Consider the following 288,358-nt stretch of genomic DNA (forward strand, 5'->3'; position numbering starts at 1 on the left):
CAAGGTATAGCAAGGTATAGCAAAGTCTACCAAGGTATAGCAAGGTCTACCAAGGTATAGCAAAGTCTACCAAGGTATAGCAAAGTCTACCAAGGTCTACCAAGGTATAGCAAGGTATAGCAAAGTCTACAAGGTATAGCAAGTCTACCAAGGTATAGCAAAGTCTACCAAGGTATAGCAAGTCTACCAAGGTATAGCAAAGTCTACCAAGGTATAGCAAGGTCTACCAAGGTATAGCAAGGTATAGCAAAGTCTACCAAGGTATAGCAAGGTCTACCAAGTCTACCAAGGTATAGCAAAGTCTACCAAGGTATAGCAAGGTATAGCAAAGTCTACCAAGGTATAGCAAGGTCTACCAAGGTATAGCAAAGTCTACCAAGGTATAGCAAAGTCTACCAAGGTATAGCAAGGTATAGCAAAGTCTACCAAGGTATAGCAAGTCTACCAAGGTATAGCAAAGTCTACCAAGGTATAGCAAAGGTCTACCAAGGTATAGCAAAGTCTACCAAGGTATAGCAAGGTATAGCAAAGTCTACCAAGGTATAGCAAGGTCTACCAAGGTATAGCAAAGTCTACCAAGGTATAGCAAAGTCTACCAAGGTATAGCAAGGTATAGCAAAGTCTACCAAGGTATAGCAAGTTACCAAGGTATAGCAAAGTCTACCAAGGTATAGCAAGGTCTACCAAGGTATAGCAAAGTCTACCAAGGTATAGCAAAGTCTACCAAGGTATAGCAAGGTCTACAAGGTCTACCAAGGTATAGCAAAGTCTACCAAGGTATAGCAAGGTATAGCAAAGTCTACCAAGGTATAGCAAGGTCTACCAAGGTATAGCAAAGTCTACCAAGGTAGCAAGGTATAGCAAAGTCTACCAAGGTATAGCAAGGTCTACCAAGGTCTACCAAGGTATAGCAAAGTCTACCAAGGTATAGCAAGGTATAGCAAAGTCTACCAAGGTATAGCAAGGTCTACCAAGGTATAGCAAAGTCTACCAAGGTATAGCAAAGTCTACCAAGGTATAGCAAGGTCTACCAAGGTATAGCAAGGTCTACCAAGGTATAGCAAAGTCTACCAAGGTATAGCAGAGTCTACCAAGGTATAGCAAGGTATAGCAAAGTCTACCAAGGTATAGCAAGGTCTACCAAGGTATAGCAAAGTCTACCAAGGTATAGCAAAGTCTACCAAGGTATAGCAAAGTCTACCAAGGTATAGCAAGGTATAGCAAAGTCTACCAAGGTATAGCAAGGTCTACCAAGGTCTACCAAGGTATAGCAAAGTCTACCAAGGTATAGCAAGGTATAGCAAAGTCTACCAAGGTATAGCAAGGTCTACCAAGGTATAGCAAAGTCTACCAAGGTATCGCAAAGTCTACCAAGGTATAGCAAAGTCTACAAGGTATAGCAAGGTATAGCAAAGTCTACCAAGGTATAGCAAGGTCTACCAAGGTATAGCAAAGTCTACCAAGGTATAGCAAAGTCTACCAAGGTATAGCAAGGTATAGCAAAGTCTATCAAGGTATAGCAAGGTCTACCAAAGTCTACCAAGGCATAGCAAAGTCTACCAAGGTCTACCAAGGTATAGCAAAGTCTACCAAGGTATAGCAAGGTCTACCAAGGTATAGCAAAGTCTACCAAGGTATAGCAAAGTCTACCAAGGTATAGCAAGGTATAGCAAAGTCTACCAAGGTATAGCAAGTCTACCAGGTATAGCAAAGTCTACCAAGGTATAGCAAAGTCTACCAAGGTATAGCAAGGTCTACCAAGGTATAGCAAAGTCTACCAAGGTATAGCAAAGTCTACCAAGGTATTGCAAAGTCTACCAAGGTATAGCAAGGTCTACCAAGGTCTACCAAGGTATAGCAAAGTCTACCAAGGTATAGCAAGGTATAGCAAAGTCTACCAAGGTATAGCAAGGTCTACCAAGGTATAGCAAAGTTACCAAGGTATAGCAAGGTCTAGCAAGTCTACCAAGGTATAGCAAGGTAATAGCAAAGTCTACCAAGGTATAGCAAGGTCTACCAAGGTATAGCAAAGTCTACCAAGGTATAGCAAGGTCTACCAAGGTATAGCAAGGTCTACCAAGGTATAGCAAAGTCTACCAAGGTATAGCAAGGTATAGCAAAGTCTACCAAGGTATAGCAAGGTCTACCAAGGTATAGCAAAGTCTACCAAGGTATAGCAAAGTCTACCAAGGTATAGCAAGGTATAGCAAAGTCTACCAAGGTATAGCAAGGTCTACCAAGGTATAGCAAAGTCTACCAAGGTATAGCAAGGTCTACCAAGGTCTACCAAGGTATAGCAAAGTCTACCAAGGTATAGCAAGGTATAGCAAAGTCTACCAAGGTATAGCAAGGTCTACCAAGGTATAGCAAAGTCTACCAAGGTATAGCAAGGTCTACCAAGGTCTACCAAGGTATAGCAAAGTCTACCAAGGTATAGCAAGGTATAGCAAAGTCTACCAAGGTATAGCAAGGTCTACCAAGGTATAGCAAAGTCTACCAAGGTATAGCAAAGTCTACCAAGGTATAGCAAGGTCTACCAAGGTCTACCAAGGTATAGCAAAGTCTACCAAGGTATAGCAAGGTATAGCAAAGTCTACCAAGGTATAGCAAGGTCTACCAAGGTATAGCAAAGTCTACCAAGGTATAGCAAAGTCTACCAAGGTATAGCAAAGTCTACCAAGGTATAGCAAGGTATAGCAAAGTCTACCAAGGTATAGCAAGGTCTACCAAGGTATAGCAAAGTCTACCAAGGTATAGCAAGTCTACCAAGGTATAGCAAGGTATAGCAAAGTCTACCAAGGTATAGCAAGGTCTACCAAAGTCTACCAAGGTATAGCAAAGGTCTACCAAGGTCTACCAAGGTATAGCAAAGTCTACCAAGGTATAGCAAGGTCTACCAAGGTATAGCAAAGTCTACCAAGGTATAGCAAAGTCTACCAAGGTATAGCAAGGTATAGCAAAGTCTACCAAGGTATAGCAAGGTCTACCAAGGTCTACCAAGGTATAGCAAAGTCTACCAAGGTATAGCAAGGTCTACCAAGGTATAGCAAAGTCTACCAAGGTATAGCAAAGTCTACCAAGGTATAGCAAGGTATAGCAAAGTCTACCAAGGTATAGCAAGGTCTACCAAGGTATAGCAAAGTCTACCAAGGTATAGCAAAGTCTACCAAGGTATAGCAAGGTCTACCAAGGTCTACCAAGGTATAGCAAAGTCTACCAAGGTATAGCAAGGTATAGCAAAGTCTACCAAGGTATAGCAAGGTCTACCAAGGTATAGCAAAGTCTACCAAGGTATAGCAAGGTCTACCAAGGTCTACCAAGGTATAGCAAAGTCTACCAAGGTATAGCAAGGTATAGCAAAGTCTACCAAGGTATAGCAAGGTCTACCAAGGTATAGCAAAGTCTACCAAGGTATAGCAAAGTCTACCAAGGTATAGCAAGGTCTACCAAGGTATAGCAAGGTCTACCAAGGTATAGCAAAGTCTACCAAGGTATAGCAAGGTATAGCAAAGTCTACCAAGGTATAGCAAGGTCTACCAAGGTATAGCAAAGTCTACCAAGGTATAGCAAAGTCTACCAAGGTATAGCAAGGTATAGCAAAGTCTACAAGGTATAGCAAGGTCTACCAAGGTATAGCAAAGTCTACCAAGGTATAGCAAGGTCTACCAAGGTCTAGCAAGGTATAGCAAAGTCTACCAAGGTATAGCAAGGTATAGCAAAGTCTACCAAGGTATAGCAAGGTCTACCAAGGTATAGCAAAGTCTACCAAGGTATAGCAAGGTCTACCAAGGTCTACCAAGGTATAGCAAAGTCTACCAAGGTATAGCAAGGTATAGCAAAGTCTACCAAGGTATAGCAAGGTCTACCAAGGTATAGCAAAGTCTACCAAGGTATAGCAAAGTCTACCAAGGTATAGCAAGGTCTACCAAGGTATAGCAAGTCTACCAAGGTATAGCAAAGTCTACCAAGGTATAGCAAGGTATAGCAAAGTCTACCAAGGTATAGCAAGGTCTACCAAGGTATAGCAAAGTCTACCAAGGTATAGCAAAGTCTACCAAGGTATAGCAAGGTATAGCAAAGTCTACCAAGGTATAGCAAGGTATAGCAAAGTCTACCAAGGTATAGCAAGGTCTACCAAGGTATAGCAAAGTCTACCAAGGTATAGCAAGGTCTACCAAGGTCTACCAATGTATAGCAAAGTCTACCAAGGTATAGCAAGGTATAGCAAAGTCTACCAAGGTATAGCAAGGTCTACCAAGGTATAGCAAAGTTACAAGGTATACAAAGTCTACCAAGGTATAGCAAGGTCTACCAAGGTATAGCAAAGTCTACCAAGGTATAGCAAGTCTACCAAGGTCTAGCAAGGTATAGCAAAGTCTACCAAGGTATAGCAAGGTCTACCAAGGTCTACAAGGTATAGCAAGGTCTACCAAGGTATAGCAAGTCTACCAAGGTCTACCAAGGTCTACCAAGGTATAGCAAAGTCTACCAAGGTATAGCAAGGTCTACCAAGGTATAGCAAAGTCTACCAAGGTATAGCAAGTCTACCAAGGTATAGCAAAGTCTACCAAGGTATAGCAAGGTATAGCAAAGTCTACCAAGGTATAGCAAGGTCTACCAAGGTCTACCAAGTATAGCAAGGTCTACCAAGGTATAGCAAAGTCTACCAAGGTATAGCAAAGTCTACCAAGGTATAGCAAAGTCTACCAAGGTATAGCAAGGTCTACCAAGGTCTACCAAGGTATAGCAAAGTCTACCAAGGTATAGCAAAGTCTACCAAGGTATAGCAAAGTCTACCAAGGTATAGCAAGTCTACCAAGGTCTACCAAGGTATAGCAAAGTCTACCAAGGTATAGCAAGTCTACCAAGGTATAGCAAAGTCTACCAAGGTATAGCAAGGTCTACCAAGGTATAGCAAAGTCTACCAAGGTATAGCAAGGTCTACCAAGTATAGCAATCTACCAAGGTATAGCAAAGTCTACCAAGGTATAGCAAGGTCTACCAAGGTATAGCAAAGTCTACCAAGGTATAGCAAGGTCTACCAAGGTATAGCAAAGTCTACCAAGGTATAGCAAAGTCTACCAAGGTATAGCAAGGTCTACCAAGGTATAGCAAAGTCTACCAAGGTATAGCAAAGTCTACCAAGGTATAGCAAGGTATAGCAAAGTCTACCAAGGTATAGCAAGGTCTACCAAGGTATAGCAAAGTCTACCAAGGTATAGCAAGGTCTACCAAGGTCTACCAAGGTATAGCAAGGTATAGCAAAGTCTACCAAGGTATAGCAAGGTCTACCAAGGTATAGCAAAGTCTACCAAGGTATAGCAAGGTCTACCAAGGTATAGCAAAGTCTACCAAGGTATAGCAAAGTCTACCAAGGTATAGCAAGGTATAGCAAAGTCTACCAAGGTATAGCAAGGTCTACCAAGGTCTACCAAGGTATAGCAAAGTCTACCAAGGTATAGCAAGGTATAGCAAAGTCTACCAAGGTATAGCAAGGTCTACCAAGGTCTACCAAGGTATAGCAAGGTCTACCAAGGTATAGCAAAGTCTACCAAGGTATAGCAAAGTCTACCAAGGTATAGCAAAGTCTACAAGGTATAGCAAGGTATAGCAAAGTCTACCAAGGTATAGCAAGGTCTACCAAGGTATAGCAAAGTCTACCAAGGTATAGCAAGGTCTACCAAGGTATAGCAAAGTCTACCAAGGTATAGCAAAGTCTACCAAGGTATAGCAAGGTCTACCAAGGTATAGCAAAGTCTACCAAGGTATAGCAAGGTCTACCAAGGTCAGCAAAGTCTACCAAGGTATAGCAAGTCTACCAAGTCTACCAAGGTATAGCAAAGTCTACCAAGGTATAGCAAGGTATAGCAAAGTGTACCAAGGTATAGCAAGGTCTACCAAGGTATAGCAAAGTCTACCAAGGTATAGCAAAGTCTACCAAGGTATAGCAAAGTCTACCAAGGTATAGCAAGGTCTACCAAGGTATAGCAAAGTCTACCAAGGTATAGCAAGGTCTACCAAGGTATAGCAAGGTCTACCAAGGTATAGCAAGGTCTACCAAGGTCTACCAAGGTATAGCAAAGTCTACCAAGGTATAGCAAGGTATAGCAAAGTCTACCAAGGTATAGCAAGGTCTACCAAGGTATAGCAAAGTCTACCAAGGTATAGCAAAGTCTACCAAGGTATAGCAAAGTCTACCAAGGTATAGCAAAGTCTACCAAGGTATAGCAAGGTCTACCAAGGTATAGCAAAGTCTACCAAGGTATAGCAAGTCTACCAAGGTATAGCAAGGTCTACCAAGGTATAGCAAAGTCTACCAAGGTATAGCAAGGTCTACCAAGGTATAGCAAAGTCTACCAAGGTATAGCAAGGTCTACCAAGGTATAGCAAAGTCTACCAAGGTATAGCAAGGTCTACCAAGGTCTACCAAGGTATAGCAAAGTCTACCAAGGTATAGCAAGGTATAGCAAAGTCTACCAAGGTATAGCAAGGTCTACCAAGGTATAGCAAAGTCTACCAAGGTATAGCAAAGTCTACCAAGGTATAGCAAGGTATAGCAAAGTCTACCAAGGTATAGCAAGGTCTACCAAGGTATAGCAAAGTCTACCAAGGTATAGCAAGGTCTACCAAGGTATAGCAAAGTCTACCAAGGTATAGCAAGGTCTACCAAGGTCTACCAAGGTATAGCAAAGTCTACCAAGGTATAGCAAGGTATAGCAAAGTCTACCAAGGTATAGCAAGGTCTACCAAGGTATAGCAAAGTCTACCAAGGTATAGCAAAGTCTACCAAGGTATAGCAAGGTCTACCAAGGTCTACCAAGGTATAGCAAAGTCTACCAAGGTATAGCAAAGTCTACCAAGGTATAGCAAGGTCTACCAAGGTCTACCAAGGTATAGCAAGGTCTACCAAGGTCTACCAAGGTATAGCAAAGTCTACCAAGGTATAGCAAGGTATAGCAAGGTCTACCAAGGTATAGCAAAGTCTACCAAGGTATAGCAAGGTCTACCAAGGTCCAGCAAAGTCTACCAAGGTATAGCAAGGTCTACCAAGGTCTACCAAGGTATAGCAAAGTCTACCAAGGTATAGCAAGGTATAGCAAAGTCTACCAAGGTATAGCAAGGTCTACCAAGGTATAGCAAAGTCTACCAAGGTATAGCAAAGTCTACCAAGGTATAGCAAAGTCTACCAAGGTATAGCAAAGTCTACCAAGGTATAGCAAGGTCTACCAAGGTATAGCAAAGTCTACCAAGGTATAGCAAGGTCTACCAAGGTATAGCAAGGTCTACCAAGGTATAGCAAGGTCTACCAAGGTCTACCAAGGTATAGCAAAGTCTACCAAGGTATAGCAAGGTATAGCAAAGTCTACCAAGGTATAGCAAGGTCTACCAAGGTATAGCAAAGTCTACCAAGGTATAGCAAAGTCTACCAAGGTATAGCAAAGTCTACCAAGGTATAGCAAAGTCTACCAAGGTATTGCAAGGTCTACCAAGGTATAGCAAAGTCTACCAAGGTATAGCAAGGTCTACCAAGGTATAGCAAGGTCTACCAAGGTATAGCAAAGTCTACCAAGGTATAGCAAGGTCTACCAAGGTATAGCAAAGTCTACCAAGGTATAGCAAGGTCTACCAAGGTATAGCAAAGTCTACCAAGGTATAGCAAGGTCTACCAAGGTCTACCAAGGTATAGCAAAGTCTACCAAGGTATAGCAAGGTATAGCAAAGTCTACCAAGGTATAGCAAGGTCTACCAAGGTATAGCAAAGTCTACCAAGGTATAGCAAAGTCTACCAAGGTATAGCAAGGTATAGCAAAGTCTACCAAGGTATAGCAAGGTCTACCAAGGTATAGCAAAGTCTACCAAGGTATAGCAAGGTCTACCAAGGTATAGCAAAGTCTACCAAGGTATAGCAAGGTCTACCAAGGTCTACCAAGGTATAGCAAAGTCTACCAAGGTATAGCAAGGTATAGCAAAGTCTACTAAGGTATAGCAAGGTCTACCAAGGTATAGCAAAGTCTACCAAGGTATAGCAAAGTCTACCAAGGTATAGCAAGGTCTACCAAGGTCTACCAAGGTATAGCAAAGTCTACCAAGGTATAGCAAAGTCTACCAAGGTATAGCAAGGTCTACCAAGGTCTACCAAGGTATAGCAAAGTCTACCAAGGTATAGCAAGGTATAGCAAAGTCTACCAAGGTATAGCAAAGTCTACCAAGGTATAGCAAAGTCTACCAAGGTATAGCAAAGTCTACCAAGGTATAGCAAGGTATAGCAAAGTCTACCAAGGTATAGCAAGGTCTACCAAGGTCTACCAAGGTCTACCAAGGTCTACCAAGGTATAGCAAGGTCTACCAAGGTATAGCAAAGTCTACCAAGGTATAGCAAAGTCTACCAAGGTATAGCAAAGTCTACCAAGGTATAGCAAGGTCTACCAAGGTCTACCAAGGTATAGCAAAGTCTACCAAGGTATAGCAAAGTCTACCAAGGTATAGCAAAGTCTACCAAGGTATAGCAAGGTCTACCAAGGTCTACCAAGGTATAGCAAAGTCTACCAAGGTATAGCAAAGTCTACCAAGGTATAGCAAGGTCTACCAAGGTATAGCAAAGTCTACCAAGGTATAGCAAGGTCTACCAAGGTATAGCAAGGTCTACCAAGGTAAAGCAAAGTCTACCAAGGTATAGCAAGGTCTACCAAGGTATAGCAAAGTCTACCAAGGTATAGCAAGGTCTACCAAGGTATAGCAAAGTCTACCAAGGTATAGCAAAGTCTACCAAGGTATTGCAAGGTCTACCAAGGTATAGCAAAGTCTACCAAGGTATAGCAAAGTCTACCAAGGTATAGCAAGGTATAGCAAAGTCTACCAAGGTATAGCAAGGTCTACCAAGGTATAGCAAAGTCTACCAAGGTATAGCAAGGTCTACCAAGGTCTACCAAGGTATAGCAAGGTATAGCAAAGTCTACCAAGGTATAGCAAGGTCTACCAAGGTATAGCAAAGTCTACCAAGGTATAGCAAGGTCTACCAAGGTATAGCAAAGTCTACCAAGGTATAGCAAAGTCTACCAAGGTATAGCAAGGTATAGCAAAGTCTACCAAGGTATAGCAAGGTCTACCAAGGTCTACCAAGGTATAGCAAAGTCTACCAAGGTATAGCAAGGTATAGCAAAGTCTACCAAGGTATAGCAAGGTCTACCAAGGTCTACCAAGGTATAGCAAGGTCTACCAAGGTATAGCAAAGTCTACCAAGGTATAGCAAAGTCTACCAAGGTATAGCAAGGTATAGCAAAGTCTACCAAGGTATAGCAAGGTCTACCAAGGTATAGCAAAGTCTACCAAGGTATAGCAAGGTCTACCAAGGTATAGCAAAGTCTACCAAGGTATAGCAAAGTCTACCAAAGTATAGCAAGGTCTACCAAGGTAGAGCAAAGTCTACCAAGGTATAGCAAGGTCTACCAAGGTCCAGCAAAGTCTACCAAGGTATAGCAAGGTCTACCAAAGTCTAGCAAGGTCTACCAAGGTATAGCAAGGTATAGCAAGGTATAGCAAAGTCTACCAAGGTATAGCAAGGTCTACCAAGGTATAGCAAAGTCTACCAAGGTATTGCAAGGTCTACCAAGGTATAGCAAAGTCTACCAAGGTATAGCAAGGTCTACCAAGGTATAGCAAAGTCTACCAAGGTATAGCAAGGTCTACCAAGGTATAGCAAGGTCTACCAAGGTATAGCAAGGTCTACCAAGGTCTACCAAGGTATAGCAAAGTCTACCAAGGTATAGCAAGGTCTACCAAGGTATAGCAAAGTCTACCAAGGTATAGCAAAGTCTACCAAGGTATAGCAAGGTATAGCAAAGTCTACCAAGGTATAGCAAGGTCTACCAAGGTATAGCAAAGTCTACCAAGGTATAGCAAGGTCTACCAAGGTATAGCAAAGTCTACCAAGGTATAGCAAAGTCTACCAAGGTATAGCAAGGTCTACCAAGGTCTACCAAGGTATAGCAAAGTCTACCAAGGTATAGCAAGGTATAGCAAAGTCTACCAAGGTATAGCAAGGTCTACCAAGGTATAGCAAAGTCTACCAAGGTATAGCAAAGTCTACCAAGGTATAGCAAGGTCTACCAAGGTCTACCAAGGTATAGCAAAGTCTACCAAGGTATAGCAAAGTCTACCAAGGTATAGCAAGGTTTACCAAGGTGTACCAAGGTATAGCAAAGTCTACCAAGGTACAGCAAGGTATAGCAAAGTCTACGAAGGTATAGCAAGGTCTACCAAGGTATAGCAAAGTCTACCAAGGTATAGCAAAGTCTACCAAGGTATAGCAAGGTATAGCAAAGTCTACCAAGGTATAGCAAAGTCTACCAAGGTATAGCAAAGTCTACCAAGGTATAGCAAAGTCTACCAAGGTATAGCAAAGTCTACCATGGTATAGCAAGGTCTACCAAGGTCTACCAAGGTATAGCAAAGTCTACCAAGGTATAGCAAGGTATAGCAAAGTCTACCAAGGTATAGCAAGGTCTACCAAGGTATAGCAAAGTCTACCAAGGTATAGCAAGGTCTATCAAGGTCTACCAAGGTATAGCAAAGTCTACCAAGGTATAGCAAGGTATAGCAAAGTCTACCAAGGTATAGCAAGGTCTACCAAGGTATAGCAAAGTCTACCAAGGTATAGCAAAGTCTACCAAGGTATAGCAAGGTCTACCAAGGTATAGCAAGGTCTACCAAGGTATAGCAAAGTCTACCAAGGTATAGCAAGGTATAGCAAAGTCTACCAAGGTATAGCAAGGTCTACCAAGGTATAGCAAAGTCTACCAAGGTATAGCAAAGTCTACCAAGGTATAGCAAGGTATAGCAAAGTCTACCAAGGTATAGCAAGGTCTACCAAGGTATAGCAAAGTCTACCAAGGTATAGCAAGGTCTACCAAGGTCTACCAAGGTATAGCAAAGTCTACCAAGGTATAGCAAGGTATAGCAAAGTCTACCAAGGTATAGCAAGGTATAGCAAAGTCTACCAAGGTATAGCAAGGTCTACCAAGGTATAGCAAAGTCTACCAAGGTATAGCAAAGTCTACCAAGGTATAGCAAGGTCTACCAAGGTATAGCAAAGTCTACCAAGCTATAGCAAGGTATAGCAAAGTCTACCAAGGTATAGCAAGGTCTACCAAGGTATAGCAAAGTCTACCAAGGTATAACAAAGTCTACCAAGGTATAGCAAGGTCTACCAAGGTAAAGCAAAGTCTACCAAGGTATAGCAAAGTCTACCAAGGTATAGCAAGGTATAGCAAAGTCTACCAAGGTATAGCAAGGTCTACCAAGGTCTACCAAGGTATAGCAAGGTCTACCAAGGTATAGCAAAGTCTACCAAGGTATAGCAAAGTCTACCAAGGTATAGCAAAGTCTACCAAGGTATAGCAAGGTCTACCAAGGTATAGCAAAGTCTACCAAGGTATAGCAAGGTCTACCAAGGTATAGCAAGGTCTACCAAGGTATAGCAAAGTCTACCAAGGTATAGCAAGGTCTACCAAGGTATAGCAAAGTCTACCAAGGTATAGCAAGGTCTACCAAGGTATAGCAAAGTCTACCAAGGTATAGCAAGGTCTACCAAGGTCTACCAAGGTATAGCAAAGTCTACCAAGGTATAGCAAGGTATAGCAAAGTCTACCAAGGTATAGCAAGGTCTACCAAGGTATAGCAAAGTCTACCAAGGTATAGCAAAGTCTACCAAGGTATAGCAAGGTATAGCAAAGTCTACCAAGGTATAGCAAGGTCTACCAAGGTATAGCAAAGTCTACCAAGGTATAGCAAGGTCTACCAAGGTATAGCAAAGTCTACCAAGGTATAGCAAGGTCTACCAAGGTCTACCAAGGTATAGCAAAGTCTACCAAGGTATAGCAAGGTATAGCAAAGTCTACCAAGGTATAGCAAGGTCTACCAAGGTATAGCAAAGTCTACCAAGGTATAGCAAAGTCTACCAAGGTATAGCAAGGTCTACCAAGGTCTACCAAGGTATAGCAAAGTCTACCAAGGTATAGCAAAGTCTACCAAGGTATAGCAAGGTCTACCAAGGTCTACCAAGGTATAGCAAAGTCTACCAAGGTATAGCAAGGTATAGCAAAGTCTACCAAGGTATAGCAAAGTCTACCAAGGTATAGCAAAGTCTACCAAGGTATAGCAAAGTCTACCAAGGTATAGCAAGGTATAGCAAAGTCTACCAAGGTATAGCAAGGTCTACCAAGGTCTACCAAGGTCTACCAAGGTCTACCAAGGTCTACCAAGGTATAGCAAGGTCTACCAAGGTATAGCAAAGTCTACCAAGGTATAGCAAAGTCTACCAAGGTATAGCAAAGTCTACCAAGGTATAGCAAGGTCTACCAAGGTCTACCAAGGTATAGCAAAGTCTACCAAGGTATAGCAAAGTCTACCAAGGTATAGCAAAGTCTACCAAGGTATAGCAAGGTCTACCAAGGTCTACCAAGGTATAGCAAAGTCTACCAAGGTATAGCAAAGTCTACCAAGGTATAGCAAGGTCTACCAAGGTATAGCAAAGTCTACCAAGGTATAGCAAGGTCTACCAAGGTATAGCAAGGTCTACCAAGGTAAAGCAAAGTCTACCAAGGTATAGCAAGGTCTACCAAGGTATAGCAAAGTCTACCAAGGTATAGCAAGGTCTACCAAGGTATAGCAAAGTCTACCAAGGTATAGCAAAGTCTACCAAGGTATTGCAAGGTCTACCAAGGTATAGCAAAGTCTACCAAGGTATAGCAAAGTCTACCAAGGTATAGCAAGGTATAGCAAAGTCTACCAAGGTATAGCAAGGTCTACCAAGGTATAGCAAAGTCTACCAAGGTATAGCAAGGTCTACCAAGGTCTACCAAGGTATAGCAAGGTATAGCAAAGTCTACCAAGGTATAGCAAGGTCTACCAAGGTATAGCAAAGTCTACCAAGGTATAGCAAGGTCTACCAAGGTATAGCAAAGTCTACCAAGGTATAGCAAAGTCTACCAAGGTATAGCAAGGTATAGCAAAGTCTACCAAGGTATAGCAAGGTCTACCAAGGTCTACCAAGGTATAGCAAAGTCTACCAAGGTATAGCAAGGTATAGCAAAGTCTACCAAGGTATAGCAAGGTCTACCAAGGTCTACCAAGGTATAGCAAGGTCTACCAAGGTATAGCAAAGTCTACCAAGGTATAGCAAAGTCTACCAAGGTATAGCAAGGTATAGCAAAGTCTACCAAGGTATAGCAAGGTCTACCAAGGTATAGCAAAGTCTACCAAGGTATAGCAAGGTCTACCAAGGTATAGCAAAGTCTACCAAGGTATAGCAAAGTCTACCAAAGTATAGCAAGGTCTACCAAGGTAGAGCAAAGTCTACCAAGGTATAGCAAGGTCTACCAAGGTCCAGCAAAGTCTACCAAGGTATAGCAAGGTCTACCAAAGTCTAGCAAGGTCTACCAAGGTATAGCAAGGTATAGCAAGGTATAGCAAAGTCTACCAAGGTATAGCAAGGTCTACCAAGGTATAGCAAAGTCTACCAAGGTATTGCAAGGTCTACCAAGGTATAGCAAAGTCTACCAAGGTATAGCAAGGTCTACCAAGGTATAGCAAAGTCTACCAAGGTATAGCAAGGTCTACCAAGGTATAGCAAGGTCTACCAAGGTATAGCAAGGTCTACCAAGGTCTACCAAGGTATAGCAAAGTCTACCAAGGTATAGCAAGGTCTACCAAGGTATAGCAAAGTCTACCAAGGTATAGCAAAGTCTACCAAGGTATTGCAAGGTCTACCAAGGTATAGCAAAGTCTACCAAGGTATGGCAAAGTCTACCAAGGTATAGCAAGGTATAGCAAAGTCTACCAAGGTATAGCAAGGTCTACCAAGGTATAGCAAAGTCTACCAAGGTATAGCAAGGTCTACCAAGGTCTACCAAGGTATAGCAAGGTATAGCAAAGTCTACCAAGGTATAGCAAGGTCTACCAAGGTATAGCAAAGTCTACCAAGGTATAGCAAGGTCTACCAAGGTATAGCAAAGTCTACCAAGGTATAGCAAAGTCTACCAAGGTATAGCAAGGTATAGCAAAGTCTACCAAGGTATAGCAAGGTCTACCAAGGTCTACCAAGGTATAGCAAAGTCTACCAAGGTATAGCAAGGTATAGCAAAGTCTACCAAGGTATAGCAAGGTCTACCAAGGTCTACCAAGGTATAGCAAGGTCTACCAAGGTATAGCAAAGTCTACCAAGGTATAGCAAAGTCTACCAAGGTATAGCAAGGTATAGCAAAGTCTACCAAGGTATAGCAAGGTCTACCAAGGTATAGCAAAGTCTACCAAGGTATAGCAAGGTCTACCAAGGTATAGCAAAGTCTACCAAGGTATAGCAAAGTCTACCAAAGTATAGCAAGGTCTACCAAGGTATAGCAAAGTCTACCAAGGTATAGCAAGGTCTACCAAGGTCCAGCAAAGTCTACCAAGGTATAGCAAGGTCTACCAAAGTCTAGCAAGGTCTACCAAAGTATAGCAAGGTATAGCAAGGTATAGCAAAGTCTACCAAGGTATAGCAAGGTCTACCAAGGTATAGCAAAGTCTACCAAGGTATTGCAAGGTCTACCAAGGTATAGCAAAGTCTACCAAGGTATAGCAAGGTCTACCAAGGTATAGCAAAGTCTACCAAGGTATAGCAAGGTCTACCAAGGTATAGCAAGGTCTACCAAGGTATAGCAAGGTCTACCAAGGTCTACCAAGGTACAGCAAAGTCTACCAAGGTATAGCAAGGTATAGCAAAGTCTACCAAGGTATAGCAAGGTCTACCAAGGTATAGCAAAGTCTACCAAGGTATAGCAAAGTCTACCAAGGTATAGCAAAGTCTACCAAGGTTTAGCAAAGTCTACCAAGGTATAGCAAGGTCTACCAAGGTATAGCAAAGTCTACCAAGGTATAGCAAGGTCTACCAAGGTATAGCAAGGTCTACCAAGGTATAGCAAAGTCTACCAAGGTATAGCAAGGTCTACCAAGGTATAGCAAAGTCTACCAAGGTCTACCAAGGTATAGCAAAGTCTACCAAGGTATAGCAAAGTCTACCAAGGTATAGCAAGGTATAGGAAAGTCTACCAAGGTATAGAAAGGTCTACCAAGGTTTACCAAGGTATAGCAAAGTCTACCAAGGTATAGCAAGGTATAGCAAAGTCTACCAAGGTATAGCAAGGTCTACCAAGGTATAGCAAAGTCTACCAAGGTATAGCAAAGTCTTCCAAGGTATAGCAAGGTATAGCAAAGTCTACCAAGGTATAGCAAGGTCTACCAAGGTATAGCAAAGTCTACCAAGGTATAGCAAGGTCTACCAAGGTATAGCAAAGTCTACCAAGGTATAGCAAAGTCTACCAAGGTATAGCAAGGTCTACCAAGGTCTACCAAGGTATAGCAAAGTCTACCAAGGTATAGCAAGGTATAGCAAAGTCTACCAAGGTATAGCAAGGTCTACCAAGGTATAGCAAAGTCTACCAAGGTATAGCAAAGTCTACCAAGGTATAGCAAGGTCTACCAAGGTCTACCAAGGTATAGCAAAGTCTACCAAGGTATAGCAAAGTCTACCAAGGTATAGCAAGGTCTACCAAGGTGTACCAAGGTATAGCAAAGTCTACCAAGGTACAGCAAGGTATAGCAAAGTCTACCAAGGTATAGCAAGGTCTACCAAGGTATAGCAAAGTCTACCAAGGTATAGCAAAGTCTACCAAGGTATAGCAAGGTATAGCAAAGTCTACCAAGGTATAGCAAAGTCTACCAAGGTATAGCAAAGTCTACCAAGGTATAGCAAAGTCTACCAAGGTATAGCAAAGTCTACCAAGGTATAGCAAAGTCTACCATGGTATAGCAAGGTCTACCAAGGTCTACCAAGGTATAGCAAAGTCTACCAAGGTATAGCAAGGTATAGCAAAGTCTACCAAGGTATAGCAAGGTCTACCAAGGTATAGCAAAGTCTACCAAGGTATAGCAAGGTCTATCAAGGTCTACCAAGGTATAGCAAAGTCTACCAAGGTATAGCAAGGTATAGCAAAGTCTACCAAGGTATAGCAAGGTCTACCAAGGTATAGCAAAGTCTACCAAGGTATAGCAAAGTCTACCAAGGTATAGCAAGGTCTACCAAGGTATAGCAAGGTCTACCAAGGTATAGCAAAGTCTACCAAGGTATAGCAAGGTATAGCAAAGTCTACCAAGGTATAGCAAGGTCTACCAAGGTATAGCAAAGTCTACCAAGGTATAGCAAAGTCTACCAAGGTATAGCAAGGTATAGCAAAGTCTACCAAGGTATAGCAAGGTCTACCAAGGTATAGCAAAGTCTACCAAGGTATAGCAAGGTCTACCAAGGTCTACCAAGGTATAGCAAAGTCTACCAAGGTATAGCAAGGTATAGCAAAGTCTACCAAGGTATAGCAAGGTCTACCAAGGTATAGCAAGGTCTACCAAGGTCTACCAAGGTATAGCAAAGTCTACCAAGGTATAGCAAGGTATAGCAAAGTCTACCAAGGTATAGCAAGGTCTACCAAGGTATAGCAAAGTCTACCAAGGTATAGCAAAGTCTACCAAGGTATAGCAAGGTCTACCAAGGTATAGCAAGGTCTACCAAGGTATAGCAAAGTCTACCAAGGTATAGCAAGGTATAGCAAAGTCTACCAAGGTATAGCAAGGTCTACCAAGGTATAGCAAAGTCTACCAAGGTATAGCAAAGTGTACCAAGGTATAGCAAGGTATAGCAAAGTCTACCAAGGTATAGCAAGGTATAGCAAGGTATAGCAAAGTCTACCAAGGTATAGCAAGGTCTACCAAGGTATAGCAAAGTCTACCAAGGTATAGCAAGGTCTACCAAGGTATAGCAAAGTCTACCAAGCTATAGCAAGGTATAGCAAAGTATACCAAGGTATAGCAAGGTCTACCAAGGTATAGCAAAGTCTACCAAGGTATAACAAAGTCTACCAAGGTATAGCAAGGTCTACCAAGGTAAAGCAAAGTCTACCAAGGTATAGCAAAGTCTACCAAGGTATAGCAAGGTATAGCAAAGTCTACCAAGGTATAGCAAGGTCTACCAAGGTCTACCAAGGTATAGCAAGGTCTACCAAGGTATAGCAAAGTCTACCAAGGTATAGCAAAGTCTACCAAGGTATAGCAAAGTCTACCAAGGTATAGCAAAGTCTACCAAGGTATAGCAAGGTCTACCAAGGTATAGCAAAGTCTACCAAGGTCCAGCAAAGTCTACCAAGGTATAGCAAAGTCTACCAAGGTAAAGCAAAGTCTACCAAGGTATAGCAAAGTCTACCAAGGTATAGCAAAGTCTACCAAGGTATAGCAAAGTCTACCAAGGTCCAGCAAAGTCTACCAAGGTCCAGCAAAGTCTACAAAGGTATAGCAAAGTCTACCAAGGTATTACAAAGTCTACAAAGGCCCAGCAAAGTCTACCAAATCCCAGCAAAGTCTACCAAGGTATAGCAAAGTCTGCCAAGGTATAGCAAAGTCTACCAAGGCCCAGCAAAGTCTACCAAGGTCCAGCAAAGTCTACCAAGGTATACCAAATTCTAGAAAGGTATAGCAACGTCTACCAAGGTCCAGCAAAGTCTACCAAGGTATAGCAAAGTCTACCAAGGTCTAGCAAAGTCTACCAAGGTATAGCAAAGTCTACCAAGGTATAGCAAAGTCTACCAAGGTCCAGCAAAGTCTACCAAGGTATAGCAAAGTCTATCAAGGTCCAGCAAAGTCTACCAAGGTATAGCAAAGTCTACAAAAGGTATAGCAAAGTCTACCAAGGTATAGCAAATTCTACCAAGGTCCAGCAAAGTCTACCAAGGTCCAGCAAAGTCTACCAACGTATAGCAAAGTCTACCAAGGTATAGCAAAGTCTACCAAGGTATAGCAAAGTCTACCAAGGTATAGCAAAGTCTACCAAGGTCCAGCAAAGTCTACCAAGATTCTGCAAAGTCTACCAAGGCATAGCAAAGTCTACCAAGGTATAGCAAAGTCTACCAAGGTCCAGCAAAGTCTACCAAGGTATAGCAAAGTCTACCAAGGTATAGCAAAGTCTACCAAGGTATAGCAAAGTCTACCAAGGTCCAGCAAAGTCTACCAAGATTCAGCAAAGTCTACCAAGGTATAGCAAAGTCTACCAAGGTATAGCAAAGTCTACCAAGGTCCAGCAAAGTCTACCAAGGTATAGCAAAGTCTACCAAGGTCCAGCAAAGTCTACCAAGGTAAAGCAAAGTCTACCAACGTATAGCAAAGTCTACCAAGGTATAGAAAAGTCTATGAAGGTATAGCAAAGTCTACCAAGGTATAGCAAAGTCTACCAAGGTCCAGCAAAGTCTACCAAGGTATAGGAAAGTCTACCAAGGAATAGCAAAGTCTACCAAGGTATAGCAAAGTCTACCAAGGTCCAGCAAAGTCTACCAAGATCCAGCAAAGTCTACCAAGGTATAGCAAAGTCTACCAAGGCCCAGCAAAGTCTACCAAGGTCCAGCAAAGTCTACCAAGGTATAGCAAAGTCTACCAAGGTATAGCAAAGTCTACCAAGGTCCAGCAAAGTCTACCAAGGTCCAGCAAAGTCTACAAAGGTATAGCAAAGTCTACCAAGGTATTACAAAGTCTACAAAGGCCCAGCAAAGTCTACCAAATCCCAGCAAAGTCTACCAAGGTATAGCAAAGTCTGCCAAGGTATAGCAAAGTCTACCAAGGCCCAGCAAAGTCTACCAAGGTCCAGCAAAGTCTACCAAGGTACACCAAATTCTAGAAAGGTATAGCAACGTCTACCAAGGTCCAGCAATGTCTACCAAGGTATAGCAAAGTCTACCAAGGTCCAGCAAAGTCTACCAAGGTATAGCAAAGTCTACCAAGGTATAGCAAAGTCTACCAAGGTCCAGCAAAGTCTACCAAGGTATAGCAAAGTCTATCAAGGTCCAGCAAAGTCTACCAAGGTATAGCAAAGTCTACCAAGGTATAGCAAAGTCTACCAAGGTATAGCAAAGTCTACCAAGGTCCAGCAAAGTCTACCAAGGTCCAGCAAAGTCTACCAACGTATAGCAAAGTCTACCAAGGTATAGCAAAGTCTACCAAGGTATAGCAAAGTCTACCAAGGTATAGCAAAGTCTACCAAGGTCCAGCAAAGTCTACCAAGATTCTGCAAAGTCTACCAAGGCATAGCAAAGTCTACCAAGGTATAGCAAAGTCTACCAAGGTCCAGCAAAGTCTACCAAGGTATAGCAAAGTCTACCAAGGTATAGCAAAGTCTACCAAGGTCCAGCAAAGTCTACCAAGGTATAGCAAAGTCTACCAAGGCCCAGCAAAGTCTACCAAGGTCCAGCAAAGTCTACCAAGGTATACCAAATTTTAGAAAGGTATAGCAACATCTACCAAGGTCCAGCAAAGTCTACCAAGGTATAGCAAAGTCTACCAAGGTATAGCAAAGTCTACCAAGGTATAGCAAATTCTACCAAGGTCCAGCAAAGTCTACCAAGGTATAGCAAAGTCTACCAAGGTATAGCAAAGTCTACCAAGGTATAGCAAAGTCTACCAAGGTCCAGCAAAGTCTACCAAGGTAAAGCAAAGTCTACCAACGTATAGCAAAGTCTACCAAGGTATATCAAAGTCTACCAAGGTATAGCAAAGTCTACCAAGGTATAGCAAAGTCTACCAAGGTCCAGCAAAGTCTACCAAGATTCAGCAAAGTCTACCAAGGTATAGCAAAGTCTACCAAGGTATAGCAAAGTCTACCAAGGTCCAGCAAAGTCTACCAAGGTATAGCAAAGTCTACCAAGGTATAGCAAAATCTACCAAGGTCCAGCAAAGTCTACCAAGGTATAGCAAAGTCTACCAAGGTATAGCAAAGTCTACCAAGGTATAGCAAAGTCTACCAAGGTCCAGCAAAGTCTACCAAGGTCCAGCAAAGTCTACCAAGGTATAGCAAAGTCTACCAAGGTATAGCAAAGTCTACCAAGGTCCAGTAAAGTCTACCAAGGTATAGCAAAGTCTACCAAGATCCAGCAAAGTCTTCCAAGGTATAGCAAAGTCTACCAAGGTCCAGCAAAGTCTACCAAGGTATATTGGCATGTGGTTGCTCAGCCCAGCCGGCAGGCAGAGCTGAGACTCGATACAGTGTATTCGAGATCCCAGCTCTGGTGTTCCAGCATGTGTTTCTACCGCTGCGCCACCTGAGCGACGAGAGTAAGACCTTTTTTAAATGCCAATAAAAGAAATCAAGTTTCAGCAGTAGTGAGCCTAGTTTACTGTATCCTCTCATACAGTTCAGCCTTAGAAATGACAGGATTAACACCTATATCAGTTATTTTAACTGCATTTTAGGCCACAAAGTAATTTTCTGGTTCATTTTTTTCACACAAGCAAATCCATTTATAAACATTTGATAGCTGTTGCTTGATAATAAGTCCAGGGCATGTGTTAAATATGCTGAACAGAGCTTACATTATCTATATGTTTGTATATAGAGAGAAAAGCAGAGATTATGAAATGTTAATTCAATAAAAATTGATTAAATTGTGGTTAAAACCTGCCACTGCAAATGACTCACACACTGCCTTATTGCAATATTACTCAGCTAATTGCTAAATACTCCTTGGGATACATATGCATACATATTTTTATGGTCCATAATGAATTATTTTAAAATTGGATGGATGATCTGAGCAGTTCCAGTTAGTGAAAAAATGCTTTTTAGCATGTTTTATTATACTAAGCTTTGCTTAAGTTGTTGAGGTGGGTTGTGAGCACTGAGACTAGGATAAAGCTAGGAAAAAGTCCTCTCTTTGGGTACAGATAAGTAACACAGTTTAGATATTGTTCCATGATTCTGTGTTATTAATTTATTTATTTGTATTAAAACTAGCTGGTTCATTACATAGCTATGCATACACACCTATAGTTTCAAATCAAAAGAATATACTCTTTGTTTATTTCATTATTTATAATTAGTTACAATATTTCAGCTAAGGACAAACGAAATACCATGTGGCAAAGCGTATGTTGACATGCTTGCTACTTACTGAGCTCTAGTCTTCGGTTTCAGGTGTGTAAAATCAATTAAATGAAATCAATGATTAGCTTCCAACTTTATGCAAACAGATTACAAAAATGCAATTTTTTGTTCCAGCATGACTTTGCCACCGTGCACAAGGTGAGATCCATAGAAGTATGGTTTGACAAGCTTCAGATTCCTTACATTAACCCCAATAAACAACTTTGAGATAAATTGCAATGTTAATAGTAAGTTCTCCAGTTATTGCTGTAAGGGGGTGATGGCATCCTTGTATTTAAACCCGTTACCTGTTTGTGCGTGAACAATTCAGTGCTTGATGAATTCTGCTTCACAATGAGTGGAAGAACTGACATTGAAAAATCAGAAAGCGGCGTCGCTATGAGCGCTTGGTCGCCACAAGCCAGTTATACCTGTGGCAACTTTTCTGACACCTCCGGCTTAAAACCCAAAAAGCCAGAAGGATTGTGAGGCTTCCCCATGGTGTGTATTCATAGTGAAAATCATGGTTTTAAAATGGGATGTCCAACAAGCTCAAGCCAGGTGTCCACATACTTTTGGCTATATAGTATTCCAGCTTAGGAACATGACCAAGAACAAATACTTTAAAATATTTAGAGCTTGTTTAATTGCAGCTTATTCAAATGGTGTGGTTTATATATATACAGTGTATCACAAAAGTGAGTACACCCCTCACATTTCTGCAAATATTTCATTATATCTTTTCATGGGACAACACTATAGACATGAAACTTGGATATAACTTAGAGTAGTCAGTGTACAGCTTGTATAGCAGTGTAGATTTACTGTCTTCTGAAAATAACTCAACACACAGCCATTAATGTCTAAATAGCTGGCAACATAAGTGAGTACACCCTACAGTGAACATGTCCAAATTGTTCCCAAATGTGCCGTTGTCCCTCCCTGGTGTCATGTGTCAAGGTCCCAGGTGTAAATGGGGAGCAGGGCTGTTAAATTTGGTGTTTTGGGTACAATTCTCTCATACTGGCCACTGGATATTCAACATGGCACCTCATGGCAAAGAACTCTCTGAGGATGTAAGAAATAGAATTGTTGCTCTCCACAAAGATGGCCTGGGCTATAAGAAGATTGCTAACACCCTGAAACTGAGCTACAGCATGGTGGCCAAGGTCATACAGCGGTTTTCCAGGACAGGTTCCACTCGGAACAGGCTTCGCCAGGGTCAACCAAAGAAGGTGAGTCCACGTGTTCGGCGTCATATCCAGAGGTTGGCTTTAAAAAATAGACACATGAGTGCTGCCAGCATTGCTGCAGAGGTTGAAGACGTGGGAGGTCAGCCTGTCAGTGCTCAGACCATACGCCGCACACTGCATCAACTCGGTCTGCATGGTCGTCATCCCAGAAGGAAGCTGACGCACAAGAAAGCCCGCAAACAGTTTGCTGAAGACAAGCAGTCCAAGAACATGGATTACTGGAATGCCCTGTGGTCTGACGAGACCAAGATAAACTTGTTTGGCTCAGATGGTGTCCAGCATGTGTGGCGGCGCCCTGGTGAGAAGTACCAAGACAACTGTATCTTGCCTACAGTCAAGCATGGTGGTGGTAGCATCATGGTCTTGGGCTGCATGAGTGTTGCTGGCACTGGGGAGCTGCAGTTCATTGAGGGAAACATGAATTCCAACATGTACTGTGACATTCTGAAACAGAGCATGATCCCCTCCCTTCGAAAACTGGACCTCATGGCAGTTTTCCAACAGGATAACGACCCCAAACACAACCTCCAAGATGACAACTGCCTTGCTGAGGAAGCTGAAGGTAAAGGTGATGGACTAAACCCAATTGAGCACCTGTGGCGCATCCTCAAGTGGAAGGTGGAGTAGTTCAAGGTGTCTAACATCCACCAGCTCCGTGATGTCATCATGGAGGAGTGGAAGAGGATTCCAGTAGCAACCTGTGCAGCTCTGGTGAATTCCATGCCCAGGAGGGTTAAGGCAGTGCTGGATAATAATGGTGGTCACACAAAATATTGACACTTTGGGCACAATTTGTACATGTTCACTGTGGGGTGTACTCACTTATGTTGCCAGCCATTTAGACATTAATGGCTGTGTGTTGAGTTATTTTCAGAAGACAGTAAATCTACACTGCTATACAAGTTGTACACTGACTACTCTAAGTTATATCCAAGTTTCATGTCTATAGTGTTGTCCCATGAAAAGATATAATAAAATATTTGCAGAAATGTGAGGGGTGTACTCACTTTTGTGATACACTGTATATGTAAATAAATAAAGCAGGCTTTATAGTTTATCACAGAATAATAGATTTATTTTAGTTCTTTTGTACACTGAACATACAGCATGAGAATATCTGCATTATCACACTGAGATGGAGAACAGCTTCATGTTTGCTCAATGTACTTCTTATTATACTGCATCATATAAAGTTTACCAGTGTAAAATTCAGTTTGTACAGAATGTAAATATACAGTACACACAGTAAAGCGTAACGTAGCACAGATATGGTATAAAGCACCGGGTCTCAACCTTTATGTAAGCTTAAACTCCAACAGCGACCAAAAAAATCTCACTTGCATTAATGTATGACAATAAGGAGCCCACAGTACATGAGTGCAGGCTGTACCAACATGCCGCAAACCGCAAATAATCCATAGGTTGCAGGTTGAGAGCCCTGGTATACAATATACAGTATATCATAGTTATCCTATGTATTATACATAAGGCCCTACTAAATTCACGGGGAAATGTGCTTAATTTCACGAATCTCGTTTTTTTTTAATTAACAGATTTTTAAACAAAAGTGCCACATTTCACGGCAGTCAGTTTTGTCTAACCGATTGCTGGTGTAACCGAGCGTCTTCAGAGTTTGCTGACTTTATAAAGATAGAAATATATTGTACATACAGACACATTATCGGAAGCTTATACTTAACTGGAGTGTAGAAGCACACTTTTTATTGACTATGGAATCCCAAAAGGGACAAATGCACTCAATAAGTAAACACATCAAACATTGCGTCTGTCCAAAAAACCTAGCAAGCACTCTACATAGACGCATTTTACCTCATCCTACTCGTGCTTCCGAGCAGAAGGCTGTCCGAATTGTTAGATGCCTTAACATGCCCCCTACGAAGGTGCCTTAATTCTAAATGATAAACTGACTGAATAATAACTAGGGAGTGTCCTATGATTCCTTAGCGGTAAAGACATTACTAGTAGAGTTGCCAACTTAGGGTTGCACCTATAAAAATCTAACGGGTCTTACACCGTCATAGGGACATTATCAAAATGATTTATTTAGGCTGTTTAACATTTATTATTTTTATTCTTTATAATAATAAATCAGAACCATATTTTAGGCAAAACAACATGCATAAAGAACATCATGTAACATGTTTTCTCAATAGTGCAAACAGCATTTTTACATAATCCATCTTCACACTGACATGCAGCCCCGGTTCTGGACTGCGTTGCTTAGGGGGGCAGTGAGAAAATCAGGGCCCCCATAGCGCCGGCCCTGCTTGTGTTACTTTAGTTTCGCCCTAAGCAGGATTCGAACCTAGGGCAAAAAACCTGCGTAATGCACTCTGCCCACTGCGCTACTCAAACATATAATACAATATATGTTATATAACCTGTGCACAACCTGAGTGTAATTTATTTGCAAATTCAGGCTTGTCGGTGACGGTTTAGCTATTTTCGGTACACGGAGGGAGATGTTAGCTGGCATGCTAGCGGGTTATGCTGCCTCAGCTCATTGGTTTGAATGGCCTGGGGTTAACTGTGTTATCTTAGCGAAAACTTTTCTGTGGCACTTATATTCAGAATTTTGAAGCAAATTGCATATTTAATTGGAGACAGCTCATTCCACAGTCTGTTACGCTATTTTCACAGCCGTGAATTAGGTAGGGCCTTAATTATACAGTATATCTGGTTGTAAATCCACTTTTGCTACATTGCCAGCTTAATAATCATGACAGAATACAAGAGCAGCTACAAAAAAGATAATCTACAGTATATAAAACTCTTTTGTCTTATTTACAACTTAAATATGTACAAAACAAACATCACCAAGGAACACAGATTGTAATCAAATCCAGGACGAATAAATCTATAAAACAATTAGTATAATTTCATAAAAAATAGCTTCTCATGTACATTTCCATTGTTCCTTTTGAAAACAAGACATAGTTTACTTCAAACTGTTATATTTATTATATACATGTAAGTGTAAACTAGTACCAGGGTAATCAGATCAGTACACTCAACTAATTACTGTTCCAATATTTAAAGCTATTACAGAGCTACTGCTTCACACTGCAATAATTCATGAATTCAAGCTCTAACACTTTTCTTATATATATCACATTTAAATTTAAGCTTTGATGATAGTCCATTAACAGTCCTAAATCTTTAACATAAAATACAACAAAAAATGACACTGGTTTGACAACATTTTATCACTATAATAACTAGTTCTGCCTGCTGTGTTACAAGAAAAACAAACATTCTTATGAAAATGTTAATTGTGATGAAACATAATGCACACAGAGTAAACAACAGAACCTGAAACAGACTTGATATTTCTTGGCCAATATTTGTAGAAATCTTAAAAGTAAATAACTCAGCTCAGTGTAGGTTCATTTACATAAAATAAATGTCTAAGTTTGGAATAACTAAATAGGAAGTCATGCGTCATTTACTATCCGTGTCAACTGTATAAAGTGCTGAGGAGTAAATAATTATAATAAACACAATATTTTGCTGTGAATAAAAACCTTCAATAAACAGGTATTAACTACAATAATCTGCACATTCATATACATTATCACTGGTCAGATCAATCTCTACAGTATAGTGCAGACATTTTTTTAATGCATTTTCTCTCGATTTTTAGCGCATCCAATTTGTACCCATTGCACCATGCTTCCTCTCTACTGGTGCTGACTCCCGCCCCTGATTGAGGAGAGCGAACTGACACGCGCCCCCCTCAAACACGTGCGAAGTACCCGACTGCATCTTTTCACCTGCACGAGGCGAGTTCATATGCAGATCAGCTTTGTGCATGGAGAGCCACACCCTGATCAACACTCTGTGTCGACTCTGTGCAGACGCCATCAATTACCCAGCAGAGGTCGTAATTGTATCAGTTATGAGAAGTCCCTATCTGGCATTTCCCTTCCCTGTAGGAACAACAGCCAAATGTTGTTCATATAGCCGCCCAGCCCAGCCGGATGGTGTAATGCAGACATTTCTAACTAAACTCAATGATACTTTATATCACATGATTTATATATTGTTGAAGTAGCATGGCACAGCTGGAAGAGTGGGGGACACACAGCAACATGGGACATAGGTTCCTTTGCCATCTCCAATCACAGACTGTGAGTTTGACATGTTCTTTCGGTGTGATTGACTGGCTACTCCATATTGCCTCTAGGTGTGCAACAAATTTCTGCACATTTACAGCACATGTACTCTTTTATTTATCTTAATTTAATCACTTAAAACGGTTTTGCATGTGCAAAAGTTATGGCATGTTTTATATTTTATTTTTTGAATATTTCAAATTCAGAACATAAAACAGTATTATTATTATTATTATTATTATTATAAAACAGTAGGTATGGACTACAATTTGTAGAATATTTTTAATATTCACGTTTACTTTCCATATAGGACATGGTAACTTATTTTTTCTTAATAAATAAACAAAACATGGATTTTAATGCCCAAACATAAACTGTACCTGTGTAGCGTATGTGTATATGTCTGTGTATAATAACTCTATGCATGTGTGTAAATGTGTGTGTGAAGGCACCCTCAGCAGGGGGAAGAGGACATGTGCTCGGGGCACTTCAGCAGGGCAGGGTAATTGGAGCTCATCTGGAGTGAGGCCTCACTTGAGATGTCTGAGGGACTCCGTCCTCGTGTCCAGGCATCTGGATGAAGAAACTGAGCTGAGTAATCAGAGCAGTTGCTGAGGCGTGGCCCGTAGTAATTGGAGTGAGGCCGGTACACGTCCTCTGCTGTGTATCTTTTCATAAACAGGTAGACAGACATCACACCTGCTGCCTGCAGAGAAAAGCAGAATAATCACACTTTATTTACACGTTTTAATAATATCTATTCAATTTAATTCTGTTACATTCTGTTTTGTTAAATGCCCTTAGGTAAAAAAAAAATAAAAATCCTTTGCAGAATAATGCTAGTCAGGCAGAACTGCTGGATTACAGCCAACTGTTCACTCACTAGCTAGTTTTTACTCATTAGCTCTGCTCTTATCTGACTTTAATAGTCTGACTATAAAAAGACTGTAATAGTCTTTTGGGAAGGCTTTATACAACATTTCGAATTGTATATATGGGAATTTGTGACTGTTTAGTCAAAATTAGTTTTGTAAGGTCAGACACTGACACTGGACGATTCACTTCACAATATATGGTGCAATTAATGTAGGTGTCTCATGGGTCATGAGGTCAGGGCTCTTTGCAGCCCACTAATCAAACCATGTCTTCATGAACCTACATACACCTATATATATACTGCCTGGCCAAAAAAAAAGGTCACACACTCTAATATTTCGTTGGACCGCCTTTAGCTTTGATTACGGCATGCATTCGCTGTGGCATTGTTTCCACAAGCTTCTGCAATGTCACAACATTTATTTCTGTCCAGAGTTGCATTAATTTTTCCCCAAGATCTTGTATTGATGATGGGAGATCTGGACCACTCCAGCACATCCCAAAGATTCTCAATGGGCTTCAGGTCTGGACTGCACTAGGCATGATGGGTGCATCACTTCAGCCGCCTCTCTTCTTACCCTGATGTGCCCATCACTCTGAAACAGGGTAAATCTGGACTCATCAGACCACATGACCTTCTTCCATTGCTCCAGAGTCCAATCTTTATGCTCCCTAGCAAATTGAAGCAGTTTTTGCCAGTTAGCCTCACTGACAAATGGTTTTTTAAGGCTACACAGCTGTTTAGTCCCAATCCCTTGAGTTCCCTTCGGATTGTTCGTGTGGAAATGCTCTTACTTTCACTATTAAACATATCCCCGTATATATGTCGTAGTTTTTCTACCATTTGATTTCACCAAACGTTTAAGTGATCACTGATCACGATCATTCAAGATTTTTTTCCGACCACATTCCTTCCTCTAAGATGATGTTTCCTTCCACTTTTTAATAATGCGTTGGGCAGTTCTTAACCAGATTTTAGTAGTTACAGCAATCTCCTTGGATGTTTTCTCTGCTTGATGCATGCCAATAATTTGACCCTTCTGAAACAGATTAACATCTTTTCCATGACCACAGGATGTGTGCTCAATCGGATTGAGATCTGGGGAATTTGGAGGCCAAGTCAACACCTTAAACTTGTTGTTGTGCTCCTCAAACCATTCCTGAACCATTTCTGCTTTGTGGCAGGGCACATAATCCTGCTGAAAGGGGCCACAGCCATCAGGGAATACCGTTTCCATGAAAGAGTGTACATGGTCTGCAACAATGCTTAGGTAGGTGGTATGTGCATCTACTATCCACATACTTTTGGCCATATATTGTGCTTTGTATTTGCTTTTTCAACGGGACTCCAAACACACACCCTAGAGAAGAGTAGGAAGAATTACATCTTTCTCAGTTGAAAAATGAATACAAAATGTACAAAGAACATACCCTTGAGGGTTCTACCACAGCTGCAGTATTTTTTCCTGTAAGTTACAGTTTATTGCTTTTTGCACAAAATGTTTTTATCCAATTACAAGGAGAACATCTGTAACTGACTTGAAATGAAAAATGATTTTAAATAAAAAAACACCCTGTTTAGTTTCCCCTCAGGTGAGCAGTAATGCAGGGAATTATTAAGGGAAAGCCTTTCCATTATTTGATCAACATTGCCAGTGTTATTACATGCATGAGACCGGAGAGGACCAACTTCATTAGCTGGCTTTGCTTCTGGTGTGTGAACATGCTGATCTAATTGTGTTATAAATAAAAAAAAAGCAGAATTAAGGGAGGTGTTACCTCAGTGAGCAGGAAGGAGATGGCAGCGAAGGCGAAGGACCAGCCATACTTGTAGCTAAAGTAAGCTTCATTTGTTTTTGTTCTGTTCAGCATCTCATCATTAATGCTGGAGATATACAATACCAGACCCACTACCAGAGAAAGACCTGCAGCAAACCATAAGAGAAATACATTAACTTTCATTACATACACTATACAAATATGTGACACTCCTCCTAATGATTACTATATATGTATATGTGTGTATATAATTGGGTTGTGGAGATGTCAAGGAACTCCAGTGGCTCCAGTACAGAGCCCTGACCTCAACACCAACAAACACCCTTTGAGACAAGGTGTTTACATAATTTAGGCCATATATTGCACATCTGCTAAAAATACTTTAGAGATTTTTAATGGTAAATTTTATTTTGGAATATGTTGTTTAATGTCAGAGCTTTAAAAATGCATAATGTTTGTGAACAAAATCCAGATACAAACTGTACCAATACATCACCGTGACTGTAAGATGTAGGCAGGAACACTGTCAAAAATCAAAATACAGACACAGTGAAGTCACCTGTCCAGTTGTCCCTTGTCTTCAGTCATTTCTAAAGCTCTGACATTACATAACATTTTCTAATCTTAAAAATATTGGTTTCCTTTAAACTAACATATACCTAACATATATCCCAACTGCATCACTTTTTACTATTAATGACAAATGTTTAACAATTTAACAAATTCTGCCAATGTTCTGTTAATCAGCCATCACACAAATCCAGTAGATAGGTATTAGATTAAAAAAAAAGACTTTTTAATAGGCAAATAAGTTATCAGTAAATAAATTAAATAATAATAATTTCAAGATATTTAACTGTACTGTTTATCATAAATATATTAAACATCTTTTGGAGAGCTTAGGCTTTATGTTTAAATAAGCTCAGCCATTTAGTTTGATCATTACCTGAGAGAATAAAGAAGATCCCAGAGACGAATGCGAGGATGGTACGGTGGGGGCGGACGTGACCAATGTTGTTCAGGACGAAACCGATGAACATAAAGAAGAGGCTGACTAGTGGGAAAGGTGTGGCTGAGCGGATCATTTCTACACACACACACACACACACACACACAAACACACACAAACATAAAGACAAAGAAATCTACCAATCAATGCTTGTATAGTGAGAAAGACAAGTATTCAACCCCTTTTGATTTTATTTAATATACTTCTAGTGCATACATTCAATGTATTTTGATTTGATTCTGATATACCAGCTATTTTTCTTCTTCAGTTATTATTTAATCACCATGACAAAGTAAAAAGATTAGAAAGGGGAATTTAAGGGCCCACAATTTACACTGTATTGTCAGAACAAAAACCAAGCTATGAACCAAAAAATTGTTTGTGGATCACTTGATCATAGGTAAGCTTGATCACAGGGCATAGCTCAGAGCAAGCTTATAAACCAATATCTAAGGCTTTGAGTGTTCCAAGAACCACAGTAAGCTCAACATCTATAAAGAGCCCCATTTAATTTTGAATTAGATGCCTGTAACACCTTTAGAAATTGGTACATGAGCAAAATTAAGAATAAAACAGTCAATGTACTCCATTTCGAAATATTCCACTATAAGCAGGTATATAGCTAACATGTCAGGGTATCCTGACTGGGTATAAATGAGGATCCACCAAAGACTTCGTTCTTGCAAGCATCAGCTTGCATCTTTCATCATCTACCATACATAATATTGTGAAGATTTAGAAAATCCATACAAATCTCATGGGCACAGGAGTAGTTTGGAAAACCATCGTCACTTAAAACAGTCCGCCACTGCATCAATAAATGAATCCTGAAACTATTACACAAAGAAAAAGCCATCAATTATTGCCATTATCTCAGATGGGAGAGTGGAAAAATGTGGAGTTCTCTGTGTCAAAGATAAATAGGACTATTCAGACTGTTATCAGACAGAGGTGCTAAAGCTAACATCTGTCATGGTAAAGAGGGGTGACTTGCATATATGTGAACACACTACTGATGCAGAGGCATACATTTAGATTTTAGAAAAACGTGCTGCTTTTATTGTGGTATAATAGGTACCCACAGTAATCACTGGACGCTGCTTAAAAACAACCTTACTGGAAGCTGATTGTGTCTTCATCATTTTTCATCATTTTTGTAAGCCCTGACATTACTTTGTTTATGTGAAGTGTCATTTCTGTGTTTTTAAATCAGGCCACTTCAGGAACTTTTTAAGCCAATACATCACATTTAAAGAAGTATTTACTGATTGACTGATTAACTGATTGCTAGTGTAACCGAGCGCCTTTAATATCTGATGAGTTTATAAAGAAAGAAATAAACTGTACTGTACAAATTATCAAGAGCATAATACTTTACTAACTTGTTCTTTTGAGCACAGAGCTACAGAGAGATGGTCATGTGTGTAGAGAATCACACTTTTCCATTGATTATGGAATTCCCCAAAGGACATTGTCACCTCATTACACCACAGAAAAGTGTGTTACACTTAATTATGATGCTGTATGATCCGGTATGATTGCTAGAACCACCACATTCTGCATATTGCGCCTCAGATTTCATACGCTTGGCGAATGAAAAATGTTAAATCGCTGAACACAAACCTTACATTTTGAAATTTACAGCAAATTGCATATTTCATGGGAAACTGTTCATTTCAGGGTCCGTGACAGCTGTGAATTAGGTAGGGCCTTAATTATGACAGCTAAAATGTATTTCTTTCATGAATATTTGAATAACATCTTTGTTCAGCTTTCAGAAATTTAAAAAACAAGGATGTGGCTTTGTTAGCTTTACATTAAAATTGGTGCTACTAAAAAACACTGGAATTGAAGTGGAATACATTTGTTATTGTTTGGCTTAGTAAATGATTCATAAATAGTGGTACTTACTCAGAACACTAACTGTTGACTCTGAGGTCATCTGGATGTTGGTGGGCATGACGTACTCAATGGTGAAACAACGTCCCTTCTCTTGTCCTGAAATACAGAACCAGAACAAGATGCTGATCACATTACATCACACCGACAGCAGTGTAAATCATATTCGGTGGCTTCCATAAAATGAAGCTTGTGACAATGAGCTGAAAAGAAACTGGAAATGACTGTATTATACCAGTGGTTCAAAATAACCGCTCACAGCTGCAGTAAACATTCTCCTAGAGGGAAAGGAGGAAATAGAGACAAACATAAAGCATTATGAAAATTATAGAGGAAATAAAGTAGGGATTTAAAAAGGATTCTGTGAATAAGAATGTGGTTATAATGTGATCACCATGGCATCAGCAGATGTGGAGTAATGAAAAGTGAATAAAATGACATGCTGCTTGAAACTTCTTTCACGTGTTGTGCAGCAAAACCAGAGGTGGGATAGTAAAAGAAAGAGTTAGTGATAAGTGTGCATGTGTGTGGATTTTTGCTTATTATGTCCACTCACATGAAAATCATGTGGTATCAAGATGTTTTTTTTCTTTGATGTTTTTTCTCTTGTTTGTAACTGAAATTCAGTGTGGTCATAAATTGCACCAATATCACACGATAATCTGTGCATAGTTTTGCATATATTCAGATATACACTGATCAGCCATACAATTAAAACCACCTACTTGTTTCTACACACATTGTCCATTTTATTAGCTCCACTTACCATATAGAAGCACTTTGTAGTTCTACAATTACTGACTGTAGACCATTTGTTTCTCTGCATGCTTTGTTAAGTCTCCTTTCACCCTGTTCTTCAATGGTCAGGACTCTCCCTGGACCACTACAGAGCAGGTATTATTTGGGTGGTGGATCTTTCTCAGCACTGCAGTAACAATGACGTGGTAGTGGTGTGTTAGTGTGTGTTGTGCTGGTATGAGTGGATCAGACACAGCAGCACTGATGGAGTTTTTAAACACCACACTGTCACTTCTGGATTGAGAATAGTCCACCAACCAAAAATATCCAGCCAACAGCGCCCAGTAGGCAGCGTCCTGTGACCACTGATGAAGGTCTAGAGAGTGAAAAACTCAAACAGCAGCAATAAATATGTGATCAACTCTGACTATATATCTACAAGGTGGACCAACTAAGTAGGAATGTCTAATAGAACTCCAGCAGCGCTGCTGTGTCTGATCCACTCATACCAGCACAACACACACTAACACACCACCACCATGTCATTGTAATTGCAGTGCTGAGAATGACCCACCACCTAAATAATACCTGCTCTGTGGTGGTCCTGTGAGGGTCCTGACCATTGAAGAACAGGGTGAAAGCAGGATAAAAAAAGTACGTAGAGAAACAGATGGACTACAGTCAGTAATTGTAGAACTACAAAGTGCTTCTATATGGTAAGTGGAGCTGATAAAATGGACAGTGAGTGTAGAAATAAAGAGGTGGTTTTAATGTTATGGTTGATCAGTTTATTTCAGCTCATGTACATACCCACATGCTTACTGGAAACTTAACATATCAATGAATCAGAAGTTTTTTTAACCAGGTGGCCAATGATATAAATATAATAAATTAATAAAGAAATGTAATTTAATTGAATCACAAACACGAATCTAACCAAATTGCTAATCAAGCTTATTAAACCTTATTTAAACCTTATTAAAGCCTGGTCATCTACTCAACAAAAGCAACTGGCAAATCAATGTTCCTTGCTGCTACAACAGGTGCAGGCACGAGTGGTGCAGGTACACAGGGGCATAACATAGTCTTCTGTATGTGTTAAAGGCTTCATCACTGGCCGACATGAAGCAACAGTAGGCTTCACACGTGTAAAAGGGAGGTGTGCTAGGCTGTGGCCCTCCAGCATAGGTGTGGAACATTCCTAATTATCACAACCCAAAAAAAGGGTCTTGAAGAAAAGAGTTGCGAACCACTGGTTTCACAAATCACCACAGCAAAAGCATTGTAAAAGAACATATGCAAAACATTCCAACAAATCATGGTGTATATTGTTACTACGTTTTTACATTCATATTCAGTGTTTGTGTGCACTTGACTATGTGCGCACAAGTGCAAGTGTGTGTGTGTGTACAGTGTCTTAAATGACTTAAATGAGATACCTGGTTCACTGGTGGTTAATCTCTCAGGTGGAGGTAAATCTAAATAAAAAAAGGAATCAACGTCAACTTGTAAGACATGTATGGATGAGCATGAAAAGATTACATGTAAATTTAAAGCTTATATGCAAATTCAGAGGAGAAAATACATAATATGTGGCACAGTGGGGACATCAAACCTTTATTTAAACACCCAATAAGTTACTATAAATTACTGCTACATGCAGGTATGAATATGAAATAACTACAGCTTATCACAACTGAATCATTAGCATGTTTTCTGGCTGTCTTAAAACAATTAAATTATGTCTATTTTTCTATTTATTTAAGCATATAAATCTACTTTTCTCCTGATTTAGTGTAGTCGATTTGTCTTCCGCCACTGGGGATCCCTAATTGCATTCGAGGTGGGTATATTGCTGCTCATGCCTCCGACGACACGTGCGCAGTCCTTAGCGGACCCCTTCTTTTTGCCCATGCATTCTGCACAGGCGCCTCTATCTGCTAATCAGGGTCCTTACACAGCGTTTGAAGACCCCACCCACTTAGAGTCTGGTCATTCCGCCCCAGCAGACATGGTAGCCATTTAGTGTCTGCTGAAGGCACTGCCAATTGTGCCTGCTAGATGGCGCCCAGCCAGTCGGTGGCAATGCAAAGTTTCGAACCAAGGTGCTCAGAATGGAATAGTGGAATAGTTATATCCCGCTGCGCCACTTGGGTGCTAGATTATATTATATATTATAGATTATATATTATAATAGAGTTGAAAACACTGAATCCGACAATTAGTTGAAGATTTAGAGCCTGATATGAAGCTAGGTGCCACACCCTTAATGATATTTAGTGTGTGGGGAAAGTGATCAAATTTGACTATGTTTTTCTGTAGCGCACCAATACACCGGAACAGTTTAATGTACAATATTTAAAAACATTTAAGAACAACCGTTTTATAAGCAGGGGTGAAAACCCTGGCGGTGGGACGAGGGATTAACAGAGAGTTGTCTCCTCCTATTTAATTGTAAAAATAAATAGATCATTTTTGGAGATGACTATAGTGTGCCATCTACAGGCCATTCTTGGTATTACTGGTGGAACATTCTAACTTGTAGCCTATTTAAAAATTTAAAACAACAGTACTTGATGTCCCCCTCAAGAATTGCTTTTGAGCAAGAACACTGAAATGAAACGAACATCCTTGCTTAAATGTAACAGCATACACATCAGGGCCGGTGCTAGGGGGGGGCTGAGGGGGGCATTGCCCCCCCAAATTGTGTCTTTGCCCCCCCAAGCAGGGGCGTAGCACCAAATTCTGGGCCTTATGCACAAGAAGTGTCCGTGGGTCCCCTTTGAACCGCAGCCGCTCTTGGTGAACCAGCGCTCAGTCGCATTTGCCACGCACGTCTTCCGCCACGCCCCCCACCCCTTGGTGAACCTGCGCTCGGGTGCATGTACCAGGTGCGTCTGCCGATCCACATCGGCTGCTCTATTTCTACGTTTCTTTTCTCATTGTACCCTCTAGGACCCTCCCCCGATTTGGGGCCCTGGTGACTCTATCCCACTTTGCCCCCCACTACGACGCACCTGGGTTTTACTGCCCCCCCAAGCAAAGCGGTCCAGAACCGGGGCTGATACACATTATCTGTAATGCACCTACAGCACACATATTGTGTATAAGAACTAGAGATGCATGAGTACCGATACTAGTATCGGGTATTTGCCCGATACCGCGCTCATTAACTCGTACTCGTACTCGCAAACGAGGCTCCGATACTAAACATCCGATACCGTGTACCTAGTGCACGTTGCTGCGTTAACGCAGGGATTTTCAACCTGTGGGGCGCGAGTGCCTGACCGGGGGGCGTGACATTATGAGATTTTTTTACTTCTAAAACTAAAGCAATTCATTTTTCACCCACGGGAGACAGATTGAATTATTCTCACTGACCACGCTCACACGCACGTTTAATGTTATTCAGTTCCGTTTGACAAAAAAAACCCTTAAAATAGAGCTAACAGCGAAGATAACCGGTTACAAAAGCAGCGACCGCTGTTATAGGACATGTTTGTGTTCAATACTCTGTTCACAGTGTCGATACAAGTGATTCAGGAGTCGACTCATTTTCAGCGCAGCGTAAGTTTCTTTTCTCAGTCATCTCTCCGTGTTTACTGTTATAATGAATGATGCGGTTGTAAATAAACACCAACTACTACAGAACATTCTGTGCGACTCGCTTACATTATAAAGCTCAGGCTTAATTATACTGGTTATTACCACAGAGCGGGAGCCGACTCAGAGTCGTTTACGATTTACCGAGGTGAACCACGAATGTATGTGCTGATAGAATCGGCTCAGATGGGATCGGACTGTATTATCTTTTTAAAGTAAATATTTCAATCAGCAGAATCGCATCGCATGTATGATGTGCACAACGTTAATTACGTGCGTTTATTAATGAACGTTAACGTTAGCTTGTCAGAAGCTTTCTCAATGATGGCTGTGCGGTGTTTTTTTTTTTTTACAATTAGTGATGGCAACCCAAGCAACTGTTCCACTGCACTATTTTACACTAAAAACTACACTATTCCATAATGCTCCAGATTGCATCATTCTAAATAGGTATCGGTATCGGTATCGGCGAGTACTAAAATACATGTACTTGTACTCGTACTCGGTTGGGAAAAAATGGTATCGATGCATCCCTAATAAGAACGCATTGCATAGACAAGTCTGAATTTTGTTTAAAGTATAGGAAAGAAATGACATAGTGAAGATGGAGATGCTAAAATGGAGCATGAATGTGTAAAAACACTGTCCAAAAGCAATACCTGACAAACAGACAATGAGAGAAGACAAGAGAATGATGACACAGGAGGAGAACAGTATAGTTTAGTCACACTGTGCAAACACAGACACATAAAGCAAGTACTGGTAGATTACAAAGCCAAAATTTATTGGGTTGTTTCTAAATTTTGCTATTACACATACTTTGCAGTAGGAGTTAAATAATTTGAATTGTATATATTTTATTTAATATTTAAATACAGTTCCCCTTAAATGCAATTTTCATTACATATCATTCAAATACAGACAACTCATGTTTACCTGCCAAGAAGCAGACCCTCCAAAGACCTGAATGGAGGGACATGCGTATCTCTGTGCTCTGGTTAAGGGGCAGGATGATGCCCTCCTCCAGGTAGAGCCAGTAGTCGGTGCTGACAGCAATGCCCAGCAAACCCAGACTGCACACAGCAAACACACTGCTGAGCAGCGTCAACGCCTTCCTGCCACATACACCCATCATCCGCTTCTTCAGAGGGCAGAACACAGAAATACACAAGCACAAAGGGTGAGATTCGTAGTGAGACATATCCTACTAGTTTAGTTACTATGTCACTTTGATGTTTTAAACAGGTTTTTAAACTTCCTTTATGATTTCACTCTAAGCTGTTTTGTATTACACATAGAACTCAAGCATGATGATACGTGGAAATCTGTCATATCTGTCCAAACAATCCAGACATCCATTTTTATTAGTGTAGTTGGCTCCTCAGTAAGCACCTCTTCAAAAATGACACAGTAACAACAACCTTCTTCCAACCAGTCGATTAGTCAGACTTGTAAGTGCAACAGCTCGGGTGTGACACAATTGTGAAGTGATTAAAATTTACTCAAACTTGTAGGTAGTGTGTCAAGATGCCACGACCGTTGTACTCTCAGCAGTGTAGATTCTCCAGAGCTATGAATCACGCTTTACTGTCTGGCAGACCGTAAGATGAGTCTGGATTTGTCAGATGCCTAAAGAACTCAAATATCTATGTCAAAGCATAATGCTTTATAAAATTTCTGACAAAAAAGTCTCAGGCAGACTTTCTTTAGTTGCCTAGATAAGTAATATAAAAACTACAAAACCCTTTTTATGAAGGCCCCTTTCAGTTACAACATTTGGTGCAGAAATACTTTAAACATTGCCTCTAAGATTAACTAGAGAGGTACAGTGCCTGTAGAAAATTATAGTTTTTACATCCTTACCTTTTGTTGGTGGACACTAAAAATGACAAAAAATTTTGTTCTGGTCTATTTAATAAAAAATAGCCCTTTACTTCAAAGTAAAAATAGCAAATACCTGGTTTGGATAAGGGGGACAAGACGTAGCCTAGTGGTTAAGATACTGAACTAGTAATCAGAAGGTCACTGGTTTGGACCCCACCACTGCCAGGTTGCTGCTGTTGGACCATTGAGCAAGGCCCTTAACCCTCACTTGCTTAGATTGTATACTGTAACTGTACTGTAAGTCGCTTTGGATAAAGGTGTCTGCTAAAAGTAGAAGATGTAATGTAAATGTAAATGGATAAGTGATCAGTCCCTTAGAGCAGTGGTTTTCAAACAGGGGGCTGGGGGCCTCAGTGAGCCCAGAGGGGATCCCATTGCATTTAATTGAGAGTAAAAACCAGTAAAATGAATCACACATAATGGGACGGGAAAATCAATAGACTATTGGCTTATGGGAGATTTCTTGTGATGTCATACAGATCTATATTAAACTGCCTATAGCCTACATTGGGTCATTGAGAATGGACACATATTTGATTTGTCCTCCTGCAATGTTTAAAGGATGAAGACTATGAAAAGTTCTGATGCTAATCTAGTTATTGATGCAGATCCAGCTGAAGTAGACCAAGGTAAAGAAGCTCCCACCACCAGTTCACCAGAAGTAAACCCACTACACTAACCATCCCTGCTAAAAGTGTAAGAATAATATCATAACCTGTGTTAAGGGGGTCCCAAAAGAAAGATTTTTGAACACAGGGGGGTCTAAGACAAAAAAAGAGAACCACTGCTTTAAAGTAAGCTTTATACACTTGCCGAGATGCAACTAATTACCTTCCAAAGTAGTGCATAGCAATGCAAATACATACCATTGGTTAAAAAGGTGATTTAAAAAAGTTGTGAAAAGGCACAAGTTATGAAATGGATACAAAAAGACTGAGGCTTTTCTGAAGCATTATTTCGTTTTGGAAACTATAAAGCACCAACAACACAGTCACCTTCCCAACATAAGAATGATCCTAAACACACTTTAAGTTTCTAAATTCTGTAGAAACTCTGTGGATGGAAAAGTTAATTGCTGCTCTCTGTAAAATTCAATTCAACACAAACAATCCTGCAAGTAAAAAGAGCAACTGTTCCCCAATGTAGATGTGCAAAGCCAGTAGAGACATATCCAAACAGACTAATGACGGCAATCAAGTCTTAAACAGTGACTTTCAAGTACTACATTAGAAGACTAATCCATTTTTAACTCTGCTATCCTAGTTTTTATTTTTTATTTTTTTTATAATTTTAAACCTGTTGTGTTTTTACTTGTAACTTAAATGAAATGTTAAGCTAAAAAATATATAGTTAAATAGGCACTGTTTTCACAAGCCTGGACTAACAGCAAACATTAGTGACTGACCTTGTTAATGATTTCATGGCAGTAAGTGGAATCAAATCCCCACAGCAACATTTCCATGTAAAGTGGAAAACTTTCCACATATGGATGACGGCTGAAGCGAAAGTGTCTCTCATTAAATCTGTTTTCTCTCTTTTAATAATTAAAACTGTTGAAGGACCAGATGGCTGAAAACTTTCAAATATTGTGCTAATATACTGAGTCAAATAAATGACATTTGAGCAATAAACAGAGATTTTATTGAGCAAAAAGGGTGATGTTGAGCAGTACAGCATATTCTGCATATTCAATGAAATCATTTTAACAGTTTCCCAGTAGCAAGGCAGTATTGTTGCCAATAATTGTATTTGCTGTATATACAGTATAGATGGCAATAGCATGTTTATCTTCGATTACAAGAAAACAAAATAAGCAAGATTGTGTAAAGTTGAATTGTTGGCATGTAAGCTAGCTGGTTGTACAGTTACAATATTATTAAGTATGTCATGTAAAATAACTCCTGTAATAAAGTGTTTGAAACTTCCTGTGTTTAAAGTATTTGGACACGTTATTAAAAGATTCTATTGATAAAAAGTTGGTACATATCCATACTGGTGTTTTTATACTAAACAATCAAGGGTGTCGTATATGTTGACCACAATTGTATTTGCTTACAAAATACAACGAAATATATTACATTTAAAAATATTTTTTCAAATTATTAATCAGATTATTATTAGATTATTAGAATTAAAAATTATTAGAATTTGTAATCAGTACATGAGTTGTTTATCCTTTGCCTCTGAAATTGGACTGTAATGAATTTCTTACATATATTTATTGGGTTAAAATGTTCTGCTAACGGCTGCTGCACAACTGGATGATTCATGTTTGTTTGTAATGAAATAACATTGCTAAATTAAGCCTAGTTCATTGTATACTATGTGCATTTTACAGGCATCCAGAAATAATGTAATGGTATAGTTTTTAATTTTGCCAATAACATTACTGCACTTGAATTCCAGAGTTGGTTCTAGAAAACATGGTATTGGTGCAAGCTGGTGCAACTTGGTGTAACTGGTGTAATCTTTTCATTTCTACACATACTGAGCCTTAAATGGGTAGCACTGTCGCCTCACAGCAAGAAGGTCCTGGGTTCGATCCCCAGGTGTGGCGGTCCGGGTCCTTTCTGTGTGGAGTTTGCATGTTCTCCCCGTGTCTGCGTGGGTTTACTCCGGGTGCTCCGGTTTCCTCCCACAGTCCAAAGACATGCAAGTGAGGTGAATTGGAGATACAAAATTGTCCAAGACTGTGTTTGACATGAAACTTGTGAACTGATGAATCTTGTGTAATAAGTAACTACCGTTCCTGTCATGAATGTAACCAAAGTGTAAAACATGGCGTTAAAATCCTAATAAACAAACAAACAAACACATACTGAGCCTTAATAATGACATTCAATATAAAGTAATGCAACATGGAAATATTTCATAAAATACAAAGATTACACAGGCTAGCCAGTGGCAGTCAGAGCTTAGATGCCACCAGCCCCATTCTGCTTTGTTTCTTATTCGTCATGACCCTAAAACTGTGATGTAATAATCTCAGTGTGGGATACCATTTAGCTTGATAGTGCAAAAAGACTTGATTTTTACTCTTTTCAATTTACTACACTATCAAACCCCATTTGAGAGCCTGTAAATAGCTAAAAATCATGTTATTTATCTGAAAAATAAACACTTCCCAGACTTTTAAATAAACCAGGCATTAATAGCATCTAGTCCACATCAAAAGTTCCATACCAAGATCAAATACAGATTTGGAAAATCGTCTTTTGCAACAAGATAAACTGAACAAGCCCCTGGATTAGGATTCAGTTCCTACTCATGCTTTCAAAAGAGCAGTGGGTACTTCAGCAGGCTAGCACGCATTTAAGCTCAATCATTAGGCTAAAATGGTAAAAATCAGCCCGATTCACAAAGTTATACAGACATCTAAAAGAATGCTGATTCATAGCCTGCACAATAGCATTAAGCAGCATGGGGTTGTGAGCTTTGACGCACTTTCCTAGTCACTGTGCTGCTTGTTAGGGTACTATGCTAATCATACAGAGCCCAGTTCAGTCCGTAATAATGCAGGATTATTTGTGAAACCATGGTGACTGTTCAGGTCTGCATAAATCATTGACCAGGTTGGCATAAGACTACTGATGAGGTAGGATGGGCATTGCATAGTTCTTTTATAACACACTGCCAATTGTTTTTAAAGAAGGGTATTTGCCCGCTAATGCATTGGATGTCTTTCTCTGCCCATAAAATGGTTAAGAACCAATAAATGTGTGTGCAGGTAAGTGTTTGTGTCTGTGTGTGTTAGTGTGTGATACTGCAAATGTAACCATCTATTGCCAAAGAGGTTAGATGAATGAATAGCTTTAGAAAAGCAAGGCAGATAAAACGAGAGATGGAACATTACGAAACAAGAAATAAATGCCTTCCCATACATACAGACTATAAAGAAACTGGCAGACATGATGATTGTGATCAGACATGTTATTATTTTTTTCACTCTTCTCCAAATGTAGTCATTTTCAATTTCATTTGGCTCTTGCAAAAACACCCATGGCCGATTAGAGGTGAAGACTAGCGCACATCTTCTCCAACGTGTAAAGTCCTTTCTTTTCCCCATTAGCAGATCTCAATAGAGAGTTTTAACATGTATGGAAGATATCTCTTTGCCAGCACCCCAGTTACACTACAGAGGTCACTGTTGCAGTGGCAGGAAGGTGACATTCAATACAGCCCTCCCTACCTTATACATGGCCCGGTGTGCCTGTTGAGTGCCCAGTCACCTCAGATCAGTGAGAAACAGCATAAAGAGTAAGTAACGTTTTAACTTACCAACATTTTAAAGCTGTTTCCCAATTTAACACATTCCAAGAAAGTTGTGACAGGGGGAATAAGAGACTGGGAAATTTGTGGAAAAATTAGAGAACAACTGTTTTAAAAGTTTCCACAGATAAACAGGTAAATAGTTAATAGGTGATGCTCTTATCATGATGTATAAGAGGAACTATCTATCTATCTATCTATCTATCTATCTATCTATCTATCTATCTATCTATCTATCTATCTATCTATCTATCTATCTATCTATCTATCTATCTATCTATCTATCTATCTATCTATCTATCTATCTATCTATCTATCTATGAAAATGAAATATTGAAGTGAAGTATGTTCAATTGCAACTGTATATGCATATATGAGCCCCCCAAATAGGAACTTTCTGGAGAGCTTTATCAGTTGAATGATGCAGCAAATGACATACATAATATTGCTGAATATTGCTCATCTTATATGTACTGCTAGTCTTTATGACCTAAAGATAGCCAGAACAAATGTGGCAGCAGAAACCATAAACCAGATCACTTTACAACTAAGGACTTCATATATGGAGTCAGGCACAGCAAAGAACAACCAGAGTATACCAGAAGGAATGGTATTTGCATTTGGCCAAATGCATGGTTTGTTTGGTACAAGAAAGGTGCCAGAAATAATAAGTCATTCTGAGGAGGAATGTTATACCTTCTGTGGTGAAAGTGAACTGGACTTTCCAGCAAGATAATCCCTAGCATACAACCAAACTACAACTACACTGAACAAGCCAGGCATACATCATTAATTCCTTTGGCTTACTCATAGGAAGGTTAACCCTTAATGCATTTGACCCTTGTAAAAGCATTAACCACTGGTCAGTTCAGTTCATTCCAACTCTCCCCCTTTTCCTTTTTGGGTGCATTCAGCCTGGTGTGAGCTTTTTGTGTTGATGGTCTCATACTGGGCATCACAGAGCCAGTTTTATATCTCAGTCTCTCACATGCTCTTATAGCATCATTGACTGCTTTTCAAAGCTTTTTATGGATGCTGTAAAATTGAAGAATATTTTCTGTTGAATATAAATGACTGTGGGCTGTAACTGCCAAAAAGGTCCAAGCACTTCCAGATGGTTTGTTTTTATGTACTATTATTAAATTATAGAGAAAAGAAAAAGTCTGTGGTGGTCCTGCATAAGAACTGATCAAATGTTTTTTCCACAGCTAACATTTCTTCTATGAGTAATTAAACCTGCTATAATAGAGAACAGAGGTCTAATCACAGTGCTGTAGTTGTCGCAGATGTGATTTTTATTCACAGCTGCAATGGGGTGAATTAGTATTTAGTGTGAAAAAACAGGAATTAGATTCTCTGCTTTGCTCTACTCATTTGTTTGCTTCTCATTTACATTTTTCATATATTTTTTTATAATATGAACACTAAGATCTACCCAAACAACTAGAAAGCAAATGAAAAATGTGCAGCATATGCCTAGTTAAAGGTAAATAGCCAGTCTTTTTACTGTCCTCAATTGTCACCTGGAGGAAGCCCATGCGGACACAGGGAGAACCTGCAAACTCCACACGGAAAGGATCAAGCCCAGGCTACCTGCTGTGAGATTACAGTGCTACCCACTGCTCCAAAATGCCATCACCATATATTTAACCTTTTATTGCTTTACTAATGGATCTGTATAGAAAAATATTGTATAGTTCTAATGCAAACCACCCATCACCCACCATTCATGTAAATAAGAAATCCAGGAAATATCCCATTCTTTCACTTAAATTCCTGCAGTCTCTGTTTTTGCTCTCTGGGGGTTTCTTCTTGTGTGCATTTTAATTAAGAAGTGCAGTTCGTCCCCACAGCCGTATGGGTTTTCCTCTCTGGCTGTGTGCCTGTAAACTGGGTCAAGCCTCTGTCAGGTCAATAACTCTTACACATGCACACGTAACCTCATCAGCTCCAAACCTTCTGCACCTTGGCCTGTTTCTCTCTTTATGTCAATAAGGGAAAAGAATGCAGATAAAAAAAAAACACAAATAAAGAGGTGATGGAATTTTTTTTTATAATTAATTTTTTAATAAAGTGACACTGTCACCTTACTAAACTTTTAGCATTAAACTTGAGGAAAAGTGTGTCGCACATGCAATAATGGAGGATATACTCATTTACCCACACCTAATGCTTTGAATGTGTAATATATATATACTGTACGTCACATTCACGCTTTCTGAAATAATATGGCAGAGCTGACTCACTGAACCATTTCCTGAGCCTGAGCTTTAAAAATGCAGCAGTCAGTTATAGAAGATGACATACACTGTGTGTGCTTGTATAATTCTGATGCTGTAGGGACACTACCTTTTTCATCATTAGTATGCTAGAACTAAAATGCAATATAATAAATCAATATTAAGTATCAGTTGTAGCCTAGTGGTTAAGGTACTGGTCTAGTAACCAGAAGGTTACTGGTTCAAGCCCCACCTCTGCCAGGTTGCTGCTGTTGGGCCCTTGAGCAAGGCCCTTAACCCTCAATTGCTCATTGTGTAAGTCGCTTTGGATAAAAGCGTCTGCTAAATGCTGAAAATGTAAATGTAAATTATGCTTTCATCCAAAGGAACTTACTTGGGTCATTACTCAATTAATGCTATCAGTTAAAATGTCATTTAAATTCATTTCCAGCAGCTGATGCTTGATTCCTATTAAGAGCACAGCCAGTCTGTGCAGAGTAAGAACAATGATTTGAAACTCTGACCCATCTCCATCGTGCAGGCACCAGCTCTGTTTACAAAGTGTGTTCAGAGATCTTAATCTGAGCTGTGATCTGTGTGTAACTTGTTTATGTGTTTTTCACTGAAGTGGACACTATAAACTAGTTATCAGTTCACCTTGTATCCCTAATACCAAGCATAAACGTGTTCCTAGCTGTAACCACTTATTTTTATAGCCACTGTAAGTACTCCAGCCACTAAGGGGGCTTAATGTAATATGCTACTAATTAGCATAAAGAGAAGCTAGTGTTCATAAAGCATATCATATTATAGCTATAAGGAAGTTATTTAATTAAGCAAATTAGAGTGACTGCTCTAGTGATCGTCTTTTATGTCTCATTAACTTTAAATGAAGCATCACAGAGTTGAGGCTCATCCACAGATACTTAAAGATAATAAAACACTGAACTAAAGAGTTTTGTACAGAAGGCAAGATTGCAGTACTGATTCAACTTTGCAGTCTAAATATTTTAAGAAAACAAAACTCGTGGAAGACTACATGGCTGAAAGTATGTGGACACTTAAGCTTCTTGGACATTCCATTCCAAAACTATGAGTATTAAAATTCAAACACCCTTCCTCTGCTGAGGCTATAACAGCCTACACTTGGGGAAAAAGTTTCACACATTTTTGAATATATATGTAAATTAAAAATTCAGTTCAATAGCCGCTCAGGTGGCACAGCGGTAAAACACATGCTAGAACAAAGGAGCTGGGATCTCGAATACATCATATCGAGTCTCAACTCTGCCTGCTGGCTGGGCTGAGCAGCCACATGAACAACGATTGGCCTGTTGTTCAGATAGGGGTGGGATATTAAGCCGGATAGGGACTCTCTTATAACTAATGCAGTTACAACCTCTGCTGGCTGATTGATGGCGTCTGCACAGAGACGGGGAATGAGTGCGTTGATCAGGGTGTGTCTCTCCGTACACAGTGCTGATCCGCATATGCACTCATCAAAGTGTAGGTGACAAAATGCATACAGCTGCTGGAGGGGGCGTGGGTTAGCTTTGTTCTCCTCAATCAGAACCGGGGTCGGCATTAGTGGAGAAGAAGCATGACACAATCGGGCAATTAGATGCGCTAAAAGTCGGGAGAAAATGCATAAACAAAAAAAAAATTCAGTTATAACTGATTTTATATACCTGCTAGCAATGGGTGTGTCTGGAAAGTAATGTCAAGTAATAATTAAAATGGATGTCACAACATTCTCGTCACTCTCCAAGGTACTAAAACAGCATACTATAAGTAAACACACATTATGTCATCCATTCAAAGCTCACAAAAACAACTACAATGTCAACTACTCTCCCTGCTGCAGTGACTAAGTTAGTGAGTAAATAATTGCAAGCCAGACCCATGAGTGCTTCATAACTAAAAAGCTGCATGTAGTGTAATACAACCTGGTCATCACCACTGAAAGTAATATGTAAAGCAAAATCAATCAATACTCTTTAATGCCACATTAACATGAAAATAGCTGCTGAGCTGCCAGAGGATTCACAATACGATCTGCAAATGAATAATGCTTCATATTAATACACTTACTTTGATTTATAAAAGGCCAGAGTTCAAAGGGGCCATGGTGGCTCAGTGGTTACATTACTGGACTAGTAGTCGGAACGTTGATGGTTCAAGCCCCACCACCAAGTTGCCACAGAGCAAGACTTTTAACCCCCAATTGCTTGCATGGTAAATGGTTACAACTGTAAACTCTTTGAATAAAGGAGTCTGCTAAATGTCATAAATATAAATGCAAAGGAAAATAACTGCCTCTATAGGTTGCACAGACTGCATCAAATAGTGCAACACATACACGTGGTGCACAAAACAACAGAAACAGCACAGGAGCTTAAATTTGCAGTGGCAAAATCACAGCACCGTGGGCAGCGTCCTGTGACCACTGATGAAGGTCTACAAGATGACCAACTCAAACAGCAGCAATAGATGACCCATCGTCTCTGACTTTACGTCTACAAGGTGGACCAACCAGGTAGGAGTGTCTAATAGAGTGGACAGTGAGTGGACACGGTATTTAAAAACTCCAGCAGTGCTGCTGTATCTGATCCACTCATACCAGCACAACACACACTAACCATGTCAGTGTCACTGCAGTGCTGAGAATGATCGAACACCCAAATAATACCTGCTCTGTGGGGGTCCTGACCATTGAAGAACACCCTGTTAAAGAAAGCAGGCTAAAAAGGTATGTAGTTAAATAGATGGACTACAGTCAGTAATTGTAGAACTACAAAGTGCTTCTACATGGTAAGTGGAGCTGATAAAATGGACAGTGAGTGTAGAAACAAGGAGGTGGTTTTAATGGTATGGCTAATCATGTATAGTACATACAATTCATTAGCAAAAAGAAATATGTCACAAGTCAACAGTTACTGACAGAAACAGATGCTGTTTTACAGGATAGTCACTAAATGCTCCAAAATGATTCTAATTTACAACAAAGCTTGACAAAGCTGGAATTCATAGCAGAACCTTTTAAAGATTGATGCACATTTAACCTAATGTAATAATCAGCCCTAAAACAGGACTTGATGCAATGTCTTACTTTAACATGCAGTGTCTTCTGGGGGATCCATAATGGTATGAAGACCCATTAATGGAAGTTAAGTCAATTAATTGCTATGCATGATAACAAACATTGAATACAATGCCTTTACTGTCATATATACATATACACATGTACAGTTCAATAAAATTCCCTTTCCACATATCCCAGCTTGTTTGAATCTAAGGTCAGAATGCAGGGTCATCTATTAAATAGTGCACCTGTAGCTGAGAGGGTTAAGGACCTTGCACAGGAACTCAGCAGGGATTTAAACACACAATATTCTAACTGACATCCCAGAGTCCTATCTACTAAGCTACCACTACCCTAAACATGAGGCTGTTTTATCAGATATCTGTACCAGCTTTTTTCAGTGTTGCAGGCAACAATTTCCACATTCTACAGAATTAAGTTGAAAACACTGAAATTTTTTCTTTCTCATTTAGTTCCAATGAATTAACAAATTACAGATTTTACAGGTTTTTATTTTACAAAGTGTCCCAACTTTTCTGGAAATGGAGTTTGTATTATTTTGTATAGCTTATTCATAATAACAGTACATAAGAGTTTCATACAAAGGTTGTTTTGCTGATTAAAAAAAAAAAACAGACTGAGAAAACAGACTTTTACACAATGTTTCTGTGTAAAATATAATACTATTAAAACATGTGCTAAGGTATGGCACATTTAGTCCTGATATTGCATTTAAATACGTAATATACTTAATATGTGTTTACATTCAACAATATAAATTGAGCACCGAAATTTGGAGAACAATTTAACAGAGGTGATTTATTTGCAGAAATTAACAAAATATGATTTAATAAAGTGGTCTCCTAACTTTTAAATAAGTACATTTCTAAATCGTCTTTATTGTATGTTTAGCCTCGTACCTTATAATGACTTGGCTGTATCAGAATAATACACCTAAATAAGAAAGTATTTGTATATAAATGATGAATATAAAGAGGTAAATAAACAGTGTTACATACTTGCTGTAATTAGTTCAGATCTTCTGTTTATGTATATGTGAGTTCACTCAGTCCTCCGCGCGCCGGAATCACCTCTCTGTTCACGCGCACAATAGTAAAGCGTTAACAACCCTGTGCAACAAACGACTACTAACAAACGGTTAGAAAAGCAAAAGCGACGAGTGATTTACATATTTAGTTTTATTTATTATCACGTGTAGTCTATTAAAACCGAAGCATAATCTGATCTGATGCTTCAGCGAAAGAATGTGGACCGAACAGCGCGCGTGCATCTCCTGAGCGACTTTCCTCACAAGCTGTCTCCGCTCGCGCACTTTTCTCTCAGAGCGTGTCACGTGACATAACAGACAGCCTCGTTAACCCACTAAAACACTGAGTTCAGTCAAATATGGTGGTCAGTGTGATTTAGATATGGTGGTAAGATTAAAATATGATGGTCGTTAAGATATGGTGAGACTGATGTACAGTAATCAATGACATTCACGTATGGTGGTGAGTAAAATATGGTGCTAAGTGAAACTGAGGTATATTACAGTGTCAGCAAAGTATGGTTGTTACATAACATTAAAACCACCTCCTTGTTTCTACACTCACTGTCCATTTTATCAGTTTCACTTACCATATAGAAGCACTTTGTAGTTCTACAATTATTGACTGTAGTCCATCTGTTTCTCTGCATGCTTTGTTAGCGCCCTTTCATTCTGTTCTTTAATGGTCAGAACCACCACAGAGCAGGTATTATTTGGGTGGTGGATCATTCTCAGCAATGCAGTGACACTGACATGGTGGTGGTGTGTTAGTGTGTGTTGTGCTGGTATGAGTGGATCAGACACAGCAGTGCTGCTGGAGTTTTTAAATACAGTGTCCACTCACTGTCCACTCTATTAGACACTCCTACCCAGTTGGTCCACGTTGTAGATGTAAAGTCAGAGATGATCGCTCATCTATTGCTGCTGTTTGAGTTGGTCATCTTGTAGACCTTCATCAGTGGTCACAGGACACTGCCCACGAGGCCCTGTTGGCTGGATATTTTTGGTTGGTGGACTATTCTCAGTCCAGCAGTGACAGTGGGGTGTTTAAAAACTCCATCAGCGCTGCTGTGTCTGATCCACTCATACCAGCATGACACACACTAACACACCACCACCATGTCAGTGTCACTGCAGTGCTGAGAATGCTGATAAAATGGACAGTGAGTATGGTTGATCGGTGTATAGTGTTCAGTAAAATATGTTGGTCAGTGTTATTTATATATGGTGGTACAGTAAGTGACGTTAAGATATGGTAAGATTAAGGTCAGTAATCAATGACATTTACCTGTAGTGGTCAGTGAACTATGTTGCTAAGTGAGACTGAGGTATATTACAGTATCAATAACAAGTAGTTGTTGGTGACATTTACATATAGTGGTCAGTAAAATATTGTGGTCAGTGAGATTTAAATATAAGGTTTATTAAAATGTGGTTGTTAGTGACATTAGGATGTGGTGGTCAGTAAAACTGAGATACTGTGGTCAGTAAAATGTGGTTTTAGGTATGATATGCTTCATAGACATGTTAAAAGGCAAATTATTTAATATTAATCTATATAAGTTGTGGTCACTTGCTTTTTTATTCTGTATTAATGTATTAGTTTAATTTTTAATTAGTAATTTTAATTGCCAAAGATGTTCCAGCACATACATCTAAGTGCAGCAATAAATGAGCGATCGTCTCTGACTTTACATCTACAAGGTGGACCAACTAGGTAGGAGTGTCTAATAGAGTGGACAGTGAGTGGACACAGTATTTATAAACTCCAGCAGCGCTGCTGTGTCTGATCCACTCATACCAGCACAACACACACTAACACACTACCACCATATCAGTGTCACTGCAGTGCTGAGAATGATCCACCACCTAAATAATACCTGCTATGTGGTGGTCCTGTGGGGTCCTGACCATTGAAGAACAGCATGAAATCAGGCTAAAACAGTATGTAGAGAAACAGATGGACTACAGTCAGTAATTGTAGAATTACAAAGTTCTTCTATATGGTAAGTGGAGCTGATATAATGGACAGTGAGTGTAGAAACAAGGAGGTGGTTTTAATGGTATGGCTGATCGGTGTACATTATAAAAATATTGCATTCAAGTCACGTCTGCTGCCAACTGTTAATTCCTGACAACAATTAGGCCAAATGATTACTTAGCATAATAGTATTACTAACAGCGATAAAGCAGTTTTACTGGACCACATGCACACTGTAGCACTAACATTCTTTATTAATGATACTTCCAGATTTGAGAGTAATAATATCCCAATTTAAAATGCTAAAATAATTAAAAAGTGGTTTAATGAAAACCAAGAGAAAGTAAAACACCATTCATGTTTAATCATCAGATTTAAACATTATTAAAGCTTGATAGAAAGTTAAGGGATGTAGACTGTGAAGTAGATCTCCACCTTCTTCATCCTTAAAAGATTAATCTTGAATTCTTCAGCATTCCACCACAAATGTTTAAATGCATTGGATGACAGTATTCATGGAAGAAATAAAGCGGTTAAAACAAACAGTTGTCCATTATAAGTTCCTCCATATTAATACAGTATCTGTTTATTTTTCCACCCTGATTATAGATTTAGCTAAAAAGGTAAATTTAGTAATAGTAAATGCATATTAAACTAATTGTATTAGTAAGTTTAAGCTGTTATTACCAGCTGGTCATTTTAAAATAACAGTCCTGTTGTTTTGATATGGCTATTGAGTGTATTCTGCATAATGCTGTTGAATTTGAATGCTCTGTCCCAAGCTGAATGATCTCCAGCAGGGGATCCTAAAATATTTAGCACTTCTATTTCACAACTCACTTGTATCATCCAACCATAAAACATTTATATCTTCTCTCTACCAGTCTGCTTTGGGCAGGCAGGAATGGGTTATCAATGATGAATTTCTGCTCTTGGTATAAAAGAGCATGACCATAGACCATACTGATGAGGGGTTTAGGTGTACTTCAGAAATATGTTTATTTGTACAGGAATCTGCTCACTTTAATATAAATGATGTTGCAGCGCTGCTGTTATATGTATTTGTTTATAAAAATACTTTGAGCATGCTATCACAGTGACTAGAAGCTTGTGAGATTAGATTTTTTTAACTACCACAGAATCACTGTTAGGGCCTTGAATTTGACCTTTAATCTGAAATTGCTCTTTACTTGCAATACATTTCAAGGAAAACTCTAAAGTTGGCCAGTGACTTTGCCTCTTTAGCTTGTTGATAAAAGATGGGCAGCATAGTGGTTTAACATGGCAGAAGATGCCTTTCTACCAAGAAGAGCATTCTTACAAGATATCATAGATCAGATCTACATACCCTCTATGCAATCTTTTATCTGGAGTTCCACAAGGTTCGGTACTTGGACCTGTTTTGTTTTCCATATATTCCTGCTTTCATTGTCATATCTTCTAGTGGCTTCTCTTAACATTCATATGCTGATGATACTTCGCTCATCCTGTCATTTTCTTTTTAGATACACAAGTGTCTTAAGGTTTTTACATGAAAATATTTTTAAAAACTATGTGTTTTGGAGCAGATACACATACATATAGGTGAAATGCATCTTCTGTAGAGAAATTAAGCCTTGGTAATAACTGGACTTACCATCTAGACAATGATCCCAAGCACACTTCCATGTCAACCAAAGCTTATTTAGGAAATCAGTTCTGGAATAACCTGGTCTCGCCTTCCCAGTCTTCATGTTTAAATTCCATAAAGAGGGCGGCTAAGTGGGAAGCACTGTCGCCTCACAGCAAGAAGGTCCTGGGTCCTTTCTGTGTGGAGTTTGCATGTTCTCCCTGTGGGTTTGCTCCGGTTTCCTCCCACAATCCAAAGACATGCAAGTGAGGTGAACTGGAGACACTAAATTGTCAATGACTGTGTTTGATATAACCTTGTGAACTGATGAACCTTGTGTAATGAGTAAATACCATTCCTGTCATGAATGTGACCAAAGTGTAAAACATGACATTAAAATTCTAATAAACAAACAAACAAACAAATTCCATAGAAGATTTTTGATTAAAATGTATTTTATTTTAAAATATATAAAATTAAACAAAAGTGATGTTATACACACAAATCAGAGAGCTGAACCGATTGAAAAGGGTGTTTTATTTGAGGTACTTTATTTGCAGTATCATACATTAGGTACAAATAATATTGGTTACATGGTTAAAGTGGAGACTAAATTAGGAAAAGAACAGACACCATTACAAAATCTAATACAGTTAAAATCTAGCAGAGTTCAAACTTTCACAGGCTGAGGGTCAGTATGTACACAAAGAGTGAATAAGGGTTAAAATGATATCGCTCCACAAAATACTCAAGATAAAACCTTCTGTTAATCCTGAAAGTGAAAAACTTAAACTTAAGTCTTGTTAGGATGTCTGATCTCTTCATGTCATCGACAAAAACATGACAAAAACATGTAAGTAAAAACCAGGTAGCAAAGAAAACCAGCTTCATGTTAATTCTGCCTTTGTGAATAAAACATTTATAATTGTGTTATTTTTAGACAAAATCTATTTAAAATCATGGGTAAAACTATTAAAAGTCTATACTACTGTAATGAATAAAATAAAAAATATATTGTGTTAAATGCCATTTAAATTTTGTAATTTTATTAGAAATTGACAAAAGGATTTAAAATATTTTTAGAGAGAAGAATTTAGAATTTTTGGCTAAAATTGATCCTTAAATGTGAGAGGAAATTTGTATAAAAATTGGTCCTTTGGACAGAATTTTAAATTTGTACTTTTTTCAGATTAACAGTCAGAAGTGGGTAATGAATCATGAATGGAACAGCAGGTTATCTGACTCGGCCTGTGTGGCACTGGGATCTGGCAGTTGTACAGAGGCACTATTGATTTTCCTACTGAAATTCACTGGTCAGAAATGTTTAACGTGGTACATTGTTTCAGTGAGGAGTTTGGATTCAACCTGAAGAGAGAAAGAGGATATTCACTGCAAGATTCACTATACAACATGCAAGAAAGATGGGGATTAGTCTATTAAAAAGAGCCAAAAATATACGCAATAGCATTTCTCCTTATACACTAAGAGGCACAGGGTCTGATTGGTAGGTAAGGCAAGACTGATTGATTCATCACTTCTAAAATAGCTGCTAAGCAAAGCATGCAACATGAAGTGAATCAGAAAGAATTGGCAACACATCCGTCGATGGAACTGTGAATGCGTCCAGAATAGCGACATGAATAGTAGTATTGTAGTAATATGGCTATAGGTTTTACCGCAGTTTTTTGTAAACACTAGGAACGTGGTGTAGGAGACGTCACAGTTAATGTAACACTGCTACCGTCAGGCTCAGTTATAAGTTGGCACTGATTGATTGAGTTAAATACAGTAAAATAAATTCATAAATGAAACAGGGGTTCTAGAGGGCTGAAATTCAACAGAGTCGAATATTTTTAACTCTGTCTCACATATTAAACCTGGTAATTATAATCAGGTGTGTTAGAGCAAGAAGATAACCAGAATCTGGCTTTCCAATTTTAAACCACTGATATGTAGAGGGACAGCAACTTACACGATGCATTAACAGGCATGTGCTTAAGTATTATTTGAAGATAATCATGATGACTGCTCAACATATAATTAGAATGTATTAATATGACCTGCAGCTGAGAATTAATGCCGAATCTGTAACTTTGCGCAAAATACTATTCGTATTTAGTCTTTAAGTATGGCTTTCCTTGATATAGTGTTACCAATTGTCAGCACATGCCTGTGCATAGATATTAGAGTATGTATTGATTAAAAAAGTAAATGTTATTTAAGGCTATGAGCCAGAATGCTATAGAATTCTTTTTTTTCAAACATTTTCTGTTTTCTACAACCCAGCGGTTAGTATAACGATAATAAAGAGCAAAAAGACTAAACCATATGTAAACCCTAGTAACATAACAAAGGCTTTTTGATTAATTATCTAATGAATTTTTTAGATTTTTTGCCACATAAGACACATTTATTCTAGACTGTTTTAATCATCATGCAGGCTGCATATATTAATATAATACTTCTGTAGTTATTCCCATGTCCAGCATAAACAACATGCAAACTAGCAAAGCCAAAGCAACACCAGGACAAAAACAATCAGCCACTCAGCTCACACCTCACATCCACAACAACCAATCAGATCATACATAATTAACAGCCTGTTTGGTAGAATGGGAGACATTTGATAAAGCATCTAATGAAGAGGCTGATAAACATAAATAATTAGTAGCTGATTGAAAATCGTGCAAGAACAGCGACTCAACAAACTCGATTGTTTTGGGGATTATCAGCTATACAGCATTAAAGCACATTCAGTTGTTGGTATAAAAAATGTTAACTTGCCATTCTCCTTAAATAACTTATACGTATTTACACAATTATTAATACACTCAGACATTACATTAAAAGATAAAAATGAAGATGAATTAAGAAGAAAATCACTGTTCAATAATCATATAAGCTGATTTAGCACATACTGTTGTCATTAAATTATGTAATACTCTTTAACATGGCATTCTTCTGATTTAGGAGCATGCAGTATGTCACGTACATATGACAGACGCAAACAATTTTATATTAAGAAATTTGATTTAAAAAAAAATATGAACCGCATGGCACATTTCACAAACCTTCATTTAAAAGCTACACAATGTTACAATGATGTAATATTTTTCTTCTTTACCCAGCAAACAAGTCTGCACTGGACCTGCACAGACCCACTGTGAGCTGGATTTAGGAACCCCATGAGAAAAAGCTTATTTACAAACAGTTGGCACCTTAGTATTGGGCTCTTAGGGTTTGCAGTGGTTCAGCACTAACTGACCCTGGCCTGCCTGATGATAAAACACAAGACCATCAAACATTGTACTGGTTTCCCTCTATGAGATCCGATGGGCTTTACCTGGGTTTTCCTGTGCCTACACTGCCATGGTTAACCCCAGTAGACCATTTCTTACTGTCTGTAATGGCGCAATGGGAACATATTTATGACTTAATAAAAATGCCCAAAATAGTTTTTATTTTAAAATAATATTAAAAAAAAGCTAAAGAAGTTGAAACTGATATGAAATGTGATAGTAAGATGAGATTTTACATGTCTATGTGCAAACTGTGATGCTAAAAAAAAATCTAACACATTGTCCACTGATTTGAAGTAGTTTAAAATAACATCAACTAAATATCAACAAGATTTATGGTTAAATAAAAAAGCTAATGCTAGTTTGCAAGCTAGTCAGATATTTAGCTAGCTTGAGAAGGTTTCTTTAACAAAAGATCAAGTCCTACATCAATGCCTAAATCTGTTGTGCCAATAACATGATTTAAGTAATGATAAATGGAAATTGGCATCCGCTAAACTCAACACATGCTATCTTAACTGTAGTGGAAAATAAAGCTAGTGGCACCTAATAGAGATTAGTTTTATGCTTTAGCGTTTTACTGCCAAGTTTTCACTAAATAATTTCAAAACCAGGTAAAATCTGTGTTAGTTTAGGCTGCATTGGGTAAAATTCCTGTCAATGTTACTTTGTTCTTACTTTTACAAATTAAGTGGCAAAATGTGGAGAAAACAATGAAATTTTGGTAAACATGAGAACAAGTGTATCCTAAAAACGGTCTGAGAAACCTAGCTCAGGAACAACAGAGTAAAACTGCTGCTGAACTGGTAACATCTTCAGATACTTTTTTAGAGAGGAAACATCATCTGGTGCAAAAAATGTAACATTTGCTCGAACCTATTAAGATATATGATAATTATTAGAATTCCCTAGCTAATTTATAGCTAATATTAAATTTTATTGGCTATAAATTTATGCTATACAAATATTACCCCCCATCTTAAACCCCATCTTTAATCTCTATCCAACACAACTGTAGTGTATGAGGGAGTATCATAGGCAATCAATTCCAAAGGTTTCCAAAAATCCATGTACTTAAATCTCATGTATAATAAAAGCTTTAGTTTATTTATTATTATTATTATTATTTAAAGAAAAATCTAAGCCGCTCAGGTGGCGCAGCAGTAAAATACACTAGCACACTAGAGCTGGAGTTTCGAATACATCGTATCGAATCTTGGCTCTGCCATCCGGCTGGGCTGGACAGCTAAATGAACAACGTTTGGCTGTTGTTCATCCAGGGAGCCTCGTGCAGGTGAAAGAATGCAGTCGGCTACTGCACGCGTGTCGGAGGGGGCATGTCAGTTCGCTCTCCTCAATCAGGGAGGGGGGTCAGCACCAGTAGAGAGAAAGCATAATGCAATTGGGTAAAAATTGGACGCACTAAAAATCTGGAGAAAAAGGGAGAAAATGCATTAAAAAAAAAAGAAAAAAAATCTGCCATTAAAACAGAAAAGAACATTTAGCTAAAACCTCATACAAGTTACAAATAAAGCCTATAAAACTAACAGAAATACAAATCCACATTTCATTCTCAAGTGTTTCAATCTGACTTTCTTTAAAAACTGTAGATGACAGTTGGTACATGTTTTACTAATTTAGTAATATAACATACTGTATTATGTGTAGTTAATAATGAAGATACAGATACAGCAATAGCTCCAGCCAAAACAACAGCAACAAGTACATGAACTAAGTCTAAATTAAATTTAAAGATGTTCATCTTATCTTACCTTGGAAAAACAGCTCCAAGATGTTTGGTGTCATTACACTTTATATAATCTACATATGCTAACCGTTAAGCATTTTAGTGAGGGGTTTTTCCTTAGGCATGTGATACACTTGCTAGGATCACTCTATTTTACCATTAATGATTACCAGATATTACCGCCTTCAAAATGATAAATATACAATAATAATAATAAAAAACTTATTATACGTATTATAAATAAACAAATTTTTGGTTTACATTACACCTGACATCAAGTCTAGATTAGAGAGTAATGGTTATGGTTTGGGATATACAGTATAATCACATACTTTAAACAATCATTGATTGAATTCCACAACTGCCCTCAGACTTCTATTATGCCAAGTTCACACTACACGACTTTCAAAGTTTTCAGGTCGCTGTACAGTTCACAATACACAACTGGTTCAAGTCAGTGTGTATTTCACACTACACGACTGATCGGCGATAGGGGGTTTCACACTACACCATCTATCACCAACCGGCTTCTCTGATCTCCCAAACTACATTTTGTCATGAAAACAATCGTATGAAGCGACGAGGGAGTTAATGATACCACGTCCAAAAATGCATGTCAACAAGTAACAAGAGATCAAAGTTTGTACGCTGATGTGCAGCGTAAAATCAAGGAGAAAAAATTAATGAATCTGAGTGGATTTGGCTTGCATTGTTCTATAGTGAGTTGGAGGTTAATAAATATTTAGCAACGTTATGTTTTGTAGAAAATGATGAGATCAGAAATACTGTAAAACTTGTGTATGTGCCGATGTATTCTGATAGAAACTATACTATGCCCCTGTCCCACCTTTTTACAACTCCTCCCCTGCGTTTCTCCTCACACTGTATCTTGCGTTCTCATTGGCTGTTTGACATAGCACTCATTGCCAATTGTGCGACTCAGATCCAGATATTTTATGAGCTAGAAATCTCTCTTCGGTCGCGAGCGTTCGGCGAGTCGCTCGGATCGAGTTGTTGAGTAGTTCACACATAGCGATTGAGAGCCGAGTTTCGATCGCCGAGTTTCGATCGCCGAGCGAACGCCGAGATGCTCCAGAGCCGGCAAATCAGGGCATCAGGGCAAAAATCATGTCGTGTGAACTAGGCATTACTTGGGTCGCAAGTAAACAGGTACAAGAAACATTACAATTATTGTACATGGTAATCATACATGGTTAGAAAAAGCTAAAGCGGAGCAGTTGTGAGGTTTAGGTAGTTTGGTATAACCTTGAGTAACAAGCATAAAATTAGCCAACTTGATTTTGGAAGTTCTGGTTTGAATCACATTGAAGTTTACATTAACCAATGGTAATTTCAAAAATAAATAAATAAAAGACTGACTAGGATATGCTGGTTCTTCACCTACTCTTTGCTTCCTAGTTGGGAAGACTGACATGGATTAGAATATAAACAGCAGGAAGCATGGCTTTCTTCATCAGTGATGAGCTTTCATGGCAAAAAATCTATTAAGAAACTGGCAGTGAGATCAACATACACAGTTTGAACAAATCTACACACAATTATGTAGTCAGTTTATAATGTAAACACTCGAACTACACATAACAACCTGAATTTAAAGTCTTCATTAAGTTAAACTGACTGGCCTAAAACAATCGACATATAAAGTTTTAGAATCCTGAAACTGTAGAAAGAAAATGGTAAGAGAAAAAGACTTTCAGAAATAAATGAATAGGATATTTGTATGGGGCATTGTAGCAGGTGTGTAGGTACTCTTTCAGACCGGCTCATCCCTCGTTCATGCAGTGTTGGTAAGAGATGGGTGGACAAACTGCGGGTTAATGAAAGAGAATCCGGCGAATTCGGACTGGTCGATGTTGGCGATGACGAGCTCATCCGGAGGAGTGAGCTGTGGCTGTGTACGTGTGAAGAACTTGTCAAAGTTTTCAGCACCCTTACCACACTGCAACAGAGAGAGAGAGAGAAAAAACATTTACAATATAACACAATCTGGTCTGAAAAGTAGTGGTGTAAAATTAAAGTAAGGATTCAGTGATTTTTTTATTTTAGCAAATCAGTCAATCAAACTTTTTTTGCCAAAAGTGTTCACACATTCTGGAAGCTAAAAAAAAACACACAGTGGACCCTTGATTTATGAATTTAATTGGTTCCAAAGGGCTGTTCTTAAGTCAAAATGTTCCTTAGTTAAACCTATTTTCCCATAAGAAATAATGTAAATAGAATTAATCCGTGCCAGACCTCCCAAACCACCCCCTTACCTAACCTTTCTAATGTCTTAAATGGTCTTTTTTGTTATAAATACAAGTATATTTTCCCTTAAATCTTAAATAATAGAATAGACATTCCTGTTATAAACAATACTAAACAACAATACACAGTAGTACTGTACATAAAACACATACATCACATTTCATACACCATAATACACCATCACATACACCATAATACATTTCCTTATTTTTTTATAAAATGTATCTACCAGGAAAAACAATAACTCTCATATTTCACTATTATTTCCTTCTTTATTTCAACAGTATTGTATTTTGTAGGTGTAATTGCACGAAAGAAAGAATACTTTACTCAGCGATTTCCTTCTTCTCTCTCACTCACTGTCCCCTCTGCCTGATACACAGTGACATCTACTGGCAGGAGTAATTATACAACAACAAATGTAATAGATTTTTTTCATTTTCTCAGCTCTGCGCTCTCTCTGCACCTTGTTTGGGGACATTTAAATATTGAAAACACCGGAAAAACACCTTCCGCTGTGCAAATGTTCACTCACTGTATATATATACAGAGAGAGAGACGCTCGGAGTCAACTTGTTCGTGACGCCACGTGTTTCGCGAATTTCGGTTCATTCGTTGAAAAAGATCGCTCGTAACCCGAAATGTTTGTATGGTAAACCGTTCGTAAGGGTCGACTGTATATGGTTTGTTAAAACTGCTTCTGTGGCTGCCGTAGTTTCTAATCTTGACCAATCTTACATTTACATTTTTGGCATTAAGCAGATGCTTTTATCCAAAGCGACTTACAATACTGTAACAGGCTAACAGCATACTGTCTAAGCAATTGAGACTCAAGGGGACCCAACAGTGGCAACCTGGCAGTGGTGGGACTTGAACCAGTGACCTTTCAATTACTAGTCCAGTACCTTAACTGCTAGGCTACAACTGCCAAATTTTGACTTTAATAATTGTCTTTGGTGCCAGTTTACAACTGTTCAATGCAATATCAGGGCTAGTTCAGTCACACTAGCCCTATTTACACTGATTAGGCATAACATTATGACCACCTTCCTAATATGGTGTTGGTCCCATTTTGCTGCCAAAACAGCCCTGCAACTGCGATGCACTGTGTATTCTGACACCTTTCTATCAGAACCAGCAATAACTTCTTCAGCAATTTGAGTTACAGTAGCTCGTCTGTTGGATCGGGCCACACGAGCCAGCCTTCAGTGAGCCTTGGCCGCCCATTACCACTGTTCCTTCCTTGGACCACTTTTGATAGATACTGACCACTGCAGACCAGGAACACCCCCACAAGAGCTGCAGTTTTGGAGATGCTCTGACCCAGTCATCTAGCCATCACAATTTAGCCCTTGTCAAACTCGCTCAAATCCTTACACTTGTCCATTTTTGCTTCTAGCACATCAACTTTGAGGATAAAATGTTCACTTGTTGCTTAATATATCCCACCGACTAACAGGCGCCGTGATGAAGAGATAATCAGTGTTATACACTTCACCTGTCAGTGGTCATAATGTTATGCCTAGTCGGTGTATATGGCCACAAACAAGTCATCAGCTAAGCAGTAATTGGTGATAAGAAATTCGAAAGCCATGTAATTAAGTTAAAAGCAACTATAATGCTTTCTACATCACCAACTTAACAATGTCAGTTGTAAATAAGCTGTCTGCACATTTGTTATCCGTTTCTTAGAAAACAATCAATAAACATTTTTAGAAACATCTAAAAATAAAATCCCAAGACTGCCATGATGACACGTCTGTGAAGCCTGTGCTATGACACATTCATTTCCCCTACAAATAGATGGAAACTTTTTACTTCAGCTGTGTGCATTCAGCTGGAATGGTGTCAATGAAGACGTTATCACCAGACCATCAGATTGATCCTCCTCACGTAAAGTCTGCTGTTACAGCTGAGCCCCAGTCTCAAACATCCAGCCAAAGCAACTGTGAACTAGGATTCAGGTGGAAATAAATGGAGCGTGTGATCTGCATAGCATATTTACAAGGGTAATGATGCGAGGCTTGCAGTTTTGTGTCCCGTTTTCCAAAGAGGAAAAAAGCTGGGTAAAAACTGTGCCAGTAATCAGTTTAATTTAATTTGTTTTTTAATATAAGCTTAAATGAATAGTGGGACCATCACTTATTTTAAGTATCCAGTATCCAGCAGTAGTAAAGATACGCTCAATTAATGAATCAATTTTTAACTGATAAAAAGCAGATGCTTCATGTAAAGCACCAATAGTCTTGTTATGGCCCCATGACAACACAATTTAGCATTCACTGTCTTTATATACAAATGTTAACATAGAAATATGGATTTGTATAATCTGCTTGAAAACAACTTCAACTATCTTAAAACTGTCTGCTGGTCTTTGCTGGGCCGGGCGATTTAAAGTGGTCTATGGTTCTTAAAAAAGCTGGGTTTGAGCTGGTTGGTCTCTAGGCCTGACCATCTAGAATCAGCATCTAAAAACCTTTAAAGCTATAAAACCAGATCAGTCTGACTGGCTGGAACCAGACTGACCAGCATGTGTACCCCTACAAATTCATAAAGGATCAGCCAGACCAACCAGTTCTACTCAACCAGCTAGAAATAGCCTGACCAACTAGAACCAATCTAACGAGCATCCACAAACAATTTAAAAATAAGATAAAAGAAGACAGTTTGTCAAGTGGGATGGGTTACAATTGAACCACAATGCTACAAAAAGATAAATATTTCTTACATTGGTATCTTGAAGCTGTAAAGTACGGTTGCTATCAATTTGTTGTTTCTAATATACTTTAAATACTCTGTCCATTTATTAAACATATCTTATATGTTACAAATAGTAAATTACAAAGTAAAAGGTTAATGGACATTGTGTGTAAATGTGAAGTGAGTGTATGTACTGGAAGTATGTTATATTACAAAAACAAGCTTTTGGGGTTGAATATTTGTTAGTCCAACTGTAAATAAATTGAACATACACACACCCACGATTAGACTGGCATGCGAGTAGACTGATTTCTATGTAGACTGTGGAAGCCACTTCTCTTTCATTAGTTATTTCAATTAGGTGATGCAAGATGTGGATGCTCTGTATGGCATGAGAAATTGATTTTGATCTTTGTAGATTTAACTGAGTCTTGATCAATAATCCATGTTCAGAGCAGAACAGATGCCAGTTACGTGTAAAAAAAAAAAAAACCAGAATGTATTACAAAGCTTTTTCTAATCCATCAAGTTTTTAGACAAGTGGTGCAATGACAAAAACCTGTATAATCTTATTCATTTGTTTGTTTTATTAGGATTTTAACATAATGTTTTACACTCTTTGGTTACACTCATGACAGGAACAGTAGTTACTCATTACACAAGATTCATCAGTTCACAAGGTTATATCCAAGTCTTGGACTGTGTCTCCAATTCACCTCACTTGCATGTCTTTGGACTGTGGGAGGAAACCGGCGCACCCGGGGGAAACCCACGTGGACACGGGGAGAACATGCAAACTCCACACAGAAAGGACCCGGACTGCCCCACCTGGGGATTGAACACAGGACCTTCTTGCTGTGAGGTGACAGTGCTACCCACTTAGCCACTGTGTCGCCCAATCTTATTCATAATAATTTCCATGGTTTTGGAATGGGATATCTAGTAAGCGCAGGGTCAGGTGTCCACATACTTTGAGCTATATACTACGTCAGTGTTGGGATTTTAAGAATTTCTGCAACTGTTCTTTTTTGTAAATGATTGAAAGATGATGATTGAGTAAATGACAGAATAATTGAGTTGGCTTTTGCTTTGTGCAACTGCCAGGCTCTATAAGATGCAGAACTGGAGACGAGACAGAAATAGTCAGTGCTGGTGTGCATCCATGACAACAGCCGGAAAAAGTCCTGAATAAAAGAGTCTGGTACAAAGTCTCAGAGCTCAAATCATTTATGTAAAACCATCTGTCATTCAGTCCCAGTATTAAAAGATTGTAATTGCCTCATTGCCAAATAAATAAAACATACTTGGGGGTCACTTCACATTTCATTCTGAGATCGTTATAATATTTTTATAACATATTTTTAACCTAGAAATGTTTGAAAATAATAAATAAAAAAGCTGAAAAAAAGACCAAAAAAATGCAAACACGAAACACCCAGGAGGCATCTGGGTCTCAAATGTTAGTCTTGGTGTTAACATCAACAGGGCTCTACAGACACTACCGGCTATGTCTAAGGGAAGAAAGGTTGAATAAGAAATCACCCCTTTGCAGCAATTCCTACTGACTGGCTAAAAACTAGTGCCCTAATACAACTTATTTTAATTATGTTATTTACAGAATGGTTTCACTTTCTGTATTTTAATGATTAATTTTGACCTAAATTGATAAGGTTTCATGGAAATGACTGTTGTCAGAAAGTTAAAGTAGATAAGGTGGAAAATTATTTACATCTTACCCCTAATATTTTACCTAGAAGCAAAGCCTGACCTAGTGTAAATATCAACGCATTGCTCCCCATGCTAACACATTTATCCATCTATGCTAAACACACAGCAAATATTCATTATGATTAATGACCGTCATATCTGCCCAGTTATTATTCTACAAATTTCCTAGCCTCAGCACTGTCCCACTTCTCAAAGCACCTCAAGAAATCAAGGCAAAGTCATATTAGCTTTAACAAACTAGCATAAGAGAGAGAGCATACATAACTCATATGTATCAGGGACCTCAGGACTTTAATAAAATCCATAATAACCTCAGTGAGAAGCTTCCATTAAAGCAGAGGCAGAACTGCTGAGAAACACTGATGGTCAATAGTCCCATTAGGATGTCAATATTAGAGGGAATGCACTGGCACTACCCACTGACCTCACACTAAACTGCATAGAACTCTAATGTCCAGGATATCCACTATATATCACATGTATAGTTCTTTGCAACTCTGTGTTTTGAGACAAATGACTCAAACATGCATGTTTTGTTCCTATATAAAATGGGTTGAACAACTACAAAAATGTACAATATATGGCCAAAGTATGTAGACACCTGACCATAAGCTTGTTGATGAATTATCTTCCATCTTTCAGCTATAAAAGCCTTTAATGTTCTGGAAAGTATTTTAGAGTGTGTCAGTAAAAATGTTTGTGCCCATTTACTCATGAGCACTTATAATGCTAAATACTGATGTTGAATTACAAAACCTGCCTCGCAATTCATTTTCCAATTCTTGGTAAATGGGTTCAGTGAGGCTAAGATCATTACTCTGTCAGGCCATTAAAGTTCCTACACAAAAAACCCAACAAACTCATCAAACTTCTGTCACAAAATCAATGGTTTAATCTTTCTTTTTCTAAATGTGTGGGTTACTTGGCATGGACTTAAGTTTTAGTATAATCCACATTTTCCTAATAAATTTGAGATCAGGACTTCTCTATGAGAAGGCCATCTCATAAGTTTGATTGTAGCCTGATTTAGCAACTGCAAAAGTGTGCATCAGGTGATTGTCCTGCTGAAACATTACATTTCTTTCAAAATGTATTTATTTATTTATTTTGCATTTTACCCATATTTTCTCCCAATTTAGCATAGTCAATCTGTTGCTGGGGATCCCTAGTGGTGCCCAAGGAAGGGGTGACTTGACTGACACACTCTCTCAACTCTACTGATCCCTTCTTATACACCCACATCCACACTGCACTGTGCAGGTGCCCTGGACAACCAGGATCCTGACACAGCCCCACCCCTCTGTTTAATCCGGTCATTTCCCACCCTAGCACACTGGAGGCCAATTTTGTCTGCTCAAGGCATTAGCTAATTATGCCTGCTAGAGGGCGCCCTGGCGAACCTGGAAGTTCAGAATCCTGGCGCTGGTGTGCTAGCGACTTACCACGCTGTGCCACCTGAGCGCCCCCTAAATTTAATTTTGAAGTATCTGAAGTAAATGAAGTATTTAAAGTAATCTTTTTTAGAAGATGGCATCACAGTGGGGACATCACAATGGTAGCCTAGTGGGTAGAGCTGTGGGTTATACCAACTGAATAATTGTGCGTTTGAATCCCTGCTCTGCAGACCATAATCATCATAGCTGTTTTCATTTTTACTAAAATCATGTGTTTTATTAATGATGAAAAGCATTTTTAAGAAAGAAAAACACATTTAGTGAATATGAGAGTGTACAGTAAGAGACTGGAGAGGTTGCTGGGGAAACTGAGTGTGTGTGACATCACAATTTATATTTTTATTATAAACTCATAATGATTACTTAATAATGTATGTGGTTCCCCACCACAGGATTTAAATGCACCAGACCACACAGTCCTCCTGACAAGGGACCTGATGAGGTCATATCTATCTAAATTAGAAAACGAGGTATCAATTTCTAAAAAATTTTCTCCCCAAAACACACACCTGAACCCACAAGCATTTCACCTAATTAAGCATGGCGTTACCCTGTTTTCTCCTTCAGCAATCAATCAATAGGATTTTGGTATTATGCATATTAGACAGCCTGCCATTAAATGACATGATTAATGGTTCCAATAAATGTTCCTTAGCAACGCTAGTTACTCCTTGAACTCAGTTTTATGTCACATTAAAGCTTATCAGAGTTATTAGAGCTTTGTATCTGATCTGTCGAGAGGAATTTACAATGCACTGAAACATTTTCAATTACTTATTTTTAGTCCACAAGTGAACGGCTATACAGTGGTACCTTGAAACTCAACATCAGTTGGTTCTGGGAGTGGCAATGAGTTTAAAAGGCATTGAGTTTTAAGATACTTTTTCCCATAAGGATGTATGGAAAACCTGTTAATGCGTTCCATGCATATATTTTAGGATAATGTAAAATAATGGGGTTGTTTTTGACACTTATACACTGAAAATAACACAAATATAATATTAAAACACTAGTTAATTAAAACTAGTTAAAGTCAATAATAAATACAATAAAACCTGCTCTTTAAATTTACTTCTTTATTGTTACCTTATGCTTCTGAATTAGTCACATTAAGCTTTTTTTTATGATAAGTGTTTTAGACTCTCTCAGAAAAGCTGATTTTCACAATTTCTCAGAACCTCGAGCTGTAACACAAGTTTAAAAGTGAAACAGTGAGAAAACTCCAGATAAACACAGATACATGTGGAGCTTTCAGAGTGGATTTGACAGTTATTCGACACAAATGCAGATTCATCTTGTATTCACACTTTGATGACGTTTTACTGCACCACTCAAGCCGAGTGCTGAACAGTCGCACACACGTTGAGTTTAAGGGAAACGTTGAGTTTAAGGGTACTAATTTCTTGACGAAGGGTGTTAAGTTTCAAAGATTTTGAGTTTAGGAGACGTTGAGTTACAAGGTACCACTGTATTCAGGTTTAAGCTAACAGATATTCTGCTATCTGACCTGCTTAAAACCAAATTAAAATATATATTTAAAAAATCTAATTTAAGCCTTTTTTGTTTTTTTGTATTTCTGGACACATCATTTTATTTAACCAGTCAAATCTCTACATCAAACCTGTATAAAGGTAAAATATAAAAGCATGAACAGCTGGAATGCCAGAAGTGCTTTTAAACATTAATATTTTACTTCATATTTTATCTTTATTGTGCTTCAATGTGAGTGAAAGACAAAGCAATAAAGAGTTACACATTACAATATCTACTTCACCATGATACTAAGACAAAGCATGGCAGGAGAGATTCCAAATGACCCAACATGTCTTCTGTGTTAGGGAACGTCTTTAATTACAGAAAAAAATTATTAAAGCACTTTTGAATCTATTTATGAGCAAAAACCTGACTGTTTTCTCACAGAGAACATAAAACATATGGAGGAACAAACTACAATTTCTGATTTTATTCTGCCAGTGCCTCACTATTACAGAGGCAAGGAGTGACCTTCCCTTGTCCACTACTAACTTTTATTGTTGTAGCCCTAGATGTGTGTGTTCTGCATCACTGTGCAGCCGAAATCTACATATACTAACTGTACTTAATACCCGAGTCACTATATTACGTTTACTTGTTTGTTTGATTCTTAATACCATGTCAGCTGCTATGGCTATTATTATGGCTGAATAATAGGTTCTGTCTTTAAAAAGTCAAAGTGGGGGTCGATTCGTTCCTTTACTTGTGTAGAAAAAAATTAGGGTGTTGTTTGCGTATCTTATGAGGGATTTTCAGAAAGTTTCCTCACTTTTATATTTTGGTTGGAAACAGTGAGGGTGGGAGGAGTAGTAATTGGTTGTGTCTGAGAGACTGAGAGAGCTTATAGTCTGGATTTAGCGGCATCTGATTTCCACCTTTTTGGATGCTCAAAGAAGCTTTAAGGGGAAGAAGATTTTCATGTGATGATGATGTGAAAGCAGGGCTGCATCAGTGGCTACACGCTCAATCAATTGCTGATGGCATTAAAAGTTGGTACGAGGCTGGGAAACATGCATCAAAAGGTGACTATGTAAAAAATGATGTAATTTGTTTTTAAAATTCGAATAAATAGAGTTTAAAAAGTGTGGAAACTTTTTGAAGAACCCTCGTATATGACATTTTTAAGTCCTAGTGCTTCTAAGAATTTAAGCAGTTATTGTAGGTGTTTGTATTGTAGAATGTTATACATAGAGGACGTGTTTGACAGAGGTTCTTGATCCACATAAGGGGGTCTGGTCTCCCTTTATCAGGTAGGTATGAGTAAGTCTGGTGTGCCCTATATGGCATCTTTTGTAAATACTTTGTCTCTGTAGTTTGTATCACTATATTCAGTATATGATTTATATGGTTAACCCTGGGCCATAAGTGTATTATGTGTTTTGTACGAGCTCCCATACTGATATACACGTGCTTGTGGCTTTATGGGTAATCAGGTCACTTAGACATACAGTTTGAGCTTGACCTTGTTTTTTTACAGCTTGTTTTTTTTTTTTTTTAATTTATAGGAGCATTCGTCACTGAAACAGATGCTCATGGGCAGATGCACGCTGCCCACGTAACCATGACAGACTGCAGATGGACATGAGTACATACACACTAAAACACACCCTCAGGACAGAAAGTCAATGTGGCCAGATTACACTACAACACTTTCCTTGTCTTTCAAAGCCATAACTAAGCACTAGAACTTGCAAAACACAGAGAAAAAGGCAAGAACAAAGCGAGCCTCCTGGAAAAAAGCCTATCACTCATGTAAACAGAGAGATATGTGCTGACTACTGGACATTTACTGAACTACTGGTCTTGGTACACTTCTTGCCAAGTGTAATCTTGTTTTCTTTTCAAAATCAGTTATTAGAGGTATATCATCAAACATACAGCAATGCAATCTCTATAGACTTTAACAGCAACATTAACTGTATTAAGGGATGTAACAAAGAGCTTTTTTGATGCCATCCTTCCAACATGTCACATTTTACTGCTGGAGTTACCCTGACTGACTTTGCTATAGTGCAGTAAATACAATTGTTAAATAGTACTAATATTAAATTGGAAAATGTATGTGCAACAGAACTTCAGCTGTAAATAAAAAGTACCATAAAACAGAAAATCATCATTAGCAACAAACACAGCTAGGTTTTAAACAGCCTCTGGAAGTAACATCAGCAAAAGAACTGTTTATCAGGAGACTTATGGACCTAGTTTCCATGTCTACCAGTGCAGCTCAGCGTTGTGTACGGAGAGACACACCCTAAGAGCACTCTTTTCTCATCTCTGTGCAGGCGCCATCAATCAGCCAGCAGAGGTCGTAATTGCACCAGTCATGAGAGAGAGACCCCATCTGGCTTAGTCCTGCCCATCTGAACAACAGGCCAATTGTTGTTCATGTGGCCGCTCAGCCTTAGCCAGCAGGCAGAGCTGAGATTCAATACGATGTATTCGAGATCCAGCTCTGGTTCCAGCTTGTGTTTTTACTGCTGCGCCACCTGAGCGGCCCAAATAAAGCCCATTTTACACAGTTTGTGAGCAATATTATTAAATCCTCCCTTCCCCGCCAGTCCGTGAAATTATATCTTATATGAAACCGGTCCATGGCGCAAAAAACGTTGGGAAACGCTGGGTTAAGGTACTGGACTAGTAAGCAGAAGATCGCTGGTTCAAACCCCATCACTGCCAGGTTGCCACTGTCGGGCCCTTGAGCAAGGCCCTTAATTTTCGATTGCTTAGTCTGTATACTGTAAGTCACTTTAGATAAAAGCGTCTGCTAAATGCCGAAAATGTAAATGAATCATGTTTCACCACTTGAATGTCTTTGGCAATTGCCAAAAGAGCACTAACTGTTTGAATGCATAATGCCAAAAGCATGGTCATGGCCCTATGCACAAAAAAACCTCCATAAATCAGGATTTATCAAGTTTGGCAAAGAATCTATTGGTCTACATAGTACACAGACCTCAGCTTTCTCCAACAGCTTTAGGATGAATTGGAACATGGACTGTAACCAGTCTTTATTGCCCAATAAAAGTTCTTTCTTTTTTCTTTTTGGTCATCAGCGAAGGGGGACGAACTTTAACTCTTATTGCCCACACAGATGTGTCGTTCTGTTGCACTCACCCCTTTGGGTTTGAATGGTGGCTGGGTCTCTCTGTTCTGCAACCTTTCCCAGTCGATGCGTCGAAAGAAGGCATGTTCACGGATGTCCCGCTCCCCCTCTGCTCCACATCCCAGACGCTTCGAGGGGTGCTTCGTCATCAGCTGAACAGGACACAAGAATCAACATTATCATCATGTTCTCACAATTCTCACAACTCAAATCCCCTGCAAAAGGGGGATGTCTACATATTAATGCACATGGTTAAAAAAGACATGAGAATAATATGTGAGAAGGAACTGTTGGGTTTTGTTTCTCAGAATGCTGCTGCTATGTGTTTTTTGTTGAGAAAGTATAATAGTAGGAAATTAGAACCTCATCTTGTGCACACACACAAAGACACACAGACATACTTCTTGCAGGGTGAGGACTCATTACTGCAGTGTGTTGCACAGTGATGTACCATTTTTCATCATGAGCCAGCCGTGTATTATTATGTGTTTTTCCACAGAGGTCTCAACCTTATCAGAAAAGCACGATAGAGCGAGAGAGAGAGAGAGACCTAAATATATGGGTACCCAATGTATTTGGTAGGGGCATTACATGGTGGGTACACTTGTTGTAGGCATCTTTAAGAATAAAATCTGTACTAAAGATACTTTTTGTAAAATGTCAGTAAAAAAGTCAAGTAAATTAAACTATCAACATGTTACTGGGTGGTGGTACCACCTGACCTTTCTCTGGGTGCTGAAATTTACTCATTCATTTATATTATTTATTTATTTTTTTTAGACTTTGGAACCTCCGTTCTGTGATAACAGTTGTTCCTTATCTGCATACAACATTTTGCAATAGACATGTTGCTTTTCTCTGTACTTTCCACTCCCAGCACACACCTCAAGCAACAACATGACTAAAAGGATTTAATGCACAAGCAGCATAATACTAATATTCAGGTTGTATTAAGCATGTTAGTCCACATACCTGATTTGGCACAGTTTCACGCCAAATGCCCTTCCTAACGCAACCCTTCTATTGTTATTTGGGCTTGGGACCGGCACAGCGAGTACATTTACATTTTCTGCATTTAGCAGACGCTTTTATCCAGAGCGACTTACAGAAGTGCTTCCATAGTAAACATTTAATTTCTCTAGTTTAAGTAAACAACAGTCGAAGAACACAAATCTGCTGAAACCTGTTAGAACCAAAGTGTTCATTCCACCACTTGGGTGCTAGAACAGAGAAAAGCCTTGATGCTTGTCTTCCTTTAGTCCTGGTTGGAGGATCAAGTCGAGCAAGACTGGTGGCTCGGAGGTTGCGCGGTACAGAGCGGAGTTTGTTTAGACCGCGAAGGTAGCTTGGGGCTGGTCCATTTTTGGCTTTGTAAGCGAGCATCAGTGTTTTAAACTGAATGTGTGCAGCTACAGAAAGCCAGTGAAGAGAACGCAGCAGTGGGGCGACGTGGCAGTGCCTGGGCTGGTCAAAAACCAGATGGGCAGCTGCATTTTGAATTTTGTCAATAGTGGACAAAGGAGCACCTGCCAGGAGGGAGCCGCAGCAGTCCAACCGTGAGACCACAAGCGACTGGACCAGAATCCGGGCAGCCTCCCTGGAGAGAACTGGTCGAATCCTCCCAATGCTGCAGTGGAGGAACCGGCACCATCCTGTCATGTTGGCCACATGAGGAGAGAAGGTCAGCCGGCCATCCAGGACAACACCATGGCCTCCCACCCTATCAGATGGTCCGATCTGGGAGCCATCAAGAGCGATGACTAGGTCCTGGGTTGGAGACTGATCTCCAGGAATGAGCAACAGCTCCGTCCCGCTGGTATTGAGCTTTAGATGATGAGCTGACATCCATTGTGAGATAATCACGCAGACACGCCGTAATGCGAGCCGAGACTTGTGTGTCCGAAGGAGGAAATGACAAAATGAGCCGAGCATCATCTGCACAGGAGTGGCAAGAGAAGCCATGGGAGGCCACGACCTTACCCAGAGAGCGGGTGTAGATAGAGAAAAGAAGTGGGCCAAGCACAGAGCCCCGAGGAACACCGGCTGAGAGAGCGCACTGAGTGGACATAGATCCCCTCCATGACACCTGGCAAGAGCGCCCCTCCAGGTAGGAGGCCATCCATTGCCATGCCGAACCAGCCACTACAAGGTTGGAGAGAGCAGACAGGAGAATGCTGTGACTCACCGTGTCGAAGGCTGCAGAGAGGTCAAGAAGAACGAGAACAACAGACAAGTGCACTTTCCAATGGCTAGGCTGTTTTTGCCATATCCCACCCTTGGACATTAGCTAATCATGTTCATGCAGACCCCTGCCTGCCTGAATAATCTGAGATTCAAATCCTGGATCCCCAGATCATTGCAGTAGTGGGCCAGCATATTTACCTCTGCGCCAGCCAAGCACCTTCACTCTCTGTCTTACATCTAGGGGCAATTTAGTGCAGTCAATTCCACCTTCTGTATGTTAAAACTATAAAAAAAAAACAAGACATGGGGAAAACCTGCAAAGCAGCTCTCAGATAGTGACTGCAGGCTAGACTTCAATCTAGGTCACTAGGTCCCTGAAGCTTTGTGCCAGCAGTGAAAATAATTCATTTATACGCTTTATTCTGCTATGTAATCTGGAAACACTGGGTGCTAGGTGGGAACACACCATGGACCGGGCATTAATTTGTCGCAGGGCATCACACACTCACACATTCACGCCTAAGAGCATTTTGTAGCAGCCGATACAGATTTCCATGATGGAGACTCGGACATCATCCCCAATTACTCCTCCATGACCCCTCTCCTGTTAGACATTGCCAATAATGACCCCTGATCGGCTGATAGCACCACTGGGGATTCAAATCCTTGATTCCAGTGGTAGTGAGCTAGCATAATTTATCACTGCGTTACCACTTATTTAGTAAAGAAGTGTCAAATAAGATGTTAAAATCGGGCTCACTGTTCACTAGATAACTGTTGTTCCTGGTGCTTTCATGTCAGCCTGCATGCTTTTTTATAAGTAACTGTAGGTTTTTCTCTTGCTCTTTCTAGTCTGAGGGCATGTTGTTAAATCTCCCATGGCACAGCTGTCCAGGGCAATTTCTAGTTCTAACATTCTATGACTTTTAAGGTAGTCTAGAGGTTCATGCATGACAAATCAACACAAAGTTATTTTTTACTAATTACCATATTAAAATAGTGAACATTTTATATTGTGATTGTAGTGGTCTCCTCCAGGATGACAAAATAGTTTGAAAACAAGGAGCTATGGGCATTAAGTTTAATTTATTTTGGACAGAATCTTACACTTTCTCAAAGGCTGAAGGTTCTTTGGTGCACACAAATCTCAGAGGCCTGACCATCTCCCAACTCTCAGGTAAAAGTAGCATTTTTCTACTTTCATGACCAGCTCTCAAAGCCCCTGATGGACACACACGACTGCAAAAAGCCCTTTAATGTGTGTATTTTTGGTTTCCAGAGAGCAGGTGAAAATTTTTTAAGTGCTTAGGTCAGATCAAAAAGGTGATATTCAGTATGCCATACTAATACACACTACTACCTGAGCATCAAAACGGTTCAAATACAAAACAAAATCGATGCGTGCTGAATGATTCTGCATGTTGCAGCATCTCATGTGGGGCTGAGCTTTTCTGGGTCAGGATTCTGACAGCCACTATGTATCCATTAATGGAGTCGGACTGAGGAAAAACTCAGCATCAGCACACGCTCCGAGCTTTAATAGCCTCGAACGAATGGATATAGATGAACCCAGTAACACCCTAATGAGTACAGCAAAGTGTGAGAGATTCCAAGTGAAAAAGAAACAGTGGGGAATAAAAGATATGGTGTTATTAGTGATAAGAAATAGCAAGTAAAAAGGTGAGGAAGAATGATGAGTGAATAAAATAATGAAGTAACATGGAGAGAGAATAATACACTTTTATAGCACTTAATCATTTCCACTAACCACTTCATCCTGGTCAGGGACGCAGTAGGGTCTAGAGGCAATTTAAAGCAGTCAGTTTACATTTTCATGTTATAGGAGGTGAACAGACAAGGCTCAGACAGTGATCAGAGGTCAGGTTCAAATCCAGGTCCCCCGGACCACTGTGACTGTGTGGCACTCATTTCACCAGCTGTGCCACAGTATCATCAACTTTTATACCATTGTAAATGTGTTGCTGATTGGCTGAAAGGTGTGCATTGATTTCCTATATCAGGATACTTCTAATGTACAAATGTCATCACATGTTAGAATTTTTCTATTGGCTGGTTCCATATTTTTGGGGGTCGACTAATACCCATTTTCCACCAAAAAAACGTGGTTCTTGAACCGGTTCTGTTCAGGTTTCTCTGAACCTTGGTGTTCTGTAGAGAATTTCCACCAGTTTTTGAGAACCAAGCAGCGTCATCATCGGTGGGCGTTACTTACTGAGAGTTAAGAGAAGTAATAACATGGCGGAGTGTGTGGATTATGTGCGAGCATTTGTGCTGCTGTTACAGATGTTTGTTTTTATGTAAAAAGCAGCGATCTAACTATCGGTGATAAGAAGACGTGACTTGTTTGTCTTAGTTGTTGTTTTCTTTAGTTTATTGACGTGAGAGGAGTTTTGCGCTTCGTTTTCACCGCGACTCTCGGCACAAAAAGCCGATTTGCTCAGCGCTCGACTCGAGCGGTGAAAGATCATTAAAGTTCCACAACACGAACATTAATCTGTGTGAAATAAACATCAAATCCAGTCTAAAATACCACATGTATCTGCATCTCTTTTTTCCGGTGGAAACACGCGGAACCGGTTCAAAATCAAGTTCGGGAACCGGAACGGGCTCCGTGCCGTGTCGGTGGAAAAGGGGTAACAGTAGACCATTCGAATCTGCAGTTTTAATGTTGGATGGTAACCATGAAAAGAAGCATAATTAGGGGTTTATGCTAGACCTTTAGATAATAGTGTAAAAAAACATAAACAAACTGTATGAAATGTCTTAAAAAAGTTTAAAGCCTCCAAAACAGCTGGCATCAATTCTAGAAGTCCATCAAACTGGTATTAGAAACAAACATGAACACAATTTTCTCAAAAGATCTTTCTATAAAGTGGTGATGAACGGTGGTAGAAAGTGCTGTCCAAGCAGGACGTGAAAATCCACAATGGTGTTCATATGGGTTTTAGATCTGGTGGCTGCATATGCTGTAATGTGTTTTCTTTAATTAGTCACCAGTCTGTATATAACGCTTACCCTATGTTCAGACCAGCAGCGATGCAACGCAACATAGCGTCCATCTGTCTTTCTTTTTCAGAGTATTTTAGGCTGACAGTGATGCAAAAAAAGTTAAGCAAAGTTAAACTTTGCACATTTGACAAATTACCAGTAGTAATTAAGCATTGAGCAAAGCTGTACACACATTGTACTGCCATGACATTTGCTTTTTTTTTGCTTGGCGTCTGTTAACCCATGGTAACCAAACGCCCACAGGTAATGAACACAGGCCGATGAACGCTCAGTGGTTTAGGAGACAAGAGGCGAAAAATTGCTGCCGGTCTAAAAGTAGGGTCACAGTGAGCCCCCACTTTTCATTGTCCTTTTATAAGGAATAAACAAACAAGATAGAGGATGCAGTCAAACTAGCCCTATAAAGAGGTACAGAGAAATCACTAGTTATAGTCAATCATAATCAGTAATGAGTAATTACAAGTTAAATGTAATTAATAAACTACACCACCAAATTAATAAACACCTATGCTCTTGTGTAACTAATGCAACCACACTATAACACTTTGCAAGTTTAAAACTATAAACTAACCCTGTTTTTCAATTTTGGGAATGCAAGTGAGGACTAAAGCCAGATCTTCGAGACCCTGAAGCTGGGGGCCACAGTGCTATCCTGATATTATAAAAAAATTAAAAAAATATATTAAAAAAAAAAAAAAAAAAAGAGAAGAAAAGCATGACGTTGTGTTGGTGTGTTTTTGCACTCACCCCCTTGCAGATGGACACAGCCTCTTTGGACAGAGCTTTGGAGTAGGACACATTGTGCTCCATAATGGACTGAAAGAGCTCATCCTCATCTTCACCATCAAAGGGTGGCTGGAAAGAGACAAAAACATAATTTTTACATCTCTATATACAGTGTATCACAAAAGTGAGTACACCCCTCACATTTCTGCAGATATTTAAGTATATCTTTTCATGGGACAACACTGACAAAATGACACTTTGACACAATGAAAAGTAGTCTGTGTGCAGCTTATATAACAGTGTAAATTTATTCTTCCCTCAAAATAACTCAATATACAGCCATTAATGTCTAAACCACCGGCAACAAAAGTGAGTACACCCCTTAGTGAAAGTTCCTGAAGTGTCAATATTTTGTGTGGCCACCATTATTTCCCATAACTGCCTTAACTCTGCTGCTCATGGAGTTTACCAGAGCTTCACAGGTTGCCACTGGAATGCTTTTCCACTCCTCCATGACGACATCACGGAGCTGGCGGATATTCGAGACTTTGCGCTCCTCCACCTTCCGCTTGAGGATGCCCCAAAGATGTTCTATTGGGTTTAGGTCTGGAGACATGCTTGGCCAGTCCATCACCTTTACCCTCAGCCTCTTCAATAAAGCAGTGGTCGTCTTAGAGGTGTGTTTGGGGTCATTATCATGCTGGAACACTGCCCTGCGACCCAGTTTCCGGAGGGAGGGGATCATGCTCTGCTTCAGTATTTCACAGTACATATTGGAGTTCATGTGTCCCTCAATGAAATGTAACTCCCCAACACCTGCTGCACTCATGCAGCCCCAGACCATGGCATTCCCACCACCATGCTTGACTGTAGGCATGACACACTTATCTTTGTACTCCTCACCTGATTGCCGCCACACATGCTTGAGACCAACTGAACCAAACAAATTAATCTTGGTCTCATCAGACCATAGGACATGGTTCCAGTAATCCATGTCCTTTGTTGACATGTCTTCAGCAAACAGTTTGCGGGCTTTCTTGTGTAGAGACTTCAGAAGAGGCTTCCTTCTGGGGTGACAGCCATGCAGACCAATTTGATGTAGTGTGCGGCGTATGGTCTGAGCACTGACAGGCTGACCCCCCACCTTTTCAATCTCTGCAGCAATGCTGACAGCACTCCTGCGCCTATCTTTCAAAGACAGCAGTTGGATGTGACGCTGAGCACGTGCACTCAGCTTCTTTGGACGACCAACGCGAGGTCTGTTCTGAGTGGACCCTGCTCTTTTAAAACGCTGGATGACCTTGGCCACTGTGCTGCAGCTCAGTTTCAGGGTGTTGGCAATCTTCTTGTAGCATTGGCCATCTACATGTAGCGCAACAATTCGTCTTTTAAGATCCTCAGAGAGTTCTTTGCCATGAGGTGCCATGTTGGAACTTTCAGTGACCAGTATGAGAGAGTGTGAGAGCTGTACTACTAAATTGAACACACCTGCTCCCTATGCACACCTGAGACCTAGTAACACTAACAAGTCACATGACATTTTGGAGGGAAAATGACAAGCAGTGCTCAATTTGGACATTTAGGGGTGTAGTCTCTTAGGGGTGTACTCACTTTTGTTGCCGGTGGTTTAGACATTAATGGCTGTATATTGAGTTATTTTGAGGGAAGAATAAATTTACACTGTTATATAAGCTGCACACAGACTACTTTTCATTGTGTCAAAGTGTCATTTTGTCAGTGTTGTCCCATGAAAAGATATACTTAAATATCTGCAGAAATGTGAGGGGTGTACTCACTTTTGTGATACACTGTATATGTTGTTTTTTTAAAGATGTTTCATGTTTTTTTTCGCAAATATTATTTTACCTGTCACTTTCATAAAAACATTAATGTTCATATATGAATTTAAATATACATCCAGCAAATTGGTGGTGTAGAAAGTTCTATACAGGTGCATTGCGTCTCTAAAGCGTTATAAATGACAGTTACAAAATACTGCACTTTAATAAGCTTCATCTTTACTGTAATGAACATGACTGCAGTGAGTGCAACGATGGCATAATGATGGCGGCTGGTATTATGATTCTGGCTCACCTGTCCGGCTAGCATTTCATAGAGCAGTACACCGTATGCCCACCAGTCCACAGAACGCCCGTATGGCTGGTACGCAATGATCTGTACACAAACAAAACAAAAGTGTCCATTACAGTACTACCCTTTAAAATCTTAAAGTATATTAAAACAATAACAAATATTTTATGACTCCATAGACAAACATGGGCAGGAGAATGAATCATGAAGAGCTCACAGGACGCCACCTTTTCAACGTAACTGTGGAAAATTTTTGTCCTGCTAAAAGTGCTAATTGGTTAACTTTGAGTGCTGCTTAGGTCCAATACCTCCAGGATTTTATAAGTGGAACCTCACATAAAACAATAACATTCATTTTAATGAAATTTGCAGCTCTATACATTTATTATTACCCAACCTGACTGCATTCTACGTTTGTAAAAGTTTTAAGATATCGCGTAGACTTTTGGCTGACTCGCGTTCCACAGGTATCCAAACCACTCAACCCATCAAACATATCTTTCAAAGATTTATTTTTACTATGAACATATAAAACAAATTAAAAATGCAAATACTAAAATATCTTTCAAACTATTCTAACTAAATAACAGAAAACCGTCAGGCTCCGTCCTAAATAATTTTAGTTTCTATTTACAAAGTACAATCAAATCAATAAGTGAAAACATTGAAAATCTTTTCCTTCTACTTTTGTCAATTAAATAGAGATTCCAAAGAATGAACAAATCAGAATTTTGTTTTAACTACATTTTACACAATGTCCCAACTTTTTCGGAAATTGGGTTTGTTTAAATGGCTGCTGGGGCGGCACGGTGGCTAAGTGGGTAGCACTGTTGCCTCACAGCAAGAAGGATCTGGGGATCAAAGCCTTTCTGTGCAGAGTTGGCATGTTCTCCCCATGTCTGCATGGGTTTCCTCCGGGAGCTCCGGTTTTCTACCACAGTCCGAAAACATGCAGTCAGGTTAATTGGAGACACTGAATTGCCCTATAGGTGAATGGGTGTGTGTATATATGTGTGTATATATGTGTGTCTGCCTTGCAATGGACTGGTGCCCTGTCCAGGGTGTTACAGTGTGCCTTGTGCCCTTGAAAAGCTGGGATAGGCTCCAGCACCCCCACCCCCGTGACCCTAACTGGATAAGCGGTTAGGAAAGAGAATGAGTAAATGGCTGCTTAGTTCCATAATGCATCTGATAAAAATGTAATCACACGGATTGTTTAGAAATGAGTTTTCATTGCTGAGAAGAGACACATAAGCATTAAGCATAAGATACCACATACAATGCCAAGTGCTGGTTGCATTGGTGTAAAGCAGAACAACATTGAAGTCTGTTGCAGTAAAAATGAATTCTCTTAAGTTGTTGTGATTCACACACAACAATCTGCCAATGTAAAGAATAAATCTGTGTTTTTATGCCAAGGAAAGAGAATAACTAGCTTTCATAATGCCAACTGTTTCAACAAGGGTATTGTGATGATTTAAAAAGAAATCTTTAAGTATGTACTTCAAGTGGGAAAGTAAATGTTTGTGCATATGTGAGTGAGTGTGTGTGTGTGCCTGCCTGTGCGCAAGTGTGTGTGTGTGTGTAGTTGACTCTGTACCTGAGATGGAAAAGTGTGAAGAAAACCTGAAGAGCATCTGATGGCATTTCGAACACAACCACTTAAAGAAACACAAAAACGTATGCGGGAGGCACAAAGAAACAAACCCACCCATGAGCACACACGCATACATGCACACACTCACACTCTCACACATATACACACACCAAAACACCATAGTATTCCTCATACAACATGCCTTAGTGTAGCAGCTCCTCCTGCACTGCCTGTCTGTGGTTAGATAGTGAAATAGTGAAGGTTAGTGCCTAGGAAATCATCTTTGATGATTAAAAAGTTGAAGTGAAAAAAACTACATCCAATTTGACCAGTCAGCTCTATCAAGTTTAAAGCTTTTATGAAAATACACAACACACTTTCAGCCATTTAACCAATTTTTACACAGCTATAATTCTCATAACATATGACTTATTCTGACTCAGTGAGTGAGAGCAACAGACGTCCAGACCTGTTAAAACAACAACACATCAGATGGAGCAGCTGACTCAAATGTCACGGTGTCATGGTCAGTCAGGCAGTTCATTTTCACATTGGTTGTTAGAAAAGAGATAACATATTACTGTCAGGTTTAACTCTTAAGATGTAATTAAAAAACAAAGAAAGACCAAAAACCAATGTAGAAAATGGGTAGAAAAAAATTCTGCAGCACTCAGAACTGGTTGTCACAACATGGCAAGCTTCTCAGAGCGCCTGTGACAACCTAGTACAAGCTGGGTATGGCAATGCACAAGTAGCACAGACCAGACAGAGCCTGGTTTCAAAAGGAGCTGGCAAATCTTTGAGGAAGTAGCCATGGTAAATAGGAACATGTCCACCTGGAGTGAATTAGGGGTCAGTGGTAGCCTAGTGGGTAGAGCTTTGGGCTATCAACCGGAAGATTGGCGGTTCAAATCCTGGCTCTGCTATGTAGCCACTGTTGGGTCCTTGAGCAAGGCCCTTAACCCTGTCTGCTCCAGGGGCGCCGTAAGTTGGCTGACCCTGCGCTCTGACCCCAGCTTCCAACACCAGCTGGGATATGCGAAGAAAGAATTTCATTGTACTGTACATCTGTATATGTATATATGACAAATAAAGGATATCTTATCTATCTTAATCTTATTAACGCTCAATGAGGTGCAGGTGACTGTCAGCCAAATTTGGCAAGGTGGTAGGACATGATCCCATATCCGAACCATGCAGCTAATCTCTATAGCAGGTGGGCTTGTTATATGAGTCTATTTTAGACAAACTGGGTACAAAACAGAAATACAATCTAAAGGGGGCGGCACGGTGGTGCAGTAGGTAGCGCTGTTGCCATACAGCAAGAATGACCTAGGTTTGATTACCTGGACAGACAACAAGGTTCTTTCTGTATGAAGTTAGCATTTTATCCCTTTGGCCACATGGGTTCCCTCCACTTGCTCAGATTTCCTCCCACAAGTCCAAATACATTCAGTAAGGTCAATAGTAGCTACAAAAATTATCTTAGGCATGTGTGCGTGTGTGTCTGCCCTGTGACGGACCAGCAACCTGATTTCCTGCCTTTCGCCCAATGAATTAGACCAATGAATCTTGACCCTGAGGGGTGCAAATGTATCTCTGGGGCATTACATGCACACTTATTCATGAGCACCCATTTATTTAGAGTAGGCCCACCAATTAACCCACTGGCTTGTTTTGGGTGGTGGGATTAAACTAAAGTACCCAGATAAGAAAAGAGAGTACATACAGTACCACAATGTACAAATAAAGTAACCGGACACAAGAATTATACCTGGGTTGTTGAAGCTATGTTGCATCGAGACCGCCTGCAGTGCCACTGTGACACCCCTGCTTCTGTTTTCATCATGCTGGTACAGAAACCCAGTACGCTTTTTAGATCAGTAGAGACTGGTGAGCTAATAAGGCTCACAAAAGATGAAATTGTACAACAGCTTTCGTCTTCTGTACCACGCATAGCTTGAACCCCTAAATCTCAGACATGCTCAGACATTCACTATTATTAAAGACAGATACATTTTGTCCCCCTGTATGTTTAATGAAATCCTACAGTTTTACAATACAGTTTAATCAGTTCTGGGTTTTTTTGCCATAGTGGCAAAAAGTACCTGTGGCAAAACTTTGTAAGCTATATTGCCTGTATAAGATAGATAGATCGATAGATAGATAGACAGACAGATAGATACTTTATTGATTCCGAAGGAAAGTAAAGACCCAGTACAATGATACGACAATGAAATCTTCTAGACCTTCATCAGTGGTCACAGGACGCTGCCCACAGGGCGCTGTTGGCTGGATATTTTCGGTTGGTGGACTATTCTCAGTCCAGCAGTGACAGTAAGGTGTTTAAAAACTCCATCAGCACTGCTGTGTCTTATACCAACACAACACACACTAACACACCACCACCATGTCAGTGTCACTGCAGAACTACAAAGTGCTTCTGTATGGTAAATGGAGCTGTAGAAACTGTCGTTATTGTTTGTATTGTTCCACAGATATTTCATAAAATATCTAGTTTTCTTAGCCTAGGATGACAATGCCATAGATGAAACTTATGAGGACAAAAGTAAATACAGAGAGTATGTTTTCTTCTCAATGACCGGACATGAAAAAATCCACCCTCTCTGAGCAGGGTGAGGTGTTGTCTGTCTGTCAGCAACATTTTAATCGATCAGGGAAGAGGGTGTCTAAATTATTATGTCAAAAAGACACCCGTACTGTACATAAAGCTTCACCAAGTGTCAGGTTTTCAGGGTAACGTCAGATCCATATCAACACGTTCTGTGAAGTGTTCATGTTCATTACAGTAGGTGACAGGATCAATACTGTAATAATCATGTTTCAAGGAGTGGCGGTGATAGAGCATTTAAAACTGACACACACACAATTGTTAGCTCTGTTACTGAGTGTTAAATTGATGTCCTGCTTGCTGGGTCAGGCATGATTCCATATGACACACACTGACCTTCCTGTCACACCACTGCTGGTCATGATGTGTTTATCCATGTGTGTGTTTAAGATTATGTTAAAATTTTTCTGGTCAGAGTCTCAGTGGGTCTGGTTTCCCAGGATTCAATGGGCATACAATAAAGTAACACACTATGGACAAGATGCCAATCCAATGCAGGGTCTCGGCCAGCCCTTTTCAGACATAGACAGTCATGTCTGTATGTAGATGCCTGACTGGATGATAGCAATGCCTGGATTTAAATAGTTTACCACTGCACTAACCGAGCACCCCTGACTGACTTTTACAGACCAAATCAGATTTTTAAATGGCCAAATCCCAATGACAATACAGCATTACAGTGTGTAAATGGTAAAGCGATATACACCGACCAGGCATAACATTATGACCACTGACAGGTGAAGTGAGTAACACTGACTAGCTCTTCATCACAGCACCTGTTAGTGGGTGGGATATATTAGTAAGCAATTAAAAATTTTATCCTCAGTTGATGTGTTAGAAGCAGGAAAAATGTGCAAGCATAAAGATTTGAGCGAGTTTAACAAGAGCCAAATTGTGATGGCTAGACGACTGGGTCAGAGCATCTCCAAAACTGCAGCTCTTGTGGGGTGTTCCCGGTCTGCAGTGGTCAGTATCTATCAAAAGTGGTCCAAGGAAGGAACAGTGGTAAACCGGCGACAGGGTCATGGGCGGGAAAGGCTCATTGATGCATGTTGGGAGTAAAGGCTGGCCCGTGTGGTTTGATCCAACAGACGAGCTACTGTAGCTCAGATTGCTGAAGAAGTTAATGCTGGTTCTGATAGAAAGGTGTCAGAATACACAGTGCATCACAGTTTGTTGTTTAAGGGGCAGCAAAAGGGGGGCCAACACAATATTATGGTCATAATGTTATGCCTGATTGGTTTATCTACTAGTAGAATTTTCCTTAATTGGGAAATTCTGGAGTGCAGACTGTAAAGTAGATCCACCTCATCATCTCTAAATTACCCTGAAATGAACTAGAAGACTGTCTTTTCAGAACTAATTCCTTACCCAAAATTCCATATGGCCAAAGGCACTGTTAAGCATGGATAGAATAGAGATCACATGAAGTTTGGAACTGAGGCCACGTCCTCTTCAGGCCACACCTTTGTTGTACCTGACATGTATACATAATAGGCTACATTTGCTTCAATATACCTTCCAGATGTAGAATAGAGGCCACACATCTGTCACTGCAATTAAATGAATATAACAGAGGACACACCTCCTTCAATGAGGCTAACAGGTATACCATAACACTGTTAATGAATCTGACAGGTACACAGAACAGTCAGGTACACAGAACAGTCTATCAGGGAAAGTACAGTAGCCACAGCTGACAGACTGAGACTGACAGGCCCCCACAGCCCACATATTTACCATCTTGCCCTACACATATTCACACAATGTTCTTAGTCTTTGGCACATATAACAGATCCCCCTCACACACACAGACGCTGCTTAGTGGGGTTTCTGTGACTTTTAAGAATTTGTCTAAGGGCACAATGTGACTGTCTATGGGATTTGCACTGGCAGTCATGTCACAAATGCTTAGCTTGGTTTGTGAGCATGTTTCTGTGAGCGTGTGTGTGTCGTGCATGTGTGTATTTAGCTACACTAGGTGCCAGTATGTATAAGGATCAAAAAGAGATGAAATACCACTAACAGCTCAATCTGTAACACTGCCAGCTATTTTTGACCTAATGTCACCCCACATAACTAGTGCTAATCACTACTGGGTGTCCATGATGTGAGTTTACTGCTGGTTGCTATGGTTTCAGTAGTCTTGCTTTCTTAATGTTTAAGGTATAACATTATGCATAATACAGAATTGGAGCCTATCCTGGAAACACAGCCTCACTCATCAATTTACTCACTCACTTATCACGCAATCACTCAGTCATCATACTCTCTCATTACTCATGAACAATCACTTACTTAATCCCTGTCATCACACTCTCTCATCACTCATGAACAATCACTTACTTGATCCCTGTCATCACACTCTTTCATCACTCATAAACAATTAAGCTATTAAAAACACCTACTGTAGTGTTAACAGAATTTGGGAGGAAACCAGAGAACCCAGAGAAAATCCACACAGACATGGGAAGGATGACATACCTCACAAAAACAAATTTCTCCTTAATCTCAACCAAAAATTAAACCCTTGCAGCTCATTCAAAATGCAGCTGCCCATCTGGGTTTTAACAAACCTAAACACTGCCACATCACCACACTGCTGCGTTCTCTTCACTGGCTTCCTGTAGCTGCACGCATTCAGTTTAAAACACTGATGCTTGCCTACAAAGCCAAAAATGGACCAGCCCCAAGTTACCTTTGTGGTCTAATTAAACCTCGCTCTGTACCACGCAACCTCCGAGCCACCTAGTCTCGCTCGACTTGATCCTCCATCCAGGATTCAAGGAAGACAAGCATCAAAGCTCTTTTCTGTACTTGCACCCAAGTGGTGGAACGAGTTTCCTTGTCTGTCCGAACATCTGAGTCTCTTGCTGTCTTTAAAAAACGATCAAAAACCCACCTCTTTACCAAGCACTTAAGCTGACATGTACTTACTTACTCACTAACGCTCTTATTCATTTCTTGAAGGAGAAAAAAAAACCGCCATTAACTTTGTTTTAGCAGACTTGTGTTCTTGGACTGTTGTTTACTTAAACTAGGGTAGGGTAATGTTTACTATGGAAGCACTTTTGTAAGTCGCTCTGGATAAGAGCGTCTGCTAAATGTCGAAAATGTAAATGTAAAAACAAATATTTAAATATTAAGGAAAGAAAATAAAGGCCATTAACATCTCACATTGGAAAAAAACAAGCTCCTGAGTTCTATCATCCTCACTTTTACTGGTAGTCATTAAAGAGCCACATCAGCTGTGCATATTACTGCTGCCACACCCTTTTTGCTGGACAATGTGATGCAATTGTGGGTGGGGCAATCAATCATCAGCCAGAAATGGCCAGTCACAACTGCTGATAGAATAATAAACAATAAGCCATTTGATAATAAGTGGTCAATCACCGTTTTATCTTGGTCAGGGTCACGGCAAGTCGGTTCTGCCTGGAAACTCTGGCAGGAATATAGTGGTCAGGGTGCCAATCTATCGCAGGAATTTGGCCAACCCCCACCCTACCTCCCCACAGACATAGCCAATCATGTCTGTGTAGACACCCGACCAACAGCACCTGAGATTTAAACCTGTTTCTCAGTGGCTGTGGGTTAGCATATCCGACAATCAGGTTTTTTTTCATGAGGTACGCTATGAATAGAACATTGGTTTTCATACCACCAAAAATAAAACAAAAAATGTAAACAAATGACATTTCAAGACATTATCTTGGAGTGCTTCATGAGTCATATATAGAAAAAAGTTTACTTAAATAGATCACAAGCTCTCAGTTTCTTACCTCTGGTGCAATGTAGTCAGGTGTTCCACAGAAGGTGCGTGTCAAAACACTCTCAACCATGTTTTCCTTACACATTCCAAAATCTGCTATTTTAATGTGTCCTTCTGCGTCTAGCATCACATTATCCAGCTTCAGGTCTCTAAAACACACACAATATACAATATTTATTTGGTCAATTTTTGCATTTTTATCCTTTCCCCTGTCAATCAAGTAATTTCTAATTGTACCACTTTTGTTCTGGCTGCGCCATTGTATCCAATGGAGTGTGGTGGCATCGCTTTTCTTGCCGCTGTGCTACCTCGAGCATTGCAATGTATCTCTATGTCGTTTGGTTTTTGTAGCTTGCCGCTGAACTTTGACCCAGTTTGTCTCAGACCTTTTTAAAGCATCGCCAATGAGACAAATCGTTTATATGACATATACAGTACATATATATACAATGATATACATAATAATATAAACATATATGTATATACTAAAATATTTAAGTGCAAAGATAAACTGATTTCCATTGTTTCACAAAACCCTGTTTGTATTTCAACTAAACTTGTGAGTTGTGTAATAGGGAGGCCAGATTTGTATTTTAAATAGCAATCCCACTTTTACTAATCCTGGAATCACCTCTTGTGCTTTCGTAGCTCTTTAATAAGATTTAATGTGGCTTTAGCCTGAGGTAATAATGATTCATGAGCCCATTTCCCCCTTCTTTATCTTCACATGTCTTCAAATTATGGCACTGCCAGAGCTTCTTGTTTTAAACTAATAGACATTTAATACAACATTGCATATGAAAAAAACTGTCAGTCAATACTGTGTATCATTTTTGTATTGGCGCAGTCAGCAGAAAGTGGTTTTGCCGCATATGTAAAAGGCATAAATGCAACGATAAGCACCAATTAGCGCCGAGCCTTGCCGTGAACAAAGAGCAAAACATAGGAACATCCAGTTGTGCCTGTTGGATTCCTGGGCAGGTCAACAGCACAGCTGAGATTTAAGCTCTAGATCCCCAGGTGTGCTGTACTAGTGTGTTATTGTGATTGGAGTTATTAATGCAAACACATTATGGTACATCATGTGTCGTCATGACCCACAACACAGAAGCTACCCATGAACAGGATGCCATTCCATCACAGGGCAACACATTCAGTTACTTACAAACATCTAGGGGCAATTTAGAGCAGACAACCCACCCTTAAGCAGTTTTTGGGAAGTAGTAAGACATGTACACATAAAGAACTTAAGACAGTAACAGGAGACCAAACTATGTGTGAGGCACCTACTTGTCCAGTTGTGACACCACATTTCCATTATTATTATTATTATTATTATATAGAGCTACACATCCTTCTCCATTGCCTAAGACACCAGAATTCTCACTCAGATCATTGTGTTTTTGCTGATGTCAGTGTGTCATAAGGGTGTGTGTACTTGCGTGTTTGTCCTATTTCTTCAGGCTAATTCAGCATCAGGGAACTAAAGCAAACTGAAAAGAGCCAGACAGCAGTGTTGGGTTTGGTTTGGTTTGGTAAAAGCAGGAGACACAGATCGGATAAGTTTAAGTAAACTTATTTCCAAAGGACCACAGGACATTAAAGCTTATCTGAGAAAAGAATAACTAAGCCAGAATTTATGAGCATCATACTTTTGTAATATGTTAATGTGTATTGGTTATATGATCGTATTTTCTGTCTGAGAACATTTAAATGTCTCCTGGATGGAAGTGCAAAGTGCTGCTTTGCTTGAAACAAATCTGTGAAAGGGCAGTGTCCCGGGGTCCCCTGCTCTCTTGTTTGTGTGATCACTCTGCAGATGACAGATTCTTGCTGCATTGTTTCATTTTACCATTTGTGATATCTTAGTTGTTACAACTTTTATTTCTGGTGTTATGGCATTTTTGCATCTCTTATAAGCTCAACCACAAAAAGCATTCCTGCATGATTTAATCTGTTTTATTAACGTTTTATTAACTCGCTATTATTCAGTATTTGGCCAGATTTCATCTTTCCGTGATTTCCTTATAAGATATTTTAAGACTCTGGATGCCTTATAAGTAAGTTTTATATTTACAAGGACCTACTCTTAACTTCAAATGCCAACAATTCCAAGAAGCAACTCTTTGCACTACTAATCTTAAAGCCCTAGGACTGAAATAGTAGCATTACTGCATATAACTATGGGTGTTGGGGTGCAGAAAAGACAATGATATTTAGTATTTTAATGTCACAGGTATGTTCGGAAAGATATGATTTAGTTCACATTGTATAGAAATTAACTTTGGTCATTCTCATTCACATTAAGTGCACTAGAGTACTGGTGTATTATATTTCATGTAGGAGAACAGAGACATGATCTAAGATCTAATGATTCAAACAGAAAACAGGATTTTCTGTAGAAACACAATCAATATGGTTGCCAGGATTTGGAGTCGACTTCAAGGCACTTGATTTTGTACATTTTTGCATTTATGTGTTTGGGCACACATTTAATATTGATATTTGAGCTGTACAGTTTTATTTAATGCATTTAAACATTAAATATATGAAGTATTTACATTTTATTTTTAAATTTGATTTTATTTACTTGTGCTGGTAAACAAAAAAGTTATTTTGGATACTGAGGTTTGCATTACATTGGTTTGATGCAATAATGCATTAATAAAAAACATTTTAATGTAACGTGTGTATGTACAGTATATTACCTGTATATAACGCCCTTCTTGTGCAGGAAGAACAGACCAACAGCGATCTCTGCTGCATAGAACCTGCAATTACAGATAGACTGTTACATTACCTTATTCCTCTAGACTGAGGTACAGACACTAAAATGTATGTTAACCCCTACAGATATATTCAGGTTTTTCAACAATACCCATTCCTGCAGAGATAGATTTGCTCTAAATAAAGTCTTTATCAGTTGACTGATGAACAAAGTTAATGAATGAGGTAGTATTTTAGAATGCCTTTATTTGTCCAATACACACACACAGCACAGGGTCAGTCATCATACGGTGTCCCCGGAGCAGAGAGGGTTAAGGGCCTTGCTCAAGGGCCCAACACGGTTGCACGGCAGAGCTGGGATTCAAACTCTCAACCTTTCAGTTGATAGCCCAATGATCTACCCACTAGGCTACCACTGTCCCAAAAATACCCATTTTAGAGTAGAACAACATTTTGTTAATACTGCAATGTCACAATTATTAAACCCCTACATAATATTGGTGATTTTAAAACCTAGAACTAGTTGGCATGACCTAAAGTTGGGTGACAATATGATAAAATGACTCTTAATATGCTTCAGCTAATTATAAACATATGCTTCAGCTGTTAAATAAACAGCACCAGGAGATTTAAGTGTTTAAGGTATGTTGCAACCATGGTAAAAACTAAAGAGCTGTCACAAAAGCTGAGAAAGGAGATTTCATTATACCAAAAGGGCAATGGGTATAAGATTTCCTAGACCTTTCCTAGAGACACAACTGGAAGTATTGTCTGGAAGTTCCAAACTTATGGCGCAGCAGCAAACCTGCCTGACCATGAGAAAAATTGTATCCTTAAAAATCTCAACAGGATTGCCACATCTTAGTTTGTTACAGTGGGGCCAAAAAGTATTTAGTCAGCCACTGATTGTGCAAGTTCTCCTACTTAGAAAGATGAGAAAGGTCTGTAAATTTTCATCATAGGTACACTTCAACTATGAGAGACAAAATGAGAAGAAAAAAATCCAGGAAATCACATTGTAGGATTTTTAAAGAATTTATTTGTAAATTATGGTGGAAAATAAGTATTTGGTCAATAACAAAAGTTCAACTCAATACTTTGTAACATAACCTTTGTTGGCAATGACAGAGGTCAAACGTTTCCTGTAAGTCTTCACCAGGTTTGCACACACTGTAGCTGGTATTTTGGCCCATTCCTCCATGCAGATCTCCTCTAGAGCAGTGATGTTTTGGGGCTGTCGCTGGGCAACACGGACTTTCAACTCCCTCCACAAATTTTCTATGGGGTTGAGGTCTGGAGACTGGCTAGGCCACTCCAGGACCTTGAAATGCTTTTTACGGAGCCACTCCTTCGTTGCCCGAGCGGTCTGTTTGGGATCATTGTCATGCTGGAAGACCCAGCCACGTTCCATCTTCAATGCTCTCACTGATGGAAGGAGGTTTTGGCTTAAAATCTCACGATACATGGCCCCGTTCATTCTTCCCTTAACACGGATCAGTCGTCCTGTCCCCTTTGCAGAAAAACAGCCCCAAAGCATGATGTTTCCACCCCCATGCTTCACAGTAGCTATGGTGTTCTTGGGATGCAACTCAGCATTCTTCTTCCTCCAAACACGACGAGTTGAGTTTTTACCAAAAAGTTCCATTTTGGTTTCATCTGACCACATGATATTCTCCCAATCCTCTTCTGGATCATCCATATGCTCTCTGGCAAACTTCAGACGGGCCTGGACATGTACTGGCTTAAGCAGGGGGACACACCTGGCACTGCAGGATTTGAGTCCCTCTCGGCGTAGTGTGTTACTGATGGTAGCCTTTGTTACTTTGGTCCCAGCTCTCTGTAGGTCATTCATCAGGTCCCTCCGTGTAGTTCTGGGATTTTTGCTCACCGTTCTCATGATCATTTTGACCCCACGGGATGAGATCTTGCGTGGGGCCCCAGATCGAGGGAGATTATCAATGGTCTTGTATGTCTTCCATTTTCTTACAATTGCTCCCACAGTTGATTTATTCACACCAACCTGCTTGCCTATTGTAGATTCACTCTTCCCAGCCTGGTGCAGGTCTACAATTTTCGTCCTGGTGTCCTTCGACAGCTCTTTGGTCTTGGCCATGGTTGAGTTTGGAGTCTGACTGTTTGAGGCTGTGGACAGGTGTCTTTTATACAGATAACGAGGTCAAACAGGTGCCATTAATACAGGTAACGAGTGGAGGACAGAAGAGCTTCTTAAAGAAGAAGTTACAGGTCTGTGAGAGCCAGAAATCTTGCTTGTTTGTGGGTGACCAAATACTTATTTTCCCCCATAATTTACAAATAAATTCTTTAAAAATCCTACAATGTGATTTCCTGGATTTTTTTTCTCATTTTGTCTCTCATAGTTGAAGTGTACCTATGATGAAAATTACAGACCCCTCTCATCTTATTAAGTAGGAGAACTTGCACAATCAGTGGCTGACTAAATACTTTTTGGCCCCACTGTATGTCTTTAATTAGAATATGCATCCAATGGAACCTAATCATTTTAACCACATATAAAGTTCAGTTGTACTTACACTGCCTGTGGTTCCTTAAATTTGCCCACTTGCTGAATGTGATACATGAGGTCACCACCATTCACATATTCCATAACAAAATATAGACGATCCTACAGAGAGAGAGGGAATAAGAGGCAGTATATATTAGTTTTAGTTAAATACACTATGGCCAGTAGTATGCAGACACCTGACTATGGACAATTGTAGACTGTTTTTGGACATCCCATTTTAAAACCATGAGCATTACTATAATGTCACTACACTTCTTATTACTTTTAATCATTACAGTCCAAACAAAGATCAAACAACACTGGAAGATCTCCACAAACTAAACTTCAGTTGCCAATACACTTTTGTTGATCTTAACTAAACAGTAGAACTTTTAGTGCTTAATAATGATGCCAGAAAGGTCCTGAGATCAATGACAAAAAAGAAAGCAACAGGAATCAATAAAATTACAATAAAAATGTCAAGATTCTGAAGTAGATTTGGCTCAATTGCTCACCAAATTAAGCTAACAGATATGGAAAACCACATCTGGCAGATTGGAAAAGGTTGTTTTACATCTCAGTAACAAAGAAAGAAGACAAGAAAGAAATGTGCAAACTACCGTACAATTTCTCTCATATAAAATTATGCTGATAATTATTCTACATAGACTACAGTGCCAGACCACAGGCACGATAAACTGTGTCTGAGGGAGGTAATGTTTGAACAGGTTCCTCGCAATTGCTGCCTCTGCTGGATGGTCGAGGCAACTGCACGAGAGATGCTTAATACACGGATAGTAGTGCATGACCTTACGTACATGATATTGCTCTCTATGAGATCTCATGTCTGGTAGGTGAAAAGAAGCAGTCACTAAAGTACATTTAGAAGAAAACAGAAAAATGCTAAAAGAATGGTACATTAACCCTGACATGTTACCTACATAAGATACATAAGAGATGTAGCTTCAGTATGAAACTAAAAAAGCAAACTCCCGACAGTTATTAGTCTCTCCCGGCCACTTTTCCACAGTGCCTAACCCACACCACATTAGTGCTGATTATTGGAAGGAAATAACAAACCTTTTGAGCAGCTATATTTCCTGTCAAATCAAGAGGTCTTTATCAAGAGCTTATTTCATCAAAGCCAAGCTGTATAGATGAAATTGGCTTTCTAAAACCAATTTGGCAGAGAGGAGGTTTGATCATAAAAGACCAGCTTTATTAAGGTTTAATTTAAAGCAAAGCTGGATGCTGAGGTGAGTGACAGGAAGAGGCAAAATACAAACAACCCCACCTGCTGAACCAATCATACACACCCTAAAAATAAACCCATGATAAACAAATTAAATGATTAAATATTTAAGAGCCAAACTGTGCAAAAAAGATCTAATCATGGAAGTTTGATGAGAGTGAGTGTGTGTCAGTTTTATTTTATGCCCTGACCCCTAAAGCAGGTACCAACCTAACAACCTTTGATAAGTGTGAAACCTAACCTATCCTAAAAGAACATAAAGTGTTAAAGATGATTATGATGGTCAAATATGTCAGAAACTGGGTTATAACCATCAAGACTAATATAAAATATAAGGCCAATGAGTTTGTTGGATGCCCTATTCTAAAATAATGGCAGTTAATTTGGTGTTGCCCCCACTCCTTTATAGATATAACAGTTTAAACTATGCTATGAAGGCTTTCCTTAAGATTTAGTGCCCATTCTGTCAAAAGAAGGTTTGTAAAGTTGTAATGTTGGACAAGAAGACCTGGCTAACAATCAATGTTCCAATTAATCCTCAGTCTTCAGTTTAGATAAAGTCAGGGCTCTGTGCAGGCCACTCAAGTTTTTTCCACACCTAATGCCCTATCAGGCACTAAAGAATGGTCTTATCCACTATGCCTTTCCAGGCCCCTCCATTGACGCTCAGTGCAACCCTTTGGTACAATGCCATGATCATTACCACAGTCTGAAAGCAGGAGTGAAGCTGGGTGAGAAACTGAGGTTTGTCCTGTTGTGCCAGCACCCTCTTTTCCACCATGGTGCATTCCACATCATCGTCTTGTATCACCACATCCTTCTTCAGAATCTTAATAGCGTACAACTCCTCTGTGGTCTTTATTTCTGCTAGCATTACCTTTTGAGAAAAAAACATACACAGTATAATGTTTGGGCATACAAGGGAACAACCAGGTTAACCAATGCCTCTGGCTGAGAGCATAACACAATGAAATAAGTGTTAATGGATGGTACTCTTCCCAGGCTGTTTTGAAACAGAATTTCCACAGAAAGCCAAACAAACAGCTTATCGGCTGGAAATGACCCCGCCATTTGCCTATTCCTTTTGCTCTTACAAATAAATTGTTCCCCCAATAGTTCTCTGCTACAAAACGGTTCTCTCCTTTCCACATGCAGTAAAGTAAATACCCCTTAAGGCTTAGACAACATCAACATGAAGAAGCTTAAACTGGCTGTGATTTATGATTGACATTCAACATAAACTAAGTCATCTTAAACAACTGGTGCTTATTCTTTGCAGGACAGCAGCAGGTGGCACTGACCTTTCCGAAGCTTCCTTTCCCCAACACGGCTAGGAAATTAAAGTCAGAGAGCTTGACCTGGTCCAAGCTGTTGGAGGGAAAACTGGTCCTGCCATCATCAATAGGAGTAATGGCCTTCTTACCCGGGCCCAGCTTTGCTTTCTGTGTTCAGGAAGAGAAACAAAGAATATAAATGAGAGAAATTCAAAAATCAGCATGACTAAACTAAACATGAGGACACCATGCTTCAATACAAGCATAATCTAGAAATGTATCAAATTAGGCATAGAAAAAGAAAACAGACCTGCAATCACTGACACACATAATTTATGTTGCATTACTGTTGCATAACTCCCATGTTGACTTACCCATTCTGAAATGTTTGAAAATAACTATTATCTGTATTAAAAAAGAAGGGTATAGTAGATATAGCGGATATGGTAGCAGTATGTAGCAATACTGCCAAATTAACATACAAAGTACTCAACATTTTTTTAAATCAATTTTCCCTGCCGCGTTATGAAAAGTCACAGGTTTTAAGCATCACGTGACTAGAAGCTTTATTTCCAAGCTGAATAAATTTGCTAAACAACAATATTAGAACAGTATTTATGTAGTGCTATGCTTTCTTGGAAAGTTCTGCTCCTAAAATCTACAGGTATCTGTACTTAATAGTAATGGTGTTAGATGAAGATGCAACCAATAGTAAATAAAGAAGGTAGGTCAACAAGGGTATGTCAAAGACACTTGTTTTTTGGTTAGTCTGTGCAGACTTCTGGACACCTGCGAAAGTTCAACACTATGGGCTATTACTCAATTTCTAAGTTTAATTTTAGTGTTCATGAGAAACTGATCGTCCTTAGGTTTACCTGTACACTCTCAATTTAATCAAGCCATTTCTTGTAGCATTTTGACTCTGAAGCGCCAATATAATTTCTTGGCCTTAATTACACATTAATAGCACTGACCCCACAAACTCCCCCAAAACAAGTTACCACTTGCTTGCAAATCTACACAGGAAACTCGAAATGTTATTGATGCAATTTAAAGATGATAATAAAGCCATTATATTTTGGGGAAGTAGAAGTAGAAGTGTCTTCACCACTGATTGGCCAGGAAAAAAACAGGGAAATGGGTGTAAGTTTAGTTTTAACTTTCACCTAATGGCATCATATAACACCAATATATCTCTTATAAAAAACAATATCTCTCATGTATTGTACTGAACATATTATTGTGATTTTTATTAGCAACAATGTTGAAACAATAAAGACTACCCAAGCATGGTAACATGCAGAAATGTCTTTAAGAATGTTCTTAAATGTTTTAGAAAATTGATTTTGCCATTTAGAGCAATGCAAAGCTCCACAAAAGCCTTAAAACAAGCCTTATTCTGAGGCCATGCGCAACTGCATGATTCCTTAGTCCACACTTGAACAAAGTGCTGTAAAATAGCTCTTTAGCAAAGATTATAATAGCTCTGAACATTTCCATTTATTTTTGCTAGCAGCAGTGATGCAGTTAATGCAGCAGCTGTCTTCATACTACTATTATATATAAGATAAGATGCAGACCAGGCTGAACTCGAACCCAAAACCAAACCAGTCAGACCAGAGAGAGGTTTCAGTCTCTCTCACCTGTTTACGGACGTTTAATTTTTGATCCTGCAATTACAGGACAAGGGTAAGCACTTTGTATAACACATTCACAATGCAAAACATGATATATGGCATAGATATACAAATGTATGGACAAATGTTATGTGGGTGTAACAGAAGTAAATTAAAGTTTTAAATTTCACATAATTTGTATCTACTCTGGGACATTTTGTGAGAGGCTAAGTTTTCATGTATTTATAATTTACATAGTTAATTAGATGTAAGTTTAATATAGACATGTTTAATATAAATATTTAGTTTTGCGTTTTTGTTTTAGAAATACGTTAGTTGATGACGTCACTGCGCGAGCCTTTCCTGTGAGCGGGAAAACGCTGGGGAAAGGTGAGCTCACTTCGTGTGCTCGTTTACTGGAAAGTTATTTGAGGCATTTTTAGTTTATGTAATGATTCCATTTACGTCAAAAGTAATACATTCGTTCGCGTTCTGTGTGTTCGTTAATTTGTACCAAATAAAGGAGAGTTTTTATTAACTTGCAGCAGATTACATAACGGATACATGTCGGTCATAGCCGACGGCGCCTTCGCCTCAACATTGTGATCACGTAATACAGAGAAGCGACTGTGCTGTGTATTTTTCACTCAATGTGAATACTGGTAGTGATTAATCCACTTTTGTGTATTTCTGTATGTTTTTTTTTTATTATTGATTTATATTTACGAATATATAGTTATAGAATAGTACTATATAAGTGTTATTTTTATTAGATAAACTTGAATGTTATTATTAAAATACTATTTATAAAACGGATAGTTCCGGTTCTAAAATCTGATTGGCTGAGCCGCGTTCGAAGCCGTTGTAAAATCCCAGATAAACGCACACCTATGACCACATCACATCATTCCATATTAATACGCCACTGAAAAGAAAAAGTTAATGTTATGTTCGCCCTCATGTTGCCTAGCAACACTGTTAACGAACTACCTGGGGTCGCGGAACAATGCTTTTTGTAAGTGTTTTTGTAAATAAAAACATTTATAAATTAAACGTTGTATTTTATTATATTTTATGTTGACCGCCGTTTTATAAAAGCAATAAGCCACTCGAGGCCGTGCATTACTGCTATGATTTTATCACGGGGAAAGACGTTTTAGGCACTCCGCTTCGCGTCGTTTCAAAACAACCTTCCCCATGATAAAATCGCAGTAACGCACGGTCTCTCGTGGCTTATTGCTTTATTATAGAATATACATATACCATTCAAGAGGGATGGAATGTTTTATATTATTTGTTACAGAAGATAATCAATATTAGGTAGTATTTGTTATTCATGTGATAAATATTGTAACTGGTTAATTGTATGTGTATGTCAGTTTGCAGGTGAAACACTGAGAAGCATTGTGCACATATGAGAAAGACAGAGAAATCACTGTGTTCTGTGTATTTTTCACTTTCATTGTGTATACAGGATAAATCCAACTAACGTGTTTTCATTTCAACACATTGCAGTTACATGATAAGTCAGACCAGCAGGGCAAAGTTCAATGGCACGCCTGCTCCAAAGGTGATCAGGGTCCTGCTGTAGTGGATCAGTCTTCACTGGATCTGTGCAGGTCAACATCCATTACTTATCTTACTGCAGTCACGAGTTTTCTTTTTGTAGACACTGAATCCATTAAGTCTGCTGAGGGCTCTGATCTCCTTGTCAGTTGACATATAATTTAGAAAATTATGAACATACATAAGTGAGAGAGCTAAATTTTATGGCCTGATACCCTCTCTAAATGGCTTATTTTACTACAAGATTTGATGTAGTGCTGTTTCTTTTTTTTTTTTTTTTTTAAAGTTATCCTCTGATGGTTCATTGAAAATAAATACCAAATGATCCAATGTACAGTTACAGATTTAGGAGTTGTCTTTACATTTTAACTTCTCTTTTACAATAATATCTTAAATATAAGCAAGTATTTTTCAGTTGCATATAAAATATTATGTTGACTGATGTGGGGGACTAAACTTAAATGCATTAAAATCTACAGGACTGACCTATTTTCTGGCTAATATAGTATATGACATTAAGTGTTTGATTCTATTATGGAAGTTGGTTAGAACAACAATTTGGAATAAATTGAGAAAAGTATTAAAATAAAATTATATATTTGGTACTACTGGGATTACAAGACAACTATTCAGGTAAGATTTTAAATGCAGAGGATGACATCTAGTGGCCATTATTGGAGGTTCAACCAGTATAGATATTACCACATTCCAACTATTTTAATTTAATGTGTGGATGGCACAATGAGGAAAATATGAAATCTAGCACTAGACAAGAAAAAATACATATTGTAAGATACATGAGTATAATGTTCGTAATTGTCATTTTAAGTTAAGTACCTTGCAGTGTTGCCATTTTTAAATCATATTTATACCGTATTTTAATACACTGTGTCCAAACAACCTGGCTCATCACTGTTCTCTGTAGAACTCAGCATTTCTTTTCCTCTGAGTAATCAGCTATCCTCCAACTTTTAAAGTGAATTGAATGTGGATAGGATATTGTAGATCTTTCTGAATGTGAGTGTAATTAAATAGGCAAGTGTGTGAAGCTCAGTGACAATCTGGCACAGTATGTCCAGAATGTGTGTCTGCCTCAATAATTTGCAGGTGTGCTCTTACACTAACTACTGTTACCCTTATCAGGACAAAACGGTTACTACAAATGAATGATTTCTAATGTCCAAGGTTTGGTTGTTTAAATGCTAACTTGATAGCAAACTTGACATTAGAAATAATTCATTATTAGTAACCACTTTGTCCTGCTCAGGGTATGAAAGCATACTTGGAAACGATGGATGCAGAAATACAGTCTGACCCAAAATATTTAACTGAGTAGTGGATCTAAGTTTACATTATAGAAGTGTCTGACTATATAGAAAGGATTATCCTAATGGTCTGCTAGAGTGGGAACTACACAAACAAGGGTCATGAAGACCTTGGTTCAAACCTAACCTCTGTTTATTGTCTGTGAGAGTGTCATCCTAGTGTGTTATTTTCCCACTATGCAAAAATATGCAGAATTTAAATTGACTAATCTAAATAGCCTCTGGGCAGAAGTGAATGCATGAGTGTGATATCCTGCGATATATTGGTGCCCTGTATAGAGTGTATTCCCGCCTTTGCGCACAGTATTTTTAAATTCTATATTTTATATTATTCACACGAATGAAACTTGTAGCCAAAGTGACTTTTTTTAAAGTTGAATAGAAGCTCTTTGCAGCTCTGGGATTTAGACTCACAATTTTTCAATTACTAGTAGTGTTTAGAGAACTGAAAATTATGTATGAAGTTGTGGGATGTTAAAAACTTAATCCAGTAAGAGAAGTGAAGAGAATATCGTTCAGTAACCATTTATCGTTTAGTAAACATTTATCACTCTGTTTAATAATGGGCCAGTTTAAATGTTCATGTCGTATTGCTGAAATATGAACTGTGAAACTATTAAAGTACCTGCTGTAAAAAATAATGCATTTGCAACATTGACAAATGAACATGATAAATCAGTGATAAATTACAGCCAACACATTTGTCTCAGTCTGATCAATAGACTAATTAAGACTTGTCATTACACATACTGACAAATAATTCTGTCAGTCATCCAGGGGCGATTTCTGTAATAGGTAAACGTCGACAAATGAGTTTACATACACATATAAAGGGACAGCTATATGGTAGCAATTTTGGGATTTCAAGAATTGTTGCGTCTTTTTTGTTCTGTTGTGTCCAATTATTGGGTGAGAAGTGCCAGTGAGATGCAGGGAATTGTTTCTAGAGAACTACACCTTCCATTGACCCGGTGTGGCCATGGTAGGTTAGATTGTTACACAATGACCTGACAGATTTTCTCGATCATGTAGACACAAAATCAAAGTATACTACACTATATAGCCAAAAGTATGAAAATATGAGAATTTTTTTAGCACTGGTGCGCTGGAAACACCTGATCTAAATAATGAGAAGAGGTCACAAGTTATGACCATATAGTGTACAAGTCCATTACAAGTGTATGTAAACTGGGTATTAATATTAATCTTTTTTTTAAATACATGTAGAAAAGAATGTATGACAAAGTGTGCTGTTATAAGAAAGTAATCAACATCAGTGTTGTGTGACGGATTAACTAAACTGAAGACATCACTTCCAAGTTCTTCTGTTTGTAGAGTTGCAGGGTGATGTTGGCTTAAAGGTGGATGGGAATAAAGACTCGTTAGAATGATGATAAAGTGAATCTGAATTGTATAACCCACTCTATTCCTCCTGATGATAACAGCAGTTATAGTGTTCCAAATATAATGATTAACTGCACACTATGTAGGACATTGGATAAAGTTTGAGACATCCAGGGAATCAATCTCTTGTAATGTCTATTGTCAAAACACTGTCTTACCACTTTGCTTGTTTGGGATGTTTTGTGTGTCTTGTGGGTTGTATAGAGAATAGTGGCTTTCCTTGTAACACTATTTTGCTTATCACACATCAGTACAACATCTGCACATTCTGTTAAATAATGATGTCCTTTTAAATTGTTCTAAGATATATACAAGGGATCTTGAAAAAGTTTCTGCACTTTTATATTTTCATTGGAAACAGTGAGGGTGGGAGGAGTAGTAATTGGTTGTGTCTGAGAGACTGAGAGAGCTTATAGTCCGGATTTAGTGGCATCTGATTTCCACCTTTTTGGACCGCTCAAAGAAGCTTTAAGGGGAAGAAGATTTTAATGTGATGATGATGTGAAAGCAGCAGTGCATCAGTGGCTATGAGCTCAACCACAAACATTTTTTGCTGATGGCATTAAAAATGCATCGCAAAGGAAGGTGACTGTAGAAAAGTGATGTCTTTTTTTTATTTTTATTCTTAATAAATAGAATTAAAAAAGTGCGGAAACTTTTTGAAAAACCCTCGTATAATGCTGTAGTACAACTTCAATTTAAATTTCTAAAATACCTCGCAAGCCGTTTCAAAAATGATAACAGGCTGCAAATGGCCCGCAGGCTCTAGTTTGAACACCCCTGCTGTAGGACATTCACTGTACATAATATTTTCACTCTGGTATGAACTTTAAAACATTGCTTAATGAGGCAAAAATAAAATATGGAAAAATTAGGAATGCAAAATGTGTACATTTCTGTCAACTAATAACCAAACACCATCAGTCATCAGTTAACCGATAACCTACAAGTTTATAGTGTCCCATTACAATATAAAACACATCAGAGTTTCATATTAGCAAATCTTTATACTTTATTTAATGAAAAACAATTTAGTGAACATGGCAGTAATGTAGAACAGTAAGATCAACATTAATACTGAGCAAAATTAGTTCAGCTTTCTGGTTATAGATTTAATACAGTGGTCGGCAGCAAACAGGTTGCTATGAAACATGCTAATCAAAAATGAATTAAGACAGTCAGCATTTTAAAGCTTTTCCTGACGTCAGTCGGCTTGTTATAAGATGGTAAGCGGAGTTTCTACCTTTATACTGGAACATGATGCAAAATCCAAATCATTTCTGTAAAAACATTGTTATACATGCAGTCAGAGTCCATACTGACAAGAGCAGCTTCTGTTTGTAATTTAAATGTATAACAGTTCCGTCATTCATGATTTTAATAATGTAATGCATACGTTTTTAAGGGTGAGTCTAAAATCAGAGGTCTGATGTACATAGAGATCTGTTCAAATCAAGAGTCTGCTGTTGAAATTGAATTTAAATTATGTTAGTCAGCATTAGTAAAACAAGGACTTATTTGTCGGTTATCGGTTAATTGATTAATCACTGTAATGTATATTTAATATATAATGAATAAAACAGACAGACAAAAGCACTACAAAAAATCTTACCTCAAACTTCTGCCTGAGCTCATCATTTCCATCATCCTCCTCTGGGATTGGCACGCTGTAATACTCGCCTTCCTCCTGGTTCAGCAACTTATACCTTAAAAAAATAAAATGTAACTACACTTTTAATCAGTGTGTCAAGTGCTGCCAACCTTATGCAGCCAGCAATACAATTATTAGCACCCTTGGTAAATAGGTAAAAAACTTGTATAACATATCTTAGTGATTGTTTTTCTAAATCTTACACTGAATAAATGTTTTCTAAGAATAAAAACCCTAATTGAAAAATCAGCTTTGACTTAACCCACAGAGGTATTGTCAGGGCCAATCGTATTGTTCCTATAAATGGATGGGCTTTATTATTGCTAACTTTGACAAGTTCCGCCCGCTGTGCCAGCTGAAATAATATCTTTCGGCAGAGCCGTGTTCATGTGTCCTGAAATGTGGCCTGGTGTCTTCGAATCCTCTGAAGTGCAAGTGGAACTGAACAAGTGAGGTGATGCACTGTTTTTGTGTTGCATTTCTAATGCTGAACTAATTTTTGTTTCTTTTATATTCCTAATGGATCAACACATGTATATACACTGATCAGCCATAACATTAAAACCACCTCCTTGTTTCTACACTCACTGTCCATTTCATCAGCTCCACTTACCATATAGAAGCACTTTGTAGTTCTACAGTTACTGACTGTAGTCCATCTGTTTCTCTACATACTTTTTAGCCTGCTTTCACCCTGTTCTTCAACGGTCAAGACCCCTACAGGACCACCACAGAGCAAATATTATTAGGTGGTGGATCATTCTCAGCACTGCAGTGACACTGACATGGTGGTGGTGTGTTAGTGTGTGTTGTGCTGGTATGAGTGGATCAGACACAGAGTTTTTAAATACCATGTCCACTCACTGGCCAATCTATTAGACACTCCTACCTAGTTGATCCACCTTGTAGATCAGAGATGATCGCTCATCTATTGCTGCTGTTTGAGTTGGTCATCTTCTAGACCTTCATCAGTGGGTGCTGTTGGCTGGATATATTTTTGGTTGGTGGACTATTCTCAGTCCAGCAGGGAAAGTGAGGTGTTTAAAAACTCCATCAGCATTGATGTGTCTTATCCACTCATACCAGCATAAACAGATGGACTACAGTCAGTAATTGTAGAACAACAAAGTACTTCTATATAGTAAGTGGAGCTAATAACATTTACAATGTGTGTAGAAACAAGGAGGTGGCTTTATGGCTGATCGGTGTATATTTGGTCTCATTTTGAGGAACACGAGATAAGGTAAGTTTTTATCATATTTATCAAGTTTTCTTCATATTTAAGTGGCACAATCTTTTGTTTCGCTGTGAAATCAAAGCATAATCAAATATTGAACTTTTTGGGTTTGTTTTATAATTCATTTATGTGAAGCAAAAAGTGTAAATGTGATAATGATTTGTTTGATAAAAAAAATTGCCAATATTGATACAATATTGTCATTTGGCTATTAAAATTTCTCTCCCTTATTAAAGTCACTCAGGTCTTTATGACTGTCTAAATCTGCTGCATTCAACACATGTGCTACGAGTAACTACCATTTATTTATGACCCGTTACTCTGGGGGTAACAATATATGATGACCTAGACACCAGCTATAGTCACTTTGTAACAAAGTGAAGATTAGAAAACAGAAATGAAAAGAAATCTTATTGACCTTGTAAATCTAGCATATTTACTGCTAGGGCAGTAATTACATCTAAAACAACCAGAGCTCTACTAAATCTGTCTGGAAGACAATACAGGTATATTTTGGACCCACATATGGTGAGGATGATTGACAATCCAGAACCACAAATACTACCATGATACACTTGTACAAGCACCACACAATATCATATAAAACCAGGGACAAGGGAGATTATACATTGTGCATAGAAACAGATTGATTACAATCAGTAAAGCTGTATTTATTTATTATAAGTGCAAAGCCTAGACACACACACACACACACACACACACACAGCTCGTCCTCACCATCCGCAGGCTGCACACTTCATGAGCTCTGACACCCCAAAGGACATGGCACCCATGAAGTCATTCCTGGTGGTTCTGTCCCAATCCCACACCTCCACTGAGAGTCTCCGGTTCTTATCTGTGGGCTTCATCTTACTGTCAACACATGAACACAGTATGAAAAGAACTCCTTTGCTTTTTATGACTTATTTTGAATAAATATAATTGCCATTTTTACCAATCAGCACAATTATCCTTAATGAAGTGAAAATGTTTTTCAAGTTCTTAAAAAATTAATAACAAATTAAAAACTGAGGGTGAAGGGTGAAGAAAATTGGGCTGAGGTGCATCCTGTTTGCTTTTAATATTTTAAGAGGTGTCTAGAACTCATTTGGAGTTCACCTGCTGCAATTTGAACAGATTGGAAATAATTTGGAAGGGCACACACATGGGGTTATATAAGGGCACTATCAGTACATTGATCTAATACAATATCTGAGGCTTCGAGTTTTCCCAGTACAACAGTTGCATTAATAATTTTGAAATGGAAGAAGCCTGGCACAACTTCGAAACTTTCTAGGCTGCCTGGCCAAATTGGGCATCTGGACAAAAAGGTTGCTGGTTAGGGAGATTAAAAAAACAATGGTAACTTAGTAGCCAGCGGGGAGTAAAGGGTATGTGTCTGGCAAAAACAGGCACTACAAATCACCTAGTTAATACCATCCCTATGGTAACATAGTGGTGGCATTATATGGGTAGCTTCTTAGCGAAACTAAGATTAAGAATGGAAAAACCCTCCTCCAGAGTGCTTGCTAGGGTGACTTTTCACCCTTCAACACTACAATGACCCGAAGCATACAGCCAAAACTATGCTGGAGTAGTTCGGGCAAGTCTGTAAATGTCATGCAGTGACCAAGCCAAAGCCCAGACTTAAATCTGATTGAACATTTGTAGAAAGACCCGAAGATGGCATTTTTTGGGTATTTGCTTGCCAACCAATCTGAGAGATCTTGAAAGTAATTGATATAAAAAATGGGATAAACTGCTAATTAAAAAAAAATAAAAATCATTTTGTCATTATAGGTGATTGTTGTGTTGATTTGATTTTACATGGATACAGCTGCTACTTTTACCCTCCAATCTACACTTGGTGTGCTAAAGTCCTGTTTGTTTGCGTAATTACAAAATCAGCCAGTCAAGGGGCAGCAGAGCAATAAATGAAATCATTCACACACACGTACGGAATCTTAGTCATTGTTTACATCAAACATCAGAATGGGGAGAAGGTTTATAGTTTATAGTTAACACAGAGCAGCAGTTCTGCGGGCAAAAGTGAGTTCTTGATAAGGTCTGAGAAGATTTGTCACACTGGTTTAAATGGACAGAAAGTCTATGTTAACTCAAAAAACCACACTTTACAACTGTTGTGAGAAAGAAAACACACAACACATCAAACCTTGAATTGAGGGGCTACAACAGCAGGATAATAAGGACTTAGTGGGCACAGGTTCACCAATAGACTTTTATAGATTTTTGTTTGTGCTGTGTTAGGGTCAGGATTTGGCAAAAACGGCATGAATCCATGGCAACTAGTTCAGGCTGGTGGTGGTGGTATAATGGCATGACAGTATAATTTCATTCATGACACAGATAGAGCCCCTAATACCAGCCGAGCATGTGCATCCCTAAATGACTTTTCAAGTCTACTTTTAGGGGAGCTTGTGTGGCATAATGGTAATAGGCACACTGCTGATAACAGCAGTTCTTAAGTTCCAGGGGTTCAAATTCCAGGCTGGGCTCACAAATCCAGAAGGTGCATGTGCGTTATGTGAAAATAGCCCTTGTGGGGGAATCATTCAAATGTAATTTCATCATGATTCATCAATAGTATGACACGAGTACATTATTTTTAACAAATGGCCAGTGAGTGTGTATTCTGTGGAATCAATCTGTTGTGTTGATTGCTTGACTGTAAAGTTGTTTTGTTTTTCTTTTACTCACAATGTGAAGGACTCGTTCCAGGTGGGGTTGAGAGAGGAGCGGATGGTCCTGGTCTTCTGTTTGGTCTCATTTTTGGGGTCAGGGATGAGCTTGAGCTTTACATATGGATCTGACAATCCATTAGGGTCCATAGGAATCAGGTTCCTGGCCTCACCCACTGTGAACAGTCAAAACAGGTAATGAGTATTGAGAATTAGATATCTCATTTTAATTACTTTATAATCTGTACAGATTAAAAAGATCGAACATAAGTAAAATGTTTTACACTATAGCACAGTGACAGTTCTAAAAACAGAATATTAAGAATTGACTCCTCCAATTCATATTAACCAAACCAGGAATTGATGTGGTCAACAAATGGCTCATCCAAAACATGTGCATGTCAAAACACACACAAGGGTCAGTAGTGACTCTTGACCCTCTGCCTTCTGACCCTTAACCCCTTCCGTATAGAAAAAATAGGCTAGTTCACTGTGTTCTATAATGGCACTTCAGTGGCACTGTTGATTTTTTTAGTATAGTGACTTTAAATATAAAGTCATAATATTTTGATAATGAAGTTATTTTTTGTAAATGCAAAGCTGTTTCTTGCAAAGCAGTCTTAGTGTTCTATACTAACAGCAAAGTGATGCTGATGTCCAAGGAAATTAAGTATTTCTTTAATTGTGAATCATTAAGAGTATACATTTTCCCTTAAAGTCCGTTGCTATCCGCCAGTTGGCCAAAATATTCCAACTTTACTCTCAAAGTTAAACATAAAAAAGTATAGCACAGCCTTTAAGTACAGCAAACAGCACATAGAGAGTTGTCATCTAAACACCTTTACACATAATCACTTTATATTACACAAGCTCTGTATGCAGGACACTGTGCTGGTTGTTCCATTCTGTTCACTCCTAAGTAAACAGACTGGGTGGTTAACACAATTGATCTACTTCACCATACTCAAACTCGTGTTACACTTAAAAATGTCCATGACTCTGTGTAGAACAACATCTATAAAGACTTATTATACCCGTGTCCACACACAGTGGAACTTCTCATGAAGTTAGCAACAATAAACCCCGCCCATTTAGAGTTAAGAAGAGATTACTCAATTTTACTGTCATTTGCAATCGGTCGGCAACACCAGAAGACAACAAAGGGGCTTCTTTAATTTAACCCTTCATATTCCAACACAAATTTTGCTTAGGCCCTTTCTGTTGGCCTAGAGGACCCTGATGCTTCTCCTCTGACAAAGGTTATATTTTAAATATGTACAACTTCCACCATGAAACCATAATAATGTAAACTTGCTGATACACACACATGGGTTAAATAGATAGCCAAAGCCTTGTGATAGCCCTGTCTAGGTTGTTCCTGCCTTGTGCCCAATGTTTCCTGATACATACAAAAACATAGAGGTGCTTCTGGCAGGTACACCTCTAGTAGTAGTCTAAAAGCTGGAATAAGATTTATTTAGTGGATCTGGTCCGCATACCACACGTGGCATAGTTTTTATGTTGGCTGCCCTTACTGACATGACCCTTCTATTTTTAACCAGGCTTAGGACCTGCACTGAGAGTTCATTGACAAGTGCACCTTCCAATACAATTACAAAATGTTGATAAATCAACCTGCTGGAGCAGTTTAAAATTACTCTGTTCATCTATAAACTTTTTTGGGGGGAGGGGGCAGCAAAATATTTATTTAAATAATTTACTCATAAAAAGAATAGTTACAAAAATTAATACAATTCCAGGAATGCCATGAAATCCATGTCATATATACATGAATGTAAAAACTTGACCATAACTATTATAGACGCACAAGTCTCAGCTCGCATCTCAGCATGTCTGCTGACCTTCTCTCCATGTGTAGCCAACATGACAAGATCGTGCCGGTTCCTCCTCTACAACATCAGAAAGATTTGACCATTTCTCTCCATGGAAGCCACTCAGATTCTGGTCCAGTCACTTGTAATCTCACGGTTGGACTACTGCAACTCCTTTCTGGCAGGAGCTCCCATGTCTACTACTAAACCCTTGCAGCTCATTCAAAATGCAGCTGCCCGTCTGGTTTTTAACCAACCTAAACACTGCCACATCACCCCACTGCTGCGTTCTCTTCACTGGTTTCCTGTAGCTGCAAAAATTCAGTTTAAAACACTGATGCTCGCCTACAAAGCCAAAAATGGACCAGCTAAGGTCTAATCAAAGCCCGCTCTGTACCACGCAACCTCCGAGCCACTAGTCTCGCTCGACTTGATCCTCCACCCAGGACTAGAGGAAGACAGGTATCAAGGCTCTTCTCTGTACTTGCACCCAAGTGGTGGAACAAACTTCCTCTGTCTGTCTGAACATCTGAGTCTCTTGCTGTTTTTAAAAAACGAATAAAATCCCACCTTTTACTAAGCACTTAAGCTGACATGTACTTACTTACTAACGCTCTTTCATTTCTTTGGGGCAAGCCATAGCCTAGTGGTTAAGATACTGGACTAGTAACCAGAAGGTCGCTGGTTCAAGCACGACCACTGCCAGGTTGCTGCTGTTGGGTCCTTGAGTGAGGCCCTTAACCCTCAATTGCACAAACTGTATACTGTAACTAATGTAATAATGTAAGTCACTTTGGATAAAGTCGTCTGCTAAATGCAGAAAATGTAAATGTAAATTAAAAAAAAGCACTTTAGTTCTAACAGGTTTTAGCAGATTTGTGTTCTTGGACTGGTGTTTACTTAAACTAGAGTAAGGTAATGTTTACTATGGAAGCACTTCTATAAGTCGCTCTGGATAAGAGCATCTGCTAAATGCCGAAAATGTAAATGTATTAATAACTGTGTATACGTACATGAATTTGTCCTGTTAGACTTACTCTTTGGTGTGTATACATTCAGAAATATAAATGTTTGCAAAAAGATGTATAAGCATGCACAAACCCAAATCCCACTGATAAATTATTTTAGTCACATTAACAAACGTGCCAATGAAATACAATGGGTAAGTTTAATTTGTATCGGCATGTGACCGGCAGGAGGCGCTACACACCTCTGTTTCATTTTCAACCTCATTCACTTACTAGATCTATTCATTCTGAATCAGACTAGCGCATGAGCATTTAAATAAGCAAATGTGTGGATTGTTTACCAGCCAGCCAACAGCAGTCACTGCATAAAGAACGCTGCATGGATTTAATTACCACACTAGTTTGAATATAAGTACATGGAGAGGAATAAAACACAAAACAGTTAGAAACTAAAGTGCTTTATTGAATAAAAATCACTAAAAACATACTAATGACAACACACCCACCTGTGAACTTAAATGTTCATGAATATGTGTCTGATTTTTCAAAGCATTCTATAAATAATGTCCCTATTTTAAACACTCGTACCAAGGCAGAGAAAAATAAATGTTTCTGGCTGACAGGTGTGTATTGATTTCTAGTAATAGAACAGCTCTAATAGATCCAATCCAGAGTTTAATGGTAGATCTACATCAAAGCTCCTGGCTCCCATGTTGAAGTTTTATTCTTACAACATTATTAATAACACTAATATTAAATCCAAATTTACGGTTTTCATTGGTATTTTTTTAAACACGTCTAATTTACCTTTATTGCATAGTCAATCTTGGCTCATGCACATGTTTTATGCTAGCAGAGCAAGAGAAGGACCACAGACTGGAAATCCATAGAGATTATCCCGTCCTTTTAATAACAGAGCCAGGTCACACAAGCTTAGGCCTGTAAGACGGTAGGAATCACTGTTGTAGTAGCAACGTGGAGATTCCCCATCTCACAATCTCACCTTACTACAGCTGTGACTCAAATCCAGGTCTCAGCATGATGTCACATGAGGCCATAGCACCATGGATATTACCTTAGATTTATTTTTTTTGGAAAGCACTTAATCCATAAGGAATGAAGAGTAACAGGTTGAACGAAGAATCTTACAGATCAACAGCATTAAGGAATTGTGTGTGTGTGTGTGAATCAAAACAACAGAAGAAAAAAAGTTTGACAAAAAAAGCAATAAACTGGAGCACAAACGCAGTAAAAGATTGTCCTGAAGAAAATAAACCCCAGACTTGGTAACAGACAGCTACAGCCCCAAAGGTCACACCAAACTTCAGCAGAGTTAACATTTTTGTATTCCCCCCCCAATTTTCCTCCCAATCTAGTCATATCCAATTACCCGATTGCATTATGCTTCCTCTCTACTGATGCTGATCTCCACTTCTCATTAAGGAGAGCGAGACTGTCACACGCCCCCTCCGACACGTGCAGTAGCCGACTGCATCTTTTTACCTGCATGAGGCGAGTTCATATGTGGATCAGCTTTGTATACGGAGAGCAACACCCTGATCAACGCATTATTCCTTGACACTGTGCAGGTGCCATCAGCCTACCAGCAGAGGTCGTAATTGCATCACTTATGAAGTTTCTTTCCGGCTCCCACCCTGAATGAACAACAGCCAATCATTGTTTACATAGTCGCCCAGTCCAGCCGGATGGCAGAGTTGAGTTTTGAACCGACGAGTTGGAAATGTCAGCTCTGGTGTGCTAGTGTGTATTTACTGCAGTGCCACCTGAGCGGCCTTAACAAACTTTTAGTTAGCATTAAACTATTAAAGCTTATTGTATGGATTATTTATTAAATGCAATGTATGTAAATTAAAAGCAACACAAACTTGTATTTGTAACCATAGCAACCATCATGTAAAAGATTGTTGAGGTGAACCTGTGACTAGCACGTCAAACCTTTAATTACATAACATGGGCTCAGTTACTCAGTTACTCAATTACTCAGTGGGTAGCACTGTCGCCTCACAGCAAGAAGGTCCTGGGTTCGATCCCCAGGTGGGGCGGTCTGGGTCCTTTCTGTGTGGAGTTTGCATGTTCTCCCCATGTCTGCATGGGTTTCCTCCGGGAGCTCCAGTTTCCTCCCACAGTCCAAAGTCATGCAAGTGAGGTAAATTGGAGATACAAAATTGTCCATGACTGTGTTTGACATAAAACTTGTGAACTGATGAATCTGGTGTAATAAGTAACTACCGTTTCTGTCATGAATGTAACCAAAGTGTAAAATATGACGTTAAAATCCTAATAAATAAATAAATTACATAACATAAGCCGGAGTTGGTTTAAGAACATATAATGCAGAAGGAAGTGTTTGTGCCGCAAAAGTCGAGGCTTGAAGGGTTCAACTGTAGAGTTTGGCATGTTTTTTCCAAGTCGGCATGACTACACCAACTTCTTCCTGCTCAAAACCAATCAATTTATTTGTCGATCTATACAGTATGTGTACTTGTGAATTTGAGTGTGTGTGCTCTGTACACTAAAGTCTCATCCTTTAGTCCATTAATTACAGAGTTACCTGCAATTCTAGACGTTCTGCCAAATGTATATACCAGCTACACCCTGTGTAAACATGGATGTGTACTCTTAAATAACTCAGCGGGAAAATACATTACACACACACACACACACGGAGGAAAAACAAGCTTAGAGTCTCCGGAGACTCATTTCTAGAATATTTGGCATCCCATCCTACATGTCCAAATATGTCATAAGGCCTATTGTGTATAGCTGCATAATTAGGCCCTCGTCCATGCTATATTCCAGGAAAGAGTCTGTCCTGCAGGCCAAGTGTCTTCTCTGAATAAATGTGTAAATAAAGAGATTCTGGTTTAGAGGTATGTAGAAACAAAGTTGAGCTGCTCAAACTGACCTTGACTGTTATGAGGCAATATATGCTGTAAAAAGTGAAGCTTAAAGCAAAAACGTTTCAAATGTTCAAATGAGCCAAACAGCTGTAATCACATACTACTGTACTACACAGTATGCATGATTAATACTAGAGATGCATGAGTACCGATACTGGTATCAGGTATTTGCCCGATACCGCGCTCATTAACAAACAGCGAGCAAACGAGGCTCCGATACTAAACATCCGATACCGTATGCCTAGTGCACGTTGCTGCGTTATGCCTGGTTCACACTACACGATATCTGATCCGAGATATGCGACTGGGAATGAGTGACATGTCAAACAGCCAATGAGAACGCAGGATACGGTGTGAGGGGAAATGCAGGAGAGGAGTGTAAACAGGTGGAACAGGGGGATAATATAGTTTATATCAGAATACACCGGCACACACACGTTTTACAGTATTTCTGACCTGATCGTTCCCTACAAAACATAACAAAAAAACACCAACATTGCAAACATATTTATTAACCTCCAACTCACTACAGAACAATCCATGCTATTCGTGTTGCCAAATCCACTCAGATTCATTTATTTTTCCTCCTTGATTTCATCACATCAGCGCACAAACACTTTGATCACTCGCTACTTGTTGACGTGCATTTTTGGACGTGGTATCATTAAACTTCTCGTCACTTCTCACGTGTGTTTTTGTTTAAAAAAAAAACGGTATTGCACTGTGTGCAATGCAGGAACACCCCTGACAGTACACCAGTTCATCACAGGGCTTCGGCCATCAAAAACATGTGTGTAGAGACACCCGGCCGACCAAAAGCAGTGGTGCACTCCCATAATAGACCCCTACATTTACATTTTCGGCATTTAGCAGATGCCTTTATCCAAAGCCACTTCCAGTACTGTGACAGAATACAGTCTGAGAAATTGAGGGTTAAGGGCCTTGCTACCCGAGCGTGGAACGTTGAAATAAGTCTTGCAAATACAAATAGTGAAGCAAAAAAGAGGTTGTACAGTGTTTAGTTAAAACAAACTGTGCTGCAGCAATTGAATAAAAATCTATTTACACTTATGCCTAGTTGACACTACATGATTTTTCGCAGCTAGATGTGGCAGCTCGGGAGCAACTAGGCAATCTATCGCTATGTGTGAACTACTCTACAACTCGATCCGAGCGGCTCGCAGAGCACGCGCTGAGCGCTCGGCAACCGAAGAGAGATATCTAGCATGTCAAATATCTGGATCAGTCAGTTGTGACTGGCAATGAGTGTGGTGAGGGGGATAATGTAGTTTCTATCAGAATACATCGGCACACACACAAGCTTTACAATATTTGTGAACGTATCATCCACACCAAAGCATAACACCAACGTTGCATTACAAACAATATTTATTAACCTCCAACTCACCACAGAACACAACAATCCCTGCTGGTCGCGTTGCCAAATCCACTCGGATTCATTTATTTTTCTGTTTGATTTTACGCTGCACATCAGCACACAAACAACTTTGATCGCTCTCTACTTGTTGACGTGCATTTTTGGACGTGGTATCATTAAACTCCTCGTCACTTCTTGCGTTTGTTTTCGTGAAAAAACGTAGTTTGGAAGACCAGAGAAGCTCGTCTGCGATTCCAGTTGGTGATAGATGGTGTAGTGTGAAACCCCCTCTCACCAATCAGTCGTGTAGTGTGAAAGCCACACCGACTTGAAAGACTCCCGATTACAAGAGATCCAGTTGTGTAGTGTGAACTGTACAGCGACCTGATGACTTGGAAAGTCGTGTAGTGTGAACTCAGCATTAGTGCAAAGTGTAAGAAGAATTTAGACATCCTGCTTTTCCTGTCCTGTTGAGCTTACTTGGGGTAGGGTACACACATTATTTTGCCTAAAGTACTTCTTTAACCCTGCAATGGTCTTACTTTGAGTGTAAATACTTGAGTAAAAATAGAATAGAAAAAGAATAGAATGCCTTTATTCGTCAAATATACACATACAGGTGTTCAGTACAACAATTCTTTTTTCACATATCTCAGGTCGTTTGGAAGCTGGGGTCAGCCATCATACGACGCCCCTGGAGCAGAGAGGGTTAAGGGCCTTGCTCAAGGGCCCAACGGTGGCTGAATGGCAGAGCCGGGATTCAAATTCTCAACCTTTTGATTGATTAGCCCAAAGCTATACCCACTAGGCTACCACAGTCCCTAATTTAAATTGCCCCGTATTTAAATAAGCTGTATTTAAATAATATTGTTTGGGGTGTATCTATTCCTTGGTTAACATGTGTTAAACTCAAAAATATCGATAGGTGGTTTTAAGAAAACAGCCTTTCTAACCTATATGTCAACCTAAAGCTAGAAGCTGAAAAATCATCTATGAAAGTAGCATTATTTTTGTGACCAACTGTTTGGTAGAGGCTTAATAAAAATACTGTGTGTACTAGGAAAACAATATTAAATGATTATTGTTGGTATAGTCCCAAGAAAGTAAGACATGCAAAGAACTAATTTTAAACAGTATTTTCTTGGTAAGACCAAGGGTTAAAAAGATTGAGAGGGCAAAAAGTAAAGGAGTACAATTCAGGAAGATCCAGATACCAGAGGCTTGTAAAGTTTATACAGCCATTGCCTTATTCAGAAAGCTTTGGGGTCAGTTTGCTGATGGTTAGAAAGGCACAGTGTCCAGCTTTCCAGTGGACAAAGCTCATGGTGGAGCTGCATGCTAACATCCCAGTCTTTGCTGTGGTCTAAGAGCTTTGGGGTTGGTTTGAAGGCTAAGGCCAGCTCTTCGGATTTAACAGCTCATAAAATTTATGTAGAATTTACAGACACACTGTTCCTGTAACGTCTGATGTGTGGCTACTTAGCAGACAGTGGGAAGGACAGTAGCATTAGGAAGTGCTAATTGAGCACAGAACAGTGTCAGGCTGCACTCAGGAAACACAAATGTGTCTTCTGTGCAGCTACTGTTTAAAAGCAAGAACCAGTTAAAATACATCCGGGTAGACTCAACAGCTTAAGTCTGTCTAAACACGTCATGGGACGCTTCAGTTTAAAACTGCATGTCCAGAGGTAAGTGACTTGTTTGTTTGTTTATTAGGATTTTAACGTCATGTTTTACACTTTGGTTGCATTCATGACAGGAACGGTATTTACTCATTACACAAGATTCATCAGTTCACAAGGTTATATCAAACACAGTCTTGGACAATTTTGTATCTCCAATTCACCTCACTTGCATGTCTTTGGACTGTGGGAGGAAACCGGAGCACCTGGAGGAAACCCAAGCAGACACAAGAAGAACATGCAAACTCCACACAGAAAGGACCCGGACCACCCACCTGGGGATCGATCCCAGGACCTTTTTGCTCTGAGGCAACAGTGCTACCCACTTAGCCACTGTGCCGTCCCAGGAGCTCAGAAAGCGAAATTTATCTTATTTTAAAAGGGCTATAAAACCAATTCTAAGGTTCTGGGACTCATTTCTCAATCTGAAGATTCCAAACTGTGGCCAGCATACCAAAATTCTTCCAAGAGGGCATCAACAAATCTAAAAAGTCACAAATGGACTATCAGAAACATTAAAGGAGCTGCAGACCTAGCTTACTTCAGATAAGGTTAGCTTAACTGTTAGAGACACAAAACCTTGTTTTTCAGTTGCCTAACAACACTGTGATGACCCCTAATCTTTTTGGGATAATTCTGTAGACTTACAAGTCAAAACTTTTTAAAAAGAACATGGGCCCTGATTTAACAGTCTTAAAATTGACACAGATTTTTATAATAATGAAAATAAGATTAAAAAACATTCTACCAGGACAGCTTGTAACAGCTTGGGCCACTTGGCAAAACTGACAGAACTATGAATTCTGCTCTCTACCAGAAAATCCTACAGAGGTATGTCATTCAGCACTGTTGCAAAATTGATCAAAATTCAAGTTCACCTCTAAAGGAAGCTCACAGCTCAAAAGAAGCTTAATTAAAGTTGAGGAGTTGGCCATGTCAATGTCCCGACACTGTGAAATAATCTTAAATGAAAAGCTAGTGCTTAAAAGCTTCCAAATGTAACTCTTTTAAAGCAGTTTGGTAAAGACACAGCACAGCCTACCTTAACAGTTGACTGTAAACCTAGAACATTGAGTGACAGTGCAAGACTTCATGTTCTGTCTCAAAGACGAACTTTTTCAACCGTGTTTTGACCCTGTGTTGTAATGGTGGTGCAGTAATGGTGGTGCAGTAATGGTGGTGCAGTAATTGAGAAGTGGTGCTGTAATTGAGACTTAAGTTTAGTTTAAAGTTTGTTTATTATTTTAGGCTGTATTTGAATATTGGAATATTTTTTTATGTATAATATTTTGCACCTGTCTTTGGATGCGGAGAAATAAATCACCACAATGGCATCCCAAGTTCCTGATTCTGACTCAGTTTATCCATTACTAATCGGCTCTCCTGTAACACCGCCTCATAGTGCAAATGAACCAGTAAACGTGAGACACCTGAAAATGTTAAATCGTGAAACACAAACATATTACATCGGAAACGACTTATTTCATTGTTTGTGACGCGATTTTCACGGCTGTAAATTAGGTAGGGCCCTAGTTATGACTAAGGTGAAGTTACTACAGGGTGTTTTCTTATGTTCTTTTTGTCTTCTTTGTATGAGAACTAGTCTGCAAAAATAGAGAAAACTATTTTTTATAGCATATTAGACTGAAGCATTCAATAGAAAACAGGGACTCTGGAGGAGGCAGCATGACTTGATACTTTAGCCTGAGCTTTCATTGCAGTGTTTACTGCTAAACAAGGTCTGGTTGTTGACTCAAAGAGGGTGTGTGTGTGTGTGTGTGTGTGTGTGTTAGAAAATGCTGCTCTACCACAGACATGAAGGAAAGTGGACAGGGGATTATGAGTGTATTAGATTACATGCACTTTGTGTCATATTAGAGTTTGTCTTCATTCATTTAGCTTCATTGGGTATATTTTCATGGTCAGAGCCATGATGTCTGTCCTATGAACACTGGGTACAAGAAGAAATACAGTTTGGGCAGCGCACCAATCCTCCTTAACACTTGTACACACCACTCACTCCCAAGGATAATATAGCTACCTACTAGGGATGTAACGATACACTCTACCCACGATGCGATGCGATTCATGATACTGGGTTCACGATACGATTTTTTTAACTGAAATTGAAAACAAATCATGACAAAGTTTCCTTTTATTATTTCTCTTTAAAAAAGAAAATAAAATACTGTATTTGTGATTATCTTTTATTTATCTAAATGATGAATGCCCTTTTATTTCTGAGGTAGGTACAAACTACTCAAAACTATTTTGAATTAAGCCCAATTTGGCTGAAAAACCCCGAATCTGGCAACCAAGCGTACAGTGCCAGTGACGTCAACCAGGCGAGGTGTATAGCGTCAGTGCCCTCTGCTGTTTAAATTTAATATTGATTCATTTTACATGTCAAATCTATTTGAATCGTGGAATTTTTGAATCGGTTATTAACTGTCTTGTGGTGCATCGTTACATCCCTATTGACATAGACATGGGAAAACATTTTCAGAGGTACAGCATGTGGAACTAACACATACTTGTTGAGACACTGGATACAGTAAGTGTTTAGACCCCTTGACTTCTTACACTAATGTGTTAAGGATTTACATTTACAGCATTTAGCAGACGCTCTTGTCCAAAGCAAGTCAGTGTTAAGGGCTTTGCTCAATGGCCCAACAGTGGCAAACTAGCAGTTGTGGGGTTTGAACCAGCAACCTTCTGCTTACTATTCCAGTACCTTAACCACTAGACTACCACTGCCACCTATTTGAAGGTGCATACCAATCAATCTACTATCAGGACAGAGCGGCACAGTGGCTTGGTGGGTAGCACTGTCGCCTCCCAGCAAGAAGGTCCTGGGTTCGATTCCCAGGTGGAGCGTTCTGGGTTTTTTCTGTGTGGAGTTTGCATGTTTCATGTCTGTAAGTATTGCTTCAGCTGTATAAAAGTTACAATTAGTCCTTAACTTTACTGATGCTCCTTTCCCTAAATGGACACGAAGGTCCTGGGTTCGATATCCAGGTGGGGTGGTCCGGGTCCTTTCTGTGTGGAGTTTGCATGTTCTCCCCGTGTCTGTGTGGGTTTCCTCGGGTGCTTTGTGAACCTTGAGAACTAATGAACCTTGTGTAATGAGTAACTACCGTTCCTGTCATTAATGTAACCAAAGTGTAAAACATGACATTAAAATCCTAATAAAATACATTAAATAAATAAACTATCAAGGCAAAGTGTAAACATATTTTTTAGGTTTTTTTTATAGCAATTAATATTCAGTTCGATTTGAGAACTTTATCACATTCTTCATGCTTTGGCTGGGTCACCTAAGGACATTCAGAGACTTGCTATAAGACTTCTGCCCTCTGTTCCAATTAGTCCTCAACCTCACTGATGCTCTTTTCCCTAAATGGACACAAATCTTCAACTAAAATGGACACTCCAAAATTTTGTGGTATGGCTCCCAGAAGATTGGAGATTGGTTTCCCATGGGTTTGTAATGACTTGTCCAACAAACTCATGCTCAGGTATACTTTTGGCCATATGATGTACATTTAAATCTGTAGTAATGCAGCATTTCCAGACAGTACTGGTCCCAATACAAAGATTAAAACAGTGTGTTTGTGGTATTTAAGGAGACACTGGTAGCATCTTTGTGTGCATGATGTTAGGTAAGAATTACAAACTTGGTTGGGGAAGCAGGACTCAGGGTCTGATAGTTTTCTCATTACAGGACTGTTAGTTTGGTATCCTTACATCTCTTACTGGAAAACAAAAGGCTGCTGGTGAAATATTTTGCTCATTTATTCTGCTCAGTGTTTAATTAAAAAATAACAGCAGGTCAGGTATACTTTTGGCCATATGATGTACATTTAAATCTGTAGTAATGCAGCATTTCCAGACAGTACTGGTCCCAATACAAAGATTAAAACATTGTGTTTGTGGTATTTAAGGAGACACTGGAAGAACCTTTTCAAACCTCAAGAACATTAGAAACTGACAAGATGGAACTACATCAGTGATGCTCGCCAAAACCTCTCAAGATACTATGAACTCACTTAACCCCTGTTCCTCTGAGCAATCCTAGCATTTTGTACATGAGATGAAATCTGACCACTGAATGGCCTGTCTGTGTGTGTGTGTGTGTGTGTGGTCTGGGATCGGGTGAATTAGAGTGAGAGAGAGAGAGAGAGAGAGAGAGAGAGAGAGAGAGAGAGAGAGATTCCTGGAATCCCCATCACACAGCAATGCTAACATCACTTTAGACACTGTGGTTATATTCCAAAACTTTCGGGAAACGTTCAGAGCGCAGTTTCAGTGTGTAAACAAACCACCAACTGATCTGTCAGACTGGATCTGAGAGAGGTATGATGAATAAAGGGGGCTGGAGTACAACTGCACATTAATTATTGTTAGTGCCCACATACATCTGGCCATATGTCATACAAATGTAAAGAAACTGCATAACCATAGCAACCAAACAAGCAGAACATGTAAATAAACTGGTGTAAATTAGTTTAATGTTTTCATATTATTAAATTATAATTTCCCCAATTTTCCTCCCAACTTAGTCATATCCAATTACCTCTACTGCTGCAAACCTCCACTTCTGACAGAGAAGTGCCATGACTAGCACATGTTGCTTCTGACACGTGCTATAGCCGATCGCTTTTTTTTTATCGCTTTTCATTTTGGGATCAGTACTGCACTTGGAGAGTCACACACTGATCTCTATTAACCCTCGGAATCCCCTCCCAGCAATCCCACCCTTTGCATGAGCCAATCATTCTCCAATTATTGATTCAAACTTGCGAGTTTGAGTTGTCGGCACTGGTGTGCCAGTGTGTTTTTACACCGTGCTACCCACATGCCCAAACCTCTATTTTTAAATGTTGGCAAGTGTGCATGATGTTAGGTAAGAATAATAAACTTGGTTGGGGAAGCAGGACTCAGGGTCTGATAGTTTTCTCATTACAGGACTGTTAGTTTGGTATCCTTACATCTCTTACTGGAAAACAAAAGGCTGCTGGTGAAATATTTTGCTCATTTATTCTGCTCAGTGTTTAATTAAAAAATAACAAAAACTGATCTGGAGTGCTTTTTAATTTCAAACTTCAGCTGTGCTAGTTCATTATGACTGAAATGTAACTCCCCCACCATGCTTCACTTGTCTCTCCCACATTCTATAAAAATTCTGTAAAACAGTAAATTGGAAATTAGAAGTCCTGTGTTTAATATGTTGTAATAATTGACTTTCCCTTTGGGATTAATAAAGTTTGTTTGTTTATTTATTAGGATTTTAACGTCATGTTTTACACATTTGGTTACATTCATGACAGGAACGGTAGTTACTCATTACACAAGATTCATCAGTTCTCAAGTTTATATTGAACACAGTCATGGACAATTTAGTATCTCCAGTTCACCTCACTTGCAGGTCTTTGGATTGTGGGAGGAAACCGGAGCACCCGGAGGAAACCCACACAGACACGGGGAGAACATGCAAACTCCACACAGAAAGGACCCGGACCACCCCACCTGGAGATCGAACCCAGGACCTTCTTTTGTCTTTCTGTCTCTGTCTGTCTGTCTGTCTGTCTGTCTGTCTGTCTGTCTCTCTCTCTCTCTCTCTCTCTCTCTATCTATCTATCTATCTATTTGTCTGTCTGTCTATTTATATCTGTCTGTCTATTTATCTGTCTGTCTATCTAAATCTGTCTGTCTGTCTCTATCTATCTATCTGTCTGTCTATCTATACCTGTCTGTCTATCTATCTATATCTGTCTATCTATCTGTCTGTCTGTCTGTCTGTCTGTCTGTCTGTCTGTCTATCTATCTATCTATCTATCTATCTATCTATCTATCTATCTATCTATCTATCTATCTATCTATCTATCTGTATGTCTATCTGTCTGTCCATCTATCTATCTATCTATCTATCTATCTATCTATCTATCTATCTATCTATCTATCTATCTATCTATCTATCAATCTATCTGTCTGTCTGTCTGTCTGTCTGTCTGACTATCTGCCTATCTATCTATCTATCTATCTATTAATGATTTACAGTACAGCTCTAATGTACTGTTACACCTCCTAAATATTGAGTTCAGGTTATTCTCATCACACAAATTAGTAACAGGTGTAAATATCAATAACATCAATTGCTATTTATGTAATAAGGTGTCGGGTGTCCACATATTTTTGTCCATACATTACATCTACACTGCGACAAAAATCAGTCAAGCCAAATCCCTGTCCATAGACACATTTAGATTGTATAGACACATTTAGATTGTCAGACGGTATACTGTAATATCACCCAGCCCTCTTCCAGATAATGGTTTAATTTTAGTCCCAATTGGAAGTCCCAATTCTGATCTTATAATCAAGCTCTTTAATAGCTAAAAAGCTTGCTTCACCCTGAGAGTTTGGGTGCATCAACATTTGAGCAGATACTGAAGATGACCTCACACGTGTTTACTCTTAATCTGTGTCTGTGTGTGTGTGTGTGTGTGTGTGGCAAGGCTCTATGGTGAACTCATTCCTGGAAGATGATTTTAATAAGTATCTGGCATAAGCAACACTGCAGCCCCCCCCCCCCCCACACACACAGTGATCTTGGTCTATTCTTAGATCTTTTGGTTGACATGTTGCTAATGTCATTTTGTCTCACGGCCCACAAGCGTCAATGTGTGTGTACACTGTGAGCAGCATGCTTGTTGAGTGTGTGGGCTGTTGTGTATACTGTATATACACACATATATTTTTTTGGCTTCCAGTACACGCAGATTTTTACACCACACTGCCCAAAACAGAGAGTCCAACAGCATGTGCTTTACATCAGTCCAGCATATGCTTGATTGCTTGTGCTGCCTGTTCAGTCATGAAAACCTAGTTACAGCGCTGGTAATACTGGAGTCATCATCTTAAATGTAAAATGTCCATGGTGACCCTGGCCAGAATAAAAAAATAAAAAGTAAAAAAGAATCATTGTATTTTATGCATGTGGGTATGCTGCACAGCTATAAGGGTTCAGGGGACCTGGGTTTGATTCTTCTTACCAGTCACAGTTTTTGTCCCGAAATGTTTTATTCTAAAATTTTTTTTTTTTTGTATTTATTTATGTTACTGTTTTTTACTGCTAAAACATGTTGGGACAGCATGGAAAATGCAAATAGTAAAGAAACACAGAGTTTCTTACATTTACTTTGACTTTTATTTGATTGCAGACAGGATGAACCTGAGATATTTCATGTTTTATCTGCTCATATTTATTTTATTTATTAATAAACATCCATTCCTGCATTTCAGGCCTGCAACACATTCCAAAAAAAGTTGGGACAGTAAAGCATTTACCACTTTGTAATGTTGCTATTCCTTTTCACCACACTTAAAAGACGTTTTGGCACCATCACTGTGTGATGGTCCATCCTAGATGCCTCCGAGCCCAGAAAAGTCGACGCCGCTTCTGGACATGGTTAACATAAGGCTTCTTTTTTGCACAGTAAAGTTTTAAGTGGCATTTGTGCATGTAACTCCGTATTGTAGAGCTTGACAAAGGTTTGCCAAAGTAATCTCTCACCCATGTGGTTATATCAGCTATTGTTGAGTGGCGGTTCTTGCTGCAGTGCCGTCTGAGGGATGGAAGATCACGGGCGTTCAGCTTAAGCTTGCCTTTACGCACTGAAATTCCTCCTGATTTCTTGAATGCTTTAATGATATTATGCACTGTAGAGGGAGAAATATGTAAATCCCTTCCAATCTCTCTTTGAGCTACATTGTGTTTAAACATCTCAATAATTTTCTCACGCATTTGTTGACAAACTGGAGATCCTCTGATCATCTTTGCTCATCAAAGACTCAGCCTTTCCTGGTTGCTGCTTTTGTACCAAACCATGATTACAATCACCTGTTCACATCACCTGTTTGGAATCACATCATTATTTAGTTTTTTCACCTCATTACTAGCCCTAAATTGCCCCCATCCCAACTTTTTTTGGAATGTGTTGCAGGCCTGAAATGCAGGAATGGATGTTTATTAATAAATGAAATGAAATTGAGCAGATAAAACATGAAATATCTTGGGTTTAAACTGTCTGCAATCAAATAAAAGTCAAAGTAAATGTAAGGAACACTGCATTTTTATTTTATTTGCATTTTTCCATATTGTCCCAGCTTTATCTGATTTGGGGTTGTAGAATATAAATTCCAAACTGCCTCTGTATGGGAGTGAGTAAGTAACTAGTTCAGCATGTGGTGTCCACTGTTTACAAGTGGAGCTTGATTCACCAGGGCCCTGACCTAAAAATGAAATAAAATAATGTAGGAATAACTTGACCACAGTCTCACCTGAGACATGCATTTCTTCTCCAGTCACGTCAATCTTCAAGAAGATTCGTCCACGGCGCTCGGTGTGATCTGTTCCACACAGGCTTGGTACATTCAGCACGCACTGCTTATGTACGTTCATATCACAGGCTACACACAAACACAAACACACACATTAAAGTGTGAACAGAACTTGATCATTAGGGATCTGTAAGGAAATGTATTTGTACTCACTGTCACAGTTCATGCCCTGGTGAAGGAGGCCATACAGCAGAGAACCGCAGTGATCACAAAATGTAGGGCTGCCATACGTGTGGATCTTAAACTTATGCTTGCTTCTCGGATCCTGCGCAGAAACAGGAGCATAAAAACATTATTATTATTAAATTATACTATGTCATTTCAGCTTCAGAATCAGTAAACCAGAATAAGATTTGATTCAAATTTGACAATATAGTATGTGGTCAGAAATGCACACATGTTCTTCAGATGTTCCGCTGGGTTCTTTTGTGACCACAGACCACTCATGGGAAGGTTCACCACTGTTCCAAGTTTTCTCCATTTGTGGACAACAGCTCTCACTGTGGTTCACTGGTGTCCCACAGCTTTAGCAATAGCTTTGTAACCCTTTCCAGACTGGTAGATTTTAATGATGCGTCTGTTTCACATCTGTATTGAAATTTCTTTAGAAAGGGGTGTCATGTATAGTCAAGCCGGAAAGTCTGCACACCCCTTTCACCTTCTCCATTGTTTATTACATTACAGACTTATTCTATAATGCATCGAGTTCATTTTTTGTCACAAAATTCTACACAAAATAGCCCACAATGACAAAGTGAACAAAATGTAAAATATCATATGTACACAAGTATACACACCCTTTGATATGACACCCAAAAATGAGCTGAGGTGCATTTTGTTTTCCCTCATACTGCTTGAGATGTTTCTACAATGTAATTGGAGTCCACCTGTCGTAAATTCAATTGATTCAATTAAATAAAAAATAAAAAAACACACTGTTACACACAGATCCACAAGAGTTAAACAATCAGACTCCCTCTTCACAAAACAGCTTAAATTCGTGCTTTCAATGTGTAATATGTCATTAGTGCATTCATTATTTAAATATAATTTATAAAAATATTCTCCTCTTGGGCTTCTCTGAATGTGTTTGTAAACTTGGGTCAAGGTGTGTTTCAAATCTGCACTCTACATTACAATACAGTGCAAATCCAAAAGCAGAACTATCTGTATCATATCTTATTGCAGTTGGGTTTTAAATATGGTGCTCCATTGGCAATCAGTGGTCTGCACTGTTTCTTGTTACAGCCTGCTTTAGTACACTTAGTGCCTGGTGATGAAGGGTAACCGAACTTGGTTGGGTACTTGGATACTTAGATATGGGTCACTTTGGAATAACAACAACCACTACTGAAATATATTCAAGGGCCCTGGGGTGGCTCTAACACACTAGTACACCACTGCAGAGTTAAAATTATCAGCAGAGCCACCGACCTGGCACAGTGTCCACACATAATCAATTAAGTCAATTAGCATGGCTCTTACTATGCAATACGACACTGTGTGAGAAACCAAAACTGGCAGGTGATAAGAAGCATCAGGACTGGACACGGGTCAGAGGGGGTGTGTGTTGATCCAGCACTCCTTGATCATCAGATCAGGGGTCATGCAAGCAGCAGCGGATTTACAATCTGGATTCGGAAATGAATAGAGTGGGAAATAAAGGGGTAAAAATAAAAAGTACTCTACCACAGGGTACAGCTCAGTGGTAAAGGGGGCATTGCTCTGTTTCTCAATGGAAATCAAGTGTCAGCTGTTGGAAATGAATTAAAATGACCTTTTAACCAATAGATTTAATCAAACATTGACTTAATTGTTGATTATTGGTTAACCAGTTCATCTTTTACATCCTTATTGATTATATTAACATTTAGTTGTGCTCTGTATTTATTACTAAGCTGGACAGATTGGACTCCTGAACTGACCACTGGTTAAAAGCAGTTTAGTTTAGTTTAATATAGTACAATCAATGTCTGGTGTATCTGCCATGACAAACACAATAACAACCAATAACAACCAACACCTGAGCAGGAGCTTCTTGGGCATCACATTCTAAAAGCATTGGCATTACTATGCAGCTCCCTCTTACACTTTGAGACCACAACAGCCTCTATTCATTTGGGAAGGCTAGACGTTTTTGGAGTGTATATGTATAAATGTGTGCCTATTAAGTGTACAAAAAAGAACATTTATGAGACCAGGCACTGATGCTGGCTGAGGAAAGCCTGGCTTCTATTTATTGTTTTAATTTAAGATTAAAGTTAGGGATCTGTGCAGGCCACTGGAATTCCCTTACATCAAAAGTTTCGAATGCTGTCCTTATGAACCATGTGCCATTCCCTGTTGCTAGAAACTGTTGCTAGAAGTTGATGTCCACATACTAAACTCAATACCCATATAATACTTATTTCTATTACAAGTCTATGTAAAACTTTATATACTTCGGCTTCAGCGACACCACCCTGAGACCGCCTGATCTTGTCCGTTCTCAGTAGCTAAGCAGGGCTGAGCTTGGTCAGTATCTGGATGGGAGATTGCCTTGGAATACTGAGTGCTATAAGCTTTGGGTGGCACAGTGATGCAGTGGGTAGCGCTGTCACCTCGCAACAAGATGGGCTTGGGTTTGATTGTTCGACCGGGTGTCCAGGATCCTTTCTGTGTGGAGTTTGTGTGTCAGGATGGTTTCCTCCCACAAGTTCAAAGACATGCAATCAGGCAGATTGGAGCTATGACAAATTGCCCATGTGTGTGTGTGTGTCCTGTGATGGACTGGCAACCTGTCCAGGTTTTTTTCTACCTTTTTGCCCAATGAATTACACCCACTGCAATCTTGGCCTGGATAAAGTGAATTAATGAATGAATATACTTTGTTGTCCCATGACAGTATGAATATGTTTATAGTTATTATGTATATATGTTTATCTTTATGCCAAACTATACCTTTAATAATAGGAACCACATTAAGTGTGATCGTACACATTAATAAAAATAAAAATATTGTATTTAAAATTGAAGATTAATTCAGGTAATCTGTGTCACTGCAGTAGATAAAACACTACTGTGCAAATAAATGGAAACTGCTCTCACTCACTAACACCAGTAAGTGAATGCGAATGCAAATTGCAAATGGAGCATTAAACAGCCCCTCAGTGCTCAATTTAATCAGACAAGTCTTATGTACCCTCTGTGGCTGAGTTATTCCGAAGCACTTTCTCATTTTCTACATTCAGAGAGCAAACAAACCGCTCTACACTGGGATCATTTTTCAAAAATGTGCAATATCATGGGTAAAGCATGCCGCCTGAGCAAAGCACAGCACCGCGCAGGTGTGTTCCTGCGCTCCCTGGAGCTGCCTTCCTTAACAAGAACATCAATTATGTACGAGAGCCATTTATATTTTATGGGTTGTCAGTCACAGCTTAAGCATGCAGGTAAAGGAGGTGAGATTTCATGCCTCTGTTTGCCACTACGATACATTTTACACACTTGTAGCAGAGAGTCATTTCTCTTAGCACACAATGAAATATCGGTCTATGTGTTGTTAAACAAAAAGCTGCTCCTTTGTTAGACAATGACTCATTACTTTCCTGAAGCAGACAGGACTTAATTAGCACTGTGACATTTTCAAACTCCCTTCCTGACACGGAGACATCCTCTATTTACCTCAACTACCCAAACCCGCTGAAAAAGGGCACCCACACGGATATGATAGACTGTGGAGAGAATTGTCCGGTGGGACCTCATGCTGCTGCAGTTAGGTTCTCTGCTGATTAGTCCAGGTGCCTGCACAAGGGATGGTTGATTCACGGATAGTAGTGAGGTCGGATTTGCATGCCGGAGGGGCTGCATGATAGTCTATGGTACTCCTCAATCAAGGTGGAAGAAGCTACTCTTTGGGAATTGGGGATGACAAAAATAGGAGGACGAGGGGAAAAATGCTAAATCGCATGCCACATTGGAAGCTCCAATCTACAGGCTTTGTAAATCTACTGTTACTGGGATTACTGGTTGAAATAAGAATTAAAATAACACAGATCCCAGGAAATCACAGATTAAGATTAAGTACAAGATTACGATCATTTGGAAATATTACATGTTTATTTAAGAGATCACTGAATAGCATTACTATTAAGATTCATGAAGATTACTGGGCTTACTGGTTGAGTGTACTAGTATAAATACCAGCTATAATTGCTACTTAACAGTGCAAATATGATTACTGACAGCCATGGTTAACAAATCCTTTGTTTAACAAATTACTTGGATTAACAGATTACTGGAATAACTCATTACAGTAACACTATATTGCAAAAAAGTAATTGGACACCTGACCATGAGCTTGCTGGGCATAAAAAAAATTATATTAAAATAGTGTGACTTCTATGTGATCTTTTCAACTATAACTTTGAAGCATGCCTGTGGGAATTTGTGCCCATATGGTCAAAAGAGTATTTGTATGGCTGGGCAGTAGTGATACTAAAAAAAGCCTCAACTGATGTTCCAGTTAATTGCAAAGCTGCTCCAAAGTGGTCAGGACTTTTTTTAAACTGAGCTTTTCTTTGTGCACAGGGGAACAGTCATGATGATACAGGAAAGGGCCTTCCATAAACTATTGCTGCAAGGTTGAAAGCATATAATTTATTTTATATAAATGATTTATTCCACCTGTTAGTAATTGTTGTGGCTGAAACATATGAATTCAAGAATTAGAAGGGGTGTCCCAATAGTGTTAAATATTGACATAGCTGGTTGAGATCAATTATGATTACTGGGATTATTGTTCAAGATAACAAGATAACTGGTATAACTAGTTTAGTTTATAACTTTTAGGTAAGCTTAACCAGCATTCTAGTAATGTTATTCAATAGTGTGACTTCTATGTGATCTTTTCAGCTATAACTGTGGGAATTTGTGCCCATACAGTCAAAAGAGTATTTGTATGGCTGGGCCATGATGCACATGATGAAACAGGAAAGGACCTTCCCTAAACTATTGCAGCAAAGTTGGAAGCATATAAAGTTATTTATTACACCTGTTAGCAATTATTGTGGCTGAAAAAAAAAGATCTTAAGAACTTATGATTACTGGGATTATTGTTTAAGATAACAAGATAACTGGTATAACTAGTTAGGGCAGATATGAAGCTTTTAGGTAAGCTTAACCAGCATTCTAGTACTGTTATTCAATAGTGTGACTTCTATGTGATCTTTTCAGCTATAACTTTAAAGCATGCCTGTGGAAATTTGTGCCCATACAGTCAAGAGTATTTGTATGGCTGGGCACTAGTGATACTCAAAAAAGCCTCAACAAATGTTCCAGGTCATTTCAAAGCTGTTTAGTAGGGCTGAGGTCAAGAAGTTTTATTCATGTCTTTACATACCTTGTTTTTTTGCACATGATGGAACAGGAAAGGACCTTCCCTAAACTACTGGGGCAAAGTTGGAAGCATATAATTTCTTTTTTTATAAGTGATTAATTACCTGTTAGCTGTGGCTGAATCACATCAAGAATGAGAAGGGGTGTCCCAATATTTTTGTCCATATAGTGTAAAATATTGACATAGCTGGTTGAGATAAATTATGGTTACTGAGATTATAGTGTTTAAGATAACAAGATGTTAAGACAGATGTGAATCCTTTAGGTAAGCTTAACCAGCATTCTAGTAATGTTATTAGATTTCCCAACCATTAATAATTGATCATTTAAATAATCAACTGACTTTTAATTCCAATGATCTCTGCCACCTTATAGATCCATTTAGGTTTGGATATTTGTCATTTACACACAGGCTAAACAGTAAACACACAGTCACATGTTTCATTGTACTTAAATACTGAACATGTGGCCCAGGCTCGTTTGCAATGTAAACCTGCTCTGTGGTTTGGCTGAGAGGTTAAAGCACCACTTTGTTTGGCTACGTAGTTGACAGGACCTCATATTTACATAGCAGCACCCTACACACACTCACACACACTCACACTCATACAAACACAGACACATACGGTGTGGGAAAGTGAACAGCCAGCAGCGATTTTCCAGTCCGGGACTTGAGGATCCACAGCTGTTCTGGACTGTCATTATACTGCATAAAGCTCTTCAGAAGCTCTTAGTGCAGGAAGCCACAGATGAAAGATAACAGAATGGTTTAAAAGTGACGCAAGCGGTTAGCATCACAAAGCACTAGCTTCTATGTTAGCTTAGCTAAAAGAAATGCTTTATGAAAAAAAAAAATAAAGCCAGAAATATTAGTTTAAAAACAAACACATTTTGTAAAATTTGTCCAAATACACTTTAGCTGGAGTGATCTTCATCTGGAACGTTACTATAAGTGTTTTTATTTGATGTCTGAGTGTGAGAGATTATTGGTGACCCTAAAGCACAGATCTTAAGTCACCAACTGAGCCACAGCTGTATAAACACACAAGAAACCCAATTTTCCACTGATATCAGTCTATACCTTAGTTCTGTCCCTAGTTTAGCTATACCTATTAAAAAGTACATGGAACATAAGGGCGCTCAGGTAGCGCAGCGGTAAAACACGCTAGCACACCAGAGCTGACATTTCGAACTTGTCGGTTCGAAACTCAGCTCTGCCATCTAATTGGCTGTTGTTCAAGGGCAGGGTGCCGAAAAGGACCTCATAACTCATGCAATTAGGACCTCTGCTGGCTGATTGATGGCGTCTGCACAGGGACGAGGGATAATGAGGATCAGGGTTTGTCTCTCCGTACACAAAGCTGATCTCGCCTTGTGCAGGTGAAAATATGCAGTCGGCTACTGCACACGTGTCGGAGGGGGTGTGTGTTAGTCACGTCTCTCCTCAACCAGGGTGGAGATCAACATCAGTAGAAAAAAAGCGTAATGCAATAGCGTGATTGAATTGACTAAATGGGGGGCAAATTGGGGGGAAAAATGCAAAAAATACGAAAAGTACATGGAACTGTGGTTTCTTAAGAATATCTGGAATAAAATACAGGTTGTTATGTTATGGGAATATATTTGTCTGAATGGTCAGATCTGGTCTGCCATGAATTAGAAACTGTTGGATTATGGGTGACACTGTTGTGACAGGTGAGATGTGGTGTACCTGAGAGTTGCAAAAAATTTAATGAATGAAAAAAATAGAATGGGTGTCCACAAACTTTTTGCCATATAATGTACATATAACTGATTTGAGGTACAACAGTCTGGTAAATCAGTTTTAGGTACAATAGTGTACATTCGCAGTCCTAATCCACCACAGCTAACCCAGTCTGAGATTGCAAGTTCCTAGGTTCGAACATCAGCTGTGCTGTCAACCTGGCAGGGTGTCTGACAGGCACAACTGCACAGTTCCTTATTGCTGCTGCAATTGCGGCCTCTACTGGCTAGTCGAAGTGCCTGCATGAATGATGATTCGCGGATAGCAGTGCTTTGCACCCTATTAGCTCCCTCGCAAGTGTACTTCAGTCTGGACATGCAAGACTGTTTAATTATCACCAACAGTAGCATTTAGCATTTTGCTAACCTATTAATATAACGCTTTGAGATAACAAGCTCAGTTACGATTTAAAACAGTTTAACACCACAAGCTAACACTATTACTCTAGCCTAACGCTAGACTAGATGGTTTCTTTCCAAAGACACACTCTTTCATGCTTCCAGGTTCAGCCTGAAAGGATCTGTCCATTTGTGGTTTAATTGCCTCGTCCCCTTTCATGTCTCCAGACGAGGAGCAGGCCTTAATTAGATGGCTGTGTGTGTGTGTATGTGTGTGTGTTCAGTCAAAGCCAGCTGTACTTAGTCATGGACACCCACACACAGCTGATGCTAAAAAATAAACACACTGTTTTCCACTTTTTGGCGCTACAGGCACTCTGTTCAACCCTGTTTTATACACTGAAAGAAAGAGGTCAATCTGGCACCATATCAGTCCCTTATTGCAGCTGTGCACAGTGTCGCCAACACTGCCCAGGAACAACAAAGAGAAGGTTGTGACCCAATGATGACCCAGATATTTACTGAATCTATTCTGTACGCAAGAAACCCCTTCTACCAGGTGCTACAGTACACAGACCAGAACTATTTGTTTACCAACATACCATTTTTTGGATTACTTTGACCTCTTGGCTTGATTTAGTTTTTGTGTTGATTTATCCTATTATAATGATATTTATATTGTTAAAAGTGATTTATTAAGGCGCCCAGGTGGTGCAGCGGGATATTCCGCTAGTACGCCAGCACCGAGATTCTGAACTCCTCGGTTCGAAACTCGGCATTGCCTCCGGTCGGCTGGGCGCCATCTGGCGAGCATAATTGGCAGTGCCTGCAGCAGATACTAATTGGCCACCGTATCTGCAGGGTGGGGGCCGGACTATGTGTGGGTGGGTGGGTCTTCATACACTGTGTAAGGACCCTGATTGGCAAAAGAGACGCCTGTGCAGAATGCACGGGTGAGAAGAGAAGGACTGTGCACGTGTCGGAAGAGGCGTGTACAGTGACGCACTCTCCTTGGATGCAATCGGGTATCCCTCAGCAGCGGAAGACAAATTGAGGAAAATGGGGAGAAAATGCATTAAAAAAAAGTGATTTATTGATGTACTTCGAATCATTACATGATAAAAAACAAGTGAAGTTAGTGATGTCCATTCTAAGACAGCCTGTAATATCTTGTTTTATTGTCTCTTTCTTTACCACCACAACATTATTTACATTTACATTTTTGGCATTAAGCAGACACTTTCATCCAAAGCGACTTACAATACTGTAACAGTACATTGTCTAAGCAATTGAGGGTTAAGGGCCTTGCTCAAGGGCCCAACAGTGGCAACCTGGCAGTGGTGGGGCTTGAACCAGCGACTAGGGATGTAACAATGCACTACAAGACAGTTAAAAAAACGGTGCACATGTGCCATGATTCGAATCGGTTATTCACCTAAGATGAATCAATATTCACTTTAAACAGCAGAGGGCACTGGCACTATTCACCTCGCCTGGTTGATGGCACTTCACAAAGTTGCCAGGTAGGGGATTTTCCAATCAAATGTATTTATGTGAGGATACTTTCTTTATTTGTATTATCCATTTATTTATATGTTGGATTTGTTTTAAAATTTCATTTCAGTTTTTTTTAGACAATAAGCATTAATTGAAATAGTTTGTACCTACCTAAGAAATAAAAGGGCATTAATTATTTAGATAAATAATTTTTTTTTTTTTTTTTAAAGAAATAATAAAAGGAAACTTTGTCTTAATTTGTCTTCAATGTAATTTTGTTTAAAAAACTCAGGAAAAAAATCGTTTCGTGAACCCAGTATCGTGAATCATGCATCATGGGTAGAGAGTATCGTTACATCTCTACCAGCAACCTTTCAATTACTACTCCAGCACCTTAACCGCTAGGCTACAACTGCCTAGTCCTGGTCCTAGTTTCTCAGGGCATAATGCAGTAACACACCCCGGACAGGACGGCAATCCATCCCCTCCCCCCCCAAACATAGCCAATCATGTCTGTATGTAGACGCCTGACTGGCTGATAGCACCGCTGGTGATTTGAACCCTGGATCCCAGCATTAATGAACAAGTTTAATTTACCACTGTGCCACCAGAGTGCCCTGATTACACAAGAATCCTTTCCAAACATAAATTTTACCATGAAGACATTGAAGCCCTTTCAGCCTTTAAATGCTTGATAAGTAGTCACTGGAGACAGAGATCCTCAGTGTATGGCGGGCAGCCAGAGTGTGACGTCACCTTTCCAAACCCGTACTGATACCGCCATGGCTGCATTAAGTCAGCAGACTATGAGAGCTGCAGCCAATTGCCACACTTCTCAGAGTGGCTTCAGACTAGATATAATAATAGACGACATTGTAATATAAAGCTTTCAACAATAACCACACTTCCTTAACCAAACATAAATCTGATGCTATGAAAATGCAATCTGACTGGGCAGCAGTGTGAGTCAGGTCTGAGCCTTCAGGTTAGCCCCTGAAGAAATAGCTCAAGAAATATCACTTTATCATATTGTACACTTAACATCAGTGGCCTGGTAGCCTTAGATGCCTTATTTTTACTATACCCTCAAGTAAAAGGTAATAACAAATGAATTCCTAGTTGATATAGAATGTATGTTGATTATGCCATAATTGATTTATGTTGACTGGTGTTGCCAGTTATAAGTTTCATTTCCAAATGCAGTACTGCAGTTGTTTAAAAATCTTAGTTAATATTAAATTCTGGCTATATCACCCACAGATACTCCTATAGAATAGTGACTTAGGGTTAGCCGAGTACAATCTGAGTTTAGATTTAAGCTACTTAGGGGTAAATGTGTTATACTTTTAGGGCACTAGACTAGTAATTGGAGGGCTGCTGCATGGTTCCCACCACTGCTAGGTTGTCACAACCCTCAGATTGCAATACATATATATATACTGATCAGCCATAACATTAAAACCACCACAGAGTAGGTATTATTTGGGTGGTGGATCATTCTCAGCACTGCAGTGACACTGACATGGTGGTGGTGTGTTAGTGTGTGTTGTGCTGGTATGAGTGGATAAGACACAGCAGTGCTGATGGAGTTTTTAAACACCTCATTGTCACCGCTGGACTGAGAATGGTCCACCAACCAAAAATATCCAACCAACAGCGCCCCGTGGACTAGAAGATGACCAACTCAAACAGCAGCAATAGATGAGCGATCGTCTCTGACTTTACATCTACAAGGTGGACCAACTAGGTAGGAGTGTCTAATAGAGTGGACAGTGAGTGGACACGGTATTTAAAAACTCCAGCAGCGCTGCTGTGTCTGATCCACTCATACCAGCACAACACACACTAACACACCACCACCATGTCATTGTCACTGCATTGCCGAGAATGATCCACTACCCAAATAATACCTGCTCTGTGGTGGTCCTGTTAAAGAACGGAGTAAAAGCAGGCTTAGAAGGTATGTAGAGAAACAGATGAACTACAGTCAGTAATTGTAGAACTACAAAGTGCTTCTATATGGTAAGTGTAGCTGATAAAATGGACAGTGAGTGTAGAAACAAGGAGGTGGTTTTAATGTTATGGCTGATCAGTGTATATACATTGCTGTGTTGTGGATTAGATTTTGAATGGACATAATTGACATTTTTCCCCATCATTCTACACTCGGTGACCCATAATGTCTCAAGATCAAATTGTAGCGAGGCATCGATTAGGGCAAAGTCAGGATCAAATCAGTAAACTGCATTACATGGCTAATTGGCTGTATTAGGGCTATTTACATTGTTTATTTAATCCATTACTAGTGTCTTAATTTAATTAAAACTTCACTTAACAACCTGAAATTCCTTCTTTCATTTTTAGTCTGGAGCATTTATCAGCTTTATGGTGGACCGTTTTTATCTCATTGCGGCTTCTCGACTCAAGCTTAGCGCAATGAGTAGCAGGTTCAGATGGACGTGATAAGCTACAGCATTAATAGATTAAACGTTAAGTCCAGATGAAAAGCGAATGCAGACTGCACAGATTCATTTTGTGCCTCGTCACCTTCATACATCCAGTCCACAGACCCATCTGAGCCGGTCTCTTGACAGAGCTATTTTATAACTCCCGATCCCAGATGGACTTTCATTGGAAAATTTCATTTGAGAGTCAATCCTGAATAAATGTGTTTACAGTACAGAGCACTCAGTCAAATATGAATCGCTATCCAGGGAATCAGATCCATTAGCGCTGGCGACCTAACACTGACCTGACATTATTCCGCTGAGTATTACACTGACCTGTGCTGCTGTGTGTGTGTCCCTCTGGCCTCCACACTCATTACAGAGTTTAGCACACTACTAGAGTGGAAAGACTTTCTGTTATAAGGTGATGATTCATTTGAAAAAGTCACTTTTTACATCTCACATGCAGTTTAGTTCAATATGAGCACCAAACTACAGGCTGTTTATGCTAACGTCCATACAGGCATGATATTGATCACATGCCTATGCGCTGGCTGTAGCATTGTTTCCTGTTAAGTTGGGTGGTGCCGCTTATCTTGAGCATCACACGCCAAGCCGATTTACTGCTTTGATGCTCAGTTTTTACAGCTTACGCTCAAAGGTTATTATGACTGAACTTTGACCCTGTTTACAGCAGGCCTTTTAAAGCACCGCCAATTATATGAGAGAAACTGATCCTCACTGTTTCACAAAACCCTGAACTGTTAGATTCAATTTTAAATTAGAGCCACGACATTGTGATAATAATACAGCATGGTGAATAGTGAGCTGTGAATCCTGAAATTGCTTCATTGTTTTATAAACCCATTTTCAGTTTTTTATCTTCCTACGAAGCCAAATGACGACACTGGTCCTGGCTTGGGACCGATACTGACATGTGCACCTCCCATTGGCTAGGTTGTTCCATTTAGCCAATAAACACTGATCAGCCATAACATTAAAATCACCTTCTTGTTTCTACACACACTGTCCATTTCATCAGCTCCACTTACCATATAGAAGCACTTTGTAGTTCTACAATTACTGACTGTAGTCCATCTCTTTCTCTACATACTTTTTTAGCCTGCTTTCACCCTGTTCTTTAATGGTCAGGACCCCCACGGGACCACCACGGAGCAGGTATTATTTATGTGGTGGATCATTCTCAGCACTGCAGTGACAATGACATGGTGTGGTGTGTGTTGTGCTGGTATGAGTGGATAAGACACAGCAATGCTGCTGGAGTTTTTAAATACAGTGTCCACTCACTGTCCACTCTATTAGACACTCCTACCTAGTTGGTCCACCTTGTAGATGTAAAGTCAGAGACGATCGCTCAACTATTGCTGCTGTTTGAGTTGGTCATCATCTAGACCTTCATCAGTGGTCACAGGACGCTGCCCACGGGGCCCTGTTGGCTGGATGTTTTTGGTTGGTGGACTATTCTCAGTCCAGCAGTGACAGTGAGGTGTTTAAAAACTCCATCAGTGCTGCTGTGTCTTATCCACTCATACCAGCACAACACACACTAACACACCACCACCATGTCAGTGTCACTGCAGTGCTGAGAATGATCCACCACCCAAATAATACCTGCTCTGTAGTGGTCCTGTGGGGGTCCTGACCATTAAAGAACAGCATGAAAGGGGGCTAACAAAGCATGCAGACAAATAGACAGACTACAGTCAGTAATTGTAAGACTAGAAAGTGCTCCTATATGGTAAGTGGAGCTGATAAAATGGATAGTGTGTGTAGAAAAAGGAGGTGGTTTTAATGTTATGGCTGATCAGTGTATGTTCCAAGCCCTATATTCCATCACATTAGCTTCATTTAGCAAGTGTAGAACGTCTTAGTTACCAGAGATGTTAGTTTGTTATGTAAAATAATGAGCACTAACAGTGAGCTGTTCATACTGAAAGCTTTCATTACTACCATTAAAACAACCCTGTTTGAACGAGGCATCAGATCTGATCTGTATCACTGCAGAGGAACGTTGGTTTGTTTATTTTTTTAATCAGCATGCTTCATTATTTCTAAGCAGCACCACCATCTTTCCATTACTTACCCTGCAGCTTTAATCCTAGATTTCATTAAATAAATAAGTGCAAAAGAAAAAGCTTACACAATTAACTCCAGCCGGCTGAAGGTGTTGCTTTCATGCAAAACAGGAGAAGCAATTACACACCGTTAGAGGATCATTACGAGTCTGGGTGATGAGAAAACTACTTTACCCCTGTAGAGGTACGATGGGAAAATAATCAGAAAGAAATGAAGTACAGGTTATGAAATGTAATAGTACAACTACTACTACTAATATAATAATTATGGAAGGAAGGAATGAATGAAGTTATAAAATGTAATAATAATAATAACAATTGTAATAATAATAATAATAAAAAAATAAAAATAATGCTAGTAATAATAACAATAACAACAACAATTATAATAATAATACTGCTACTACTACTACTTCTACTAAAAATAATAATAATATAAAAAGAAATAATAATGATGCCAATAATAATAATAATAATAATAATAATAATAATACTGCTACTACTACTTCTATTACAAAAAATATTAATAATGTAAAAAGAAATAATGATGCCAATAATAATAATAACAAAAATATTAATAATAAAAATAATACTACTACTTCTACTAAAAATAATAATAATAATTTAAAACTAAATAATAGTAATGCCAATAATAATAATAATAATAATACCAAAAATACTACTATTACTCTTACTACAAATAATAATAATAATAATATAAAAATAAATAATAATATAAAAATAAATAATAATAATGCCAATAATAATAACAAAAATACTTCTACTACTAATTCTATTACAAATAATAATTCTATTACAAATAATAATATAAAAATAAATAATAATAATGCCAATAATAATAATAATAATAATAATAAAAATAATAAAAAATACTACTACAGCTTCTACTACAAATAATAATACTAATAAAAATGATAATAATAATAATAATGTCAATAATAACAATAACAACAAAAATAATAATAATAGTGATCATGATGATGATGAAAAAAGAGGGCACCAGAGTGGTAAAAATGTGCTAGCCCATTATGGCTGAGATCCACGGATCGAATTCCCAATGGGCTATTGGCAGGTTGGCCTCTACACTGGGCATTGCGCCCAGCAATTCCAGGAAAGCCGAACCCGCTGCAACCCTGACCAGGATAAAACAGTGGTAAAACATGAAAATAGTGCAGATGACTGAAAGTGCTGGTTTCTTTAACCAGCTGTCTTTCTAGGAGCTCCGATGTTGTGATGATTCTCAGCCGTCAGGGCTAAATGGGCGACCTAGACGGGCATTCTGCCTCTAACGGTGGTGTGACAGCACCTCTATGAACGGACTCCACATGTAATGCCATATGGATGCAAATAGTGGCTGTCGGCGGAGTGGCAGCTCTGGTCTTTTTGTAGTTCCTAATCTCTCTTATTATTTGTTTCCCCTTTTCCACTTGTTTCCCCAGTACTGTTCTGCTGTGTTTAAACAAACATCCTGCATATTTCTTGAAATCCCGCAAGCGCAGGGCTCCATCTGGGGCTTCCGTACAACGCAATCATCATTTTAGCACCTATGACCTGTTCACCGCATTCATTCCTCTTAGCTATTAGCATTATGCTAATAATGCAAGGCCAAAGCGGCGCGATGTTAGCCTTTAAAGCTTATTAAGGCCTCAACAGCAAACACAGCTCTTTTTGAAACCAGATCACACGGATACATCACAAAGTATTCTTCATCCATAAAGCTCCACAATATGGTATCGCCTGGTATAAAGGATGGTGTTAAAAGCAAAAAGAGATCCATGCTAACATGTGATGAGCAGGTGCACAACACGCTAGCGCTGTTTCGTTTGATCAGTCATCCAGACCTTTTATTTCCATATTCATAAATGACAAAACCTTCACACATCATGCATTAGTCATCAGATCCTACTGATGTGTCTGTGTTAAATATTCATGCTTTCACACTACACTTCTCATCACTGGCTTCATCACACATGGGTCACTTTGCTCCGGACGGGATCTGATCGTGTCCACTCTCAACTAAAAGTATGAATGTGTTACATAACAGCAAGTGTCAAGATATGATACAGCATTTTAAGCAGTCCGACCCAAATACAAGCTTCAAAATACATAAAAACAATTACAAGAAGAGATTTGGAGTTCTTTGATGCCGTAAAGATCAAGTTACAAAGGAAAAAAAAAAAAAAAGGTTGCGGAACCACAAAGCACATGGAAAGAGATAAAGAAAGCGGCAGTGGTGTATAAAGTATGAAAGTACAAGTATCTAACCAGAAATTTACTTTGTTACAGTGGTGCATAAAGTATAAAAGTGCAATGTATCTTACCAGAAATGTACTTTGACAGAAGTTAAAGTCACAGCTTAGAATATTACTTGATTAATACTATTATTTTATTAGGTTTTTAACATCATGTTTTACACACTTTGGTTACATTCATGACAGGACAGGTAGTTACTCATTACACAAGATTCATCAGTTCAAGTTTAATTTCAAACACAGTCATGGACAATTTTGGATCTTCAATTCACCTCACTTGCATGTCTTTGGACTGTGGGAGTAAAATGGAGCACCCAGAAGAAACCCATGCAGACACGGGATAAACATGCAAACTTTACACAGAAAGGATCCGGGCTGCTCCACCTGGGGATCAAACCCAGGACCTTCTTGCTACTGTGCTGCCCAGAATATTACTTGAGTAAATGTCTTGAAGTAAGTGATGTTTATTGTACTTAAGTATCAAAAGTCATTTTCTGATATTAAATGTACTATAGTTTTGAAAGTAGAAGTACAAGTAAACGCTCTTAATAAAAACGCTGAAGTCCTGAACCCCTTCAGTACATCTTTAACATGAGTCTACGATTGGGTTCCTACACAATGGAAAACATCGTGCCTCATCCCATTGCCTAAAAAGAGGTGTCCCAGTGAGATGAGTGACTTTTGACCTATGGCACTCACTTCACACATTATTAAAACCATGGAGCGACTGCTACTTCGCCTACTTTGACCCCAAGTTCAACATGCACTGGGTCCCCTTCAGTTTGTCTATCTGGAAAAGATTGGTGTTGAAGATGCCATCATGTACCTCCTCCACAGGGCTCTCCTCTTATCTGGACAAGGGAAGCTGTGCTGTAAGAATCAAGTTTTTTTATTTTTTCAGCGCTTTTGACACCATACAGCCTCTCTTACTTAGAGATAAACTGACCAGTATGGAAGTGGACCCACACCTGGTATCATGGATTACTGACTACCTCTCTGGCAGACAACAGTTTGTTAGGCTAAGAAACTGTACATCGGAGACTGTGGTCAGCAACACAGGAGTACCACATGGGACTGTACTTTCCCCTTTCCTTTTCACAATCTACACATCGGACTTTAACTACAACCCGGAAACCTGCCATATGCAGAAGTTCTCTGACAATACTGTTATTGTTGGGTGTGTTAGAGATGGACAGGAAGAGGAATACATTAACCTGGTGAGAGACCTTGTTGTGTGGTGCCTGGTGAATCATCTACAACTTAATGCATCAAAAACAAAGGAGATGGTAGTGGACTTTCGCAGGTCAGGTTTGCCTACGCAACCACTATTTATCGAAGGGAATGCTGTGGAAACTGTCAGGAGCTACAGATACCTAGGACTAAACTGGACTGGTCAGTGAATACTGACACTTTATACAGAAAGGGACAGAGCAGGCTCTATTTTCTTAGACGGTTAAGGTCCTTTAATGTATGCAACAAACTCCTGCATATGTTCTACCAATCTGTTGTGGCCAGTGTTCTCTTTTATGCGGTGCTGTGCTGGGGTGGCAGCATTAAAAAGAGAGACGAAGCACGACTGGACAAACTGATTAGGCGAGCTGGTGCAGTGGTTGGCACTGAACTGGAACCACTGATAACAGTGGCAGAAAAGAGGACACTGTGTAAACTCTATTCCATCATGGACGATGTCAGTCACCCACTGCATACAGTGATCATTAAACAAAGGAGCATGTTTAGTGATAGGCTGCTGTCACAGAGCTGCTCCACGGACAGGCTTAGAAGGTCCTTCGTACCCAGAGCCATTAGGCTCTACAACTTCACCAGGCAGGGACGGCTGTAGCAGAAGACTGAGGGTCCTAATGTAGCCATGTGTTTACGTACCTGTACGCACATGCATGTGCAAATGTATATACTGTATATGTGTATGTATTTGCATATGTGTATATGTATGTATGTATATATATATGGCTATATTGGCCTCAGTGTGCAATATTGTCACATGTCACTTTACTATTTAATAATTTAATTACTATTCAATCTTTACACTGAAACTATATCTCATGCATAGTCATTACAGTTACCAGTTATCCATTTTATGTAAAATACAAGAAATACTCAGTTCTAGTTTTTCTGTTTGCTTTTGTTTTGTACTGTTAATTATTTGTTATATTATGCTACTATGGCTTTAATTTCCTTCGGGATCAATAAAGTATCTATCTATCTATCTATCTATCTATCTATCTATCTATCTATCTATCTATCTATCTATCTGACAACAGGTGATTGTAATAATAATTTGGCACAAATCATGTTCAGAGGGCAAGAACAAAATTTATTTTGTTCTTTAAATTCTTACGTTGTGAAAACATTATTTTTCTGTACGAAAAAAATTATACTTCGCTTCCATAATTATAGTATGGCAACTCAAAGCCAGGTGATGATCATATGGATGAGTTTTGTGGTCAAATTAAGTGATCAAATGTAAAGCTTATTCAAACCCAACATCACTGTACCAACTGTTAAGCATTGTGGTAGCATGATGCTCTAGGGCTGTGTTGCTGCCAGTCAAAGCGATGCATCGTTGAAGGTAGAAGAATACTACAACAAAAAATTCCCTCAAAACATCTCCAACCATTAGACAGAAGGTTGAATCTTGGATGCAGTTAGGTGTTCCAACAGGACGTTGACCCGAAACACACGTCAGGGCTGGTTATGGATTGGCTTAACAGAGCTACAATTAAGCTATTGAATTGCCTTAGGGAATTGCCTTCAGTTCTCAGATGGAGCTGTCTTGGTCCTCACTTTGGATTAAGTGTGTTTGGAAAGGGAGGAGTGTCAGTAAGGGCGTGTGGCGTACAGCTCTGCAAGTCATGTATGCGGACCAGAATGCTCCTCGTGGCGACCCCTAATGCTGGACGTGAGTCGCTAATGAGGTCTTTGCTACATCCGAGGGGGAGCAGGTGCTGTTAACCCCTGACTGCGTGCTGACATTTCCCCCACTGAGCCCCTCCACCTTAGCTCTCGCAGACCATCCGCTACTTAAAGTTCACGCCACACCAAAAGCAGAAGGAATATTTACTGATCAGTAATGCTGGTGCCGCAGAGCGAAACGGGTCCTGGAGACCTGGGTTCGTTCCTCACCTCCAGTCACTGGCAATGTGGGACAGATGGATTAGTTAGTTTAACAACTAAGCAAGAGTGTATTGCCAACTTGCGTGTGTTTCAGTGAACAAGAAGAAATGTGATTCAACACTATATGGCCAAAGGTTTGTGGACACCCAACCACACTCTTGCTGGACATCCATTTGTCTCCATTATCTTTGTGGCAAACAGTTCCACTCTTCATTTTAGTCAAGAGAGAATTTGTGAGGTCAGCCACTGATGTTTGATGAATAGGCCTGGTTTGAGTTTGGGGTTCCAATTCATTCCAAAGGTGTTCAGTTGAGTTAGAGTAAGGATTCTGTGAATGATACTACCATGTCTCAATCGACATTTTGTCAATTATCAAAATGTGCTAATAATTCTCCAATAATTTAGCAACATCTCATTCAGGAGGTCACAGTAGATACCAAAAAATATGGACATTTATGATTAAGCTTAGATCTGTGTCCATTGTTCCAAATGTTGGCACTTTCTATCCAACAAGAGTCCAATTACGTCTGCAGGAAAGCAAATGCAACGTTATATGGTAGAACCATCATGCCATGAGAGTGGTAGTGATGGTGTGGGTGTAGGGGGGTTTGGTGCATCAGGACCTGGATGACTTGCTGTTTTGGAGGGAACAATTCATTATCAAAATAGTGATTGGGCAAAAAATGAGGAGCCATTTCTTCAGTAGGTTGGTAAAAGGAATAGAATCATGTTAGAGAATCGAATCCAGATCTTATTGGTGTTGTGTTATGTTATCCAGTCGTTTCCACCAGGGAGTCGAGAAGTCAGCGGGTGCATCAGACCCCATGATTCTCTAGAGACGCTCAGGTTCACTTTAATACAATTGCTTCTGCCTGAACGGCAAACACACAAACATGCGCGGCTCATTACGGACGAGTTACAATAATGATGAGAACCCGAGGGAGCGTGGAGCATGTAGGGAACACGAAACCATCACGCCTCATTAAATCCCTCCGCATGATTCTGGAGATCTGAAGTAGAAAGTATGGTTGGCATCAAATGCAGGGATAAAGCACCTCAAAGTTTTCTTCTTCCAAAACTAAACGATACACAACTAATTACACACATGGAACGTACACTGTATTGCCAAAAGTATTCACTCATCTGCCTTCACACGTATACGAACTTGAGTAACATCCCATTCTTAATCCACAGGGTTTAATATGATGTCGGCCCACCCTTTGCAGCTATAACAGCTTCAACTCTTCTGGGAAGGCTTTCCACAAGGTTTAGGAGTGTGTTTATGGGAATTTTTGACCATTCTTCCAAAAGCGCATTTGTGAGGTCAGACACTGATGTTGGACAAGAAGGCCTGGCTCACAGTCTCCGCTCTAATTCATCCCAAATGTGTTCTATCGGGTTGAGGTCAGGACTCTGTGCAGGCCAGTCAAGTTCTTCCACACCAAACTCGCTCATCCATGTCTTTATGGATCTTGCTTTGTGCACTGGTGCGCAGTCATGTTGGAACAAGAAGGGACCATCCCCAAACTGTTCCCACAATGTTGGGAGCATGAAATTGTCCAAAATCTCTTGGTATGCTGAAGCATTAAGAGTTCCTTTCACTGGAACTAAGGGGCCGAGCCCAACACCTGAAAAACAACCCCACACCATAATCCCCGCTCCACCAAACTTTACACCTGGCACAATGAAGTCAGACAAGTACTGTTTTTCTGGCAACCGCCAAACCCAGACTCATCCATCGGATTGTTAGACGAAGAAGCATGATTCGTCACTCCAGAGAATACGTCTCCACTCCTCTAGAGTCCAGTGGCGATCGAAACTCGGCTCTCAATCGCTATGTGTGAACTGTTCAACGACTCGATCCGAGCGGCTTGAAGAGCGCTCGGCGACTGAAGATAAATATCTAGCTTGCTAAATATCTGAATATGAGTCGGCCGACTGGCAAGGAGTGCGGTGTCAAACAGCCAATAAGAACGCAAGATACGGGGTGAGGGGAAACGCAGGGGAGAAGTGGTAAAAAGGTGGGACAGGGGCATAGTATAGTTTCTATCAGAATACATCGGCACACACAAGTTTTACATTATTTCTGACCTTATCGTTCTCTACAAAACATAACACCAACGTTGCATTGCCAAAAATATTTATTAACCTCGAACTCACTACAGAACAAACAAACCCTGCTGGCCATGTAGCCCAATCCACTCAGATTCATTTATTTTTCCTACTTGACTTTATGCTGCACTTCAGCGCACAGACAACTTTGATCACTCACTACCTGTTGATGTGCATTTTTGGACATCATTTGGACACCAAACATCGCATATGTTTTCGTGACAAAACATATTTTGGGAGACCAGAGAAGCTCGCCTGTGATTCCAGTTGGTGATAGATCGTGTAGTGTGAAACCCCCCTTTGGCATTAGTGCCAAATACCACAGTGCCTAATATATAGTGAGATAATTTCGTTTTCACTAGTAGTGTGGTTACTATTTTGAGCACACTGTATAGTAAATAGATGGTGGATTGAGTCACAGCCGGTCAACGTTTAACCTAATATTAATGATGGACAAAAAAGTTTATAAACCTAATGCTACATATTTGATAACTACAGATATTTAAGGACAGCCAACACATTCTTTAAAGGTGTTAATGCTGCATGTTAAATTAATGTAAATACAGTGGACTTGACTTACGAATTTAATTGGTTCTGAAGGGCTGTTCTTAAGTCAAAATGTTCATTAGTTAAACCTACTTTTCCCATAAGAAATAATGTAAATAGAATTAATCCATGCCAGACCTCCCAAACCTCCCCCTTACCTAACCTTTCTAATGTCTTAAATGGTCTTTTTTGTTATAAATACAAGTATATTTTCCCCTTAAATCTTAAATTATAAAATAGACATTCCTGTTATAAACAATACTAAACAACAATACACAGTACAGTATGTGTGCTGTACCATACACCATAATACATTTCCTTCTTTTTTTATAAAGTGTATCTACCAGAAACAACAATAACTCTCATATTTCTCTATTATTTCCTTCTTTATTTCAATAGTGTTGTATTTTGTAGGTGTAATTGCACGAAAGAAAGAATACTTTACTCAGCAATTTCCTTCTTTTCTCTCACTCACTGCCCCCTCTGTCTGATACACAGTGACAGATACTGGCAGGAGTAATTATACAACAACAAATAGTAATAGATTTGTTCATTTTCTCACCACTAAGCTTTCTCTGCACCTTCTTTGGGGACATTTTAATATAGAATTTTACAAAATATAAAGACAACACCGAAAAAACACCATCCGCTGTCCGAATGTTCGCTCACTGTATATATATATATAGAGAGAGACCCTCAGAGTCAACTTGTTCGTGGCGTCAAGTGTTTCGGGAGCTTCGGTTCGTAATCCGAAATTTGTTTGTACGTTAAGTTGAAACAGATCGTTCATATCCCAAAATGTTCGTATGTTAAACCGTTCGTAACTCAAGGGTCTACTGCATAGAAAAAACAAAGGCAGCTACACAAGGACATTAATTACATAATAGATATATAATAATATTATATTTTTAACTACGGAAAAGAATGGGTTGATTTAAAAAGCAAAACTAAATAAATAAAATAAAATAAACAAGTGGTATTGATTATTATGGTCTGCTGTTACACATAAGTGGAGACATTAGCTGAAAAACATCATTTTCCTTTCAGTCGGACCAGCACCAACATCACCAACATCCTCCAGATCAGAGGAAGCTAATGGACTGATAATAGAATAACTGAAGCATGGAAAGCTTCAATAAGGAAGCCTGGCTCAGGGAGAGAGTGAGCACGATTATGGGGAATAGTACAGAAGTACCAGTTTGAGTGATGGTCATGCGGGACTCTTAACTCCATTATACACGTCATGCAAAATTCATAGACAAACACTGGCAGCAGAATAGTTCGAACAATTTTATTGATGCATTTTTCTCTTTTCCTACCAATTTAGCGTAGCCAATTAGTCTTCCACTGCCTCATTCACGTTTGAGGAGGATGTATTTGCCTGACACACAGTCCCACTGATACGTGTCCAGGTCACCGATCACTTCTTATTCACCTGTACTTCAGTGAATTCGCACATGAGGCCTGTCTTGCGCACACAGTAATCTCCACGTTCTTCCACCTCTGTACAGGCACCTCAGGCTACTAACCAGGGCCCTTACACTGTCGAAGACCCCACTCATTTTCATGTACATTTAACTGAACTTGCTGTATGAGTGTAAAGACCGAGCAAAGTTTGGCTTCTTAGTCCCAAATACCACACCGCCTAATATACACCGATCAGCCATAACATTAAAACCACCTCCTTGTTTCTACACTCACTGTCCATTTTATCAGCTCCACTTACCATATAGGAGCACTTTCTAGTCTTACAATTACTGACTGTAGTCCATCTGTTTCGCTACACGCTTTGTTAGCCCCTTTTCATGCTGTTCTTCAATGGTCAGGACCCCCACAGGACCACTACAGAGCAGGTATTATTTGGGTGGTGGATCATTCTCAGCACTGCAGTGACACTGACATGGTGATGGTGTGTTAGTGTGTGTTGTGCTGGTATGAGTGGATCAGACACAACAATGCTGAGGAAGTTTTTAAACACCTCACTGTCACTGCTGGACTGAGAATAGTCCACCAACCAAAAACATCCAGCCAACAGCGCCCCGTGGGCAGCATCCTGTGACCACTGATGAAGGTCTACAAGATGACCAACTCAAACAGCAGCAATAGATGAGCGATCGTCTCTGACTTTACATCTACAAGGTGGACCAACTAGGTAGGAGTGTCTAATAGAGTGGACAGTGAGTGGACACAGTATTTAAAAACTCCATCAGCGCTGCTGTGTCTGATCCACTCATACCAGCACAACACACACTAACACACCACCACCATGTCAGTGTCAGTGTCACTGCAGTGCTGAGAATGATCCACCACCTAAATAATACCTGTTCTGTGGTGGTCATGTGGGGGTCCTGATCATTAAAGAACAGGGTGAAAGCAGGCTAAAAAAGTATGTAGAGAAACAGATGGACTACAGTCAGTAATTGTAGAACTACAAAGTGCGTCTATATGGTAAGTGGAGCTGATAAAATGGACAGTGAGTGTAGAAACAAGGAGGTGGTTTTAATGTTATGGCTGATCAGTGTAGTGTGGTTACTATTTTGAGCACACTGTATAGAAAATAGATGGTGGATTGCCAGCTGACACAGCGCATCTCCTCTGGTCCACATTCAGCCTGATACAGCAAGTTCAGCCTTCATCATGGGATGTATTAAACAGGAGGTCTATCCTGCTGTAGCCAAAGCATCCATTTTTTCTTAATTCATATATTTTGTATGCATTTTATAAAATGAGTTTTAAGAAATGTACACAGTTAAGAGAAAACAAAGCTCAATTTCTTCCTGACTTATCCACCTTTACCTTCCAATCTAGTTGTTACCAACTCTTGATTGTGAATTCGCCGCCGCTTGCACATCCCCAAGCTGATCAAGGAGAGCCAGATCACCACACACCCAGACACCCATGACAGAGTCATATCATGTATGAAGAGCCATGCTAAGCTACATGTGACTCTCCACCACTCGCACAGGTGCCCAGACCAGTCCCAGCCAATTGTGTTTGTGTGGATACCTGCCCAGGTCGGTGGCTCTGCTGGGATTCAAACTTAATCTCAGTTTTGAGTTTAAACACTAAGCAGTGGTGTTAGACAGGGCTCATTTACCTCTCATTTAAAACCTGCTATTACTTTAGTTTGTATGTTTAACAGCCAAAGACTTTTCTCATTCTGATTGAGTTTGTTCCAAACATAGACTCCAATTAAACTGTTTTTCGAGCAGTCTAATTAAAAGCACTTGGTTTGAATCCTCTGGTCCATACCCAGGATCACTTGGGAGAAAGCTATCATTGCAGGAGTGTATTCTATATAACATTTATGGTCATAACTACTGTGCAGGGAATTAAAAAAGCTATATATACCACTGAGATATTTAGCTAAATTTATCTATGCATTACAGATCTACCTAGTGCTTTACTACTTTGTATTCCAATTAGGGTGGCACTGTGGCTCGGTGGGTAGCTCTGTCGCCTCACAGCAGTCCAGGTCGTTTCTGTTTAGAGTTTGCATGTTCTCCCCGCGTCTGTGTGGGTTTTCTCCAGTAGCTCCGGTTTTCTCCCACAGTCCAAAGACGTGCAAGTGAGGTAAACTGGAGATACAAAATTGTCCATGACTGTGTTTGATATTAAGACCTAAACTGATGCATTTTGTGTAAGCAGTAATGACTTGTCCTGTCATAAATGTAAACACAGTGTGTAAAACATGAAATTAAAATCCTAATAAATAAATAAATGTATTCCGATTATGCCCTGCGATGGGTGTTACTGTGTGCCTTGCGCCCATTGAAAAGCTGGGATAGGCTGCAGCACCCCCCATGACCCTAATTGGATAAGCAGTTAAGACAGTGAGTGAATGAGTGAGTATTCCAATTATCAGCAGTAAATCTGTGTAAAGCTCTTCAAAGCTGCATACTTACATTTACAGTTTGAAATCATCTGTTTTACAATCTATGTAGTCTCTGTTTTTTTATCCGTTGATCAAAGTGCCTGGTCCCCTGCCTCGGTCCACACAGCTATGAAAAGTTTTTCGATATTTACAGTAATTAGGAATTAATAAGTTTATCATCATGTGAAGTCAATGTGTAAAATGCTTTTTAGTAAGACTTAAGTCAGGGGTGTCACCGAGGGCCACATCAGCATTATGGTGGCCCTCAAAGGGCCGATTGTAACGTATCCTGCTGTGATTGCAGTCACATTGCTGTTTTTCTTGGAGGCTGAATTCTGCATTTATATTGTTCTACTTTACCACAGACACAGCCTCATAACACAATAGACGCACCGGTTTCTCTTCCTGAAGCACAAACTTGTTTTCACTTTCATTAAATTTCCTCCTCATGCTTAATTTTCTTAATAATTTTTTTGTACATTTTAGGATCATGTGTAAATATGTGTAACATCATCTACTGGTGGGATGTGTCACTTTGCAGGTCACAAAATCAGCCTGCATTTTGAAAGATGCAGTTAATGTAGGATTTTACAGTGTATTTTTAAGACAATCATTCTGCCCTCACTAATACTTTATCCCCCTTTCTCAGCTAGACAGACAGACAGACAGACAGACAGACAGACAGACAGACAGCTCTCTTCAGAATACAGTCGGTTTATTTGCTCCCCAGCTGTGTGCATCAAAATGAAGTAAAAATACAAACAATAAAAACAAAGAACCTAATACAGTAAAAGCACACAGCTGTAGTCAAGTGTTAGATCTGGTACAATATGAGATTTAACCAAACGTAAAATAATGAGTTAAAATTGTGTGTAAAGATACTAATTGCTATAGTAACAGTAACAACAGTATTTAATTACGGTAAATTTGTAACTAAGCGCTGTGATATACTCACTAAACATTTACTAACAACTGAGAATATAAACGCCACTACTTACAGACAATGCTTGGGTATTATATTGCAGTATAATTATTTGTATTTATTTATTATTGTTTACATTACTAACTACGCTACCCCGCGTTCTTTTGCCGTAAAAGTCACATGGCTTCTTAGCGAAGGTTAAAGTTAGTTGCCATGACTACGATGTCACGTTGTCTCTTAAAGGCGCAGGAGCGCATTAAATTATAAGCGCGTCTCTGTAACGACTCGAACCATCACAACAATCATACAGTCGTTTAAGCTCTCGCGGGCCGGATCAAATGACATGGCGGGCCGTGAGTTTGACACCCCTGACTTAAGTGTTCATGATCCTGTCATCAGTTCACTGGTTGTCCTTTCTTGGACCATTTTTAGATAACTCCTGCATGGCAGAAAGAACCCTCAAGACCTAGTTGTCTTTCCATCACAATTTGGACATTGTCAAAAGCTTTCAAGTCCTTGCACTTGCACATTTTACTGCTTCCAACACATCCACTTCAAGAACTGACTGATCAATTACTGGATAATATATTGTATATCTTGACAAGTGTCATTGTAAGAGGATAATCTATGTTATTCAATTCACCTGTCAATGGTTTTGATGTTGTGGCTGAATGGTGTAGCTCCTTTTGTTCTATCATTTTGTGTAAACATGGATATTACAAAGCTCTTAATTAAATCGCAGGTTAATGACTATGCTTTAGGGTGTAACGGTCATTACCACACATAAAAGGCACCATAGGTAGTTCAATCTTTTACTTAGAGCTTACTTAGAGCTTGGTTGGGTATGACGACTTTGATTCCTCATACGGTATGGATTTTTTTCATTTTTACTGCCATACTGTAGTACAGTTAATTTTTAACAGCTGTAGACTACAATAGGCTGCAAGTCATATGAAACTGTTTGTTACGGTATAATCAGTGGAGTCATACCTCCACTAATTATACCATAATGGTATAACTGTGCACTTCATCAGTGGTGACTGCGAGACTGCAAACGTTGTTTTATTTGTTAAAGGCAGAGCTAAGTGTAATTGTATAATACTTAAATATTATATTAATAATAAACATTGTATATACTCCACCTGTTTCACACGTACTGATTCCATCATATATTGTGTCATTTTGTGCGGCCAAGCAAACCTTATCGTACTCAAAATCTTCACTATATACATGGTTAAATTAAAATGTTTTATATTCTATGTAAATATGACAGTAAAATCAGCCACAGACACAAACAAAGTCCCAGTCATACAAAAAATAAAACATACCATAATATACAGTAAAACCATCAGAATACTGTGATACAAATTATTGGTCATACTGCCCAGCCCTAATTTTACTCTTTACTTTATCACTGGTGTGCCTACATGGTAGTATTAGGGACTTGTATGCATTAAAAGAAACTACATGACTAACATCCTGAAGCTCCAGCTGATAGTATCATGAACACAAACATTCATATTTACAGTGACGCTTTGTTTAGGAAAAGAAAACAATAAGAGCAACTGCCAGAACCTTCCTACAGTTACACTGACCCAACTGTTCCATTTACTGCCAATATGCAAAGAGGATGTCACTTTTATGCAATGCGATCATGTTCATAAAGAAGACAAGTAAAACATGTTTAAACAATGGAGGAAATGTGTTATTACAACTATATGTATATATAGGTCAAATGCAACTGGAACACCTTCTCTAGGTGTTGCCACATTATAGAATAAACATGCTTCCACAATGCACTATTTAAAGCCCTGAATAACCATATTTAAACTGTACTGAAGCTATAGAAAAAGATTCTCTCATGCAGACTGTAAGGTAGATCTCCACTTCTTAAATCCATTAAAACACTGGAAGCTTATTTTTCTTAAAGAATTATATAACATCCCACCAGTAAGCAGGACTTTAAGAAACATTCAGCCCCTCAGGTGGTGCAGTGGTAAAAAGATTAGAGGAGTGCCATCCAGCTGTGCTGGGCGACTACATGAACAACGATTGGATTGTTGTTAATACAGGGTGGGAAGCCGGAGAGGGACCACATAACTGATGCAATTACAACCTCTGCTGGCTGGTTGATGGTGCCTGCACAGAGTCTGAATAATGTGGACAGGGTGTGGCTCTCCATACACAAAGCTGATCTGCATATGAACTCGCCTCGTGCAGGTGAAAAGATGCAGTAGGCTACTGCACAAGTGTCACCTTAATCAGAAGTATGGATCACCATCAGCAGAGAGGAAGCGTAATGGAATCGGGTAATTGGATACGACTAGATTGGGAGGAATAGCATAGGGACATGCACTCCCTAGGAATCTAGATAGTTTTTAAATAGTGACCGTAATTTTTTTGATAATTGACAAATTTATAACAAAATATTGTCAACGCATAGGCACCCAGGTGGTGCAGCGGGATATTCCGCTGGCACACCAGCACCAAGTTTCTGAACTCCACGGTTCGAAACTCGGTGTTGCCACCGGTCGGCTGGGCGCCATCTAGCAGGCATAATTGGCAGTGCCTGCAGCAGATACTAATTGGCCACCGTATCTACAGGGTGGGGCCGGACTATGTGTGGGTGGGTGGGTCTTCATACACTGTGTAAGGACCCTGATTGGCAGAAGAGACGCCTGTGCAGAATGCATGGGCGAGAAGATAAAATGCATTAAAAAAAATAAATAAAATATTGTCAACGCATCAAACAATTCTAAACTGACCACATTAATATAAAAATATACATAAATAATTAAACTATGCATTTAAAATAGAGAATGGTTTGAACATATTTATATTTAACATGTGACTGCACATGCCACATGCCACAGGCTATAACAGGACAGTGACAGAGATTTTAAGGTCATTGCAGCATTGCACAGCCAAGAACCCAACTCTACCCTTAAGACATATCCATCCGGTCTAAGCCAGTTCGGATGCAGAAAATCATTGGGGCATCATGTAATTAAAAAATTACACATTATATAACACTGAGTGACAATTTAACAGCGCCCATGTATGCTCTTTATTCTCATTTATTTAATATCTTTCTTGCTGGCTAAGGTCTTTAATGGGTCGGTGTTTACTCCGCATTTGTGATGGGATGATTGTGGCTTGTGGGTGTCTGATCTATTTGTCCAAAACGATGGAATATTCACATTTTCAGAATTTAGCAGACGCTTTTATCCAAAACGATCTACAGTACTGTGACAGTACATTGTCTAAGCAATTGATGCTCAAGGGCCGAACAGTGGCAACCTGGCAGTGATGGGGCTTGAACCAGCGACCTTTTGATTACTAGTCCAGTAGCTTCACCACTAAACTACAACTGATAGAAAGTAATTTACAATTATGACTGAACAGAATTTGAGCAATTGAGAGTTAAGGGTCTTGCTTACAGGTCCAACAGTGGCAACTTGGCAGTGATGGGGCTTAAACCAGCAACCTTCTTATTACTAGTCCAGTACCTTAACCACTGAGCTAACCACTGCTATTAGAATATTATCTGAGAAGAAGTGTAGAAGTGAAAAGGTCCCGGTGGTTTACTCCACCAGATTATCCTACAACCTCATAACTGTTATGCCATGAATGTTAGTGACATCACATAACCAGGAACATTAGGGACGTAACCAGCATGCAGAGGAGTAAGTATTTCAATAAAGAATAAATCTAGTATTTTAGTCACCTTTAGAAACACAGCTAGCTTACAGCCAACCATACACAGCCCTAAAAACTCAGCCACTACCAGTCAACTGAAAAGAAGGACTGGTCGTCGGACTTCAGTCAGCTCCCCTTCAGACATAGCCAATCAGGTCTATATGTAGAGCCTGACCAAGAGATAGCACAGCTGTGAATTCTAACCATGGATCCCAGTGGTAATGGGCTAGCGTAATTTACCGCTACATTGCCAGAGTGCCTGATGTGAATTATGACTAAAGTGACATGGCTCACAAAAAGTGGCAGATAGGAGGTAAGGAAAAGACCCCCTGTTAAGGGCACAAGCCAACACACCCAATGTGCATTGCTTCAAGTGTTGGATCTAGTAGTATAGGCCATTTAAATGGTCTCCACAGTCGCCAAATCTGAATCTCACACCTATGGGATGTGATTTAATGGGAGGTTTATTGTGCTACTGTTCCCAGATGCAAAAAACATTCAGCCTATTCAATGGAATATATTGAAAGTATCACATGGTACATCAAGTATAGGCAGCAGTCTGGACTACCAATCAGAGAGTCGAGGATTTAAGCCCCCACTTAGTAACTGGGATGGTATAAACTGCCATGTACAATCATGGTCAGTTTATTAGTCTTAAATGAATTTTGATAGAAATTAAATAGTTCAGATTATATGAATGGATTGGGTGGATGAGGTGAATGGGGTTATTGGTGAGGGTAGGGATGTATAGTAGGTGGGTATTAGTGTGGTGGGGAGACAGGAGATAGGATAAGAAATCTCTGTAAACATACTCAGTATTTCTGAACTAAATGTAAGCCATGCAGTATGTAGAGCATTGAATTACCTGACGCAAACACACAGGGATCCACTGCCCACCAAGTCAAAACTACATTGTTAATAACTGGCCTGATTTCGCTGTTGCAGACAAAATCGTTCATCTTAAAAGATTTTTTTCTCTGCTTTTGAATGAAGATCATTCATCTTGAAACTCACAACATGACATGCTCACCGGCGGCCAATTAAGTTCTGCTGCGACCAAAGAAAGCTAAAGAAAAATATTCTGGAACAAAATCGGACATTGTGACCACTGCTCATTCACCAAATAAGAGGATGAAAGAGGATGATTCAGATGTCCTCCTTTAATCAGCCACAGACAGCTCCAAATGTCCCTTATTTACTTTTTATACACCATAACATTCTCAAAAAAGAGAAAGAAGACAAAAAAAGCAAGAGAGAGAGAGAGAGAGAGAGAGAGAGAGAGAGTTTGTTTGTTTATTTGGATTTTAACGTCGTTATACAAACTTCATGGCAGACACAGTAGTTACTCATTACACAAGATTCATCAGTTAAATATCAAACACAGTCATGGACAATTTAGTGTCTCCAATTCACCTCACTTGCATGTCTTTGGACTGTGGGAGGAAACCGGAGCACCCGGAGGAAACCCACGCAGACACGGGGAGAACATGCAAACTCCACACAGAAAGGACCCGGACCGCTCCACCAGGGAATCAAACCCAGGACCTTCTTGCTGTGAGGCAACAGGGCTACTCACTTAGCCACCTTGTCGCCCAGAGAGAGGGAGAGAGATTAAATGTTTTATTAGATTCTTAATGGTGCACTGGTTGATGTGTCGTTGCTCTATTATTGTATTTATCCTCACTGGATTTTCAATTATGTATAATACTGTACTACTGAACTTATCATTCATGTATTCATTTCACATGTCAGGGTTAAAAAATAATACAACAACAGAGCTAGTACAAAAACAGCTACAAGCAATAAATTGATTACTCTTGAATCCACTAAATTAATCAAACAACTACTAGTTAACCAACTACAACTAACAATTAAATCTAAAAGTTAAACAACCAATCCACCATACAATTAATTAATAAACTAGTCTGTTGGTCTACCAACTCATCACATCAATAAAGACAACTAAAATAGCAGTTTTGTTTTTCTATGTAAAAGATATGTTTGGGTCAAACAGCCAATCAATTACTTCATCCAATGTATTAAACCAAAAATCTAACCAATCAGCCAATCAATCAAACAGTCAATCAAATTATCTTCATCGAATGATTCAATCTACTAGTCAATCAAGAAATTAATCAGATCCATTAAGTCAATTAAATCCAATCAGTCAAATTACATCAATTCATTAAATTACGTCAACACAACAGCCAACCAATGAGCATGATGAGGCGATAATATAATTGTGACTGTGACTGTGGGCTGCGTGATATGTACAGACATGTGATGTACAAAAACATTGCTGGATATTTAGGTATCAATGTGATTAAAATACAGAATTGCTTTGGATAGCCGTACATTCAGAACCTAAAAAAGGAATAACCAATCAAAATTAACGTTTGTACTGTCTAATCAATCCAGAGTAATTCCAGCCTAGGGATGCATATTTTGCTAATTACTTTTTACAGATAACTGACAAGCTTATAACACCTTGTGACAATATAAAACACATCAAGTTTCAAATCAACAAGTCTTTATGCTTTAATGTAAAACAGTGTGGTAAACATAATGAACATGATGCAGTAATGTAGAACAGCAGGATAAACATAAACACCACGAGCCAAACCAGTTCAGCTTTCTGAATGTAGATTTCATTATGATCTCTAACTAAACAAGCTAATTATATTAAACAAAGACACAGTCTGTTATTAAAGTGTTTCCTGACAGTAGTATCGTAATGATTTTAAGATGATGAGCAGAGTTCTACCTTTAAACTGAGATTGATTAAATAACCCACATAATTGTTATAAACAAATGTTACACCCAGATCCACGTGTTTAAACTCAACCACAACTTTAACATGAAGTCAGATATGATAAAAATTCAGTTAATTGTGCAGCTCAAAAAGAATAGTCCACCAACCAAAAACATCCAGCCAACAGCGCCTTGTGGGCAGCGTCCTGTGACTACTGATGAAGGTGTAGAAGATGACCAACTCAAACAAAAGCAACAGATGAGCGATCTTCTCTGACTTTACATCTACAGGGTGGACCAACTAGGTAAGAGTGTCTAATAGAGTGGACAGTGGACAGCACTGCTGTGTCTGATCCACTCATACCAGCACAACACACACTAACACACCACCACCATGTCAGTGTCACTGCAGTGCTGAGAATGATCCACCACCTAAATAATACCTGCTCTGTGGTGGTCCTGTGGGGGTCCTGACCACTGAAGAACAAGGTGAAAGCAGGCTAAAATGGTATGTAGAGAAATAGATGGACTACAGTCAGTAATTGTAGAACTACAAAGTGCTTCTATATGGTAAGTGGAGCTGATAAAATGGACAGTGAGTGTAGAAACCAGGAGGTGGTTTTAATGTTATGGCTAATCGGTGTATAGTGCAGTTCCACAACCAGAGCAAAAGAGATTATTATCGCTCAAAAGCCCTAAATACTTGTATTTCTGAAGTGTAATCCCAGTTCCTGCTAATGTACTCAGTGCTATCGCTAATCTGCTAACAGAAATCAGTGCTAGTAGCAAGGATATGGAGGGAGGATACACTCTCACTGTCACACAGCATCAATGATGCATGAACACAAGCAGCGGCTTAACGTTTAGCGCTACAGAGGTCAGCATGAATGCTGCATTATTAACACACCTTAGACGAGTGCCAACACTAACAATCATTAATGCTAACAAAACAAAAAGCCTAAATAGCTACAACAGGGTGAATAAAGCAAATAACATTGATTTACGTGTGTGACTAGTACCAGAACTCACAACCATACCAATAATGCTAACAAATAGCTCAAATAGCTACAGCATGGTAAATTAGGTAAATAACACGTTTTCTGTTTATTTATGCAAGTATTGCCAAAACTCACAACCATACAACTAATGCTAACAAATAGCACAAACAGCTACAACATGGTAAATTAGATAAATAACAAGTTATTTTGTTTATTTACATGTGTGACTAGCGCCAAAACTTCCAACCATACCAATAATGCTAACAAATAGCAAACAGCTACAAGATGGTATATTATTTAAATAACATATTTTCTGTTCATTTATATGTGTGATTAGTGCCAAAACTCACAACCATACTTTGCTAACAAATAGCACGAACAGCTACAACATGGTAAATTAGGTAAATAACACTTGGTTCATAAAGTAAAATGTTGTTTTATGTTTATTTACATGTGTGATGAGTGCCAAAACGTATAACCAAACCAATAATGCTAACAAATAGCAAAACACTTAATTTACAACATGTTTGTTTGTTTATTTTTGTGTGTGACTAGCGCCACAACTCACAACCATACCAATAATGCTAACAAATAGCACAAACAGCTACAACATGGTGGTTAAAGTAAATAACATGTTTTATGTTTATTTATGTGTGACTAGCGTCAAAACTCACCATGCTAACAAATAGTACAAACAGCTACAACATGGTATATTAGGTAAATGACACGTACAGTATCTTTTTATTTATGTGTGTGACTAGTGCAAAAGCCTACAACCATACAACTAATGCTAACAAAACAAAATGCCCAAAGAGCAACAACGTGGTGAATAAAGTAAATAACATGGTTTTTTTTGTTTATTTACATGTGTGACTAGTGCCAAAACTTACAACCATACCAATAACGCTAACACATAGAACTAATTGCTACAACATAGTAAAATTGGTAAATAACATGTTTTTTGTTTATTTATGTGCCAGAAAAGTTGCTTCTTTATTTTAACATATCATTTAACAAATGTAAAACGTTTATTTTAGATTTAAAATACAATGTTAAGAATGAACATAATGCAAATGTGCATAAGGATTTTTTAAAAATAAATAAAGAACTGCTATAACATAACATATGTACAATTAATAATTGTTCTAAACAGTTTTCAGGTTGCCACGAGAATTTGAAAAGCCAGTCTGGACCAATAGAAATAATAGCCAGGACAGGGGTAGCTGTGGTAGCTCAGTGATAAGGGCTCAGGGTTATAAATCTCAAGGTTGAGGGTTCAATAACCAGCTCTGCCAAGCAGTAAATGTTCAGCCCTTAAGCAAGGCACTTAACTGACCGCGTTCCAGGGGAACCATATATTGGCTGACCCTACACTTTTCACCCTAGGTTCAAAACAAGCTGGAATAGGTGGGAAAAATGTACTGTATATGCTAATAGTACAATTTAATATTACATAAACACAGTAAAAATTTTACATTGCAACTAAAGTAGTGTTAAATATTTACTAGATATCAGAAATGTGCCAGGCATGTGTGTGTGCACATGTTAGTGTGCGTGTGTGTTGGGTGGTATATATCTGGCAGATGCATGCACTGAGGTCTATAAAAAGCCAAACTACACTCAAATATCATCTCCATTTACAAGGCTCTGCCAACACACACACATACACACACACACACGCACACAGACACCTCTACCCAAATAATATCTGGTCACGCAGGGTCCAATGCTTTTGAACCAGTAGCAACACTTCACATCAATAAAGCAGCTTATTACTGTATAAAAACAGTTATGTACAGTGACAGGAGGCAAAGTGACTTATTGGGGGCTGCAAAGTAGGTGCAGCAAAGTTTACCTTGTTACCATGTACATTAGGAGCACACTACATATGGGTTTTGTTGAACCTTATTTAACAGACAAAACTACAAGTATTTTCAGTGGTCTCACTGACCTATTTAACTGTATTTTAAATACTGTAAATATCAACAATATAGAATATGAAGAATATGATGCCTTAAACTTCCAGACTGTGTTTTAAACCACACACTAGCATACTAAATAGTGTGTATATTCACTAATGCTAGAGTTGAATTACCACACTATGCAGTACAATAGTATGCTGCCTAAGTAACTTCATTATTACAGTACAATATTTTTGTTTGTTTTGAATTAATTGTGCATTTAATAGCTGAACAATACTGTAATGCTGTCATGTCTTTGGAAATTAATTTTGGTTTAGTACTAGCTTACTATTTCAGGTTCATTCTTAACATTCCACTTATACAAAGGTGGGCATTTCAAAAAAGACCAAGCAGCGACAGTTCTGGATAAAAAGGAAACAAAGTGATAGACACATTTCTCTGTTTACGTTGGTTACAGCTAAATTCTGGCAACATGCTCATGAAGCCAAGAGATAAAAACTTCAAATCTGCAATGCCTACAAGCAACAGGTGAACTGTGACATTACACAAAAAATTGCTGCCAGTATGAATGTGGGGTAACATGTACATGGATACTAGGAATGGCCAGACATGAATGTTTTTACAATGATGAGTTACTATATAATCATGTCCACCACATTTAATCTAATAAACCACATGATTTTTGTGTTTATGGATTCAGATGCTGCCTAGCGCCCAAAAACAAAAGCATGTTCACAGGTTAAGTAAGCAGATACCAGTTTACTGAAATACCTGCTGCAGCAACTTTTGTGTAAAAATGTGTGTATTGTTACACCCCTATTGGTTAGCATACAGAAAATTAATACACATAAATACAAATATTAAACATTTGTTTTTACAAATTATAAACCAACTATAAGAAATGATCCTATACTTTTACAAAGTCCGGATTGTTGTCACTTATTTTGCTATACAAAGTCTTAGAACTAAAAGATTTTACAGCATGCATGTTGCATTTAATATGGTGTCAGTCAAAGCCTGCTGTGAATTTAATCAACCAACGTCCAGTTTTTATTTAGTCCGATAATTCAATAAAAAAAATTTTATACAAAATATGCAGCTTGTATTTTGTCAAATGGAACCAGTAATAAAAATTGAAGACCAGTTGGCCATATACTCACATCTGTGTCGGGTCCTTTATCGGCCCCAGGGCAGGAGAACGTAACGAACTCATGGCAGCGCTTATGGACCACAAAACAGCACACTAAAAGAAAGAAATGTACAAAGTTCGGATTAGAGGTATTAGATATTCAACTCAAAACTGAAAAGCATTTAATCGCATGATGAAGAAATTAGAAAACAATGCTTGTTCATCAGTCTTTAAGGCCTTGATATGAAGCCACATTCAATGATTAAACCATGAATTCTGCTCACTATCAAAAAACTCTGAGGGCGACAATACATCTGTCAGTTTGTGACCTAAAGCTTAAAAATAATTGGTTATGCAGCAATGATCCAAAGCACAGAAGCAAGTCCACTTCTGAACGGTAATAGTAGTCCTTACTTGAATCCCATTAAATTGCTGGGGCAAGACCTTAAACTGGCTCCTAATGTAGCCGAATTAAAACAATTCTGCAATGAAGAGTGGGCAAGAATTCCTCCACAGCTGTGTAAAAGTTATGTAAAAAGAAGGTGACATGGTGGCTAAGTGGGTAGCACTGTCGCCTCACAGCAAGAAGGTCCTGGGTTCGATCCCCAGGTGGGGCGGCCTGGGTCCTTTCTGTGTGGAGATTGCATGTTCTCCTTCTGTCTGTGTGGGTTTCCTCCGGGAGCTCCGGTTTCCTCCCACAGTCCAAATTGGAGATACAAAATTGTCCATGACTGTGTTTGACATTAAACTTGTGAACTGATGAATCTTGTGTAAGAAGTAACTACCGTTTCTGTCATGAATGTAACCAAAGTGTGTCAAAACATGACGTTAAAATCCTAATAAATAACTAAATAAATCTGATGGTGGAGACATTAGAAAACAATGACTGTTTATCAGTCTTACTAAAGCTCTGATATGAAGCCACACTCAATAAGGCTTTTGCTTTTGGACCACATTGTGTAAATTCTATTTATTTAATTTATCCTCCAGGCCACCCAAGGAGGATGGGGGTCCATGCTGAGTCTGGTTCCTCTCAAAGTTTCTTCCTGTATTTTAAGGGAGTTTTTCCTTGCCACTGTCACCCTCAGCTTGTTCAACAGGGGTTTTTGGTCTGTTGGTCCTGGATTCTGTAAAGTTGCTTTGAGACAATGCCCATTGTAAAAAGTGCTATAAAAATAAAATTGACTTGAGTTGACTTGTCATAATTGATTGAACCATTAATTTAGAATAAAAAAATTCTGAAGGAGAGTGTCCGTCTGTCAGTTTGTGACCTAAAAGCTTAAAAGTAGTTGGGTTATGCAGCAGGACAATGATCTACAGCACACAAGCAAGTCCACTTTGAATGGCTTAGAACATTATAATAGTCCTTACTTGACCTTAAACTGGCTCCTAATGTAGCAGAATGAAATCAATTCTGCAATGAAGAGTGGGCCAGAATTCCTCCACGGCTATGTAAAAGTTATGTAAAAACGAAAAAGATGTGTGTGTGTTTTCTTTTGTGAGGGTTTAGTGGCTAATACACACAGAATACATACAGTATTATACTGTATATTACATACATACAGCCCTAAAGGTTTTTTCTTGTCTGTTTTCCTCTAAAAGCTGGTTGTATTTTACTCTCATTTACAATGATCTTGTGTCACAAAAAGTCTGCTATAGCAATAAAATATAATTCTATAATATTAATACAGAGTCTTCATGTAAACAGTGAGCTTTAATCTGCTCTTGGCGACACTAGGCAGTATAAGGTGCTCAGTCATTAAAATGCAATATTATGTTTATAGTAGAAAATGTCTCTACTCGGCACATGCAGGATGAATGTTTATGATTATGTGGTGTATATGAAAAGCAATATTTTACATTATATGAATCTAAGCAGCACTATGAGAGCAGTAAATCTTAGAAAATCTCATGAAGCGCTTTTCTGTTCTGGTTTTATCTTTCTGGTGGTTTACTCCAGCGGCTCTCAAAGTGGGTGACGCGACGTCTGTTCGGGTCTGCTGAACATCCACACTAAATCTTTATAAAACCGATTGTAAGAATTTAATTTGTATTATGATTAGGTAATAGGAGGTGGATTATACAACTGTTCTGCAACAGTGAGGAGCTCCACATCTGCAAGAGTGAAAATAAAATGCTTAACCAGTTTTATGTAGTGCTCCTTAACCCATGTGACTATATTTATCACAGGGGCATGATGATTTCTCATGCATTGTTCTTTGATGGCTTGAAGATCACACACAATCAGTCATGGTTTCCATTCCAACTAGGTAGGAGTGGCTAATAGAGTGGACAGTGAGTGGACACGGTATTTAAAAACTCCAGCAGAGCTGCTGTGTCTGACCCACTCATACCAGCACAACACACACTAACACACCACCACCATGTCATTGTCACTGCAGTGCTGAGAATCATCCACCAACTAAATAATACCTGTTCTGTGGTGGTCCTGACCACTGAAGAACAGGGTGAAAGGGGGGGCTAACAAAGCATGCAGAGAAACAGATGGACTACAGTCAGTAATTGTAGAACTACAAAGTGCTTCTATATGGTAAGTGGAGCTGATAAAATGGACAGTGAGTGTAGAAACAAGGAGGTGGTTTTAATGTTATGGCTGATCAGTGTATTAGGTCTTAATAAACACAATAATAATTATAATACAATTTTTTGTATATATATAATTTACACTGTCTTAATAAACATAATTATAATTGTCTAAATAATAAAAATAAGTAGAATAATAATTATAGTATTAATAATAATTGCTTATAACTTCTGAGATGATTATATGATTAGTATAAAACTAACAGTGTCCTTGGAAGGGCATGTTAAAGAAGGCTAAGAAAGAAAGAGCACAAAGTTCCAGAAACTTGTGGAACAATGTAGACGTCAAGGCTGTAGGAGAGATCCGACAAAGCTTTTAAAAGTAACACAGCTCACTGCTGCATCAAAGCAGCAGAGAAAGCCGCTAGGTGACATATTTAGCTGCTGGAATATAAGAAGGGGCCTTATCAGCCCTCACTGATGCTGAAACACCTTTTAACCCCAGTTACACTACTGTACACTTGCATTCCAATGCATTTCGTCCAGGTAAAGTATAACGCGTCTAGATGATAGCAGATAAGCAAATATGAAGAGCGCTGCCATATTAGCATACGGTGAACTGGGGAATTATTTACAGGGGTGCTGGAACCATAAAAAGTTTGGGAACCACCGGCCTAATGCATATCTTTTTTCAGGATCACCTTAGAACCTACACACACACACACATACACACATAATTCTTGTGTTCCTTTGTTAGTCAGACTTTATTTACGCTTATTTCGCAGGGTAAACATGGACACACCCGAGCAAACACACTCATATATCACATATCCTGGAGCAGCCACACCACAGCACAAGATCACAAAATTAGCCAGTCACTCCATATGATTAGAAAGTGAAAATCAAACAGAATTTATTTGCAAATAAACATTAGGAACAAACTATCTTTTACAATGTTTAACAATCGCAAAATTGGGCTGCTCAGTTCTTACAGAAGCACTGCTTATTGTTTGGTAAATTTTTGGACCGCTCAAAGAAGCATTTTGCCAAAACTTTTAGAAAAACCATTGTATATATATATATATATATATATATATATATATATATATATATATATATATATAATATATACTGACAAGGCATAACATTATGACCACTGACAGGTAAAGTGAATAACACTGACTATCTCTTTAACACAGCACTTGTTAGTGAGTGGGATATATCAGGCAGCAAGTGAACATTTTATCCTCAAAGTTGATGTGTTAGAAGCAGGAAAAATGGCCAAGAGTAAGGATTTGAGCGAGTTTGACAAGGGACAAATTGTGATGGCTAGACGACTGGTCAGAGCATCTCCAAAACTGCAGCTCTTGTGGGGTGTTCCCGGTCTGCAGTGGTCAGTATCTATCAAAAGTAGTCCAAGAAAGGGCGCTCAGGTGGCGAAGCGGTAAAAACACACGCTTGAACCAGAGCTGGATCTCGAATACATTCTATCGACTCTCAGCTCTGCCTGGCCACGTGAACAACGATTGGCCTGTTGTTCAGATGGGCGGGACTAAGTCGAATGGGGTCTCTCTCTCTCATGACTGGTGCAATTACGACCTCTGCTGGCTGATTGGTGGCGCCTGCACAGAGATGAGGAAAGAGTGCTCTTAAGGTGTGTCTCTCCATACACAATGCTAAGCTGCACTGCAATCGTGAAAGTGTAGGTGATAAGATGCATACAGCATGCTGCCCACGGGTCGGAGGGGGCGTGGGTTAGCTTCGTTCTCCTCAATCAGATCAGGGATCGGCATTGGTGGAGAGGAAGCATGATGCAATCGGGCGATTGGACGCGCTAAAAAGGGAGAAAAAGGGGAGAAAATGCATAAACAATATATATATATATATATATATATATATATATGTATATATATACATATATATGTATATATAAAAAAGTGGTCCAAGAAGGAACAGTGGTAAACCAGCAACAGGGTCATGGGCGGCCAAAACTAATTGATGCACATGGGGAGCAAAGGATGGCCTGTGTGTTTGGTCCAACAGACGAGCTACTGTAACTCAAATTGCTGAAGATGTTAATGCTGGTTCTGATAGAGTGGTGTCAGAATACACAGTGCATCACAGTTACAGGATTGTTTTGGCAGCAAAAGAGGGACCAACACAATATTAGGAAGGTGGTCATAATGTTATGCCTGATCAGTATATATATATATATATATATATATATATATATATATATATATATATATACTGTATATATATATATACTGTATATATATATAACTTCTGTGATGATTATCTATCAGGATAAAGCTGACAGTTCCATAAACAGTAATCTGTATAGAATTTTTACAGAGTTTTTAAAGAACTTGTTTTGTTTTTAACAACATAGTGTTAATATCTGGGTGGAAATCTGGAAAAACACAATTTACAGTTAAACCAATGTGATCAAATTAAGTGCATCATAAGCTGTAAAGAAATCACATGTAAAAATCTTTTTTTTTTTTTAATTGGGCTCAAATTGTACACATTCACTGCCTGATGCAGCCCTCCTTATTTTATTCCAAGCTTTGGAGCTGACAAGTGAAACTCCCAACAACCATGCTGTTCGACCACCCGCCCTCCCTCAGACAGCCAATCATGTCTGTGTAGACACCCGACCGGCCAGTATATAAATAACCATGTAAAGTAATATAGAGTTGTAATTCATATAGTGTGTGTTTATACATACGCCTGTTCACTCACTCATGTGCACCTACAATTAATTTAAAGCAGCCAATTCAAGTGGGAGGAAAGTACAGCTCCAGGTGAACAACTCTGATGATTCCATTGTGATTTTAATACTGATTTACAGAGTGCTCAGGGTTCCTCCAATGTTTTCAACCAACCTGCAAACTCCAGCTCCCATAATTCTTTGGGTTCTTCCCTGGAATTCTAATAAATTTCACTTGTATGTATTTGTGTATACAGTAAGTCCTCGGGTTACGGCGGACTCAACATACGGCGTTTCGTGGTTACGTCGCCATCTCCTATAAATTTATTAAGAAAGTCTTGTTCCGTCATTCTGATGTACGCCGTTTGAGGCGTAAAAACAAAGTTCGCACGGGAACTAGTTGACGAGCGGAGCGGACGAATACGTTATTTTTACTGTTTCACTTCATTACTGTACTGTGTATGTGCTCCATGTGAGTGACAAGGGTGCTTATGTAGGTGGGTTCCGACTTACGGCGAAAATCGCGTTATGTCGCGTCCGTAGGAACGGATCTCCGACGTAAGTCGAGGACCTCCTGCATATCTGTTTAGTTTGTTTTGTTTTTGTGAAGTATTGTACCGATTAGTTTCATGCGACGCAGCTCCTAAAGAGTTATTGGCATGACATATCTTGGAGGAAGCACGTGCCAGCCATAGTCTTCCAGATCCGCAGCTTGTTACTTTCCTGTTTTCTTTTTCATTGTTAAACTTGTTTATGACCTGTTCTGTCTGTCGTTTTTAGATTTTGGCTTTTCCCTAAAACTTGTACGGTTGCTATTTTGTTATTAACCTCAGCTTGCTTTGTGACTACTCTTCTGTTTGCCCTTTTGTCTCAGCCTTCCTCGACCAGCGTAGGGGTGGTGCCAGTGGCATGATTCCAGCGGGAGAAAACTGGAAATGACTAGACTGGAAACACATGGGAAAGTTGGGGGGGGTTAAAATGAAAATACAATCAGAGTTATGGTCTAAACTAAATGTATGATTGGATTATAATGTTTGTGATTCTAATTTTCCAGCTGTTATTGTACAAAGAAAGAGTTTCCAAAAGTGCACATCTGCAGGGTCGGGACACACACACACACACACTATAATGTTTTAGTGTGTAAACCGGGGACCCGAGGCAGTTTGTTACCAAGGAAACAAGGCGGCCACCAATAACAATCAATAAGTTAAAGCAGATCTCACACTGCACTGCAGGAGTTCAGACACATCCATTGTTAACAGGTGTATACAATCAATTCTAAAAACAAAAAGTGCTTTCAATTTCATTCCGACAGTTTAGGAAAAGCGCTTTCCTGTTCCTGAAAGGTCCATAAAGACATGGTTGGACGGGTCTGGAATTGTGAAATTCCAGTGGCCTGCACTAAGCACTAAAATAAACCTACTGAACACCTTTGTCATTAATTGGAATGCAAACTACAAGACGGGCATTAAACTCAGAGATGCTCCTTCACTAATTCCAATAGTTCCACTCTAAATCTGTGTGGAAAGGCTTCACAAAAAAGTGGGCAACTACATATTAAAGCTGGATTGAGATGTCCAATGTACTTTTGATGTTTAGCCTTTAAATTTGTTTATTTATTTATTTATTGCGTCATGGTTCCTCTCCACTAATGCCGACCCTGGCTCTGATTTTGAAGAACAAAGCTAACCCACGCCCCCTCCGACACTTGGGCAGCAGCCGTATGCATCTTGTCACCTACACTTGACAAGTGCATATGCGGATCAGCACTGTGTATGGAGAGACACACCCTGATCACCTCTTTACTCGTCTCTGTGCAGACGCCATCAATCAGCCAGCAGAAGTCATAGTTGCATCAGTCATGAGAGAGTCCCTATCCGGCTTAATATTCCACCCCTATATGAACAATAGGCCAGCTGGCAGCTGGCAGCTGAGACTCGATGCAATGTATTCGAGATCCCAGCTCTGGTGTTCCAGCGTGTGTTTTTACTGTTGCGCCACCTGAGCGGCCTTTTAAGTTTATATTAAGTAAAAGGTTTATATTAAGTAAGTCTGGGTGGCTTGAGTGGCGCATCAGTTTGAAGTGCTAGCACACCAGCACTGAGATCTTTAGCTCTCAAGATCGAATATCAGCTCACAAATTCCGGTCATTCCTCCATGCAGGCACTGCCAATTATGCCCGCTAGATGGCACCCAGCTGACTGGTCGCAATGCAGAGTTTTGAACCAAGGAGTTCAGAGTCTCTGTGCTGGTGTGCTAGTGGAATATCATGCTGATATATATAAAGCTGACAAGTGTAACTCCCAATGGCCAGGCTGTTTGGCCACCCACCCTCCCTCAGACATTCATGTCTGTGTAGACACCCATTTGTGGCTCTGCTGGATGATTGATGGGTGATTCACGGATAATAGTGCAAGACACTCTATGCAATTCTGCTGTCTATAAGACCCCATATCTGGCAGGTAAAAAAAACAGTGACTGCATGGTTAGGGTAGGGGATACAAAATTACTAAGTGGGAATTGGATATGACTAGACTGAGAGAAAAGGCACACAGTCTGCATTGATCAGAGAGGACAGAGTTATTTGCAGCTGATGAATGCAAGTGCTTTCAGATACAAATCACCCAGCCAAGAAGCAGCGGTGGTGGTAATCATTATTGGATGTGCATCGACAAGCTAAATGGCTTTCAACAACAAAGTAAATGAAAAAAAGAGAAAAACCCAAAAATGTTCATACCCATTGTAAATTTTAAGACTAGATGAGGGCAGTGGCGGCCACATCTTTACATCAACCAACATCAAATGCTTATGGAGAGCTCTTACTTATACAGCAAAGCACAATATCCTCTCTGTATTCATTCAATGCTTATATTAGGACCAGACTGAAAAAATAAAGTCACAGACTCATCATTAATTGTTTTTAAAGCAGCTTTTTATGTTAAAACTAACAGGAAGGTTTATTCTGGTTTTATCCCTAACCCTGGCCTTATAAATGCATCCCTAAAAAGCAAATATACACCGACCAGGCATAACATTATGAGCACTGACAAGTGAAGTGAATAACACTGATTATCTCTTCATCATGGCACCTGTTAGTGGGTGGGATATATTAGGCAGCAAGTGAACATTTTATCCTCAAAGTTGATGTTAGAAGGAAAAATGATCTGAGCAAGTTTGACAAGGACCAAATTGTGATGGCTAGATGACCAGGTCAGGTGTTCCCAGTCTGCAGGGGTCAGTATCTATCAAAAGCGGTCCAAGGAAGGAACAGTGGTAAACCAGCGACAGGGTCTGGCCCGTGTGGTCCGATTCAACAAACGAGCTACTGTAGCTCAAATTGCTGTTAAGTTAATGCTGGTTCTGATAGAAAGGTGTCAGAATACACAGTGCATCACAGTTTGTTGTTTAAGGGGCAGCAAAAGGGGGACCAACACAATATTAGGAAGTCGGTCATAATGTTATGCCTGATCGGTGTATAGTCCTACCTTGTTAACTCAAAATCTTTGAAACTCAGCGCCCTTCATCGAGAAATTTGTACCCCTAAACTCAGTGTTTCTCTTAAGCATGACAAACATGCAATATAAAAACAAAGGGGTAACCGCTAGGGCGCATTCACATGAGAAGTGGCAAAACCGCTTTTGCGGTTCTGTGCCGTTGTTTCCTATGGCGTGTTGCGGTGCCACTTGTGTTGTGGCACACAATTTTTTCGTGAGGTTTTATTGTATCTTTTATCGATTTTAACTAGGGCTGTCAAACGATTAAAATTTTTAATCGCGATTAATCTCAGAATTTCATATAGTTAATCGCGATTAATCGCATTAAAAAAAATCTGTGTAAATGTTATAGAAAACAAGGATTTTTAAGTGAAATGTTACAATTACAATGGTGAACACATTTTATGCTAAATGTACTAATGTTAAAAACTGCTGGGACAAGAGAAAACTGTAAGGGAGTTTTATTCACTCACATACTAGGCAGTAATACTATCCAGTGGTTTAATGGACGTTTCTACACGAACTGAGTGTGTTTAGACTAGGGTGGCCAGATTCATAGTAACAAAAAGGAGGACATTACACCCCAAAAAGCCGGACATCTTATTAGGAACAGGGGGACATGCTACTGCAACACACAGAATGAATCCAGAACCCATATAACAGTTTTTGACCAATTTAAGCAAGAATTATATAACAAATGACTGTTTTACTCACTAAATGTTGTGTCTTTTCATATTTAGGTCCGTTCATCGCTGCCTCAAAAGTTTACTTTTTGGCATTTTCACCGCGTTCCTGATCATGAGAGCTGAGTGATTGACTCAGGTAGCGCGGTGTTTACAAAACAGAGAGGGCGGGCGAAATTCAACCACCCAATCACAGACTAGCATTTAGAGGGCGGACCTTCTCCGATTGGCCAGTGGTAGCTCTATAAGGAGTCAAATGAGGCTGTTAAACCAATGAAATACAAAGCATTTGTTTCGACATGTACCTGAGCCAATGGTAAATAATATTGATCAAAAATGAAACCAGTTCACTCCAAAAGGAGGATTTTTAAGTGTCCGTCCTAGCGTTACGTGAATGGAGGACTGGCAGCTTCTTTATTATGCAAGTGCATTACTACGACACTACCACGCTCGGTAACATTATGTTAACAAACCGCAAATAAAAAACGGTGGCAAGTCCGACATTAAAACGTTTGTTCTACCAGTCAAGTCTCAACATGAACTAGAATTTGCGTTAACGGCACTAATTTTTATAATCGCGTTAAATTGAGATTGCGTTAATGCGTTATTATCGCGTTAACTTCGACAGCCCTAATTTTAACTGTTTTTTCAATTGTACTTCAGTGTTTTATATTAAATTTGTGTTTTCTTCAGTGTTTAAGTGTCAAAAACAACCCCATTAATTTGCATTATTCTAAAACAGTGGTCCCCAACCACCGGGCTATTTATTACCGGGCCGCACAGAAAGAATGAATAATTAGAGTTCGCTAGAAAAGCAGTTTTCACTGCTTCTATTTCGGGTGTTATTGTCTTATTCTCACCCCCAGGTGGAAGCAGCATCTCGTTGAGGCGAAAAAGCTCATTTTACATCGTTTGTGAGCAATATTATTAAATTCTCCCACCACCGCCGGTCCGTGAAATTATATCGTATATGAAACCGGTCCATAAAATTATATCTTATATGAAACTGGTCTGTGGTGCAAAAAGGTTGGGAAATGCTGTTCTAAAATATATCCATGGACTGCATTAACAGGTTTCCCATACATCCTTATGGAAAAAAACTCAACGTCTTTTAAACTTGACGCCACTCCCAGAACCAACTGATGTCGAGTTTCAAGGCACCACTGTAAAAGACATTTATACATTCTAATATGACTGATTCAGCCTCCTTAATGACTGCAATCCATATGCTTATATTTCAATTTGATAGTTTACAGTCAGTTGAGCAACACTGTACTAAATCTCAGCTGATGTACTACAACAGTCAGCACTTCTGCAAGTGTAGATTATCGATGTATTAATGTCAACATCAAGAGTTCAAAGGTCCACACCAGAGATGGGGACTCGAGTCTGCGACTTGAGTTCGAGTCGCATGTAAGTCGCACACACAGCGACTTCAGACTCAACTCAGACTCGTTTCAAATGACTCGGACTCGACTCGTGACTCGCATAAAATGACTTGTGGACAACAAAAGTCAGCAACATTAGTTACATGTGACAATTATATATATATATATATATATGATCCGACATCATTCTGATCGTGTCATTTTCTGCTCTATAATAAAGATCCACCCGTTTTAAATCATAACGCACCTAATGGGTAAATGTTGCAGCCAGCTTCCAGCATAGTAATGAAGCGTCGCTCCCTACTTAATATGGTGGAATACCCTACGTGGTGCACTTCCCAGTAACAGATAATGTGAATGGAACGCTCCTACAGAATTGGCGCTAATATTTGTAAGAACTGCTTTCTGAACCAATCAGACCTGATTTTAATTTTTAGTAAGAAATGCTGTTATTTGCATGTATTTAGTTTGCAGCGTCACACAGATGATGTGTCAGTGAAACGCTTGATTGGCTTTCTAACGAGTTTGTGTTTTACTTCACAACCGGGAAAAGTTTGGAGGTTTTTAATTCTAAGCACATTTACAAAATAATGGATTATATTCCTAATGGGACACACGGTTATAAATGTAATAGCATCTGGAACAACATGAGCTAAGGTAAGCAGTATTATGGATTTTTTTTGCTGTGTTTGGGATTTTGGCCGCTGTGCGGTAATTTTCAATGAAAACAAAACGTCAGTTGAAGCTTTTAACTGGTACCTAGGAGAGTAAAGGCATGAAGTAAAACGGCAAAATACAGTCGCTAATCTGTTGTTGTTTTTATCTGAACGTACATATTATTTGTTTATTTCTACGCTACATTTCCAATATATGTTTTGTGTATATTATATTGACTCGTGACTTGACTCGCCTAAAGACTCGTGACTTGACTCGGACTCTAGCCAAAAGACTCCTTACTTGACTCGGACTCTAGCCTAAAGACTCATATTTTGTGACTCGTGAACATCTCTGGTCCACACAGAGGAGCAGCCATGCTAATGGTCTGATGACATGACGTTTTTCACATTTAAAACTGTCTGGTTTCTAAGCCATTCTTTATACAAGAGCCTGGTGTGACCAGGATTGAACCGCAGTTTGGTAAAAATGGCTCACAGTTCCAGCAGAAGATTTGTGAAAGAAAGGGAGAGGGGTGGAGAACAGAGCGGTTAAATAAAGAAGCTGGTAATGAGGAATAGGTGAAGGTAATTACAGTGTGTGTGAGTACTTAATGAGAACTGTAAGATACGATCCACATAAGGAAACTAGAAGGCATAGAGGATCAAACACACACACACAGCCCTTACCCCTCTCGGCTCCAAGACCACGTTTTATGTAAAATCTTAGATCTGGTTCACATATCAGTTTTTACACTGAATATCCTTCCTGACACAATGACATGTGCACTTCCCAATCTCTAGGCTCTTCAGCCACCCCCGAACACTAGCCATTCCTGTCTGTGCAGACACATGACCGGCCGAGAGCACAGCTGAGATCCAGGTTTTGATGCAGTGTACTTTACCCCTGAGTGCCCCCCAAAGCATTGTTAAGTGTATGTAAGCAGACTGGACACATGTCAAACACAGATGTCCTTTTGGATGTTCCGGCAGGTCTGAATCACATATCGTTACATAATCAGCTCAGTGGTTTCCTCTCGTAATTACTCATTACTCCATACTGTGTTCATCTGCTGTCCTGACCTCGTCTGTCCTGTCCTCCCTTAATGACGTCAACTCATGGGGAGACCCGAGGGAACCATGTACACTCTGTGACTAGTCCGTCTTCTAAAATAGCACCGGTGTTACTTCCATGTTGTGAAATATTGCACATTAACATGACAAGCAAATGAGAAGTGATCATACTTAGACCAGTCAAATGGAGAGGTGATTCCTTCTGATGTCATCAGTTTTACCTTATCGTAGGACTGTCCAGTAGGCTACCACTAGAATTCCACTGTCCAATAGGCTGCCACTAGGCTTTCACTGTCCGATAAGCTACCACTAGACTACCACTGTCCAGTAGGCTACCTCTAGGCTACCACTGTCCAATAAGCTACCTCTACACTACCACTGTCCACTAGGCTACCACTGTCCACTAGGCTACCACTAAGCTTCTACTGTCCAGTAGGCTACCACTAGACTACCACTGTCCAAAAGCCTACCACTAGACTATCACTGTCCAGCAAGCTACCACTAGGCTACCACTGTCCAGTAAGCTACCACTGTCCAGTAGGCTACCACTAGGCTACCACTGTCCACTAGGCTACCACTAGACTTCCACTGTCCAAAAGGCTACCACTAGACTACCACTGTCCAATAGGTTACCACTAAGCTTCCACTGTCCAATAGGCTACTACTAGGCTACCACTGTCCACTAGGCTACCACTGTCCACAAGGCTACCCTAGACTACCACTGTCCAAAAGCCTACCACTAAACTACCACTGTCAAATAGGCTGCCACTAGACTACCACTGTTCAACAGGCTGCCACTAGACTACCACTGTTCAGTTAGCTACCACTACACTACCACTGTCCAATAGCCTACCACTAAACTACCACTGTCCAATAGCCTACCACTAAACTACCCCTGTCAAGCAGGCTGCCACTAGGCTTTCCCTGTTAAATAAGCTGCCACTAGACTACCACTGTCCAGTAGGCTACCACTGCAAGACTAATATTCAGTCACTTTTAAACCACATTTTGCATTATTGAACCCACAAAACAACTGCTTTGCTAGGCAGACTTGTAAATGCAGTAAGCTTCATGTTGAGTTAAATAAATCCAAACCAGAGTCAGTGCTAACTTTCATTTATACCGCTGTGTTCTATTGTTTATGCTAGCAATCAACTCAAGACAGGCTGTTACACAGGGCAGACAAGACAAAAAAAACAAAGACAAAATGTGCAGAGAACTTCTCAATCATTCTACAGCTTAATTTAGTGTTCTGAGAAACTGAGAAAGATTGAATTGGCTTGTAATGGCAGAACTTGAAGTGAATTGCTTATTACACAGAAAAGAAATTGGTTTTTAATCTCCAAGCTCTAAGTCCTTACTTGCTCTTGGCCTTTTTGCAAGAGGATGCAAATTCCAAGTTTCTTGTGTGGCCATTTTGAGGTCATTGCTTTGAATAGAACCTAAGAGTTAGAGGCCACATTTACAGGATTTATTTATTTTCCAGTAGGCTACCACTAGACTACCACTGTCCAATAAGCTACACCTAGCAACTAGACTACCACTGTCCAATAAGCTACACCTAGCAACTACACTACCACTGTCCAATAAGCTACAACTAGACTACCACTGTCCAATAAGCTACACCTAGCAACTAGACTACCACTGTCCAATAAGCTACACCTAGCAACTAGACTACCACTGTCCAATAAGCTACACCTAGCAACTAGACTACCACTGTCCAATAAGCTACAACTAGACTACCACTGTCCAATAAGCTACACCTAGCAACTAGACTACCACTGTCCAAAAAGCTACCACTAGACTACCACTGTCCAATAAGCTACAACTAGACTACCACTGTCCAATAAGCTACACCTAGCAACTAGACTACCACTGTCCGATAAGCTACCACTAGACTACCACTGTCCAAAGAGCCACACCTAGCAACTAGACTACCACTGTCCAATAAGATACAACTAGACTACCACTGTCCAATAAGCTACCACTAGACTACCACTGTCCAATAAGCTACAGGTTTTTAGATCCGACAGTTCGTCTTTCTCTTCTCCCAGTTTGTCTCTGCACATGTTCACCTGCCCCGCCCCTCTCCCTCACTGCCCCGCCCCTCTCCCTCACTGAACACAACTCGCCCCTCCCCACCGCTTCACCAGTAAGTCCTGCAGGCAGCGATAGCATGGAGACGGATAAAGACATGACAGAAGCTATCGAAGAGGAGCTGTTTACTAAAAAGAAAAATAATGACTAATTTTGTAATTATTTGGAGATGGTTCGACTTCAAAGTGTCAGATGAGCAGCAGAATAATGTATTCTGTAGAGAATGCCGAAAACAAGTCCAGATAAAAGGTTCCAGCTCCGTGTACCTTCATTCGTTTTTCACTTCAAATCCCAAAGTTAAAAAACAAGAAAACGAGTCGTTATTCGTTTCAAAAACCAACACAAGCGCATGCACGCGCTGACATGCACGTATTTACTTCACATTAAGTGTTGAGAAAGTAATAATAACGTAACGGTGCGTCTCCTGTTGTTCTGACTCTTGTGTTTGTATATGTGATGTGCATATATTTGCTCTATCTGTAAAAACAAATATTATGGGGAGTGATTTCTGTACTGGATGTTGTACGTGGTTGTGTTAGTTTATACTGGACGATCGCCCGACGTCCGACACGTCATTTATTTATTTATCTTCTATTATAGTATTTCTTGTTGTCGGCCAATAAACAACCAAACATTATTAAATTGCATGAACTAACTCTGCAGTAAACAAGGAGCAAACAGCAATTAAACAGCAAATAAAGCTGTTAAATAATAATAAAGTGCATGAAGAAGAACGCTGATTAAAATGCATGAAATGTTGTAATAGTTACACAGTAACATGAACGATTAGTTCTGCCTGTATTACAGAACTGAGTTCTATACAGTAAAAGAAAATATTAATGTAAATGTTAATGTTGTGGCGACATATACATAAAATAATGTATAAAGTCCAAACATGGGGGGGTGGGGGGTTAACGAGGGGTTTACTTTAACGGGGTTTTACTTTTAATGTCACACAAGCTCAGCCGGAAACCGTGTCATTCCAACATCTTCCCTACACACTCGCTCCCTGCGCCCTATAGTACACTTAACATTCTTAAAGGGCCAGACAATATATTTGTAATTCACGTTAGACAACAGGAGATGCCTTAGAAAACAACTTTTTTTTTTCTTAGAATAGCTCTTTTTTTTTTTTTAAGCAAAAATAATTCTTGTGTGAAGCTTCCCCAGTATGAATATTAATAAAAGTGCCTGTAAAAAAATTGGAACATGTAGCTTTGTCTCAGAAGTGTCTTTTTGTTATTACCTTATGGAATAAAAAAATATCGAGATATATATCGTATATCGCCATTTAGAAAAAAATATCGAGATATAATTTTTGATCCATATCGCCCAGCCCTACTACCACTAGACTACCACTGTCCGATAAGCTACACCTAGCAACTAGACTACCACTGTCCAATAAGCTACCACTAGACTACCACTGTCCGATAAGCTACCACTAGACTACCACTGTCCAATAAGCTACACCTAGCAACTAGACTACCACTGTCCGATAAGCTACACCTAGCAACTAGACTACCACTGTCCAATAAGCTACACCTAGCAACTAGACTACCACTGTCCAATAAGCTACCACTAGACTACCACTGTCCAATAAGCTACACCTAGCAACTAGACTACCACTGTCCAATAAGCTACAACTAGACTACCACTGTCCAATAAGCTACAACTAGACTACCACTGTCCAATAAGCTACAACTAGACTACCACTGTCCAATAAGCTACAACTACACTACCACTGTCAAATAAGCTACCACTAGTATGTGTGTAAAAGACTTCATTGAGTATAATTATCCATCCATTATCTGGAATATGCTGCCCCACTGTTAGCCTGACATTTTGAGAAAGAGTAAACAGGGTAGAGGAGTAAACAGAGGGGTAAAAACAGCCTGACAGACAATGACAGACAGTGCCCATTTATTGCCAGAAACCATCTGACTTGTGGCAACGTAGTTGTTTGTTTAAATCTGGAAGACTGCCTGAGCTGTCGAGGCTGGCATTGTGTTCGAACCCATGATACTGAACTAATCAGAAGAGAACGTGTTATTGCCAGCAGACTAACACTTAGCCATTGTCCAAACTTCAGGCATTCTGGCCTAGGCTGTGTGTATGTGTTTTGAGGTCATTGCTTTGAATAGAACCTAAGAGTTAGAGGCCACATTTTCTGGATTTATTTATTTTCCAATAGGCTACCACTAGACTACCACTGTCCAAAAAGCTACAACTAGGCTACCACTGTCCAATAAGCTACCACTAGGCTACCACTGTCCAATAAGCTACCACTAGGCTACCACTGTCCAATAAACCACTAGGCTACCAGTGTCCACTAGGCTACCACTAGACTACCAGTGTCCACTAGGCTACCACTAGACTACCAGTGTACAATAAGCTACAACTAGACTACCACTGTCCAATAGGCTACCACTAGGCTACCACTGTCCAATAGGCTACCACTAGGCTACCACAGTCCAATAAGCTACCACTAGGCTACTACTGTCCAATAAGCTACCACTAGGCTACCACTGTCCATTAGGCTACCACTAGACTACCACTGTTCAATAGGCTACAACTAGACTACCACTGTCCACTAGGCTACCACTAAACTACCACTGTCCAATAAGCTACCACTAGGCTACCACTGTTCAATAGGCTACCACTACACTACCAGATCTGTGCATTGATGAGAATGAATTAAGAGGCCTTCATGCCTTCAGTGTGTGCAATCGGGGAGTGAATTTAGAGTTTGCAACTTAAACCCTTTGAAAAATTAGCCAAGCAAAATCTTTTTCAGTTCTAAGTGATGCCCAAAACAACCCAATTAAATTGTTCCTAATTAATTTTAAAACATATTGAATCAATCACCAAGCATAAGCCATTAATGACCGTATAAATGTTAATAATCATATGACATAGCTAAACACTCTCCTGGGCTAAAAGCGTCCAACTGTGACTGAGTGAAAGTGCTTCAGGATCTAAGTGGCATGCCAAGCAGCCCTGGCAAAGAGTGCAGAGGTGGGTTGGTATGTCAGCATGGTGCCAACAATTCACAATGTGTTTGTGTTACAAGAATTAGGTTGGGTGCCATCCAGTATGTCTGTATGCGTGTAAAAGACTTCATTGAGTATAATTATCCATCCATTATCTGGCATATGCTGGCCCACTGCTAGCCTGACACTTTGAGAAAGAGTAAACAGGGTAGAGGAGTAAACAGAGGGGTGAAAACAGCCTGACAAAGACAGACAGAGACAGTGCCCATTTATTGCCAGAAACCATCTGACTTGTGGCAACGTAGTTGTTTGTTTGAATCTGGAAGACTGCCTGAGCTGTCGAGGCTGGCATTGTGTTCGAACCCATGATACTGAACTAATCAGAAGAGAATGTGTTATTGCCAGCAGACTAACACTTAGCCATTGTCCAAACTAAACAGAGTCCCTTTAGATGGCATTTCATATGATATTAGATCTACTAAGGACAGTAAGTGTTAGTTAAAGCTTTACGTTCTTAATTATAACTAATGGCAAGTTTACACTACACGACTTACCAAGACAGAGCCATCGAGAGCCGAGTTTGCGAGTAAAAATCAGGGCAAAAATCATGTAGTGTGAACTAGGCATTAATCACTATGCTTTTGGAATAGGATGTCCAACAACCTCATAACCAGGAGTCCACATACTTTTGGCTGTAGAATGTAACCGATTTGTGTGTAAACTGTGTCCCTTCAGATGGTATTTTATATGATATTAGATCTACTAAGGACAGTAAGTGTTAGTAAAAGCTTTAAGTTCTTAATTCTAACTTAATCACCATACTTTAGGAATTAAATGTCCAACAACCTCATAATCAGGTGTCCACATACTTTTGGCTATAGAATATAACCAATTTAAACCCATATTGCAGGTAATTAAATTGCAAATTGCCACAAAAAGTGCCACAATAGAATTAGTTCATTCTTAATAACTCTAAAAGGAAATGCCCATAGGCAAAACATACACAGTAATGTTTGCCAAGGGATGGGACACCACCTTTACTATAGTCACATGCACACATACTTAAGCTAAACTCTTAACTTCATTACTAGCTATTAGACTGAACACACAACTTAGTACTCTTAATACAGGATTATAGTGAATCAGGACCTAAACCTCTCTAAATGAACAGCCAGAAATCAGGATCCCACAGAATAAAACATCTAGTGACTGGATAAAGGGCTCAACTGCATACTCTATTTCTCCACACGCTCCATTAGCAGGATAAGCTAATCAATAACACGGTGCTTCTTAAACACACAGCTGGTATCAGGCCGCTCCATCTCTACCCGGCCCTAATACACCACGTTATCACTGTTTCCACCCTGTCCAAAGTCTAACAACAGCACACAATCTATTCCTGATCATCAAGAGCACATTCCACTGAAGTGCACAATAAACCTGGAGAAAGTGTTACTGTAGTGCGTGGTGCAGTCACAAAGCAGTAGTGTTGTTGCTGTTTCAGAGACCTTGGTTCAAATGGCCTTTCCAGCCATTTCTGTCCATCTCCCAAAATATGCCATGGTGTACTATGTAGACCGGTGGTTCTCAAACTTTTCACCTCTTAGACCCCCTCAAGTTCAAACATTTTTTTGGTACCCCATAGACAGGTGTTATGATATTATTCTTACACTTTCAGCAGGGATGACAAAAGGTATTGTGTTCTTGATCATGGGAAATTCAATGAATTCAATACAAAGGTATATTAATTTCATATTTTCTGATTTTGGTTGCTTTAGTGGGTTTACCTCATCTACTTCAGCAGGATCTGCATCAGCAACTGAATCAGAATCTTTCATAGTCACCATCCGTTGACCTTTTGCACTTCTGTGGTGGGCAAACTGAATATGTGTCCATTCTCATAGACCCAACGTAGGTTATAGCCAGTTTACAACAGATATAGATGACTTTAATTTCCTTTGGGATCAATAAAGTATCTATCTATCTATCTATCTATCTATCTATCTATCTATCTATCTATCTATCTATCTATCTATCTATCTATCCATCCATCCATCCATCCATCCATCCATCCATCCATCCATCCATCCATCCATCCATCCAGTCTCAATTAAATGCAATGGGTCTCCTCTCTAGACGCACTGAGGCCGCCTTGTTAAGAGTCACTGCCACAGACAAGTCTAAATAAATGAGCCCTGTGATGGGCAGGTGCCCTGTCCATGGTGTATTCCCATACGTAGAGCTGCTTTTGGGTGGAAGGAATATCATTCTGTTTTTGCTTCTTTATTGTCCCTACAATATTTCTAAGACCTTTGGTTGAAATTTTGGGCTTTCTTTCATGGCCGGGCAGGTTTGCATCTGTTCAGAACTTCCAGAAAATATTCACAATGGTGTCTCTAGAAATTTTTAGGTGTTGAAAATCTTCTTATACCCATTGCCCTTTTGATGCAATGACATGATTTCCTCTAAGCTTTTATGGCAGCTTCTTAATCTCACCATGGTTGCAAAACACCTTGAATGCTTCAATCTTTGGATGGTGTTTATATAACACAGAAGCTGACCAAAGGAAAGTTATTGAGTTCCCAATAGTTATTGAGTTCACAATCATGCTGAAACCCAAAATAACAGTAGGTTTTAGGACTTGCGATTTTATGTAGGGGTTGTTTGCATGTTTATTAGGATTTTAACGTTATGTTTTACACTTTGGTTACATTCATGACAGAAACGGAAGTTACTTATTACACAAGTTTTATCAGTTTACAAGTTTAATCTTAAACACAGTCATGGACAATTTTGTATCTCCAGTTCACCTCACTTGCATCTCTTTGGACTATGGGAGGAAACCAGAGCTCCTGGAGGAAACCCACACAGACATGGGGAGAACATGCAAACTCTACACAGAAAGGACCTGGACCGCCCCACCTGGGGATCAAACCCAGGACCTTCTTGCTGTGAGGCGACAGTGCTACCCACTGAGCCACTGTGCAGCCCATGTAGGGGTTGAATAATTGTAACATAGCAGTATTAACAAAATATCCTGCTACTCTAAAATACTACATCATTCATTTAATTTGTTTGTTTGCTTTATCATTCAACTGATAAAGACTTAGAATCATGGCATTCTTAAAGCTGACAATAAAACATCTGTTTGGGTAAAAATCAGACTCAGTTGCTGCCTCAGGCTCTGAACTTGAGAGAAAACAAAAATATTTTACACATCTGTACAAGGTTACTAGGTATCAACCTGCCTGCCAATTGTGCCTGCAAGTGTTTAGGTAGGATAGTTTTAAAGGGAATACTAATGGGAGGGCTTCACTAAACTAGTTTTTAAACATTCCAAGAAGCATCGGTTAACACTGTATTTATGTCAGATACTGCCTTAGGACTGAGGTATAAATCCATGTGATGTGAGTAAAAATCTATAACCAACGGCTCAAGACTACACAGAGCCACAAAGAAGATTGCTTTGGTCTTCAGGTCTGATCAAAAGCTGGATAAAATAATAAAAGCCAAAAGTGGAAACAAAGCTTTTAAAATAATCATTATCCAACCTTGTTTTATTAAAACTAAAAATTCATAAGCCGCAGTGTTCGGTGCCAAGGTCTCCAAGTTCAATTTCCTCAGGGATAAAGACGTAGCATTTAACTAATGAAAGAGTAAATGTCAAATGAGGAGAGAAAAGACAGAGAGAGAGAAAAAAAAAGAGAGAAAGAGAGAGAGTAGGGAGAGGGAATAAATGGAGGATTCATTAGGCTGTAAATGACCTTTCTGATTGGTGTAGGAAGATAACACTGTCTAAGGTGGTAATGATCCACAATTACAGTGTAACCTGAAAGCTCTACACAAAAAGCACCCGTACCTTATCTCATCCACCAGAATCTCCAAGTACAAGCAAAAAATATAATGCTTTTCTAAAAAGGTATCTGTGTAAGAGGAATATTAATGATTAATCGGTTAACCAACAAACATAGTCCACTGTCCACTTATATTTACAAAAAACTGTCGTCAGTCTGTCTGTGGAAATCTGTGCCCGTTAAGGCAAAAGAGCATCAGTGACGTCAGGCAATGATGTTTGACGAGAAAGCCTTTGAATTTGTTCCAAAGTTGTTTGCGGTCAAGGCTCTGTGTGGAAAGTTCCACCACACCAAAATTGTCAAACCCCTGTCTTCATAAATCTGCTATGGCTATTTTATACACCTGTTATTAGAAGTGGTGTCCACATACTTCAGGCCATACAGGGTCTGTCTGAAAACCTAGTGATATCTCTACATAGACAGATTTTACGTAATCCTACATGCTCCTGAGAAAAGGGCTGTCTAAATTCTTAGATACCTTAAAATGCTGCCTAATAAAGTGCCTAATTTCACAGCGATAATCTGACTGAATGGCGATGGAGGAGCTGATGCTTTCTTATTGGTGAAGGCAATCCTAGCATTCAGTGCAGCACAACTTTTTCACAAAAAAAGTACAAATATGCCGGACGAATGCGGATAATTTAAATGTCAATAAATTCTAGTTGATTTTTAATTTGTATGAAGGTGCACAAGTGTAATTAATTTGCAAATTCTGTCTTGTCGGGTTGTACCACATCAGCCCATTAATTGTATAACCTGAGGCTAACTGTGTCAGCTTAATAAGCAAAACTGTGGTGACGTAATCACTGTAATCGCTGTCTAAGTAGTGTGTCTAAATAACCTGCCTTATAAGTCGATTTCTTATTAGAATCCTCTCTATCCAGGCAGCTTCCTAGGTAGGCAGTAGGCAACAAGGCAGCTCACTAGGTTTTCAGACAAACCCACAGTACACAGTATATGTAAAATACTGATACTAATTCTTTTTTATCATCCTAGTTAAGTGAATATACAACGATCAGCCATAACATTATGACCACCTCCTTGTTTCTACACTCACTGTCCATTTTATCAGCTCCACTTATAGGAGCCATATAAGAGCACTTTGTAGTTCTACAATTACTGACTGTAGTCCATCTGTTTCTCTACATATCTTTTTAGCCTGCTTTCACCCTGTTCTTCAATGGTCAGGACTCCCACAGAGCAGGTATTATTTAGGTGGTGGATGATTCTCAGCACTGCAGTGACACTGACATGGTGGTGGTAGATGTAAAGTCAGAGATGATCGCTCATCTATTGCTGCTGTTTGAGTTGGTCATCTTCTAGACCTTCATCAGTGGTCACAGGACGCTGCCCACGAGGCGCTGTTGGCTGGATGTTTTTGGTTGGTGGACTATTCTCAGTCCAGCAGTGACAGTGAGGTGTTTAAAAACTCTAGCAGCGCTGCTGTGTCTTATTCACTCATACCAGCACAACACACACTAACACACCACCACCATGTCAGTGTCACTGCAGTGCTGAGAATGATCCACCACCCAAATAATACCTGCTCTGTAGTGGTCCTGACCATTGAAGAACAGAGTGAAAGGGGGCTAACAAAGCATGCAGAGAAATAGATGGACTACAGTCAGTAATTGTAGAACTACAAAGTGCTTCTATATGATAAGTGGATCTGATAAAATGGACAGTGAGTGTAGAAACGAGGAGGTGGTTTTAATGTTAGGGCAGATCAATGTAATTCTGATACTATTAAATCCATTACTGCTAATGCTTCTTCTTTCATTTTTAACTGCATGTAGATGAAGAAGAAACCGTTATGCACATGCTTCCATCTCATGCGGTGTGGGATTTATTTTCTGAGTAATTCAGCTCAGGATTTATTGGTTAGAATTTGAAGAGTTCCCTTCTATCACGTAGGAAGCAAATCCCTCTCTCACGCTATAATTTATTAGATAGCGTTTTGATTGTCGGTGCTCTTCATCATGGCTGGTTTTGGGAAAGAAATCGACAACCCATCACTCTTTTAGAAGTATGAGCACCCCAGTGCTGCTGTTTCAGCTACTTTCCACTTATTCATAGACTGTCATTGACTTGCAGCATGATTAACTCTCATATTTGGTCGCACTGGCTATCTATAGAGTTTATTCAAGGATGATGAAAAGAGGTTTGGTAGATTATTGGCATACTGATGGATCTCTGGGCCAAAAACATCATGTGCAGCCTTGATGTATTGATTTTAATCCATCTCTTCTTGCATAATACAGTAAGTTGACACTGACTGTCCATAATCAACACACTCTGTGCTCTTTGTACCGTTATCATTTTCATCCTCTGAACAAAGCTGTATTCATGCACTGTTAGTGATGTAATCGTTTTCGGCTAAAGCATTCCTGCACAAAAGTGCACAGGCTCAATTTGGCCAGGATACACCCCATTTGCATATTGAAATTTCATGCTGGATGCACTATTTAATCACACAGATCAATTTCACACGCTGCAGGTGCTGAGCTATTTTCCAAGGCCGGAGCTCTAAAAGTAGAACCGACGGCATGAAAGCATGCTGGCACTAACTCAACGCCAATCAGACAATTACGTACAGCTGATGTGGTCGTGCTGCAATGCTGTGAGCAGCAGGGTGCCAGGAAAAGGCCTGGGAACCCTGACATCCTTTCACACACAAGCACACACACACATTTATACAGTGCAGCCTTTTCAGGATTTCAGCACTCCAAAGATTAAAGACCAACATTTATTTATATTTATTCTCGAGGTCAGCAGGGGGTTGAAAGAGCTGGGCGAGAACTCGTTCACTAAACACACCACATCAGGACTGGTGTAGTAGGGGTCCCAGGAGAACAATAATGGCTCACATAGACATTCAAATACCTCAAGGGCCAAGCAATTAAAGTTATTACAACAGAAACACAGACATTAACAAGAGAGGGTTATGTAATCAGCTAGGGATGTTAATTATTAACCGGTTAACTGTTAACTGACTGAAGTCCTTGTCTAATGAACGCTGTTAGTCACAAAGGTAATAAAAAATTCATTTCCAACAGCTAAAACCTGATTTGAACTGAGAATTAAGGTGCAGGTCTGAACACCATACCAACAGTCAAACATGGTGGTGGTAGTGTGATGGTCTGGGACTGTGGTTTTGCTTCCGCAGGACCTGGACGACCTGTCAGAACTGATGGAAATGACCCTAAATTCTGAAATCTTAAAGAAGAATTTCCACCCATCAGTTTGTGACCTAAAGCTCAAGCTCAGATGCATTATGCAGCAAGACAGTGAACTGAAGGACCCAAGTAGGTCTAAATGGCTAATGGCTGTTCTAGGTAGATCACTTACCACAAAGTTCACTAGACTTAAACCCCTAACACCCCCATGCCCCCCCCCCTCCCCCGCCCCGTTCAGGGCCGAAGAATGCACCTGGGCTCAGAAACGACTTTTTACACGTCTAAAAGTGCAAATGAGAAAATGACCGAGAGATCTACAGTATAAAGAATAACTGAGAGCTGGTGCCATGTAGACTGGTAAGCAATGAGGACTGCTGAAATGATGCCAGGATGCAGAAAAAGTACATGCTCATTTACAGTGTGTTTAGGCTGGCAGGATGTGGTGCCAGTGAATGGATTACACATGGATTAGTGAGGTGATGAAGCACTGCACTGACTGAGCCATCTGGGTCTTGTCCACCGGCACACATTCACTCACTCACACCGCTCTATAGTCTAAAATATAAAATGCATACTTTGTATTTTTATATATGTGTATGTATGTATATATACGTATGTGTGTTTGTGACATTTGTATGTGTATATGTATGTATATACAGTATATAGACAAATAGATACAAATAGATAACTATATAGATAGATATATGTATATAGGCGGGCATGGTGGCTCTGTGGATAGCACTGTCGCATCACAGGTCCTGGGTTCAGTTCCCAGCTGAAGCGCTCTTGGTCTTTCTGTGTGAAGTTTGCATGATCACCCCATGTCTGTGTGGGTTACCGCCACATGCTCCGGTTTCCTCCCACCGTCCAAACACATGCAATCAGGTTAATTGGGGATACTAAAGCCCCCCTAGGTATAAGTGTGTGATTGACTGGCCAAGGGTGCAAGCTTAAGCTGAATGCCCGTGATCTTTAATCCCTCAGACAGCACTGCATCAAGAACCACCACTCAACAATAGCTGATATAACCACATGGGTGAGGGATTACTTTAGCAAACCTTTGTCAAGCTCTACAATACAGAGTTACATGCACAATGCCACTTAAAACTTTACTGTGCAAAAAAGAAGCCTCATGTTAACCATGTCCAGAAGCGGCATCTAGGATGGACCATCACACAGTGGAAACGTGTACTGTGGTCAGATGAATCAGCATTTTTGGAAAAAAGAGACGCTGTGTGCTCCAGACCAAAGCTAAAAAGGAGCATCCAGACTGTTATCAGCAACAAGTCCAAAAGCCAGGGTCTGTAATGGTACGGGGCTGTGTCAGTGCCCTTGGCAAATGTAATTTACACTTCTGTGATGCAGAAAAGTACATTGAGATCCTAGAGCAACATATGCTGCCTTCAAGACGTCATCTTTTCCAGGGATGTCCATGCATTTTTCAACAAGACAATGCAAAACCACATGCTGCACACATTACAAAGGTATGGCTGTGAAAGACGAGGGTACGGGTACTGGACTGGCCTGCCTGCAGTCCTGACCTGTCCCCAATAGAGAATTTTGAAATGAAAAATGCAACGACAAAGGTGCCAAAACGTCTTTTAAGTAAGGTGAAAAGGAATGGCAACATTACAAAGTGGTAAATGCTGTACTGTCCCAACTTTTTTTGGAATGTGTTGCAGACGTGAAATGCAGGAATGGATGTTTATTAATAAATGAAATGAAGTTGAGCAGATAAAACATGAAATATCTCATTCATCTCGTTCATTCTGTCTGCAATGAAATAAAATTCAAAGTAAATGTAAAACTGTGTTTTTTTATTATTTGAATTTTACATGCTGTCCCAACTTTTTCTGATTTGGGGTTGTACATTAAATTATAATTATATGTACATTATAAAAATTGTGTTATTTTATTAAAGCAAAGAGGTAATAGTTGGAACTCTATAACAAATAAAGTTCATTCATTCAATCACTCTGGAGCCAACTGGAGCCAACCCTGAAACACAGGCTGCTAATCAAGAATACAATGCTGTATTACAACTTCGTCTCCTGGCACCTAGGGGCAATTTAAATAATAAATATGTGAACAAACTAATAATAACCCAATGATGAAGTGAAACCCTGCTTGATGGTGTTTTTAGCAATTCTACCACCAATCACACACTGAGATTCTAAGATCAGATCACACAGACTCTCATTACTCAGAGAATCATCAATCAGAATAAAAGCAGGGCTGGCGGCGGTTAGAAAAGAACAGAAACAGATCAATACTGATTCGGTCAGAGTCGTGAGAAAAGAGATTTTTATTGAATTATGTGTAACAGAACTGGACAACTTTATCCCACTTTTCTAACCACACCAACACCTCCAACCTGCCAATCTTATCCAAGCTCTTACAGAACGCTCTCAGACAGAAAGCACAATGAAAGCTTCAATCACAAAGTCGTACGGTGATGCCACACATATCATCGGTATGAATGTAGCTAGCTGAATTCAAAGCTGATTTAATGCAACAGTCTATTCAAGCACAGGAGTGAATGTTAGAGAACTGGGAGCTCTGAAGGTCAGTCTCAGCGGTGTGTATGAACCGCCGCTGGCATAAATAAGGTGGATATTTGTGTGTGTGTGTTCTTTAGCAAATCAATTCCAAACATTCTTCTGGAGAAAAATGGGCCAAGTTTCAATGTGAGGTACACTCAAGGTCTGCAAACACATTTATACCACGTTCTTTTTTGTTGCGTTTATTCGCATTTATCCTCTTTTCTCACAATGTAGTCATTTCAAATTTCCTATTACATTTCCCTGCTACTTGCATGGGGCTAGACTCTTAGAATCTCATCACCAAACTGACAGTGTTGGGCACAAAACCCTCAAACCCTTAATTGCTTGGATTGTCGCTATGCAAGTTCATATGGCATATATTTATATAGCAAAGCCCATAACCCTCTGGGCTCCAGGGACGAGCTGGTTGGTAGCTAATGTGTAGAGCTGTGAGTTAGCAGCTAGAAGATTGTGGGTTTGAATCTCAGCTTTGCCATGCAGTCACGGTTGGGCGCTTGAGCAAAGCCCTATATCATCTGGGCTCCAGGGACGAGCTGGTTGGTAACTAAAGGGTAGAGCTGTGATTTACCAACTAGAAGGTTGTGGGTTTATATCTCAGTCTTTTAAGTCTGAGTCTCTGAATCTCATTACCACATGGATGAGTTTATATCTTGGCTCTGCCATGGCATGTTGGGCCCTTAAGCAAAGCCCTTCACCCTCTTGGCTCCAGGGCGAGCTAGTTGGTAACTAGTGGGTAGAGCTGTGTATTACCAATTAGAAGAATGTAGGTTTAAATCTTAGCTCTGCCATGCAGTCACTGTTGGACTCTTGAGCAAAGCCCTTCACCCTCTCGGCTCAAGGGACAAGCTAGTTGGTAACTAGTGGGTAGAGCCGTGAGTTACCAATTAGAAGATTGTGGGTTTGAATCTCAGCTCTGCCATGCAGTCACTGTTGGGCCCTCTCGACTCCAGGAGCGAGATGGTTGCTAACTAGTGTGTAGAGCTGTGGGTTACCAACTACAAAGTTGTGGGTTTAAATCTCGGCTCTGCCATGCAGTCACTGTTGGGCCCTTGAGCAAAGCCTTTAACTCTCTTGGCTGCAGGGGTGAGATAGTTGGTAACTAGTGGGTAGAGTTGTGATTTACCAACTAGAAGGTTGTGGGTTTGAATCTTGGCTCTGCCATGCAGTCACCATTGGGCCCTTTAGCAAAGCCCTTAACCCTCTCAGCTCCAGGGGCGTCGTACAATGGCTGACCCTGACGTATGACCCCAAATTCCAAAAAAGCTGGGATATGTGGAAAAAGAAATTCATTGTACTGTACGCGTGTATATTGTACCTGTCAGTCTGATCATAATTATTATTATTATTAAATTATTTTAAAGTGGCATTAAATGGCAAAATGATACAGATTTAAAAGTAAATGTACCTGTAAATAATTTTTCCCATTTTACATGGTTGAAACCTAGTCTAGTGAAGCAAACCCTGTCTGACTACTGATTATAATTATTGCAGGAAACATTGTAATTGACTGTACAAATCAAAAATTGCTATTTATCCTGAGTGCCAAAGCTCACTTATGATCATCGGGGTTGCACTTTCACTTCAATTCATCCAATTACTGGCCTTTTAGTAACCTCACTGCAAAGTGCTGCCACCACACAATTATACACCAGTGCACAATACACCAACCCACAATCCTGCCATCATGGCTTTTAATGAGGGAGTCTCTCAGCAGATCAGATAATAACGACAGTAAAGCAAGAACTTCAGCAATTACTAAGAGATTATCTGTTCGTTCAGCGCTCACTGCATTAGTGAGCTATTACTACATCCAACATCTGAGTGCAAGTGCACAGGAACAGATCTGCATTGTATTTTTTCATCATGCAATTTAGATGTCTTAAAACCAAGCCTTAAAGACGCCATCTGGAATAAAAATCTAAGTAGTCTGGATGGAACGATGCTCCTGTTTTATTATCTACTACAGTTCTGCAAAACAGCATGTACAGGTACGAGTTAGGAAGCAGTGGTGACAAAATAAACTCCGGAAACTTCGAAGGAGACGTGACCTTTGTACCTGTCAGTCAGAGTACAGCAGGCTTAGCCATTGTACTTGTTAATCTGAGCAAACTAGGCGTGGTCTTTGTACCAGTCAGTCTGTGTAAAGTACATATGGTGTTTGTACCTCTCAGTCTTAAAAAAAGGAGGCGTGGTCTTTGTACCCAGCAGTCTGAATAATTAATGGCCTTTGTACTTGTCAGTTTGGGTAAATTAGGCATGGCCTTTGTACCTGTCAGTCTGAGTAAAGTAGGTGTGCCCTTTGTATCTTTCAGTCTTAATAAAGTAGGTGTGCCCTTTGTACCTCTCAGTCTGAGTAAAGTAGGTGTGGCCTTTGTACCTCTCAGTCTAGTAAAGTAGGTGTGGCCTTTATACCTCTCAGTCTGAATAAAGTAGGCATGGTCTTTGTACCCATCAGTCTGAATAAAGTAGGCGTGGCCATTGTACTTGTTGGTCTGAGCAAACTAGGCCTGGCCTTTGTACATGTCAGTCTAATTCATTTTCTTTTACATTTTCAGCATTTAGCAGATGCTTTTATCCAAAGCGACTTACACAATGAGCGGAACACAATGAGCAATTGAGGGTTAAGGGCCTTGCTCAGGGACCCAACAGTGGCAACTTGGTGGTGGTGGGGCTTGAACCGGCAATCTTCTGTTTACTAGTCCAGTACCTTAACCAATGAGCTATCACTGGCCCCTAATTCAGAAAGTGGTCTTTGCACCAGTCAGTCTGAGAAAAGTAGGCGTGGACTTTGTACCAGTCAGTCTGAGTAAAGTAGACGTGGCCTTTGTACATGTAAGTCTGTGTAAAGTAGATGTGGCCTTTATACCAGTCAGTCTGTGTAAAGTAGGTGTGGACTTCGTACCAGTTAGTCTGAGTAAAGTAGGCGTGGCCTTTGTACATGTCAGTCTGTGAAAAGTAGGTGTGGCCTTTGTACATGTCAGTCTAATTTAGAGAGTGGCCTTTGTACCAGTCAGTCTGAGTAAAGTAGGCGTGGTCTTTGTACCAGTCAGTGTGAAAAAGTAGGTGTGGCCTTTGTACCTGTCAGTTTGTGTAAAGTAGGCGTAGTCTTTGTACCTGTCAGTCTGAATAAAGTAGGCGTGGTTTTATACTCATCAGTCTAAATGAAGGAGGCATGGTCTTTGTACCAATCTGTCTAAATGAAGGAGGCGTGGTCTTTGTACCTGTCAGTCTGAATAAAGTAGGTGTCATCTTTGTACCTGTCAGTCTGAGTAAAGTAGGTGTGGCCTTTGTACCTGTCAGTCTGAGTAAAGTAGGTGTGGTCTTTGTACCTGTCAGTCTGAGTAAAGTAGGTGTGGTCTTTGTACCTGTCAGTCTGAATAAAGTAGGTGTGGTCTTTGTACCTGTCAGTCTGAGTAAAGTAGGTGTGGTCTTTGTACCTGTCAGTCTGAGTAAAGTAAGTGTGGTTTTTGTACCTGTCAGTCTGAGTAAAGTAAGTGTGGTCTTTGTACCTGTCAGTCTGAGTAAAGTAGGTGTGGTCTTTGTACCTGTCAGTCTGAGTAAAGTAGGTGTCATCTTTGTACCTGTCAGTCTGAGTAAAGTAGGTGTGGTCTCTGTACCTGTCAGTCTGAGTAAAGTAGGTGTGGTCTTTGTACCTGTCAGTCTGAGTAAAGTAAGTGTGGTCTTTGTACCTGTCAGTCTGAGTAAAGTAGGTGTGGTCTTTGTACCTGTCAGTCTGAGTAAAGTAAGTGTGGTCTTTGTACCTGTCAGTCTGAGTAAAGTAGGTGTGGTCTTTGTACCTGTCAGTCTGAGTAAAGTAAGTGTGGTCTTTGTACCTGTCAGTCTGAGTAAAGTAAGTGTGGTCTTTGTACCTGTCAGTCTGAGTAAAGTAGGTGTGGTCTTTGTACCTGTCAGTCTGAGTAAAGTAAGTGTGGTTTTTGTACCTGTCAGTCTGAGTAAAGTAAGTGTGGTCTTTGTACCTGTCAGTCTGAGTAAAGTAGGTGTGGTCTTTGTACCTGTCAGTCTGAGTAAAGTAGGTGTCATCTTTGTACCTGTCAGTCTGAGTAAAGTAGGTGTGGTCTCTGTACCTGTCAGTCTGAGTAAAGTAGGTGTGGTCTTTGTACCTGTCAGTCTGAGTAAAGTAGGTGTGGTCTTTGTACCTGTCAGTCTGAGTAAAGTAGGTGTGGTCTTTGTACCTGTCAGTCTGAATAAAGTAGGCGTGGTCTTTGTAAAGTAGGTATGCGCTTTGTACCCATCAGTCTAAATAAAGTAGGTGTGACTTTTGTACCTGTCAGTCTGTGTAAAGTAGGTGTGGCCTTTATACCTGTCAGTCTGTGTTAAGTACACATGGTCGTTGTACCAGTAGGTGTGCCTTTTGTAAAGTAGGTGTGCACTTTGTACCTGTCAGTCTGAATAAAGTAGGTGTGGCCTTTGTATCTGTCAGTCTGTTTAAAGTAGGTGTGGTCTTTGTATCTGTCAGTCTGTGTAAAGTAGGCGTGGTCTTTGTACCTGTCAGTCTGAGTAAAGTAGGTGTGGTCTTTGTACCTGTCAGTCTGAGTAAAGTAAGTGTGGTCTTTGTACCTGTCAGTCTGAGTAAAGTAGGTGTGGTCTTTGTACCTGTCAGTCTGAGTAAAGTAAGTGTGGTCTTTGTACCTGTCAGTCTGAGTAAAGTAAGTGTGGTCTTTGTACCTGTCAGTCTGAGTAAAGTAGGTGTGGTCTTTGTACCTGTCAGTCTGAGTAAAGTAGCTGTGGTCTTTGTACCTGTCAGTCTGAGTAAAGTAAGTGTGGTCTTTGTACCTGTCAGTCTGCGTAAAGTAAGTGTGGTCTTTGTACCTGTCAGTCTGAGTAAAGTAGGTGTGGTCTTTGTACCTGTCAGTCTGAGTAAAGTAAGTGTGGTCTTTGTACCTGTCAGTCTGAGTAAAGTAAGTGTGGTCTTTGTACCTGTCAGTCTGAGTAAAGTAGGTGTGGTCTTTGTACCTGTCAGTCTGAGTAAAGTAAGTGTGGTCTTTGTACCTGTCAGTCTGTGTTAAGTACACATGGTCTTTGTACCAGTAGGTGTGCCCTTTGTAAAGTAGGTGTGCACTTTGTACCTGTCAGTCTGAATAAAGTAGGCGTGACTTTTGTATCTGTCAGTCTAAATGAAGTGGGTGTGGCCTTTGTACCTGTCAGTGTCAATAAAGTAGGCGTGGCTTTTGAACCTGCCAGTCTGTGTTAAGGAGGTATGGCCAGTGTTTCACACCTCTCCTGTGTGTAAATACACACATTCAGGTTTTTAGTTCCAAATTCTCTGAAATAAAGTGAAAATGCTAAAAAAAGATCAAAAGAATTCAGTGAACTTTTAAAGCCCTTCAGTCAGAAAGAAAAACACCATACACTGACTCACTGATTCCCTCCCTGTACTGACCTGCTTACTGTCTTACACTAATAACAGAATTGAGCAGAGCAGGTCATCTATAACAAAACGTCTATAGACTTAAGCAACAGACAGGTCTAATGGTCATGATCTGTGCAAGGGGCAGAGAAAAAGAAACAAGAGGGTCAGCAAAAACAAAGATATGAAAATAAATAATGACAACAGGGACTTTAGATTAAAGTAAAGAACGAAGGAGGAATTGGAGACGGAAAAACTGACCACAAAATGACAAGACAACAGCACTGATGACACACATAAAGATTTATGTACACACACACACACAAACACACACACACACTTTGGGTAAACACATTACCAAAGCTGTCATGTGTCTGTCAATCGATGAACCACAAAGTGAAATCCTATTCAACACTCTGTAGGTATTCTTTATAAAACACAGACACACACACACACAAACACTGCCTAATGGAATTTACTCCTCATATTGGGCGGCACAATGGCTAGGTGGGTAGCACTGATGCTTCACAGAAGGTAGGTCCTAGGTTCGATTCCCAGGTAGAGCAGTCTGGCCCAATACAGCCCACAAACGGGAACACAAACAGACTAAAGGAAAGAACCTAGACTCCATTGCACTTACAGCTTGAAATAGAATAGAATAGAACAGAATAGAATAGGTATGGCCAGTGTTTCACACCTCTCCTGTGTGTAAATACACACATTCAGGTTTTTAGTTCCAAATTCTCTGAAATAAAGTGAAAATGCTAAAAAAAGATCAAAAGAATTCAGTGAACTTTTAAAGCCCTTCAGTCAGAAAGAAAAACACCATACACTGACTCACTGATTCCCTCCCTGTACTGACCTGCTTACTGTCTTACACTAATAACAGAATTGAGCAGAGCAGGTCATCTATAACAAAACGTCTATAGACTTAAGCAACAGACAGGTCTAATGGTCATGATCTGTGCAAGGGGCAGAGAAAAAGAAACAAGAGGGTCAGCAAAAACAAAGATATGAAAATAAATAATGACAACAGGGACTTTAGATTAAAGTAAAGAACGAAGGAGGAATTGGAGACGGAAAAACTGACCACAAAATGACACGTCTATAGACTTGAATAGAATAGAATAGAATAGAATAGAATGCCTAGTATCTCAGCTTAATCAAAAGCTGGGGTCAGAGTGCACGGTCAGCCATTGTATACTGCCCCTGAAGCCAAGAGGATTAAGGGCCTCAGTGGCTGCGTGGCAGAGCTTGGATTCAAACTCTCAACTTTTCAATTGATAGCCCAAAACTCTATCCACTAGGCTACCATTGTCCCATAAGATGCACCTCCTTTGTCATGAAAGTTAATTATAACTTTTTGATTCATAACCCAAAGCTTTACCCATTGGTTACCACTGTGCCATGAAATGCCCCTCCTGAACTCAGTAGTGATTGTTTTTAGTAATTCAGTATAATCAGATTTTCTTATACATTAAACAAATAACATCAAATTTCATGAAGTCAATTTAATATAGGCTGCAGTGTACTGTGATTTAAACCCAGCATCCTAAGCTGTTGGTATGTAACTATAGCAACAACCTTATAAAACGTGATGGAGGTGAGAAACTAGAAAGTTTTATTGTTATGGAAAAGTTAATTATCTAACAACCTTGGTTGTAAATACTGGCAGGTATGCATGGTAGAAGTGAGAACACACTCCAAACTGCCCTGTCAAAACAAAATAATTATGCCAGTAAAGTAAATCATATGTTGTTGCTAATGACAGGAGAGGTTCTGGCCATTCCTTCCAATCCGGTGTAGAAAAATGTCCACTTTTTATAAATTCCTAAAGCAGTACTTGGTTTAAATGGTGTCTGTGAATTCTGGGTAGCTTTGTTTGAATTTTGTTTATGGGAAACTGTCCGAGTCATAAAACTGGTCATCAAAAAACGGCCATAAAAACACAGAAGATAGATAGATAGATGGATGGATAGACTGCATAATTACAGAGCAGTTATTAATGATGAGGATGGATTAAATGTAAATAAACGAATGGAATTAAAAGTGCAGGAAGGTGAAGTTCCAAGTATACAGTTAATGGTACACATTAATATAGATTAAATATTAAATAGTAAAGTGATAAGTGACGAGTATTGCACATTGAATTGAATTGGGCCAATACAGCCATATCTATAGATACATCGACATACATACGCATGTGTATGAATATACTTAAGTACACATATATACATGTATATACACATACATACATGGCTACGAATGCTGGAGTTATAGAGCCTAATGGCTCTGGGGACAAAGGGCCTGTTTAGTCTGTCAAACATACTCCTCTGTTTTATGATAACTGTGTGCAGGGGGTGAAACAGCCCTATATAGTGTCTATTCTGAAGTTATAGTTATAACTAACCAACAAGAGTTTTTATGCATTAAAAACGTCTTATATTGGTTGGAAAGAATAATTGTCTTTTATATCTGTTACTTTGGAACTTAAATCCATGATAAAAAATTACCACCAGTTAGTGTGCAGTTTGTAAAACCATAACCAACCCAACACACCTCATTCAGTAACTCTGGCCCAGTAACTACAAAGTCAACAGTTTGCGTACTAATATAAGGCAACTGTATGGCATAACAGACAACCTAGCACTGTGTACAGTATTTTGCAAATATGTTAAGATCCCTACTCATGTTTTATTGATTTTTTTTTATGATTTATGCATTACATTATTGATTGCACAATAATGTAATGCACAATACAAACACAAAAAGCAGTAAACATGAACCAAAACATACAATATGGTATGTGCAATAGTTGGTCGGCACGGTGGCTAAGTGGGTAGCACTGTCGCCTCACAGCAAGAAGGTCCTGGGTTCGATCCCCAGGTGGGGCGGTCTGGGTCCTTTTCTGTGTGGAGTTTGCATGTTCTCCCAGTGTCTATGTGGGTTTCCTTCCACAGTTCAAAGACATACAAGTGAGGTGAATTGGAGATACCAAATTGTTCATGACTGTGTTTGACACTGAACTTGTGTAACGAGTTATTTTCTGTCCTGTCATGAATGTAACCAAAGTGTGTAAAAACATGACGTTAAAATCCTAATAAATAATGTGCAATAGTTACAGAACAATAAATTATGATGTTTGTCTCCCAATGTTAATGATTTAAAACGATACATTTAGCAAATTTATAAAATTGTGGATTAAATATTTTAATATTTTAGTTCAACAAAAAAAAATCAACAAAATGGCTTAACAATCAACATTACAGTTTTTTTCCCAATGGGGTTGACATGTGGAATTATTCATTATTAAATTATTAATTAGTTTTATACACCTGTTAGCACGGTGTGTGGCAGAAACACCTAAAATAAATCATTAAAATGGGTGTTAACATATATTTGGCCATATAGTATACTTTAACTTTATGTAAATAGTTATTTTCTAAGTAAAACAAGAAGCTTTTAAAGTATATAGCAGGGTGGGATCCCGTATGGCACGGCGGTAAAACACACTAGCCTGCTTGTGCTGATATTTCAAGCTTGTGAGATCGAATCTCAGACACGTCTGCCAAGTGAGAGGGCCAAAGGGACATGGAATAATGGAGTGCAGTGTGTGACTCTCCGTATGTGATCCTGATCCCTGTGCAAACCCCAGCCTCATGCAGGTGAAAAGAAGCAGTCGGCAACTGTACACATCAGAGATGGCATGTTAAGTACGGCCCTCCTCAATCAGGGTAGAGGTCTGAGGCTGTACAAGAGAGATGTAACCGCGGTAATTGGATACAACAAGACAGAAAGAGGAAAAAGAGGAAAAAGGAAAAAGGGAGAGAAAGAGGAAAATGCATAAACAGAACAGAAATCAGCGGAAGCTTTTTGAGTGCACTTCTCTCCATTTCTCTGCATGTTTACTGGTATCACTGCAGCAGATCTAATGGAGGGATTTGCTGGATTAAGAGCGGATCCTGTCAATATTATACTGCTGAATAAACAGCATGACGTGGCTAAGAGTGAGTTTGAGTGCTGATTATATTTATATTACCTAATTTATATTACCTGCCATTGTCTGTTTTACCACCGCTTTATCCTATTCAGGATCGTGGTGGGTCTGATTCATTGTGTACGTGTGTGTCCATGTGTGTGAATATAATTCAGTGTATATATGTGAAATAATAATTATATATACATATAGGTATAGGTTACTTTACATACACTATATAGCCAAAAGTCTTCACTCACCCATCCAAATCACTGAATTCAGGTGTTCCAATCACTTCCATGGCCACAGGTGTATAAAACCAAGCACCTAGGCATGCAGACTGCTTCTACAAACATTGGTGAAAGAATGGGTCGCTCTCAGGAGCTCAGTGAATTCCAGCGTGGTACCGTGATAGGATGCCACCTGTGCAACAAGTCCAGTTGTGAAATTTCCTCGCTACTAAATATTCCACAGTCAACTGTCAGTAGTATTATAACAAAGTGAAAGTGATTGGGAACGACAGCAACTCAGCCACGAAGTGGTAGGACACGTAAAATGACAGAGCGGGGTCAGCAATTGGGGTCAGCGGAGTCAATCGCTACAGACCTCCAAACTTCATGTGGCCTTCAGATTAGCTCAAGAACATTGCGTAGAGAGCTTAATGGAATGGGTTTCCATGGCCGAGCAGCTGCATCCAAGACTTACAGTCGGATGCAGTGGTGTAAAGCACGCTGCCACTGGACTCTAGAGCTCTCTCTCTGGAGTGATGAATCACGCTTCTCCATCTGGCAATCCGACGGATGAGTCTGGGTTTGGCGGTTGCCAGGAGAACGGTACTTGTCTGACTGCATTGTGCCAAGTGTAAAGTTTGGTGGAGGGGGGATTATGGTGTGGGGTTGTTTTTCAGGTGTTGGGCTCGGCCCCTTAGTTCCAGTGAAAGGAACTCTTAATGCTTCAGCATACCAAGAGATTTTGGACAATTTCATGCTCCCAACATTGTGTGAACAGTTTGGGGATGGCCCCTCCCTGTTCCAACATGACTGCGCACCAGTGCACAAAGCAAGCTCCATAACGACATGGATGAGCGAGTTTGGTGTGGAAGAACTTGACTGGCCTGCACAGAGTCCTGACCTCAACCCGACAGAACACATTTGGGATGAATAAAAACGGAGACTGTGAGCCAGGCCTTCTCGTCCAACATCAGTGTCTGACCTCACAAATGCGCTTCTGGAAGAATGGTAAAAAATTCCCATAAACACACTTCTAAACCTTGTGGAAAGCCTTCCCAGAAGAGTTGAAGCTGTTATAGCTGCAAAGGGTGGGCCGACATCATATTAAACCCTATGGATTAAGAATGGGATGTTACTCAAGTTCATATGCGTTTGAAGGCAGACGAGCGAATACTTTTGGCAATGTAGAGTATATACACATGTATACTTAATTCTGCTAATGTACTGAGATGAAAATTTTGTGATTTGTTTTATTTAAAAAAAATACAAAGAAATACATTTAAATGTTTTGGCTGATGTATGATGTATGTAAACTTGAATGTATTTGGCAAATTTAAACACATTTGATATCTGATTACTGCAACACCTTCACCTTAGACACCAAAATAAAAGTGAAAATGTATAAATTAGTCAAGTTACACTGTTTTGAAACAATAAGCAGGTGAATAACATTCAATAACTGGAAACACTGGACACAGGGTATGAATAAACCCCTGGACAGGAAGCCAATCCGTGTTAGGACACCACACAGTAACACTCTGACTCGCTCATTTACACCTAGTTGCAGTTTAGAGTAGCTAATACACCTTCTGTGCACTGAGGAAACCCATGTGGGCATGAGAAGAGCAAACCCAGCACCTCCACACAACATGTCACATGGGTCATCCATCATTCCAGCTAGACCTGAGAGTGGATTAGTATATTCGTAAGGACGGAGCAGGGCACTGTGATGGCTGGCATGCAGAATATGGAGCATGCCGTCACCTAATGAAAGAGTAGCACCGCTATTTGTGTCAGTGTACTGGTGTGAAGTAAGGTCAGAGTATTTATGTGACAGTTCAGCACTTGACATTTTAAACGGAGGCGTTTATTTCATTGCAGGATGACGAGCTGGTTTAAGTCATTCAGCAGAAGATTTGGTGGAAGACGTGGCTCAAATGTAAAGCAGAAGTAAATAAAAGTGTAAAGTCGAGTGGTTTGAGGTTAAAAACCTTCCTTTGGGACATGTTTGCAATTTTTAGTCTAGGAGACGCTGTCCAAAGTCAGGCAAGCTTTACATTGCAATGGGCTGTCAATCTTGAGAGCAGGAACTTTTTTATTGAGCCAGATTCTAATCCCATGGCAAAAAGCTTGCTTGACTGTAGACAGTGGCACCCACATTCCACCACCTAATTTGGTAGGTTATGGATTATATCTGACAGACACGTTTCCTCTCAGCGTAAAATGACTATTCAGATTTTTAAAACCTTGGCAAAGTACCAATGTTCTATGTACTTTGTAATGGGTACAGTCAAACTAGGACCAGTTTATATGGGCAGAGAGAAGTCACCAGCTATGCCACAAAGTTAAATTACATTACATATTTGCAATTGAACGTATCCTGACTAGCTGTATTACAGTCTGGAACTGCACTGTTGCGAACCGCAAGGCACTGCAACGAGTGGTGAAAATGGCCCAGTGCATCACAGGGACTCCACTTCCACCCATTAAGGACGTCCAGAGGAAACGCTGTCTGTGTCGTACTCGCAGCATTCTTAAGGACTCCTCCCACCCTGCACACAGACTGTTTGCCCTTTTGCCCTCTGGCAGGTGCTTCAGGAGCCTGCGGACCAAGACCAGAAGATTGAGGAACAGCTTTTTCCCCAGAGCTGTCTCCTTACTGAACTCTGTCCCTCGTTAACCCATCACATCTCTCCTCCTGGTAAAGGTTGCACTACAATCCTTCTGCTTAGTATAATATATCATTGGTATATACCTCATACCTCATTTGTACATATCTCATTTGTTCATAATTTCCATGTGTACCGTATACATCCGTTTACAATGTTTTATATATACATTCCTCTATTATGTTCATAGCACCTTAATCTGTATCACCTTAATCTGCATAGCACCTTAATCTTAATCTGCACCTTAATCTGTATATTATGTCTATAGCAATCTATAATTCTTGTTTATAGTACATTCAATAATATATTCACCTGTATATCTTGTTCATACCACTGCCCATATCCTGTAAATAATGTATATCGTAGATACCATTTATCCTGCACTTGCTGCTTATTGCACTTCTAGTTAGATGCTAAACTGCATTTCGTTGCCTTGTACTTGTACATGTGTAATGACAATAAAGTTGAATCTAATCTAATCTAATCTAATCTAATATTTTTTACATTCATTAATTCAAAAATTTATAATCAGTCTGGACTGAATAATGAAGAACTCGATGATTCTCCAGGCCACCCAAGGAGGATGGGGGTCCCTGCTGAGTCTGGTTCCTCTCAAGTTTTTTCCTTTCCACTGTCACTCTCGGCTTGCTCAACAGCAGTTTTTGGTCTGTAAGTCCTGGATTCTGTAAAGCTGCTCTGAGACAATGTCTGTTGTAAAAATCGCTATACAAATAAAGTAGACTTGACTTGATTTGATAATACAAGTTTCAGTAGTTACTGGAGCACATTTATAGAAACCCAACAATTAGCTTATGAATGCAGTCAAGAGATTTGAGACAATTACTAAAAAGAACAGAAGTATATAAACTTCTGGTGGAACATTCAGTTTAGGAAAATACAATGTTAGGGTGATATGGTGATGCTAATAATTCTATCTTTAATAAAGGAAGTTGTATTTCGTATTATTGGGTGTAATATCGTAGTAATGACTTAACGATCTGAAATAATAATGATTTGTTTAATAATCTGATAAAAAATAATGATTCGTTTAATGATTCTGAAGTGAATCAGAAATAGAGGAATTAATTGATTCTGTATATTAACAAACCACAATAAAAAGTGATAGAATTGGCCGCTCAGGTGGCGCAGCGGTAAAAAGACACGCTGCAACCAGGCCTGGGTTCTGAGTACGTGGTATCGAATCCAGCTCTGCTTCACTGGTTCGAAGCTGAGTGGCTGTATGGGTAACGATTGGCCGGTTGCTCAGTTGGGGGGGTGGGACAATGTGGGTCTCTCTCTGTCAGAATGCGATTACGACCTCTGCCGGCTGATTAGAGGCGCCTGCACAAGAGATGAGGAAGAGTGCCCTTAGGGTGTGTCTCTCCGCATGCAATGCTAGGTGGCGCCAAACTCTATGGGGTTCGGCATAGACAGAGAGGAAACACGATGCAAATTGAACAATTGGATGTGCTAAAGGGGGAGAAAAAGGGGAAAGAAATTAAAAAAAAAAAAAGTGATAGAATTGCCTGTACAAAAAGCAAACTACTCACTCACAAAACAAATCCACATCATTTAGATTAAGAAAGAAAGTGAGGTGAATTGGAGATACAAAATTGTCCATGACTGTGTTTGACATTAAACTTGTAAATTGATTAATCTTGTGTGACGAGTGACTACCGTGTCTGTCATGAATGTAACCAGTCTGTAAAACATGACGTTAAAATCCTAATAAACAGACACAAACAAACACTCCTCCAAGTAGGCTTTCACCGGACTTTGAAGTATGTCTGTTGGAATTTGTGCCTATTCAGTCAATAGAGCATTTGTAAGGCTGGGTACGGATGTTGGTTAAGAAAGTCTTAATTGATGCTGCAATTTATTCCAAAGCTGTTCAGTGAGGCTGAGGTCAGGGAGCTTTATAGATCCTGCTTTGTGCACAAAGGCAGTCATACTGGAACAGGAAAGGGCCTTCTTTAAACCGTTGCTACATAGTTGGAAGCAAATAATTTCCCTTCTTTAAGTTTATTTATTACACCTGTTAGCAATTGTTGTGGCTGAAACACACAAATTCAATAATTAAAAGGGATACCTCAATACTTTTATCCATATACTGTAAAGTATGTCAGGTTTATGAATGCCAGGATTCAAAAAATCCAACCGAAATAAACAATTTTAGATTTATTTCCACCAAAGCAGCTGATTAAAATGGAAAAATGAAATGACTCATGAAGTTCAAAACAAAGTTATCTGTGAAATACACCTCCATATCCACCCACTCTGAAAAAAACTAAAATATTCCTAAAAATAAGGTATTCAAGCACTCTTCAGAGAGAGTACACAGGTCATTTATTCAGCAGCAGAGACAGGATGTTATAATGCAGAGAAAAACAAGCCCGACCAACTCCTGACCTTTGACCTCTGTGTTTTCTTTGCTGAATCAGTCTGTACTGTTGATCTAGTGTGAACTGTAACAGTGCAGGTTGGTTTTCAGAGACATTTAGACTCGATATAACTGAGATGAGATGAGTGTAGCATATTAAGCTGGTTGTGTCAGTCCAGAGATCAGTACAGCAAGAGTAAACACTAGTCAGTTGAGTGTTTACCAGTTGCTGACTCATTTTAAAGAGATGGGGCACAGAAGATATGGTAATGGACTCCTGACTGGAAGGGTAAAAATTCAGGCCAGAGCACCACCAAGCCCCTAAATTCCCTGCAGTTGTGTATAAAGAAACGTTGATCTTAAACTCCTGGAGTATTTGCTCATGCATTAATCAAGCACTTTATTAGGTACACCAATCTGGTACATGCATGCATTGATTATTTTATAAGCGACACCTACCATACAGATAAACTTTCTGGGTATTTAAAAACTAACTGTAGCCCATCTGTTGCTCTGTACACTTTTGGACCCCCACTGGTGGTGGAACATTCTCAGCACTGCATTAACAGTAGCGTAGTAATGGCATGTTAGTTTGTGTTATTCTAGTATGAGTGTATCAGCTACAGCAGTGTTGTTGGGATTTTTAAGTACTGTTTAAATGAACTGGCCTTTTTATTAAGAACACCTACCCTATTAGTTCTACTCTCCAACTGAACACCTACGAGTTCTATTTTCTCATTTCAAGTACAATGTGTGTTAATTGTCCTCTACAGTTTCATCAGTGGACACTTTCTGATCACACGATGCGGATGAATTTGTATTTTTTCACACTAAGGCTGCGTCCAAAATCGCATACTTAAACAATATGTTCTAGATTCGAGGAAGTACGCACTGCTCGGCCGGTAAAGCAGTAAGCTTTTTCAGTACACAAGTATGCATCTCATCTGCCATTTTACCAACGTCATGTGATGCATGACGTTACATCGCCGCAGTTATAACAATTTTTAAAACAGACAAAATTAATTCTGTCATTCTCCACAAAGCTTTTAATAACATTACTCAGGGTTGTGCGCAATCATGACATTTTAAATTTTTGTCTTACTTGAACTTGGAAAGAGCTGACTCTCCGCTTTCCGCCATCTATCAGCTCCAGTTAAATTATGGGATACGTTAGTGGACCACAAGTGTGTATCGTTTGCATACTCAAAAATGGCTGCCCATGAAGTAGGTCATTCGGGTACTTTTCGCGTACTAACCGCTCTTGCGTACGGAAGTATGGAAGTATTCTATTTTGGACACAGCTTAAGACATTTAAAAAATTAAGCATCAGGTCAGTGGGGATCTACGGGGGTCTGTTTTGATTGTTGACAGGGGTATAAAAGGGTGACATAATGTACAGAGCAACAGATACAGTCAGCAATTGTATATCCACAGAATTCCATGTATGTTAGGTGTAGCTAATAAACTAATTAATAAACATGTGTACTAGATAGGTGTACCTAAAAAAGTGCATGACAAGTGTAGTTTACACACTTCTGTAACACATAACACAATAACCATTTATTATGATTTGATTTTGGGCCAGTGATAGCTCAGTGGTTAAGGTACTGGACTAGTAAACAGAAGGTTGCCGGTTCAAGCGTGTTCCGCTCATTGTGTAAGTCGCTTTGGATAAAAGTCTCTGCTAAATGCTGTAAATGTATGATTTTCTCTTACTACCTATTTTGGGATCTTTACAGACTAACATGCTTGAGAAACTGCTTGCAAAGTTTTTTTTTTTTTTTTTTATCTACAGCACTATTTAAAGCACTGTTATTTTATTCCAGGCAGGAAATTGCAATAAAAGAAAAGAGATTTGTGATTGTGGCTCACAAGCAATGTAGCAATTACCTTCTAAAGTCTAAATGTCACAAGTTTAAGCTAATTTCAGTCCCTGTTCAAGCAAATCTACTTAACCTGGTAATTAAATGCCAGGCTAAATCAGGTGGGCTTAAAACGAGAAATGATCAAACTGTGATAAAGTTTGGCACAGTGGGACTGAAACTGGGGAACAAGTCACCTTTGCCAAGAGCTGAATTGCTCTGTGTATGGGTGGTTTGCTTTTATCAGTAATTAAACGCCAACGAATCTTCTGTGTGTTTTTTAGCACAAGGATTTAAATGTAATCTGATCGACTTGGAACAGAAAACCTAAAAAATATAGTGAAATGAATGAGATGTTCTGGATGTTTTTTTCTGCTTTGTGATGATAACCTGGAACTTAACTGGTGATTGGAATTTTTGACTCATTTGTGGTCCCCATAAAGACATTAAAACAGAGCACTGATGTACAAAGACAGAAATGCTTTATTAGTTATTACCATGAACGTGGACTCCTGACCCCTCAGTAAATCTATGAGCTTCGATTCAATCTGCCATAATTCAACTTAACAACACTTAGCTACTGCCTAACTGTGTAGTTTCTATAATAAGGCTAATTGTGGCCTAACTCACAAAAATGGTACATATCTCCCACTATTTAGATAAGAGTATGTGGCACAACACTAACTTTATTAACAAAACAACACCATATTCAGAAAAAATTTCTAAGCTCAAAGTACATTTCTTAGCATATCAGAACCCATTAGCTCTTTATCATTTAGGGAAATGTTTATACAGTTGTCTTAGTTTTACTGTCAATATTACTTGCATTGTTTATCCAACAGCCACATGCTAGATAGCTATGCTGTTAAATTAAATAAATGTTCATAAATTCTAAATCTAGAAGTTTAAAACATCTACTGTGATCTAGGGCTGGGCGGTATGGCGGTACATTCGGTATACCGTCTTTGATTCCTTATACGGTATGGATTTTTCATGCCGCCATACCGTAACATAGTTAATTTTAACAGCTGTAGGCTTCGAAAAACAGCAGATCATATAATATTGTTCGCTAACTATAATATTGTTAGCCAGTTAGCAATATGGTGGAAAAAACTAAACAAAAACAGATGGAAAATGAAAAGGGGAAGACCAAATATGCACCGGAGGAAAATGCCAAAGAAATGAGGCGTGTTGGCAGTTTCGAACAGAGTAAATCACTATACAGTAATCCCTCGCTATATCGTGCTTCGACTTTCGCGGCTTCACTCTATCGCGGTTCGCGGATTTCTGCGGACAAGGAGTCTTTTTATTTCTGATACATGCTTCCTCAGTTGGTTTGCCCAGTTAATTTCATACACGGGACGCTATTGGCGGATGGCTGAGAAGCTACCCAATCAGAGCACGCGGTTAAGTATCCTGGGTGCTGATTGGCTCAGCGAAGGAGAGAAGCATTAGATTCCGCTTTATGCTGTATAACTGTGCGGGAAATGTTTATAAGAGTGTGGGAGGGTTTATAAGGGCTTAAAATATATAAAAATAACCATATAAACACATGGTTTTTACTTCGCAGATTTTTACCTTTCGCGGGGGGTTCTGGAACGCAACCCCCGCGATCGAGGAGGGATTACTGTATACTGTGCGGTTTGTCGAGCCACGGCTGTTGCAAACAACAACATTATGAACGCAGTAACAATCCACATATGCAGGGACACGATTTCTCTGTAGACAGTCAAGAAAGAAGCTTTCAGAGCAATAATTAACACAGTGGATTCCAGGTTGGTCTTACAGGGTGAAAATACTTCATGTTAGTCGCTATTTCAACATTATAAGCGAACTGGAATCTGAGATATTTAAAGTCGTCCACTTTTCAAACGTTTTTCTTTTTTGTTAAACAGAGAGCTAAGGGTAATTGTAAAATACTTAAATATTAAATAAACAATAAAAATTTTATTTACTGTTTCACGCGTACTGATTCCATCATATATTGTGTCATTTTGTGGGACCAAGCAGAGCTTATACTCCTCAAAATCTTCACTATATACATGGTGAAATTAAACATTTTTATATTCTATGTACTTATGACAGTAGAATCAGTCAGACATATAAAAAGTCCCAGTCATACAAAAAAAACATAACGTGATATACAGTGAATCTTAAAAAAATATTTTTACAGTTGTTTTATACAGTTGTCTTGTTTATATAACAGCTACATGCTATATAGCTAAACATCTACTATGATCATATTACTACAGACTGCTGTACATATTACTGCTAATTCAAAAAGAAAAAAGAAAAGAAATCTGAGCTTAACTTAGTAGCTTTAAGTCTAAAACATCTTAGGTTTTAGACACAATTAAGCTAGTATAGCTAGTATTCTTGTATATGGTCAATTGCTCATGAGCTTTTAGGACATCATAATATAAATGTGTTTATTATTATTATGTGTTAATGTGTTTTTGTCTTTCCCTTTTGCAACTTTCTACATCTTTATGCCTCTGTAAAGGTTCTCCACAAGATTTTCAAATGTGTCTGTGAATATCTGTGTCCAGCAGTGGCGATTTTTCTAAGACTGCAAGGGAAGCTAAGCTTCCCCTAAAATGTCCAAAATTAAATGGTCAAATATGTACAGTTGTGTTAACATTTCATTGACTACAAATGCGTTAGAACACGTATATCTCGAAGACGAGTTCGTTCAGAATCAGCTAATTATCACAAATCGACTCGATTTTCTTAACTTAACTTATACATTCCCGTAGCGTCAATGCATTTGCCCGCAGAAGCTGAGCGTCTCTTCACTTCTATGGGGCTGTGGGCGGGTCTGGACGCTGAGCTTCTGCAAGATGATTGCAGGATCAGTGGAAAGGCTGAATCCCGTTTTGATTGACAGCTCGTTTGAGCGCTACACCGTCACTTTTCAAACTCAAACTCAAAAGAAGCTTTATTGGCATGACAAATATGGACATTCGTATTGCCAAAGCAATACACTTCATTAGTCACTTAATCACTAGGAGCTTCAGTCCCATCGCGGATTTTGAGAGTGACGTCGAAAGACAAACTGCAACCCATTTCAGGCCATTTTCTTGAAAAGGAACGGAGGGCAGAATTTATGTGTAAATAAATTGACAAATTTTATGATGTAAGCCGACAATGAGCTTCCCCTCTTTGAAAGATTAGCAGCCGCCACTGGTGTCCAGTTAGTCTGGCTAGCAATCAGCATTCAGATTTATCCCAATAGTGTTGAGTAATGTTGAGGTCAGGGCTCTGTGCACTGGAGTTTCTCCACAATAAACTCATCAAAATGTCTTTATGGACCTTGCTTTGTGCACAGGGACACGGTCATAAAGAAACACTTTTGCCACGTATTACACAATGTCTATCATTCACTTTAAGCACATGTTAGCAGTGTGTGTAGCTAAAACATCTAAAATCAATATTCAGGAGTGTCCACACACTTCTTGGCCATATCGTGTATGTGATATGTAATGTTAATCCTGGTTAGTTAGAAACAATGAAGCTAAACTTGTGTAACAAAACTTTATCTCCTAAGTCAACAACACAGCACATGATAAAGCTCCACATGTTCGTGAGCATTCCCTACTGATTAGTGTTTACAGAGTTACACCTAGTCATGCAGTCACACACACACACACACTGCAGACAATATTCTACACTAGATAATACTACCACACAGTTTATTTGGTGTGATAACGGGTTGCTTGTTAACACCCTGCAACATTTATACAAAGATAGCCACCACCCTGCTGAATAAACAGCTCAGACCAGCCTGCAGTTTAAACTGGACTGGCTGGTTGACCCTCTCATTCAAGTTGATCAGTGATGGTAGAACCTTGTTAGAGATGGTAGCGACCTACCAGCAACATTTATTAAACAAATGACATGTTGTTCAATTACATTTCTAAGCAAATAACACCAAGATTTGCATTATTTAATTAATTTAAACATTTTTGGTGTCCTATGTATTACCCATGTACATTTTTACTATAAAATCCAACAAGTGGGGACAGAATCTATACCAGAAACTATGCAGTAAGAATTATAGTCTGGTTTTGCTAGGTTTGTTAGTGGATGTCAGATTTCTGAAACAAGTTTAGGGTCGAAATCAGGACTTACATGTACATAGAATACACAGAAAAGAACTGACATAATTTTTGGTAGCTGCTGAATCATGCAGCAATAATAATAATCATTATTATTTGTTCTTGTGAATACCTCGTTGTTAGTATAAATACATGCAATGTGGCATCAGCTGAACATAAAAATATCACCCCATGGCCAAATGCACCAAATGCAGATGCTTTTATCCAAAGTGACTTACAATTACAATGATACAATGTCAGCAACTGAGGGTTAAGAGCCGTGCAACCCAACAGTGGCAACTTGGGAGCGGTGGGGCTTGAACCTGCAACCTTCTGATTACTAACCGCTGAACTACCACTGCCCCAAAAGAACATTAACAGACAATGGTACTTTCATAATTGCCGGCATTATAATAATCATTCTAAAATGTTTGATTCCTACAATAGGGTGGCACAGTGGCTTAGTGGGTAGCACTGTGGCCTCACAGCAAGAGGGTCCTGGGTTCGACCCCCAGGCGGGGCGGTCCGGGTCCTTTTTGTGTGGAGTTTGCATGTTCTCCCTGTGTCTGTGTGGGTTTCCTCCCACAGTCCAAAAACATGCAGTCTGGTTAATTGGAGACACTGAATGGGTGTGTGTATGTGTGTCTGCCCTGCGATGAACTGGCGTCCCATCCAGGGTGTCCACTGGTGTCCCATCCATAGGCTCCAGCAACAACCACAAGCCCCAATACCCCCCAACCCCCCCCACCCCCATGCGCGACCCTAATTGGTTAAGTGGATAAGAAAATGAATTAATTAATGAATGATTCCTATAATAGCAAGAATCACCCAACAAGCATGCACACCAGATGTTCTGTGCTCATACGTTCAGACTGGATTTGCACAACTTAAACTTTCCATTTTTATAAATTGGGCTTTTCTGTTTCCAAGAAAATATTTTGTCCATTTCTTACCTTGGCACTGAAATCCCTGCTTTCCAAAGCCCCTACAAAAAGAGAGAGAAAGAAAGAGAGAGTTAGATGGTGAAAGAAAGCAACGCATTAGAGAGCGATCCCTTCTAAATCCTTTAATGGGCTTTTAGCTCTAGTTTGCCTTCCCCGCTACGAGCAATCCGAGTCGATTAAAACGACACTGCAGTGCAAATGAACCATGTAAATATTTGATATCTACTATGCTTCAGATACTGTAAGCTTCACTCATGGATTTCTCAGTCTGTGGAGAAACAAATGAACACCATTTATCGGTGCTTTAACAGTCCGAGAACACACAACTGTAGCATTAGCGCTGATCACGGACCAGCTGATGCAAGGACGTACAAACCATGTTAGATCTGTCATTATGTAATAACAGCAAATCTCAAGAAAGCAATGCCTGTGGTCCTTAACTGTCATGGGATTCACCATTTACTCACACTCACAGTACTTTAAATCAATTGGAAAAACATCCATCATCTGTGGTTTGATGTATCTGACTGCCTATTACCAAGAAACTAAACCCAGCACTGCTGCACCATCCTTCCTAATGATTATGACAGTATACATGGATGTTATTAAGGCTCCATTTATTACTGGAAATCAGAAGCCTTTGAAATTATAAAGCAGGATGAAAAAAGACCAGACAGAGCCTTCATCTGGAACACACCAAACACATAAACACACAGAGATTGCTCTCAATTCACATAATGCTAAAACTATATTGGAAATTACATAACAAATGGGATACTGTACCTCTACAGACCCAACAGTGAAACTTCTAAAGTTCGCAGATGACACTACGGTCATTGGACTAATCCAGGATGGAGATGAGTCTGCGTATCGGCAGGAGCTTGATCGGCTGGTGCTCTGGTGCAGTCAGAACAACCTAGAGCTGAACACACTAAAGACTGTAGAGATGACAGTGGATTTTAAAAGGAAACCTTCAACACTGCTCCCATCACCATATTCAACATCACTGTGTCTACCGTGGAGACCTTCAGGTTCTTGGGAACTACTATTTCCAATGACCTAAAGTGGGAGGCCAACACCAACTCAAAGGATGTACTTTCTACGTCAACTGAGGAAACACGGTCTGCCACAGGAGCTGTTGAAACAGTTCTACACCACAGTCATTGAATCTGTCCTGTGCACATCCATCACAGTGTGGTTCGGTTCAGCCACAAAACAGGACAGATGCAGATTGCAAAGAGTGGTGGATAGAGCGGCAAAAATCATCGGAGCTCCTTTGCCCACCCTCCAGGACTTATACAAAACAAGGATCAGAAACCAGGCAGAAAAAATTATCACGGACTTCTCACACCCTGGACACAAACTTTTTACCCTCCTACCCTCTGGCAGGCGCTACAGAGCCCTGCACACAAAATCAAACAGACACTCTAACAGTTTTTTTCCAAATGCCATCAAACTCATTAATAACTAAAACTGAACTGCTGTTTACTGTTGTTGTTTACATGCCACACTGCACTTTATACATGCTGTATAATACTGTAACTGCATCTTACCTTACTTTACTATTTATCTTATGTTATTTTTATATCTTCTGTACATATGCAAATTCTGCTGAACACGTAAATTTGTACATTGTCTACATATAGTCTTGTCTGTATATTGTATTGTTTGTAAATTGTAGAGAGCTGACAACAAATTCCTTGTGTGTGTAAACATACTTGGCGAATAAAGCTGATTCTGTTTCTGATTCTGATACACAAAGAACCCAGACCCAGTGCAACCTGCATGCACAAAGCACCCAAAATCAGTTCAAACGACATGCACAAGCATTCCAGAACCAGTGCAAATGACATGCACAAGCATTCCAGAACCAGTGCAAATGACATGCACAAAGCATCCAGAACCAGAGCAAACAGCATGCACAAAGAACCCAGAACCAGTGCAAACAGCATGCACAAAACATTCAAAACCAGTGCAAATGGCATGCACAGATCACTCATAACCAGTGCAAACGGCATGCACAAATCACACAGAACCAGTGCAAACTGGACGCACAAATAATCCAGAACCAGTGCAAACACAATGCACAAAAAACCCAGAATCAGTGCAAAGTGCATGCACAAAAGATCCAACATCAGTGCAAACTGCATGCACATAGAACCCAGAACCAGTAAAAAAAATGCACAAAAATCCCAGAACCAGAGCAAACGGCATGCATATAGCATCAGAACCAGTGCAAACAGGATGCACAAAATACCCAAAACCAATGCAAACAGCATACACAAAACACCCAGAACCAGTGCAAATAGCATATACAAAGCATCCAGAATCAGAAAAACTACATGCACACAGCATCCAGGACCACAGTAAACTGCATGTACAAAGCATTCAGAACCAGAGCAAACAGCATGCACGCAGTATTCAGAACCAGAGCAAACGCCATGCATGAATCACCTAGAACCAAATCAAACTAAATGCACAAACAGCATGCACACAAAAAACCAGGGCCATAAAAAACAGTAAACACAATAAATAAAAACCAAAGCAAACTGCATGCACACAGCACCAAGGACCACAACTAACATACACTGCATGCAAAAAGCACCCAGATTCAGATTACACCTCATGCACAAGGTATGCAGATTCAGAATACCGTTTAAGCGCAGTGCACCCTGAATTAAAATACACTGCATGCACAAAACAACTGGAATCAGAATACATGCATGCATAAAACACAAACAATAAAAACTGCATGCACAAAACACCCAAAATCTGAATACACTGTGTTACATCAAAAGTTTCACAGATGTACTGTAGAACACACCACATACACAAAACACCCAGAAAACAGAATACACTGCATTCCCAAAAAAACCTGTCAGACTCCACTGCATGTGCAAATCTCCCAGAACAAGAATATATGTACTTCACATACTATACACCCAAAATCAGAATACCCCAAAATCCACAGAACATCAAGAATTAAAATTTGATGCAGAAAGCACATAAAATCAGAATACACTGCATGCACAAAACACAGATTTAGAACATACCAAATGTAAACTGTACCAACTCTGATATCTCAAAACTGTACCACTTATACATTACTATACAGTATAAGCTGTACCAGCTGAAAAGTTAACTATTTTACAAAGATTAATAAAGTACTCAATACACCCACCTACCCCCTTCACTCCCAATCACCCACTCACTCACCGATCCATCCATCTATCCACCCAAACAATCCATTATCTTACTTATTCTTCAAATCCATTATTCCACTCATTTATTAACCCACTCACTTAGCTGTGATAAATGTAACAGTCAAACTGTACAAACAACTATAACATTACATGCTTTAACAACCTCACCAACTTTAACTACTGGTACCATTTTAAGAGTGGTAGTTGTAACATCTGTAACCAGTTGCACATTTCTAAAGCAAACCAGTGTTTTAAAGAGCTATTCAAACTGGTGCAAAAATACTGACCAGATGAAGTGAGTGGAGTGGTTGTAGAAAGATTACCAGCTGTTCCAGCAGTGTGACAACAGTACAGGCTGAAAACAACTGTATTTACTATATCATGTGTAACATCTGTACAGCCTGTAACAACTACAGCTGCTATAAAAACTGCACCAATTGCAGCACTTATTACATTAAACTGAACCAGTGTTTGCATGTAGTAACAGCCAGACCAAAGGCTGCAGAAAGTGTAACAAATCTATTAAGTGTACAGACTGTGCCACCTGTACTAACTGGCTAATTCTAAATTCTGCAGTGAACCAAGGTTTTAGAAAGCAGGCCATGTTTACTGGTCAGGTGAAGTCTATGTAGTGGCTGCAGAAAGTGTAACAGCTGTACTAACTGCAACACCTGTACACACTGGTACAATTCCTACAGTTTTATAAAGCAGCTCAGACACACAGTGTTACATGCCAGATTAAGCTGGTAAGTAGAATTGCTGCTAAAAGTAAAGTAACTGCATATACTATGATAACTAAACCAATTATTACTAGATCAGTATTCACAAAAAGCAGAGTAGACTAGTACACAACTATTTATGATGCACCAACTGGACCAGCTGTTACAGTAGGCACAGATAACACATGTCAGCTGTCAAAGTGTTTCAGAAGCTGAACAAACTGGTAAATGGTAACTATCCAGTTAATGTTAGTGCAGTCACTGCATAATGTGTAACAACTGTACAAAAAGCTACAACTGTAACAGCTGTATCTGCTCCAACAACTGTAACAGCTGTAATATCTGGTACAATTTCTGAGCTGAACCAGAGAAAGCAGACCAGATGAAGTCAGTGAAGTGACTGGAACATTTTAAAGAAAACCAGTACAAACTTTTGCATGGTAAATGACCAATTGAAGTCGATGTATTGGCTGAAGTAGGAGTTCCAGATGTGCCAGTTGTAACCACTGTACCACCATATCATCTGCAACAACTGTATTAACTCTAACAAGTGAAACATTAGTACGAAATGGAACCATTCCTAAACTGAACCAGTGCTTGTAGGAAACAGAACGTCACTGGAAGATAGTCACTGACCAGATAAAGTCAGTCAAGTGGCAGCAGAAGATGTACTGACTGTTGGGCTGGTGGGACGGCTCGAAGCGCACGGCGGAAAATTTCCCTTATTTTTAAATCCAAAACTTGACAGGTATGTGCATGAAGCAGAACATAGTGAAACATGGTTACTGACTGGATGAAGTCTATGTAGTGGCTGCAGAGAGTGTAACAGCTGTACTAACTGCCACATCTGTACACAATGGCACAATTTCTAAAGTGACAGTGTATTATAAAGCAGATCAGACTGGTACAGTGCTCCATGCCAGGTTAAGTCGGTAGGTAGAATCACTGGTAAAAGTGTAGTAACTGAACCTACTATGATAACTATACCAATTAAAACCAGACCAGTATTCACAGAAAGCAGAGTAGACTGGTACACAAGTATTAATGATGCACCAACTGTACCAGATGTTACAGTAGGCACGCTGTAACAAATGTCAGTGTTTCAGAAGCAGACCAGTTAACCAGTTAAGGTTTGTGCAGTCACTGCATAATGTGTAACATCTGTTACAATAGTAAAAGCTGTAACAACTGTAGAAAAAGCAACAACTGCAACAGCTGTATCTGCTCCAACAACTGTAACTGCTAAAATATCTGGTACAATTTTCTAGCTCAACTAGAGAAAGCAGACCAGATGAAGTCAGTGATGTGACTGGAAAATTCTAAAGTAAACCAGTACAAACTCCTGCATGGTAAATTGGTTTAGTGGCTAAAGAAAGAGTTCCAGCTGTGCCAACGTTAACCACTGTACCACCAAATCATCTGCAACAACTGCATAAACTTCAACAAGTGAAACATTAGTACGAATTGGAACCGTTCCTGAACTGAACCAGTGCTTGCAGGAAACAGAACGTCACTGGAAGAAAGTCACTGACCAGATAAAGTCAGTCAAGTGGCAGCAGAAAATGTACTGACTGTACATTGTGCAACTTACACAATTCTGACATTAAAACACGTACAGCAATTCCAGCTGCGTTAACTAAATGAACTTTAAACCACTGCCACAGCTGGAACCGTTTCCGAACTGAACCAGAGTTTGCATGAAGCAGAACATAGTGAAACACGGTTACTGACCAGATGAAGTCGGTGCAGTGGCTGCAGAAGGTGGGTTGCCTGAAGAACCTGGCGGTGAATTTGTGGTTCTTCACCTCGTGCACGTTCTTCTGCCTCAGCGCTCCTTTTCGGGCGAATCGGGTCGCCACGTCCGAGGAGGAGTCGGTCACATCAGCCATGGCACAGAGAATGAATCGCCAGCAAACAGTGCAGATAAATCCTCACACAGCCAAAAGTTCCTCCTAGATGAGATCAGATCAAATCAGGATGAAATGTTATTTCTTTATTGCTGATTAAATGCAACAGGCGGAACTGGGACTGACTCGCCCCTCTACAGGCGCTACTTGTTCCAGTCGGTGAAGCTCTGTGCCCCGACTGCGCTTCCTATTGCCGCCCCGGCTGACGTCACTCCCCATTACTCCTAATGGGAGGGATAGAGGCGCGCGCCAGGCCACGTGCAGGGAGCGACATCCGGTGGAATAACTGCCTCTGTACACGTTATAACACTGTATCAGGTCTTATTACATGTGAACGATTGTTAGAAAGATAACAGGCTGTGTATTACCACAGAAGTACCAATGTCATTTATGCATTATGTAATACACTGCCTGGCCAAAAAAAGGTCACCACCTGAATTTAACTAAGCAAATAGGTCAGAGCCTCCCATTGGATAATTACTGCATGGGTGAGTATGTTTCAGCTGGCAACAAGTTATTTAACCCCAACTGATGCAGTGAGTAGCTTCTCATTTGTTAAACAACCATGTCGAAAGACACATCCTGTGGTCGTGGAAAAGATGTTAATCTGTTTCAGAAGGGTCAAATTATTGGCATGCATCAAGCAGAGAAAACATCTAAGGAGAAGCTAAAACTACTAAAATCGTGTTAAGAACTGTCCAACGCATTATTAAGAAGTGGAAGGACAGCGGGGAAACATCATCTTCGAGGAAGGAATGTGGTCGGAAAAAAATCTTGAATGATCGTGATCGGCGATCACTTAAACGTTTGGTGAAATCAAATCATAAAAAAACTACAGTAGAACTCAGAGATATGTTTAATAGTGACAGTAAGAGCATTTCCACACGCACAATGCGAAGGGAACTCAAGGGATTGGGACTAAACAGCTGTGTAGCCTTAAGAAAACCACTTGTCAGTGAGGCTAACCGGCAAAAACGGCTTCAATTTGCAAGAGAGCATAAAGATTGGACTCTGGAGCAATGGAAGGTCATGTGGTCTGATGAGTCCAGATTTACCCTGTTCCAGAGTGATGGGCGCATCAGGGTAAGAAGAGAGGCGGCTGAAGTGACGCACCCATCATGCCTAGTGCCTACCGTACAAGCCTGTGGGGGCAGTGCTATGATCTGGGGTTGCTGCAGTTGGTCAGGTCTAGGTTCAGCAACGTTATGTGCCCAAAGAATGAGGTCAGCTGACTACCTGAATATACTGAACCACCAGGTTATTCCATCAATGGATTTTTTCTTCCCTGATGGCACGGGCATATTCCAAGATGACAATGCCAGGATGCATCGTTCTCAAATTGTGAAAGAGTGGTTCAGGGAGCATGAGACATCATTTTCACACATGGATTGGCCACCACAGAGTCCAGACCTAAACTCCATTGAGAATCTTTGAGATGTGCTGGAGAAGACTTTGCTCAGTGGTCCAAATCTCCCATCATCAGTACAAGATCTTGGGGGAAAATTAATGCAACTCTGGACAGAAATAAATGTTGTGACATTGCAGAAGCTTGTGGAAACGATGCCACAGTGAATGCATGTCGTAATCAAAGCTAAAGGCGGTCCAACAAAATATTAGAGTGTGTGACCTTTTTTTTTGGCCAGGCAGTGTATAATATGTGCTTCACCTATGCGCAGGGTAGTGGTAGCTCAGCCGTTAAGGTACTTGACTGGTAATCCAAAGGTTGCTGGTTCAAACCCCATTGCCACCCTGTTGCCACTGTTGGACCCCTAAGCAAGGCTCTTAACCCTCAGTTGCTCAAATTACATTCAACGTTGCTTTGGATAAAAGTGTCTACTGTTAATGTAAACAAGGCTTCTTATTTAGCTATTTCCAATTTCTAGAAGAGATACAGACTAGCACTCGCTCTCTTTGACACGTGTAATGTTACTGCATAAAGGCCACTTTACAACCACTAACTATGAATTCTAGCAAACTGTAACAACTCTAGAGAGTCATGCTATACCCTATAGGTTCCATTTTTCTATTTTAATTTTTAAATTGAGCCAGTTGTCCATGCAGGTGGCTCAGTGGGTAGCACAGCAAGAAGCAAGAAGGTCCTGGGTTTGATTCCCAGGTGGGGCAGACCACGTCCTTTCTGTGTGGAGTTTGTATGTTCTCCCTGTGTCTGCATGGGTTTCCTCCAGGAGAGCTGATGTTTGACATTAAACTTGTGAACTGATTAATCTTGTGTAACGAGTAACTACCATTTCTGTCATGAATGTTACCAAAGTGTAAAACATGACATCAAAAATCTTAATAAATAAATCGTCCATACAGAACAGTTTTAATGTATTGTGTTTTCATGTACAGCATGTTTTGAATGTAATTCCAGATTGGCAATGATTATTTGACCCGATGACTGTAACGGGTGCATTTCTCAAAGTGTTCTTTTTTATTAAATTGTCCTTACTCTTTTCACAGACTTTTTTGATCACACAATCCATAAGGTATATGTCCTGTTCTTCAGTCGCACAACACTTGTTTCCAACATGTCTTTGGCTTATTTGATTGTTGTTTTCTGTGCATACTTAGGTTGCTGACTTTTGTAGCCAAACTGGGTAGTTCTTCTTTAATCCCAAACTCAACTATCTACAATCATGATGGAAGAAACCCAACAAACAGTGACAAGAGACAAGTATCAAACCCAGGTTCCTAGAACCAATGTTGTTGTGCAGCATCCACTCTACCAGATGTGCTATTATTTTACAATTTAATAACACAGAAAAATGCAACTAAGTGATAATAGATTCAATATTATGTTTCCAACTAATTTAATATACTACCAGTGCATAAATCCACATTATACACTTTACAAAATGTGACTTATAATTATAAATAATATATGTACTGCAATACCTGAAAAAAAAATCTATCAATCAATATTTGGGTGATTCTTCAATTGGGGGAACTTTTACGTCCCTAAGTTATAAATTTGTGTTAAAAATACTTTATTACAAAACAAATATTTTAGGTATTAAAAAGATCATTCATTGCATCACAAATAAAATTATATACCAAAATAATTATGATTTTCATTTTTTATTTAAATTAAAATTAAAAAATTGATTTAAACATCAATATTTTGCTACTTTGGCCTTGTCCCCAACCCAGACTTTAAAACTTCTCTGCTCTAATAAAATGCTAAAAAGTGATCAATTCATTATAAAAATCACAATATGAGTTTTATAATAACTTAAAAAGAAACAAAATGTTTTTTTTTTTTTCATATTTGTACAACCTATGCATATTTTTGAGCAATATATTACTGTCCCCAGCATTATCGTCATTACCGCAACAGTGTATGGTTTCTGTAGGGAATCATTTGAAGGTAACACTTGTTTATGTTGTAACCATGGAAACAAAGACTTGCAAGGAAGCACATGCCAGCCATGAGAGAAGATTAAAATTTTAATGTCTGGAAATGTGAGTAATTTAATCATGTATTCTTCCTGATCATAGAGTATATTTATTCAGCGTCATTACCATTTACATCAGTATGGCAGTACTTTACCAAAAAAAAAGAAATGTACACATTATTTATATGTATTTAAAGTGCATCTTGTACTAGCTGTTGACTAGCTTTAGAAAATCCATGACCTATCTAGTTTTTTTCTTAAAAAAAGTAAAAATTGTCATTACCGCAACACGTCATTACCAACACATAATGACATTTTGCTATGCCACTTCGCAAATAAATATGAAATATTAAAATTTTATATAAGCTCAATTGTAGCCATCATTAAGTCTTTGCTCTAGCATTATCTTGACATAATTAAAACTAAATTATTCCTCATTTTATTTTTCACAAGTTAAGATGGTCAAAAGAGCCCGCAATTGAAGAATCACCCATTTGCATGATTTTTTAATTGAGGGCTCTGATGGACTCACAACTTCATTCTTCACTCACAAATTCTTCATAAATATACAAAAAGAATCATGACAGAAAATGACTTTACCCTTCTTTATTAATAACATACTTTTTATGTGTTTATATGTGAGTTTATGTATGTCCTTGTTGATTCATTAAAATATGTCCCTGACCATTCCATTTACTTATATTTTCCTTCATGATGTGTAATGCTTCACTGCAGTAGTATTTGCAGTATTAAAATTTCTGATAGAATGGTCTAATCTAGCTTTAACCAGCAACTTCACCTAAATCCACATTAGTTAATAAACATGACTTATTTGAAAACTCTGTGTGTACTTTATTTGTTAAAGTTGATTTTCCACACTGAATAAACACATGACACATTCTGACCTTTGGGTTTGGGACTGATTTTGGATTAGCTTTTCCATGCTTGAGTAACACTCATAAACAAACACACAAGGTTTCAGTAGAATATAATGTATATATGTTTTTGGCACTCTTGGTAAAATACTTACTCTAACTGTAAATGTACAATATAATTAAAGTACATTTTTAATCTACTGTTCAGGTGTAGACATAACATGTTAGATTATAATTAGTTTTCTGGTATAGGAAGTTCTATGGTGTAATTTATCTTAAGTAAACCATTAGCTAGGAAAATGTCCAGTTGAAACTCCCACTGTGTACAAGATTTTATGACCCAAAACACACAAATTCAGTATTTTGAGGACAAATATGTTTTATTTATTCATTTACTCTCAGAATTTATTCATTTAGTTTCACAATCTAAAGGTACTTTGTCATTTATCTCTTTTATAAGTTTATGTAAACTTGTGACTTTATATGTTTTTTTTTTTAAATCTTTTTTTTTTATTCATATTTGTAGTTGGAGGGGGTAGAGTGTGTAACCAGTCAATAATTCAGAAATGTTCAAGTGCTGGTAAATGACGCTGAAACCATTCCTCCATCACCCTCCTCTTTTTGTTTTACACAAAATCCCCCAGACAGCAAAGAAAAGAGCCTGTAGTCAGCGTTAGTAAACCACACACATAGATGCAAACTCTCTCTATAGGAATGAGGTCGATTCTCCAGCTGCTGCTGCTCTGTCTTGCTTTTGTCGCCGTCACACAAAGCAGTGGTAATGTATTTTATTTAATACAAATTAAAGTATACAGTACAGTTAGATACAATAGTGAGAGTAAGCAAAATGCATTATGCTTAAATGTTGTCTTATGGTGTACTTAATTTCTAGTAGATGTACAGAATTTAGCAGATGAGTTTAACCAAAAAGTGGTACAGACATGCTTTGTAACTTCATTGAAAACATTTTCTTATTTTAGGACAAATTTACAGTCAAATTGCACTAGAAATCTAAAGCTGCAGTACAGAACTTTTTGTGCTTTGGGAAATATGCAAGTTCCTTGTGAAAGAACATGTTATAAAGTGTTAAAAATCTATTTAACTAATCTTATTTGTTCAGTCTTAGTGGTCAAGAATGAAACTAACTGGTTGAAGATATTTAGAAAGATGGCACAACCTTGCTAAAACATAAAACACAGAGCTCACACAGCCCTGTTTATTTATTATTTAATTATTTATTACAATTTTAACGTCATGTCTTACACTCTTTGGTTACATTCATGACAGAAACGGTAGCTACTCGTTACACAAGATTCATCAGTTCACAAGTTTAATAGCAAACACAGTCATGGACAATTTTGTATCTCTAATTCACCTCACTTGAATGTCTTTGGACTGTGGGAGAAAAACGGAACTCCCGGAGGAAACCCACACAGACACGGGGGGAACATGTACACTTCACACAGATAAGACCTAGACCGCCCCACCTGGGGATCAAACCCAGGACCTTCTTGCTGTGAGGTGGCAGTGCACCCTGTTTATTCAAAACCTGAATATACAGAGGACCAGCTAGCCAAATCTTCAACGAGGCTGCTGACATACATGGAGAGTGGCTACAGTAAAGGCTATTAGATTTAGCAAGACAAGCCAACCAAGATTCTGAAGCACTGGTGGATTGCAAGCTGCGTCTAGGATTTGGTTTGGCTCACTCACATAGTTCGTCCTGGTTAATTAGTGTAATGCAGCCACAGTGTAGTAATTGGGAGCATGTCTAGAAACCCTGTAGCATTTTAAAGGTACTTGATGTTACAGGCTAATCCCTGGAACATTTAGTATGCTGGATTATTGGACTCAACTAAGTGCAACAGACATGAGTTGTTCAAAGTTCTAAGTTATCACATTAGCCAATAAATCTGAGTTGTTGACTTAGTGCAGAACTATTTTGGAGTGTTGAATAGTCTCAGTCTGTTTAGTGCATTTTACAAAGCAATTAAAATTATGGTTGGTTTGTTTATTAGGATTTTAACATCATGGTTTACACTTTTGGTTACATTCATGACAAGAACGGTAGTTACTCATTACACAAGATTAATCACTTCTTAAGGTTATGTCAAACACAGTCTTGGACAATTTTGTGTCTCCAATACTGTGGACTGTGGGAGGAAACCGGAGCACCTGGAGGAAACCCATGCGGACACAGGGAGAACATGCAAACTCCACACAGAAAAAACCCGGACCACCCCACCTGGGGATCGAACACAGGACTTTCTTGCTGTGAGGCAACAGTGCTACCCACTTAGCCACCCTAAGTGCCACTCTAAAGTTATGGTGTAAAGGTTTATGAGACAGCTTTTTTTTCTCCCAGAGTAACCCACATGACAATGTAGTTATTTTTTAATTTAGCCTTTGACAAAACTTGCATACTGCAGCTTTAAAATTCACATTTTGTTAAAACAAACATAAATTTTTAACTATAAAATAATGAGATTAATCTGATTGGCACTTAGGTGCTGCAGAGGTTTAGCTCAGTATGTGATACTGATCCCTAAGAGAATCCACCTTGTGTAGGTGAAAAGAAGCGGTTGGCAACTGCACAAATGTCAGAGGGAGTGTGTGTTAGGTACGGCCCTCCTCAATCAGGGTAGGGGTCTGCAGCAGTGGAGGAGAGATATAACCAGAGTAATTGGATATGACACCAGATTGATGAGCTTTAATTTTTAATTATATTTTTCAATTACAGTTGTTTATTTTACGTTTGGTTGTGTTGTGTGTATTGCAGTGTGTCCTCGGCCTCCTCAGGAGAAAGGTTCAGAACTGAATGGGGGGCATATGTTTTTCGAGCCGGGTACGGAGGTAACCCTGTCTTGCATGCAGGGCTTTACCAGCTCCGGAGGCTCACGCAAAATTACCTGCAAGAAAAATGGACATTGGACCGAGCGCGAGCTGAAGTGCTCACGTAAGATATAATACACACTCATCCTAATGGTATAAACACTCTAGTCACCTAGTAAATTAGCCAAATTTCGTTATCTACCAAATTTAGTTATCGTGTTTATGCATTATTCCTGGACTGTTGCCCAACTTTTGTGCAGACACTTAACTTGATATTCTTCATATTCTTAATTTTTTTTGCTGGAAACACTTGGTCTATAGAGACTAACCCCTATCTTAGTGTTCCTGGGATTTCAGATAAAATATGGTTTGCCCAGATCTGACTGAACTGGACACCCTACATTTTAAAAAAGTGGCTCCGTAAGTAGAAGTAACTTTATAATTAAAAGTTATAAAGAAAGCACCCAAAACCTGCCCTCAAAAAATAAATAAGTGCCTATGTGGCACACCAGTGCTGAGATTCTGAACATCCTGGTTTGAATCTGAGCTCTGCTACCGGTCGGCTGGGCACCATCTAGCGGGCACAATTGGCAGTGCCTACAGCTGACAAAATTGGCCATTGAGTCTGCTGGTTGGGAAAAGACCGGACTCAGTCTGTGGGGTCTTCAAATGTTGTGCAAGAACCCTGGTTGGCAGATCGAGGTGCATGTGCAGAAGTGGAGGAGCCTCATGTGCAAATACATCAAGGTATGGGTAAAAAAGAAGGGGTCAAGGGACTGCGCAGGCATCAGAGGGGGCGTGGAGCAGGTGAATACATCCTCCTCGAACACAATTGGGATTACCAGCAGCGGAAGACTAATTGGCTATGCTAAATCGGGAGAAAAAGGGAGAAAATGCATAAATATTATAAATAAACAAATAAATATGTGAATAAATGAAATAATTAAAACTACTTACAGATCAAGACAGTAAATAGTGCTAAACAAGTAAAAAACATAATGAATTAATTTTATTTGACAATTTAAATTTTGCTATTTTTATCAGTGGAAATAAAAATTCTGCAGTTTTTATTCAGTTGAATAAATGACCATAAACATTATTATAATACTGAGAGTCAGTCAGTTTCTTGGTATAGTATGTGATATCCACATTGACACACATTTACACAGAGTAACTTCTATTATTAATAACTTTGCTACTATGAAGCTGACACTTAAATTGTCCAGATATACAGTCTAAAAATCGTATTAATTTTGGACCCGCTGGCTCTGTAGATCCACAGTCATAACAGACCTTGCTGTGATTTTTTCAAAGGCAATGTAAACACTGACTTTTCTAGTTCTCTCAAAGTTGACATGAGCAGTTAGGTACAGAGTACACTCAATCTGTCTGCCACATGTTCTATGTTCTAAGTTTTATATTGATTATAAAAGATCAGATTTAATCACTGATTGGTTAATGTTTATCTTTGTTTTTTCCTACAGCAAGGCGATGTCCTGTACCTGATTCACCAGAGAATGGAAAAGCAAATATTAGCGGGATTGTATACGAAAGCGTCATCACATACTCCTGCAATGAGGGGTGACTGCATTTCTTTTTACATATACATCCATAGCTAACAGCAGTAGTTTCAGAAATCCTGGACTACCATGTTTTATTAAAACAAAACCTTTAAGTACCCTCTGTAAGATCTGTGTTCCTATAGGAGGGGGCGTGTCAGAGTTACACGCAATTACAATTATGTAATTGGATACAACTAGATGGGGAGGGAAATTGGGAAAATGCAAAAAAAAAAAAAAAAAAAAAAACACAGTGAAACTGTCTGAGATTGTGACAGTTCGGGACCAAAATAATTCTAGCATCAAAAAGGCTATATCCTAGCCTTCTTTCACAGATATGGCCACTTGTATTTGTTATGTGTCCGTTCAGGCCTTGCCAAGAAAAGTAATAAAATGGATGATAAATGTAGCCAGTAATAATGTAAAAATGTGTTTTGTAAAATGCTATAATTTGTGATTTGATAATTCTCTTCAACCTTTATTTTTATATTCCATGTACAGTGTATCACAAAAGTGAGTACACCCCTCACATTTCTGCAAATATTTTATTATATCTTTTCATGGGACAACACTATAGAAATAAAACTTGGATATAAGTTAGAGTAGTCAGTGTACAACTTGTATAGCAGTGTAGATTTACTGTCTTCTGAAAATAACTCAACACACAGCCATTAATGTTTAAATAGCTGGCAACATAAGTGAGTACACCCCACAGTGAACATGTCCAAATTGTGCCCAAAGTGTCAATATTTTGTGTGACCACCATTATTATCCAGCACTGCCTTAACCCTCCTGGGCATGGAATTCACCAGAGCTGCACAGGTTGCTACTGGAATCCTCTTCCACTCCTCCATGATGACATCACGGAGCTGGTGGATGTTAGACACCTTGAACTCCTCCACCTTCCACTTGAGGATGCGCCACAGGTGCAAAACTGCCATGAGGCCCAGTTTTCGAAGGGAGGGGATCATGCTCTGTTTCAGAATGTCACAGTACATGTTGGAATTCATGTTTCCCTCAATGAACTGCAGCTCCCCAGTGCCAGCAAAACTCATGCAGCCCAAGACCATGATGCTACCACCACCATGCTTGACTGTAGGCAAGATACAGTTGTCTTGGTACTTCTCACTAGGGCGCCGCCACACATGCTGGACACCATCTGAGGCAAACAAGTTTATCTTGGTCTCGTCAGACCACAGGGCATTCCAGTAATCCATGTTCTTGGACTGCTTGTCTACAGCAAACTGTTTGCGGGCTTTCTTGTGCGTCAGCTTCCTTCGTCTTCAACCATGCAGACCGAGTTGATGCAGTGTGCGGCGTATGGTCTGAGCACTGACAGGCTGACCTCCCACGTCTTCAACCTCTGCAGCAATGCTGGCAGCACTCATGTGTCTATTTTTTAAAGCCAACCTCTGGATATGACGCCGAACACGTGGACTCAACTTCTTTGGTCGACCCTGGCGAAGCCTGTTCCGAGTGGAACCTGTCCTGGAAAACGGCTGTATGACCTTGGCCACCATGCTGTAGCTCAGTTTCAGGGTGTTAGCAATCTTCTTATAGCCTAGGCCATCTTTGTGGAGAGCAACAATTCTATTTCTCACATCCTCAGAGAGTTATTTGCCATGAGGTGCCATGTTGAATATCCAGTGGCCAGTATGAGAGAATTGTACCCAAAACACCAAATTTAACAGCCCTGCTCCCCATTTACACCTGGGACCTTGACACATGACACCAGGGAGGGACAACGACACATTTGGGCACAATTTGGACATGTTCACTGTGGGGTGTACTCACTTATGTTGCCAGCTATTTAGACATTAATGACTGTGTGTTGAGTTATTTTCAGAAGACAGTAAATCTACACTGCTATTCAAGCTGTACACTGACTACTCTAAGTTATATCCAAGTTTCATGTCTATAGTGTTGTCCCATGAAAAGATATAATGAAATATTTGCAGAAATGTGAGGGGTGTACTCACTTTTGTGATACACTGTATGTGTATTTTCCTTTTTGTGCAATCCTAGTCATATCCAGTTACCCAGTAGTATTCTTCCACCAACTTTGCATACCCCTAACCTCACCTAAGAAACCCCTAACCTAAGAAAAGCCCAACCAATGTTCACAGTTGCAGAGAAGTTTCCACTTCTTTTTATTTTGCCAGAGACGGGTTTACATGGAGAGCAGCACTGCGTATGTCTAGTCACACACTGCTTAACATTATTGACCTTTGTGCAGGCTTCTTCAACCAGCCAGCAAAGCTGAATTGCAGCAGTATTGAGGAACTCCTCTGACCATTTCTCTTGAAGACATAGCCAGTTGTATCTGTGTGGGCGCCAGACTAGTGGATAGGACAGCTGAGATTTGAACTTGGATCTCAGTGGTGATGTGAACATATTGCACAAGATTTAAGAAGTGAAACATGAAAAGAGAACAAGTTGGAGTATTTTTACTCAGAAAAGTGCACAGCAAACTGTTGTCAGCAGACACAGGAGATGATTAAGTAATTTCTTGTCTGGCCATCTCATATGAGCCGTTCATGACCCCTCTCACACATTCAAGCATGTGTTTCATCTCATTTGAAAGGTCATGCACTGTCTATGCCTCCTTTTTACTATAAACTTTTATATTCTTAGTCACAAGCATATTTTAAGCCTTTTTTCAAGCAATGGTGAGTGAATAATACTGTACCTTTCTCTACACATGCTCTGCTGCTTTTATTTCTTTGTTTAGGTTCATCTTGTATGGTGCCAATTCCAGCGAATGCTTACAAACAGGCAAATGGAGTAAACCTAAGCCACAGTGCCAATGTATGTTAGCACCTATCAAAATCATTTTACTCCTGACATTCTGCATCACATTCTAATATGTTTTCTGTTTTTTCCCCCAGCTGTTACATGTAATCTTCCTGATATTCCACAATTTGCCAAAATAGTGTATGACAAACTGTTCAAGGATGATACTGTAGAATTTGGGTCAGGAGGAACCTATCATTGTTTGCCCCCAATGGTTCTAGTTGGAAATAAGAGAGCAATTTGCCAGGCCGATGGAAAGTGGACTGAACCGCCAGAGTGCAAACGTGAGTGCTAAATATTTTGTCTAGTGGTTAAAAAAACCTGGAGCCTATCCCAGCTTTTCAATGGGCACACAAGGCAGACACACACACACACACTCACCTATAGGGCAATGTAGTGTCTCCAATCAATCTGACTGCATGTCTTTGGACTGTGGGAGGAAACCGGAGCTCCTGGAGGAAACCCACGCAGACACATGGAGAACATGCAAACTCCGCACAGAAAGGACCCGGACCGCCTCGCTTGGGGATCGAACACAGGACCTTCTTGCTGTGTGGCGACAGTGCTACCCACTTAGCCACTGTGCTGCCCTCTACATAAAGCATTTTTTCCTTATTGGTATCTACAATTCAATGTTTAAAAATTTTAAATGTTTAAAGGTTTGCAACTGTGCTTTTTAAGACTAAAGAAATGGAACTTCTTTTTTCACAAATTTGATGTTAATTCTTTAGTTTTACAACATTTGTTTAACCAAATATGTTGTTTTTTAGCACATACTCTTTAATATTTTCCATATGGTCTTGATAATGTTGAGGTCAGGACTTGCCATTTCAATTTCACTTGTCCCAAAAGTGTTTTGATATGTGTTTTGGATCATTGACTCAGTGGACCACCCAATACTACTATAATACCATGCTTGACAGTAGGTACAGTATTGCTGGATCTAAATTCATTCTTTTTATTATTTAGCCAGCTAACTTAATATTTCCTTCATCTGATTACAAAACTTCAGTCAGATCAGGGTGCTTTTGCTTACATGACAGTATTTAAGTCCACTACAATGTAAAGCTTGTGTGATTCTGGACACTGACACTGTTGGTGGTTCTTGGTTGACCATAATTTGACAGTTTGTTTGCTGTAAAACAAATAACATGACTGTTTGACTTTAATAGTAAAGTTAAGACTAGTAAGATTTATATTCCTTAAGGCTGGCTGTGTTCAGTAAGCTAAATGGCTTTTCAGTTCATGTTGGTGAGACAGGTACAGGAAGCCAGTGAAATTGGGTTGATTAATTTTAGGACAATGACGCCTGCCTACAAATCCAACAATAAACCAGCCCCAACCTACCTTATAACAGGGTTTTTAACCTTGGACATGCGCCCCCTTCCGTGTGCCGACCTCGAACTTCACTCACTTATAGCGATATTGTCAACTGAGCACATCTCCCACTATACATTTCTCTTAAAGACACACACACACACACACACGTCCTATAACAGCAGTCATTGTTTTAGTCACTGATTTATCTTCACTGTTAGTCCTATTTTTAAGTTTTGCTAGCCAACTGTCCTTTTTTCAGACTGAGCTGAAATATGTGTCCTATTGGTGAAAAATAAATTGCTTTAGTTTTAGAAGTAAAAAAATCTCGTAATGTGTTGCCCCCCTGGACAGGTACTCTACAGGTTGAAAACCACTGCCTAAAGAGCGCTAATCAAACCCCTGTTTTTTACCTTGTCCCCTTCGAGTCACAAGTTGGGCTCATTTTATCATTAAGGCTGTCAGTCTGAAGAGTCGAGACTCTTTCTGTCTTCGAAAAACCACTAAAAACCCACTTTTTTTTACTAAGTACTTAAATACAAAACAACCTTGCACTTACGTCTTGTTCTCTGTCTTCAGTTGAAAAAAACATTTCTATCTATGACATGGTTTCAGTAGATTTGTGCAGTGGTGTATAAAGTACCGGAAGGCCGTACTTGAGTAAAAGTACAAGTATCTTACCAGAAATTTACTTTGATAGAAGTATAAGTCACCTTTTAAAATATTACTTGAGTAAAAGTCTAAAAGTATCTGATGTTTAATGTACTTAAGTATCAAAAGTAATTTGATATTAAATGTACTTAAGTATTAAAAGTAGAAGTAAAAGTAAATGCTGTTAGTATAAACTGAAGCGGTCATTTTAAATATAAAGATTGTTCTTTTAAGCCTGTAAACCACCTTAACAATTAACCTGTTTTCTTCCTTTCATCTGAACATGATTTGTGCCAATTCATGATCATAATCAACTGTTGACATCACCTGTTTGAAATCATGACATTATTTAGTTGTTTTTTTAAAACTTATTACTAGCCCTAAATGTTCCTGTTCCAACGTTTTTAGAATGTGAGTCGATGTAAATGTAAGAAACACTGCATCTATTTTATTTGCAATTTCTATACTGTCCCATTTTTTTTATTTGGGTAGTATATTTCAATAACAAAAAAATAATTTTGGCATAATTAATTTAAAGCAAAACTTTTGTGGCACTTTTATCCCTTTAATGATCTGTTTAACCATTATTTTAAATCAAAATATTTGAGTAAAATAAGCTGTATTTAAATAATATTCTTTGGGGCCGTATCTACTCACTGAATGGCATGTGTTAAACTAAAAAAATATTGGTATTCTTACTTTAAGAAAACACCATTTCTAACTTGAAGCCAACAGCTGAAAAATCATGAATAATAAGTTGGATAAGTTGAGTTCTTGTTGAGATCATTAAAGGTTAAAGATGTGCTGCATGTTCCTCAGCACCATGAATCTCTCCTCTGCCGGTCTAATACAGAAGTTATCTGAGGAAATATTTGTCCGTAGGTGAGTTTTTAAAAATAATGGACGTGTCTTCATGAGTTTTGCAGTCAATGAATTCCAAACAAATTTAGTGAAACGTTTTATTTGTGGTTCGAATGTAATCGGTAAAAATGGTAGGTGGATATCTGAACAATGTTAATGCTAATAATATTTAAAAAACGCTGATGCTGCAGCTTTACTTTGTTAATCATTGTTAACTTACATCAGTGTGTTGGAGCTTCTGAAATCTCCATATTTGCGTGTCTTTGGGTGAACGACGCACTTTTAGAACACTCAGCTAGCGTTTAGAGAACGTTTGCACATGCGCATTAATGTGTTTAACCACCGTCTAACTCACAAGCGCAGATTCACCAAACCAGCGTGCAGTCCGTCACACATCTTACATCATTTAACTTTCATTCTGTAGTAACGAGTAACGAATTTACATACAGCGAATGTAATGGAGTAAAAGTACAAAATTTCTTTAGAAAATGTAGTGGAGTAAAAGTGAAAGTTGCCGAAAATTTGTATACTCCAGTAAAGTACTTCAAAAAACTACTTAAGTACTGTAACGAAGTATTATTACTTCGTTACTATACACCACTGGATTTGTGTTCTCTATTTGTACAAGAGTAAGTATATGTTCACTAAGGAAACACTTCTGTAAGTCGCTCTGGATAAGAACCTCTGCTAAATGCTATAAAATGTAAAGGAAAAATGTAAATATAAAATGTAAATGTGGTCATCAGGATTTCAGTGTCCTTTGTGTAATATTATGTTTTGCAATAACAGAGGTATAATGTAATTTTTGATACTGCAGCCCATTAATCTACTAATCTCTATTTTATCTCTCCTGCAGTGGTGACGTGTCCTCCACCAGTCCCTATAGATAATGGTTTTCTGTCTTTTGCTGAGAATCGAGAGCATGGCTATAGGGAGAAAGTAAGATACGGCTGTATGGAAACCTACATCCTTGATGGATCTCTGGAGGTGGAGTGTGCAGATACTGGATTATGGGACACATTACCTACATGTAGAGGTACCCGCTGTCAGTCATAACATTATGACCACCTTCCTAATATTGTGTTGGTCCCCCTTTTGCTGCCCCATACGCAACAAACTGTGATGCACTGTGTACTCTGACACCTTTCTATCAGAACCAGCATTACTGTCTTCAGCAATTTGAGTTACAGTAGTAGTTGGATCGGACCACACTGGCCAGCCTTCGCTCCCCATTTGCATCAATGTGTCTTGGCCACCCATGACCCTGTTGCTGGTTTACCACTGTTCCTTCCTTGGACCACTTTTGATAGATACTGACCACTGCAGAAACACCCCACAAGAGCTGCAGTTTTGGAGATGCTCTGACCCAGCCAGCCAGTCTAGCCATCACAATTTGGCCCTCGGCCCATTTTTTTGCTTTTGACACAACTCAACTTTGAGGATAAAATGTTCACTTGCTGCCTAATATATCACACCCACTAACAGGTGCCGGGATGAAGAGATAATCAGTGGAAACTAATTTAAATGTAAATGTTATGGTCTTACAAGTCAAAATTCAATAGTGGTTACGGTCTTCACTAGTACAAGTCAATGTTCAATAGTGCTCTTCTACATGGGTTGGGTAATCTAAATAATATATTAATATAAAGGAGCTAAAAAGAATCCTGACCACCATTTGCCTCCAGAACAGCCTTAATCTTTTCTTAGACTCTTCTTCTTCTTCCTCGGCCTTTGTCCTGTTCAGTTGCGGGGTCGGCTCTCAGCGGATCATGATCATTGATTTGGCACAATTTTTACGCCAGATGCCCTTCCTGACACAACCCTCCCTATTTTATCCGGGCTTAGAACCGACACTACAATGCACTGGTTTGTGCATCTAGCGGCTAGGTATTTATAGGACAATTCAGTGTTTCCAATTAGCCTGGTGGCATGTTTTTGGACTGTGGGAGGAAACCGGAGCACCCGGAGAAAACCCACGCGGACAACATGCAAACTCCACACAGAAAGGACCCGAACCGCCCCATCTGGGGATCGAACCCAGGACCTTCTTGCTGTGAGGCGACAGTGCTACCCACTAAGCCACCATGCCGCCCTTAATCTTTTTTTAGACTGTTCTCTGTAAATTCTTGAACGGTTCATGGCTCTTAAGGAAATAGTTTTTCCTGTTGGTTAAGGGATAAAGTTTGTGGGAGAATACTTTAGAGTCTGTTATTCAGAACTTTCTTTTGAATTTTAGTGATATTTGGTGATTAGGGAACCACTGGATGTTCTTAACTTCAACATGGGATGTGAGAGCAAAGGTGTTCATAACAAAATTACTAATGAGTGTATCTATAATAATTAAACATATAATAATGTTTTTTTTTAGCTCCCTGCAAAGTGGACATTGAGCGGGGACGCGTTGTTTACAAAAACCGGAAGTACTGGATTGAAGATTTTAAACACAATGTTTTGCATGGAGAGGAGGTCATTGTTTACTGTCTAAATAAACAGAAGAAATGTGGATATCCTGTTACCATGCAGTGTAATGATGGGGTCATGAACACACCCAATTGCTATGACGGTACGGTATCACTAATTACTGTATTATTATTTATTTACATAATGAAAAAGAATAAGAATAAGAAAATAAAAAATAAAAAATAATTTCTTATTTTACTTAATAGTGACAAAGGGTAGTTATAATACCCAAAACATCATTAAAACAAAAAAATATTAACATTTTAAATTAACTTTTAAATAAACATTTACTACTGGCTCTACTGGCCCTTTTATAATAACTGCCAGATAGATAGATAGATGGATGGATGGATGGATGGATGGATGGATGGATGGATAGATAGATAGATAGATAGATAGATAGATAGATGGATGGATGGATGGATGGATGGATGGATGGATGGATGGATGGATGGATGGATGGATGGATGGATGGAAGGAAGGAAGGATGGATGGATGGATGGATGGATGGATGGATGGATGGAAGAAAGGATGGATGGATGGATGGATGGATTGGTGGATGGATTGGTGGACGGATCTACTGGCCCTTTTATAATAACTGCCAGATAGATAGATAGATGGATGGATGGATGGATGGATCGATAGATAGATAGATAGATAGATAGATAGATGGATGGATGGATGGATGGATGGATGGATGGATGGATGGATGGATGGATGGATGGATGGAAGGAAGGAAGGATGGATGGATGGATGGATGGATGGATGGATGGATGGATGGATGGATGGAAGGAAGGAAGAAAGGATGGATGGATGGATGGATGGATGGATGGATTGGTGGATGGATTGGTGGACGGATGGACGGACGGACAGACAGATGGGATAGATAGATAGATAGATAGATAGATAGATAGATAGATAGATAGATAGATAGATAGATAGATAGATAGATAGATACTTTATTGATCCCAAAGGAAATTAAAGTCCCAGTGGCATTATACATCAATCAATGACACACTATAAAAATTCAACAATATAAATTGAAAAAAAAAACCAGCACAAACATAACAACCAAGATTAAAAGTAACCTGAGTTTTACATATATTGCCTAACTACAGTGCAGTTATTAATGATGAAGAAGGATTTGAGTAAAAAATGAATGAGTGAAAGTAAAAGTGCAGGAAAGTGCAGTTCCAAGTATACAGCATATGGTACAGATAAATATAGATTAAATATTAAACAGTAACGTGATAAGTGACGAGTATTGCACATTGAATTAGGCCAATATAGCCATATCTATATATACATCAACATACATACAAGTGTATGAATATACTTAAGTACACATACTGTATATACATGTGGCTACACGTAGGGCTCTCAGTCCTTAGCTATCGCCAGCTGTCCCCGAATGTTGGAGTTGTAGAGTCTAATTTGCTCTGGGGACAAAGAACCTCTTTAATCTGTCCGTGGACCAGCTCAGCTGTCACTGAACATACTACTGTGTTCTATGATAACTGTGTGCAGGGCGTGGCTCTCATTGTCCATGATGGAGTGAAGTTTGCTTACTCCTTCTTTCAGCCACAGTCACATAGAGTTCTGCATAGAGTTTCAGGTCACATTTGTTGATCCAGCAGCGGACTGTTTTACGTGACAACGGTTTTCCAAAGTACTCCCCAGCCCATGTAGCTATATTTATCACAGTAGTATGACAGTTTCTAATGAGCTGAACAGTGGTTTCTGGCCTTGCCCTACATAGAAAGAGATTTCTTAAGATTCCCTAGATCTTTTAACAATAATGTAGATAGTCAAATACCTAAATTATTTGTTTACATTATTAATTATTATCTTTCACTGAGAAATTATCTTTTTAAACTGATTGACCATTTTCTCACAAAGTTTGGCACAACATGCTAAGCAACGACCAATCTTTGCTTGACTATTAAAAAAAAAAACAATCAAGTTGGTCAGTCAAACTATTAAAAGTCATTCAGTTAAACTCTTGTCAGTTAAGTAGAAAATATGACCAAGGGAGTAAATAATTTTTACTGCACTGCCAATATTGTCTTTTTCACACCCATGTTTATTTGATATCCTGGAAACACAAAATGGCTCAAGTAAAAAAAAAAAAACAATGTTTTCTAGGAACTGTATAGTTCTGGTCATGTCTGCATGAAGTGACCACACCATCCAAAGTCCCGAGCAGAGCCACAACTTCACATCTGAAACTACATATCTGATGGTCCAAAGTGAAAAACAAACATACATGCAATGAGTAATCAAGAACTCTATTGTACTTAGTAAGACTATGCAAGAATGCTGTAGGTCCTAGACTTGCTATGATAGAGCCTCAGTGCTTTTATTGCTAAAGTTTGAACCCACTGTAACCATCAAATTAACCAGTGCATGTTAATAACTGTAGTTCATAGCTGACGTTAACTAAGAAGTAGCATCCAAAACCAAAACACACCAGTGGCAGTCAGCATATGCCAATGCACACTCAACCACAAAACTAAACCCTTCATTAATCTTTACTGATAATACTGTATAGTAGTAGTGTGTGTACCGCAGTATGTACTCCTACCGCCAAAAAACATGCCAGCATTGCACGGCTACTGCGGAATTATTCGTAGATGTGAATATATGACTGATCAGTTAATGTCTTCCCACATTATATCCTGTTTTCCCAGAATAGGCTTCTGAACCATCCCAGTCCTGAGCAGGATTAAGCAGTCACTAAAAATAAGTTGATGTATGTCTGATGAATAATGTATATGTAGAATGAAATTAATTTTACATATTGTTTCATTTTGCACAGAACCCAGTGCTGTCACGTATAACGTACGTTCAGGCTCGCTGCCGTCTGAAATAGACAAGTGCACCTAAAAACTGAAAGAAGATCAAGGAGACAAGATGAGGAAACCATGCCTTAAAACTGCATAAGGAAATTACAGAAAATGTCTTAACTGTATCAGAATACAGCACATTGATGTTACATGTCTTAAAGATGAGAAATAAAGGTTTTTATTTGCATTTCCAGATTTCCAGATGAAATATTAATTATGGTCTGATTACCTAATAAATAGTCAGCACCCTTGATAAAAAGCTTTTGTTTTTATTTAGTTTCATTTCAGAAAATAGGAAATATTGACTTATGACTCTTTATTTTTTTTCTGCAGAGCTAGATTTTGCTTTAAATGAAGTCTTTAGCAGCTGAATGGCACAGCAAACGAACAAAAAAAATAAATGATGTATTTTAAACTAGCAGGAATGTTTTAATACTACTATATCATAATTATTCAATACAAATATGAATACCTTCTTACCTTTTACCTACTGTCATTGTACAAGTACAACATGATTTAGTGTGCTCTGCTCAAATATGAAAAAGGAAGATAGAAAAGAGAATAAATATATACAATGTAGTCCAGTGGTAAAAATAACAAAGCGCAGTGCTTTTATACAAACAGATGACATGCATGAAATATACGTACATGTATGTGCAAGTAAGAGATATAAGGTAGTAGAGGGCTCCACGGGGAGGGAGTTCAGGCTGGAACGTTGTAGTAGTAAATGACAATGCCCCTGGCTGAAAAGTCCCGTATGAGTTGAGATGTGCATTCTGTAAAAAGGAAAATAGTGGTGGGCAGTAGAAGTGCCATCAATTAGTGCAACAGTGATTGATATATACACTGCCTGGCCAAAAAAAAGGTCACCACCTGAATTTAACTAAGCAAATAGGTAAGAGCCTCTCATTTGAATAATTACTGCATGGGTGAGTATGTTTCAGCTGGCAACAAGTTATTTAACCATAACTGATGCAGTGAGTAGCTTCTCATTTGTTAAACAACCATTTCGAAAGACACATCCTGTGGTCGTGGAAAAGATGTTAATCTGTTTCAGAAGGGTCAAATTATTGGCATGCATCAAGCAGAGAAAACATCTAAGGATATTGCTGAAACTACTAAAATCGTGTTAAGAACTGTCCAACACATTATTAAAAAGTGGAAGGACAGTGAGGCTAACCGGCAAAAATGGCTTCAATTTGCAAGGGAGCATAAAGATTGGACTCTGGAGCAATGGAAGAAGGTCATGTGGTCTGATGAGTCCAGATTTACCCTGTTCCAGAGTGATGGGTGCGTCAGGGTAAGAAGAGAGGCGGCTGAAGTGATGCACCCATCATGCCTAGTGCCTACCGTACAAGCCTGTGGGGGCAGTGCTATGATCTGGGGTTGCTGCAGTTGGTCAGGTCTAGGTTCAGCAACGTTATGTGCCCAAAGAATGAGGTCAGCTGACTACCTGAATATACTGAACAACCAGGTTATTCCATCAATGGATTTTTTCTACCCTGATGGCACGGGCATATTCCAAGATGACAATGCCAGGATTCATCGGGCTCGAATTGTGAAAGAGTGGTTCAGGGAGCATGAGACATCATTTTCACACATGGATTGGCCACCACAGAGTCCAGACCTGAACCCCATTGAGAATCTTTGGGATGTGCTGGAGAAGACTTTGCGCAGTGGTCCAAATCTCCCATCATCAGTACAAGATCTTGGGTAAAAATTAATGCAACTCTGGACAGAAATAAATGTTGTGACATTGCAGAAGCTTGTGGAAACGATGCCACAGCGAATACGTGCCGTAATCAAGGCGGTCCAACGAAATATTAGAGTGTGTGACCTTTTTTTTGGCCTGGCAGTGTATTATACTGTATATAAAACCAAAACTAACTAAAGTTGGGTTACAACATGATTAAATCATTAAAAACGTAATAATCAGATAGATAGATAGATAGATAGATAGATAGATAGATAGATAGATAGATAGATAGATAGATAGATAGATAGATAGATAGATAGATAGATAGATAGATAGATAGATAGATAGATACTTTATTGATCCCGAAGGAAATTAGAGAACACTCTTAATCACTCTTAATCAGCTTTAGCTATGATGTGTTATATAAACACAAATGTTGAGAGCTGTCACAAACACTGAGAGAGGAGATCATTTCACTGCTCCAGAAGGCAATGGGTATAATAATATTTCCAAGACCTTGACAATTCCTAGAGACAATGGAAGTATGGTCTGGAAGTTCCAGACTTACGGCACACCACAAATCCTGCCTGACCATGGGAAAAATCAAGGTAAATCAAGGTCTTCATGGACAGACCAAAGCTTGGTTAAGGAATCAGTCCTGGAAAATACTGAGTTGGCTTTCTCAGTCTCCACATAGAAAATCTTTGATAAGATTTAAAGAAAGCAGTTGCAGCATGAAAGCCATCAAACCTTAATTTACATTTACATTTACATTTTCAGCATTTAGCAGACGCTTTTATCCAAAGCGACTTACACAATGAGCAATTGAGGGTTAAGGGCCTTGCTCAGGGACCCAACAGTGGCAACTAGGTGGTGGCGGGGCTTGAACCGGCAACCTTCTGTTTACTAGTCCAGTACTTTAACCACTGAGCTATCACTGGCCCTAAGCTGGAAGCTTAATAAGCTGGAAGCTTTAAAGAAGAATGGGAAAGGATTCCACTAGAGGGGTGTCAGAAGCTTGTTAACACCAAGAGATATTGCTTATTAGAGATTATCGAGGCTGTTTTATTTGAATTCAGCACTACGTCAACTACGTCTATCAAAATTACTTGTATATACAGATAGCTTCGCAGTTTGTGGCCACTAGATAGCACCAGAGCTTGTTTGATTTTAAATCAGTTATCTTGGTGAACTGGTGCCACTTAGTGGTGATGTAAGTGCCTTTAAATTACAGTTTAGGATATCAGTGATCGGTAAGAGCTATTTTCTGCAACCGAATGACAAAAATCAATGGTCAAAAATATACATATAGCTATTAAAATTAATAAACTGGTGGGGTGGAGGGTTGGCGATTCCAACTTTATGACATTACCTAATTTCTCATTTGCTGTAGTACAGTTATCGAAGAACTCTGACGCTTATAGAAAATTAAATGGCTGATTTTACCACAGGCTTTTTTTTTTTTTACATAATTCCTAATTCATGGTAGTGTAGTTACAAACCTATTTTTTTTATCTGTAGTTATTTGTAGTTATTCGTGGCAGTTAGTCTGATACAAAAAACTTCAAACTTTAAACAAAATTTAATTCTTACTAGTAAAAATTTAATTGTTACAAGTAAGAATTGAATTCTTGATATAAAAAATTGAATTCCTGATATCAAAAAAGAAGCATTAAAAGCTAAAATGGCTTGCCATAGATTTTACCTCTTTTTTTTTTTTTACATAACTCCCTATACATGGTAGTGTAGTTATAAAAGCACTCTGATGCTTCCAGAAAAATAGGTGGCAGATATTTTACCTCAGGATTTTTTTTTACATAACTCCTTATATGTGGCAGTGTATTTTTAAAAGCACCCTGATGTTACAGAAAACTAGGTGGCAGATTTTACCTCAGGATTTTTTACATAACTCTCTATACATGGTAGTGTAGTTATCGTAGTACTCTGATGCTTAGAGAAAACTAGATGGCAAATTTTACCTCAGGATTTTTTACATAACTCTTTATATGTGGTAGTGTAGTTATCGAAGCACTCTGATGCTTACAGAAAACTAGGTGACAAATTTTACCTCAGGATTTTTTTTATCTAATTCCTCACTCGTGGTAGTGTAGTTATCAAAGCACCCTGATGCTTACAGAAAACTAGGTGGCAGATTTAACCTCAGGATTTTTTTTTTTACATAACTCTTTATATGTGGTCGTGTAGTTATTAAAGCACCCTGATGCTTACAGAAAACTAGGTGTCAGATTTTACCTCAGGATTTTTTTTTACATAACTCCTTTTATGTAATAGTATAGTTATCAAATCACCCTGATGCTTACAGAAATCTAGGTAGCAGATTTTACCTCAGGATTTTGTTTACATAACTCTTTATACATGGTAGTGTAGTTATCGTAGTACTCTGATGCTTAGAGAAAACTAGATGGCAAATTTTACCTCAGGATTTTTTTTTTACCTAATTCCTCACTCGTGGTAGTGTAGTTATCAAAGCACCCTAATGCTTACAGAAAACTAGGTGTCAGATTTTACCTCAGTATTTTTTTTTACATAACTCTTTATATGTGGTAGTGTAGTTAGAAATGTACTCTGATGCTTACAGAAAATTAAGTGGCAGATTTTACCTCAGGAATTTTTTTTACATAACTCTTTACACGTGGTAGTGTAGTTATCGAAGCACCATGATGCTAACAGAAAACTAGGTGTCAGATTTTACCTCAGGATTTTTTTTTACCCAATTTCTCAATTGTGATAGTGTATTTATAAAAGTACTCTGATGCTTACAGAAAACTTAAGTGGCAGATTTTACCTCAGGATTTTTTTTACATAATTCCTCATTCGAGGTAGTGTAGTTATTGAAGCACCCTGATGCTTAAAGAAAACTAGGTGGCAGATTTCAGATTTTACATCAAGTTTTTTATTACATAACTCTTTATATGTGGTAGTGTAGTTACCAAAGCACTCTGATGCTTACAGAAAACTAGGTGGCAGATTGTACCTCAGGATTTTTTTTTACATAACTCTTTATACATGGTAGTGTAGTTATCAAAGCACTCTGATGCTTACAGAAAACTAGGTGGCAGATTGTACCTCAGGATTTTTTTTTACATAACTCTTCATACATGGTAGTGTAGTTATCAAAGCACTGATGCTTACAGAAAACTAGGTGGCAGATTGTACCTCAGGATTTTTTTTTACATAACTCTTTATACATGGTAGTGTAGTTATCAAAGCACTGATGCTTACAGAAAACTAGGTGGCAGATTGTACCTCAGGATTTTTTTTTACATAACTCTTTATACATGGTAGTGTAGTTATCAAAGCACTGATGCTTACAGAAAACTAGGTGGCAGATTGTACCTCAGGATTTTTTTTACATAACTCTTTATACATGGTAGTGTAGTTATCGAAGCACCCTGATGCTTACAGAAAACTAAGTGGCAGATTTTACCTCAGGATTTTTTACATAACTCTTTATATGTGGTAGTGTAGTTATCGAAGCACCCTGACGTTACAGAAAACTAGGTGGCAGGTTTTACCTCAGGATTTTTTACATAATTCCTCACTCGTGGTAGTGTAGTTATCGAAGCACCCTGATGCTAACAGAAAACTAGGTGTCAGATTTTACCTCAGGATTTTTTACACAACTCCTTATATGTGAAAGTGTAGTTATAAAACTACTATGATGCTTACAGAAAATTAAGTGGCAGACTTTACCTCAGGATTTTTTTTTTTACCTAATTCCTAATTCAAGGTAGAGTAGTTATAGACCTTTTTTTTTTTTTTTACCTAATTCATCATTCGTAGTGTAGTTATCGAAGCACTCGGATGCTTACAGAAAATTAAGTGGCAGATTTTACCTCAGGATTTTTTTTTCATAATTCCTCACTCATGGTAGTGTACTCAGAGCCCTTTCTGTGGCACTCCAAACTGTAGTCCATCCATTTTCCTTGAAATGTGAAATTGGAGTCAACCTGTTGCAATTTGAATCGATTGGACATAGTTTGGAAAGGCACACACCTGTGTCTACAAAAACCCACAAGTCACACTGCACTACACTGCAGGACAAAAACCAAGCCATGAGCTATCTACAGTATAGATCTCTGCTATCAAATTGTGGTAAGACATACTTCAGGGTAAGCATATAAAACAATATCTAAGACTTTGAGTGTCCTCAAGACCACAGTGGCATCAATAGCTTTAAATGAAAGAAGCTTGACATGACCTTAAATCAACCTAGTGTGACTGTTTGGCCAAATCGAACATCTAGGCAAGAAGGGCTTGGCCATGGAGGTTAGAAGGAACCCAACAATCACTTGAAAAAATGTCCAAAAGTCATAAAGAGATGGGAGAACCTCTTGGATGTATAACTATCTCTGCAGCATTCCATATACTACATTATGGCAGAAGTTTGATAAATGACAAGCAAAGAACTCTTGCATGTGTCACGAAAAAAGCAGGCTCTGCATATCACCTGCCTAAAATGAAACCCGTTGGTAAAACACATCATGCTGTGGTGGTGCTTCTCAGAAGCAGGGTATGAAAGACTGGAAAGAATTCAGAAACTGATGATACAGGAAAATCTTTGCAGAAAACAAAGATCACTCTAGATCACAGAGTAACTCAGATTTGGGCCGCAGTTCACCTTTCAGCACAACTAGGACCAATGCATACAACCAAAGCATAGCTGAAGTGGCTTTGGGGCAATACTGTGAATTTCTTTAAGTTGCCCAGTCAAAGCCCAGACTCAAACACCATTGAATGTCTGGGGAGAGACCTAGATCTAAAGGAGTCTGGTTTTGACTTAATTATAATAATGGTGTTCTTCAGGGCCACACCTTCTTTACCGGAACTGACAGGTTGAAAGACCATGCCTCAATAATGAGAACTAATCAGCATAGACAGCATGCATTTTTTTATGTACTGTACCTTCCCTAATACTGACTGTCACAGAGGCTATGCCTCACACATGAACTAAAAGACACAAAGCCGTGTTTTTTTTCCTCAAGGGCCACACCTGCTTTAATGGTTTTTACAGCCACACAGGACATGCCTCCTTCATAAGGACAGACACAGAGGTAACAACTTCATTATTACTGAGTCACAGAGGCCATGTCTATGGTACTGAGACTGACCAGCACATTGGTCAACAAATATTTTATGACACTGACATTTATGTGTACCGACAGTGCTTCCTTCAGTAGGTCCAGAAGGCACTGGCTCCACACCACATTTATTTGTACTAAAGGGCGCACAAGACATATCTCCTACACTGAAGAGCACAATGGCAAGACTTTCATTAATACTGTATAAAGACCACAACTTTACGTGGACTGACAGATACAGAGGCTGTGTGCCCTATAAACACAGAACCATATTTTCAAAAGGCTAGCAGGTACAGAGGCTATACCTCCCTGCCTGAGACAGTTTTTAATTCAAGGTGGTCTTGGAGTTATAACAGGTAATTTAAGCATCATCTGGGAGAGATTAGCATCAACTTCCCATCTGTAAGTCATTTTTAATAGTTTATTCAGAGGAACCCAGCCTCTAAATCTTAATGTAGAGTTATCTCATTTTTTTAAATTTCCTGCCTAACCTTCCATGTCCACATTCTGTTATTAATTCCACTAATCTGCAGTTTAATCTGTGTTGGACGGGATAGCTCACGCCTCACATTACTCTTCTTTCTCCCCACCCTTATCTTGAGTACTGCAAAATCTTGGAAATTCTGCTCTGACACCCTGAATTTTTTAAAACACTTCTAACATAACCTTGCAAACCTTCGCCCGGAGAATGGGCTGTGGCTGTCAGATCAGAAGATTACAGAAATCCACCCTCATCCTCAGATCAGTGCTGGGAAGGGTCGTGACCTTTGATTAAGTTTAACCTCATTCTACACTTCCAAAAGTCCTTTTTCCTATTCGTTGGAGTACACACATATACTCACATATACCAAAATACAGATCAAATTGGTTAGAATAAACACAACTGAAGTCTAAAATTGACATACACTTGTAAAAGACATGTATGTCTAAGCAGTCCTGAGATATAAGTCCAACAATTTTGAACAGAAAAACAGTTGACAGTGTCCATTTACATTTAGCTTATTACATTGTAAACACACTGGCTAATGATGGGTATGTCATGCCAGATAGCCTAGCTCTGAACTTGCTCTGAGATGAGTTTTTGGCATTAGTCATTAAATCCCCTTGTAACCAGCTAACTAAGTAATTTACATTTTCAGCATTTAGAAGATGGTTTTGTCCAAAGCGATTTATAGTACTGTGACAGTATATTGTCTAAGCCAGGGGTGCCCAATCAGTCGATCGTGATCTACCAGTCGATCGCACAGTGCCTCATTCTAAGAGGTCAACCTGATTGACATGAAACGTTGCCACCGTTTGTGGTTTGCCTTCACCTAGTGGACATTTTGAGAAATGCAATTTATTACAGATTAGAACAAACTGGTGCATGCACTCCCCATGTCTGTGTGGCTTTTCTCTGGGTTTGAAACATGCCAGTAGGTGTAATTGCTGCTGTAAATTGCACCTGTATGTGTAAGTGAGTGGATAAATGAGTAGTTTATGCTTTGCGATGGTTTGACGCGCCCTGTCCAGGGTGTATTTTTGTCTTGCGCCCAGTGTTTGTGACACTGGACCCACTGGACCCACGTTTGCCCTGTAATGCTGAATACCAATATAAGGAACTAAAACGCATTTAAAAAAGCTACACAGCATTTTTGAAAAATGATGAGGCCAACCTTAAAAAGTAGATTGTGATGACCTGTCAACTGAAATAGAAGATCTCAAGCCACAGAAGTATGGGCACCCCTGGAAGCTATTGAAGGTTAAGGGTCTTAAGGGCCCAACAGTGGCAACCTGGCAGTGGTGGGGTTTGAACCAGTGACCTTTTGATTACTACCACTAGGCTACAACAGCCTCAAAAGAGACATTTTATTCATAAATCGAGAACAAGCCTGTTAGAGTTGGGTTGTTTTATTCATCTGCAGTTTTAGCTACTTCAAACTTCCCTACTTACTTTTCGTTTGTCCAGCCTTTGTGTAGTATCCTTTTTGGAGAGTTTCTTGGGGGAAGTTCTCTCCTCTATCAGGCCAAACAGATGTATTGTGGTAGTGTGGTATTTGTTGTCAGTGGAGACAAGTGGATTTCAAAGAACATCTGGCATGAATAAACTATGTTCACACACACATACAAACATACATACACACACACGTATACATAAACAAATGCAAAGTAATAAGTTGTTCAGGATTAACTGTGTCTCCGAGTGTGCTGAGTATGAGGAGGACCAGTCCACTGGGACAACTGGATAGAGCTTCACAATGGCGCCAACCAGCCTGAAGAAAACGAGGAGGAAAGACTTAACGGATACACTTTGAAGTTTGAGTCCATTGTTTGTTATAGATAAAAGCATTAATGGTGTGTGTGTGTGTGTGTGTGTGTTGGTGACAGTTGGCAGACCATTCTGAAGAGGAAGAAAACTGTCACCACTTTGTCACTCCACACTCTTGCTTATCATCAACATAAATACACACACACACACTGACACACTTTAACAGGAAGTGTCGGGTTGCTCTTTTACTACAACGGAAGAAGGAGATGATGTCAGTTCTTTGATGATGCTCATTACTGTAGTTCCAAAAAAGACAAAAACTCAAGAATAAACTGATGATGCCAATTCTTTTCATGCATGTGCTCTAAATAAACAACAGTGACGTTTCCATCAAGCTGAAGTGTAAAAGCTCCTGTATGCATAATGAGTCAACACAATCAGCATTTTGCAATAAACAACAGTGTAAATAATGTATTTCAGTTCCTCCATGAGTATAGTTTTATGCTGCATCAGCTTGATGGGTATGTTATTCCAAAACCATGATTATTTAAATAGCTATAACAGCCTCTATTCTTCTGGGAAGACTTTTCCCAAACTTTTGTTGTGTGTATGTAGCAACAAGTCAAAAGAGAATTTATAAGGTAAGGTACTGCTGGATAAGAAGGCCCAGCTTGCAATCCATGTTCCAATTCATCCCAAATGTGTTTATTGGTGTTGAGATCAGGTTCTGTGCAGACCTCTGGAAATCATCCACACCAGACCTGTCAAACCATGTCTGTACTCTGCAATGTGCTTGTTGCAAAAGTTGGTCATCAGGTTTGGCTGAAACACCTGAACTCAATAATAAGGCAATAGTCTATTTAATAGGGAGAATAAAAATATATGTTAATCTATATGTTAATACACTTTTCTCCAAGTGTAGTCATAGTTCCTATTTTCTACCAACAAAACTGTACAACATAAACAATTGCTAAATTCACTGGCATCCCAGACAGTCTTTACTTGCATGTCTTTTTGACATGTGGATTTTTCCTACGGAAAAGCATATACTAGTTAAAGAGGATAAGGGCTAACACATGCTTTCCCATCCTATCTTAGTAAGACATTTCGTTTCTTAGTCCCTAGTAGACTTGAGTCTGGGATTCTCTGATGCCATTCCTAGGTATAAAGCCTGGACATAGCAGCAATCCTTCACAGGGTAATACATAGTCACCTATTTGTATACTCAGTCATTTACCTTTACAGATAGGCAATTTAGAGTAACCAATCGACTATCTACATGTTTTTTTGGATGTATTAGATTTATAGATTACCAGGTAGAAACCCATAAAGACACGAGAAAAGCATGCAAAACTCCTAACAGTAACTGGAGGTGAGGATAAACTACCCACTGCATCTTTGACACTAGCCTACAATAATAACAGACATAACAAGCCTAGAAATGAATGGGGGCAGTTGATGTCCTCAGTATTTACTGGAAAACATGACCCACTGCGATCCTGAAAAGAATATTTATTTATTTATTTATTTATTAGGATTTTAACATCATGTTTTACACTTTGGTTACATTCATGACAGGAACGGTAGTTACTCATTACACAAGGTTCATCAGTTCACAAGGTTATATCCAACACAGTCTTGGACAATTTATTATCTTCAATTCACCTCAACTGCAAGTTTTTGGACTGTGGGAGAAAACCGGAGTACCCGGAGGAAACCCACGCGGACACGGGGAGAACATGCAAACTCCACACAGAGAGGACCCGGACCGCCCCACCTGGGAATTAAACCCAGGACCTTCTTGCTGTGAGGTGACAGGGCTACCCACTAAAAAAAATAAAGCAGTGCTTTAAATTAAGATTTAATAATAGCAAACAATAACAAAACAAAAACAATGACAAGATTAGTCAATAATAATATACATAATAACAGAAATAAAATAATATACAATATACAGCCAAATATAAGTCCTAATTGCTGATTTCAGGTGATGCAGCCATATCTATGGGTTATAAAATTAGCAATCTAAAATAAATTATATGACTCAGCTTTGTGACAGCATCCATCATTCTTTTCCTATGAATTTGTAACTTCTGCAAAGAAGAGTGGTCTTAGCAGAGGTGTAACAGGAGCTTGTCGATAGCTAGGTGTGTTTGTAAGTCTGTCTGAAAACCTAGTGAGCTCTTCACATAGAATAATATACAATATTTTACTTCATCCTACTCGCTCCTGAGAAGGCTGTTTAAAATCTTAGATACCTTAAAATGCTTCTTGCTGTGAGGTGACAGGGCTACCCACTAAAAAAAATAAAGCAGTGCTTTAAATTAAGATTTAATAATAGCAAACAATAACAAAACAAAAACAATGACAAGATTAGTCAATAATAATATACATAATAACAGAAATAAAATAATATACAATATACAGCCAAATATAAGTCCTAATTGCTGATTTCAGGTGATGCAGCCATATCTATGGGTTATAAAATTAGCAATCTAAAATAAATTATATGACTCAGCTTTGTGACAGCATCCATCATTCTTTTCCTATGAATTTGTAACTTCTGCAAAGAAGAGTGGTCTTAGCAGAGGTGTAACAGGAGCTTGTCGATAGCTAGGTGTGTTTGTAAGTCTGTCTGAAAACCTAGTGAGCTCTTCACATAGAATAATATACAATATTTTACTTCATCCTACTCGCTCCTGAGAAGGCTGTTTAAAATCTTAGATACCTTAAAATGCTGTCTTATGTGGTGCCTTAATTCTAAACAATAATCTGAATGAATAACAAGGGATACATTTCAATTTGGCATAAAAGTATCATTTATTTGCGAATTTGAGCTTGTCAGTGACAATTTAACCATTTTTGGTACACAGAGAGAGATGTTAACTGGCATGCTAGTGGGTTGTGCTGCCTCAGCCCATTGGTTTGAATGGCCTGAGGCTAACTGTGTTAGTTTAGTGAGCGAAACTGTGGTGATGTAATTGCCGCTGTATTGCAGCTAAATCTCTGTCTAAGTAGTGCATCTAAATAATCTGCCTTTTTAGTTCAGTGTCTCTCTACTTAGGCAGCTGCCTAGGTAGGCAGTAGGCAGCTCACTAGGTTTTCAGACAGACCCTTTATGTGGGAGGCATATTTGGACCCAGCAGGTTTTGAAAACCCACAATGAATCTTCAGACAAAGACTCCCTTTTTTAAGTACATATGAAGACTTGACCTTTTTAGTGATAAAAAGTTTAGTATATGTTTTAGGAATTGCGTACAGTTTAGAAAATAATATGGTGGTGTTGAAGGAATCCAGACCGTGAGAAGAGCGTCTTGCTTCAGGTGTTTCTGTTTTCACGCCGATAGAAGGGCGTTCAAAAAGAGGCCCAAACCCATGAGAGCAAAGAGTGTAGTCCTCAGAGACTGATATTTCCATATGGTTCATCTCTCACGCTCTGTTTCTGTTCCCATCTGCATTTAAAATGCAGTGCACCTGTACCTTCCGAAATGTAAAATCCTCCGGAAAGAACATGAAGAAAAAGCGGAAAAGAAAAAATAAGTCATTTTCCAGCATATTGATTCGCGCATTAACACAGTAAATCCTCACCGGAACCCGTGTCAGTATGTTAGATCGATGGTTTTAATAAAATGCAGTAAGAAGCGTGTGTTTGATGGTATCTGTAAGAGCTGGAGGTGTGGGTTGCATCACAGTGCTCTGATTCATAAAGAGCGATGTGAGTGATGTTCTTTAGGTGGAGAGAAAAATCTATTCTGTTTAAAGATACATTTAAAGAAGTCGGAATAGGAGGCAAGAAGAGTCAGTGTTGCCTGAGGAGATGGATGACGGCCCTTATACACTGATCTCTGAGTTTATTTCCTCATATTGTTGTAAAGGTAGATGTACTTCATTTTGAGTAATTCCAGTGTCTACTATTCAAACCTGAACCAGTCGAAGAAATACAACCACTGAATCACTGGCATTTTCTGCCACTATTACTGCTGACTATTAAGAAGGTCCTGGGTTCTTTCTGTGTGGGATTTTTTTTTTTTTCTATTTTTCCAACCTTTTTCGTTATTTGTGTCCAATTACCTAAACTGCATCTTCCACTGATTCAACCCTCCGCTGACTAAGGACGCTTCTCAACTGACACACGCCCCCTTCGACACATGCTCAGAACAGACTGCATTTTTCACCTACACAAGTCGAGTTCATATACTGTATACTGATCAGCACTGTGCATGGGGAGCCACACCCTGATCAGCATTATTCCTCAGCCCTGTGCAGCCGCCATCAATCAGCCAGCAGGGGTCATAATTGTACCAGTTATGAGGACCCATGATCCGGCTTGTTCCTTACCCTATGAACAACAGCCAATTGTTGTTCATGCAGCCGCCCAGCCCGGCCAGGTCACAGAGCTGAGTTTCGATGCGATGTATTCAAAAACCCAGCTCTAGTTTGCTAGCGTATTTTGCCGCTGCGCCACCTGAGCTTTCTGGGCTTTCTGTGTGGAATTTGCATGTTTCAGGCGTTCAGTGCGGCTGATGTCAGGGCTTTGTGTAGGTCACTGGAGTTCATTTACACCACACATGTCAAACCATGTCTTTATGGACTTTGCTTTGTGCTGAAGTAAACAGTTTTGAGAGTAAGTGAAGTGTTGTTTACAAACCATGGCACCACACAGGGGTACAAAGTCTCCAAAATGGACATTAAAATCTAATGGAAAGCCTTTTAAAAAGAGAATATACCATGCAATATGAATCCCCATGGTTTTTGAATGAGATTTTCAATAAGCTCATAGTCAGGGGTCCACATACTTTTTGCCTTATAGTGTATGTAAAGCTTATTTAGAATTATTTTATAATCTTGCTACTTTGATAAGATAAAAAAAATATTTGGACACTTTTTAGATCTAATCAGCTTTTCTCTACTCAGTTCAGCCTCAGCAGGAGTGTACAGAGGTGAGAAGGTGAGGAGCAGAGATAAACAGAGACGCTGCCTCCCTCTGGGCTGGAGGCAAAACAGTTCAGTGATCCTGATCAGAGTGATCTCACATCACACTGGGGGCAAGCAAAGCATCATGGGATAGCAAAGAAGAGGCCACAAGGTGTGGCAATAAAAAGAAAACAAACTTCTGTTTGGATAAGAAGGTTCTGCCACCTTTGTTCTTCTGGGTTAAGGCAAAATACACTAGAAACCAAGAGACTGACGTCTGTTGTGATTAATGCGGGTTTTACTCTACACACTAAGACAACATTGAAAATGAATCCTTTTTAAATGTTCCTCAGAGCAGGATACATCTGAAATGCAGGATGGAAAAGAACAAGAGCTTTAAAAAACACTAAAAAATAACAATAGGCCCACTCAGGTGGTGCAGCGGTAAAATACACTAGCACAACAGAACTGGGATTTTGAATACATTGTATCGAATCTCGGCTCTGCCATCCGGCTGGGCTGGGTGGCCACATAAACAACAATTGGCTTGTTGTTCAGGGATGGGAAAACCGGACCAGGGTTCCTCATAACTGCTGCAATTACGACCTCTGCTGGCTGATTGATGGCGCCTGCGCGGAGTTGAGAAATAATGCTGATCAGGGTGTGGTTTCAGTGCACAAAGCTGATATGTGCAGGTGAAAGGAGGCAGTCAGTACTGCACACGTGTCAGAGGGGTCAGCAGTGGAGGGTTGTATCGGTAGAGGTGAAGCGTAACGCAATCAGGGTAATTGGATACGACTAGATTAGGGGAGAAAACTGGGGGGGGGGGGGGGGGGGAATCTAAGAAAAAGAGAAAAAAAAATAAGAGAAAAAAACTGAGATTTTGGATTGTGCCGAAAAATTATATTACCCAAGAAACACATAAGTAAAAACACAAAATATTTAGTAAAACTGGCCTATTATTATTATCCAACATGCCTATTACATTTGTAAAAAAGCAATTGTTTTGTTAATTTAGTGATCTGTTGCATCACTTTTACCAACATTGACAGCAAATACATGCTTTCAATGACTATACTGTATTAATGAATAATTAATTAATAATGTTTTTGATGGACTGCTTTATTCAGACACACATAACACTTTTCCACCAAAAGAACCATGGTTCTTGAACAGGTTCTGTTCAGGTTTCTTCGAACCTTGGTGTTTTGTGGATAACCGACCCGCGTTTCCACCAGTTTTTGGGAACCAAGAATGCGTCATCAATGGTGGGCGTTACATAAAGAAAGTAAAGAGTAGTGATGTGATGGTGGAGTGTGTAGATTACCTGCGAGCATTTGTGCTGTTGTTACAGATGTTTGTTTTAATGCAAAAAGCATCGCTCAACTTTTGGTAATAAGAAGACGTAGACATGTTTGTTGTTTTCTTTAGTTCATTGAGGTGAGAAGCGTTTTGCTCTTCGCTCTCAATGTGACCCTCGGCGCAAATAGCTGATTTTCTCAGCGCAATAATTCATCACTGAAGTTCCATGACACGAACATCCATTTGTGTGAAATCAAATCCAGTCTAAAAGCTCCACATGTATCTGTGTTTAGTCGTATTTACTTCACGTGTGGTGTTTATGCAGCTCGGGGTTCTGAATCGGCAAAAAGATTCACCTAAATAAAGCGTAATGTGGCTTAATGTACTAAAAGTACGACATAGAAAAACTAACTTCTCTCCCAAATTCATACATCATTGTTTTAGTGCAACAAGCCACGTTAAGCTTTATTTTTCACGTTAAATGTTGTTTGTACTGTCCGGGTCACTTTCACCACGTTATATCACACTGTTCATCATAAAATATCAGAACCAGGCTCAAAATTGAATCAGGTGAACTTTAAAAGATGAAAGTGGTTTAAATTCTATATAACGTTATAATGTCTCATGTAAAAGCACCCAAACCTCTACACTGTGAGACGCCCACAGATAACGTCACGGTTCGTGCTGAAAAACCAAGTATTCTGTGGTGCAAGATTAGAACGCTAGTTCACTGTCTGGAACCTCTTTTTTTTCGGTGGAAACACGCGGAACCATTTCAAAACAAGTTCGCGAACCGGATCGGAGCCGGATCGGAGTTGGTGGAAAAGTGGTAACAGATAACTTCTTGTTCCAATGTCTACTGAAAGAGTTCAGTTTTTTAATGCATTTTCTCCCCTTTTCTCCCGATTTTTAGCGCGTCCAATTCTTACCCAATTGTGTTATGCTTCCTCTCTACTGGAGCTGACCCCCACCCCAATTGAGGAGAGCGAACTGACACACACCCCCTCCGACACGTGTGCAGTAGCCGACTGCCTCTTTTCACCAGCACAGCGAGTTCATATGTGGATCAGCTTTGTGCACGGAGAGCCACACCCTGATCAGCATTATTCCTCTACTCTGTGCAAATGCCACCAATCTGCCTGCAGAGGTCGTAATTGCATCAGTTATGAGCTCCCTATCCGGCATTTCCCTCCCTGAATGAACAAGAGCCAAATGTTGTTCATATAGCCAGTTGTAGCCTAGTGGTTAAGGTACTGGACTAGTAATCCAAAGGTCCCTGGTTCAAGCCCCACCACTGGCAGGTTGCCACTGTTGAGCCCTTGAGCAAGGCCCTTAACCCTCAATTGCTTAGATAATATACTGTCACAGTACTGTAAGTCGCTTTGGATAAAAAGTGTCTGCTAAATGCCGAAAATGTAAATATAGCCGGATGGCAGAGCTGAGATTCGATACGATGAAATCCCAGCTCTGGTGCAGCCTCGTTCTCCCCAATCAGGAGCAGGAACCAGCATTAGTGAGAGGATGATTGAAGGGCAGAAATTGGATATGCTAAAGTGGGAGAAAAAGGGGGAAAAAAAGAAGAAAAAAAGAAAATAGCTTTTCTTTTATGCCTAAAAACTCTTTTTGTTGGAAATATTTTGGCTACATAAGCCTGGTAGCTTCAATTTGAGGCTAAAAACATAAAAAGACATGCCTTGGCTGATCAAATATATTTGGCAGAAGTGGAAACTTGTGTACATCTGATTTTATCCAGGCTATTTCTTAAACTGTGATGTCCTTTTGTTGATAAATGGAGAAATATGCACAGCTTTAAAACGTATGTGAAGTGTATAAACACAAATCAAGATGTTTCCCTGACCTGAATCTACAATAATAAGCAATAATCAATAAATCCAAACATACGTCCATCATCAGAACTTCTATTCATGTTAGATCTTGAACCACCTTCCCACATTAGATCGCTTTTCAGCTTTAGAAGTCATTTTTTGTGCATATCAATGGAAAGGGCTACCAGCTGTTTTTTTTTTTCACCCGGTGCCTCCCGATGTGCATCTGAAACCACTTAAATCAAACCCAGTCACAGTTTCCACAGAGCATTATGGGCATTCCAGCGGCAATGTGCTCCTCGCTGGCCTGCAGAGCTCCATGGGGGAGAGGGGAGGATGAAGAGGATGAGGAGGATGCAGAGAGCACAAATATTCATCCCCCTACAGAAGCTTTCAATGAGCAGAGGTGCTGCAAGAGATTTCGGGGTGCGACCCTTACCGACATCATGATAAGGCATTGCCCTTTTTGCTCTCTTTGTGTAGCGTTTAGAGAAAGGGAAGGGCAAAGAGAGAAGTTGAATCAGAAGTCCTGACTGGGGCTGGTGCACCCCTGTTGTGAGGCGTTCACTCCAAAGTCAGCGTGAAAACAACGGCGAGAAAAAAAAAAACAGAAAAGAAAGAAAAAAAGCAGCATGAAACGCTGGCTGCATGACAGCTTGGGATTACGGTCTGTAAACATCTCAAGGCGGGGCGTTTACATCGCCGACGCAGGTTTAAAATATTAAACCACAATTATTACGACATGATTTAGCCGATTCCTCGAGCAAATAAAGGAGGATGATTTAAAACATGCCCGTCTGAGACCCACCACCCTGCTGAGATGCTAATCTAACACACCTGGTGCTGATATTCAGATGCTCATGGAGACCCTCATTAGTCGGATCAGGTTTGTTACACTAAGAATGGGTCGAGTCTTCATAGGGCAGTAGGAGTCCGGGAGCGGGGTCAGACGTACCTCTTTAAAATACCGGAGTACCAAAAACATGTTATTAAATCAGTGGGTGTCTGACTTTGCTAACAATAAAGTTTTCATAATAAACAAGGGTCAGACTAATTCTCATACTCACGTGAAGTATATGTCAAAAAATGTGGATTTTAAAGCAATATGAGGCAACTAACAGAGTTTTTAAGGGGCCAATGTTGAAATACACAAACAGCGTCAGCAAAGAGAAGAGCTCTGCCATGCAGAAACTAGTAATCAGAAGGTCTCTAGTTGAAGCCCCACCACTGCCAGGTTGCCACTGTTGGGCCCTTGAGCAAGGCCCTTAACCCTCAATTGCTTAGACAATATACTGTTACAGTACTGTAAGTCGCTTTAGATAAAAGCATCTACTAAATGCCAAAAATGTAAATGTAAAGAGAAACTGTGGTTGACAGGAATGGATGCCACTTTACAGGGTTGTTTTAAATTTCCCATCATTACACAGGTATAGTAAAAAAAAAAAGCATAACTAATAAGCACCTCCCTTATCCAATGAAATAAAAACTAAAAACTATATGTCATAAGCTGAAATACTTGGTAGAGCCTTCATTCATTAACCTTTTACATCGATCAGACATAACATTAAACCACCTCCTTGTTTCTACACTCACTGTCCATTTTATCAGCTCCACTTACCATATAGAAGCACTTTGTAGTTCTACTATTATTGACTGTAGTCCATCTGTTTCTCTGAATGCTTTGTTAGCCCCCTTTCACCCTGTTCTTCAATGGTCAGGACCCCTACAAGACCACTACAGAGCAGGTATTATTTAGGTGGTGGGTCATTATCAGCACTGCAGTGACACTGACATGATGGTGGTGTGTTAGTGTGTGTTGTGCTGGTATGAGTGGATCAGACACAGCAATATCCAGCCAACAGCGCCCTGTGGGCAGCGTCCTGTGACCACTGATGGCGGTCTAGAAGATGACCAACTCAAACAGCAGCAATAGATGAACGATCGTCTCTGACTTTACATCTACAAGGTGGACCAACTAGGTAGGAGTGTCTAATAGAGTGGACAGTGAGTGGACACAGTAATTAAAAACTCCAGCAGCGCTGCTGTGTCTGATCCACTCATACCAGCACAACACACACTAACACACCACTGCACAACACACACTAACACACCACATCAGTGTCACTGCAGTGCTGAGAATGATCCACCACCTAAATAATACCTGCTCTGTGGTGGTCCTGACCATTGAAGAACAGCACACCACTGCACAACACACACTAACACACCACATCAGTGTCACTGCAGTGCTGAGAATGATCCACCACCTAAATAATACCTGCTCTGTGGTGGTCCTGACCATTGAAGAACAGCATGAAAGGGGGGCTAAAAAAAGTATGTAGAGAAACAGATGGACTACAGTCAGTAATTGTAGAACTACAAAGTGCTTCTATATGGTAAGTGGAGCTGATAGAATTGACAGTGAGTGTAGAACCAAGGAGGTGGTTTTAATGTTATGGCTGATCAGTGTATGTATGTATATGTATATATGACAAATAAAGGTATTCAGTTCTATTCTAGATTGTTAGATCTAGTCTACAAGACCATCAACAACAGTTTTTCTCAATATATTCTTATCAGAAATACCTAAAATGCTTAGTCATGACTGAATTGCTCACTGCAACTGCATACTCACAAATATTCCTCATCATTTTTAATGTCTTGAGTAGACTGTCCACACTCTGGTCAGTGTCTCTTGGCGCCAAACCTTCTGGCGCAGGATGTTCATGTGGTGCTATTGACAGTGATAGAGAACAGGACAGGTTATTAGGTCACACTGCGGGCGCTTTCCAACAACTCTCGGACACTGGCTCTCCATGGCGGGACCAAGTTTAGGCAAACACATGACACTGACCCTATGCTTCAGTCGAAAAAGATGTCCATCCCCGGTGGTCTTCATATTATATCACCTTTCACTTAAAAAGGGTGCAGGACAGGTCAAGAGTTCAATGCATGTGGTGTAAGATCCTGTGAACTACCCCCACATACACACTCATACACTCACATACAGTCACACACTCACAAAAACACCCACATTTTAGAACTCTACCTGTGGTCCTGACAGAGCTTAGAGCTGCACCCAACAACTCATCAATTATACTTACATTTGAAAGATTATACAGATAATACAAACCCAATTCCAAAAAAAGTTAAGACAGTAGTACTAAAAAACAGGACCTACTGGACCCATTTCTGGTTAAAAACACTACAAACATTTAAGATATTTGAAGTTTTATTTAATGTATTTTATTGTTTTTTTGCATATATACACTAATTCTGAATGTGAGGGCTGCAACATGTTCCAAAAACAGTAAAATAGTAAAAAACTTACTTGTTTTATGATCATTAGGAACTGAACACTTCACCTGCTTAACTTCCATGGATTTCTGTTATGATGTGTTGTTCTTTAAGACATGCCACATATTTTCAATGAAAGACAGGTTGGGACTGCAGATAGACCAGCCTAGCACCTGCACTCTCTTACTACAAAGCAACACAGTTGTAACACACAAGCAGGGACATTTACTTTTCCTCCTTGGTTGGGAGAACACCACTTGAAATACCAATACACATGTTTCCAATGTCAATAAGTCCATCTAAGAATAATTTGAGCCTAGAGAGGCTGGTGGCACAGAGACTGTTTCTTTGGATTCTCTATAACATTATGAATTGTAGATCATGCACTCACTCCTTATTTCTTTGCAACTGTGCTTTTTTTTCAAACTGTTGGACTATTTACATACAAAGTTTTACACAAAGTAGATAATATTGACCCATTGTGAACTATTAATCCTTTTGTGGTTTCCTTTTATACCCAATCATGACATCATCACAAACTTCTCAGTCTTACATTGCCTCTGTTTTATCTTTTTTGGAATGTGTTGCAGATATCAAATTAGGGATTAGTTTATAGCTACAGTAAAGTTGATTCAGCGTTATACAGGACATGTACAATATGGGACATTTCAGCCACTTTTGTTGTTTGGATGTAAATATACATTATATGTATCTATCTGTCTGTCTGTCTGTCTATTTATCTGTCTGTCTGTCTATCCATCTTTCTATCTGTCTGTCTGCCTGTCTGTCTGTCTATCTGTCTGTCTATCTGTCTGTCTCTGTCCATCCATCTATCTATCTATCTATCTATCTATCTATCTATCTATCTATCTATCTATCTATCTATCTATCTATCTATCTATCTATCTATCTATCTATCTATCTAACTATCTATCTATCTATCTATCTATCTATCTATCTATCTATCTATCTATCTATCTATCTAACTAACTATCTATTTATCTGTCTGTCTGTCTGTCTGTCTGTCTGTCTGTCTGTCTGTCTGTCTATCTATCTATCTATCTATCTATCTATCTATCTATCTATCTATCTATCTATCTATCTATCTATCTATCTATCTATCTATCTATCTAAATAGTACTCCTGTTGGGCTAGGAGTTCCTCATCAAATTATGTATTTATGGACCAACCTGGCATGATTATTTTTATACACCTGTTAGCAGAGGGTACTGCTGAATCTCGATTAGAAGAGGTGTTCACAAACTTTTAGCCATATATTGTACTTCTAGTGTGTATATTCACTTACAGTTTTTCTCAATCGATTTGGTACATTTCTTACATCATGATTTACAATGGCATCACAACAAGTGCATTTCTCAAAACAGTTAGTGCAAACAGCAAAACTCAATGAAAAAAGCATGTACCTCACTCAGAATTCTTTGTTTTTGCCTCAAAAGCAAATATTTATGTCAATCAACTTGTCAGTGCCATCAGAATGTCTAGTCTATTTGTCATTGCCTATGAACAAGGCAGTCAAAATACTTAGTCATGTTGTCAGTGCAACAGTGTACACTGTAAGTATATTCTGATGGAAACTAGCTAAGCTTTTGATTACAAGAACGCTGCAAATTCTGTGGCATATCAATTGAAACGGTACGTGTTATACACAAAATACAAACTTACACAGAACACAAAGTTACACATGACTGTATGTAATATTGTTCGCATTTCAATTTGTTGACAAAAAAAATCAGATAGAAATTCAGGAAAGACAGACAACTGTTTGGCAGCACTCTATAACACAAAGGAAAAACTACAAAATTAGAAACTTACTCTAAACATTCAAAACAACCTGAGACAACAACTTAAAGAATTATAGTGCTTTCTTTTCTATACATCCTGACGCTCCTCTCTGTTGGGCCACGTTTTGATCCACATCACACTGGATATCTTCCCTTGCAATGCAGCGTGGAAAGAATCTCCTGGAGTGCCTCATCCAGCCTCTGCAGGCATCTGCTGTGATCCATGGCAGTCAGCAGGTTCATCTGGGTGTGCGGCTGGTGATCGTACACCTTCCATCTCCAGACTGAGAAGAACTCCTCAATTGGGTTCAGGAATGGGGAGTAGGGTGGGAGGAATTCCATCAGCATTCTATGATGAATGGCAAACCATTACCTGATGGTGTTAGAGTGGTGAAAACTCACATTATACCAAATGACCACATATTTGGGCAAATCCTCTTGCATCACACCTCTCTCATTATCAGGGATGAGATCCCTGTAGAGGGTGTCCAAGAATGTGACGAGATGCTGTGTGTTATAGGGCCCTATAATGGGAATATGTGTAAGCACGCTATTCTCTGACATAGCAGCACACATTGTGATGTTTCCTCCCCGTTGGCCTGGCACATCAATGGTAGCCCTTTGGCCAATGATGGTTCGACCACGCCTTCTGCATTTTGCAGGGTTGAAGCCAGCCTCATCCAGGTATATAAAAGTGTGGAGTGGTTCTCTTGATTCCAGCTCCATGATACGCTACAGCACAAAAGGAGTAATAAAGTACATATAATGTTCATTTTGGACAAGAAACAGTTACATACATTTTAGCAATAGCAAACGTGTCAGTATGCATAAGGGTGTTACCTGTACATACTGGTACCGTAGCTCTTTCACCCTGTCACCATTTCTTTGAAATGGAACTTTGTACAGCTGTTTCATGCTCATCTGGTGTTGTTTCAGAACCCCTTCAATGGTGGAGATGCTTACAGATTAATATTTTGAAAAACATTGTTGTCCTGTATAATGGCTTGCTGGATCTCCCTCAGCCTTATGGCATTATTTGCTATGACCATAGCACATATAGCCTCCTCTTGTTGAGGTATGACAATGGGACCTCTGCCACCCCTAGTCTGAGCTAGTCTTGCAGTCCTATATGGTATAAGAATGCAAAACATAAGATTGAATAACATTTCAGAATTTATGTCAATGTGCAGCATTACAGCAGAGTGCACATTTCTGAATTACATACCTGTTTTCTCTATGAAACGTTTGAACGATTGAAGACACAGTTGTTCTTCCAATATTCGACTGCACCCGGCGACCAGCTTTAGCCATTGTAAGACCATGATGTAAAACATGGTCCACAATTGTTGCCCTTATTTCATCTGGGACAAACCTATGGGCATTGACTCTCCTACCTCTTCCTCTGTTTTGTCCACTCAGCCTTCCACCACGCAGCCTTACCCCTCTTCTTGGCTGTTCACCCTGTACACGGCCTTGTCTTTCCATTGTGAGACTTGTGAGACACTGCAATGTTTTGTGTCTATATATGTTTGTCAATTGAAGGTTCATGAGATGCACCTCTGACCTATGGTTGAGAGCTGTTTGACCATTGGTTAATCTAAACCTTCACAAATTCCCCTTCTTAACGGAAAGCCGAGATTCCACTGAGAAGAATTTCATCAATTTAGGATAAATTACCAAAATTTACCAAAAACGTTTCATAGAAATGTACAAATTATGCCTGAGAGATTATGACAACATTTTCAGCACTTTTGCATGTAATGACCTAGGCAATGACCCGAAGCCTAAATGTTTTGGAGGGTAAGACAATTCAACAGACAATCAGTAGAACACATTTTGATAAACATGACATAAGCAATCGATAATGCAAAAAACAGCAGACAATTGTACATGACCATTTGCATGAATGTACAAAAGCATTTGCAAAATGTGAAACACAATGAGAAATGCTATTATGATGTGCACAAGTGACAAGGAGATGTGGAGATTGAATGAACAGTTTTGAGAATTTTAATTCTGATCTGAGAAATGAACCAAATCGACTGAGAAAAACTGTAAAATCGAAAGCACATGTTCAAAAATATGAACAAAAAGGTATACATTTTTAGCATAACCAAGGACATGTTTGAAAACGTGCCACATGTTTTCAATGAAAGACAGGTTGAGATTGCAGATAGGCCAATCTAGCACCTGCACTCTCTTACTACAAAGCCACACCGTTATAACATACATTGCTAGGTTGAAACAAACAGTAGTCATAATTTGCATTTGTAGATGCATTTTTGAGCATAACCAAGGACATATTAGAAAACCAAATTGCTCTGGTAAAAGGTATCCAGTTACTGTATTAAAATGAGAATATGAAAAGATTACATACAAAAAAACCTCATTATTGTAATAGTATGCTTTATTTACCAATTTCAGGTGGAAAATGTTCAAATCATGCAGGTTTAAAGGAGTTAATCAATTTTCTGTGTGTTTCCTGTATGTTCACCATAAAATGAACTATCCAGACTGAGGATAAAACCTCATTCCTTATTCCCTCTCCTCTCTGCAAATAATAAACAATCTCCTAATCACTTCATTACCTCCAGGTTTGGGTTCCTCTGATGTTCAGTGGAACTCCTTCCTTCCCTCTGTGCTGATTTATTCATGCCTTCTTTTGTTGACCTTTTCCACAGTTTCGGACAGTAAAATGTATGTGTGTGTGTGTGTGTGTGTGTGTGTGTGTGTGTGTGTGTAAATGCATGTGTTCCTCATGTTCTTGTTTATTTCTGTCATCTTGTGTGTTGTGATTGTTACTTCTCAAATGAATGCATGTGTTCATTTACATACAGCACGACAAGTGGCTACGACACCGCCAGTGGCTGCCAGGTTTGCTTTTTTCCTTTGTCATTGTCTCTCCTAGGAGAAAAAAAAATTCGTTTTAGGTTTGAGGGCGTCGAATATTTCTCAACCCAGCATGTTTGTTGCTCTACATTGTGTGATTCATTGTTCTGTCTTTGGTTTAAGACTCATTCCGTTTGGGTGAGTTCATACAGGATGAGCTGTTCTACAGAGAGAAGATATTCTACACATGGTAAATATTTTAGATCCATATGTCTCTGCTCATGATGAAATATATACCATATACAGTGGTGTTTAAAAGTACCCCCTTAGTGTTTTTGGTTCATTTCATTTTTCATTAATCATTTAAGATCATAAAACAAAACACAAAGTGTCTTTTCATTTTTACATTTACATTTTATTTACATTGATCAGCCATTACATCAAAACCACCTCCTTGTTACTACACTCACTGTCCATTTTATCAGATCCGCTTACCATATAGAAGCACTTTGAAGTTCTACAATTACTGACTGTATGGTCAGGACCCCCACAGGACCACCACAGAGCAGGTATTATTTAGGTGGTGGATCATTCTCAGCACTGCACTGACATGGTGGTGGTGTGTTAGTGTGTGTTGTGCTGGTATGAGTGGATCAGACACAGCAGTGCTGCTGGAGTTTTTAAATACAGTGTCCACTCACTGTCCACTCTACCTAGTTGGTCCACCTTGTAGATTAGTCAGAGATGATCGTTCATCTGTTGCTGCTGTTTGAGTTGGTCATCTTCTAGACCTTCATCAGTGGTCACAGGACGCTGCCCACGGGGCGCTGTTGGCTGGATATATTTTTGGTCGGTGGACTATTCTCAGTCCTGCAGTGACAGTGAGGTGTTTAAAAACTCCAGCAGTGGTGCTGTGTCTTATCCACTCATACCAGCAAAACACACACTAACACACCACCACCATGTCAGTGTCACTGCAGTGCAGAGAATGACCCATCACCCACCAAATAATACCTACTCTGTAGTGGTCCTTGGCCATTAAAGAACAGCATGAAAGGGGGCTAACAAAGCATACAATCCAAGCAATTGAGGGGTAACAGTCATGCTCAGGGTGCCCATTAGAAGCAGCAGTGTGGCATGAACCAGGACCTTCTGATCACTACTCCAGTACATTAACCACTTGGATACATAAACTGGCATGTTAATTACATTTAGTGAACTGGCTGATTGAGTAAACAAAGTGTTGGTTTACCCTTTAGTAACTGAATTCATTAAGTGTGACAATGACAGAGCCATCAGAGGGTTTAATAAGTTGGAAAATGATAATCAGATCCTGGTCATTACTTTCCCCAAAGCTTAACTCCCATCACCAAAACACCAACTGAGGAACGAGCTTTTGGAGGCATGGTGTTTCATCACTCCAGCACAATTCCAGAGATTCAGTGCAATGGTGCACTGAAGAGGTTTTGATAGCTCAAAGTAAAATACTAGGTTCTTGTAATGAATCAGAATAAACTTGTAAATGTATTGAGCAGGTGTAATTAACATAATGTTTGTGTGGTTAACTGCTGAATGACCTTTGTCCCTATTAGCACTGATATTACATTCCAAACTATAATAATGGAAAAGCTAATCACACAGTAGGATCATGAAAACCAATGACCCTGACTCATTTAGCATAATTTATCTAGATATGTTAAGGAGCGGCTAAGCAAAAGAGCTTAACATCTTCACTCTAGCCATGACAGACCACAGATCTGTGGATTTTTTTTCCAGTTACCAGTATGCAACACAGCCTGCAACTGAATTTCTCTAAATGTTCTTGGCAGAATGACAGCTAGCTGATGTTGCAGCTTTTACAAATATGCACGATTTCATGCTTTTCTGAGGAACTCGGGGAGGCTCAGCAGTCATGTTTAATTAATCAAACTTGATGAATCCTGGATTTCAAAGACATATTCCGCAATAAGCAGATTACACTCGTTTCTTCGATGAATTCATAAAAAGATGCAATCCAAAAGTTTCAGAGAGGATTTCAAAGAACAATGATGCCATGTGAAGCCATATAATTGCTCTACATGTCGCAACAAGCAACATCAGACATGCCATGGAGGTTTGGAAAGAGACCTTTGTCCAGCGTCCAGTGTGTTTTAAGGCGTAATGGGACGCGGTTGGTGTTTCCTGGAACTGGCGTTTTCGGACGCTGAGTCACAGAAGACAGTGAGTTACAGTAAGTGACTGTACGTGAAGACCACATCAAAAGCATCACACGAGGTCTTTCATTACTCAGTAATTCTGTACAGATTCTTTAGATCTGCATAAGTCACCCTGATGAGCATGTTTCCTGTTTCTTAGTTAAAAAAGATGGAAATGGGGGGTTTGTTGGAAAAGAACAGTTACTCCTATACAAACCACAAACATTGCAAAAGAAACAGATTTACTATAGTTATTATACACAAAAACAAATAACTTTTAAAAGATTTAAAAGATTAAGTAATATTTTAAACATTAAGATACTAAACTATACAGAGGTACCTTGAAACCCGACGTCAATTGGTTCTGGGAGTGGCGTTGAGTTTAAAAGACGTTGAGTTTCAAAGTATTTTTTCCCATAAAGATGTATGGGAAACCTGTTAACATTTAGACATAAAAATAACACAAATATTTACATTTACATTTTCGGCATTTAGCTGACGCTTTTATCCAAAGCGACTTACAGTACTGTGACAGTATATTAAGCAAGTAAGGGTTAAGGGCTTTGCTCAAGGGCCCAACAGTGGCAACCTGGCAGTCGTGGGGCTTGAACCAGCAACCTTTTGATTACTAGTCCAGTACCTTAACCGCTAGGCTACATATATAATATATAGCGCACACACGTTGAGTTTAAGGATATCGTTGAGTTTAAGGATACAAATTTCTCAATGAAGGGCATCAAGTTTCAAAGACTTTGAGTTTAGGGGACGTCGAGTTACAAGGTACCACTGTATATTTGTAAAAGACACTTGCCTTTAATAGCCATTAACAAGTTTCTGGAACAACTCTGGTTGGTTCTTTGACCACGTTACTTGGCAGAATTGGCGTTTTCTGACACAGACGTAACCTTTTAGTTCAGTCTACCTAATCTTGATTGAGTTTGGGTCAGCTCATTTCAAAAGCCTAATGTTATTCTTATTTAGCTGATCCCAAATCATTTTTTTGCATTTTTCCTCCTCATCTAGTCATATTCAATTACCCAATCACATTTCACTACCTCTACTGCTGTGGACCTCCACTCCTGACCGAGGACTAACACACTCCCCCTCCGACACGTGCAGTAGCCGACTGCTTCTTTTCACTTGCATGAGATGAGTTCATATAGTGCTCAGTAACGAGAATGGAGAGTCATGCACTGATCGCCATTATTCCCTGTCTCTGTGCAGGCACCATCGATCAGCCAATAGAGGTGTAATTGCATTAGTTATGAGGAATCTCCTCCTGCAATCCAACCCAATGGATAAGCCAGTCATTGTCTGTGTAGATGCTCAGCCTGTCGGTAGCAGAGCTGAGATTCGAAGTCACAAGTTGCTAGCATGTTTTACCGCTGCGCCACCCTAAAATATTGTGATATGTGTTTTGGGTCATGCTAGACCATCCAATTACTTCCAAGATTTAAAAAATTAAGATTATCATCTAAAATAGTTAGGTCATTAGGTTTATTGATTTATTTATTAGGATTTTTAACATCATGTTTTACTGACTTTGGTTACATTCATGACAGAACAGGTAGGTACTCATTGCACAAGATTCACTCACTTACTTTCTTAACCGCTTATCCAATTAGGGTCGGGGGGCTGGAGCCTATCCCACCTTTTCAATGGCACACAGTTAAACCCTGGACGGGGCGCCAGTCCATCGCAGGGCAGACACAAATACACACACACCCATTCATCTGTAGGGCAATTCAGTGTCTCCAATTAACCTGACTGCATGTTTCTGGACTGTGGGAGGAAACCGGAGCCCCCGGAGGAAACCCACACAGACACGAGAGAACATGCACACTCCACACAGAAAGGACCTGGGCCACTCCAGCTAGGAATTGAACCCAGGACCTTCTGGCAACAGTGCTACCCAGGTCATTAGGTAAAATGCAGATAAAAACATTATGCATTGATTTGTTACAGGTATTTAATTAATATAAATCACACACTTTAAATGTGTTGATTGATGATAGGACATCTGATTTAATTCTCACTTACAGTCGCGTCATTGCTGGTTGTTGTCCAGCCAAACTAAATGCTACTGATATTCATCCATTCATGAAAAAAACCCTTACACCGGAACCACTGGCGGAAGTAAAGGAGGAATCATGCAGCTGTTATCACTTTCAACCTCTTTAATAGCTGTATTATCAGCCAAGTGAGATCAGAAAGTGGTGAACAGAGATTGAACAAACACCAAATTCCTGGAATCTAACACTAGAACGTGGTGTAGACCTGATAGAAAAAGATCACGTTACCACCTAATACTGCGTTTTGTCATGATCAGTATTAGGGTTGGAGTTTTGTCAGTGATACGCATACCAAATTCAAGATAATACTGACAAGCACAGGAAATTCTGACAGTAAACACACACCCAGGAAAGCAGAGGAAGGAGGAATTCTTCTGCTGTATTACATTTGAAGATTATTTGTTCCATCTGGAGGTAAAACGCTTTCAGATGCGCTACGCTGCCAAACTGAATTGCAAACATCCACTCTTTTTTTTTTTCAGCATTATTGCTAAAGCATCCTGTTTTGAGTTTTCTCAATATGGAAGAAATCTGCTCCTCTAACAAATAAGAATTGATTTTTTTTTTAGTTTTATCCTGACCTTCTAAAGATCATCATGTTTTGTAGACCTGCTCTTCCATTACAAACCATTTTAAACTGGAAGGGAGGGCAGTATAGAGGACAGAACTGGTGAGACCCAATGGGTGAGTGCAAAAATGAAAGGTTAAGGGGTTGGTTGTTAACATGCTCATGGATAGATGAATGGTGAGATAAAAGGACATATTATGTGGATAATGCTAATGGTAATGATGTAAGAAGTTTTACTGCTGTAAGTCTTTATAAATGCAATGTGCAGTACCAGTTTTTCACCAGATATAGTGTCTAGCAGTGGTGATTTCTCTAAGACTGCAAGGGAAGCTCAGCTTCCCCTAAAATGTCAAAAATTAAATGGTCAAATATGTACAGTTGTGTTAACATTTCATTGACTACAAATGCGTTAGAACACGTTCATCTCGAAGACGAGTTCGTTCAGAATCAGCTACTTATCACAAATCGACTCGATTTTGTTAACTTCTCATACATTCCCGTAGCGTCAATGCATTTGCCCATAGAAGCTGAGCATCTATTCACTTCAATGGGACTGCATGGAAAATTTTTTTTTCATTGCTTCGAAACTCGCCGGTCATTGGATAAATGCCACGATTTTGTCCCGCCCCCGGACGCTGAGCGTCTCTGGGGGTGAATGGAGCTGTGGGCGGGTCTGGACGCGGAGCTTCTGCAGGATGATTGGAGGATCAGTCGAAAGGCTGAATCCCATTTTGATTGACAGCTATTTTGAGATCTACACATCACTTAATCACTGGGAGCTTCAGTCCCATCGCGGATTTTGCAAGTGAAGACGAAAGACACACTAATCCATTTCTTGGTATTTGCTTGGTGAAATTACTTGACCATTTCCATTGTTCATTGTGTAAATAAAACACACTCATAGTATTTGTTTCAGTTTAACATAATTTCAACGGAGGGCAGAATTTATGTATAAATAAATTGACAAATTTTATAATGTAATACCGATACCGATACTGCAAATGGAGTATCTGCCGATACCAATACCAATCCGATACCAATCCGGAACACTTCTTTCCACAATCTGTATTATTAGACACTGGGAATCTTTTAAACTTCAGCAGTTTTTTTCTCCTTTTTTATCACCCGCCATCATCGCTACCCTGTAGTCACGCTGATCTCTACAGCACCAGGTAGGGTGCCAGGGCAGGACAATGCCTGAGGATTAGCATCAAAGAGCCAGGGACTGGGCCCAGTATCCCAGTATGCTTTGAGGCCTGGCAGGGGGCACAGAGTGCCGCGGCGCCCGGGGTCAGCGCGTCGGGAGTCCAGGGGAGATGGAGCATGGAAATGGCTGCCGCTAACGCACACCATGGTGCCGGCTTGGCTCGCAGCAGGAGTCTCTGTGTGGAAGCGGACATCTGTTCACGGCAGGAGCACACGCCTGACACCAACATAAAGCTGTGGTTTTATAGTTGCTGTACGATGTCTGATGTCTGAGCTGGAGATGATGGCGGACTAGATAGTGCTGAGGAGTTATAAACAATAACAACAACAAAAAACTGTTTAAGTTGATGCAGATATTAGCATGATCAGACTGCCGCTAATAACTGAAAATCCTTATTACGCATCCACTCATTCAGAGGTAACAGGATTACAGGTAAATGTTGCTTCTTCTTGAGATATTTGCTATATTAAGCCAATTCAGATCACAGTAGATGGCTAATCATTTAACGTGACGGCTAAAATCGCCCTGATGCTAGCCATTACAGAATATTTGGTCTAGCGAAAAACAATGACAAACAGAATGAGCTAACAATCAGGTGAACTGTGTAATCCACATTCGTTGTCAGGATTCTTAAATTTTGGCATGTTGTCATTATGACAGGGTCCTCCGCTTGCTCCTGACTGTCCAATCGCATGATAGCAGCTCATACCGCAGCATGAGGGACGTTTTCCAGAAACGCATATCGCTTAAGGACGACGCCCCGGTCCGAGACCACCTACGGATCAGCATTGGCTGCATGAGAAAGACCGCTAACAGATCCAATTCGATGGAAAAAAAACACAGAGGAAGAAATGGGACGTGCCCAGGTAGGGGGTTGGCGTCATGTCGGCTAGTCTGAGTGTCGTTGATTATCTTTGGTGTCTTTAACCCGCCATTGTGGTTTTACTACAAATGTGACATAATTGCTAACTATTTTTGTTGGTGAAGGTCATAGACATTGCTAGGATTCTTTACGTGTAAGTGTTACAAATCGATAATCTCATGCAGGTGCCTGTATGGGCAAAGAAGGGAAATAATTCCAGTGCAAAGCACGCTAATACTTCATAAAGAACTAGAAATTATTCTGCTTTATTTAATAACAAACACTGGATGTCTTTTCTTTTTTATCGCCTGTTGAATTGAATTAAAATCAAAGCAGTCGAATGTTTTCGGACATTTGTAGCAATTTACAAAGGGAAACTTTGTGTTTTCATTCAGCACTGCAGGTAGCCGTTACCGTAACCTTCCCCTGCAGAGATCCTTTCTCACCGCTGCCCACTAGCAGTACCTAACCGAAGGAGTGCTCTAGCATAAGATGATCAAAATCTGCTTTTATTCTTTATTCTGTATAGAGCATCAGATCATCCTTTTTCTTTTAATCATCATGTGGTCTCAGTGGGATGCTATTGCACAGGCTAAGCCCCAGTGCTGGATGCCCCTGACTGTTCAGTCACTGAAGTGAAATGTGGATTATCAGTGTGCAAATCATTTTTGTTCCACTGCATGTTTTAAACATGACAAAAAACTAATAATGTTATTAATTCACTGATATGGTCCTAAAGTTGTAAATAAATAGCCCAAGAATTCTCTTACAATTTCTTACAATTAGCATGTATTACTGGTCTGACTGGTTCCAGATCATCGCTACTTGATTTGGAACCACTTCAACTGGAACCATTGTACTAAAGCTGGAACCGCTGTACTACAACTTAAGCCTTTGTACTAGAACTGTACTAGAACCTTTGTACTAGAACTGGACCCTTAGTACTAGAACTGGACATTGATATTAAAATTAATATTTTTGCCTGAAATATGAACATTTCATAGTGAAACTGGCATCTATGGTACTGGAACTAATCAGTGTTCACATCAAAATCTTAGCAAATCTAATTTAAGGAAGTGGTCTATTGTAAAAAGCAACAAATCTAAACAAGTAAGTCATGTGGACTTTGATCTCAACAAACCTGGCTTAAATTATAATTTGGAAATGATATACGTATTTGATACTGGAACTGGTATATTTGGTACTGGAATACATGGATGTGATCCTGAAGCTCCTACCTTTAAAACAAGTCCATTGATTACAAACATTTACAGTTACATAGGAACGTGGAACTGGATTATTTGCTACTTGAGCTGGTATGTTTGATGATGGAACTAGAACCTTTTACAATATAACTGAAACCGGTACAGTTGGTCCTGGACCTGAAATCTTTGTAACTGGGTACCCAGAGGACTACAGCTGGAACCATTGGTGCTAGAACTTGTTCTTGAAAGATAATCGTTGGTGCTGTAACTATTACTTTATCTTGTTTCTTTGGCACTGATAAAATAGTAAAACAAGAGTCTTTGGTATGGTATGGAATTTGTATTTTTCATAGTGAAACTAGAACCTTTGGTAGTAAAGGTAAAGTAAAATGAAACTAATAGTCCTTATTTCATTGCTTGAATCATTACATACAAACATGTTGAACTAGTTGTCAAAATCAGTATGTTGTATGTTCCAATTCAGTTCCAATATGTACTGCAATATTGTTTACAGTTGTGTACAGCTCTACCCAAAGGGTGTTTCTTATGTTTGTTGTAAATAAGTTTGTACTTTGCTTAAGCACAATGCTGTGAACAAATTAGAATTGCAAAGAGCATATGCAGTAAAAATGTGAAACATACGTATTGTACTCATTTACCTCACTAAATACAGTAATGTGTAACTTAACTGCAGATTTCAAATGGGTGTGCTAATAGTGTATAGTGCTGTCTTGAGCATTTTCAGGTAGTGTCACCATGATCTGACTTTTTTGCATTGCAAAACACTTACAGAGTGAACTGTCACAATGAAAACATGACAAAGCCATTTGACTATCTTGTTCATAAACAGTGGTGTCAGGACTTTTTATTTTGATGACACTGACACTTTCATTGACATGAATACTTGCTTTTGAGGAATTAACTATCCTTTTTGAGCAAGTGACACGCTTTTGCAGGTTATCAACTAGGTTTTGCAGTTTGTACTAATTGTTTTGAGAAATGCACTTACTGTTGTGCAAATGTTAATAGTGATGTGAGAAATGCACCAAAGCCACTGAGAAAAACTGTAATACTAAAACTGGAATTCCTGGAAAGATAAATGTCCATGCTGGCTGGCACAGGGGTTGGAGGTGCAGATTAATGGGAAGCAGAGTTCTCTTTAAACTGCACTTCAAAAGCATTCTCTGCATGTAATGAAGTATTACTTGCTACAAAGGCTCTTCACAGGTATACTTCAGAGTCAGCTCGAGGTTAAGTCCTCTTATTTCCTAACTTCCTGCATGCCTGGTTATTAGTTGTTGCTCATTTGGCTGATATGCTTGGCCCGGGTTCTCTTGCTGGCTTTTTTGCTGGCATTGTTTCGTTCTGGTTTTCGAATACTCAGCCAGTAAACAGTGGTGCTGTTCCTCTGTTGTAGCTGTCATAGAAACGTATTCTGGTCCTCTGGTAAGCATTTGGTTTGTAACTCACTGGTGGATTGAGTAGCTGGTGCATTTGCACCCCAGTGTTTTTTTTTTTTTTTCCAGTCTATTTTCCAGTGTTTGCTGACAATCACACAGAGTTCAGTGTTTGTGCACCAGCAATGTGGTCGCCCATTTTTTCTATTTTCAAGTCCCTCTTTGGGCTGCAATTTTTGTTTTGTATAGTTTCATATAAATTTTTTTTATGACATTTAAATTTTTGTCAATTTCATATTTTATTATGTATTTAATTATTTTCCTTGTGCTCAGGTGGCGTTAGCTTGTAACATATGCTGTCCCACGACCGCAGAGATCCCAGGATCTGGAGTTTTTCAGAGGTGCATCAGAAAGGGGTTCCCACAAATATAGGAGCAGCCAAAAGGGAAAAAAAGCTGTTATATTTTGCCTTTTGTGACTCTTTAGCCACAAGGGTGGCACGGTGGCTAAGTGGGTAGCACTGTCGCCTCACAGCAAGAAGGTTCTGGGTTCGATCCCCAGGTGGGGCGGTCCGGGTCCTTTCTGTGTGGAGTTTGCATGTTCTCCCTGTGTCTGCATGGGTTTCCTCCGAGTGCTCCGGTTATCTCCAACAGCCCAAAGACATGCAAGTGAGGTGAATTAGAGACACTAAATTGTCCATGACTGTGTTCGACGTAACCTTGTGAATGAATGAATCTTGTGTAATGAGTAACTACAGTTTCCTGTCATGAATGTAACCACAGTGTGTAAAACATGATGCTAAAATCCTAATAAACAAACATTAGCCACAATTTTGTTCTGCCTTGGTTAAGTATCAAGCAATTGGGGTAATTACCTTTAATATTAAGGCGTGGAGTGGGGCTACTCTTGCTGCCTCTGTCACATGGAGCTCTTTTTTTGCTTTCAGCAAATATGTAAATAATTCAAATAAATAAAGTTTTTTAGTAAATTTTTAACAAAAAACTGACAGAACAAGTAAATAGTTTGGAGGTTGTAGATTGGCACTTTGGTTACATTCATAACAGGAACGGTAGTTACTCATTACACAAGATTCATCAGTTCACAAGTTTAAATCGAACACAGTCATGGACAATTTAGTATCTCCAATTCACCTCACTTGCATGTCTTTGGACTGTGGGAGAAAACCGGAGCACCCGAAGGAAACCCACGCGGACACAGGGAGAACATGCAAACTCCACACAGAAAGGACCCAGACCGCTACACCTGGGGATCGAACCCAGGACCTTCTTGCTTGTGAGGCGACAGTGCTACCCACTTAGCAACCGTGAGTTTTCGGCAAGTAGTTTGACAACTGTTTACTGTAAACAGCATAAAAAGGTGGATTTGAACATTAACTGTTTTTTTGTAGTAAAATTTCCTTCAGCTTCTATTTCATTTTGTTAAGATAATGACAATGATAATAAAAATCCATGACACAGTTAAAAGAAAACCCAGGTTCAAAAACAAGCAGTACACAGATCCAGCAAACAATTCAAAGAAAAATCCAAAAGAACTACAAACCAGAATCTAGTCAGGGTCATGTATGATCAGATACACATAGAATAACCAAACACTTGGTCTCACTGAATAAACTGACAAAGTTTAGCAACCGAGAATACCAATCCTTAAATAATGTGTTCTAATCAGAAACTGGATTACAATGCTAGAGAGAGTGCCCTCTGATGGTTTAGGGGAGTCATAGCATGGTATGATAGTACACATTTTCTACGCTTTTGAATGCCTGTATAGCTGGGTTGCCAGATATTAAGTAAACAAATCCACAAAAGCATGTCAAATACACGCGCAGAATTAAACACGCTGTTTTCTTGAATAGTCCTTATATATGAAATTATTACAGATGTTTTTATAGACCAGTTTACTTGGGTCAAAGACGAGACGTAACTTTTTAGTGTCCCCACTTGATAAATAATATACAATTATATTAATACAAGTGGATATACCTTCAATCTACTCCATTTGTACATCTTTACTGAAACCTAAAGTAATTTTTACGGAAAATTTATGATTTTTGAAAAAATAACCCTTGAAACCCCCAAAATGTCATTCAGTGCAACGGTCCCCCTACCTCTTTAAGTAATAAAACATTAAGAAAAAACTAATTAATCTTAAGTAAAACTTAAAATTTACTGCTTTGGCATAATTGTACAAATGTCATGTGTGACATATTAAATAATATTCAATCAGATGTGTTTTTTAATATTAATAATATTCAGGATACTTTCAGTCCCCATTTTCCCAATCTTCAGTTGTCATTCAGTACAACGTTAATAAAAAGCCTTATTTTAATATGCAATCAAGCTACTGCAGTCATGTGACCAATTATAACAACAAAAGAAGACACCTGGGGACCCTTCAGCACACACACGAGGTCAATGCATTTTAACATTATTTGATAAAAATGTCTTTTTACTGACACAGTACATTAAAGAACAAAACTGAGTGTCATTCAGTACAACACAGAAAACGTAATATTACGGTTAATCTTGTAAACAAACAAGGTTATTAACATTTAAATGTGAATATGTGTAGAAATGTCTTTGAGCTAAGGTCAATGTTAGCTTTTGCTAACCACTGGGATAACTGTAAAATGTGCTAAAGTAAAATTTCTGTCATTCAGTACAACAACAGTCATTCAGTGCAACAGAATTTCGCTGTTGCACTAAAGTGACAATGACATTGTTATACTGACTTTATAATGTTTTCAAATTATTTTTAAATATTAAAACCACTTTTTTCCATTCTAGTCTTCCTTAATAAGAGCAGTAATTACAATGAATATTAATAATTATGTTTTTGATGAAGTGGTCCCTGAGATTTTGTTGGGCAGGTAGTGCTGTCTGTAGGAGATGAGGTGCAAGTTAGCTGCATGCTACAAAATTGAAACAGAAATTCCTTTGTGTGGCCAAATCCACCTGATGAAATTTACTACCTTAAGTCTGATGTCAAAATCATAATCGCAGAACCAAAGCCATGTACAGCAAGAACCTCAAGGTTAACAACAAAAGACTGGAAAACATTTGTTCAGTTCATGAAATAAAATGCGACTTCAAATGGTTTTCACGGCTGAATGAATTTAGATTTACTGCAGCAACTTTTTCACGTGTTATGACACAAATTCCACACTTCCACACTGTTCTGGTGCCTTACAAGTTGTTATGATGGCTTCATTAGATATGTTTTTTATTGCCTTACTTTTTTCATGATGTAGTAATATTATAACACATACTTGCCACCGGTGTGGCATATTTTCATTCTACTACTGCTACTTTAATCAATAAAGAACTTAAAAACAAATTAAGTCATGAATATTCTGATGTAACAGGATAATTTGGAGTATGTCATTCAGTGCAACATAAAATCATCATACAGTGCAACAAAAACATTTGCTTAAAATAACTGTAATAAGTAATTAATATATATTTTTTTCATGTGAATGCAAGAGAATCCAGGCCTGCTTCATAGAAAACAGAGTTTGATTAGGTTTCAAATAAAATAGAATGTGTAGCAAAAACATCTTGTATACAAATAAACAAAATCCCAAGACGCATTAGAGTACAAACAATGCACAGAAAATTCAAAACAGAGTAAGTACAGTTTCTTCTGAGGTTTTAAATCTTTTGTAAGAGATATACTAAACTTATAAATTTGAAATGGCTAAGATTGTTCCTTGTGTGTGTATTTTGTCATAAATTAGTTGTTGCACTGAATGACATTTTTGTGCCCTTGTTGTGTGTCAACAACACTAAAATTATCAAATAAGCAAAATGCTGAGAAAAAAAATACATATTTACATAGGTGACACATTTGTGCACAATATTAAATGAAACAATTATACAATTTAACCATTTTATTTTTTTGGTACTTGGAACACCCTATTCGTCTTTCACCCACTTACAGTTTACAAAATGTATTAATCCAGTAAAGTGTAGTAACAATGTAAAAACAGGAACCAGAAAGGGGGAATTCATTGGAAGAGACCACATGGCTGCTAGATCTTATGTTAATAAAAAAAATTCACATTCACTCACGCGATTAAGACTCTGGACTATTAATTAGAAGCTTGCTGGTTTAAGCCCCACCACTGCCACAGTGCCACTGACCAAGGCCCTTAACCCTTAATTGCTTAAATTGTATTTGGTCATAACTGTAAGTTGCTTTGGATTAAAGCATCTGCTAATGCTGCAAATAAAAATGTTATGTAGATTTAAAGCAGCCAATTCACCATTCTGTGTGTTTTGAGGTGGGAAGAAAATGGGTGGCAAACAGCCATGTTGCTGTGTGCCACCCACTCTACCAGCTGTGTCAATGTACCACCTGTTAATTCCCCTAACCTTAGTAAATCAAACAGTATATTATATATTCTGTTACAGTACAACAAACTCAGTAGTTCTTTTTTGTGCTAAATGACAATTTGCATCTTGCCAAGTATGCTTCATGTAATGCAGTGGTAGTTCAGCAGTCAAGGCACTGGTCTAGTAATAGAAAGGTCTTTGGTTCAAGCCTCTTGCAGGTTGTCACTGTTTGGTCCCTGAGCAAGTCACTTAACATTCAGATGCTTGGATTGTATTCAGTCACAAAGTGTCTTGAAGTCACTTTGGATAAAAGCACCTGCTAAATGCCAGGAATGTTAATGTTAAGTGTGTATTTATATCCATACGTCAGTCTTAACTGGTGGCCTGATTGCACCTGAAAACTTTACTGTCCATCCAACCCACAGACCCAGAGTCACCCTGAAGACAGGAAGCGTGTACATATCTGAAGGTCAGCGCTATCAGAAAAGTCACAGTGCAAGCAATTATCGAGTGGTTCAGATTGAGTCTGGAATCTGAACAATGGAATTGCACTGGAACACTGTGTCGGCTGTTTCAGCCGTCTGCTGATCCAATTTTGCTGCATTAGCCCTTGTCTGGTTGTGCTATCACAGCCAGGGCAGATTGAAATGGTGTGACCATTCAGACGGTATGATTGAGACAAATCGCCTTGGGGAGATTGCCGTTATTGCTCTGTGATTGCTAGACTATTGACCTGTGTGGAAATGACAAGAGTTTAGTGGTGAATGTCAGCAGATGTCTGCGTCTGCAAATTGGAAATTACAGAATTTGTGCGTAAAGAAACCTTTTTTTTCAATAAAGTATGGTGGCATTTTGGATTAAGATGGTTGGGTTTTGTGTTCTGTAATAGTGCTTCAATGAATTTAAAACTTTACAACAATTCTTATTATTATCATTATTATTACAAAACAGTTAGCAATGAACAATGATTTAAGTTCTGTTGGTATCAAAAATATCTAGGATAGTAAATTTCAGCAATATTGGAAAATGAATCTTTTTATTGTAGCTTTTTATTATAGGCACTAGAACTAGGATCTTAAATATTAAAATGTAGTTTCTTTCTAAAACAGGTATATTTAACTCTAAAACAGGTGCTTTTTAGTGCAACTGGAGACAAAAAATAACATTTTGGGTACATTTAGTACTTCTGTACTTACATAAGTTTCAGAGTCATTGATAATGAAACAGGGAATTTGCAACTGTAACAGGTGTCCTGTTTGTTGTTTTGGTAATAGAACTGGAATGTTTAATACAACCCCAAAATCAGAAAAAGTTGGGACAGCATGGAAAATGCAAATAATAATAAAAAACGCAGTTCTTACATTTACTTTGACTTTTATTTGATGTCAGACAGGATGAACCTGAGATATTTCATGTCTTATCTGCTTAACTTAATTTCATTTATTAATAAACATCCATTCCTGCATTTCAGACCTGCAACACATTCCAAAAAAAGTTGGGACAGTAAAGCATTTACCACTTTGTCATGTTGCCATTCATCACACTTAAAGAACGTTTTTTCCAAAAAAAGACCTGGAATGCTGATTCATCTGACCACAATACACGTTTCCACTGTGTGATGGTCCATCCTAGATGCCTCGGAACCCAGAGAAGTCAACGCCGCTTCTGGACATGGTTAACATAAGGCTTCTATTTTGCACAGTAAAGTTTCAAGTGGCATTTGTGCATGTAACTCTGTATTGTAGTGCTTGACAAAGGTTTGTCTGAGGGATTGAAGATCACGAGCGTTTAGCTTAAGCTTGCGCCCTTAGCCTTTACACACTAAAATTCCTCCCGATTCATTAAATGGTTTAATGATATTATGCACTGTAGAGGGAGAAATATGCAAATCCCTTCCAATCATTCTTTGAGGTTCATTGTTTTTAAACATTTCAATCATTTTCTTACACATTTGTTGACAAACTGGAGATCCTCTGATCATCTTTGCTCATCAAAGACTCAGCCTTTCCTGGATGCTGCTTTTGTACCAAACCATGATAACAATCGCCTGTTCACATCACCTAATTGGAATCACATCATTATTTAGTTTTTTCACCTCATTACTAGCCATAAATTGCCCCCGTCCCAATTTTTTTTGGAGGAATGCAGGAATGGAGGTTTATTAACAAATGAAATGAAGTTGAGCAGATAAAACATGAAATATTTTGGGTTCAGACTGTCTGCAATCAAATAAAAGTCAAAGTAAATGTAAGGAACACTGCATGGCCTTCATCAGATGAGAGGTCAGTGCCACTGGTCTATATCCATTTAAATCAATGGATATAGACCAGTGGCACTGTTTTTTGACCTTTCTAGTGCATTCAACACCATCAGGCCCACTATACTGAGGAACAAGATGGAGAGTGCAGGGGTGGATCATAAACTCACCACATGGACAGTGGACTATTTAACAAACAGACCACAGTATGTGCGGCTCAAGGACTGCGTTTCGGACACAATCCTCTGCAGCACTGGGGCTCCACAAGGGACAGTCCTGGCCCCATTCCTCTTCACCCTTTACACCGCGGACTTCACCTATAACACAGCAACCTGTCACCTTCAGAAGTTCTCCGATGACTCGGCTGTTGTTGGCTACATCCTGGATGGAGACGACAGTGAGTATAGGGAACTCGCCAAGAACTTTGTGGACTGGTGTGGACAGAACCACCTTGAGATCAACACCAGCAAAACAAAAGAGCTGGTGGTGGACTTTCGAAGGTCTAAACCACATCCACTGAAACCAGTGAGCATCCAGGGACGGAATATCGAGATTGTTAACTCCTACAGGTACCTGGGTGTTCACCTTAACAATAAACTGGACTGGTCAGATAATACACAAGCCTTGTACAAGAAGGGCCAAAGTAGACTTTATCTGTTGAGAAGGCTCCGCTCTTTTGGAATACAGGGGGCCCTTCTCAGCTCTTTTTATGACTCGGTGGTGGCATCGGCCATTTTCTATGGTGTTGTCTGCTGGGGCAGCAGCATGACAGCAGCAGACAGGAAGAAACTGGATAAACTGATTAGAAAGGCGAGTTCTGTCCTGGGCTGCACCCTGGACTCGGTGGAAGCAGTGGGGGAGAGAAGGATGATGACCAAGCTGTCATCCTTAATGGAAAACACTGATCACCCACTGCATGAAACTGTGACTGCACTGGGCAGCTCCTTTAGCGACAGGCTTCTTCACCCGCGTTGCTCAAAGGAGAGACATCGCAGCTCCTTTCTTCCTTCTGCTGTCAGGCTATACAACCAGCACCGCCCCAAACGTAGACAATTACCATCACAATAATTCACTTGGTTTTTAGTACTTCTCTGTGCAATTACTTTTAAATTATGTGCAATACTTGCTGTACCTGCTGTACTTTGTGCAATATTTTTTAATAACTGTGCATTTGGTTAACTTCATCTATAAATACTGTTTATATTTTTGTAATTTTTACTTTTGTAATTTTTTGTAACTTTGCACTTTACTGCTGTACTTCGTGCAATATTTCTAATAACTGCAATATTTGGTTTAACTGTTTATTTTTGTAATTTTTATATATTCTTACTATTTAGTATATGTGTACATACATGTAAACATTTTGTAATTTTCTATTTTTTGTATTCTTGAAAGCTGCTGTAACACTACAAATTTCCCCCTGTGGGATAATAAAAGGCTATCTTATCTTATCTTATCTTATTTTTATTTCATTTGCATTTTCCATACTGTCCCAACTTTTTCTGATTTAGGATTGTATTATACCAGGTACATGTGAACCCTCCAGGACCCTGATCAGTATGTAATGGTTGCTGGAGATGAATGGAAAAGTAATAAATAGCAGCAAAACTATTTTAAATGCAAACTTCAATCAATTTATTTTACTGCTGACCAAGCAAAATTGTTCCCAGTCCAGTAAAGGTAAAGGAAAATCTCAGTTTGGTTTTATGTTTCTGTAGATGTTTAGCGTATCTGAGCGACAGTGACAGTAGAAGATGTTTTATTGCTCCAGGTTTACCACCATGACAAATGTGACCTCCATCAATTCTAGTGGGACTTGGGTCTCAGTTATTTACAGTCTTCTGACCACACACACACACACACATATGGACATGCATATGCACACACACACACACTCACACACGCAGAGAGTCCTGTTTATGACCTATTTGAATGTCCTACCATTTCTGGGATTCCCTGTACAAAGTATAAAACACTGTAGATAGAATAAAACATAATATATACCAAAAATGTCTAACAGATGTTAGTCCTAGCTCCAGTTTCACATATACTTCTAAACATATATATATATATATATGCTTTCTTTCTGTGGTGAAAAAAATCGTTTCATCAAAAACACAACCTAAGAAACTTCAGAAAAATGTGTTTAAATGTTAATTTATTTATTTGGGTTTAGTTTAAAGCCCCTGGTGTTTTAAAGCTTGGTGGACTGTGGACAATGAGTATGGAGAATATTGCATGCATATAATGTACTTTATCATTTATTTTAAAAGAATATAATAAAAAATAATAATAATTAAATAATATAATAATTTTAATGTAATAAAATAATGTAATTTATTTTAAAAAACAATTATTTATAAAATAAATTAAAATGAGGGTGGCACAATGGCTTAGTGGGTAGCACTGTTGCCTCACAGCAAGAAGGTCCTGGGTTCTATCCCCAGGTGGGGAGGTCCGGGTCCTTTCTGTGTGGAGTTTTCATGTTCTCCCCGTGTCTGCGTGGGTTTCCTCTGGGAGCTCTGGTTTTCTCCAACAGTCCAAAAACATATTAACGTCAGGTTAATTGGAGACACTGAATTGCCATATAAGTGAATGGGTGTGTGTATGTGTGTGTGTGTATATGTGTGTCTGCCCTGCAATGGACTGGCGCCACATCCAGGGTGTTACTGTGTGCCTTGCGCCCATTGAAAAGCTGGGATAGGCTCCAACATTCCCCCCCACACGACCCTAATTGGATATGTGGATAAGAAAATGAATCAATGAATGAATGAATTAAAATGATTTATTTTACTTTATTATATATTTTTATGGAATTAATTGGACTGGCACAGTGGCATAGTAGTGGGTAGCACAGTCGCCTTACAGCAAGAAAGACGAGGGCCTTTTTGTGTGGTTTGCATGTTCTCCCTATGTCTCTGTAGGTGCTCTGGAGCAATTAGGTTAACTGGAGATACAAAATTGCCCTAGGTATGAGTGTGTGTGAATGAGTGTGTGAGTGTGTTTGCCTACCTTTTGCTTAGTGAATTGGACCCACCCTGAACCTGAATAAGAAAATGAATGAATGAATTCATGAATTCATTGATAATTTAATACACCTGTAAGCTAAGGATTTGGTGAAAACACACTAAACTTATTCATTAGGCGTCCACATGCTTTGACCATATAACGTATAGCATCTGTGCATTGTGACAAATGTGTCTAAAACGTGACCCAGAATGGAATCTAAATGTACAGTGATTTATGTAGAATGGGTCTGCCTATGTTATAGAATGTATTATGTATCAGCTGCATGCATTTATCCCACACACTGCCTCCCAGTGCTTTTCCATCCATCTCTCAACTCTCTACATATGAAGAAGTTGCACCAAGGTTTTTGAGCTCTGAGCTGACATGAGAGGTTGTCCTTCACATCCAATGCTGAAAGAGCATTGTGACTCTGGGCAATGTGCTTTTTGTCTTCGTTTCACCTCTGTTTGTGATAGAGAGTTAGAAATTTCATTGTAAATTGGATGCCTGCATTTCATCCGCCACTGGGATTGTTCCGAGTCCTCCTGTAATTGATATTTTGCATAAACCCTATTTGTCCTGGGAGTTTCTGTCAGTACATGATGTAGGCTCAGATCCTGGGTGGTTTGCTCACTCAGGAGGACAGGCCTGGACATTAAATGAAAAAAAGGATACAAAACCTGACTTGAATGACACACTGCCTTCTTGAATAACTGACAGGTGGAAAAAGTTCTCTCTTTGTTTCTCTGTCCATCTTTTATCACTTCGCCTACCCTGTGGCTCCCGGACTAATCATCTTGTCTTCCACTGATTCTGTTAAGGACTGGTGTCTCTGTCTGCCAGCTGAGACGTGGCCCAGGGCAGGGTTCTGTTATTAACCACATTCACCAGATCTTTACTTTGAGTGTGTGTTTCATGCAAGCAAATTAGCATGAACGGCTCCTAGTAATTCCCAATCGACCAGAGACATCCAGTCCTGAACCAGTGCCCTTGTAAGTGCATAAATTTGCTGATTTTGATTTTGTAATACTGAATAACATGGTTTAAGATGAATAAATAAAGGACAAACTAGGTCCTTGATGAGTGATGAGTGTATTTGTACATTCATTATTATTTTATATATAAGCTACAGTGGTACTTTGTAATTTGACGTCCCCTAAACTCAAATTTAATGGCCTTTGTCAAAAAAATTGTACCCTTAAACTCGACGTGTGTGTGACTGCCACTTTTAAACTTGTGTTATAGCTCGGGGTGCTGAGAAATGGTGAGAATCAGCTTTTCCGAAAAAGTCTAAAATGCTTATTGTTAAAAAAAGCTTAATGTGACTTAATGTATTAACAGAATGACATAGAAACACTAAGCCTCTCTTAATTATTACTGCTCATAAGTTCTCTCCACTAATGAAATTCGTCGCTCATTGTTTTAGTACAATAAATCACGTTAAGCTTTGTGCACCCCCACACTCCATAGAAAATAATGGCATAGCCAGTGCTTCTTATGTGAATGCGCCTTTACTGAATGGAATACGGTATTCCAAGATCAAGCATCTCCACGTTTAAGAAGCGTAAGGAGGCGCTCAGGTGGCGCGGTGGTAAAACATGCTAGCACACCAGAGCTGGGATTTAGAATACATTGTATCAAATCTCAGCTCTGCCATCCAGCTGGGCCAGGCGCCTACATGAACAACGATTGGCTGTTGTTCACAGGGTGGGAAAAGCCGGACTGGGTTCCTTATAACTGGTGCTATTACTACCTCTACTGGCTGATTGATGGCGTCTGGGCAGAGTTGAGGAATAATGCTGATCAGGGTGTGGTTCTCCGTACACAAGGCTGATTCGCATATGAACTCCCCTCATGCAGGTGAAAAGATGCAGTCGGTACTGCACACATGTCGGAGGGTGTTTCAGTTGCGAAGCTCCTCAGTCAGCGGTGGAGGGTTGTATTGGTAGAGGTAAAGTGTAACGCAATCAAGGTATTTGGATACAACTAGACTAGGGGAGAAAACTGGGCGGGGAAAATGGAGAGAAAAAAGAAGCATAAGGAAACAATAAAGAAGTAAAGGTAACGTGCAAATTTTTTTTGTATTTTCTATTGATTTTAACTGTTTTCAATTGTATTTCAGTGTTTTTATATTATATTTGTGTTATTTTCAGTGTATAAGTGTCAAAAACAACCCCATTATTTGGAACACATTAACATATTTGGAACACATTTCCCATACATCCTTATGGTGTAAAAACACCTTGAAACTCAACACCTTTTAAACTGATGTTGAGTTTCAAGGTACCACAGTACTAAGATAATTCATTTTAAATGTACTCTGCATTAAGCTTCTCCACTCAGCAAATGTCATATTATTGCTTATTCATATGATTTTGACCTTTATCGGTGAGCCTCTGATTTACTGAACTGTGCAGCATGTTATCAGGCCACGTGTAAAAAAAGTTCTCTCAGCTCAGGCGCCACCCAGACGAGCATGATAAAGTGAGTTGAAGCATGACCAAAATTATGAAATTGCTGCTGTCACTGAATTAACGGATCCTTATCACACGGCACTGGATTGAGTTTTTCTCAATCCAGAGCTATTCTAGTGGTTGACATCATATTAAGGGAACTAGGCCAACAAATATGGCAATTTCATAACAAACAGTGATGTTTGCAGATGTTGGTGGTTTAAATCCATCATTAACCCTTCATGTTCCTTGCTGCTTTTAACAATTTCTGGCTAAAATTAAATAAATAAACAATGTTTTTTTTTCTATTTAGACAAATGATAAAGTAGAATACATTTAAGAATGGAATCTTATAAAAAATTGCCCCCATCCTATGTTGTTTAAAACCATGCATAATCATAGATTCATATATTATACAGACAATTCACATTCAGCAAAACAGTGTAAAATTTATTCTACTGATTCATTTATTTTCTTCTATTTTATTTATGCATTTTCTCCCAAATTTAGCATAGTCAATTGGTCCTCCGCTGCTGGCGGATCCCTGATTGCAGTTGAGGTGGGTATACTGCTGCTCACGCCTCCTCCGACCCATGTGCAGCCCTTAGTGGGACCCTTTTTTCACCTATGCACTCTGCACAGGCGCCTCTCCATCTGCCAATCAGGGTCCTTACACAGCGTTTGAAGACCCCACCCACTTATAGTCCAGTCATCCCACCCTAGCAGAACCATGTCTGCTGCAGGCACTGCCAATTATGGTCGCTAGATGGTACCCAGCCAACCGGTGGCCACACCGAGTTTCAGAATCACGCACTGGTGTGCTAGCGGAATATCCCGTTGCGCCACCTGGGTGCCTTCATTTTTTAATACTAACAGATTGATGTAGTATGTACTCAGCGTGTATGTAGGCCATTTCTTGAGAGCTGAATCGAAGACTTGATGTTGATGGGCTAGGATCAGTTATACGTTGTTTTTGTGATTCTTAAATTACTTGAATTGTGTGTTCAATTTAAAAAAAACTGAAAGACATAGAGTTAGTGTGTTACCACTCCAGAATCTCAGGTTATACAGGTTAAATCTCCACCTGTGCAAAAAAAACTGAGATTTCGAAAAGCTTCTCCTTAAAATATAGTTTTATCTAAATGATCCTACTGTAGAACTATTAACCTAGAAAATCCCTGACTTAGTGCAAGTGTACCTAGAAGAATTGGTGCTGTCTTGATGGCAATGGGTGGTCACACTAAATATTGATTTAATTTAGATTTCTCTTTTGCTTATTCACTTCAAATATAAAAATATCAGGTACATAAACATCACAAACATCTTACATCTTTAAATCATAAATTTTTTTAACATTAGCATTTTTAATATTGTAAATGCTCTTATTAGGGCTGGCTCGATACCACTTTCTTATGTCCGATACAATATTACAAATTGAGTATCTGCCGATACCGATACCAATCCGATACCGTCATTTCTCCTCTCAAACAACTAAGCAGTAATAATATGTGTCTCAATGCACCATGGTTAAACTAGCTATCTAAATAACAATGCTCAGACTGTGAAACAAATATTCTAAAGGAATAAATACAGAACCTACAACATCACACTTATACAAAACTGCTGTTTTTATTTAAATTTTTACACAGAAAATTTAGCAGCATTTTTGGCTTGTTTAACAAAAGTGTCTACAATTGGAAGATTTGGATGTCAATCAGACGCGACCAATTAGAATTGATGCAGATGTGAGAATTTTCGTTAAAGTTCTGTCACATTTTTAGATTAAAAAACCCTGCTGGATTTTGAAGAGGACATCCGTGGCTAAACGGGAAAAGTTGTAGTTTGTTTTATTTCACAACACTAATGGATTAAATGTTGTTAAGGATGTGAGAGATCTCCAAGCAGGGACAAGATAAGATTTCTTTATTTCAGGTGAGCGATGTATCATTTATAAAGTGATTTTTATTGTGTTTGAACAGTGTTTTTAGATGTGGCAGTAGTAGATGATTTTTATTGTGTTTGAACAGTGTTTTTAGATGTGGCAGTAGTAGATGATTTTTTAAAATGCTAAAAGTTGAAGTAGATCAGTGTGTTTTAATTTCTGAATAGCTGTTGCGAATGAGTTGTAGATCAGTGGCACATGTTAATGATGTCATCAAGTTACGGCAGTTGCCAAGTGAGCTGGCGATAAACGGCGCTCTGTTGGAACGTATCTTCGTGTGTTATTTGCTTTACACACAAACAATGGCCTTATTTACATTAAGTGTTATTTACATTAAGTGTTATTTACATTAAGTGTTATTTACATTAAGCAACTGTATTGGATCGGATTACACATTTTTTCCTTCTGATCCAGTGATTTGGGCCAATATCGGACTGATACAGAGTATCGGATCGGTGCCAGCCATAGCTCTTATAAATAATACTGCACAGAATTAAAAATTCTGTTGTGGTGGGCTTGTGTGTTCAATTAAAACAAACTGTAAGGACTGCAAAGAGTTGGTGTGTAACCACTCCAGAATCTCAGGTTATCCAGGATAAATCTCCACCTGTGCAAAAACCAGTTTCTCCTTAAAATACAGTTTTATCCAAATGATGCCTTGTCTTCTTCTTGTCTCCTTCTGTTCCCATTTGATGCCTATGTAAAGCATAAATGAGAATAACCAGTAAGTCTCCTTACTTTAAAATCAACATTTGGTTCCAATATTTTATCCACCCACTGTATTATGATACATATTTAAATGGATTGAGAGAGAAAAAAATGAAGATGTGTAAAATATTACCCATTTTCTTTGCTTCATCCCTCATTGTTTTTAATTACAGATGGTTGAAATGAAGCTAAATCGTAAACACCGGCTCACCTCAAATGTCTATGATGCTCGGTGGTTTTATCATACTGTGTGTGGGTGAAAAGGGGGTGAGAAATGGGTGAGGGGAGCTGGATTTTCCACACAGCTGTAATAGGAATGAATCATTGTGAAATCCAAGCCGAGACATTAAAGAAGCGAGGCTCTAACAAACAGAGTCTTGATACCAGATGGGACTGGATGATGAAAAGAGACTAATCCTGGCCTCGACTCGCCTTCTATCCGAGCTGGAACTACAAAGCAGCTCACGCTGAGCTCTCAACAAACGAATATGCTTCTTTTTTTCTGCCCAAAAGGATCATCACACCACCCCCTCTATAGCTGCAGTCGCATTAGACGTTTGCAGTTTTCATCTCAATGCAAAATATAATCAGAATCGTGTTTATTTACCATATTCATTCATATGTATTAGAAATTTGTCCCAGTGATGAGTGCATTGCTCTAGAGTTCTGCTGGTCAGATATCATTCATCAAGCTAGTTATGCCAACCAAAGATGGTCAACTTAATGGTTAAATAAATTTTTTCTATTTTTTTTTTTTTTTGTAAAATAATTATTTCTATTGTGTATTGTGTGACTGGGCAGTTATAAAAAGCATTACACTGCTAGTTATACCATGTATGACCTATATGTGACAAATAAAGATTTGATTTGATGCCATTGTGATGAACTGGCTATGCTGATCAACCAGCTGGCAGACCACCTTGGTCAAGCAAACCACCTTGGTCAAGTTAAACTGGTCAACCAGCTTGGTCAACCTATTGTGGGTCTATAAACTTGTTTAAGCTGGATATGCTGGTCTACCAAGAAAAAACATTAAAATAACCAGCTAAACCATTAAAATAATAACCAGCAATTATTAGCTAGATTGACTTGTATAAGTTTGTAGACAATCATTTGTTCCAGCTGATCATTTGCTTTATAGATATATGACTATAAAATCTCTCAGCTGTTCTGAAATTTACCCCACGTGGGGCTGCCTGTATGTGTATATATGTTTTTTGAGACCCTAGTCTGCTTTGAAATCTTTGCAAGTACCTTGTGTCTTGTTGCTGTGCTTGGTTATGCCATGGTGTATGACCTGTGATATGAAACTTTCTTCCACTACCTCACCTTTGTAGCAGAGTTCGGCTGTTCCTCACCATCAACACAGCTGTTTCTGTTTCAGATAATGACTGGGTTTCAACCTACATATGAAAATGATGATCATTATGACCTGTTTAGTAAAATTGGTTAATCATACACCTGACTATAATCCTACAAAATCTCTGACTTTGTGCAAGTGTACCTAGAAAAAGTTTTGAAGGCAAAGAGCAAACCAAATATTGATTTGATTTAGATTTCTCTTTTGATCATTCACTGTGACAAAAATAAACTATTGTTACTGCTACTTTGCAGGGTTTTTTCCACACATGCACAGTACTTTTATAGTACCGTATACATACCTTACGATGCATTTTTCCCAGCGTCGTACCATCAGCAAAAAAATGTTTTGGGTTGAGCGTGTAGCCACTGATGTGCTGCTGCTTTGACATCATCATCATTTGAAAATCTTCTTCCCCTTAAAGCTTCTTTGAGCGGTCCAAAAAGGTGGAAATCAGATGGTGCTAAATCTATAAGCTCTCTCTCAGTCGCTCAGACATGACCAATTACTACTCCTCCCACCCTCCCACCATATATATATATAATATATATATACAGTATATACAGGTCCTTCTCAAAAAATTAGCATATTGTGATAAAGTTCATTATTTTCCATAATGTAATGATAAAAATTAAACTTTCATATATTTTAGATTCATTGCACACCAACTGAAATATTTCAGGTCTTTTATTGTTTTAATACTGATGATTTTGGCATACAGCTCATGAAAACCCAAAATTCCTATCTCAAAAAATTAGCATATTTCATCCGACCAATAAAAGAAAAGTGTTTTTAATACAAAAAAAGTCAACCTTCAAATAATTATGTTCAGTTATGCACTCAATACTTGGTCGGGAATCCTTTTGCAGAAATGACTGCTTCAATGCGGCGTGGCATGGAGGCAATCAGCCTGTGGCACTGCTGAGGTGTTATGGAGGCCCAGGATGCTTCGATAGCGGCCTTAAGCTCATCCAGAGTGTTGGGTCTTGTGTCTCTCAACTTTCTCTTCACAATATCCCACAGATTCTCTATGGGGTTCAGGTCAGGAGAGTTGGCAGGCCAATTGAGCACAGTAATACCATGGTCAGTAAACCATTCACCAGTGGTTTTGGCACTGTGAGCAGGTGCCAGGTCGTGCTGAAAAATGAAATCTTCATCTCCATAAAGCTTTTCAGCAGAAGGAAGCATGAAGTGCTCCAAAATCTCCTGATAGCTAGCTGCATTGACCCTGCCCTTGATAAAACACAGTGGACCAACACCAGCAGCTGACATGGCACCCCAGACCATCACTGACTGTGGGTACTTGACACTGGACTTCAGGCATTTTGGCATTTCCTTCTCCCCAGTCTTCCTCCAGACTCTGGCACCTTGATTTCCGAAAACAGTACTTTGGACCACTGAGCAACAGTCCAGTGCTGCTTCTCTGTAGCCCAGGTCAGGCGCTTCTGCCGCTGTTTCTGGTTCAAAAGTGGCTTGACCTGGGGAATGCGGCACCTGTAGCCCATTTCCTGCACACGCCTGTGCACGGTGGCTCTGGATGTTTCTACTCCAGACTCAGTCCACTGCTTCCGCAGGTCCCCCAAGGTCTGGAATCGGCCCTTCTCCACAATCTTCCTCAGGGTCCGGTCACCTCTTCTCGTTGTGCAGCGTTTTCTGCCACACTTTTTCCTTCCCACAGACTTCCCACTGAGGTGCCTTGATACAGCACTCTGGGAACAGCCTATTCGTTCAGAAATTTATTTCTGTGTCTTACCCTCTTGCTTGAGGGTGTCAATGATGGCCTTCTGGACAGCAGTCAGGTCGGCAGTCTTACCCATGATTGCAGTTTTGAGTAATGAACCAGGCTGGGAGTTTTTAAAAGCCTCAGGAATCTTTTGCAGGTGTTTAGAGTTAATTCGTTGATTCAGATGATTAGGTTAATAGCTCGTTTAGAGAACCTTTTCATGATATGCTAATTTTTTGAGATAGGAATTTTGGGTTTTCATGAGCTGTATGCCAAAATCATCAGTATTAAAACAATAAAAGACCTGAAATATTTCAGTTGGTGTGCAATGAATCTAAAATATATGAAAGTTTAATTTTTATCATTACATTATGGAAAATAATGAACTTTATCACAATATGCTAATTTTTTTAGAAGGACCTGTATATATAGCTGTTTCATGCTGTTCTTCAATGGTCAGGACTCTCCCAGGACCACTACAGAGCAGGTATTATTTGGGTGTTAGATCATTCTCAGCACTGCAGTGACACTGACATGGTGGTGGTGTGTTAGTGTGTGTTGTGCTGGTATGAGTGGATAAGACACATCAATGCTGCTGGAGTTTTTAAACACCTCACTGTCACTGCTGGACTGAGAATAGTCCAACAACCAAAAATATCCAGCCAACAGCGCCTGTGACCACTAATGAAAGTGTAGAAGATGACCAACTCAAACAGCAGCAATAGATGAGCAATCTTCTCTGACTTTACATCTACAAGGTGGACCAACTAGGTAGGAGTTTTTAAAGAAATCATTCTTAAATTCAAAATTTATGCAACAGCAAATATCTCGCTGGTCTTTCTGTTCAACCAGCTTGGAAAAATATATACATATTTATATATTACAGAAAAGCAATTATGGAACAATAATCCTCGTTTTCACAGTGCATTATGGTATATTATATGGTCGTCATCTAGCCAGTGGCGTCTATCTAAAATATACCGTGATATTATAAGAGTGTGGTCACACTGGTATAACTGGAATGCTAAAAAGTATATGATCTGTGATTATGTCTATGTCTGTTTATCATGTAACAATGGTGTGCGGTCAGTTCTAATAATAGATGTAGAGTTCCACTAGGTATCAAACCAGGTCCCAAAAAATCTCCACAGTCACAACAGAGGATTGTGTTGTTTTAACTGAGACTTTTATGATTTTTTTCTAGGGTTGCCCTTACCCAAGGGTCGGATTTTTGTCCAGCTCCTTTATAACAATGAATACCAGCTTATGAAGTTTGCCAATTTTCAGCTTAGGATAGACTTTATGCTCAAAAGTATGAGGACAAATGACCATGAGCTTGTTGGATATCACATTCCAAAACCATGCTCATGAACATAATAGGCTAAAAGTATGTGAACTGTAAGCTTGATGATCTATGACTAGTGATGTAAGCCCATTCTTAACAAAACTGAAGCTTTGCTTTAAAGCCCTAACATGCCAACTCTTATTGAAAATATACAGTGTGACTGTCAGCTAACTGGATTCTCAAATGTAGTTAAAATTTCTGCTCCATTACTAAATACCAAGCCAAACACATGGTTGTAAGAAGTATATACAAGCTATATGACCTAGTATATACCAAGTATGTGTACTCTCCTGCTAATTATCTAGTTCAGGTGTTTCAGGTACACATTACTAATAGGTGTTTAAAATATTATATATAAATCAATTACAGTGGTACCTTGACATTCAACGTCACTTGGTTCTGGGAGTGGATTTGAGTTTAAAAGGCGTTGAGTTTCAAGGTATTTTTCCCATAAGGATGTATGGGAAACCTGTTAATGCGTTCCATGGTTCTGTGGAACTGCATCTATTTTAGGCTAATGTAACATTATGGGGTTGTTTTTTTATACTTATACACTGACAATTTCATTAGTTGAGATAACTTATGAGCAGTAATAATGAAGAGAGATTTAGTGTGTTAATGTCATTCTGTTAATACATTGTCATGTTAAGCTTTTTTTTTAACAATTAGTGTTTTAGACTCTCTCAGAAAAGCTGATTCTCACAATTTCTCAGAACCCAGAGCAATAACACAAGTTTAAAAGTGAAACAGTGAAAAAATACGGCTAAACACAGATACATGCAGATTCTTTCAGAGTGGATTTGAAGGTTATTCCAAACAAATGCAAATTCGTCTTATATGTGCACTTTGATGACGTTTTACTGCACCGCTTAAACCAAGTGCTGAACAAAACGGCTGTTCATTGTTTTGTTTTTTATATTTTGTTTATGCATTTTCTCTCCT

General features: G+C 39.3%; 3 protein-coding genes and 1 long non-coding RNA gene across 5 annotated transcripts; 2 read left to right on the forward strand and 2 right to left on the reverse strand.

Moving 5' to 3' along the window:
* Positions 1-26,829: 26,829 nt before the first annotated feature.
* cacng5a (calcium channel, voltage-dependent, gamma subunit 5a) lies at positions 26,830-37,411 on the reverse strand. 2 transcript variants are annotated; one of them, XM_062996942.1, is made up of 7 exons: positions 37,216-37,411; positions 35,166-35,187; positions 33,015-33,029; positions 31,951-32,042; positions 29,977-30,117; positions 29,031-29,176; positions 26,830-27,081 (listed from the first exon to the last, which is right to left on the reverse strand). In XM_062996942.1, exons 1-7 carry the CDS (start codon positions 37,409-37,411, stop codon positions 26,830-26,832), a joined length of 864 nt encoding a protein of 287 aa, XP_062853012.1. The 2 variants fall into 2 exon arrangements, with proteins under 2 accessions (XP_062853012.1, XP_062853014.1); XM_062996944.1 differs by lacking the exons at positions 33,015-33,029; positions 35,166-35,187 and having other exon boundaries at positions 31,951-32,037.
* A 19,345-nt stretch (positions 37,412-56,756) lies between these two features.
* prkcaa (protein kinase C, alpha, a) lies at positions 56,757-214,322 on the reverse strand. The gene is made up of 17 exons (XM_062997819.1): positions 213,981-214,322; positions 208,337-208,368; positions 159,603-159,685; positions 122,848-122,959; positions 122,635-122,763; positions 105,530-105,686; positions 103,550-103,684; positions 101,521-101,629; positions 94,040-94,180; positions 93,442-93,615; positions 91,515-91,606; positions 88,944-89,006; positions 86,246-86,384; positions 78,238-78,318; positions 76,165-76,272; positions 70,215-70,355; positions 56,757-59,377 (listed from the first exon to the last, which is right to left on the reverse strand). Exons 1-17 carry the CDS (start codon positions 214,136-214,138, stop codon positions 59,213-59,215), a joined length of 2,019 nt encoding a protein of 672 aa, XP_062853889.1. The 5' UTR covers positions 214,139-214,322; the 3' UTR covers positions 56,757-59,212.
* Positions 95,610-97,480, forward strand: LOC134317116 (uncharacterized). The gene is made up of 3 exons (XR_010013174.1): positions 95,610-95,701; positions 95,954-96,018; positions 97,144-97,480. It is a non-coding gene; the product is annotated as an uncharacterized LOC134317116 (long non-coding RNA).
* Positions 214,323-219,096: 4,774 nt separating the features above from the next.
* On the forward strand, positions 219,097-234,007 carry LOC134317117 (beta-2-glycoprotein 1-like). Its single transcript, XM_062997820.1, has 8 exons — positions 219,097-219,207; positions 221,209-221,385; positions 222,746-222,842; positions 225,552-225,628; positions 225,709-225,897; positions 229,299-229,478; positions 230,811-231,005; positions 233,721-234,007. Exons 1-8 carry the CDS (start codon positions 219,123-219,125, stop codon positions 233,786-233,788), a joined length of 1,068 nt encoding a protein of 355 aa, XP_062853890.1. The 5' UTR covers positions 219,097-219,122; the 3' UTR covers positions 233,789-234,007.
* The last annotated feature ends 54,351 nt before the right edge of the window (positions 234,008-288,358 follow it).

The sequence above is a fragment of the Trichomycterus rosablanca genome, chromosome 6, assembly GCF_030014385.1.
Source record: "Trichomycterus rosablanca isolate fTriRos1 chromosome 6, fTriRos1.hap1, whole genome shotgun sequence".
NCBI lineage: Eukaryota > Metazoa > Chordata > Actinopteri > Siluriformes > Trichomycteridae > Trichomycterus > Trichomycterus rosablanca.

Excerpts from the sequence above, each read along its gene's own strand:
- cacng5a (XM_062996942.1), bottom strand. The coding sequence starts at position 37,411 with ATGGGTGTATGTGGCAGGAAGGCGTTGACGCTGCTCAGCAGTGTGTTT. Across the intron at positions 30,118-31,950 it reads GTCAACAGTTAGTGTTCTGA|AAATGATCCGCTCAGCCACA; the intron begins GTAAGTACCACT and ends GTGTGTGTGTAG. Across the intron at positions 29,177-29,976 it reads GATCTTCTTTATTCTCTCAG|GTCTTTCTCTGGTAGTGGGT; the intron begins GTAATGATCAAA and ends GGTTTGCTGCAG.
- LOC134317117 (XM_062997820.1), top strand. The coding sequence starts at position 219,123 with ATGCAAACTCTCTCTATAGGAATGAGGTCGATTCTCCAGCTGCTGCTG. Across the intron at positions 222,843-225,551 it reads ACATACTCCTGCAATGAGGG|GTTCATCTTGTATGGTGCCA; the intron begins GTGACTGCATTT and ends TTCTTTGTTTAG. Across the intron at positions 225,629-225,708 it reads ACCTAAGCCACAGTGCCAAT|CTGTTACATGTAATCTTCCT; the intron begins GTATGTTAGCAC and ends TTTTTCCCCCAG.
- prkcaa (XM_062997819.1), bottom strand. The coding sequence starts at position 214,138 with ATGGCTGATGTGACCGACTCCTCCTCGGACGTGGCGACCCGATTCGCC. Across the intron at positions 101,630-103,549 it reads AAGTGTGCAGCCTGCGGATG|GTATAAGTTGCTGAACCAGG; the intron begins GTGAGGACGAGC and ends TATTTTTTTAAG. Across the intron at positions 91,607-93,441 it reads ACTCCTGCTTTCAGACTGTG|GATCGTCTATATTTTGTTAT; the intron begins GTAATGATCATG and ends CTCTCTCTGTAG.